Source organism: Thunnus maccoyii, chromosome 16 (genome assembly GCF_910596095.1).
Source record: "Thunnus maccoyii chromosome 16, fThuMac1.1, whole genome shotgun sequence".
NCBI lineage: Eukaryota > Metazoa > Chordata > Actinopteri > Scombriformes > Scombridae > Thunnus > Thunnus maccoyii.
The window spans coordinates 29,940,192-30,228,549 of NC_056548.1; the positions used below are offsets into that span (position 1 = coordinate 29,940,192).

General features: G+C 39.7%; 2 protein-coding genes across 8 annotated transcripts; both read left to right on the forward strand.

The window, feature by feature from the left end:
- The first annotated feature begins 35,521 nt into the window (after window positions 1-35,521).
- adck1 (aarF domain containing kinase 1) lies at window positions 35,522-164,490 on the forward strand. Of its 7 annotated transcripts, none has more exons than XM_042387735.1 (13): window positions 35,538-35,628; window positions 35,704-35,776; window positions 40,282-40,357; window positions 43,049-43,188; window positions 49,330-49,413; window positions 101,222-101,425; window positions 107,289-107,447; window positions 117,472-117,630; window positions 120,264-120,380; window positions 135,242-135,391; window positions 137,731-137,928; window positions 149,907-150,100; window positions 162,318-164,490. In XM_042387735.1, the coding sequence occupies exons 2-13, from the start codon at window positions 35,747-35,749 to the stop codon at window positions 162,475-162,477; spliced, it is 1,671 nt and encodes a 556-aa protein (XP_042243669.1). In that variant the 5' UTR covers window positions 35,538-35,628; window positions 35,704-35,746; the 3' UTR covers window positions 162,478-164,490. The 7 variants fall into 7 exon arrangements, with proteins under 7 accessions (XP_042243671.1, XP_042243668.1, XP_042243674.1 ...); XM_042387736.1 differs by having other exon boundaries at window positions 35,719-35,776; XM_042387734.1 differs by having other exon boundaries at window positions 35,537-35,776.
- A 39,341-nt stretch (window positions 164,491-203,831) lies between these two features.
- On the forward strand, window positions 203,832-237,763 carry LOC121881140 (neurexin-3a-like). The gene is made up of 4 exons (XM_042388789.1): window positions 203,832-204,068; window positions 216,846-218,015; window positions 232,604-232,630; window positions 237,669-237,763. Exons 2-4 carry the CDS (start codon window positions 217,331-217,333, stop codon window positions 237,761-237,763), a joined length of 807 nt encoding a protein of 268 aa, XP_042244723.1. The 5' UTR covers window positions 203,832-204,068; window positions 216,846-217,330.
- The last annotated feature ends 50,595 nt before the right edge of the window (window positions 237,764-288,358 follow it).

Below are 288,358 nucleotides of genomic sequence, written 5' to 3' on the forward strand. Positions count from 1 at the left end.
TGCCTCCGCCTGTTCTTGTCTTTTGAGCAATTTAACTGATTGGGGCATGTGTCTTTGTCCCACTCAGCAAGTCAGAGCCCAGAACCCCCACCCTGCTGTGATGTGAGGGTGTTTATATCAAACACTGCACTCAGACACAGAGGTGAGCAGCTTGCTGTTATTGTGTTCTTACTCATGGTTAGGGGACTATTATTTTGTTTATCAGGACCCAATATGGCTACTCTATGTGACTAAGTGGTGGGCCATGGTTTTATAATCCTTGTTGTGTGTGTTTATTGTGTGTGCTTAGTCATGGTTTAGGGGGGCACAATTTGGTATATCAGGACCAAATATGGCTACTGTATGTGACTAAGCAGTAGGCTGTGGTTTTATAACCCTTGTTGTATGTGTTTCTTGTGTGTGCTTAGTCGTGGTTTAGGGGGCCACAATTTGGCATATCAGGACCCAATATGGCTACTCTATGTGACTGAACAGTAGGCTATGATTTTATAACGTGTGTGTTTATTGTGTTCTTACTCATGGTTTAGAGAACAATTATTTGGTATATCAGGATCCAAGATGGCTACTGTATGTTGCGAAGCAGTAGGCTATGGTTTTATAACCCTTGATGTGTGTGGTTTTCAGTTAACTACAGTATGTCACATCACAACTTGGAATATTGGGCTATGTGAAAAGATGGGCCTAGAGATCCATCACCACTAATGATCTATACATGCTAGCACTCACTTAACTCAGACTGCTATGGGATGTGGATTAATTGCAATTTTTCTAAAATTCACCATTTACGTAGTTAGCAACACCTATGCTAATAAAATACACAATGTTTGCATCACCTGATATATTTCATTATCTAGAAAAAACAATAAATATTAAAAATTTTAAATTTTATTTATATTTCGCCAAATCATAACAAGTTGTGCCAGGGCGCTTAAGTTAGAGAGACCCAACAGTTCCCCCGATCACTTGGCGACAGCGGCAAGGAAAAACTCCCTTTAATGGGAAGAAACCTCAAGCAGAACTGGGCTCTAGGTGAGTAGCAATCTGCAATCTGGTTGGGTTGAGAGAGAAGGGGGGAGACAGACACAGAGAAGCATGATAACAATAATAACAATAACAACAATATTAATAATACAGATATGACTAATAATAATAATGATAGCAATAATAGCTGGAGAAGGTGTCAAAGCAAGACACCCGCAGGACACCACCATCCCTGTGACCAATTTCAGATCTTGGAGTTTCCTGTAAGACGAGAAAGCACAAAAACTCCAAGTTAGTAACATGCATTAATGGTCCATAAATGCATACAGATGGAGAGGAAAAATAGAGGAGCTCAGTGTGTTACGGGAAGTCCCTCGGCAGTCTAGGCCTATAGCAGTATAACTAAGGGCTGATACAAGGCAAGTGTGGCCGGCCCTAACTATAAGCTTTATCGAAAAGGACTGATTCTGGAAGATGGTTCCACAGGAGAGGGGCCTGGTAGCTGAAGGCTCTGCCTCCCATTCTACTTTTGGACTCTAGGAACCCAGAGTAAGACTGCATTCTGAGAGCATAGTGATCTAGTGGGATAATAGGGTACTATGAGCTCTTTAAGATATGATGGTGCCTGACTATTAAGAACTTTGTAAGTGAGGAGAAGGATTGTAAATACTATTTTGGATTTTACAGGAAGCCAATGCAGATAAGCTAAAATGGGATAAATATGATCTCTTTTTGTAGTTTTTGTTAGTACAAGTGCAGCAGCATTCTGGACCAGCTGGAAAGTATTTAGAGACCTGTTAGGGCCGCCTGATAATAAGGAATTGCAATAATCCAGCCTAGAAGTAACAAATGGGTGGATTAGCTTTTGTTCATCTTTTTGAGACAAGATGTGCTTGACTTTTGCAATATTACATGAAATTTGTTTTATGTGGGAGTTAAAGGACATATCTTGATCAAAGATAATGCCCAGATTCCTTACGGTGGTGCTGGAGGCCAGGGCAATGCCATCTAACTATATCATTAGATAATGTGTTTCTAAGGTGTTTAGAGCCAAGCACAATCATTTACACAATAATGACTTTTGTCTGAGTTTAGTAGCAGAAAATTGCAGGTCATCCAGGTCATTATGCCCTTAAGGCATGCTTCGTGTTTCATTAACTGATTGGATTCATCAGGTTTCATTGATAAATATCATTGGGTATCATCTGCATAAACATAAAAATTTATTGAGTGTTTCCAAATAATATTGCCTAAAGGAAGCATATATAAGGTGAATAGTACTGGTCCAAGCACAGAACCTTGTGGATTCATCGTTAACATGTACAATCTGAAATCGATCTGATAAATAGGATTTAAACCAGTTTAATGTCATTCCTTTAATGCCAATTAAATGTTCCAGTCTCTGTAATAAGATGTGATGGTCAGTGGTGTCAAATGCAGCACTAAGATCTAACAAGACAAGTACAGAGAGAAGTGCTTTGTCCAATGCAGTTAGGAGATCATTTGTAACTTTCAGAAGTGCTGTCACTGTGCTATGATGTGCTCTAAATCCTGACTAAAAGTACTCAAATAAACTATTGTTATGTAGAAAAGATCTTAGAGAGAAAGGGAAGGTTAGCTACAGGTCTATAGATGGCTAAAATGCCTGAATCAAGAGTAGGCTTCTTAAGAAGAGGTTTAATTACAGCTACTTTAAATGACTGTGGTAAATAGCCTGTTACTAAAGACAGATTGATCATATCTAGTAAAGAAGTGCTAACTAAGGGTAAGACTTCCTTAAGCAACCTAGTTGGGATGGGGTCTGAGAGACAGGTTGATGGTTTAGATGAAGAAAGCGTTGAAGGTAGTACAGGAAGGTCAATTGAAGAGAAACTGTCTAAATATATATCAGGTTTTACAGCTGTTTCTAAGGTTCCTGTGTTTGGGGATAAATTGGTGCCTCTTGAAGGCAGGAGGTGATGAATTTTGTCTCTAATAGATACAATTTTATCATTAAAGAAGCTCATGAGGTCATTACTACTGAGAGCTATGAGAGTACATAGATCAATAGAGTATGATCCTTTGGGCCCTATTTTAATGATCTAAGAGCACGGTCTGAAGCGTATGACACAAGTGTATTTAGGATGTGTCCAAATCCACTTTTGCTAGTTTAACAGCAGAAAAATGGTCGCAGTGCCAGGCACAGGGTTCAAAAAGGTTGTCCTTAGTCTCTTAATTAATCATGGGTGTGTTTTGGGCGTAACATTCAATAAACCAATCAATGTGTCATCTCCCATTCCCTTTAAAATCCAGGTGTGCTTGCACCTTGGTGGATTGCTATAGCGCATTTGCCAAGTAGTGAGAAGGAATGCTTCTATGCAGAGGAAACGGATCTGCTTGAGCAAGAAGTGAAAGCACACGATCCATAATGAGTACACTGGCCCCTGCTGCTCTGGACCCTCCCATGGCCAGCCCCAGACCACCAGTTTAAGATCCTGTTCATAAATTTGTTGCAAATTTTCATTTGGTTTTTAAAAAGGTTTATTCTTTTAATTTCAGCTTTGGTTCTTTTTAAAATTGTTTTGTTCAGTCATGAAGTAACAGGTGAAATCAGCAGGGTTTTAATTGCTGAAAGTATGCAAACCTGATCATTGTAATTTCAAAAATGTCAAAGAATATTTGTTAAATATTGTTCAGAAATTAAATCATTAATTTTAATCATGTAAAAAATCATCATACACAGTTGTCAGGACTTGATCAGCTTTCCAAGGTGCTGATCCTGCTGCTAGCAGCAGATAGGAGCTGTCCAGATTTATTTCCATCTTTAGTTTACTTCACCTTATTTATTTCCCCATGTGTTCCTCATGTCCTCATGTACTGATGTAGCAGGAAAGTCGATCCGTGTCTGATCTGTTGTTGATATCTGTTTGCTGGGTCTTGACAGACACCCTCAACCTGACGGGTCTGTTGAAATACTTATGTGTACTGCCACGATTTGGTCAAATAATTAGACAATTTCATTGGTCATTACTTCTCAGCATGCCATATATTCTGTGAATGGAGTTTATTTGGCAATCAAAAATACACCTTTTAAACCCCACCTAACCATAAGAAAAAACAGCTGCACACACTAATCAGGGAATTACAGCAGCTCTTCTCGGCAGTGACAAAACATCTAACACTGATAGTTTACAGATCCCCTCCAGTCATGTTTGACTATGTACAAAAATAGTCTGTTTTGCTAATTATTTGTGTCTGACATAGTTTTTCCACTTAAGTTCAAATACCTCCTTAAAAATCTTCTCCCTCGCTGAGAGGTCAAGAATCTATGAATATGCAAATATATTTACTTTCAAAAGTTTAAAAGTTTAACTGCTGGATGTAAGATGTCTCCTTTGCTGTGAAGTCCATTCTCACTGTGTGTATTGGAGTTTTAAGTTGCCACATGTAGTTGCATACTGGACCTCTTGGCTCCAAAATCATTCTGATGTCAAATTTATGCTCATAGATACAAACCTTGAGCTTAGATTTAAGGTGAACACCGAGGAACTTTTCACCCTCAGCAGATGACTGTCAAACTGTCAGACTATCAAACTCTGCACATACTGCACATGAAGCTGTGAAACAGTGACGGTCAAACATCCAGTTGAAGAAACAGGAAGTAGGACTTTAAGCACACATCAGAGGATTGTGGTGCAGTATCTATAACCTTTTGGCTATTGTTTTCGCCATTTGAATTTAGTACAAAGACAATCTTGACTGTCATGTTCATTTTAATCAGCTCTAAATGTCAGTGATCACAAAGAGGTATTCTCAAATGTGGTATCTTTAAAACAATATTTTGATAACCCCAAAGTGTAGATAGGCTGGTTTAATTTATGTAACATAATTTACAAAATTGTTGACTTCAAGATGTGGGAATTTTGGGTTCATTACTGTTCATTTCCATTGATTCCAACACATTTACAACTGGGGTACAACTGACTGGTCTTCCTTTACAAGAGCCAGGGCAACATGTAGGATTTGTTGACTGAGTGAGATTATGTAATGTTAGATGAGGTTATCCTTGAACATTTGATTCAACTCTATGATAATTTTAGAGGTTGTAATAACAGGCACCTATGAGCTAAAATCAAGGCACAGTAGTAAATGACTTATAGTTTAATCCAACCTAATACTTTTAAAAATACCATGAAGTTTAACCTGACTCAGCTGCAATAACAGTTTTACAATATATATTAACAATGTATACAATATATACCAGTATTCACAACTGGTTACTGCAGAGTCATTTTATTGAATAGTAATAATAACTATATTATGTTTCTGTTGTTTTTATCCACTGCCTGATAGAATACTATGTGGGAAGAGGACTAGCGTGTGTAGGTAGGAGATTGTGCATGGAAGAGGATGGATCAATAAATGTGGCACAGTGTGCTGGACTCTATTACCACCCCCATCACCCTAACCCTTGGCTGGGCAAATATGTAACAATGAGTAAGTCTGTGCAGGTGGCATAACCTTATATAATGTCACGAAAGAGCTGGGTTTGATTTATAGAGTCCATCCACATAACGTCTGCTGTGTGTTTAGCTACAGTGTGACCTTGCTGGTGGTTTGGCTACAAGAGATTCTATAGCATTGTTAGATAGACCTCCAGCAGACCCAATAAGTTTAGTTTGGTTTTATTCTGTCATAAAACAGCCTACACATAACACACTTTCCTACATATTCACCAGGAAAACTAACACCAAGAAGAACAACAACAACACATAAAACAAAGTGCATGCATATAATTGAAGCATGACACAGGATAAAAAGGGTGGTGATTACAACATTTGTTGCTATGTTTTGGCTTTGAAAGAACAGCTAAATAATGAGGACAAAATTGAACCAGGAAGTCAGTCTGTAGTCTGTCTGGGGATGTTTACAAGAGACAGTTTGAAGGGAAGCGGAAGGCAAATGTAAAATTATTACCCAAAGTAATATTGACAGATCTGGGGGTTTGTTTACAACCTGTCTGGTCCTCTGACTGTTTGTGCTTGTTGCCCTGTTGGGCCTGTGCTCTGAGATTGCAGAAATTTGGCTTTGGCTACTATGGCCAGTTCAGTGTTATCATAAAGGCAACAGTGGGAGCAACAATAATAAAACCCAACTTGTAATAATCTGTAGTTTTCCTTTAAGAAGTGTAATGCCTTAGAATGAATGAAGTATAAATGGCATACGCAGTGACCCTCCAAGAGAATATCCTTTGTTACAACCAAATATGTAATAACACCTATGTAATGTCTGTCACATCCTCTTGACCACCTAACATTTAAGTCATGGACCACTTTGATTTAGTAAGACATTTTTAAGCATCTTCATGTTAAACAATTTATTTATTCATGTTAAATCATTTCTTTATTTCTGTTACTTTATAGCTCTGTGACAACAAGGTGTTGAAAGCTCTAGAAATATTTTACCATTTCATTGTTTGTCCCCTTACTACTACTGCAACTGCCATTGCCACAAACCTCCCCACAAATGGAGCAAAACAGGTAGCTGTATATAGCATTTTGGGCTGTTGATTATGTTAATGATCAATTCTCATGAACCTACTGCATCCGGAGGACGGTTGTCCCCTCATCATGAGTGACAATTTTTCAAGTGTGTCTTAAAACAACAGTCAGTATAATGACTCAGACCTCAGAAACCAAATGCACAAACTCAGACATAGTGGCAGAGTCCAGTGTCCTTTAATTCAAGTCCAGAAAAAAACAAGCAAGGGTCAGAAACCAGACAGGCAGGCAAATCAGGCAGACTAACCAAAGGTAACAGGCAAATTCTTCAACCAGAAAACAGGCAGGGTCTAAGGCAGGCAGAATCAAACAGGCAGGAGAATGCTGGATTGAAAGGTAAAAAACACCAGACAATCCGGCAAGGTGTCAGTGGATCTAGGCCAGTATATGAAGGGTGACTGATGAGGATGATGGGAACCAGGTGAGGAGAGGGTTGGGGCACTCAGGTGAGGGGAATAAGGTGATTGCAGGGCAGATGGGGATGGCAGGATCTGTAATGACAGGAAAGTAAGTGATCAGGCAGGTGAACACAGGGCAAAAGGCATCAAAATAGTCACTATGAAGGTGAACTTGTGGCAGTCAGGTACCAAAATGAACATTGAAACAGGTTTCTCTTGCCATAATCATTCTACCTGCTCATAATGATCATTAGAAGATCCCTACATAATGCACTTACAATGTGAGTGCATCAAAGTCCCTCTTTTTGGCTGGACACAAACAGCAGAGCCAGCCCTATAAATGCAAATGTCTGTCCCTGACTGACTGACTGACTGAATGATGAAGTTACATCATTGGTCGGCCAAAGCCGGCTGATGGCCGCCGAAGCTTGGGATAGCCAAGTATCCCAGAATGCATTTTTGAAATTTTGAACCAGGCTAAAAGCTGTTGCAATTTTCAGTGTAGGACAGTTAATATGTCACTTTATTAAGTTTTAATATTTTCAGGCGAGAAAGTAACCATTTAATTTCCCAATACGCGGCCAGTTTATAAAAATATGCTTATTTGGAAACTTGCTCCAATGTTTTCGGAGATGTGAAGAGCTGCTGGCTGGGTGACCAGCCGGTCATGTCAGCCTCTAGCAGCCTGACTCATGAGATGATCAGTAAGTTAGTGTCTGTTGTTATACCAGGAAGAGCATGATCCAAATAGTCCCTCCCAAATTGATAATCTTGTTGATAGTGCTGCAGGCTCATTACGAATAACACTCGACTCCATCGCTTCCTTAAAAAGGAAGATAATAAAACATAAGAGGTTAGCTCCAAGGTATAACTCCCAAACCCGCAAATAAAAGCAAACATCGCGAAAATTGGGAAGGATTTGGCGTTCTACCAAAGTGGAAGAATCTCGCTTAGTCTGGCAAGATAGTCTTAAAACATATAGGAAGGCCCTCTGTAATGCCAGAGCCGCCTATTACTCAGCATTAATAGAAGAGAATAAAAACAGCCCTACGTTCCTTTTCAGCACTTTGGCCAGGCTGACAAAGAGTCATAACTCTATTGATCCATGTATTCCTATAGCTCTCAGTAGTAATGACTTTATGAGCTTCTTTAATGATAAAATTATTATAAAACTATTAGAGACAAAATTAACCACCTCCTGCTCTCAACAGGCACCATTCTCTCCCCAAACACAGGAACCTTAGAAACAGCTGTAAATCCTGACATATATTTGGACTGTTTTTCTCCAGTCGACTTTTCTGAACTAACTTCAGCTAAACCATCAACCTGTCTTTTAGACCCCATCCCAACTAGGTTGCTTAAGGAAGCCTTACCCTTAGTTAGCACTTCTTTACTAGATATGTTCAATCTGTCTTTAGTAACAGGCTATGTACCACAGTCCTTTAAAGTAGCTGTAATTAAACTTCTTCTTAAGAAGCCTACTCTTGATTCAGGCATTTTAGCCAATTATAGACCTATATCTAACCTTCCATTTCTCTCTAAGATCCTTGAGAAAGCAGTCTCTAATCAGTTATGTGACTTTCTAAGTAACAATAGTTTATTTGAGGATTTTCAGTCAGGATTTAGAGTGCATCATAGCACAGAGACAGCACTGGTGAAAGTCACAAATGACCTCCTTACTGCATCGGACAAAGGATTTGTCTCTATACTTGTCCTGTTAGAGCTTAGTGCCACATTCGACACAATTGACCATCAAATCTGGAACATTTAATTGGCATTAAAGGAACTGCATTAAGCTGGTTTAAGTCCTATTTATCAGACCGATTTCAGTCTGTACATGTTAATGATGAATCCTCCGTGAAGGCAAAAGTTAGACACGGAGTTCCACAAGCTTCTGTACTTGGACCAATTCTATTCACCTTGTATATGCTTCTTTTAGGTAATATTATTAGGAAACACTCCATAGATTTTCATTGTTATGCAGATGATACACAATTATATTTATCAATGAAGCCTGATGAAACCAATCAGTTAAACAAACTCCAAGCATGCCTTAAGGACATAAAGACCTAGATGACCTGCAATTTTCTACTATTAAACTCAGATAAAACTGAAGTTATTGTGCTTGGCCCTAAACACCTTAGAAACACATTATCTAATGATAAAGCTACTCTGGATGGCATTACCCTGGCCTCCAGCACCACCGTAAGGAATCTGGGAGTTATCTTTGATCAAGATATGTCCTTTAACTCCCATATAAATCAAATCTCAAGGACTGCCTTTTTTCACTTGCGTAATATCGTAAAAATCAGGCACATCCTGTGCCAAAAAGATGCAGAAAAACTTCTAGGCTGGATTATTGCAATTCCTTATTATCAGGCTGCCCTAACAAGTCTCTAAAGACTCTCCAGCTGGTCCAGAATGCAGCTGCATGTGTACTGACTAAAACTAGAAAAAGAGATCACATTTCTCCCATTTTAGCTTTGCTACATTGGCTTCCTGTAAAATCTAGAATAGAATTTAAAATCCTTCTCCTAACTTACAAAGCCCTTAATGGTCAGGCACCATCATATCTTGAAGAGCTCATAGTACCGTAATATCCCACTAGAACACTGCGCTCCCAGAATGCAGGCTTACTGGTGGTTCCTACAGTCTTTAAAAGTAGAATGGGAGGCAGAGCCTTCAGCTATCAGGCTTCTCTCCTGTGGAACCATCTTCCAGATACGGTCCGGGGTGCAGACACCCTCTCTGTGTTTAAGAGTAGGCTTAAAACTTTCCTTTTTGATAAAGCTTATAGTTAGGGCCGACCAGGCTCGCCTTGGATCAGCCCTTAGTTATGCTGCTATATGCCTAGACTGCTGGGGGACTTCCCATGATGCACTGAGCTCCTCTCTCCTCCTCCTCCTCTCCATCTGTATGCATTCATGTAACATCAATGCATGTCACTAACTTTGCTTCTTCCCCTGAGTTTTTTTTGTGCTTTCTCATCTCGCAGGAAATCCTGGGTTCTGGGCCAAGCCTTCGTGGTCCTTCACAGTCCTGTTGGCATCCTTCCCTGGCTCCTGCTGTGTCATTGTCATTGTTGTTATGATTGTTGTTTGCATTTTGCATTTTTGGGCCAGATCCTCTATAGGTGGCAGTGTGACCCCAATAGTCCTTTCTGCTGTCCTCACCACTCTCCTCAAGGCCTTTCTGTCTGAGGTGTTAGAGTTCTCATGCCAGAGAGAGATGCTGCTGGTCAAAACACTCTCAATGGTGCCCCTGTAGAAGGTGGTGAGGATGGATGGATTGAGCCCTCTTCAGCCTCCGCAGGAAATGTAGACGCTGGTGAGCCTTTTTCACCAGAGAGGAGGTGTGCAGGGACCAGGACAGGTTGTTGCCTACATGAACCCCCAGGAACTTAGTGTTCTGTACAGTCTCCACAGTAGTTCCATTGATGAGGATCGGGGTATGCATGGGCCGTTTCCTCCTGAAGTCAATCACCATCTCCTTGGTTTTTGCGACATTCAGTACAAGGTTGTTGTTCCTGCACCAGTTTGCAAAGATCCGGTGCTCAGTGAGATGGTGGATGAAGTGTTGTTGCCTGCTCCCACGAATTGAGTCCTGTCTGAGAGAAAGTCCAAGATCCAGTTGCACAGTGGAGTGTGTAGCCCAAGTGGGCCCAGTTTGTTCACCAGATGCTGGGGGATTATGGTGTTGAATGTGGAGCTAAAATCAACAAACAGCATCCGTACATGTGTGTTCTTTTTCTCCAGGTGTTCCAGGCTCAGGTGAAGTGCAGTGGATATAGCATCCTCAGTGGAACAATTTGGGTGGTAGGCAAATTAAAGTGGGTCGAGTGAGGGGGGAAGGACAGATGTGATGTCATCCTTGACTAGTCTTTCAAAACACTTCATTATTATGGGGGTGAGTGCTACTGGATGGTAGTCATTTAGACCAGTAACTGTGAGTTTTTTTGGAACTGGGATGATGGCTGAGCATTTGAAGCAAGATGGTATGGTGGCTTGACTCAGGGAGATGTTAAATATGTCTGTTAGGACATGAGTCAGCTGATCCGCGCACCCCTTGAGCATACACCCTGGTATCATGTCAGGGCCTGCAGCTTTCCATGGGTTGATCTTCTTCAGGGTCTGCTGGACATCAGCTGGGTCTAGGTGTAGCACCTGGTCATTGTGGTGCGGAGTGGCTTTCACTGCTGGTGTATTGCTAAGTGCTTAAGTGTGTGGGCTTCTAACAATGTTAGTAACATAGGGTTACTGCAAATGTATGCGTCTCAGTGTGTGTATGTTTGTCTGTGCTTTGATCCACCAAGCTAAGATAGAGATAATGTTATAGATATAGTGGTTTTGCAAGTCTGAATCAGTCAGTAAGTGCAAAGTCTACTTGTGTTGTTGTTTCATGAACAACATTTAAACTAAGTACTGGTATCATAAACTTTTAATTATGAAGTCCTTGTAGCAAAGTGTTTGAGAGTGAATCAGTGCGAGTGGGGGATTGCTCATCTGTGCTCTGATAGGCAGAGGGCACAGTGTGAGCGAGAGAGATAGAGGGAGAGAGAGAGGGAAAGAGAGAGACAACAAGATTATCGTGGCCAAAAGAATTCACGATATCCGAACGAAATTATCACGATATCTATAGAAAATGTGAAAAAAGAAAAAAAATAAGTCTAATCAGTCTAAGTTTGTTTATTGTGTGTTTTGCCTCTTTTCTGGTAAATGAATTAAACTCAAAATACATGTGTAGGGAGGTGGAGAGAGATGTAACCATAACTGTACATAGTTTGAAAGACATTTGAACACACTGAAGAATAAGGTTTTTATTTCCACCTGAATATTTTTTTGCAAACAGATGCCTGTAGATTACCTATAGCTGTGACTTACTAGCTGCAAAACACCACAGCATGGAGTCTTACCTAGTCCAAGTTCAAATTTAATAACAATACCAGAAATTAATATTTTACACATTTTTCTGAGGGTATGTCTAGTTATCTTCCAAAAAGAGGCCATCTGGAGACACCAAATAACCCCTGCTTCAGAGTAACTGAAGCATAAACACACTGTAGTGCTTTGTTCCCCTGTTGAAACTAAACTTTGTGCATATAAAAGAGTCAAAACAAGTGCTATGGTGTAAAAGAAGTTCAAACAATAAAGCAGCATACGGTCATTTTCAGAATTTCATTGGCTATTTAAAGAGCCAGTCATCAGCAGAATCTGTTCCTATACGAAAGAAGAAGGACAAGCACCTCCTTTCAATGCAGACTCTCGTTGGCTATTGTAGGCTGTGGACAGGACATGGAAGCTCCTATTGGGTCAAGTGAGGTGTCAATCGAAAGGTCAGAGTGCAGCTACCATTTTGATACCAAGATGTGGCTAATGTTTACAAGCCATGAGTTATGACAGAGAATACATTGGACGATTAGGACATCTGCTGGCCAATATGAAATGATGCAACAGCCATCTGTGGATCTTTATTGATGTAATGATGTGTTAAACATTCACATTATTACATTGATCCAATTCAGTAAATATTTTACTGGACCTTTGCCAATGTAACAAGACTGTTATTGTCAGAGTTGTATCATTCAGTGGAGTAATATGAGGCTTCATAGGTGAGTGGCATGAATTTTGTAATTGTTTGTTTGTTGATGGTCTGACAGAAGCGTTTATTGTACATGCTGATGTGATTGTATCTTGAAATGGTTTGCATCAATGGAATCACAAGAATCTTAGCTCTCCAAAGATGTGTCGCATGAGTACACACTTAAAGACATGAGTTGTGTACATATCATAGCTGTGTGTACAACGCTCCATGTTAAGGGGTTTTAAGAGGCACTGGATTATTTACACGATATTATCATATGTGTAATATTAACATGATATTAATATTTCATTTTTTAAATATCACAGTTATCATCAGTACCAGTATATTGCAACACCTCTGTGTCCAGTGATGGAGATGGCCTTGGACAAGCAATTCTTTTTTCTTTTTTGCATTTGATTGCTTAGATTGGCTATTTAACTTGTAACTGGCAACAACCGGCTCCAACACTGTACGGGAAATTTGGTCAACAAGTACAGAGCCTAACTAACTTTGGGTAGGCCCAAACAATTTGGATATTTGAACTTTTCTATTTCAAAAGACATCACTTATACTCTCTCTGTTTTTCTTCATTAGGCCTAAATCATTGCCTAATGCATTGGTCTTAAGTCAGCTTTTTCTCAATTTCAATTTAATTCAATCTTATCTTTATTGAGTATCTGAATATGATCATAAATGATGTCTATATCTGAGTCTATATTATGTAAAAAAACAAAAAACAAACATATTTTGGGACAGTCAATGTATACTTTTGGATGATTAAAATATCTTTTTGGGATGGTTGTGAAAAAAGTTCTTTGTAGAGAATACAAGATGTATAAATTGTGTTTTGCCATTCAGCCTAAAAATATAGACATGATTTTTGAACCATATCACCCAGCCCTACTTGGCAGAAACAAAGGGAACATATTGCACTTTCACTAACTATGTATTTTTGTGTAAACACTAGCCAGTAAGTAACTTCAAACAATATTTTTTAATGTCAACCAGTAAGTACTTCTCAAAAATATTTTTTAACACATTCTTCTAAAAGAGTTGAAGAAGCCAACTTGCCACTTGCCACACTCCTATGCATGAAGTTGAATGACATTCCACTGTTCATTCAATATTTTTGCCCAAAGAGGAAATTGGTGCTAATTATACTTGTATTATTTTCCCTTAACATATTGAATAAATAATATTTTTTTATTGTTCCCCCAATATTTTTTAATCTATTTGATAACTAAGAACTGGAAATGAGTTGGAAAAAGGTTAAATAATGTCACTTAATGGCTCTGTGCAGCCTTGTCTATTCACTGTTTCCATGGAAACAGCAATGAACGCAGCCATAAAGGTATGGTTTCCTTACGCAGAAAAGTTAGTCTGCTTACTTTTCTGATAACTGCATCACTGCATAACTTATAAATGTTCAGACAAGCTTAATATTTGGTTAATTATGATACTCTGTATACATGCAATTCAAAGTTATTGCCGCATTTTCTTTCAAACCACCTTGTTTGTGGATGTCTGGATTTGGTACAGTAATAAGGCACTTGGGGCAGAGTTGTTTTGGAGGCTGTGACATACAGGCATAGAAGCAGCTCTGCATAGGAGTATGGGCTGACCATTGAAATCTGAGGGTAACAAATGGCAGCTATTGTTTGAAAACTTTGCATAGGCCTGTCAGTTGTCCTGGTAACAAATGGCAACATGGAGGCTTAAAATTTTCAGGCTTAACAGGCATAATATTGTTTATTTATTTAGCAACTTTTAGCTGGCATGACCACCTTTTTTGGGTAAATGATCATATTAACTTGTGCCAGCCCTTCTGAATTCAAGAGTATGGTTCTGGTTGCCTATTGCATGTAAAGCTGAACAAATCAAGACACTGTTGCTATGCACTAGGATCTAGAGGAACAAAAGCCCATTTTTTTAAACATTCATTGAGAGCAGCACACCCTAGGTTACAGCATCATCAAGGTATATAGCCAAGGCCCAGGGAGAATGAACAGAATTGTGTAAATGTAAGCCATTTGACAACAATGTCAAGCCTTTTATATACCACTCCTCCACCAACAGATGCATGTTCAAGATCTAGGGCTCTAAAGTACTGAAACAAGCAAAAAAGAAGAGTCTGGCAGTCAATCCCAAGGTCCTTATTCATATCAAAGATATCGGAGCATGACTGGATGGAGTGACTGGTGAGTTGTTTGTTGTTCATTCATTTGATTATTTGTTATTGATTTCATGTCCCTTTATCATAAATCCAAAAAGGAGACACTGTAGCAGGATGAAGACCTTTTTACCTGGCATTTACAATTTCATGATTTACATTAAAGGGGGGTGGTGGGGGGACCGTGCAAAAGCCTGGTCACCTATGGTCTTTAGGAACAGCCAGCAGAGCCTTATCAGAGGCTGCACTCTGGTTCATAGGGGAGCAGAAAATCACCAATGTAGCTGGGAGCTGAACCATGAAGTGCCTTAAAGTCTGTGTAAAGCAATAGTAAATATGTGTTCTGAGATAGTCGCACCATAGAAAAATGTGTAATTAACTACCCAGCCAAATTTGAATGATTAAAGAAGTCGCCAAATATATAAAATTAGGTTTCAAAATAAGCAGTATTCTCTGCTCTGAAACGCTGGGGCATGTCCACTGAAGGCGCTGAAAGCACGGTCCAACTGAACAGCGTCTGAGTTAACAGTGCTCTACCAAACTCCCATATGAAAATATTCAATTTCAAAGGCCTTGTTTGTAGATGTAAGACAAGCTATGGATGATATTTTAAAAATAAAGTAACATTAGGAGCCACTGTTTAATTCAGCACATATTTTGTAGGTTAATTTTTACTTGTTTCTGTTACGTTAACTACCAGGCCTTGCCATGGTTAACGATAAAGAGATGGGACATCAAGCTTACGATGCAGAAACATTTACTTTTAGAACCAGAAGTGTACACCCATTTTCTGTAGATTCCATGTAACAACAACATAGCTCCGCTATAATTCCTCTGTACAGAACAGTTTCAGTAAAAATGTAACTTAAATGACTAGTTAACAAGTGAACCACCAATTATTGTTATGTTAAATTGTGATTTTTTTTCAATGGAGTGCAGTGCACTTAACGGTACTCACTCCTCTGCTGAAACGTCTTTGATGGCTTTACTGTGGCCATCACCCTTGGAGCAAAAGCCTCTCATGCCTTGATTTTTGGTGAAGTGCTGCCTAGTAAATGCTCTCCCTCTGGTCGGGGACCTCCCAGCCGCACAGCTGGTGCTGAAGCTGAAGCAAAGGGTGGTGGTTGGTTTTGGCTGCTGCTAATGCTGCATAAGGATGCAGATGGGTAGAGTCAAAGGTGACTCCACCCATCTTCCCAGTCAGCTGGTCCTAAAGCCGAAGCCGCTGGCGGCTCCACCCATCAACGGATGCTTTGTATGTTTAAAATAACTCCTTGAGTGCTAACTGAAAACGACTTCATTCACCAGTAACAGCTTATTATCTGAAGTGAATTCCAGTGCTGATACTATAGTGGAATTATCTTTTTGCTTCATTATGTCTGTAATGTTAATTAATAATATAACATAATAACTCAAATATACTGAGGACTGAATGAACAAAAGAAACTCTACAGAAATATGCATCTGTAATGAAAAATGAAAACTGAGCATCAAACATCCTTCGTTTATCATCATCCTGCCATCACAGAAGTAATTAAATTCTCAAATGAGAGTGTTACAATCCCAATGTCAATGTGAAACAAAATTAAACAAAAAAACAAAATAAAACAAAAAAGTTATATTTTGTCACTACTGATCAACATCTCAGTTACATTCATGGAGAAAATACAGAAAATCTATACTAGGCTAAGTAGTCTTTAGCCTCCATGACCAAGGAAAATCTTTTCCTGCCTCCCTCCTTTGTTATGATGGTAAGCCTGGCAGGAAACAGCAGGGCTGGCTTAAGGCCAAGGTTATAAAGCTCTGACATCGCTCCTCTACATCATGGATCCACCGTTTCAGGCCCTTCCAAAAAAAAAAATCCTAAATATAGGAGCACAGCAGCTCTCTAGAGCCTCCTAATTACTTTTGGCATTTTTGAGGTGCTAGGAATGCTTGAAAACTCATAAAACTTTGCACATTCATCAGAGGTGGCGAAACTTGATATCAGATATGGGTTTTTGGCTCGGGTGTTCAAATATGGCTCAAGGGCACCCCCTAGAAAATTTCAAATTAAAAGCCCCCATGTTTAAATTTCACATAGATGAACAAAATTTGGTAGGCACATTTAACATGTCCAGACACACAAAAAAGCCTCATGGAGCCATACCCTAAATTCAACGGTAAGTCGGCCATTTTGAATTTAATTTCAATTTTTGCACAAATTTTGACATTTCCAGGCATTGTATTTTAATGAACTCCTATCTCCTAGAGATTTAATTCCACAAACTTCAAATTTTGTCAGTGTCATCTAAAGACATTTGTGATGAAAATTTGTCAAAATGTTGAGTTTTCGCCGAAAGCCCTAGCCGTGGGGACGTAGCAAACTTTGATGTTTCGCCATGAAACAGGAAGTTGTTATACCTTTAACATACATTGTCTAATCTGCCCTATGCTTCATGAGAGTCCCATCCTGAATACATCTATGTGTCAATATTGAGATATACCCATAGCGCCACCTACTGGTGACAGGAATGTACATGTTCTGTACTTTTATGAGCTGTACCAAGCAGGATGAACAGATCCATCTGAAATCTGGTTAGTAAAACCTTAAGTCTTTGATGATTCCATATTGTGAAAATGGTGAGTTTTCACTGGACACCTTTGCTGAGGTGGTGCAGCGATTTTCAACATTTCACCACGAACAAAAAAGTGTTATAACTTGACTCTGCATGATCAGATCTTTTCCAAATGACTCATGCTTGATAAGGGTCCTAGTCTGAAGGCAAATACAGGCTCATATTGAGTCATAGTCATAGCACCACTTACTGGCAATAGGAAGTCTTAAGCTCCACTCTTTTGCTAAGTACTCCTAGCAGGTTAGCCAGAAACACATAAAAATTGGTCAGCCAAGGTGTAAGACCTTGATGATGATAACTCCTGAAGCTTTTGAGTTTTCATCAAAAGCTGTTGCCATGGCAACACATTGTTCGCCACAAAATACCAAGCTGTTGCATGGCGTTGAGTTTTGATGTTTCGCCATGACAGGAAATTGCTACAACTTTAGTGTAAATGCTCCAAACTGCACCAAAAATGTTTGATAAGAATCCCAGCCTGAACACATCTACATGACAATATTCCATCAGTGATGGAAACTGGCTCAATAGCGCCCCCTATGAAATTTCAATGAAGCAACCCCAGCAGCATGCATAATAGTGGAAAAAGGAAGTTATGTTTATCTCCTTCTTGCAATATCTGAAAACAGGCCCAACTTTTATAGATGACTTATGACTCTATGCTGAAAAAAAGTTAAAACTCTGTAATAACTTGAACGGTTTGGATTTTATAAGCCCTCAAAGTTGTTTGTGTCAAACAGAGGCTTCTGATGTCTAAACTATAAGTCTGACCACTTTCAAACCTGTATCAATGGATTCACCATGGAATTTTCTACTAAAATATGATTTTTAATGTAAGATTTGGCCAAAGTCATGGAATTTATGAGGATATTTCACAAGAAGCATACTCTAAAATTCTCCTCTCCAGCTGCTCCTGGTGATGTCACTCCCTCAGTGCTGTGAAACATTCTGCAATACACACTCATTATAAAATCACAGGAGGAGCAAGAAAAGACTTTAAAAGTCAAACTCTAATATCTCAAAAACAGTAAAAGATAGAAATTAAAGGTGTAAGCAGCGTTGAACGGGCTCTCACGCCTTTGCGCACGTTGGGCCGCGGCATAGTCAAAGGGCAGACCCGGGCTGTTTTCAGACAGTGCAAGATAGAAATAAACATCACTTCCTTTGTCCACTACTTTGCCTGCTGCTGGGGCTGCTTTGCTGCAATTTTGTAGGGGGCGCTATTCAGCCAGTTTACATCACTGATAAAATATTGACATTGTTGGGCCGTGGCTACAAGTTGGGCTATCAGCAATAATTAATGATTATCAAAGATAATTGTTAATTATTAAAATCAATACAATTATTAATAAGAATTAATAATAATGGGGCACCACCCTGGACTCAGGGAAAAAGATAGCCAATTCAGTCTCAAAGTGTCTATGAATTTGAGACTTTGATTAATAATTAATTTAATAACTATAAACAAAATCACCATATCAATAGCTAGTCAAGGTTGAAGGATTTGGAGTTCTTTACAGAGCAGGGGTTGGCAAAACTCATTCTTGTGCAACATTAAAACAGACAACAGGTATATCCAAAAGCATTTATTTAACAAAAGGGTAAAAGCAACACACAGTACTAATCTAGCTAAGTGTACCTATATACAAGTGTGAGTTGTGTGTGTGTGTGTGTGTGTGTGTGTGTGTGTGTGTGTGTGTGTGTGTGTGTGTGTGTGTGTGTGTGTGTAGGGAAGACAATAGCAAGATGGCTGCAGTCACCTGATGACTGAGCACATGGCATGCTAACAATTTGGCTGATAAAGGGAACTACAGAGATAAAAGACCAGACCATGTGGTGTCTTGAACCACATATGCTGCCTGAACCAAAGTTTGCCAAACTAGGTTTTAACCTCTTAACTGTGTGGTTCTCTATTCAAGGCCAATTGGTGTATGCTAAAGGTTCCAGGTTAAAATGAGGTTAGTTGCATGCAAGGCCTAGTTACTGGATGTAACATGTGTTAAGCATGCTAACATTAACCTAGCAGTGTGGCTATGCAGTAACCTGACTATACGCAACAAGGACATCACAACAACATTTCAATGTATAACCTTAACCAAATCAATACACGTACAGTACATTATTTGAGTTAAACATTCTTGCTTAGTCGTACTATGCTTCACTGTGTTGCTAGGCTATGCCCAGTTGTTACCAGTCCATGAAGGAAGAGATGCTTTGTGGTGTCCTGCTTTGTAGCCGGTGAACCCGTGGGTGAGTCAGGCTGAGGAGGCTTTGGCTCTGAAGCTGAAAGATGCAGGCGTTGCTGGGGAGAGAGCACTCCAGTCGTGCAGAGGGCCAACAGTGGTTGGCAACCAGCATATTAGGTACATTATAGTCATCCTACGCTTCGTACTGTGGACCAAAAATTAAATCCTACACATTAATCCTGTTCGTATAATAAACTTAAAAAGACAAAAACACTGCTGCTCCACCCACTTGGCATGTTCATTAAAGTTATAATGCTGAGCCCAAAAACTCTAGTCTTCCTGAGTTCTTCCCTCATATATTGTCTTTCTTGACCATTAGTGCAATATATGATTGCAGTGTAATAGTGTCCTCAGCCAAGTGGGAAAATGATGTGCTATATCACCATAATCAATCAGCAAAAATGAGAGTCAAAAACTAATCATGTTGAATAAATGTGATCTCAATATTGAGGAAAAATAATCATGATTATGATTTTTGCCACAATCATGCATCCCTAAAGACTACATAAATTTTGATTTACATACACACACACAACTAGTTTAAATATGTATGTATGCATTGTTTTCTTTAATAAACTGTTACTTTAACACTTTTCATTGTGCTCCTGAATTTCTATGTGTGCTCCAAAATTTTTCATTTGTGAGCACAAAAATTAAGCATTGAACACTGCTGTCAGATGTGTAGAAACAATAAGTAACTGCAGCTGGACACAGAAAAATACTCATATATTTGAAGGGAGAGTGTGAGCGAACCGTTAAGTGATCGGGCCTTAATAGAGGAAAAACTGCAGTACAGAGCTACAAAATTTAGTTATGATTTTATTTTTCTACTGCACTTTATCACTTAACAGTCACCCTCACTCCATTTTTTCCCTTCCCCTCATAGGTCATCCCCACTACTGATTATACATATAAGACCTACAATTATTGTAAAATAAATGATAATAACCCCAAACTTCATACAAAGTTTGTATATAATGTACTGTAAGTATATAGACCTTTCTGCTATATCCTATAAAACTGAGCTACATTCAACTGTCACACCCATTCCCTGCCTTTCTTCCCTCCTTCTCCCTGTCAGATTGAGAGCAGGATTTCAGAGCAACTTTGATCCAAAATGTGGAAATATCTTCATAAATTCCATGACTCTGGCCAAATCTTACATTAAAAATCACATTTTAGTAGGAATTTTCATCACAAATCCATTTTGTCTTTGTACAAAGCAGATGATGGCCTTTTCAGTGTTAGACATGTCTTCTATATTAAGTCTTTGGATCCTTGGGCTGGCTTTAAACTGCTGCAGATGCTTTGCTACTGCATTACCTTGCTGGCTGGAGGCTTGGGGTGTGGCAATGGCCTTGAGTCTTTCCTGATGCAGTTGGTTCAGCAGCTGTTTATACTTGAGGATTCATCCCACTGCTCTTTTTAAGTCCATCCAGTTGGAGAAGTGATTTAAGAGTGTTGCAGAGGGAGATTCATTGGGCTGTAGCATAACAGCACAGACTGAGACCACATTCCTCACCTCTGGATCATCCAAAGAGATCATGTCCGGTTCCTTTTCATGTCCTGGCCATTCAGACTGAGGTCTCCTTAGAAACTCAGGGCCATGGATCCAAGTTTTGGACTGAAGAAAGGCATTGGTCTGCAGGCCACGTGATGCTATGTCTGCAGGATTAAGTTTTGAGCTGATGTTATTCCATTGTGCAACTTCAGACAACATCTGTATCATGGAGACTCTGTTCGCAACATAGGCTTTAAATCTTGCTGTTGTGCTTGTAATGTACTTCAAGACAGACTGGCTATCAGTCCAATATACTGATTCATCCAACTGAATTTGCAGCTCTGTTTTCAGCATTGTATCCATTCGTACTGCCAGGACTGCGGCTACCAGCTCCAATCTGGGAATAGTGGTTTGCTTGAGGGGTGCAAATTTTGCTTTTCGCATGATGAAAGCAACATGCACTTCATCTCTACAGTTAGCCAGTCTGAGATATGACACTGTTCCAATGCCAACCTCACTCGCATCGCAAAAGTGGTGCAGCTGTGCGGATGAAATTTCACCAAACCCAGGGGGTGTGATGCATCTACTCACAGAAAAGTCATCCAACAGAACCACTTGACTCAACCATGTTTGCCATCTGTCAAAATGTTCTTTCTGGATATTCTCATCCCACCCCAGCTTGGCCTTGCACAACTCCTGCAAGATCTGCTTGGCAGATAGTACGACTGGTGCTAAGAACCCTAAGGGGTCGTAGATTAAACTTACAACTGACAGAATGCCACGTCTTGTTGTTGGTTGAGGTTTTAGAACTGTGCTGAAGGTGAAGATGTCACACTCAATATCCCACTGAGTTCCGAGGGCCCTTTCCATGGGAAGTTTATCCCTGTCAAGATTCAGGGTCTTGACCTCTTTGGCTCTTTCTTCCTCAGGAATTCTGGCAAGGACTGAGTGATTGTTACTTAACTATTTATTCAGGTGAAATCCTCCTTTACTGCACATCTCTTTGAGGTTCTTGTACAGCTGTACTGCTTGCTCCACAGAACTCACTGACTTAAGACAGTCGTCCACATAAAAGTTCTGTCTTACTGTGTCCACAACTTCAGCTGGATATTTGTCCTGATTGTCCTCTGCCGTCTTCAGCGAGGGGAATGTGGCACAGCTAGGTGAGGATACAGCTCCAAAAATGTGAACTATCATCCTATGCTCCACACATTCTTTAGTAATGTCTCCATTTGGCCACCAGAGAAAGCGCAAGAAATCAGCATCTTCTCTCGCAACCCTCACCTGGTGGAACATGCCTTCAATGTCGGTCATCAGAGCAATAGGACTCAGACGAAATCTTAACATCACGCCAATCAACTTGTTAGTCAAGTCTGGACCTTGCAGCAATTCTCCATTCAGAGAAGTTCCATGAAATGTGGCTCCACAGTCAAACACTACACGCAATTTCTTTTTGTGTGGGTGGAAGACCCCATGACGCGGTATATACCACACCTTGCCACTTTCAGTTACCAGTTGCTCTGATGGTACAACCTCAGCATATCCTTTTGCCAGAACATCCTGCATAAATGCTTGGTATTCCTCCAGGAATGCTTGGTCTCGTTTGAACCTTTTCAGCAGCTGTTGTGCTCTTTGCAGTGCCATATGCCTGTTGTTGGGCATGATCACATCTGGCTCACGAAAAGGCAACTTGAGGTAGTAGTGGTCATCTTGACGCACTGCTGAATCTGAGACAATTTTCATGAACTTCTTGTCCTCTAATGACATTTCTTTTTGTTCATAATGCTGCTCAGCAAAGTCTTGGTTATACTGTTGGGTTAGGAGCTCTTCCAAGTTGGCAATGGCTATTCTGTTAACCCATGCAGTATAACAACCATTCATGTCATTGTCCTCTCTGTTACCAAGTGGGCCATTAATTACCCACCCTAGCATGGTTTTTACAGTGGTCCATTACCATTGCTATTAATGACTTTCCACGGCTCCAATACTCTTGGAGCATTTGCACCAATCAGTAGCCCAATGCTTGCATTGATTGATTCCAGTTCAACTTCCTTCAGATAGGGCCACTCTTTGAGGTCCTCCTCTGTAGGGATGTTGTCTTTTGTAACAGGAATAGACATTTGTGAGAACACGTCTGGTAACTTTAAGAATTCACTTCCTTTGAGTGCGGCCACTTCCATACCAGAAATTCTGAAACTAGGCACAGGCTTCTCCTGCCCCATAGTTTTAAGGAGAACTTTTTAACTTTTTTCCAGTAGTGTTAAGCTCCATCATTAGCTCCTCTGTACAAAAGGTTGCGGTGCTTCCTGGATCAAGGAAAGCATACATCTGCACTATCTTGGTACCTGTGCACAGCTTTACTTGAACTGGCACAATAGATAACTTGCATTCACTATTACCGGCCCCAGTATGGCTGCCAGAATCCAGGGACACTAGGCTTGACGTGACCGTTGCTGCTTCTCCAGATTTCTTTGCGTTGCAATGCATTTCCACCCTCTCTTTCTTATCAATATGCAGTGAGCTTGGATGATTTTGATGGCAAATTTGACAAGTTATTCGGTTCTTACAAAGCTTGCTCATGTGCCCCTTTCCAAAACATCCAAAACACAGACCTTTACTTTTAATGAATTCGACTTTCTCTTTGTTAGGTTTATTTTTTAGGGCAACACAAAACTCCAAGGAATGATTTTTGCTGCAGTATAGGCAAGGCTTGTCAAGAGAATGTAAAGAATCTTGTTTTAACTTCCCATGGTTGACTTTGGGTTTGCTTTTTTTACTTTCATCCTGCTCTGTTCTCTCTGAGATTGTTGCAACAGCAGTAGCAAAACTACTCCCCCTACTGAGTGGTTTAAAGGGGGGTCTTTGTGCTGGCCTTTTTGTTCCTTTCCCATCAGTCACGTCTAGTATATCTCCAAAAAAGGGATCCAGCACAACTCTTGACTGCTTTTCCACAAATTCCACAAGATCTTTGAACTTAGCTCGTCACCTGCTCTTATCTTGAATCTCACAACTGATTGTTCTTTATCTGTCTCTGAGCTTAAAAGGTAACTTTGATATAATTGTCCTCAAGTGAGATGGTGTTTCCAGTTCCTCCATAAAATTCACCTCTTTCATAATATTAAAACAGCTTCACAGATACAACGCATAAGACCTCAGCGCTGGTCCATCCTCCACTTTTATGGAAGGCCAACGCAGGACCTTGTCCATGTCAGCTTCATTTCATTCCCAAAATGCCATTCAAGTTGTTCCTTTGCTTCTCTGAAACCTGTGTCTGGGTCCATGTGGAGAAAACTGCGTACCAGTTGATTGGGAGCTCCCTTTGTGTACTGCTCCAAATAGAACAATTTATCTTGCACATCATCCACCTTGCATTCTATGCCTTGCTCGAATGCTTTAATAAATGGTCGGTACTGCAGAGCGTCACCGTCAAATATAGGAATCTCTGGGGAGAAGAGCTGCCTGTTGTTGCTTTACAAGTAGTCCAGTTATTTAATTTTGTCTCTTTAATACATCAGTGAGACAACTTTCATCCACTGTGGTTTTATTTGAAATGGAGGATCCATCCTCATCCTCTTGGTCATAACTCAGGTGTTTGCTTTTAGCCTTTGCGTTACGTGGTGTAGCTTGATGGGAGATATTTTGTTGCTGAGAGGTTTGAGGGTTTTGAGATTTTTTGGATGTTATTGGAATTTTGTACTCTGTAGATGTTCCAGTAACCTCAAACTGGTGTGTGTGTATTGGTGTTAGTATTTCCAATTTTGGTTGCTTTGATGTTGATGGTTGTGAGACTTTTAGTTGTTGCTTTAATGATGAGGATGGTTGTACAGCTGTAGTCTGTGATAATTCACTCTCCATGAGAACATTTAATTTGGCTTCTGCTGCAGCCAATTCAGCCTCCACTTCATGCTTTTCCATCCTTGCCTTTAACTGAGCTTTTTCTAGGTCAAGAGCATGTCTCGTTTCCAAGGCTTTAGCCTTAGCCATTAGAGCAGCTCGCTCTGCCTTAGCCTTTAAGCAAGTAGTAGACGCATGGTAAGATGAGGATGCGCTGGAGGAGCTGGTGGCTTTGCTTGGAGCCTTGCTTAGAGATCTTTTGGTCTGGGACGCACTATCCTCCGGTCCCAGCAATGATGCATTTGCTTCTTCTTGGTCCTCTTGCTCCTCTCCAACCTCCTTTTCTGTATCCACGCCACCAGCCACCAATGTTTTAATGCCAAATAAGAAGTCTCGAAAATGGATTAACTTAGGCTCATACCAGTCCGTATGATCCGCTTCCTTTTCCTCCTCATTTGAAAGGAGGCTTTGTACAGCCACTTGCAACTCCATAAACTCTCCCAAATAATTACTGAAAGCTTCAATATGTTTGTTGACTGTCTCCTTATTTTCCCCAGCTTCCAACAGATTATTAATTTAATTCTTTTTGCACGTCAAAACGCCAAGTTTTCCAAGGCGCGATGCGATCGTTTTTATCAGCAGTGTCTCATCAGTCTTTTGCAGTGACAGACATCGTATTGTGCAGGTGTATACAATTTATTCACATTGAATTCCAACTTTGCATCACAATATTTTGACCCAAAGCAAGCAACAATATCCACTTTAATTGGAGCGCAGCGGCTCCTTTCTTTCCACCACAAGAAATGAATGAAATCCGGTACTTGCAAACCACTTCTCCCTGCATGAGCTCTTCATTTCCTTTAAAGACAACATCTCTTTATCTTCGATCCATACAGTTTTTTGATTTTAAATGTGTCAGCTTTTCTTGTTAAAAGCCGTGGTGTTGAGGGGGTGGCCTGCTTAACGCACGTTTTACAAAATTTCGCTCGCCACACTTTAAGAAATTATAACTTTTATTTTATAATTCAAATTCGTTCCAAACTGTTTTCTTAATTGTTAATACATCCAAGAGAAAATGAAAATTCCTTTTATGGCAACGAAAACTGTTTTTAACCACCTCCTTCTAACCAAACATTTAGGGTGTTTTTTCTATGCGCCGCGGCACAACACCTGACCCATATATTCACCTGTTACACAACATGCCCCTTGGTGGCGACATGCCCAATGGACATAAAAGGAATCCCAAACAAAACAAAAACAATACCATTAACACTCTTAGCAATAACATAGATCATCATAAGCAGAATAAACAATTATTTCAATTGCAAAATCAATTCAACCATGTTTAACCATTACATTTAACGATTGCCACACCTCCTTTGATTATTAATTGTGCATTGGTAGGCTGTAAACGAACGCTTAACTATAAAACAACAAGGGCACACATTTCATGGTTATCAGAAACTTTAAGAAAAACTTTTAACAATGAACTTGATCATCAGAAGATAATGTATTGTAATTCTGAATGAAGCAATCTCTGCTGTGATAAAATCAACACCTGGGCTGTAATCCCATTTGTCTGGTGCCCTGCTGTCTGCCTGGTCACCATATTAAAACTGTTTAAACTGTAAATTACGTTACATAACGTTAGCTAACAGGCTCAGAGTTAATTTAGTTAGGGTATCATCACAGTTTAACTAACTTACTAATGTTAGTCTGTTACTAACCTCAATCACATGTAAATCTAGCATAACATTAACATTACTTGCATGCAAATAAATTATTGATTTAACATACAAATCAAATTAAATGTACCTTGACAACACATGAAACATTAGCTAAATAACAACACATCAAAATAGCGGTGCCTCCATCACCCAGACTAATAACCTGTGAAACTGAGAGGGGAGAGATAAAGGAGTGGTCTGCCCATTCACCACTACGCTAAATGCGCCAACAGCTTTCAAGTATGGCACCAATGTGCATTCATGGGCTACACAGTGACATAATGACCCTTCCTTCTCTTATAGTTTCTCTTATAGATTTCAAAATTGGTTAGGATTTTAAAATTCCTGTGCCCTGAAGCTGGCATGGGAGCTTTAGTATGTCCCAGATGCACACTCACCATAACACCATGACGGTATACCGTTTTTGTTAGCCAACTCCAGGCAGATGAACCATGTCAACCTGCTAACAAATAATTCTCCACAGCTTCCATGGGTACTTCGTGGGATGGGCACCCGATTGGTCCACTGTTATGGGAACTTTGTGCTAGTTCAAGGCTCAATCACTGAATCACTTCATTCAAGTTTCTGAAAACCATAGGGTCAATTTCCATGTCTATGGTTTCGGATAACTCTATCAAATTTTCCAACTGTGCTTCCACTCGAAATAGTTTGTTAAAATACAACCCCCGTCAATGGCTTCATTTTGCAAAAAAAATGCACAATTTACTAAGTTAACGACTTAGGGCAGGGCTTCAAGAGGCTTTTTTTAAAGTTTTGAGATGTTACATCTGCATACCAAATTTCATAAATCTACTTCAAAATTCAAGGTGGGGGCTTTGACTTTGAAATTATCTAGGGGGTGTCCTTGAGCCATTTTGCCACACCAATGCCCAAGGCCCATATCCGATATCAAGATACACTACTTCTGATGCATGTGCAAACTTTTGTGAGTTTTCGAACCCCCCTAGAACCTCAAAACAAATTAGGGGGTACTAATGAGCCGAAATTCCACACCCAAGCCCCATTTTGATACTAACTGATGCATTTATCAGTTTGAACATATATGCAAAGTTTTGTTAGTTTTCATGCATCCTAAAGGCCTCAAATGTGTTTGTAAAATGAAAATTCACGCATGAAATCCAAAATGGCTGACTTCCTGTTGGGCAAAAAAATTGAAAAAATATGGCTTATGTTTGGAATGATATGAGCAATAAATCCACCGAATTTCATGGACATCAAAGTGTGTTCATTTGTTCCAAATGGCCTTGTGTTTGGGGGTGCTATGGAGCCCGCTGGCCATGCCCAAGCCCAATCACTATGGAACTTGCGTGTGCCAAGTTTCTGAACATCCTATGCCCCTCAAACATGCAATGGCATACTAGAATAATAATAATAATAATAATAATAATAATAATAATAATAATAATAATTAAAGCTGCAAGCAGCAATGATCGGCCCTTGCACCTTTCTTAAAAGAGTTAAATGTCACTTCCTGTGTGCACTATGTGGTGCTAGACAACACCCACTAATTTCACTTCATGTTGCTATTTATCAAATGTAGACCACACCTTGCAAATTCCATGTGAATTGGATCATTTTTTTCATATAAGGCTGACTTCCTGTTGTCAGTAGGTGGTGCTATGACTATGGCTCAACATTGACATGTACATGTATTCAGGGCAGACTCTTATCAAGCATGAGAACTTCAGTGCAGGTTGGACAATGTACATTCAGGTTACAACAATTTCCCTCTTCATTGCGAAACAGTTCAAGGCATTGCCACAGCAATGGCGTATATGAAAACTCAAGATTTTGATAACTTTTCATCATAAAGGTCTTTGGATGACACTAACCACATTTGAAGTTGCTTGGGTGAAATCTCAAGGAGTTCATTCAGTTACAGGCATTGCCATAGCAGCAGCTTTTGATGAAAACTCATCAGATGTTTTATGATTTAGCTGACCAAATTTTACGTGGATCTGGTTAACCTGGTAAGAGTAGTTAGTAAAAGTATGGGGCCTATAATTTCCTGTTGTCAGTAGCTGGAGCTATTACTATGGTGCAATATTGTCCTCTGCATGTCTTCAGACCGAGACTCTTATGAAATACATGAAATTTAGGAAAGATCTGACAATGTGGAGTTGAGTTAAAACAATTTATTTTGCAATTTTGAAACATCGAAATTCGCCATATTGCCATGGCAATGGCGTCCAATAAAAACTCACAATCTTCACAATATAGCATCATCAAGGCCTCAAGGCTTTTCTGCCCAAATTTGACATGGATCAGTCCAACTTGCTACACTGAAAAAAATGTTACTTTGGATCAACTTAAAAAAATTACACTAATTTGTTACACCTAAATTTATAAGTTCTCGTCAAATTATATTTATGATTTGGTTGAAACCTTACATTTTGATTTAATATCAATCAAAATATTTATTTAACCAAAGACAAAAATGTACATTCACACAAGTAAAAACATTTTTTATTATAAAGACGATAAACCTTTTTTTTTTTTTACTTCTTTACAACTTAAGTTTTTCACTTTGGAAAAACCTAATATTTACAATTTCATCTAAATATAATTTTTACTTTTGAATAAACTAATTGAAACACTCTGATTTTGTTACAGGCAATTTTATTAACTTTATTCAAGTTAAATGTCTGATTCAGTACAAACTATAATTTTTGATTATACTTTAATCAATATATTTTCTTTAGTCACAAGCAAAAACATTACTAAATGCAAGTCAATAACATTTTTTGCTTTTTTACAACTTAAATTTCACCATTACTGTTTTTACATCTCTCTTTTAAAACTTATATGATACTTATAAGATATGTAATCTAATAGCCATTGAGTGTAAAACCAGAATTTCTAACAGTGTTAAAATTTGGCTATCCATTGATAAAATTTGAAACATTACAAATGCAGACCGAGAGACAAAAAAAAAAGAAGGAAAAAATGCAAAAAAAATACAGCTTAATTACTGGGGGTGCAATCTATGAACAAAGGTCGGTGTTTTGTGCATAAGTCAGTTTACGAACAAACATTAGAATTACTAGTACAACTGGATTACTGGTCATTGTGAATTTAGCATCATTCACATTTTCAGTGTTAATATCAGTGCCATGATATTTATACCACAGACAGATAAAAATCAGAGGGCCAGTTTTGAATTAAAGTCTGTTTCACTCATTTACATTTAACAACGACCCCTTCCATTATCCTGGAATGTATTTGAATACAAGCTGTAAAACAGAACAAAAAAACATGCTGTATCCAAATGTCTTTCTTTGATCAATCCAGTATTTAGAGCTAGACACTAAGATTGTACATTCTCTGCGTCTTTGGTTCCATCTCCATGAATATTTTCTGCAGTGCGTGGATAGCTCAAGTTCAGAGCATAGATGAGGCCATATAACATATCACATGCATGTGCGACCGATCCCAATTGTCACACCCTGTCTGGACTTTGTGTGTTTTTTGGGGTTTACTGGTTTGCACTTCTGTTTAGTAAATGGTAAATGGACTGTACTTGTACAGCGCCTTTCTAGTCTTCCGACCACTCAAAGCACTTTTACACTACAAATCACATTCACCCATTCACACACATTAATACGCTGAATGGGTACAGGGGCCGTCAGGAGCAATTTGGGGTTAAGTATCTTGACCAAGGACACATTGGCATGTAGACTGGAGGAGCCGGGAATCGAACCACCGATCTTCCGATTAGTGGACGACCTGCTCTACCTCCTGAGCCACAGCCGCCCCAGGTCCTTCTGGTGGTCTGTGGGTTTTCCTGTTGTATTTGGGTGGTGGGTTTGGACTGCCTTTTGTTGTTTGGCCTGGTGTGTTGTGTACTTGGGTTTGGGTTCATAGTGGTTCTTTGACGGGTTGGTGTGGGTTGTATTTGGAGTTTTGTGTTTTTTGGGTTTTGGTTTTGTTGCTGTGTTTCCCTTGTGCGTTTCATGTGCTCCTCCTCACCTGCCCTGCATCACCCTCTTTAGCCCTGCTCTGCTCTGTGTCTTCCCCTCACCTGCCCTGTATCAGTCTCGTCAGCCCTGCCCTGCTTCCTGTGTTTCCCTCAGCCAATCACTCCCAGCCTGCCCTTGTGTCTCGTCACCTGTTCCCCATTCCCTGATTAGTTTAGTCTGTATTTAAGGTCTTTGTTGGATCATTTGTTTTGTTCAGCTTGTCCTGTCCTGTCCACCTCAAGATTAAAGGTTTTCATTTACCCTGCAATCTCTGCAAGCTGGTATCTGCAATTGCGTCCAATCCTGCTTCTCAACCTGACACCAATGTCATGTGGTGGCTAGAGAGGATTCTCCTCCTCCCTGATGACAAACACTGCTACTGTACACCTCTGAAGTTCTGTTTCAGCTTCATCCTGCTGAGCAACCTGATAAAAGACAAGACATTTATTGGAAAGTTATTATGATGAAGCCAATGTCTGATGTACCAATATAAAAAATTATCTACACACACAGTTCTCCCAATCAAATCTCAGCAAGTCAACAGTATATGCCATATAAAAGTGGTATACATCATCTGAAAGCTGGGAACCGTAAGATTAATTTGAGATGCAACTGAGCACTGTGTGTCAAGTTTTTCTAGTCATAAATCTTTAATAAACATTGTGTTTTGGTTAGGCGCCTATTCAAATTTTGAAAATTTAGAGTGTATAAGGGCTTAGAACATTATGATTTTGGTTTGTGTCGGCCATTCACATGATCTTAAGTTGTTGCAGCAACTTTTGGGTTGGTACCATTTGTTACACAGATTTGGTGCAAAATTTAACCAGTTCTGACCAATTGAGAGTTGATAAAAATGGTCAAATATCCCTCCACATAAAGACACCAAGACCTTGAACTTTGACATTTGGAGATTTCTGTAAGAATTCTGTTTTTAGGCAATTGGATGGCGAGCACTTCTGTTCTCGAAATTGCTCAGAAACCCTGTTATTGTCAATATACCTACAAAAGCCAAACATCCTCTGAATGCCCTCAGTCTCTAGTTTGTGGTTGTAAAGTTTCATGAGGCTGTGATTATCCTAGAGGTCACTATAGGTCATTTTATACAGTGAGATCAAGTTTCAAACAATGGTCTCACTACAATGAAATGGCTACAATGAGGAATAACATCATCATCACACATGAATATAATTGGGCTCACTGAATCCAAAAGAGTCTCAGCTTTCCAGTCAGACCCAATTTATGCAATTCCAAGACTGTTTAGGACCCCAGTATATGTATATAAATAATATTCAAATACACCATTTTCAGAGTAAGTGAAAATAACACATTTATACTGCATGCAGAAAACTGCATGGGATTAGCGTAAAGTCGGCATGCCTGTAAAGGGGAGACTTGTCTGTAACCATAGAACCCATTTTCATTCGCATATCTTCAGGTGAGAGGTCAAGGGAAACCTTTTGAAAATGTCAGTTTTTCCCTGGCCAAAATTTAGCCCATCTTTATTTAGCCCCCTTCCCGAAAAGCTAGCATGACATAGTTAGTGCCAATGGATGCCTTAGGTCGTCTAGTTTCATATGGTAATAGCTTTGAAACTGAGCCCGCTACAGCCTCTGAAAGACAGTCATGTCAGCCGAGGACATCAGTGTCCTTGTAGAGTTTAGGGGGTTAATAATAGCTATCCACCAAAAAGTTATAACATCTGCTGTGACAAAAAATATTAAATAGCACAATACAGTAGTATACATACTTAAATTAAGATTCACTATAATGTTAAAAGATACTGCCTTGCGTTTTCATATTTTCATTAATTTCAGAATCTGGCCCCAGACTGAAATTTTACACAATGCAATATTTGGATATAATCTATTAATCCATTTTATCTCCAGGCTTTCACTGCTCCATCTACACTGCTGCTGCCACTCTAATGTGACAAATATTTCACATTGTAATTAAAATATCTAAATATGTGCACATGTAGCCACACTATGCAATGTTGTATAAAATATAAACCAGCACAGAGATCTTTGTTGTTGTATTAGACATATTAAATTCGAAATAACAGTGATGACTGATGACCACCAGGGGACAGAGAAATCCACAACAATTATGGGCATAGGCAAATGTACATGAATGTACAGTAAGCGTATTTTTATAGGACCTGAGACCATGTATACAAACTTTAAAATTTAAATATTAAATGTTTTATCTTGGCTGAAGGTTAAATGATTAATGCAAAACTTCTTAACAGATACTCCTTGATAAGCTTGTCCACATCTTCCCCAAGGAACACAATAAGACACTTCAGCAGACACTCTTTTTAGATTGACCTCGAGGTTCTAGGTAAGAGTGCAAACACACACATAATGCAAAATTATGCTGTCCGATTTTGCAACTGGACTGAGGATGCAAACATTACACAATGCACAAATGGGCACTCGGAGCTACAGGAATTGAGATTCACAAATGCTTTGAGCAAACCAGTTAAAAGGCCTATCTAACTCAGAAGATAACCTTAGCACATCTTTCAACGTGTAATCTAACTCCACTCAAATGTAATGACAAAATGAACATAAAATATTCTATTTACAATGTTACTATTTATGTGATATAAAATTTTGATGTATTGAGCGAGTACAGACCTGATCGAGAACTTTCAGTATATTCCGGGTCTTCTCTCTGACAACTCCTTCCTTGTTTCTGATGATTTTAATCAGCTTGCTGTGGTGCTTGTCCAAGGAAGCCAGGAATCAAGGTTGAAGTGGAACAGTTGTTTATTAGCATGAATTCAACATTGATCTTTAAAAAAAAAAAAAAAGCACCCTGCATATGTTTTTGTAACGTATTAGAACTGTGTAGTGGGCCAAAACATGCATTTTGGATTGGTTTGGCCCAATTTTTTAGCAGTTTTCTCATGATAGCTGATAATATTTATTTACAGGCCGCCACTGACCTGTTGCTATTGATTAAAAAAGTTATCTCATCCATTGTGAACAATGAAGGCTACCTCTGTTTCAACTGTGGATGTGAGATAGGACAGGCAAACGCATGTCACCTCTGTCAAATTCTGTTTTGTTTGTACAAGTTTTAATAAATTCTTTTGTTTTTACTCCAAAGGTTTATATCACTTACAGCATTGTGCATTTCAGCCGTCAATTTGATAAAATGTGTCCATGGAGGTTCACTATCTTCGCCTCACTTAGCTCCACTGCCAGTTCTGTTTGTCTGTCTGTCTGTGTGTGGTAGGAGAGCCCAGCCCACCCCCGTTACAAACATGTCCAGACATAAAGAAAGTGCAGCCCCTCTCCTGGTTTGTTCAAGCACTATAAAAAATGAGCCTCATCATACTATCATTGTATTTCCTTACGTGACAACAAAATAACATCAACAACGATATTAACTTTGTGTAACATGTGCCTCTTGCATGTTACATTAAATACATTAGTTGTGCTTTAAATGGTCACTATGTCTAATAGCAAAATCTTTTAATATAGAATATAATTTTGTCAATAATTTTACCTTTTATTTAATAGTTGTAAGGTGTACATATTTGTGTTAGTTTCATTATTTTATGCTGTTATCTTATATTTAATATTTAATACTTGGCTACATGGTATCTAAGGTAACGATGCAGCCCATCACATATAAAGCCCATCACTGGGGGGACAAGTCAGAGTGTGTGACTATTAAATGGAAACCTGTACATAATAATGTATAGCTGACCTGAGATAGACTTTATTACTAATTATAATTATATTGACATTCAGAGTGATTATCTGTGTGAATTGATTCATCTGTATCAATAGTGTGTTTGTGTAATCTGTAATATAGTGAGTTTTTGATCCTGGTCAAGGCTAGACTGTTGGCCCTGTAATTTGTTATTTAATGGTTATTAAGCTTCGTGACAGAAATCATTTATTAGTATTGTAAGTTTCCTTTGATTATGATTTTATTTATATTAAATAGTTTTACTGAGACCGGGCTTGTATCCCCCAGATCCCGAAGTGCTTGTAAGCAATAAACAGACATCATTGAATCGACATCGGAGCTGCCTGGGTGTCTTCGTTGGAGCCAACTGACGTTACTAACTCTCAGCCGTTAGTCCACCATCATCATCACAACACAACGCAGAGACAACGCAGAGAGGAAACTTAACGGGGGCATTATAAACTGTGAGGCTAATATAGTCCCCCGTTACATTTGCACGTGTCAAATGAAGGCAATGAAAGTATCGCCATATGCATGAGAAATTGCTGGAACTAACCTCCTTTAGCTAGCGTTAGCTGAAATGCCACGCCCAATCCCAGCTTTGATACTAATTGAGGCATTTATTAGTTTGAACATATATGCAAAGTTTTGTTAGTTTTCATGCATCCTAATTATGTATTATGTTGAGAATGATGAGAGCAATGATCGCACCGAATTTTATGTACATCAAAGAAACTTTGTCCCAAAATGGCCTTGTGTTTTGGGGCACTGTGGAGCCTGCGTGCCACTGGCACTTTCACGCTTGGTTCCTAATAAATGCAGAAATAAATAAATAGGGAAATGAATAAATGGGGAAATAAACAAAAACAGAGATAAATGTAAACAGAAAAGAATAAATAATATAATATAATAATAAATAATTATATATGAAAATAAATGAATACAAAAATAAGTAATTTGTCAAGTAACCACTTTTATTTATTTTTATATTTCTGTGCATATTTATTTTCAAATTAAACTGCACATCTATTTGACAATTGAGCCTTTTATTTCTACATTCCTTTCTTTATTATTTAATTGATTTATTATTCATTACATTCATTTAAAGTCATTTAAATATTTCTTTATTCAATTTGGATTTTGACAAATTCAGTCCCCCAAATAGAGAAATGAGAAGAGCCCCTTAGCGTTCCCTTTAATAAACAGTCGCGCATGTGTGTGACGCATGTTAAAAACGTCATCGTCGTCGCCGGCGGAGTAATCGTGTTCTCCCATACACAGTGGCAAACTAAGTATAAATCCTCGCTAAAATAATAGATGCGCGCGGACCTTATTGATAAACAACATAAAGGTAATCTCTTTATTCATCAAAGTATCGTGCAAATCTGCTAATAAATTACAATGCAACAGCCATCATCTGTTGTAGTACTACATTAACCAGAATCCGGAGGTCAAAACAAAACCGGCAAATGAAAGAGACGACAAGCGTGGAGACACTGGTAAGGTAGCTAATTGTTCATGTAAAGCATTGTTGTTGTTAGCTGGCGGTTCAGTGGGCATATGATTGATAGTCTGGCGGGATTCCGGCGTTTGTCTCGTTCAATAGGTTTGTTACAAAACGCAGCATGTCATTGCATAACACACTGTACAAGTGGGCTTTCGGTAACAACCGTCACATTATATAGCTACAGGAACGAGCTCTTAAGAAAATGAGCTGTAACGCCTCTCCATTCCTCTACCAGAACCCAAACCACTCAGTTTTGCAGGAAAAAAATTGAGTTACAGAAGAACTGGATTTAAGGGTTGTAATTTATTGGAACCGTAACTCACTGTTGAATGCCGAATTGAATTGAAGAGTGGCACCTGGTGGTGTCCAAACGTATGTGTTAGTTCATATAGGTTAAGTGTCAGACTCACTTTAAACAAGAGGATGTGTAATAGGGCTGTTGTGACATCATTTTTTCACAACATGATTATCGTGGCCAAAGGAATTCACAATAACGATAGTATTGCAATGTCTATGGAAAATTTGAAAAAAGAAAAAATAATGCTATCAGTCAGATCATCTTTAAATTTGTTTATTGTGTGTTTTGCCTCTTTTCTGGCAAATGAATTGCACTCAAAATATGTGTAGGGAGGTAGAGAGAGTCTGTAATCATAACTGTACATAGTTTGAAAGACGTTTGTGTACACTGAAGTATAAGGTTTTTATTTTTTTATTTCTGCCTGAGTAATTTTTGCAAACAGATGCCTGCAGGTGAACTATAGCTGTGACTTATGAGATGGAAAACACAATGGGACCATGGGATAGAGTCTTACCTAGTCCAAGTTCAAATTTAATAACAATATCACAGAAAATGAATATTTTACGCATTTCTCTAAGGGTATGTCTAGGCGTCCTCCAAAAAAAGGCCATTTGGAGATACCAAATAACCCCTGCTTCAGAGTAACTGAAGAATAAACACATTGGTCCTTTGTTCCTCTGTTGACACTAAACTTTGTGTGAGTCAAAACAAGTGCTATGGTGGAAAAGCAGTTCACATAAAAAGTGACAGCAAACTATTTATATTTACATAATTTCCATGTTGTGGCTTTATAAAAAATAAAGCAGCATATGATCATTTTCGGAGTTTCATTGGCTATTTGAAGCACCAGTCATGGGCAGAATCTGTTTCAATTGGCTCGTTCTTTACACGAAAGAAGAGGGGCAGGCACCTCCTTTCACCGCATACTGTCGTTGATGTAATAATGTGTTTTGGACTAAATATGCGCGCACACACACACACACACAACATGTAGTGGTGCACACAGTGCAAAGACACTACAGCCACATACACATGTCGTTGGTATGGAAGTTCTTTAGTGTGAGTGAAGAACACAGACACAGAACTCGCAATTTGTAATACTTTTAAGTCCAAAAAAAACCCCAACTTATTTAAAGGGGCCATATTATGCTTTTCCTTATTTTCAGACATATGTATAATGTCACAGTGTTGGAAATTCATGTTAAAAGTGGCTGACGTGTCAAATACCGAGGTAAATGTATGTAGCAGTAATCCCTGTCACTCCCACTCTGGGAGTAGTTACACCTAGCCACGACGCCATTACTCAACACAGCAAAGTAAAATTAGTAGTTTACCTTTTGGAGGTTTGCTGGTTATCTGCAGCTCTTCATAAAACATCTCACTGTGGCTGTTACTGCTTGTACTGTTCCTCCCTGCATTATTAGGGCCTGAACCCAAAGGGGGAAGACCCTATTGTATTTCACGTGTTTGTTTGTTTCTTATTATTTAGGGCCTGAGCCCAAAGGGCGAAGACCCTATTGTATTTCGTGTGTTTGTTTCTTTCTTATTATTATTATTAGGGCCTGAGCCCAAAGGGTGAAGACCCTATTGTATTTTGTGTGTTTGTTTCTTTCTTATTATTCTTTATTAATACGCCACTTCAACCCTAAATTTGACCCCCTAAACATGCTCAGAAACTCACCAAATTTGACATGCACATCAGGTCTGGTGAAAAATTTGATAAAAAGTAAAAATTAACCCCCAAAGTGCCAAAATGTAAGATTTGGCCAAAGTCATGGGATTTATGAGGATATTTCACAAGAAGAGTACTCTGAAATCCTTCTCTCCAGCTGAGAGGGGGAGAGAGAGAATGGGAGGGGGGGATGGGTAAAGTAAGACCTGTCAGCCCAGGTCTGAAAACATCTACATGCCTGTGACAGAAGCCCTTGGACTGCGCCACACTCTGTGTTTCTACACATCTGACAGCAGTGTTCAATCCTGCTTGCAGCTTTAATTAGGGCCTGAGCCCAAAGGGCGAAGACCCTATTGTATTTTGTGTGTTTGTTTCTTTCTTATTATTCTTTCTTTATTAATACGCCACTTCAACCCTAAATTTGAGCCACTAAACATGCTCAAAAACTCACCAAATTTGGCACGCACATCAGATCTGGTAAAAGATTGATAAAATGTAAAAATTAACCCCCAAAGTGCTAAAATGTGCTTGAGAGCGCCACCTATGTATCTAAAATGGCCGCCACAGCCCGTAGGAATGTCGTAGAGAGATCGAACCAAAACTCAATTATTCGTCTCATCAAGACCTACAAATCATATGCTGACACCCCTGACCAAAATCCAACAGGAAGTCCGCAGTGTGCTCATCAAATTACGACTTTGTGCCAATTTTGGACCTTGAATAAACGCTATCTCCTCCTAGGGCGTTAATGGTATCGGCTTCAAACTTTAATACATGACTTATTACACTGTGCTGAACAAAAGTTATCAAAAACTTTGTAATAACTCGAACGGTTTAGATCTAGTAAGCCCTGAAATTTGTAGTGCGACATCACACCTTACAATGTGAACTAATGGGGAGGCAATCTCTGGCCATGGACTTTGTGCCAAACTGGGGCATCTGACGTCTAAACTATAAGTCTGACCACTTTCAAACCTGTATCAATGGATTCACGACGAAAATTCATGCAAAAAAATGTGATTTTTAATGTAAGATTTGGCCAAAGTCATGGGATATTTCACAAGAAGAGTAGCTTTAATTTCTAACTGATCCACTGAACAAATAGCCATATGTTGTTGTTTCGACTGGTTTTTAGCGCTGCTAACGAAGCTATGCTAAGTCAGTGAGGAACATGTTTTTACTTCCTGTAAATTCTCCACAATAAAAGTCTCCCATTAGTTAGTAATCTAAAAGCTTTTAATTTGAATTAGTAAAGCAGGAAATGTTTCAACTCTGATATGTAAAGCTGGCCAGTCAGAATAGAGTGAGCTCATAGGGAGGGGGGCCTTAAAGAGACAGGAAGCTAAAACGGAGTGTAAGAGAAACTGTATATTGAGGGGCTGCATAATGGGCCAGTACAAGATAAAAAAGGAGTTTTTTGAACTTTGAATCATGCAGAGCTACTCTAGTGGGGTCAAAAAATAAAAATTAAGAGCTGAAATGAGCATAATAGGTCCTCTTTAATTCTCATAAAGAAAATCAGAATCGCTAAGAATCGGTAGGTCAGACTTTTAAAAAAATTGGAAATCAGAATTGGCCAAGAAAATTGGAGGAAACAACAGACATGACTCTTCATGGTCTTGACAAGCTGCAGCATTTTTTAAATGACACACTGTAGTCTGTACTGTCCATTCACTGCAAGATTGACAACTTACTGCTGACCCTTTCCTCTGCTCCGTTCGCATTCACCATCACTTTTCTGACACTCGCTCTCTCTTTTAACCACTCACTCGCTTACGTACTGCCCTATTCCTTAAAAGGAGGCTCCCAAACGCTATTGATTTGCGAATGAATGGATATTTGGGTTAAGTTCAATTTCTAGGAGGAGTTTGTTAAAATACAATGGCTGCAAATTGCAAAAACTGTGTTAAAATTCAAAATGACCGACTTCCTATTGGACTGAGGGTATGGCTCCGGGAGACTTTTTTGTGCGTCTTGACATGATTCATGGGCCTTCCAAATTTCGTTCATCTATGTCAAATTTAAAGGTGGAGGCTTTGACATATTTTAGGGGACGCCCTTGAGTCGTTTTGAACACCAAAGGCAGGGACACACTTATCACACAATTAAGTACACCCCTTCACACGCGTCTGCCAAGTTTTGTGAGTTTTCAAGCATCCCTAGCCCCTCAAACAGCTTCCTTCACCGCGTTGCCACAGCAGCGTTGTATAATGAAAACTCAAGATTTTGATAACTTTTCATCGTACAGATCTTTTGATGACACTGATCAAATTTGAAGTTGGTCGAGTTAAATCTCTTGGAGGAGTTTGTTAAAATACAACACCTGTAAATGGCACAAACAGCGCTAAAATTGCAAAGTAAATTTAAAATGGCTGACTTCCTTTTCGACTTAGGGTATGCCTCCAAGAGGCTTTTTGTGCATCTGGACACAATATATAGGCCTATACCTACCAAATTTCGTCCATCTATGTCAAATTTGAAGGTGATGGCTTTTGCTTTTTTTAATTTTAATTTTTTAATTTTCTAGGGGGAGCTATCAAGTCATTCTCCCACACCTGAGCACAAGATCCATATCAGACAACTAAATACAATTCTTCTGACAGGTATGCCAAGTTTTGTGAGTTGTCGAGCACCACTAGCCCCTCAAAAACAGCTTAATGTTTCATGGTGAATAATGCGTCGCCATGGGAACAGCTTTTGATGAAAACGCAAAAGCTTCACCATTTAGCATCATCAACGTTTTACAACATTGCTGACCAAATTTTATGTGGATCTGGTTAACCTGCTAGGGGTATTTATTAGGAAAGAGCAGATCATGTGGAGTCGAGTTACAACAATTTGTTTTGCAATAGCGAAACATCGAAATTCACCACGTCACCACAGCAACCGTGTTCAAAGAAAACTCACAATATTCACAATGTAACATTATCAAGGTCGTAAGGCTTTTCTGACCAAATTTTAAGTGAATCTGTTCAACCTGCTAGGCACAGGTCATAAAAGTATAGCACCTGTAACTTCCTGTAGCCAGTAGGTGGCACTATGACAATGAATCAATATTGACACATGGATAAATTCAGGGCGGGACCTCTATCAAGCATGAAAAATTTGGGGCAGATTAGGCAATCAAGGTTATAACAACTTCCTGATTCATGGCGAACCATCAAAATTTGCCACATTGCTGCGGCAATAGCGTTCTGCAAAAAACTCAAGAGTTTGATAACTTTTTATCACAAAGGTCTTTAGAAGACACTGACCAATTTTGAAGTCGAGTGGGTTAAAGCTCTAGGGGGAGTTTGTTAAAATACAATGTCTGGAAATGGCAAAAACTACACCAAAATTGCATGGTAAATTCAAAATGGCTAACTTCCTGTTGAACTAGGGCATCACTCCAAGAAGCTTTGTTGTGCGTCTGAACATGATACATGTGCCTACCAAATGTTGTTCATCCACATAAACCTTAAGGGTGGATACTTTTAGTTTGAAATTTTGTAGGGGGATGCCTTCGAGCCATTTTGCCATGCCGCTCACATATTGGCATGGGATGTGCATGGCCTAGACAGGAAGGCTCTGCAGCGGGTGATTAAAACTGCCCAGAACATCATCGGTACCCATCTACCCATCTACTTAGCATCAGTGATATCAGTGAGGTGAGGAGCCTGCATAGAGCCCAAAGGATACTAAAAGATAATTCCCACTCCTGCCACAGCCTGTTCACCCTGCTGCCATCTGGCAAGAGATACAGAAGTATCCGCTGTCGCTATCTCAATACATCCTCTGCAGTACGATATAAAAAATAATTTTATTTATATGACTTATTATTTATTAATCCATTCATATAATTTCTGTTTTTGTGAATAGCATTAAGGGACTACAAGCTACATTTTGTTATACAATCTTGTGTTGCAAAATGATAATAAATGAATCATGAATCTTGAAAATTGAATCATGGTCTCAGTCGCTAAATTTGGGCCCTCTAGTAAGTGCGCTGGTGGTCATTTTGGAAATCATTGCTCCATTAATAAGATTTGAAGATGTATAGTAGCTTTTATGTCTACTGTGTGGGCGTTGATTGACAGGTGTGATTGACAATTTGCTCACCTGCTGCACTCCCCCGTCCTGGACTCACACTGAGTCAGACTATTGTTGCAATATTTTGGTAAGTTTAATCTTACTTGATACCAATACCTGTCGTGTTAGTTAGCTAACATTAGTCTAGGTGTGCAGTGCTTGATGTTCTTGGTAAGCTAGGGTTAGCTTTGGTCCGAGGTAGCGGGGTATGTTTCCAGAGTGTGAAAAAAGGCAATACCCTGCAGTCCTTACTTGGAAGGTCCTGGGTCCAAACAGAAAAGCTGGGGCTGATTATAAGCTTCAACTCTGGGTTTCAAACTGGCTCCAATGCAGACCAATGGGTGACGTCACAACTCGCTACATCCATCTTCATATAGAGTCTATGGTGTGCTCTCTCTGCCCTGAGACCTGAACCCTTACAGGCTTTATCTGATGTCACTGTGTGCTCAGTGTAAATGTGTGAGTTGAGAATTCTCTATGAAAACTTAGTGAACATATATCTGCAGCAGTAGTGTATTCAGTGATGTTGGGATGAGTGGGCCTTATACATAACTGGGTAACCCATTAAGATAAAATTCACAAATACTCAACATAATCATTGAATCATAGATAAAATTCACAAATGCAAATTGGAAATAAGAATTATTAAAGTGCCTTTTTAACTCGTGTTACACGTTTTATCCTCTCAGGAAAAAAGCATGCTCATATACAGATGGATGACAAATAAGGGGAAAAAACTGAAGAGAAACATAACTAATGCAGATGCTACCATATGAGTGTGTTACATAATGCAATTCAACAGTTAACAGTCTGTCATAGGGAGGGATGTTTAATGTTGCAGTGCATAAACCTCTCATTACATGACAAAGAAATTAATGTGACATTGGAGAGTTCAGGGGTCTACAAAGATTTGAAAAAAAGTTATCAGGTCAGATGAGTTATCTTTCACTATTCTCAGCAGGTGAGCAAGAAAGGTACATGCCTAAATGCTTGACCCCTACCGTGAGGGGGTATTGCTGTGGCAGGTATTTTCCTGACGTGATTTGGTTCCACTTGTCCTGTTAGAGGAAACACTCACTGCATATTAATAACATAATGAGTTATTACCTTTATCCAATGTTGAAACATTTCATGTTGCGTTCACATGTTGCCAATACACTTTTTTCTTTATCCCTGTCTCAGATCCTGTGAGATCTTATTCTTCATGTTCATTCTTCCTCTCATAGTGTCTCTGATGGCTGGTCGGCTCCTCAAAGTCTCCTCTTTGGCCACAGCAGTGTTTGCCTCATCTGGGTTTTACCTCTACAACAGACTGCTTGACCTCAATGACTTGAGTTTCATCCGCTTTGGACGAGCTGCAGCCACCGTGAGTTATGAATTTGAATTTGATGCGCCCTTAAAGTTTAGATCAAGAGTGTAGATGGTTTTAGCTTTGGTAGGGACAAAACAAATCATGTTGTGTATGTGCACTTGCTCGTTCATACACACAAAGAGTGTAGCTATGCAAAAACTTTACTTTGCTGAATATGTATTTGCTGATATAACTTGTACCGACCTTTTATGTTAAATTTTTTCAGCATTTTTTAAAATTAATATAAATCTGAAACTAAATTTAGATTTTCACAATAACTGTTACAAGAACATAAATGTATAAAAACCTGCAGGTAATGTGCTTATGTCGCATTCACACCAAACCCAGCCATCCGGCACTAGGTGCAGGGGGCTATAATGGTAGGGGCCTGTTGTTTGAGGTACCGGTGAGACAATGAAATACAATCCAAGAAGTCGAGTTGGAGTTACAGATTAATGCATTTAAGGACTTATCAGAAGCCAAAACACTGCACAGCGGTTTTTAATATTCACAAGCGGGATTCTATAACTCCGGAAACTTTTCACAGTGGCAACTTATCTTTCATTGTGATGATCATGGGGTGAAGAGCTGAATACTGTGTTCATGTTACAAAGATAGATACATACATATATTGTCATTGCATTATTAAAATAATAAAATAAAATATAACAATTAAATCTGAGAAAGTATTATACAAAATATATACATACCAATATAATAAATATCTTACTGCAACTGTAGGAGAAATATTGCACAGTTATCGCACTTGAGGTAGCAGTGGTGGCAGTGGGGAGTCGGGGGTTAGAACAACCCTATGAGTTTAACAGCATGTCCACAGCTCTAGGGAAAAAGCTGTTTTTCAGATGGTTGGTCCGTGCCCTCATGACCCTGAGCCTGCCTGGGGGGAAGGTGGTGAACAGGTGGTGACAGGGTGTGAAGTCTGCATGTCTGAGAAGACGACTTGAGTGGATGTCTGTCAGTTTTGGAAGTGGGGAGCCAACAATCCACTGAGCTGTCTTCATTATCTGCTGTAGGTCCTTCCTCTTCTCTGCAGTGCAGCTGGAGTACCAGATTGTACAGCAGTATGTAAGGATACTCTCTATTGTGCAGCGGTAGAAGTTTATCAGGAGTTTTTGGGGGAGTTTGTTGCACCTCAGAGTTCTCAGGAAGAAGAGGCGCTGCTGGGCCCTCTTGACCAGGTGTGCGATGTTCACACTCTAGGTCAGGTCCTCTGATATGTGGAGTCCAAGATAGTTAAAACTGGCGACCTGCCCCACCTCCTCCCTGTTGATGCATAGTCCAATGTGGTGCGTTTTCTTGTTTTTCCTGAAGTCTATGATGACTTCCTTTGTCTTTTTGGTGTTAAGGATCAAGTTGTTGTTACACCATGTAGATAGTATGTGGACCTCCCTGTAGACGGTTTGCTCATTATTTGTAATCAGACCCACTATGGTTGTGTCGTCTGCAACTTTGATTATGGCGTTGGAGCTGTGGGTGGGAGTGCAGTTGTAGATGAAAAGGGAATAGAGGAGTGGACTGAGGACACAGCCTTGAGGGGCACCGGTGTTGAGGATGATAGTAGAGGAGGTGAGATTGCCTAGTCTCACATGGGGTCTGTTGGTGAGAAAGTCCATGATCCACAGACAGAGAGGGGTGTTAAGACCAAGTGTCTGCAGTTTGTGTGGGTTGATGGAATTGAAAGCTGAACTGAAGTCAACAAAAAGCAGATGGCCGCCCACCAAGAGCCAGGTTCTGCTTGAGGTTTCTACCCGTTAAAGGGGAGTTTTTCCTTACCGCTGTCGCCAAGTGCTTGCTCATGGGGGAATTGTTGGGTCTCTGTAAATTAAAGAGTACAGTCTTGACCTGCTCTATGTGAAAAGTGCCCTGAGATGACTTTTGTTGTGATTTGGCGCTATATAAATAAAAATTGATTGATTGATAATCATTTAGGCTTGTGACTGCGGCTTGTGGCGGCCACGATCATCCCTGTCCTGCAGTGATTATTCTGCTGACGAAAACAGTCCTGCAGTGATGATTCTGCTTCGTCAGTCCAAATCTGTACCGTTTTGGTTTGTGGTTTGGATCTGCAGATGAGAGGTTTGTATGCTTGAGTCAGAAAGGGGGACAGATAATCAGACTGCTCAGGGTGGGGTAATGGGTCAGTTTGTAGGCTCCAGGGATGTTTGTGTACACCTTGTCCAGTGTTTTGCCCTTCCTTGTTTTAACATCAACATTCTCGTGAAACTTGAGTAAAACTGAGATTGGAGTGGTCGGAGTCACCTGCCACAATGAAAATACTGTCTGATAGCTTGTTTTGTTGCCTGCTGATGGCACCGTGTAGCTTGCTCATGGCTAGCTTAGCATGAGGGTGGACATACACAGCTGCGATTAAAGACTGCTGAGACTTCCTTAGGCAGGTAGAAAGGTCTGCATTTCAACATTAGAAGCTCCAAGTTGGGGCAGCAGTGTCTTTTAGTAACAATTGTGTCCGTGCACCAGTTGTTGTTTATGTACACACATACCCCCCCTCCTCTTGTTTTACCGGAGTCCGTGGTGCGGTCTGCTTGGTGGATGGTGTGGCCTGCTAGCGCCACGGCTGTGTCTGGGATGTTTTCATGTATTCAGGTCTCCGTCATTATCATAATGCAGCTGTCCAAGCGATGCTAGGAAGTCCGTAGTCTCAGATAGTCCAGCTTGTTAATGAGGGAGCGGCCAGAAAGAAGTTAGAGCAAGTTTATGCGGGGCTAAGTGTCACCTAGCACACCTTCCTCTTGCATTGCTGTCTGTGCCTCCTTCCGTGCCTGTCGAACTTGGTTCACTTCGCGGAGCGAGTGATGTCCTCTGGGAAAGAGCTGAGCTCTATGGGGACACATGCAGTACAATAGTCTCTCATCTGCAAGATTTCAGTTCGGGTGTAGGTCTTGAAAGACGCAGAGCTGCTAAGTATAGACACAGAGGTGCTAAGTATTGGAGAGCGCTGAGCTGCTGCATCTATGCACTCCGCCATCTTGACAAGTAATCAACCAGGAATGTGTGCTTGCATGCATGTGTGGCCACCGCAGCGTGATGTCGGGTTGCATTTCGGCATATGTTGAGTCTGGATGGCAGCTGCGTTTTTTTGCTGAGCCCTATGCGGTCCCCACTCTCGCAGCGTAAAGCACTGTCCCCATTCAAATGATAAAAATTAAAGCAACAATCAATAATAAGTTTGGGTGTGACGGTTTGTGTACTTGTCCTGAACCGTTTGGTACAGGATATTCAGTTCAGTATGTGACTTTCCTCACTTTGGTATGCTCCCTGACCCAATTACTGTCAAAATAGTTTAATAATCCAATTATTCCCATGTGTGGAACAATAATGCTTGAGTTCCACCTGGAACATTTTGGCAGTGCACCACTTAGCTGTAGCATGCGGGTAGCATGCTCATAGATGTATGTTCAGCCAAATTACCCTGGTTACCTATGCTCATTTAGTGTCGCTGCCACCATTATTATTAAAATATGGGCCATTATCCCTGTATTTAAACAATATTGCATCTCCTCCATCCCCCTCCCCTTTCTGTGACAGTCGGCTTTGAGTGAAGCCATTCAAAACAACTATAAATATATTTGATTTCCGACATGGTCGGACAGCGCATCATAAGAACCAGTTCTGAGTGACTGTAAATCATCATAAAATAGCTGTACAATTAAACACACCTAAGCAACAACTCAACACAACTGACCACAACTAAACTGTTTCAGTAGTTAGTATATAGTATAATAGTATAGTATAATAGTATAATAGTTTTGGCCAATGAGCCATTGTTGGATGTTTACATTTTTCAAAATAAAGGAACAAAATATTATTTTCTACCTTTCTTTTTTCTGCTGTACCAAAAATGTATCAAACCATGACCCCAAAACCAACGGTACATACTGAACCGTGAATTTTGTGTACCGTTACACCCCTAAAAATTGGCTAACATACCTGACATTTAAATATATCAACTTTTAGTTTTAGTTAGTAGTTAGTTTTGTCCAGTGAAGATATTTTCAATTCTGTGATGTTTTAAACATTTAAACTAAAAACTTACCACTTCAGATTTACCACTGTCGATGTGACTCTCCTACAACTGCTACTACTGCTGCCGGCCTGCAGCTAGTCAACAATCTGTACAGTTGTTGGTGAGTTTGGTTTAAAAAAAAAAAAAAAAGGTAGCAGGTTAACTTCAGAGGATCAGATCAAAACCTGTCCACAGCCTACTACTACATTGCTACTACTGATCACTTCACTGGATAAAATGAAAATCATAAAGCCCTGGGATACAAATTGGTATCTATGTGCTTCTTTGCATTGACTAAAATTCACTTTGCCTTCTGTCAGAACACACAGTCAGACTGCTCATGATAAAGTAATTACTGATAAAAATGTACTGCAAGTACTAATGTACAATTCCATAGTTCAGCTTGATCATAAACCTGTTGTGGCCTCAAAATGACACATTTTTCATAATTCTGCCTCAACCGCTGTTTGACATTTAACGTTAGTGTACAATTAGCGCAGGCAGAAAAACATGAAGAACAGTTGTGGGAAGGCAGCAGCAAAGCATTCATCCTTTGTTTTGTGGTGATGATCAGAGCCGTATCTTTGCCTCATTTAGGTAATAAATCCTTGTCTCCGTAGTCTTCATTATGTTCCGATGGATGTTTGAGTGGTTGGTGTTATGGAATTTTCCATCTTTAGGGGTTATACAGGGTCAAGCATTGGCCTTGAGGTCACACTAATATTTTTTTGCAGAAGGAGACATTTTCTCTTTTCCTTGAGACTCAGAGTAACTGTCTGTGATGTTTGGGAAAACTGGAGCCACTCTGATAAAGAGTGAACCGATGTTGTCCCGGTAACAAGGGTCAGGAAGATGGCCCAAGATTCTCTAGACATCACAGATAGGTGATTGAACAGATTGACATTAGCATAACCAGACTGTGCTGACGGTGACCTGAAAGTACCATGCAATGTGGCCTGAACTAACACGGGTAAAGTGCAGTTCCTTGTTTAGAAACTAAATGAGAACAAGACTAATTTTTCATATCGTGGGATGATTTGTTGGGGTTAAAGACTAAAAGTCAGACATTCAGAAGGCAGAACAGGAAGAGACTACATCTTGTGCAGAACACCTTGATGTTTACAGTTTCTCTTCTCCGCTTGGCCAAGTGTTTCAATAAATATAGCATATAGCTCAGCATAAGACGTCAAGGCTCCTTGACACTTTCTTCTACCTGAGGTGTTGACCAATGCTCAGAATTTTTACACAACAGTTGGGTGACAGGGACTTGTAGCTGAAGTTTTCTGACCTTTTTGTGATGTTTCAGGTGGTTGTACTAATTTGTTGTGTTACTTTTGCTGGTAAAATATGTGTTTGCATTGAGACTGTGATTATATTTCAATGAATCAAAATAAACCTGATACAAATTCTGTATACTTAACATAACTACATCACCAATTTCCAAAAGCTTACTGCAGGGTTATGGATTTTTGAATGTTAGTCCAGTTACCACTGGATCCAGCTGCAGCTTACAGAGACTTGAAACCTACTTCTAATGGGCGATAGGACATCTCAATGAACATCATGCTGTACTTTGACAGCATCATTGCTGTCAAAGTAATACTGCTTTGTCTTAGTAAAGTCCCCCTCCACTCAAAAATGGGTTTTTCCTTTTTGTTCCTTCACCTGTGTGTTTGAGCTTCACTGTGCAGAATCACAACTAGTTCAGAGCCATTCATGGTCCAATATGCAACTTAAACAAGCGTGATGTGGAAACTTTACACTCAGAAGGAACCTTTTTTGTGACACAAATCAGACAAAAATTATTATTCAAAGAGGAGTATGTCTTAAAACATGTCAGGCGCATAGACTGTAATAAAGATAGACTTAGTGGGGCGTCACTCATTGGTAGTCGGCACCATCTTTTCCATTTGGCACCAGGACCTTCCAAATAAGGAGTGCGGGTTGTTACTGTGAACACTGAGCGGTGTACACTTAGGCTACCGTTAGCTACTTTACTAAATTGTGCTGACATTAAACTTACTGAAATGTTTGTGAGTGCTGTATTTTAAAGAGAAGTCTACCTGCTGACCACTGAGTTCTTTACATGTCATTGTTCTGTTTGTCTGCAGACGGCGGCCATCAGCTACGATTATCTGACTGCTTTCAAACATGTCGAATATGGCACAGAGGAGTACTGGGTCCTCAAGTCCAAGGTAGATATATACTCAAAGAGATTTTCCATATGGGTGGGCATACTTGAACAGAGCCAAGCTATGAGCAACTGCAACCATTCAGGGCATGCTTTCCACAGCACAGTAAGGTGAAAGGCATTGTTTATCTTAATGATGAGTTGAAGTTGTGCTGGATTGCACAAACTGCAGTCTGTCTATCGAACAGTGCAGAATATGTCCATATAGTGTTGTTCAGAACATTTTTTTTTATTGAACAATCTCTGTTAATGCTGTGACCAACACATTGTATTTCCTGTAGCTGCTTCACAATAAGAGCCCCCCGCTGGTTTGCTGGTGGAAATCTTTTAGTGTGAAGCAGCAGCAGCAGGACTTGTTTAGTTTAGATAAACAATAAATAAACACAGCTCAAATTTAGCTCAGATATGGTTGGAGAGTGATCAGCAAACAGGAAAATATCATTTAGTGTATATTGTAAGATTTAGTTAGTTAGAATAAAAATGTCCTGACAGCTCTGATGCAGCTCAGAATTCATCCTGAGAATTGCTGTTTTATACCAATTTCACTGTATTAACTTGGAATCACTTAACAGTTGATATGTGGGATGTGCAGAAAAAAACATTAAGATTCCTGATCAATCCTGTTGACGTGTTTTTTAATGAATTAATGAAGTTACCGCTGCTGTGCCACATGCATAAATGCGAATAGCACCTCTCATTTTGGAATTGCATTCATTTCTGCTGCTGTGTGATGCTGCAGGTATTTTATAAACTAAAAGGAAAGAATTCTACACACAGCCATCTGTGGGCAGCAAACAGAACATCAGTAATGATATTTCTGTAAAATCCCAAATTACACTCACTGATACATGATCATAATGTGATCATGGCTTGGAGCACCACAGCTTTCTATCTTATGTTGCCTATCTTGTGTTGCCTGATTTTTTTTTTTTTTTTTTTTTTTTTTTTTTTTAGACTAAATTGCTTTTGTGTTGTCCTGCTTTTATTCCTATTCGGGTTTTATTCCTGTTGCTGAGCCTAACCATGTGGTCACACCAGTAGTTTTGTTTTTGACATATCACAACTTTTTTCCCAATTGAATAAAATACTAACCTGCAATATCTGATTTCTTTGCCTTCAGGGGCAGCAGAATCAAGATGTAAACACAACAGATTATTACCTTTTGAAGTTGATATGAATAATTTGTTAGCATACATTTTTTTCTTTACAAATCCAGCAGACACAGAGCAACATTAGCATTCATTTGGAGTTAGTTTGTATCCACCTGATGAACCAATATTCACTCTGCTCTTTGAGAAAAATTCACAAGCTAGTCTCTAACTTTGTGTGTCTGCTGTTTGGTGCTGGGCAGGCAGTGTACAAACAGTGAGAGTGAAACAGTAAAGTTTCAGGCCAGAAAATCCAAACAATCAGCTAAATGATGCTAAAAGATGCTAAAGAACTCCATAGAGCTGAGGGGAAATGCAAAGTTGGTGATTATTCTCTGTGACTTTATTACTGTTAGTGACACCTTTCATAAACATTACCACGTGATTGATTGTTCATATCAAACTATTGATTAAAGCAGCTTTAAGTTAGGCCAGTGAGCACACAGATTAAGTAACATGATCTTTCATCCATGAAACGGCTCAGGTCATGGTTGTTATTAATCCCCAGCCCACTGCAGATAACATTAAGGGTGAATCCAGGATGTTAAAGGGGAATTCCACTGATTTTAGACATCAAAGTCTGTTTACAGGTGTTGGGGAGTACTATCTGAAAAAATCATATAGTCTTTTGTGGCTCCCGGAGTTAGAAATAAGTGAGGTTACCAGACCTCTGTAACCCACTCCTCATCTCTGCTTAAAGCTAGCTGTTCCAGGTTACATTAGCAGCTTACTAGCATGACACATCCAAATATGTAGAGTTAAGTGAATGGCAATGCATTGTGGGTAATGTAGGTGCCAGGTTTTGACTAGGAGGATGAATGCATGGCATAAAAAAGACAATATTGTTTTTTTAAACACTGTCCGTCCGAAGTACAGCAATATACTAAATATGTGCAGGCCTCTCTTAAGGTGCTGAAGAGAAAGTTTCTTAGTTCCTTTTTTACAGCGGTCAGGTCAAAGGAAGGAAGTGGCAATGACATAAACCCTAATTTGTGGTTTCAGATTTGAGATGAACTTCAAGTAGACATGAAACTATTTAGCAGTATACATGTTGTTTCAACATCAGATTGCATTATTATTTATTTATTTCAAACACTCCAAACAGAATCATATTACTAGTATGGTAAGGATAATAACAGTAAATGTCACCTGGTGTGCATTGCATGATTTATGGTCTGGTGTTTGTTAAAAGGCCACAGCTTAGTCACGTTCACCCAGGAGACTGCTGCTTGGAAGGTCAGAGACCACCTGCTCTGACAAAAATTGCACAGAGAGCTCTGCTGCAGCAAGAGAGTTGCAGTGAACCTTGAAGAGCATGGTTCAGCATGGCTGGCCTTGTATATTTGACACACAGACAGACACACACTCAATACAGCCCCTTGGGCCCTGCTGGCCAAGCCTGGCTACACATGCTGATTACAATTAATGCATGGTGCAGATTTAATACAGAGAAGAGGCTCATCTCCTAATTACTATGAAGTCATGGAGGTGAGCTGACAGTACAGCAGCTTCACACTTGTTCATTGTCTTTGTGCTGCAGATTTTTCTTGCAGTGTAATTTTCTGTTTAAGCAGAGGACAGGAGGGAGAGATAACAGGTCACTGACAAGGAGTAAACAGTAAATGGAAACTGATTCCAATCCTTTACATATGATGGAGGTTGTGATGATGACTTATGTTTTATAATAATAAAAATAATAGCCTAAACTTTATAAAGCACTTTTCAAAACAGTCACAAAGTTCTTTACAGTAAAATCAGAACACATTATAAAAACACAAAAAGATTAAAATTAAATAAAATACCATAAAATAATAAATGAATTTACTTAAAAACCATTTGAAAAAAGCAGGTTTTAAAAGTGATTTTAAAAACAGCAAACAGAGTTTGCAGTCCTAACCTTGTACGGCAGGTCATGCCAAAGGAAAGGAGGCCTAATTGCAAAGGCTCTATCACTTTGTGCCTAAGTCTGGAGCTTGGAACAACAAGAAAAGACACATTCTAGGATCTCAGTGAGTGGGAAGGGACAAAAGGCAATAAGAGGTCTGAAATATGCAGTGATATTTCAAGGTTCAATATCTTTTTTATTATCAGTTTACAACACTCACAAAAACAGAAACCACACAAATAGTCACAACAAACAAGCCACAAAAACAAAACTATTCTTTATGTTGTAGTGCAGAGGATGACCTGAGGAGTCTCACAGCCGGAGGAAAGAAGCTGCTCTGTAGTCTGGTGGTACGACCACAGATACTCCTGTATCTCTTGCCAGATGGCAGCAGGGTGAACAGGCTGTGGCAGGGGTGGGAATTGTCTTTTAGTATCCTTTGGGCTCTATGCAGGCTCCTCACCTCACTGATATCACTGTTTCTCGGTAGATGGGTACTGATGATGTTCTGGGCAGTTTTAATCACCTGCTGCAGAGCCTTCCTGTCTCGGGCTACGCACATCCCATGCCAATTTGTGATGTTTCCAGTCGGGATGCTTTCTATTGCTCCTCTGTAAAAGTTAACAAGAACTTACGTTTCCATAAGAAGTACAGTTCTTTCTGAGCTTTTTTTTTTTTTTTACTAGGGTGGCGATGTGTGATGTCCATGACAGGTTCTGATACCTAGGAACTTAAAACTGTTCACCTGCTCCACTGCTCTCTGGTTGGGGAATGATTTTATTGTCTTTGTGATCACCACATCATCAACACATTTGCTGGTGTATGATGTCACTGCTGATGTATATTCCTCAAGATTGATGTGGTTCTCCTGGGTGGCGGCATCTCTGAACATGTGCCAGTCTGTGCACTCAAAACAGTTGTTCGGCCTTGGCTATAAGTTTGGAGTTAATAAGAAGAATTAATAATAACGGGGCACCACCTTGGAGTCAGGGAAAAAGATAGCCAATTCAGTCTCAAAGTGTACTAATCTATCAATTTGGAACTTTGATTAATAATTAATTTAATAACTATAAACAAAATTACCATATCAATAGCTAGTTAAGGTTGAAGGATTTTGGAGTTCTTTGCAGAGCAGAGGTTGGCAAAACTCATTCTTGTGCAACATTAAAACAGACAACAGGTATATCCAAAAGCATTTATTTAACAAACAGGTAAAAGAGCAAAACACACAATACTAGTCTAGCTAAGTGTACCTATATACAAGTCTTCTGACCAGTCCAGAACTGGTACCAAGTTGCGACCTGTCCTCTGTATCCATCCTTATTGATTCATCAATACACCTTACCTACAATTAGAAAAAAAAATATTGTAATTTACTCAAAACTACTACTCTACTCTATACTGTAAACTCCTATAACAGCCGACATGTCTCATGTTTCACCTGTAAGACTCACATTTTAGTCCTTGTGATCACCTGTAATGTGAAAACATTTACACATATTTCCACACAGTTAAAGGAATTTAAAAGTGCTCTAAGTTCATTAATAAAATCACATTAACACACTGCAGAGTGTCTTTCTTGATGGGCCGCTGACAGCTTTCAGCTGAAGTGGTGATCCAGTGGACTGCAGCAGGAGTGTTACCAGCATCTGGTTCCTGAGTAGTTTATCTGACTTCACTAGCATTCAGCATCAGAGCTTAGAGCATCAGAGCATTGAGCAGAAACAAGGTTGAAGACACAGGGTGAGGCAAATTTGTGATTTGTTATGTTGGACTAAATTGACTTGACTTGACAAGCTTTGAAAAAGTTGATGTTTTTTGAGACACTGAGTGTACAAACCTAAGAGGAGGTTCACACAGTGTGACACCTGTTCCATTTGCATGTATTTAATTTGGTAATATTCATACATTTGGCGCAAAATTTGCCCCTTTCTATGCAAATAAGCTTCGTTACAAAAACAATCTAATTGCCACACGCAGTTAGAGTGGTGTTATTAGCGTCTTCAGATAGTGTTAACTGTGCACACGTTGACTTATCACTCACACTCTCACTCTGTCTCTCTGTCTCTCTCGCTTCAAATATTCAAGCTTGTGAAGCTTGAATGATATTGAATTGATATTGAATGATATTAATGGCGAGATCCACAGTCAGACATGGGGGGGTATCAAGTGGGGTTGTGAGCTTATCTCGGAATTAAAAATAAAAATAACAGCGCTGATGGAGCTCAGGATTCATCTATCAGGGCTTCTTCATTACAAACATTCCCACCGTATGAACTTGGAATCTGTGTCGAACAGCTGACCTGTAGATGTGCAGCAGAACACAGAACATTAAATACTGTCAGATCCTGACCGATCCTGTTAATGAAGTTATTGTTGCTGTGCCGCGTGCGTAAATACACACAGCCTCTTTCTCAGTTTGGAGACCCATTTATCGTCAGTTAGCGGGAGCAATCCATTCTTTGTGGATTCAGCCCAAAATGCATCATAATGCATAATATAATAATCATGGTAACTCAGCTAAACATGAACCAGCAGTACAATAAAACACTATTGCATTACTTAATGCACAAACTGAATATTTGGAAACGAAAGACAGCGCGTTCATTTGATATGAAAAACATTTTATTGTCATTGTATGTCATAATAAATTATTATTCAACTATAATCAATTATTAAAGGCTAAAGGTCTGTCTTTCTGTCTATATATTTTGTGTTCACATTGCACTTCCTGTGTGTTTTTGCTTTGTACTGTTTGTTATTGTACTGTTATATATTTTAATTATGACCTGCCTAAGGGACTGCAGATGAAAATTAGCTGTAAGCTAACTCTGTCAAATGGTAACATTTATGTTTACACATATACATAAATAATAATAATAAAAAAGAAAAAAAACTCTCATATATGCATCGCACACAATCACCCATTCATCCAGACCACTCTCCTGGGCTAGTGTGTGCAACGTATGTAGGTTAAGTGAGGTGTGTGTTTTTGTATCTGACTGGTAACGGTTTAATTTTCCACTAACTGCTAACTGTTGTCGTTGACAATCCTCTGATGACTGGAAGCTTCAAGTTCATGCAACTACACTTCCTGCCCAAGATGAGCTAGGTGCTTCAGAATAAAAGCACCAGTGGTTCCGCTTTGATTAATTTCATTATAACATTATCCTTTTAATTCTATTATAACAGTACTTCATTTCATTTTTATTTAACTTTATTATGACTACTATATTTAACTCTATTATAACAGTACTGTATTTAACTCTATTATAACAGTACTTTATTTAATTTTATTATAACAGCACTGTATTTAACTTTAAAATAACAGCATTTTTTAGTAGTTTAGTATTTTAGTAGTTTAGATTTCAATATATTGAGATATATATATTGTGTATTGTGACATAGCCTAAAAATATTGTGATGTTATTTATAGGCCATATCACCCGGCCCTAGTGTAACTCAATATAGTTCAACAGCTGCACAGACTAGAGCCTCCAAAATGATCATAAAGTTTAATCAAAACCTCTCTGAAAGCAAAAACTGAACATTAGAACCCTTATGAAGGGATGATTTACTGCCGGGATATTGGATTTGATTGCATTGGACTGCATTGATTTAAGCTATGGTGGACCAAATTAACTGGTGCCTAAGTGTATATCAGTACCAGCAATATGATATAAAATGACCTCATATTCTAAGCCTTTTTCTCAGATGTCATTATTTCAGTGCCCTCTGACGTTCTTGTCACAAGGGGCACATTTGACTACAGTTAATGAACTCGTTAATGAACTTGTCTCTGCATCTTATCTTCCTCCTCATCCTGAAGAGCTTCACTCCAAAGCTTAAGCAACCAGCCTTCCAGGCTCATCAAAAGTTGCCCCAAGTGAACCAAGGGGCCATTCACAGCCAATTAGAGTATCACACGACATGCATGCAAGCACTCTCAAGTCTGCCAAATAAGTTGAGGAACATGCCCTGCAATGAGAAATCAGATGGACTGCTTTTTGTCTATGGTAAATGAACTTTACTTGTTTAGCGCCTTTCAAGTCTTCCGACCACTCAAAACGCTTTTAGACTAAGAATCACATTCACCCATAGTCATATGCTGAATGGTACAGGGGCTACCATGCAAGGTCCCAACTTGCCCATCAGAGGAAATCTAATCATTCATATACATTCACACACTGATGGCACAGCCATCAGGAGCAATTCGAGGTTAAGTATCTTGTCTCCCAAGGACACATCAACATGTGGACTGGAGGAGCCGGGAATCGAACCGCCGATCTTCCGATTAGTGGACGACCCGCTCTACCTCCTGAGCCCCAGCAGCTAGCTAAGTTCTGCTGTGATTTCTCAGAATCTCAGGAATATACAGGCTGCCTCGGACACACTGTGGCTTCACACTCCATTAAACTCCAATGTTACATGTGTGACAAACATTTGATGACTATTAAGGATGAGTTGTTGTGTCCTTTACCAGTATTCATAGCTGTACTGAATGGCCAAACTTGAAGGCGGAGTGAAAATATGGCTGTCGCAGAGAGGGGGGAGACGCAATAATTGTGTAAATATGGGGAAAATCGCACACACTTTGACTGCCTCTCCTGGAAGGCATTCATAGGTTGTACACAGCAAAAATGACGATAGTTGTATAACAAATAAAAAAGAGAGCTTGCGGAAGAAATTCAAACCCTGCTTACTTTTTCTCCAAATAACACCTCTATCGAAGCATACTGAGGCGAAGCATACTGGGGCTTCAACATACAAAGTGGTCTCAGACTTTTGGACCCCACTGTAGTAAGTTATAGAGCGTGATGCAATGAATTGTACAAGGGGGATAAGGCTGCACATTTTCGGTAGGTCACTCCTCACAGGCATTCATGGTTTTGCACTTGATTGTGAAAAGTGTTGTATTTGTGTGAAGAATGAAAATAAAGAGTGTGAGAGAGAAGTTCAAAACCTGCTTACTTTCACACACCTGATCAGTCAGTGTGTGACGTGGGGTTAACACTTCAGCATTTAAAATAAATTGAGGCCTTAATGGCTAGTTCACTTGTTATCATACAGTCTTTTTGACCAATTTAACAGTGAAGACACACTATGTAAATCCTACATGAGAAGGTCATCCAGAGACGCTCAATGATAGTTCCGTGGCTGGCTGTCAGGTGTCAGGTGTGCCTGGGCATTGTATTGCGTTGCAGCAAAGGCTGAGGCCAGTTCAACTTTTTTGCCTCAACGTGACATCATCCAGCAAGGAGATGCGTTGGCCAATCATATACATGCAACCGCACATTCCTGGTGGATTACTTTGTAATGTGAACGTTGTTTTTCTGCTTTTTACCTCGTGATTTTTGTGATGACACATAAAATAGTTGCCCCAGTGAGAACTTTCCAGTGTAAAATCCTGCTTTTGAGTATTATGAACTGTGCACAGTCAGGTAAAAATACCTGGTAGTTTTGTCATGGGGGTACTGTTTTAATAAAATAAACAATCATTTAATATCTGATATTAAGGTAACTTTACTCATAACAAGATGAGTCTGAGTCTCTCTGTCAGTATAAACTTTCCTGAGGTTGGTTGCATCATTAGACTAATATTCCCATCATGTATTTACCTTAAATGATAGCGTCATTAACCTCAGCATAACCTTAAGTATTTTGGGCAAAGGCTGTGATGCCGTATACAAGGAGATAGATTAAGTCTTTGCTTGTGAGGCACATTGAAAGCAGCTTCATGAGGAGATGAGACTGTATGCTCTACAAGTCAGTTATTTCAGGGAATGGGGTGAAAGTGGAGGATAAGGGGTAGGAGGGATGGGGAGATGATGAACAAGTGACAGCTAGGACAAACAGATACTGATGTCTAATGATGCCCTTGCTTCCTCAGCTGCATGAGAAAAAAACAGAGGCATTGAGATGATTTGGGGAAGCAGCCATTTTGAAAGCGTCTGTTGAGAGATGAAAGGGAGAACAAAACACTGATTCGCTCAGTACATCTGCAGAGTATCATGCAAATTCTCTTTCAGCACCACCCCAAGGTTAGAGATAAAGAGTTTTCTTTTACCCCCATTACAGTGAATGTGTCTGAGGTTGTCACAGTAATAAGAAGGCACCGTGGGGAAAGAAATCAAAGGCTATGCTGATGGTGATAAGTGTGACTTCTCTCCAGAGGAAAAATCTTCATGACATCAGCTATTGTGACAATGAGTTCTTCTCTATTTTCATTTTACATATCCATCATTTAGCTGACTAATGTACCCACAGTCTGTGAACAAACCTTAACCCATTCAGTTGCATGACTGAAAAAACATTCACAATCATACATGAGTTGTGAATTCCACTTGCCCCACCTGTTTTCCTGTCTTGAAACCATAGACTGTATAAAAATATGGACGTAATTACCGTGACGTCACCTGTTGGTTTCTGAAGAGAGGTTTTGAAGCTCAAAGTGAGCCACTCTGGCTGTCGCCATCTTGGAAACTCCCAGCCAATCAAAAATGGGCAAAGAGGCGGGCCAAATGGCTGAAACAAGCCACCTAGCGGCTTGTGGACCTGTCACTCAAAGCAGCCATGTCATTATGCATAACTTAACAGTTAACATAACAGCTTAATAAAATTTAAACGGGTGAGTTATAAAAAAATTCACCCCCCGTACAGTTGTCATGAAAGGGGAAATTAGCTATAGAGACCAAAACTGTTTTTTGTACCAGGCTGTAAACATGTTTATTTCTGCTGTAAAGTTGGGCATTTTAACATGGGGTTCTATGGGGAGCTTTTGGAGCAGTTTTGTTTTTGTATGTAAATGAATTTATGCATGTCAGACTTTGATAATCTTTCCACTGGTTTGTTTCAGATGAAGCCCAAAATTATGGACCCATTAGGACCTCTAGTGAGTGTCCCTGGCCCTAATAGAAAGCTTATTAAAGCTCTTCTCCCCATATCACTCCAAGTCTTATTTGTAATAATTGCAGAGGTTGCCTGTGGTCATAGACCTATGTGAATCTGCCATGTTCATAATCAGTTAAGCAAGATTTCCTCTGCAGTTCACCATAATTCACCTAACACAGAGGTCATGTGATAGTTGTAGACATGTATAAGTTGACTTCTCTGTCATTTGCATCGACATATTCTTCATGTGTGTGATGAGAGTTCAGTCACAGGACCTAAGTTTTACTTTGGACTCGTACATCATAGCAGTGCCACTTCCACTGACTTAGACATCAACACTATGGGGTAGTACTGGAGAGGCTCTTGTTCATTTGGTTGCTCACCACAACCTGTTTATTACAGCTTTGTAAGTAGAAATAAAAGCTTGGAGGGGAAATATTATTGTCATTTGTTCTTCATTGGCATCCAGAGTTTCAGTTTTCCCCAGGACAAAGACTCACGGTGAAGATGATAAAAAATATAAGTGTTGCACAACACTTGTTGACATGCAACAAAGGTATCCTGCTGTATTCAAACCAGGTATGTTATGGTTTCATGATATCTGTGTAAACCACTCATCTACTCTGAAATTCAAAATTCAAAATTAATGTATAATTCAAGTAGACATTTTACAAGAGATTTCCTAAATAAGAGATAGATGTGGTTCAAGTACAGTTGAGACTGCTGCATTTTTCCATTACCTGGAAATGGTTGACTTTAAGGCAAAGATAAGTACAAAAACAATTAATAACAATAACAAGTGGTTGCTCTATAAATGGCCAGTAGATATAAATGAAGTAATAATTACTGCTGTCAAATGATTATAAATGCACTACAAAGTACAAAGTTGTTCTCTTAAATGTAGAAGAGCTAAATATAAAGTCTGTCAAAATGGAAATACTGACGTATCAGTATATAAAAACTATACTTAAAACTATACTTTAGGATAGTCCTAGTGGTACTAGTAAAAGTAGTTACTTTGTACCTCTTGTAACCAATAACCTGGAGTGTAATAAGCCAACGCATACACGAACTCCACCACTCTCTGGAATCTAAGAGTGGACAGGGTTGCACTTCACTGTTCCATCAGCAGATGTCAGAATTGACTTCATCCTTAGTATATCCTCAGTGGTATTTGTTCTCCCACATGTGGAGGGTGCCCAGCTCAGATAAGTGGCCACCGTCCCTCCTCAAGCTACGGCTGTTCTTGGGGACACACAATGTAAACGATGGGGTGGGACTAGAGAACTGCTGACCTTGACGAGCCGTGGGTAGCAGTTTATCAGCCAAACAAGTCTAAGGCGGGAAAATCCTTGAGGGATATGGAGAGGAGGGAACGTTTAACATTTGCTTCCCAGCTGCCTGCTGTAGTTAAATCATCACTGACAAGCTGATCTGCAGCAGCAGCAGCAGTAGCATGAATACTCAATTTCTCTGTCACTGCTGTTCTGTCTGTGCCACCCAGGGCAAACGCAACAGCAGCTGGCACAGCGCCTCAGAGCCTGACACTTAAATATTGACTATTTTCGACTATTTTAAAACATGATATGTCATAATAAAAAACAGGACAGCTTTTATGTTTCAGCCTTTGCACATTATTACCCTCATATAGCTTATTCAACATGTTTTTGCACAGCCTGTGGCAAATACTGCCACAAAAAGCAGATGACCTATGCAGATATTGAAACTTGAAATATTAAATTGTCAACTGAAAACACATTTTTACTGTTAAAATGTTGGCTTGAGGCATAATGATTTAAATGAAATTGTAGACTAGATTTTTGATAGGGGAGAATGAGGGTAACAACTTTTTACATTTGATGATTTTACTGCAAAATAAAAGTGTCTTTATTTCAAATAATAGTTACTATGTATACCTCAGGTTGTTGTGTACCCAAGAAAATTAAAAGAAGTTATCTAATTATTATGGTTTTAGAACAATGACCCATCAAAATAAGTTAGTCCTATGGAACAACTTGCCCCAAGGTAGGGGTAAAACAAGCATGGGGATGGGGTAACTTCAGTGTAAGTAGTGCCATTTTTAAATACTTATGTAAAAATGACACAAAGTCAAACAATTTTGAGATCATTTTGAACTTACTTGATATCATCAATTTAACAAAGGCAAAAAAATCTTACTTTTAAGTAAATATGTTTGTGACCTGTTTTTCAACATGTTACCTAAACATTTTCAGTTAAGATTGTGTGATCTTTGTGTGTTAGCTACAGAAAGAATGTGTGTGTAAATGTGCCTTTGTGTATACAGATGGGTGACAAATTGAAAGAAAAAACGGTACAGGTCTGAATGCTTGACCCCTACAGTGAGGGGATCTGGTGGCTGATATGCTGTGGAGGGCATTTTGCTGGCATGGTTTGGATCCACTCTTCCCCTTAGAGAGCAGCGTCACTGCAAATCAATACAAAGTTGTTCTGAGTCATCACCTTTATCCTATGATGAAACATTTCTATCCTGATGGGAGTGGTCTCTTCCAGGATGACAATGCCCCCATCCGTAGGGCAAGATGGGTCACTGAATAGTTTGATGAGTATGAAAATTGAATCATATGCTATGATCTTCACAGTCACCAGATCTCAACCCAATTGAACACTTATGGGAGATTTTGGACTGACGTGTTAGACAGCGCTCTCCACCACCATCATCAAAACACCAAATGAGGGAATATCTTTTTGAAGAATGGTGTTCATCCCTCCAATAGAGTTCAAAGACTTGTAGAATTAACGTCAAGGTGCATTGAAGCTGTTCTGCTGGCATGTGGTGGCCCAACACCTTACTAACACATTTTATGTTGGTTTTTCCTTTATCACCCGTCTGTATGCACAGCATGTTTGTGTGTGACTTAAATTTAATAGTCAACAATTAGGTATTCATCATTATTAACACTTGTAACAGTGATCAAACATTAACATGAACAGTGTCTCCAGTCTCTAGAATATCAGAAAATAATACTTAATTACACAAGTTACTCTGTACATATATAGCCTATTTAAACATTTGGGTGTAAATTGAGCCGTTGACTCAACTTGCCCCAACATCACTGGCATGTTTTATCCCACAACCTCCATTTTGACAAAACTGTTCCACACAGTGGCTCAGATCCACAATTATGCTAAGTTCATGGCCTTGTTTTGTAGCTTACTTAAATTAACATGTAATAATGTCCAAAAACGAAAAAAATCTATTTTAATTAAGATACAAGACTGATAACCTCAGTAACATGATGAATTCACTTGGCATGACAAACATTTTTGCTCTATTTCACATACCACTCTCTCCATGCCCTTGAGTCCAAGTTGGATTGAGTAATGTGAACTGTACTTTCTGAATTTGTGGTCACATGGTTACCTATGTTTATGGTTACCTAGATACAGGTGGGTGGTGGGGTGGCTCGTTTTACCCACTGGCTCGACTTACTCTGTTCTCCCCTATGGAAAACCTGGACACAGACAAATGTCTAATATCTTAAAACAACCAGATATGATCCAAATATGTGTAGATCAGGGCCCTGTTCCTGCAGGAGGAACCAAAAACTTTTATGTAAAAAATTATTATTTTTTTAAAATTATTTTTAAATACTTTCACCATGAACACTGAACATGTTTGATGTAAAATGAGTGATAATGTTTAAACGTGAAAAAAGAAAATAAAAACTAAATGAACACAAATTAATTCAATAATTTAGTTGCACAATGGATCTGCAAGTTTCTGTCATCACTGTCCTCCTGTCTCTCTTGCCTTATATATTAATCTCTTAAGACCCTTCATGATTGTATATTTTCAGATTTCATATCTTCTATTTTCTTTTTATATAAAAAAATGACAAAAGGTGATGTGAGTATTCATTAAACTTACTGCTTTATTTTAGGTTTAATATGAGCTTAAGAGTAATGTCTGCTATTTTAAATGTATTCAGCATTATTTTCATTACTACAGTCAGCTGACCAAGAAGGGCTCACTTCCCTCTGAAGTGCTGCTTTTGAAAACATGTAGAAATATAAGAGCATTCCTAGAAACACTTTTAGAAAACACACCTATAAGATCTCATAAATGTAAAAACTAATGGTAATGCTATGGTAGGGTGGTGTGTGTTCTCCTGTTTACGCTGACACACAGTGTTGGGCTTTTTGTGTTGGTCCTGTGGGTGTTATGAATATTGTGCCAATTTTGTTGAGCTTTCACTGTTGCAGACCACCGGCATATAAATGTCTTCCCTTTAGCAGAAGATAAGTTACACAGACTGACCCTATAACACTATACTGATATGATATATGAAATATATCATAAAGTCACTGTTGAGTAACTAAAACAAAATGTATGTTGCTATAATAAATTAAAACTAAGATGTGGATAAATTCACAAAAGGTTAGGGTTCTAAGTGCTGACAGAGAAATATAAGACTAAATAAATACTTTTATATTGAATATTGTAGAGAAGTTAGAAAAGACATACATAAGAATGTGAAGTATATCAGTTTATGACATTGCTAACCTCTTAACCATATTTGAAAAGTATTTGTAAAAAAAAAAGTTTACTATGACATCTCTGTGGAGATGATTTGGATGTTTCCCACCCCAATACAAAACACACACTCAAGACTGTGGAGATAAAAGTGGGCTTTAGGAGACACCGCTCAGCACTACTCTCCCTCACAATATCCAACAGTTCTGTGTCAACTGTGGAAACCTTCAAGGTTCTGGAAACTACCATTTCTCAAGACCTGAAGTGGGAGACCAACATCAACTCCATCCTCAAAAAGGCCCAGCAGAGGATGAATCTTCTGCAGCAACAGAGGAAGTAAAGGGGAGCTGCTGAGTCAGTTATACACTGCAGTCCTTGAATCCGTCCATCACGGTCTGGTTTGGAGCAGCCACAAAACAGGATAGGAACAGACTGCAACGAACAGTAAGGACAGCAGAAAAAAACATTGGTGCTCCACTGCCCACACTCCAGGTCTTGCACTCCTCAAGAACTAGGAAACAGGCAGGGGAAATCATTACAGATTCCTTACACTCTGGACACAACTTTTTCCAATTCCTCCCCTCCAGCAGGTGCTACAGAACCTATATACCAAAACTACCAGACACAAGAGCAGTTTCTTTCCTCATGTCATCACTCTCATAAATAGCTGACCAGTATCATCTGCTATGCCATAGCTACTCTTGTTTCTTCAGATAGTTATTACACCCTGCTTCACATCTACAAATACTGTATTGTACAAATACATCACAATTTCATTCCCATATGTGATGCACATTATTGTTGTTTGCTATACCACACACACTTGCACTATTGTATATTTTTTGTCTTTTATATAGTCTGTGTATTGCTTGTATATTGTGTATTGTCTGTAAATAATATGTACATAGTCTGTATTGCTTGAGAGACACCAACAGCCGTAACCAAATATCTTGAGTGTATACTTGGCCAATAAATCTGATTCTGATTCTGATGCTGCCCTCTTCAGCAATGTAATCCTCTGTCCTCAATTGTAGATTCTGCCCTGGGTATCATTTTGTCATCAGTTTTGAAACTCATTGCAGCAAATTTGAAAAGTATGAAATATACTAAGCTCTGTAGGCCAACCGATACATTGATGGGCTGATTTTACCGCCTGACTTAAGCTAATTGCGGATAAATCGGTAATAAGAAAATAAAATATTGGAAACCCAAAGAGAAGTGCTTGGGCTGTTGTATTACCATCATTGCTGTTGCGCAGTTTGTCCACCAGATAGCACTGTGACTCTACTGTTGGAAACACACCAGTTCACATAAGTTCACTCAACACATCACAGTTCAGCTGAATCGGCATTTGTACGTATGCTACGTGTCATCATGGTAAGATGCTCATTACATTACATTCATTACAATAAATAACTTGAATGATAATAAACCAGGCCCCTCATTTCACCTTATTGTATGAGCTAAGTAAGCCTGACAGCAGTCGTGTTGGCTATGCATGGTTTTGCTACAGTAAACTAGTGACTGCAATCAGTAATCTCTCATGCACTCAACAGTACAGCAGTTGAGTGGTGTAAAGCCCATTGACAAACTTGATCTTACATTTATTTGTTAAAAATGTGTTAAATGGTAAACATATTCGCCACTTGCATTTCAGTACATGTTAGTACAGTTACAGTTGGTGCAGTGGAAATGTGTCTGATTGTCTCTGGAGAAATTATACCAGTAGTTTGTCTGAAAAGTTTAAGGCTGAGACATAGTGCCTTTACAGAGTTACTACTCGCCTTAGTTAATGTCTGATCTCCACATTACAAAACAGCTGGCCAGAACTGGTAATATTAGGTGGATTATTAGGTGGAAAAACACTAGAAATAAACATGTGCACATTGAGACAAGTAACAGACAGTGGACGTCAATGCAGCAGTTGTTGGTCTTGGTTCTGCAGTGGCATTTACTCCCAGTCACTGTATGAGTTTACTGTATCATTAAAGTAAACAGTGTTTTCAATCTGTTGACATAAATAGTGGTTGGAAAATGCTTTTCTGTGGCTTGTGTTGTATAGATAGAAACGTGATGGTACAAGTTAGTGGATAAATAGGATAAATTCATGCATGAAAATCATTGGTGTCATTTGTGACAGGCTATTGTAGCTAATCACAGTAATTTAATCAAAGCTTAGTTTAGTCCACCACATAGTACACAGTTTGTTTTTGTCTGTAAAGGAGAACCCTTGCTTAGTAGTGAATTATAATGAACAACAACCACATTAATAATTCCAGTTTACTGTGGCAGTTGCTTTTAGTAATGTTTTTGATAATGTAGTGTATTTTTCAATTGCATGATGTCCTGCTCAGTACATATCTTGGTCAGAACTTGAATAACTACATGTAAGGGATCCTTATCCAAAATATTTATTTAATATTGAAATCAGCCTTAAAAATCCTGTATCAGTTAGGTTGTGTTAAGTTCTAGTTACTGATGTAGGTGACTTACACCTTACTTTTGAATCCAATAATCATTGTAGTTGTGTCAGCAACAAGCCAACACTACTGTATGTCCCCTCCACAACATGTGTGGTTGCTTTAACACGATCAGTGCATCTCTTGCATCGGTCTGCAGGCTTTAACCTCCTTGGGAATTAAAGAACAATTGTATCAGGGATTGAATATGGCACATTTATACTAAATTAGTTTTAGGAGACTACATCTAGATAACCAAAATAGAACACTCAGGGTTAATATCTGGAACAGGAATTGGGCCTAGCTCTAGACTAAGGACATTTTCAATACTTTTGTTTTAGTCGAGGAATACTCTGATTTTTCAGTCTGGGAAGAAAGGCTATTGCAGGAGAGGAGATAGTCTCTGCCTGGTGCTTGGTTAGCGAATTAAAAAGGTTTGCCGATATTGTGTGACAAAACAGGCCTCTGGGTGGCTTTTTCAATTTCAGAGGTTAGTGGAATCATTTGTTAAGGCTTTTCATAATAAAAACTAGGCCAACTTCTCTACTGTAGAAGTAAGAAATAAAAAGCAGGACTGACTGTCAGGAATGAGGATGTGAAGCATCGGAGTAGGTTTGATGACTCTTTTTCTAATGTGATAGTAAACTGCAGTTTCTAATACAATAGTCATCACATACTTGTCGCAGTGTTGAAACAGTTAGTTGACTGAAAGTTATTCTATGTGAGGATTTTCTTTTGCACGGTTTCATGTCATTGTAAACTAGATATCTTTGGGTTGTTTGATGGAGACATCAGTCAACCCAAAAATCTTGACAAAATAGCAACTACTGGACCACCTTGGGAGTAAGAAAATGAAATTCCTGATTGCCGTAAGGCCAATAAAAATTGCCAATAGCTATTTTCCTGGATGGAACTATCAAACAAGAGTGTCTGCATCAAACCCCCAAAGCTTCCATTGAGATTTCTCAAATGCATAAGTGTGACAGACTCTCAGCTGTTTCTCAATAGTGACACTTTCTCCTGTCACACAAGGTTTCTGCCATTGTATTGCAAGCCCTGTGGCCTGTTGGGCCTAAGTTCACGCCCGCCCCCTCCAGGCCTAAGCATCAGGGAATTTTGGTTTAAAAAGTATTTTAAGATGTTTTTTAAACTACAGTTGCATCGTGTCTCGACAGCAAGTGTAGTGTGAGCAGCAGCAGCAGCGAATGCTGCATCTGTATGTCTACACAGGAGGGTTCAGGCACAGTTTGAGCATAGGTCACCTGCATTTTGGAAGGATTCAGGGCCCAATACACAATGACAGTAGTTAACTTCAGGTCACAGTTATGCCCGTGAGATGCAGCTGAGAGGCAAGCCTGCATGGAGCTGGTGCAGACAGCTGCATAGATGGAAACATAGATATGATGGTTGGAAAACAACTTACTGTAGCTTGCAAGTTAAGGACAGAAAGTTTTGCAAGCAGTTGTATTGAAGAGCAGTCTTGACAATTTTAGGCACCACTAGTTTTTTAGCTGCGGTATGCAGGCTAATGGCTAACAGTAAACTAGCAGCGTGAGTGAGTGGGTGAGCAAGAGTGAGGGAGTGGCAGTGTGGCTGCTGTCAGAGTGGACAGACATGTGCTGATTGGCACAGAGCGGGGTGAGCAGTATAAACTGTGAATGTAGCTGTAGCCTACACATATATTATGATCCACATTTTGCGATAAAAATAAGTTCCTGAATTTGGTGTAGACTAGTGCAGTACCCATTCAAAACATGCCTGCTTGGAACAGGCCAATTTCTCAATACCTAGAGAGAACAGTGCCCGTCCCCTAAATGCCTCTCATGCAGACTATTGGTAGATGCTACAATTTACTGATGCTCCCCAAACACCTCACATGCAAATATGTGAAGACTACAATTTTGAGTTTAGCTGAAGTTGATCGGATAAACTGTAGTGCCTGTTCAAAATGTGCCTGAGACATCTTGCACCATGTCTTGAACATACATACAAAGTTCCCGCACCTGAGGAATGGGAATAGAAATTTACTCTCAAAACTTTTTCAATTCAGTCTGTGTGATAGGTCTTATCACTATGGATGTAATCCTATCTCTGACCACAATGTGAGTTGCAATGGCAGAGTGGCGCTGTCCATATTTTTGCTTGTTGAATCCACTTGCAGGAGAAGCAGAAGCAGCGTTGTTTGTGAGGCACTTTTATATTTTTCTGAACATACCTGAGACATCCAGCACTAAGTCTTGAATATACATGCCAAGTTTCATTTACAGTACACAGTTCAATAGTAGATCTTAAGTCTCTTAAACTTTTTCAAGTCATTAACACTACAGATTTAATAGTAAGTAATAAGATAGGGCTCTCAAACTTTAGAGCCCTACCTTAATACTGCCATCAGTCTGTTGCTGGCTGTGCCAGGATCCCGTCAAAAAAGACACTTGGCCACTGGCCCACACCGGGCTGCCAGCCCTCATACAAAGATACTTGCCACCAGGCCTAACAATTTTTCTGGGGGAAATCCTGTCACAACTTTTTCTCACAAACTTTTCAGACACTTTTTAAATAGGACATATTCAGATCAATTGTAAACATTACCATTATTATCATAACAACTTCTTTCATTACAGCAGGGCAAAACCACACATTTTTTCTCTTTTTCTCATCATCTTGCAATAAGGATATCTCATCTCTTCAATATCAACAATACGTTGTAATCTTTTAACATTAACATCCTATCTCCTTTTTTTCCTCAGACTCTATAGTTTCAATCCCACTGTAGGATAATCTACATTTATTAATATAGCAAAACTTTGTAAGAACCAGGGCACCACCCCCCTTTAATTTTCACCTGTGCCAGTAGGAGACAGAAAACATTTTTGATTTCACGTCTGAAGTAGTGTGTAAAGATACAGAGATCTGAATTTCTGCTTTAAATTGAAGCCACAGTCAACAACATACTAATGAATGCATATTTATTATTAAGTGAATAAATGAGGTATCAGTGCAAACAAATAAATGAATAACCAACCAGAATGATCGTAATAGGTTCTAAATGGCGAATTAGAAGTTTTGAATGACTGATGGTGAAATGTAGGAATGATAATGTAACTAAGAATTTACCTGGAGACTTCAATTTAAATGACACCTACTCTGAAATCACAGAAGCAGTTGAAGAGCAGGAGAGGGTTCATTTATCCTACTTTTCACAGGGTTGTCCTCAGATGAACTGGTGATGACCCAGCAGGTTGCTGCGTCCGGGCGATGAATGAATCAGCTGTGTCGTAGCTGATGTTTCCAGTTGTGAGTGTTGCAGGAGCCTTAAGATATAACTTTGCTTTCATAGTTTCTTGATTTGCTGAATCAAGAAACTGAATGGAGGAGACAAAATCTGAAATACTACATATATAATCATATCAATCTGATATGGTTGTTTCTGGCAACAGCAGCATTAAAGATGTCACTGGAGTTACAATACTGCACGTACCTTAAAAGAAAAGAAAATTAACTTAGAAGGTCACGTGACACAAGAAAAAAAAGGACAGAGGAAATTAAGATAGCGGAAGCCCTTAGAGACATGACATGTATCTCCTTGGAGATACAAAAAGGGAGAAGCCCAGGTTCAGGCCAACACGCTATTTTATCCTGGCCTCTGGCATGGGCGTGTTTTAGGGTGGAGACTAACTCCTGCGCAACCAGAAAATCCTTTGTTTAAGAAAAAACTTGTGATTCCTTTGAGTTGATTCACTAACTGACTACTCAAAATTAAGTTTAAAATCAAAGCCTCCACCATGGCAATTCACATTTAAGCATAAATTGCATAGTTCAATACATTACTCAAGCATTCAGAGACACACACGTCTATAATATAATCAGCTATCCCAATACCTGAGTTTAACAACTTCATTAGTTTACATGATTAAAAATGCAGTCTTTGCTGACTATATTTCCTATTTACATGGTCTGTTACTACTCCTATCAGGATATTTCGTACTGAAAGGTTAAACAGCAATCAGTTAAGTCTAATGAAAATATACTATTATATATACTATTGTTATATAACAAACCTACTTTTAATGTTAACGACATTCTTTTTTATAACTACTAGTGGTGATTCTTCAATTATCAAACTTTTGAATGTCTAGTACCTAGTAAATATGAAGATTAGAAAAACAATAAAATAGCTGCAGTTTATTACACATGTGAATAATTCCGTTCCAAATTATATTTCTACTGGACCACTGGATATCAGTTCTTTACTACACCTATCAAAATAATCCCTCATACACACATCAAATTCCTGCTACAAGTCATATGGAGTTTAACAGCGATTAAGTGAATCACATGGCCAGAAAACTGTTTACAATATCCCCTCTATGGTATTCAAACTTTACTGAAAGTGACCACTGGAGGGCAAAGTTGGTACATGCAATGTGTGACAATTTAATCCATCCATGATTATCTTAGCTAAATTTTATCATAGAAAATTCAGAGTTGGACCACTTTGACTAGCATTACTTTGTGACCAGTAAACCAGTACATAGGTTGCAAGATGATTATATCCTCAATAAACATCGAATCAAACTTTTGCTTAAGACACACAGACCTTTGATTTACAACTGACGTCTGGAATGTGTTCTTATCTAAAGTCACACCTGACTGGAAAATGAAAGGGGAAGGATAAGTGTGTGTGTGTGTGTGTGTGTGTGTGTGTAAGCATGGAGTTAGAGGGGAGAGAAAGAGAATTTGAGATAGATAGAAACCTAGTGATAGGATTGTCCCAACTCAAAATAAGTTGATGAGGTTAAATTGTGGTAATGCAGTCTCTCTTTTTTTGTAATCCAGTTTTCTCAGACTTGAGTGGTTGATAAAATAATGTAACTGCTTTTTAGTCTGTGTCATAAATCCCACTTCCTGACACAGTTGGGGAGTCTCTGGAGGTAGAATGGGAGGGGGATTGTTCTGTGAAGTCAGACTGAAACTTTAACATTGAGAAAGGACTGTTTAGCTTTGAGGGAAATTCCAAACCAAAGTTGAATATATATCCATATTCTAGAGATTAAAGGTTATCGTTGATTAAGCACAGACCTTCTTTGGGCTTTCAGAGGCATTCGCAGAAGAAAAAGAGCACTGAGTTTCCTATACCACATAGGAATTACATGAATATCTTGTCACTACTACACAGGAATTATGTGAATTTTCTACCCAGCTTTTAAATCTTTAAATACTTCCAAAATAATTTCTAATAAGTTTTTTAACACCATACTTATCAGTTGGATGGAGCATCTGCTTCCCATGCTGGACATGTGGCGAGACCTTGTCCTCCATATGTCGTAGTGATTAACCTTCAGTTTAGGCTCAGGTGTTGATCACTGGATCTATCCAATCATCGTCACCAAAAATCTCTCCTTATACAGTATGTTTGAAAGGTAGTTCTGTAAAGACTCTTTGTGATGAGTCAAATATAGTTTACTTCATGTTCCACTCCCAACTCACTCCCAACCTTCCAGGTTGGGAGTGAGTTGCTGCCTCAAGTGAAGGAGTTCAAGTATCATGAGTGAGTGTAAGGTGGAGTGTGAGGTTGACAGGCGGATCAGTGCGGCATCAGTGGTAATGCAGGTGTTGTACTGTCTGTTGTGGTGAAGAAGGAGCTGAGTCTGGAGTTTGTGCTCCAACCCTCACCTATAGTCACAAGCTTTGGGTAGTGACCAAAAGAATAAGATCTCTCATAGGGTGTCTGGATTCAACTTTAGAAATAGGGTGAGAAACTCAGATACCTGGAGGGAGCTTGGAGTAGAGCAGCTGCTCCCTTGCCTCGAAAAGAACCGCTGAGGTGGTTTGGGCATCTGATTTGGATACCTCCCTTGGGAGGAGTTCTGGGCACATCGAATTGGTAGGAAACTCTAGAGCAGACACAGAACACACTGAGGAATTATATACTGTAACTCATCTGGCCTGAGAATGTTTCAGGATCACCCAGGAAGTTCCTCCTGGGTGATCCTGAAACATTCAGGGATGTTGGGCCTCAAACCATGAGGTCACACAGAGAGGGCCTACATGTAACCTGTGAGGCCTGACCACGAGGTGCTTTTATCCTTTGTTTCCCCTGAGACAAAGGAATAGCGCCAAAATGCTGCTTACAGACAATGGGAGTCCACTGCAACTCCATTTCCAAGGATGCTTTGCGATTTTCACACCTCAGCAGGGAACAGTCAACATACAGTCTCATTGGCAGAGACGCTCCTGCACAGAGGAGCGTCCTGATGACGCAGCCATGACATCACCGCCCCTTTAAAAACTGAACGTGCCCTGAAGCACACGCCTTTCCCATGTCACTGAGCTAGGGGTAACTTCTGTTCCTCTGAGTCAGCATGACTAAAGGGGGTACCCCACGCACGTGTTTTCCCCTCATCGAAGACTCCCCTCGGCGGACGAGACGAGACTTGGCCCGTGTTCACCCGAACACATTCCCGGATCCGAGAGAGACTGCTGCTGCAACCAGCGTCCTCAAATTCCCTTGAGAAAGAAGAAAAACTTCTTCACCGAGTCGACTCTGCTGTTCTCTCCGCCACGCCGCTGAGAGCCAGCTGCCATGCTTTTCGCCGACCATGCGAGAATGGCCACCGTCTGCATCCGAGCCCAGGACAAAGCCGGACATAAAGACGGACTACACACACACCCTGCTCGCTTTCTGAAGCGACCAAGTAAGAGGCATAAGGCTGGGCAGAGGCAGTGTTAGTTGTGTGTTCCTATCAGCATCAGTTTCTGTTGTATAGCGTTTAACTTTTAGCTTTATTGCTATTGTTTGTTGTGTTGTTGACGGACCGCCGAGTCTATTTTTCCTGTTTTACTCTGAAGAGTATTTTAAGTTTGCTGCCTGTTTAGTTGTGTTCACCACGCTAGACTGTTTTGTGTTTGTCCCGCTCGGGACTACTGCTGTGTTTGTGCCATCGTGAGTGAGGAAGTAAATTGCTTTGTTGGTCAGAAACCAGACAACGTCCGTACACACGCTGTCTGTGGACAAAGGAACCATTTCTCTTCCCCTCACGATCGCTTTCTCTCCTTCTTCCCTCTCTCTTCTGACTAACACATACACGCGCGCGCACACACACATACACGCACCGACATCTTTTTGCGCATCTGATGGTCAGATAACGTCAGACAAAGCTTTGCTTTGTCTTTCCTTATCCGCCATCAGACATGTGTGTTTTTCACAGAAGTGGGTGAGTGCAAGACGCCGACCACCAGACGGCGCCATCTTGCTTCTGTCTAACCAAGACACCACCATACTTCTGCCATCCGGTGCTCGCACGACGTGACTTCCTCCCATAGTCACGTCCGCGTCGCAGGCCGACGACGTCATAATGTCAGGCCCCGTCACCATCTTATCACACACACGCACGCTTGCACACACACACACACACACACACACACACACACACACATGCATTCCCCTGCATGTGTCCAACCCTGTACATAGCTGTTGTGTTTTGTTTGGTAGGATTAGATTTTAGAATAGTTGTTAATTGAATGAAGCATTTGTTAACTTTGTTAATTTTGTTAAGTTTAATAAACACTGTTATATCTTTAAAGAGAAGTTCTTCTGTCATTATTGTGTGTAACATTGTGAAAAGTGGCTGATTGAAGGAGTCTCGAATTCACCCTTCTTTGTTCACCCTTGCATGTTGATATCTCTCAGATATTAACATTCTAGGTGAACTCCCATTTATGAGACTACCTTGTTTGGTTATTGGTCCCGGTTTCCGGGTGGTGCCCCGTATTTGTTAATTCATATTAATAATTCTATTAATTGTCATAATTAGTTAATTATCCTCGATAATTGATAATTATTGCAAATAATCAACTGTGTTCCTCACAGATCCAACAGTTGGTGCCCGAATTATTGATTAAGGTTAACAATATCTTATTTTCAATATCTTATTTTCATTAGCAATAATTCATAATTATCTATGATAATTATGAATTATTGCTAATAACCAAACGCACTACTGCCCGTTCCAACAGGGAGGACATTGCAGGGAAGAAGGATGTTGGGGTTACCTTACTGAGTCTGCTGCCACTGTGAACCAGTCCTCGATAAGCAGTGTGATGGATGAAGATATTGTAGCATTTCGATGCAGGCATATAGGGAAACCTCAGAGCATGCACTGTGGCAACAGGCCAATGGACATAATTCTCATTTTATGTGTGTTCATGCATTTGTGGTGTTTTTGTGTTTTACAGTGATGGCACTGTTTCCACATTACCAATATTGTTATACAATAAGTTATTGCGAGTGAATGCTATTAGACCATGAGTGATGTGCACATGACTGGTGGCATGATGAGTGCATATATACTAAGTCTCGTTTAAGAGCAGATTGGCCATCAATCCAAGAGTTGATGGCAAAAACTTTCCTCCTTTCAAGACATGGTTGTGACAGCCCCTGCCCACTCTGTTGGTGTGTGTATACTGCCATGGTGTATGAATTTACCTATGTTGTCTTTAAGGTGCCTAAGGAGCCTGATTGCAGTGGCCAACCAGATGTGGAGCACCTGGGCCCAGTGCTCCTATAGATTGTAAAAGCCCCAGCATTCAGCATAGCTCTCTCTATCTTCAAAGCCTGTGCATTCAACCCCCTTTAGCTTTTGTTAGGTATTTTGTTTTGACACTGTAGAGCACCTTATAGCAATTTATTTTCTTTACTACAATAAATAACTTAAATTTTCTGGCATTTGTGTGTCTGTTGCTGTTTTTATTAAAAATATAATACTGCACTTTTATACCGTATGTTAACAAATCTGAAATAAGGAGGGGAGCTTTTTCAAATAGTTAACCCAGCTCTGGTATGGTTTCCTTTGAAACTGAGATTAATTGAATTGTGTTGATTCAATTTGAAAGTAATTAGTGTGAATCATGACCTAGTAATTTTAAAGTTCAGTCAAGGTAAAAAAAAAACAAAAAACAAAAATCTGGCGTTTAAGTTGCATTTTGAATATAGGACTTTTACTCATAATGGAGTACATTGTGGTATTACTGCTTTTATTTATATAAGAGATATGAGTACTTCTTCTATCACTGCCAGAAATTTAAACACAACTTGCTTTGGAAAATAAATCAGAACCAGAACTAAATTTATTGTCAAGTAGGTATGCATATACAAGGAATTTTCCTTGGTGTTGTGGTGCATAGCATTCAAAATGTACATAAAATTAAGTAATCCAAAATAATTTCAAACAGAAAGAAAGAAATTTACAATAAAAAAATATGTATATTTTAAGTGAGAAGAGCTGTTACGGGTTTAAATTTGAAATCGAAGAGAATGAAACTAAATGTACAAAATATTGACCAGGAATTTGGAAATACTTACCTATCTACTGAAGGAAGGAATCTCTGTCTGTAAGTCTGTGTGTCTGTATGTCCTTCGCGTATCCCATGAACCGTTCATCATATCAATTCCACACTTGGCAGGGTTAGTATGACTGGGGAACAAATGGAGTGCAGTATCGAATTTGTTGCTATTTGGAATCGCAATATGTTTAATGTTAATAAACTCTGAATAAACCAGCACTCAATGAGCTGCTTCACTCTGTGCAGGGGCAGGGCAGAGCTTCAGGACTCTCCTGACTGACTTCTGCATATCAGGGAGAGACCAGAAACGAGGCGTTACACAAGTCAGAGAAAAAGTGCTCCAAAGAGAGAAAAGTAGACAGTGAAAACAGAGCTTTTAATTAAGAATAGACACTCTGACCTCGTATCTAGACTGAAAGCATAGCGTTAGCAGCATGTTTAGCAGATCAGCAGCGAGTGACTACACAAGAGGTGTTCAGGTAAATTGTTGAGTGTAGTGTCACCTGCGTTTTGGAAGCGCTCAGAGCCCCGAGACCGTGGCGACTGTGAAGTGGCACTACAGACACAGCACAAATCTTTTGAGCAAACATACCCACTCAAATCTGAACTGAAGGCACAGAAAATAGGATCGACCTAAGAGCCCAGTATGATCGATCCGCTTTATTTTAGGATGCACATTATTTCATTCATTTTTAAATGCAGCCCTTATTTTACTTGAAATGAGAAAAGAACATGTATTTACTATTAGAGTACTTAGCCTGTTATTTATATCATCTGTGTACAATAGAATGTTAGTTTCCTTCATGTTGTTGGTGTATACTCATTACACCTCACATCAACTTTATTAATATTTCTATACATTGAAGTAGCGGCCAGAGGCCAAGCAATCAGCCCATTCCAAACAGGCATGTTTCTGAACGGGCATTGTACTAGTAGTAAAGAAGTTTTGTGATGCAGTTATAGCCTCATGTTCACTTCGATCCCACTGAGTTCCATAAAGTGAAGTAACATTATGTAGATTTTGAATGTGTGACAAAGACAGCAATGGTATTGCATGGCAATAAAATGCAGAGCATTAAATTAACTATGGCTCCCAGTGAAAAATCACCACCACCTCTCTTTCTCTCATCCCTTCTCAATTTTTTCCCCACATCTGACATTGAGTCTCATATTTGTGCTTTTTCTCTCATATCACACAGTGAGTGAAAACAGTACCATCACAGAAGCACAGTGTACACTGGCTTACATCTACACTGGGCTGTAAGAGATAACAAATAGCTTGTATTTTTTTCCCACCTTGTTGTATTGTTGTTGAGTTGTGTTGAAATAAATTACATTTTTAATACACGGAGCAGCAGATGGGCCCAAGCTGAGCCTCAGTCTGTTTATATACCATACAGTCTTTATCATTGTATTAAATGCTGGGGGATTTCTTGTGAATGGCTTTGCTAACTTCTCAGGCTTCCTTGCTATAATACTTGTGGGCGAGACCTTCTGACTACACAGGCTTGAATCTGAACACAAACACACATATCCACTCACAGTCCCCCTCTCTCCTGTGACAGGTGGCTAGATAAACCTCAGTGAGCTGAGTAACGAGCTAATCATGAGCATCCCAATAATAAATAGGCCTTGTTCATAGTCCACTAATCCCACTCATTTAGCCATGGTGTGGCAGTAGAAATCAATTACTGCAGCTGGGTTCCGAGTATGGGACCCTGTGCTTTCTGCTGTCCAGCTGCACACAACACTTGACTCCTGCTATACAATAAGACATACTTATATATCTATTGTTGTATATTGTTAAGTATTTGGAATACAGATTATCTAGATGCCATAGCACAGATAGTACTGGTAAAAGTTTTTGTTGTTTTTGTTTAAGACAAAATTGAGATGACTGCTCTGCCCCCGCCCCCACCCCCACCTTCACCTCACCCCCCAATCACACCCCCCAATACCATCACTCCCTGCGATTTTCAAAACTGTTAAATTGACTGTGTGGAATTTTTGTGTGTTTGTCCAGTGGCTTCAACACAGGGCAAATATCTGTATGTGAATGGATAAAGGAGAGTTCCAGGAATATAGGAATTTGAGCATAAATAATGTCATAAAAATATTAATAGCGCAACATGAAAATGGATTTTGTTACTCCTATTTTTATTCTTTGTTTCTTGTCTCACTTGGATTTGGATGATAATCATGCTCTCAGTTTTGAAACTAGTGTCTCCATTAGGGCTGTAGTCAACCAAAGAAAATCTTGGTCGCCTAAAATCGTACATGATCTTCAACTAATCGATTAGTAACATGCGGGGGGGGTTAACGGGACAGAGTGCACAGTAAACTCGGCAGCCACGCATTTCTCTGTTCTGTATTTCTCTGTTTTGTGTCTTTAGGTTAGCTAGCCCATTGTTGCTAACTTTGGAGCTAACCCCCTTTACTTTTCCAGCATTTGGAGAAACAACAGACGTGACTTTTTAGCATTTATTAATTGACACACTGTAGTCTGTACTGTACAATTACTGCCAGACTGACAACTTACTACTGACCTTTTCCTCTGCTCCACTCACATCCACTGTCACTTCTCTGCCCCTTGCTCTTTCCCACATGCTACGCAAACATACTCCTTAACGGAGCCACGCTACCAATAGTTTCCCAGGCAACGACACAGAGGTTGACTCACGTACCGGAACAGCGCTGCCCAGAGACTCCCAAATACTGTCGGATATCAAATATTAATTTCTTTTGGGGGGGGGGGGGCTAGCGGGGGTTCTCGTTGTGTCATTATGGAGAAACACAGATTCAGTAAACGTTCAGCACTTTCAGTAAATGTTCAGTACAGTTAGACCCAGCAGTCTCCATTAGGTCTGGCGAGTTCAAAGTTGTGAAAACAATGGGGGTGTTTTGAATACACCCCTGTTTTCACAGGTAATTTGTTAGTCTGTCCCTCCTGCCACAGGAAATAATGGATTACTCCTGGAAAGCTGTTGATATAGCACTTTTGTCCTCATGAAAATAACACAGAGATTATTCGACCAATGAGAATTTAGTCGGACGAGAGCATATCAACCAACTAATCGACCAGTCGACCAGCAGACTACAGCCCTAGTCTCCATAATGCTTTGGAGGATGTAAACAGAAAATATAATGTTGCCATGGATCCAGTGAGTTATCTGTGGGCTACAATTTGAGCCCTGTTTTTTTTTTTTTAGCCTTTTTTTTTCTACGTTTTGGCAAATTGGTACCATTAAAAGTATTTAGCTGTTTGCAGTGTACACATGTAGACAACTATCACTGGGTTACTTTGATACTGAAGACAACTTAATAACGTGATGAGGCCCAGGTCTGGAGTTATAGGGTGCCTTTTTTCTGATTTCTAAGCAGATTTATGCATGTTTATCCACGATGCACATGAGATGATATAAGCTCTTCAAGAAGTGTAAGTCACACTGAATCTAAAAATATGTGTATCATGTCGATGTGTTCAGAGGTGACAGAGTTACAACACAAAGAAAGAGTTCGAGTTTTGATGCAAATTGCAACTCATGGCTCACATCCCCTTCAACACAGTTTGAAAATCTGATTTACATAGATAATTACTTTAATTATTTAGAAGAGATCTAATCTATTTCAAGATAGTCCAGAACACCAAGGTGCTGGCCCAACTTGATGAAAGTACCCCGATTTGCACAGCACAAATCCCCAAGACACTCTGCTGAATGCTCATGCACCCACGTTCATCAATCAGTCAATTTTATTTAAAGTGCAGAATCACCATGCAGCATGGTCCCAATACCCTTTACAAATAACAAGAATACATAGGACAAAACATACAGCAACCAAATAAAATATTAAAAATTAAAATAAAACAACCTCATTAAAAACATCAATGTCAAAGGCATGTTAAAAAGATGATGGACTTGACTAAATTGTAGGGTAGGCTGTAATGAAGTGAATAAAGGTAGGTTTTCAGTCTTGATTTAAAGGTTTCAACTGAACTTGCTTCTTTAACATGTAATGGAAGGCCATTCCAGAGATACGAGGCATGGTAGGTAAATGCTCTAAAGCCAACTTATTTTTTGTTAACTGAAGAATTGACCAGGAGACCAGTATTGACAGAGTGAAGAGAGCATGCCGCTCAGATAGGTAAGGTGGTACAAGTCCATGCAAGGCCTTATAAGTTAAAAGAAGAAACTTAAAATCTGCTCTAGCTTGCACTGGTGACCAGTGAAGAGAGGCCAGAATGGGTGTTATCTGGTCAGATTTTCTGGTCTTTGTCAAGATTCTAACTGCAGCATTCTGAACAAGCTGAAGACTTCTAGTTGCACAACTAGGGAGATCAGAGAAAAGGACATTACAATAATCAAGTCTGGAAGGTACAAGTACATGGATTATGGTTTCAGCATCACACATTAATAGAATAGGTCGGATTTTGGCGATACTACTATGATGAAAAAATGCTGTCTTGGTAATAGCCTTGATATGAAACTGGAATGTCAGACAAGAATCAAAAATTACTCCAAGGTTTTTGATGGTCAAACTTTCGGAAATTGTAATTTATCAAAAAGATTGTTGGATACATAGTAAGTTGATCAGCGACAGCCCTTTCAAGTAATTTCAACATAAAAGGAAAATTGGAAATTGGTCTATAATTGTTCAGAATTTGAGGATCAACATTAGTTTTTTTAAGGTGATGGAACAGAGAAAACATTAATACATGTAAATTGCTTCACAATTCTACATATAGAACCTTTAAGGAGATCAAGCTTTGTGACATGTTTTGCTCTACAAACTTCTAAACTTGACCTATGCTATCCTCAAGAGGATGAATGAGAAAAGCATAAGCCTTAGTCATTCTGCTAACCCTCTGATAGTCAACACAAATCACTTCTCCCTTGCAGACTTTGGAGAGATGGAATTTGGAGTATGTATTCCAGCGCCTTCTGGATTACTTGCTTCTTATGTGGTGGAAACAGATATGGATGTTGCTTTTTGGGAGTCGTATCTCCGACATAGACATCATGCACAGTTCTACAAGTGCAACAGGGAACATTCGAATCAGAATCTGTTTATTAGCCAAGTATGCAAGCATATGAAGAATGTGTCTTGGCATTTGCTCCCACAAACACAACATAGATGAATAAAAAATTAACAAGAGCAAGGTAATAATAATAATGAACAAAGTAGTACTAAAATTAAATGAAATTTTTAAAATTTAAATCTATTTACAGAATTTAATAATAATAGTTTTGAAATGGGATATAAATTCTGCAATGAAACATGGAGTGTACAAAGGAAATATGGACTATGCCACAGACCTGTTAGCCGCACCATTTCCTGTCTGTATGCCGACTCATCCCAAAACAATGTAAGGTAGGCCCCTCAGTCTGTGACTCCCACATCATGGGCTTTACAGACAATTTTAAGGTTTTCTTGGACAGGAGGCATCTCTTCGGACCAGACAAGCTCCACTTAAACAGAACTGACAGCCGTTTGCTCTGCACCAACATTTCATATGGATTACAGCATGTTCACACAAGTGCATCTGCTGACCACAACTGTCTACCTGACCAGACCACCAGAGACTGATATCCCCCAGGTCTTAGTCACTATTGCTTTAGTTCCACATCTAACAGTAATACTTTCTCCACCGGACTTGGACCCTTTGACGTTTCTTACAATGCAATAATTCCTGTTGTTATCACTAATAGATATGGCACTAAAAAACATAACATCAAACAAACTCATGGCATGAATTTTAATAACCCCAGGTCCATATGCACACATAAACCACCATCTGTTAGTCCAACACTCATTCTTGTTCACTCACTGACTCTACATTAATTTTAGTGACCTCCGATTGGCATAATCAGGAGTCTGTCTTGCCAACATGAATAAAAAAGCCTCTTGGAACCATACCCTAAGTCCAACAGGAAGTTGGCCCTTTTGAATTTACTGTGCAATTTTCTTGCAGTTTTTGCCATTTCCAGGCAATGTATTTGAACAAACTCCTCCTAGAAATTTAACCTAGCAACTTCAAATTTGGTCAGTGTCATCTAAAGACCTTTGTGATGAAAAGTTATTAAAATCTTGAGTTTTCATCAAACACCCTTGATGTGGCGATGTGTTGGATTTTAAGGTTTCACTGTGAAACAGGAAGTTGTTGTAACTTGAATGTACATCGTCCAATCTACCCCAAATTTCTCATGCTTCATAAGGGTCCTGATCTGAACACAAATATGTGAACACATCGCCCTTTCTTATGACTCTCATTCTTTTCATCATTCTTCTTTTTAGATTTTTTCTCCTGTCTCTTCTTCCTACATTCTATCCTTCCTCCTTAACTTTTTTTAAATTTTCATATTTTCTTTCACAATAGTTTTCCTTATGTATTTCTTCCCTGTCTTTTCTTCCTTCCTTCACTCCTTACCTCCCATTTTCCTTTCATTTCCCCACAGTCCCCTTGCTCTATCCATCTTTTTCCTTTGTCTTACTATCCTTTGCTCGGTGGTTCCTTCACCTTCTCACATCTGTTACACAAAACATACAGCATAGGATCATCACACACACACACACACACACACACACACACACACACACACACACACACACACACAGCTCCAGCCTTTTATTTACTGTCCTTGCCAACTGTGTGAAGAAGATGAGTTTAGAGATACCCAGAGGCATTTTGCACTGAGCTCCTGTGTCTCTGTGTTATACCACAAATTAACCCATGTGTCTAATTCACTAACAGCGCATTTCATTGGATGGGGAATGTGTGGAGATGGTGGGTGGTGGCCAGCATCAGCCTATCCCAGAGTAGATTTCCTCTCAGGCTGTCAGTGAGCAGCATTGCCATGGTGACATCATCCTCAAGCTGTGAGCCCGCCTCTGTTGGACAAAGCATACTGATTACTTGAAGAGAGGAGAGAGAGGAGTGATGATGATTCTGATGATTAGGCTACAAGCCATAGGCAAACTGATGCCAGATTTTCATTCTGATCAGCCCCCCAAATAGCTTTCAAACACATTTTGCCAGAAATAGCACTGACATGACTTAAGGTGATCTGGCTATGTGAAGGCAGAGGCTAGAGTTTGGAATTGAAATCACTGACTTGTTAATCAGACTGAGATCATTATAAACCATGTCAAACATTAAGGACATAGTTATTGATTGACTGTTTCTCTACATTTTTCATTTTACCTCATCAGGATGAGAAATCCTGAAGAAAAGCATTCACATTTTATGTTTTTCAAAGTTCTAAGTTTGCTTAAACTGTTTAAACAGCAAAACTGGATGTCACAATATCATAATACTGTTGTATCATCCACTGTATGGTGATGATCAGGTGCAAGGTAAGGCAAAGCAAGTTTATTTGTATAGTACTTTTCAACAACAAGGCAATTCAAAGTGTTTTACATAAAACATAAAAGGCATTAAGACAGAATGTAAAAGCAACACAAGGCGATATAAAAAAGACATTTAAATACAATTTAAAAAGTGTTAAATTGGAAATATAAAATAAGCTAAACTAGAACAATACAGATAAAACAGGAGAATAAAAGTTACAGTGCAGTGTAAGATATTAATCAGAAGCCTCAAATTTGAATTAGGCTAATAAAAGGCAGCAGCAAACAGAAAAGTCCTCAGCCTTGATTTAAAAGAACTGAGAGAGTAGACCTGCAGTTTTCTGAGAGTTTAATCCAGATATGTGGAGCATAAAAACTGAATTCTGTCTCTCTATGTTTAGTTTTGACTCTGGAAAAAGAAAGCAGACCCATCCCAGACGAGCTGAGAGGTCTGGATGGTTCATAACATAGCAGCAGATCAGAAATGTATTTTAGCCCTAAACCATTCAGTGCTTTATAAATCCTGCTGAGACATAAGTCCTTTAATTAATGATATATTCTTCAGGTGACAGTAAGCTAGCTTTGGAATTGTCTTAATGTGGTTGTTGAAATTCAGGTCTGTGTCCATGACTATATCAAGAATTCTGGCACATCCAATCACTGATTTGTTCAATGCACTTACCCAGTGCTTGTACTGGACCATAGTCCCCTGGTGACATGCTTATGTAAATGTGTGTGTCATTTGCACAATTATGGTAACATATTTTGTTGTTTTCCATAATCTGAGCCAGTGGAAGCATGTAGATGTTGAATAGATGAGGCCCCAGAATGGAGCCTTTGGGAACTCTGTATGTCATTTTTGTCCACTCCGATGTGTAATTACCTATAAACACAAAGTAGTCCCTGTCCTTTAAGAAGGGTTCAAACCAGTTTGGCCAGAAAGTCCCACCCAGTTTTCCAGTCAGTCCAGTAATGGACTGACTGGAAATTGGTGTAAAATGGGGGAGGCACATCAAATAATTTTTTAAGCACTGGGAGGGACTCGTTTTTTTTTATATTTCGACATAAAGGAGGGACATACACCTTTAAATGGCTGCATTTTGTATTTATTTTAAATACATTTTTCTTTTCAAAATATTGTTTTACTGCTGTATGGTGACAGGACTCACAAAACATTTCTGAGAAAATAAACCATTCAAACCTGACTATTCAGTTTGTGTTGGAATGTGAAGGGTTAAATGAAAGTAATGTAATGTAATTGGTGGTTCAGCTATAATTTTTTACAGAGGGCTGAGTAATTCAAATGACAGTAAATTGATCAATCATAACCATAGCTTCCCTCTAAATGGGCGGGCGGCTAGTTCAGACCACTATGTGCTGTGAATGGGTCTGCACCATTACCACGCTGGTACAGCGCTGAGTAGCCAGAGTCTGCACACCGCTGGACAGTTATCGTAGTTGGCTGATATGCCAGATCTGCCGCCAGATTTCAGCCTTGAGAGTGGCGTTTATGTCACCACGATTACATGGCCCATGCAAACACAAACAAGTCAAGGAAGATTGATAAAACGGTGAACTGATGAATGTCAATCAGGCGTCAATAAAATCATAGTGTGAACATTACTGTCCATGCTGGCAGTTATTTGTCAGCTAGGAAAGCTACCATGGCTTTGTCGGAAATGTCAGCCCCTGTAGGCCGATATTGTGTGTTTAGTCAGTTGACGATTACGTGGTTGCTGCTGCTGGCTGACAGATTACAAAGATTACAGGCAGATTACTCCATTTACACTCCATTTAAACAGTTTTCCCAGCCTTTTTCATTACATGTTATGTGGTGCACTGGCACACTGAAATGGAGCGGACAAAATCACAAACTAGCGGGGGGGAAAACTAAACAAGCCAGGAGTAACCATGGCTGGTGAGGATTATCCATGTCTTTTTCAAGATACCATTTTCATTTGTTTTATTGTATTACATAATATGTTAAGTTGTAAATCAGAAGCAAAGTTTCAATTATATTCAATGTGAAACAAAGAATGATGTATACCATATACTTCTGTCAGTTTCAACTTAATAATATAAAAATTTAGTTTTTTTAAAAAACAGGTGGAAGGATACCAATATTTTCGGCCATGTCAGCTCAAGAAGAGGAATTCAGCTGAAGAGCCACATATTCAAAAGAAGCAAAATTTCCATAAGGTATCTGCTTGCATTACAAATTGAATCATTAAACAAAATGGCATCTCCACCTCCCTTCTTATGCACTCTAGCTTCACTCATAAAACTGAAGGTGGGAAGGGTTGACTCAATAAGAATAGCTGCACTGTTATGTTAGTCTAACAAGTTAAGTTCAAGTTCAGTTAAAAACATAAAATCGAGATTGTGCTTGATGATAAAATCATTGATTAACAATGTTTTTCCTGTCAAAGACATGACATTTAATAACGCTAAATTTAATGTATTAAAAGCATTATCTGCCCAATTTTTTTGGGACAGGATGTGGCTGGTGAGGAATGGATGCTAAATTTAATAAACTTGCAGAACTGGTTGGATGCTTCCTGTTGCTTAGCAGATTCACCATTCTTTTTTATTACCTATCAAGACAGGAATTGAGCAAGCTGTCAGCACTAGGTGCAATAGTTCAATAGTTCCAAGATGCTGTTTGATCTCATTTTTATGAACTGTATTAACACTTGGACCTCCTTGCAAATATATGGCAAAAATGCACAAAATCACATAAAATCACTAAAAGTACAGCGCAATAACATGTTATATGCAGCTGTTATATATACACAACAAATTAGTGTTAAACGGTTACACAATATGATAATATAATTACATCATATCTTCCCTTATTCCCCATATCTTCCCTGCATCATTTTCCATATATACTTTCAGTTTTAATGTAAGTATATTTTCGGGTATGATGTACATTATTTTGTCTCAATCCATCCTTTTTTAAAATCTTTTTTTCTATCTTTTTAACACCTAAAAAGTATGAAGGATAAAATTTGTATAAAATTACCATCAGTGCTGAATTATGTTGTGTGAATTTATGGGTTTATGGGTTTTTCTTTAGTCAGAATGCAAATCAGTTAAAATGGAAGGAATGAGGATAAGGCTACTTTATATAATTTACTTAAATTCATAATCCAGGGTCACAATTGTGAGATTAAAGTCATAATTGTCTCTCTTTTTTTATAATAAGACATTTTTTCAGCTTTTATTTTTTATTCCTAGCATTGTGAGACTAAATGTGAAATTATGACTATATCACAATTCTCAGAAGTTTATTTTTTCCACATGGCACCAGTGGGAAAAATGCATTATTTTTATTAATCATCCTGCAAATATAAGGATTGAATTGGCTTAAAATTGACTAATTTGTCATTTTGGTTTGAGAGGTATACAATGTAGGTTTTACCATGAAAGTGGGCAAGGGATTCAAGATCTAACCCAGAAGTCTACTTTGTGCCTGTGCACTTTATGTGTGATAAACCGCATTAATGATTAAACCAGTTATGTGTTAGGAAAAGCTTTTACCTTTACCATTCCATTCTGACATGAGTAGGTGGTTATGATGTTTTTGTTGGGTTTTTTTGTTTTTTTTAGAGGATTCCTAGTGCATCTTTAAGCAGGAAGGCTCATCTGGTAATCTCTGGCGACTTGTTTTTTGTCGTTTCTTTGTCATCATTGCCCAGACGGCTCTCATGTCAAATGGCCCTGTGGGAGCATGCCTTGTGTTTGTGTGTATGGGGGTGTATCCATGGTGTGTATTGTCGGGGTTACAGAGGTTAAGGAGAGCTAATTTCATGGCTTTTTATTTACACTGGTCTCAGGAGAGGGGCTCCTATAAGCATTATCACCTCCAGCTGGTTCACATGGGACAGACAGGATGGGAACATAACACACAGACACACACACACACACACACACACACACACACACACACACACAATATTATTTGTTCAATTATGAATAATTTTAACCTGTATACATGAATATTTTTATTTACTCTTTTTAATTTCTTGTTTCTTCTCCTGTGGAATTTTAAAGGTTTATTTTTTTTCTGTGTCTGTTCTTCCTGGCTTAGGCCCCTTTGTTCCAGCACACAATTATATTTTAGACAATAGTGAGCTTATGTGGCAACACGATGACTGCAGGCCAGGCCTTATCACCCAAAATCAGTGGTTGACCTCATCAATGCTCATGGTCTACTGGACAAATCAGTGTTTATTAGATTTAAGTGCCTTATTGCTGAAACACAAGTGACAAGAAGTCAAGAAATCATTTTAAAGTGACAGGAAACATGATTTAGTATTGTATTTCTTCCATATCTGTCATGTTATTTATTGTGCAAAGCATAAAAAAAAGTCACAGAAAATAAGAGACGCAAGTGGCTGCATTTATATAGCATTTGTATCCAAAGTGCTTCATAGTGTTACTGCTGCTCATTCACCCATTCACAGCCACACATCGATGGCAGCACGCTACCATGCAAGGTGCTGGCACAACCGTTGGGAGCAAATTGGGGTTCAGTATCTTGCCCAAACACTTTGACGTGCGTTTGTTGTTTTTTTGCAGAAAAAATACAAAGTACTTATTAGTTGTTTCCTTTCACTGAGGGGCAGAAAGTGTGAGGACACTGTGGCGAGTCAGTCTCAGTATCTGTGCTAGTAATACACCCTGGCACACCAAGAAGACTTGGTGTTTCGCCATGAAGCAGGAAGTTGTAGCTTGAATGTACATTGTCCAGTCTGCACCACATTTCTCATGCTTGATAAGAATCCTGTCCTGAACACATCTACATGTCAATATTGAGTCACAGTCATAGTGCCACCTACTAGCAAGAGGAAGTCTGCCTTATATGACAAACTTCATCAGATTCACATAAGATTTTCAAGATGTGGTCTACAGTTGATATACAGCAACATGAAGTGTTCTCTAGCAGCACATAGTGGACACAGGAAATGATATTTAATTCCTTCGTGTAATGTTTGATATGAGTCCAGTCCTGAACACATCTGCATGCCTACAAAAAAAGCCCTTCGACTAATCTGTGCCCAGACGTGCGTAAGGGTGCAAAGGCCCGATCATCGCTGCTTGCAGCTTTAATTTTCTTTTTGTTTCTGCTAGAAATTATGAGCACCAGCTCCTGAATATTTACAAATCATTGGGACTGTCATTTATTTAGATATAGTAGGCTATTGCCATATTTTTTGACACTTTTATGACCTCAGTACTACACAAGCGCAGCCTACCAACAGCACAAGCCTGTACAGCAGTGACTTGAAATGTGGTACTTAGCTAAAGCTAATTCGCAGCAAGATACCCCCTTTATCCACAGACAACCTTCACAAACTTCTACAGAAGATTGCAGTGCTTGAAACCAAAATCCACCAGTTTGAAGTGAACGTGGAAGTGAATGCCATGGACTTTACCATGGACTCAAAACAGTGTACAACAGCAGGCTATCACAAGGCTAATTAGCACAAAAGAGACTACCAAGAAACAGAATGGCTGTGTATCAGGTAATAAATCTACAAGTGGTAGTCCTCCCTGGAACTCTCTTGGAGAAAAACCTAAAAGTAAATCATTTGCCTTTGAAATGTGAAGGTTGAGTAACAGGCAGAGCCCAGAGCACTGAGATTTGTGATGTGCCTGGCTGACCTGCATTATCATCCAGGTAGAGCACTTCTTCAACCCCTGTTCTTAGTAGGACACAGCTGTAGACATCTACGAAAGGGAGAACTATGAACAAACCTTCCCACCAGCCAAGTGTACAACTTGAAAACAGATTTACTCCAGTGTTGCAGGACCCTGAATTTCTGTCAGATGACCTAGATGGATGGATGCCCTTCTCTTCTTCACATAGCAGGGTAAGAACTGAGAGTAAGTCTGAAAGCAAAAGGCTACAGAGAAAGACCCAAACTCTGATTGTGGGTGACTTTGCTGTGAAAGATGTGCAGTAAGTACACCAAAATACTCCGCTTTCCCAAGGATATGGTCTCTGGCTTGGCAGAATGAATCTTGTATATTGTGGCTGCACACCCAACTGTGAAAGATATCATAGTGCTAATAGATACCAATGATGCTGTGAAACAACAGTCTGAAGTACTGAAATGAGACTTTATTGATCTGTTGAACACAGTCAGCTCTCTGAATGCTGTTCATCAGTGGCCCTCTACCGCCAGTCAGAAGAGGAGTTGAGAGATTCAGGAGACTTGCTGACTGAACACATGGCTTTCAACTGCATGTACCATCCATTCAGTGCATTTTATTGACAATCTCATCTTTTTCCGGGACTGTAGACATCTTTTTAAGGCAGATGGAATTTGTCTTAAAGGTTCCATATGTAGGAATCAGAAATTCCTTCTCATTAGTGACATCTGTGTTAAAGGCCCTCTGCCAAGGGCAAGAGACAAGAGGAATCAAAACAAGAAGACATAACACAATGCAGTGCAAACCTTGAAAGAGACCCGCCTCAGCTCCCGCCTGAAGAGAGCATTAAACATGAGACAGAGCCAAGAGGGAGATTTTCCACCCTGTGAGGATTCACCTTCTTCATCCCCCAGACCCCATCCAGGTCACCCTCATTTCAAGTCACCCTTTCTCACCCCACCCACCCTGGAGTTCACTGACCAGGTGAAAGAGCTGGTGACTACTGGGGCCAAACTTACACCCCGCCCCTTCCCCCACCCTACTCCCATTATCTCTCCCCTAAACCCTCCTTGGCGTCCACCTCCACCATTGGCTTTAAGTCCTCAGCCAGTTTTTAACACAGTTACAATGCCCCATCCCACTCAACCACTCCACGGTGGCATTGCAATCATCCTCTGTCTCCCCAGCCTTATAGAAGCACAGCACATCCAATTATCAAGACAAACTGACAAAATACAGCAAGCTCTAACTTATATCTGCTGGGTCCAGGCTACAAGGCTAATGGCACTTATGACTATTCCCAGGACAAGCTGGGGCCAAATGTGCTGGTAGCTTTCTCAGTTCCTGTCTTGACAGGTAATTCAATTCAATTCAATTCAATTGTATTTATATAGCGCCAAATCAAAACAAAAGTCATCTCAGGGCACTTGTCACATAGAGCAGGTCTAGACCATAATCTGGTTACTGGTTGGTTGAGAGGGAAAGAAAGAGGGAGGGGGAGGGGAGGGTGGAGACACAGAGAAGTAGAATAACAACAATAACAATAACAATAATAGTAACAGGGATGTGATTAGCAACAACAAACAGCAGCCATAGCTGGAGAAAGACACCAACAGGACTGCAAAGTTTTGGGCCGGATCCTGGGGTTTCCTGCGAGATGAGAAAGCACAAAAAACTGCATCATGGGAAGTCCCTTAGCAGTCTAGACCTATAGCAGCATAACTAAGGGCTGGTCCAAAGCGAGCCTGGCTCGCCCTAACTACAAGCTTTATCAAAAAGGAAATTTTTAAGCGTAGAGAGGGTGTCTGCCCCCGGACCAAATCTGGAAGATGGTTCCACAGGAGAGGAGCCTGATAGCTGAAGGCTCTGCCTCCCATTCTACTTTTGGAGACTGTAGGAACCACAAGTAAGCCTGCATTCTGGGAGCACAGTGTTCTAGTGGGATAATAGGGTACTATGAGCTCTTTAAGATATGATGGTGTTAGACCATTAAGCACTTTGTAGGTGAGGAGAAGAATTTTAAATTCAGTTCTGGATTTTGCAGGAAGCCAATGCAGTGAAGCTAAGATGAGAGAAATATGATCTCTTTTTCTAGTTTTTGTCAGTATATGTGCAGCTGCGTTCTAGACCAGCTGGAGAATCTTTAGAGACTTGTTTGGGCAGCCTAAGGAATTTCAATAATCCAGCCTAGAAGTAACAAATGTGTGGACTATTTTTTCTGCATCTTTTTGAGAAAGGATGTACCTGATTTTTGCAATATTACGTAAGTGAAAAAAGGCAGTCCTTGAGATTTGTTTTATGTGGGAGTTAAAAGACATATCCTGATCAAAGATAACTCCCATATTCTTTATGGTGGAGCTGGAGTCCAGGGTAATGCCATCTAAAGTAGCTATATCATTAGATAATGAGTTTCTAAGGTGTTTAGAGCCAAGTACAATAACTTCAGTTTTGTCTGAGTTTAGTAGCAGAAATTGCAGGTCATCCATGTCTTTATGTCCTTAAGGCATGCTTGGAGTTAAGTTAACTGACTGGTTTCATCTGGCTTCATTGATATGGTCTGATAAAATAGGATTTTGTGAAAAAACTATCAAATGTTCAGTTTCGATGCCATAAGTCAGAACAAGATTGAGGGTGTAGTTTAGACAGTGAGTGGGTTTATTTACACTCTGAGAGAAGCCAATTGAGTCTAATAATGAGATAAATGCAGTGCTAAGACTATCATTATCAACATCCACATGAATATTGAAATCACTTATTACAATTACTTTATCTGCACTAAGTACTAAGTTTGATAAAAAAAACTCTGAGAATTTAGATAAAAATTCAGACTACGAGCCAGGAGGACGGTACACTATAACAAATAGAATCAGCTGTAAAGTTTTCCAGGTTGGGTGAGAGACTAAGAACAAGGCTTTCGAACGAGTCATAATTAAATTTAGGTCTAGGGTTGATAATTAGGCTTGAGTTGAAGATGGCTGCAACTCTACCTCCTTGGCCAGTGTCTTGAGGAGTGTAAGTATTAATATGACTGGAGAGAGTGGATTCATTTAGACTGACATACTCTTCATGACACAGCCAGGTTTCAGTAAGACAAAATAAATCAATACCATAATCTAGGACTGATCATTTACTAATATGGCTTTAGATGATAGTGATCTAAATTTAATTCTCCTATTCTGTTGAATTATTGAAGAGGTGGTGTTAATTTATATTTATATTTTTAGAGAGTGACTCCTCTTTTATTTATTTTAGATTTAATTGATTTAAGTGGTCAGGGGACAGACACAGTTTCTATGTAGTTTTGGGTGGGTAACTGCTCTAATGGAGGCGCATGTAGGGCTGCAACTCTGCCTCCTGGTCTCAACTCTGGGTTGTCATGGCTTTGGTCTACTTATAAACTCAGCCATATTTCTAGATATGAGAGCAGCTCTATCCAAAGTGAAATGTATGCCGTCTCTCCTAATCGGACCAGGTCTTCCCCAGAAAGTTTGCCTATTGTCTATGAAGCCCACATCGTTTGCTGGACACCATCTCGACAGCCAGCGGTTGAATGATGACATGTGGCTATACATGTCATCACTGGTCAGATTTGGCAGGGGCCCAGATAAAACTCTGGGGTCCGACGTTGTCTTTGCATATGTACACACCAACTCGACATTCATTTTAGTGACCTCCAATTGGCGTAATTGGGAGTCATTCCCGCTGCCATGAATAACAATTGTATCATATTTATGCTTAGCCTTAGCCAGCAGTTTTAAATGTGATTCAGTGTCGACCGATCTGGCCCCAGGAATGCATTTGACTATGGCTGCTGGTGTTGCTAACTTCATGTTTCTCACTATGGAGCTGCAAATAATCAGAGTTTGTTGCTCAGCGGGTGTGTCACTGATTGGGAAGAACCTGTTTGAAACGCAAACTGGTTGGTGGTGAACCATAGGCTTCTGCTTAGGGCTATGCTTCCTTCGGACAGTCACCCAGCAACCCTGGCTTTGCAGCTGCTTGGGAACTACCGGGGGAGTAGGAGCTACGCTAGGTCGGTCCGCACTGGCTACTGGGGGCTTGCTAACTACATTAGCTAGTGATTGGTTTTCCATGGTGTGGAGCCACACTTCCAATTCACTGATCCTTGCCTCCAATACTGCAAATAAGCTATATTTATTACACATACCATCATCACTAAAGGAGACAGAGGAATAACTAAACATATGACACATCGAGCAAGAGAGAGCATGAGAGCAAGAGGGAGAGAGAAGCCATCGTTAACTGCTTAGATTAAGTTAGCTGCTAAGCTAACTGCACAGCTAAAATAACTAACAACTGTAGGATCAGCAAGAAAAGTCGCTAAAAGAAGGAGAGCTAAGAGTGCTTGAGTAGAACTAGCATAAGGTTAAATGTGCAGCAGGTATTTATCCACAGTAATGAGAAATATAGCAGAATTAACTGAGTTAAGAGCAGCAAAAAGACTCAGTATCAGTAAACACAGCCGGCAACCAGTACTGAGCTGGTTTGAGTCTTACCAGCTCAGTACTGTGCAGGGACAGGGACTGCTTTGTGTCTATAGGTAATTGTGCATCTGAGCAGACAATAATAATGTGGAGATCCCCAAGGCTCCATTCAGGGGCCTCTTCTGTTCAACATCTACATGCTCCCACTCAAATTATGGAAAACAACAAAATGTCTTACCATAATTATGCAGACAACACAAATTTTCATAACCATATCACAAGGGACGATGGTCCAATACAAGCACTGAGTAAGTGCATTGAACAAATCCATGATTGGATGTGCCAAATTTTTCTTCAATTAAACAAAGATAAATTTGAAGTAATTGTTTTTGGAGCTAAAGAAGAAGTCAGTGCTCAGCTTCAATTTTGTAATGTTAAAAACCACAAACCAAGCCAGAAATCTTGATGTAGTGGACTCGCCAAGTGTATAAATTAGGTTTCAAAATTGTGGAAAAACAATGCCATTATCGAGAGGCACTGCTCTGCTAACCTAGAATATCTCATAGTTAAGTGTAGACCTTTCTATCTGCCCAGAGAGTTACATCTACTGTTGTGATTGCAGCATACATCCCCCGGATGCTAAAGCTAAGCTTGCAATGAAAGAACTGTATGCTGCCATAAGCAAACAACAGATTAGACACCCAGCTGATGCTAAGGCGCTAAGTGTTAGGATAGGGGTCATGCTAGTACCCCCCCACGTCATTGATCTACCATTTCAGGCCAGCCCAAAAACTCCTGAACACAGAAATGATGAAAAACAGATTAACACTCTAACTCTACAATACAGAACTACAAAGTTCACAGTCTTTTCACATGTTTTCAGCAATTATTTTCTAACACGTATAATGTGTTTCAAAAGAAATCTCTGATTTTCCTTTACACAGACTTTAAAGGACTTATGTCTCAACAGGATTTGGAAAAACTTGTCCATGTGTTTATCTTCAATAGACTACTGTAATGCTATCTTTCTCAAAAATTGATCAGACAGCTTCAGTTGATTCAGAATACTGCTGCTTGAGTCCTCACTAAGATCAGATTTGGTCACATCACTTCAGTTCTCAGATCTTGACAAAGGCTTCCTGTTTGTCAATGAATTGATTTTAAAATGCTGCTGTGGTTTATAAAGCACTGAATGGTTTAGGGCCAAAATACATTTCTGATCTGCTGCTACGTTATTAACCATCCAGACCTCTCACATTGTCTGGGACAGGTCTGCTTTCTGTCCCGAGAGTCAAAACTAAACATGGAGAAGCATTCAGTTTCATCTCTCAAAATATTGTTGCTGTTGTTTAGATAATGCAAATAAAATAATTATTTGGTTAAGGTTAGGAAAAGATTGTTGCAATGTTTAGAATAAGTAGATTCCATGGTTAAAGGTTCTATATGTAGAATTGTGAAGCAATTTACGTCTTAATCGTTTATATTGCCAGTGAGTTACGAGTAGTAATGTAATGTGAAAAATGAGACATTCCCCAACTTTCTGGGTTGTCTGTAACACCCTGTGGACCAATTTCTATGTGGAAGACGTGGGCCGGATTTCCCACAAAAATCCAACAGAAGTGACATTTTTGCGCACTCCCAAGTGCCTTGCCTCTCTCCCACTAATGTCAACAAACAACCAGCATAATGACACAACAACACAACAAGAACAGTGCTATCTGATTAGAAACACCCTGCAGATATTAGTTGTCCAGCTAATGAGACAGCTAGCTGCCTCCATCAACCACTACACATTTCACAACAAAACACCCCCACAATGACAAGTCACCCACTCCTGAGCACACACAACTAAAACATTATTTCCTCAGCAAAGGAGCAGAAAACCAGCTCCAGAGCGAAAGCAGAACATAGCTTACTCCTTTTGTTTTTCCTGTTGGTAGTCCAAAGGTTGTAATAAACACACATTTCACATCAAAATCACAGTACATTGCTCCCCAGCCACAGCGAGTTGCTCCCTGTCCACAGCGTGATGCTCCCTGACCACAGCGCATTGCTGCCCAAACAGCCTGTTGCTCCCTGGCCACAGTGCATTGCTCCCTGACTACAGCTTGTTGCTGCATGGCCATAGCGTGCTGCTCCCCAACCGCAGTGCATTGCTCCCTGGCCACAGCTCACTGAGCCTACGAGTGTTTAGTAAACACAGTAAAAAAAAGTTGCCAGTTGGTGGTTTGTGGGTTGGGTCAGGTGAGGGTGGTAACGCATATTTGTGCAAGCTGGGTGTACAGATTGGCTCACACCAGGCAGCGGCCAAAGTGCAGTAGGATCCTCTGTGTGTGTGTTTGTGTGTGAGCGAGCACATGTACAGAGGGGGGGCTGACTGACTGGGAGTGAGGGATGCTTTGCTGAAACACGGTGCAAAACACAACGTTAGAGATCTTTTATGTGAAGTGTAAGCAAGGAAAAAGACATCACCTGCAATGGTCTTGCGCCGCAAGCGCTAGGATGTCGACTGCAGTTAATTTAACAGCCACAGATATCACTAAGGAGAAGGAATTTCTGATTCCTATATATAGAACCTTTAAGAGAAGCCAGTGTTGACTGTTTGTAGACTAGGTATGAATCCCAGTCTTTCCAGGTCCTCAAGGTTGTAGTATGCACGTCAATCCTTGACCATCTCCCTACACCTTTTCACTATTCTATGAGAATCTCCTGCTTTGGAACTCTGTGTGTGTGTGCTGTAATTTTTCTTGAGAGGGCTGTCTCAGCTTGTATATTGCCATGAAATGTCCTGAGCGTATTCATGGAACCCTTGCTTAGACAATATTTGGTTCTATCAGGTCAGAAAGTCAACATTGCACATAAGATAACTCAGGTCAAAATTAATGCTGAGTTGGTGTGTACGTATGCAAAGACAATGTTGGCCGCATGTCATCATTAAACCACTGGTTAACAAGGTGGTGTCCTGCAAACAATGTGGACTTCATAGACAATTGGCAAACTTTCTGGAGAAGACCTGGTCTGATTAGGAGGGACTGCATACATACAATTTGGATGGAGCTGCTCTCATATCTAGAAATATGGCTGAGTTTATCAGTAGACCAAAGCCATGACAACCCAGAGTTGAGACCAGGAGGCAGACTACACACTTCTCTGCGCTTCCATTAGAGCAGTTATCCACCCAAAACTACATAGAAACTGTGTCTGCCCCCGACCACTTAAATCAGTTAAATCTAAAGTAAACAAAAGAGGAGTCACTCATAAAATCTAAAAACAATAAACACCACTAATGCAGTAGTACAACAGAATAGGAGCATTAAATGTGGATCTGTTATCTAAAGCCATATTAATAAACAATCTAATCTCAGATTTTTATATTGATTTATTTTGTCTTACTGAAACCTGGCTGTGTCATGAAGAATATGTCAGCCTAAATGAATCCAGTCCCCCAAGTCATATTAATATTCACACTCCTCGAGACACCAGCCAAGGAGATGGAGTTGCAGCCATTTTCAACTCAAGCCTAATAAGTAACCCTAGGCCTAAACTTAATTATAACTCATTCGAAAGCCTCATTCTCAGTCTTTCACACCCAACTTAAAAAACTTCCCAGCCAATTCTATTTGTTATAGTGTACTGTCCTCCTGGCTCGTAGTCTGAATTTTTATCTGAATTCTCAGTTTTTATCAGATCTAGTCCTTAGTACAGATAAAGTAATTATAGTAGGTGACTTTAATATACATGTGTACATTGATAATGATAGCCTTAGCACTGTGTTTATCTCACCATTCGACTCAATTGGCTTCTCTCAGAGTGTAAATAAACCTACTCACTGTTTTAACAAACACCCTTGACCTTGTTCTGACATATGGCATCGAAATTGAGCATATAATAGTTTTTCCACACATTACTTAATAACTTCTAAATTCCTATTACTGGACTATAGGGCTGTCTTGATATCAGATTTTCACAACACAATTATCGTGGCCAAAAGAGTTCATAATGACGATATTAGCGCAATCTCTATAGAAAATTTGAAAAAAGAAAAATAATGCTATCAGTCAAATCATCTTTAACTTTGTTTATTGTGTGTTTTGCCTCTTTGAATGAATTACAACCAAAATATGTGTGTAGGGAGGTGGAGAGAGTCTGTAACCATAACTGTACATAGTTTGAAAGACGTACACACTGAAGTATAAGATTTTTATTTCTGCCTAAATATGTTTTTGCGAACAGATGCCTGCAGATGACCTATAGCTGTGACTTATTAGCTGAAAAACACAATGGGGCCACAGCATGGAGTCTTAACAAGTTTGATGTGGTAAATGGACTGCATCATACACCAAACAAATAATGCAGATACTGTGTGTTAATAGAGTGAGTGGTGCTAATACAGTACATGTTTTGGATGATTAGATAGGGGAGAGTGGGGTATGATAGTTACAGACTTTAATTTAAGTAAGGTTGGGATTGCAAGAGTTTTACTACTAGTAGTATTTCAGTGTGGTATCAGTATTTTCTCTTAAAGGGATTGTGTGAATTTTGAAAAAGTTTGATATGGTAAATGGACTACACTTATAGTCACCATACACCAAACAAATAAAAGAGTCAAAACAAGTGCTATGGTGGAAAAGCAGTTCATATAAAAAGTGAATCACAGCAAACTATTTATATTTATGTAATTTCCATGTTGTGGCTTTATAAAAAGCAATAAAGCATCATATGGTCATTTTTGGAATTTCATTGGCTATTTGAAGCGCCAGTCACCGGCAGAATCTGTTCCTACACAAAAGAAGAGGGGCAGGCACCTCCTTTCAACGCGGACTCTTGTTGGCTATTGTAAGCTGTGGACAGGACATGGAAGCTCCTATTGGGTCAAGTGAAGTATCAATCAAAAGGTCAGAGTGCAGCTGCCATTTTGATACCAAGATGTGGCTAATGTTTACAAGCAACACGAGTTCTGACACAAGCTCTGAACTAGAACATAGGCCATAGTTGGTTGGTGAGTGTTTTTGAAACTTTATTTTGGAGTTTGATTGTGATTGTAGCTGTTGTCAGGCTGTTGTCTGGCTTTGTTGGAGAAGAGCACTTTCTGGTTTCACTCTCTGAGTTTCAATTGGTGGGTCACTAACAGGGTTCACACCCTCTATTGTTGCCTTTCTGTGAAAATCTGAAAGGGGTGGGTTCTGCCGTGATACTTCCTGTTATTTAAACATAAACTGTGCTGTAGCATCAGCAGTAGCGACAGCCCCTGTGTGTCAGCCCTTATTGTGTTAAGACCGAATTGTGTAAAGACCTGTGAGTCTACCTGCGTGAGTCCACCGGGTGAGGACACTGAACTGTGAGTCCCTTTCTACTATTTATTCACTTAACTCGCCTCTCTCACCATGTGCTACAAAGATATCCCTGTAATCCAAGGCTTTCGAAAAAAAATGCACCTGTCATAGACAGTGCAACCCTGAAAACCTCATTTCAGTCAGAAAAGCTTCTTCTACTCAGTCCTCCTTTACTCTTGGTCTATGAAATAGCCAATTGGCTGTATTATCCAAGTACTTGCTAATCTTACAGACATTCAGGTATTAGCCCTGACAGAAACCTGGATCCATCCTGAAAACACTACCACTCCAGCTGCTCTCTCTGTTGACTGGCTTTCTCACACACACCCCATCCTGTTGGGCGCGGAGGGGGTATAGGGGTCTTCATTTCCAAACACTGGAAATTCACTAAGCTTTTCACCACTTAACATCAACTCCTCCTTTGAATACCATGCAGAGTCACTGCTCCTGTTAAGCTGTTTGTGGTTGTCATATACCACCCACCAGGGCGTCAACTGGGGAACTTTGTTGTCGAACTTGACATGTTACTCTCAGCCATGCCTGATGACGACACACCACTGATAGTCATGGGAGACATGAATATCCATACTGACAAAACCTAAACAGCTAACTTCCTGTCACTTCTGTCCTCCTTTGACCTCAAGACAGGTCTCCACCCCTCCCAAACACAAAGCTGGCAGTACCCTTTATCTGATTTTGACATGGAACTGCTCCACAGCAAATCTGACTGTCACTCCCCTACATCTGTCTGACCACTTCTATATTCAGTTTGCAGTCACCTTACCAGAACATCCTCATGTTCCTCCACAAATGTTCTCCTTCTACCGCAACATCCGGCCCCTCACACCGACTCAACTTTCCAATTGGCTACCCTGCCTCCTCATAGTGAATTTTCCTCACTCCCAGTCATTTAGGCTACAGACACACTCTGCTCCTCACTAGCCACCTCTCTTAACAATCTCTGCCCTCTAACATCCAAACTTGCTCACATCAACCCCCCAGTCCATGGCTCACTGAAGTCATCAGAGAGCAAAGGGTGGAAATCAGAGCAGCAGAGAGAAAATTGCATAAATCCAGAGAGTCCACTGACCTCAGTGGCTATCAGGATCTCCTAACATCATTCTCCTGCAGTTTAAAAACTGCTAAGACCACTTACTATCAGATCAAGATCTGTGGCGCCACAGACGGGCGGAAAATGTTCTCTGCTTTTAACTCACTCCTCAAACTGCCTCCTCCTCCACCCTCCACTCTACTCACTGGAGACATCTTTGCCTCATTTTTTACTGATAAGGTCTCTGCCATCAGTGACCAGTTCTCTGAGCCTGACCAACTCAGTTTTTAGCTGCTAGCTAACAGGGCCACACTCTCCTCATTCCTCTGACCGAGGAGGAAATCTCCAAACCTCTGCTGGACTCTCGTCCCACTACCTGTCCACTGCACCCAATACCATCCAACCTGCTACAGAACATTTCTCCTGCACTTAACCTTGCAGTCACAGACATCATCAACTCCTCACTTGTAACAGGTGTTTTCCCCACCGCATTTAAGCAAGCCCGAGTCACCCCGCCGCTCAAAAAACCTACATTCAACCCAGCCCAGGTTGAAAACTACAGACCGGTAGTCTACTACTACAGACTACTGCCCTTCCTATCAAAAATACTTGAGTGTACAATCTTTAACCAAATCTCTGAATTCCTTTCTAGGAACAACCTGTACGACCCGAATCAGTCTGGCTTTAAGCAGGGTCACTCTACCGAGACTGCACTGTTGGTTATGGAATCACTACGCTCAGCTAGAGCTGCTGGTCAGTCCTCAGCCTTTTTGCTGCTGGATCTGTCAGCTGCCTTTGATACAGTTAACCATCAAATCCTCCTCTCCACAGCCACTGAGCTTGGTATCTCAGGATCCACCCTTCACTGGTTCACGTCCTACCTCTCAGGGAGATATTTTAGAGTATCTTGGAGGGGTGAAGTGTCCAAACCTCACAGCTTATCCACAGGCATTCCCCAAGGGTCAGTACTTGGTCCCCTTCTTTTCTCATTATACACCACCTCACTTGGCACAGTCCTCAGCTCCCATGGTTTCTCATACCATTGCTATGCTTATGATACCCAGCTCTTCCTGTCATTCCTGCTAGAAGACCATACAGTCATGGCTCAGGTCCTGTCATGCTTTGCCGATATATCAGCATGGATGAAAGAACGCCACCTTCAACTTAACCTCTCTAAGACGGAGCTCCTTGTCATCCCAGCCAGTCCCTCTATACAACACAACATCAGTGTCCAGCTCAAATCAACCCAACTCATGCCCACGAAGTCTGCCCGGAACTTGGGTGTCATGATCAATGACCAACTAACTTTTAAAGTTCAGGTGGCCTCAGTCACTCGGTCATGTTGGTTTGCCCTGTACAACATCAGGAAGATCAGACCCTACCTGTCTGAGCATACAGCACAACTCCTGGTACAGGCTCTCGTAATATCATCCATTGACTACTGCAACTCCTTACTGGCAGGTCTCCCAACCTCTGCAAATGATCAAGAAAGCGGTGGCACGACTGGTCTTCAACTAGCCCAAAACAGCACGTCACCCCGCTGTTGATATCCCTCCACTGGCTCCCTGTTGCTGCCCGCATCAAATTCAAAACCCTGACACTTGCTTACAAAACAGCAACTATAACGGCTCCTGCCTACCTGAACTCCCTCATTCATTCTTTTTTCCTAGCAGAGCTTGAGACTGTTAATCCTGTTTCTGACTTGTAATTTTTTCTCTGTTCCATCACCTGTAGGTGCATCGGCGTTCAGCGGAGCGTCTTCGAGATTTGTGCTGTGCCAATCGGGGTACTTTCATCAAGGTGGGCCAGCACCTCGGTGCTCTGGACTATCTCCTACCAGAGGAGTACACATCCACACTAAAAGTGCTCCACAGCCGAGCTCCCCAGAGCAGCATGGAAGAGATCCAGCAGGTCATCAGAGAGGACCTCGGCAAGGAGGTGAATCCATATAGATTAGATCTTTGTACAAAATACAAAAGAAATTATCTTCTCTTCAAAATAATTAAAGTAGTTATCTATCTAAATAAGAGATTTTGGAGGTGTTGAAGGGGATGTGAGGCATTAACTAACAATTTGAGTCATAACTCACTCACCTACATATTTTTAGATTCAGTGTGACTTACACTTCCCGAAGATCTCAGATGATCTCTCATGTGCTTCATGGATAAACATCCATAAATTGGCGTAGAAATCATAGAAAAACAGCTCCCTATAACTCCAGGGCCCATATTTTAACCGTGCAAGTGCACCAACAAGTGCAGCATTCTAGGTCTTAAGTGCACTGACTGTGTGGGTGTCTCCATGTGCACCTGCTATTTTGGTTTATGTATGTGCAGCAGCACATCATGCAAAAGGGATGGGTGAAGGTGAATATAGATCAGAGAGTGTGGTGACTATTAAATACTCTCTCAACCAGTCACATCACCACTCTCATAGCTCTGAAACAGCTGTGCCAATCACAGTTTAACCTGATAAAGACAGTTCAACAAACTGAAAGCTTTTCTTCAGGAAATGTCTGGATTAGGGGTGTTGTGATATCTGGTATTAACGATAACTGTGATATTTAAAAAATGAAATATTGATATCATGTTAATAATTCACATATAATAATATCATGTTAATAATCCAGCGCCTCTTAAAACCCCTTAACGTGTAAAAGTTAAGTACACAACTATGCTATGTACACAACTCCTGTCTTTAAGTGGGTACTCATGCGACACATCTTTGGAAAGCTAAGATTTCTTGTGATTCCATTGATGCAAACCATTTCAAGATACAGTCACATCAGCAGGTACAATCAAGGTTTCAGACCACTAGCAAACAAACAATTACAAAATTCACATTACTCATCTATGAAGCCTCATATTACTCCACTGACTGATACAACTCCAACAGAAATGATCTTGTTACAATGGCAAACGCCCAGTAAAATATTTATTGGATTGGATCGATGTAATAATATGAATATTTAACACATTATTACATTAATAAATATCCACAAACGGTTGTTGTATTATTTCAGATTGGCCAGCAGATGTCCTAATCTTCCAACATATTCTCTGTCATAACTTGCATTAGCTTGTACACATTAGCCATATCTTGGTATCAAAATGGCAGCTGCACTCTGACTTTTCTATTGACACCTCCCTTGACTCAATAGGAGCTTCCATGTCCTGTCCACAGCCTATAATAGCCAACGAGTATCCGCATTGAAAGGAGGTGCCTGCCCCTCTTCTTTTGTGTAGGAACAGATTCTGCTGATGACTGGCGCTTCAAATAGCCAATGAAATTCCGAAATTGACCACATGACGCTTTATTGCTTTTTATAAAGCCACAACATGGAAATTATGTAAATATAAATAGTTTGCTGTGATTCACTTTTTATATGAACTGCTTTTCCACCATAGCACTTGTTTTGACTCTTTTTACATGCATTATTTGTTTGGTGCATGATGACTATAAGTGCAGTCCATTTACCATTTACCGCATCAAACTTTTTCAAAATTCACACAATCCCTTCAAGTGAAAATACTAATGCCACCTTGTAATACTACAGTAGTACTATAACTCCTGCAATTAAAACCTTACTTTAATACAAGTCTGTAACTATTATACCTTACTCTCCCCTATCTAAGCATCCAAAATATGTACTGTATTAACGCCACTCAATCTATTAACACACAGTATTTGCATTATTTGGTATAGTATGACTAACCCTTTCATGTATGAATTATTAAATCACAGAAATGACATTTTTATTGTTTCTTTTTACTCTTAAGTGAAAAATCATGCCAATAACATTTTTAAAAATATTTTATTTTGAAGGAGTTATCCAGCAATGAAGACATGTAAAGGTCAATAATGAGTCATAGTAATAGTGCCACCTACTGGCAACAGGAAGTTGTAGTCCTTATACTTTTACTAACTACTCCTAGCAGGTTAACCAGATCCACCTCAGATTTGGACAGCTAAGTTGTAAGACCTTGATGATGCTAAATGCAGAAGATTTTGACTTTTCTGTTGCCATGGCAATGCATTACTTGCCATGAAACAGGAAGCTGTCTTAGATGGGTCTTGGGCCTTCAGTGTAGCAAAAGGACTTGAGGGTGCCCCCTAGAAAATTTCAAAGTCAAAGCCCCCACCTTTAAATTTGACGTGGATGAACGAAATTTGGTAGGCACATGTATCGTGTCCAAATGCACAAGAAAGCCTCTTGAAGCCATACCCTAAATCCAACAGGAAGTCCGCCATTTTGTATTTACTGTGCAATTTTTGTGCACTTTTTGCCATTTCCAGGCTTTGTATTTTATCTAACTCCTCCTAGACATTTAACCCAACCGACTTCAAATTTGGTCAGTGTCATCTAAACACCTTTGTGATGAAAATTTATCAAAATCTTAAATTTTCATTGAATACACTTGCTGTGGCGATGCAGCAAACTTTGATGTTTCACCATGAAGCAGGAAGTTGTAACTTGAATGTATATTGTCCATGCCTGTAATAAAAGCCCTTAGACTGCAGCGTGCCCCGACGTGTGTTAGGGTGCGAGGGCCCGATCATCACTGCTTGCTGCTTTAATTGTTATTATTATTCTCTGTAATGAATCACATTTTTGAGGGGCTAAAGGGGCTCCAAAACTTTCCACGTTCGTCAGAAGTGGTAAAAATTTAATATTTTATGGGTCTTGGGCATGGGTGTGGCAAAATGGCTCCATAGCGCCACCTACAAAATTTCAAATTTGAAGCCCCTCCTTTAAAGTCAACTTAGATGAACGAAATTTGGTAGGCACATTTACTGTCTCCAGATGCACAAAAAAGCCTCTTGGAACCGTACCCTGAATTCAACAGGAAATCAGCCATTTTGAATGTAATTTCAATTTTTGTGCAGATTTTGCCATTTCTAGGCATTGTATTTTTACATTATCCCCACCAACTTCAAATTTGGTCAGTGTTATCTAAAGACCTTTGTGATGAAGTTATCAACATCTTGAGTTTTCACTGAACGCCGTTTCCGTGGCGACACGGCAAACTTTGATGTTTCGCCATGAAACAGGAAGTTGTTATAACTTTAACGTAGATCGCTGAATCTGCCCCAAATTTCTCATGCTTGATAAAGGTCCCACCCTGAATCCATCCCTGTGTCAATACTGACTCATTGTCATACTGCCACCTACTGGCAACAGGAAGTTACAGGTGCTGTACTTTTATGACTTTTGCCTAGCAGGATGAACAGATCCACCTCAAATTTGGTCAGAAAAAGCCTTAAAACGGTGATGATTCTATATGGTGAATATTGTGAGTTTTAGTTGAACGTCTATGCCATGGTGGTGCTGTGAATTTCGATGTTTCGCCATTGCAAAGCAAACTGTTGTAACTCTACTCCACATGGTCAGATCCTTCCCAAATTTCACATGTTTGATAAGAGTTCCGGTTTGAAAACATGTACAGGCCCATATTGAATCATAGTAACAGCGCCACCTACTGGCAACAGGAAGTTACAGGCCCCATACTTTTACTAAGTACTCCTAGCAGGTTAAACACATCCTTCTAAAATTTGGTCAGCTAAGTTGTAAGACGTTGATGATGCTAAATGGTGGAGCTTTTGAGTTTTCATCAAAAGCTGTTGCCATGGCAATTCATTATTCGCCATGAAACAGGAAGCTGTGTTTGAGGGGCTAGGTGTGCTTGAAAACTCACAAGACTTGGCACACGTGTCAGAAGTTGTGTATTTAGTTGCCTGATATGGTTTTTGGACTTGGGTGTGGCAAAGTGACTCAAGGGCACCCTCTAGAAAATTTCAAAGTCAAATCCCCCACCTTTAAATTTGTCATAGATTAACTAAATTTGGTAGGCAAATGTATCCTGTCCAGCCACTCAAAAAATCCTTTGTAACCATACCCTCAGTCCAACAGGAAGTCAGCCATTTTGAATTTAGTTTGCAGTTTTTGCCATTTGCAGGCGGTACATTTTAATGAACTCCTAGTGATTTAACCCGACCGACTTCAAATATGGTCAGTGTCATCTAAAGCCCTTTGTGATGAAAAGTTATCAAAATCTTGACTTTTCATCCAATGCCCTTTGACAACAAATTTCCATGCATCCTGCCATGAAACAGGAAGTCGTTGTAACTCAAATGTATAGCGTCTAATCTTCCCCAAATTTCTTGATATGCTTGATAAGGGTCCCAGCCTTAACACATCTCTATGTCAATATTTACTCATAGTCATAGCACCACCTACTGGCAATTAGAAGTTACAGGTGCTATAATTGTACTACCTGTGCCTAACAGGTTGAACTGATCCACCTTAAATTTGGTCAGAAAAGCCTTAAGACCTTAATGATGCTATATAGTGCAGATTGTGAGGTTTCATTGAATGCCTTTGCCATGGCGGCGTGGTGAATTTCGATGTTTCACCATGAAAAAACAAACTCGACTCTACATGGTCAGGTCTTTCCTAAATTTCACGTTTGACAAGAGTCACGGTCTGAAGTCATGTACAGCCCAATATTGAATCAGTAATAGTAATTAGTAATAGCGCCACCTACTGGCAACAGGAAGTTATAGGCCCCATACTCCTACTAACTACTACTAGCAGGTTAACAAGATCAACCTAAAATTTGGTCAGCTAAGGTGTAAGACAATGATGCTAAGTAGTCAATTGGGTGCTGAGGGTAGCAGTGTGTTGAGAGACACTATAACTGTCTCTCTAAAAGACACCTGGGGCCGCTGTGGTTCAGAAGTAGAGCGGGGCTTTGGCTAATCGGAACATTGGCGGTTCAATCCCCAGCTCCTCCAGTCCACACATCAAAGTGTCCTTGGGCAAGATACTAAACCCCAAATTGCTCCCAAAGGCTGTGCCATTGGTGTGTGAGTATATGTGTGAATGAGCATTAGAAGCTCCTCATGATTAGCAGGTTAGCACCTTGCATGGTAGCCTCTGCCATCAGTGTATGAATGTGTTTGTGAAAGTGCTTTGAGCGATCGGAAGAATAGAAAGGCGCTATATAGATGCAGTCCATTTACCATTTACCATTTACTTTTAGTATGTCTTTTAGACACTACGCATAACCCCTACACATACTCACACACACTAAATCCAATACGCTACCTCAATAAAGCGCGGTTACTTACTGGATCACCTGATCCTCTTGCACTACTGCATTATGTCTATTCTATATTACTGTATTGTAGAACTGCCACAGTTTTTCAATGCTCGTATCAATTCAACCTTGCACACTATATTCTTTATATTCTCTACTATTTATTTATTTATTTTATTATTTAAAATTATTATTATATTTAAAACCTTAATTTAAAATCTTCTAAAGTTTTAATATCCTCTTTTTATTTTACATTTACACTACCTTTTCACAAAGCTCAGCCTTTATTTACCTTAAATGAAGAGAGAACCAGGCCTTTATAAAATAATTTATAAATATACTTTATTGTATTTAGTATGGTGCCTAGAGTGTTTGTTCTGTTTTGATCTGCTTTCACATATGTTATTTTGCTGCTACAAACTCAACACTTCCTCAATATTTAGCATGGCAACTAATTGAAATAACATAAAAAAAATTAAGACATTTGTACCTACATGTACACCCCTCTGTCTGTAATATGTCTAGCCTCCTTCAGTTGTACAGTATAGTACTGACAATAGCTTGTAAATAGGGGTGATCAGATTAATGATCACACTATTCTCCCACTCCCAACTTCACACCTCTTTCCCTTCTATCTTCCCCTGGTTTACCTTCTGCTTTCTCCCACTCTTTCCCTCTCCGCATCTATCTCTCTCCTGCAGCTGTCAGAGTTATTTGTCTCCTTTGAGGAGAAGCCGCAGGGTGCCGCCTCCTTAGCTCAGGTCCACAAGGCAGTCCTGCATGATGGGAGGACAGTGGCCGTCAAGGTCCAACACCCCAAAGTCCAGAGACAAAGCTCCAAGGACATAATGGTGATGGAGGTGAGTCTGTGTGTGTAAAACTACTCTGAAATAAATGAAGAAGTGTTAGATGTGGAAGGAAATTTTAGGCACAGAACTGAATGTACTGTACTTAGTGGCCTCTAGGGGTCACACAATGCTGACACAAAAAACAAATGCACTCGAAAAGGGAATTCTTTGATTTTTTTTTGCATATTACCAAAGAAACCCATGAAACATTATGCAACATGTGTCACACTACTGTTTTTTGTGTCAGCAGTCACAACAGAAAAACAAACAAACTGGAATATCAGTTTGGCATATAATACTGCATCACAGCAACATGTTGCAACTCAGCAACAATAACGTGTGCCACAACTCACATTTTAATGCAAAAGAAGAGAGGTTTTTGCAAATGTCAGTAAAATATGTGAGATAGAAAACAAAAGTCACTACATGACCTAATCTGTAAGCCTACTTGCTATCAGTCCTGCTCAGTCAAAGTCTTTCCTTTACTATCCTGGTTTGCATATAAAAAGATTAGAGGGCATCAACTGGCAAGATGGAAGCTCATCCACTACTGGATGATGGTATTCCCAGCCAGAAAGAAAATTCTGTCACTTGGAATGCTGATGGATGGGACAGCCAAGTAGTTTTTGGGTTTTCTTAATGGGGAATCAGTCCTGGTTATGGGCCAAATAAGTGCAAAATAAATGTGGAAATATAAAGAAGAATAAATAATAAAATGTGGAAAGTGTAATAAATAAAAGAATAAATAAATGTGGAAATATAAAGACAAATAACAAAATATAAAAGAATAAAGGAGTGCCATAAAAAAGAATAAATCCGTAAAAGAATAAGAAAATAAATGTGGAAATATAAAGAGGAATAAATAAAATAATATATAAGTCAGTTTAATAAAGCAGAAATCTAAAGACAAATAAAAGAATAAATAAATGTGGAAATATAAAGACAGATAATAAAATATAAAATAATATATATTATAAGCACTTTCACATTCATTTGTTCATTTATTTCTTTATATATTTTTTAAATATATATACAGTGCTGCTTGAAAGTTTGTGAACCCTTTAGAATTTGTTCTATTTCTGCATAAATATGACCTAAAATGTGATCAGATTTCCATTCAAGTCCTAAAACTAGATAAAGAGACATCAGTTAAACAAATGAGACAAAAACCTTACACTTGTTCATTTATTTATTGAGGAAAATGATCCAATGTTACATATTTGTGTGTGGGTATGTATGTATGTGAACCTCTAGCATTATCAACTCATCTGAAGGGAGAAATTAGAGTCAAGTATTTCACTCAATGGGATGACAATCAAGTGTGAGTCTGGGAGGCCCTGCCATATTTAAAGAAGAGAAATCTGGGTCTTCACCATCAAAGTCTTAGCTTCACAACACAGGTTTTGGAAGTGAGTCATGGCTCAAACAAAGGATATTTCTGAGGACGTTCGTTGATTTGATTTATTGATTGGGACAGTGTGCAGCTTTAAACATTAAAGATGCACTGCACCGGAGTTAGCTCGAAGCTAATTTGCATCTGTAGTCCCCCACAATCAAAACATACAACAGCACAACAACAAACAGTACAAAGCAAAAACAAACAAACAAAAAACAAAAACACACAGAACACACCATACAAAATACAAAGCTACACACAACAGCACATCACATACACCCACAATGTCAATTAAAAATTTATAATGTAAATTTGTGTGGTCACACAGCTGATTCGTCTTTGGTTGGTTTTTTAATTTGGCCTTGAATGTGTTGATAGAACTGCAGTTCTTCATATCATCAGGTAGGGCATTCCACTGAGTTGTGCCTTTAACAGAGAAAGCTGACTAGAAGAATCATAGCATGCATAAATATCTTGGCTGCATCCAAAGAGAGACAGTTTCTAATATTTCTAAAATTTACTAAGTTGTACTTTATGGTTTTAACTGTTTTTTTTTACATGTTTCTTAAGTTCAAATTTGGATCCAATGTCACACCAAGATATTTAAAATAAGTAACTATGTCAATTTTTTCATCTTTGATGAAAATATCAGCATTAGGAGGTTGTACCATAGTTTTAGAGAAAAACATACCCTTTGTCTTGTTTACGTTTAGACTCAGACATGATTGATCAAGCCAATGTGTGATCCTTTCCAATGCAATTGTTAGCTTAGCAGCAGCTAACTCAGCTATTTTTGCATGTGTGTACACAACGGTGTCATCTGCATACATTTGTAGGGCCTGTAGTATTCATGACACTGTCATAATATTAGAAGAAGAGTTGTTGATGCTCACCAGGCTAAAAAGGGTTACAAAACCATTTCTTAAGAGTTTGGACTCCATCAGTTGACTATCAGGCAGATCATGTACAAATTGAAGACATCCAACACCATTTATACCTTCCCCAGGAGTGGTTGAACAACAAAGATCACACCAAGAGCAGGCATGTAATACTCTGGGAAGTCACATGGGACCCCAGGATAACATCTAGGAAACTAAAGGTCTCTCTTGCAGTGGCTACAGTAAATGTTCATGAGTCCACCATCAGGAGAACATTGAACATCAATGGTGTGCATGGCAGAGTTGCAAGGAAAAAGCCACTTCTCTCCAAAAAGAACATTGTTGCCATCTACGGTTTGCTAAAGACCATGTGGATAAGCCAGAACATGATTGGAAAAATGTTCTGTGGATGGATGAGACCAAAATCAAACTTTTTGGCTTGAATGAGAGGCATTATGTTTGGCAATGAGCAAACACTGCATTCCAGCTTAAGAACCTTAACCCATCTGTGAAACATGGTGGTGGCATTATCATGGTTTTGGCCTGCTTTGCTGCCTCTGGACCAGGACAGCTTGCAATCATCGAAGGAGCTATGAGTTCTGAGTTTTAGGAAAATGTCAAGGTATTCATCTGTGAACTGAAGCTCAACAGTAAGTGGGTCATGCCGTAAGACAACAACCCTAAACACACAAGTTGGTCTACCAAAGAATGGTTAGAGCAGAAGAAAGATAATGCTTTGGAATGGCTGAGTCAAAGTCCTGACCTTAATCCTATAGAAATGCCGTGAAGCAGGTAGTTCATGCAAAGAAGCCCACCAACATCCCTGAGATGAGACTATTCTGTAAGGAGATGGCCGCCCACCAAGCAGATGGCCGCCCACCAAGAGCCGGGGTCTGCTTGAGGTTTCTACCCGTTAAAGGGGAGTTTTTCCTTACCACTGTCGCCAAGTGCTTGCTCATGGGGGAATTGTTGGGTCTCTGTATATTAAAGAGTACGGTCTTGACCTGCTCTATGTGAAAAGTGCCTTGAGATGACTTCTGTTGTGATATGGCGCTATATAAATAAAAATTGATTGATTGATTGATTGATTGAAGGAGGAATGGGCTAAAATTCCTCCAAGCTGATATGCATGGCTGATAAACAGATACCGGAAACATTTTGTTGAAGTTATTGCTGCAAAAGGGGGTCACACAAATATCTAGGATTGGATAATTTTCGTCAATAAATGAATGAATAAATGAAAAAGTTTTTTTGTCTCAATTATTTAATTGGGTGCACTTTATCTAGTTTTAGGACTTGTGTAAATGTCAACAGGACAACTAGACTTTTTGTCCCCCCACTTTCAGGTGTTATGGTAATAAAGTGGGAATGCCTAAAGCCAGGTATTATGGTCACAGTGATGATGTCTAAGTCTGCTCTAAGATGATGGACCTTTAAATCCAATCCTAATCGGAACACAGAGGACCATGAGTAGCCTATGATGGCTGCCAGTTCAGACTAGATTAAATAATTTGATCACCAAATCCAACATCAGGCCCTATTTTTTATGATGTGCAATGACCAGCGCAAGCAGCACATGGACAGTTTGGTATTTTCCTGACCTTGAAATTTGTTTTGCCTGTCTTTGTGGTATTGTGGTGCCCAGAGCTGCATGCAGGATGAACTGCAGGGAGGAGACGCACAAATAGGCAGCACAAAGGTCTTAGATGTATGAAAGGAAGTGAAATTTTCTTTTACAAAATGGTGGACTCGCATATATCTGAAGAAATGTGATTGTGGGATACCATACCCCCTTACCAGTCCATCAAAAGAAATAAACATATTATCCTCGAACAGGGCATTCACACATTTCAACCCCCGTCTAAACCACAAATGGAACGCTGTGTCCATGAATGATGGAACAAATAATGAATTAGCCATGACTGGCATGGAGGGCAGGGCTTGCTTGAGTCCAAAATGATTCCTAAATTGGCTCCATATTTTCAACAAGCCTTTTATCATGACGTTACCTTGTAATCCAGACCACTTTAATGGGAGTGGAGCGCATACTAAAGAAGTTAAGGATACCGGGTGGCTGAAACATTGCTCCATGTGACTCCAAACTGGTCTGTCTCCCTCATAGTACACAGAGACCCAATAGGCTATCCTGCGAATGTTGGCTGTCCAGTAGTAGTAAATAAAAATTGGTAACGCCAAGCCTCCGTCCTCTTAAAAATATCATAGAAAAGCTTTCCTTATCCTGGGAATGCTCTTATTCCAAATGAAAGTACTTATACATTTATCTAGCTCCTTAAAATATGATTTAGAAATAAAGATAGGAATTGTTTGAAACAAAAACAAGAATCTCAGCAAAATTGCCATCTTAGCAGAATTTATTCTCCCAGCCAGTGATATGGGAAGTGTGGACCAGCGAGTAAGATCCAGTGCAGGCTTAAAGTTATGCTTAAATAAATTCCCATACCTGTGGGTGACTGAGTCCCCCGGGTAAGTAAAACAGTCTTTAGTAACTTTAAATGGATAGGATTCATATGAAAGTAATCAAGCCTTTTCATTAATTGGAAATAATAGACTTTTGGTTAGATTTATCTGATAACCAGATATTTTCCCAAATTCTGAAATAACACTTAATGCCATCGGAATAGAAATATCAGGATCTGACAAGAAGAAAACACGGTCGTCTGCGTATAACGAGAGCTTGTGGAGCCGTCTGCCCCTACTAATACCAGCCAACTGTGTGTTGTCTATGAGCATGATTGCCAGTGGTTCAAGGGTGATATCAAATAGGAGTGGCGAGAGTGGGCAGATCTTAAGTGTAGCTCTTCAGCCATCTCAGTAGTTAATAGATTAAATTCAGTTTGTAATTTAACTCTCTCCCTGTAGAGGTCAGTAGATGGCTTGATTACATGTTTTTTTTATCAATCTCACTTATCAGAGTAATTAGCTCTTCTGTACACTTCATCCTCCTTCTGTTCATGCCAGCACTGTATAATCACCTGCCCCCTCAAATAAGCCTTCATAGTTTCCCATAAATTGCACATGGTTGTACTAAATGAAAATCTTCATTACTGCAATCTCGGATTAAGTCTCCATAAGCGATATATAGATTCATTTTCTGGGAATTGTAATAACATCTCCACTGGAATATAATCTGATATGATGATATCCCCGCATCCGCTAGATGTCAACGTAGGGAACAGGTTTTTATCTAGGAGAAAATAATCTATCCTAGAGTAGGATTGATGGGAAGGGGAAAAATGTATACTGTCTAGTTTCAGGAATTTTATATCTCCAAGGATCAATTACTCCATACATCTCAAGAAAAGAGTTGAAACACTGTGCTGACTTGCTCAAAATTCTAGTAGTGTCTCTGGAACGGTCGAGAGTGGGGTGTAGGACACAATTAAAGTCCCCCCCCTTGTATAAGATGGTGAGTATTTAAGTCAGGCAGTACACTGCCCTCTCTTGTACTGCATAACACCTCACTAATGAATCTGAGCCTCTCCCAGAACTATATAGAGCTTGGAAATCAATAGCTTATTCCCCCTCCAAAAAAAAGGAAAAAATTAAGGAGCATAGCAAACTCTAATACTTAATATTTAACCTGGGCCTGTAATTGGAAAAATAAATAAAACACATTGAAAACATGACGGGAGGGAGAAGAGGAAAAGGTAATTTTCTCTTAATGAAAAATGTAGTCTCCTTGAAGCTTATGACAAACTGCCAAAAATGAGCAAACGAGATGCAGCAGTGAAACAACAACCATTTGAAACAGCTGTTCTGTATTTTGAAACAGTCAATAAAATTCAGTAAAAAGCAAAGCTGCCCATTTCATTACTTTATATTCATGCAATAAATATACAAATGTCTATTAGATCATAATCTGCATGAGAATTTAAGAAAAAGAAAAAAAATCAGTCATAATAATCATCCGCTTATAGTTATCAATTTGACCCGGACAGAAGTGATCACTATAAGCAGTTTCCACTGTATTTATGTAAATGTGGTGACACCTGTACATATAGAGCCCCAGAGGCAGTGCTGTTGTTCTGTCCAGTGAAACATGAAGCTTCACTTTACATTCAGACAAACTAATGTGGCACCAAAAATTTTTAGATTTAATCTGTAAGACCAATTATTCTGTTATATTTTATTATTAGTCTATAAGTAGTCTTTATATTTCCACATTTATTTTCTTATTCTTTTCCGGATTTATTCTTTTTTATGTCACTCCTTTATGCTTTTATATTTTGTTATTTCTCTTTATATTTACACATTTATTTATTCTTTTAATCATTCCTCTTTATAGTTCCACATTTTTTAATTTACTTATTTATACTTTTATTTATTTCTCTTTATATTTCCACATTTATTTTCTTATTCTTTTACATATGTATTCTTTTTTATGGCACTCCTTTGACTCCCTATTAACTATTAATTATTAATGCCCCAAAGATGTTTGAGCCAGAGTGATCGGCACACCACACCGAGGGTATTGCATGTAAATTAAAAACCTTTGCAATTTAGTATCACAAAGGTCTTTAGATCTAACCTACCAAATCGGTCACAATAAGTCACTCGGGCTTAATCTCTAGGAAGAGTTCATTAAAATACAATGCTTCACTTTGTGAAAAAAAAGTATATTCAAAATGGCTGACTTCTTGTTGGACTTAGAGTATGCTCCAAGAGGCTTTTTTGTGTGTCTGGAAATGATTCATGAGCCTACCAAAATTCGTTCATGTATGTCAAATTTAAAGGTGGGGGCTTTGACCTTGAAATTTTCTAGGTGACGCTGTTGAGTCATTTTGCCACACCCAAGTCCAACATCCATATCAGACAACTAAATACACCCGTTCTGACGCGTGTGCCAAGTTTGTGAGTTTTCGAGCACCCCTAGCCCCACACAGCTTCCTGTTTCATGGCTAATAATGCATCACCATGGCAACAGCTTTTGATAAAAACTCAAAAGCTTCACCATTTAGCATCATCAACGTCTTACAACTCAGCTGACCAAATTTTAGGTGGATCTGTTGAACCCCCTAGGAGTATTTAGTAAAATTATGAGGTCTATACCTTCCTGTTGCCAGTAGGTGGCGCAATTACTATGATTTAATATGGACTTGTACATGTCTTCAGACCGGGATTCTTATCAAACATGTGAAATCTGGGAGAGATCTGACTATGTGGAGTCAAGTTACAACAGTTTGCTTTGCAATGGCGAAACATCAAAATTGCAGTGCCACCACGGCATAGGCCTTAGACTAAAACTCACAATATTCACCACATAGAATCATCAATTTCTTAAGGCTTTTCTGACCAAATTTGAAGTGGATCTGTTCATCCTGCTAGGCACAGGTCATAAAAGTACAGCACGTGTAACTTCATTTTGCCAGCATTTATTGCCAACTTTAGGTGGTGCCAAGTGCATCCCAGGTATTTGGGAAAAGTTTTTGCATAGTTCCATGGCTCCAAGTTCATGTTACTGGCTTTGTCATGGACAGTGCAAAAAGCAAGTTTGCCCCATTCCTTGATTATCTGAGACAGACAATCAGCAATATTGGCAGCAGTATGTTTCTGTGGTATCATTGATGTACACAGCACTTGGACCTTCAGATTCCATGTGTTGGGGATGTGTAGTGAACAGTTACCGTAATGGGCATCTCTACTCTGTCCCCCAGTTCAGCTTCATGATACGGGTGAATTTTTCGCCTTTTGCTTAGCCTAGCTTAGCCTAGCTTTGCCCCACGTGACGTAAGAAAGGGCATCAAATCTGAAAGGCTTGTTGAATCACAGAGCAAGCCAGCCCAAACCAAACTGACTGGGTGGTCTTACTTCACAGCTTGTGTGTTAATAGGCACATCAGAGACCCAAATACATAAGCATAAGCACTGAAAAAGTGAGTTTTTCATAATATAGCCCCTTTAAAGCTTTATGTTTTAGTATTATTTTTTTTATTTTTGTTTATATATGGGATAGTATTGTTATGTCATCTCTACTCCTTTTTTTCTTTTCTTTTTTTTGCTGTTACCTTGTTATGTTTTATGCTTTGTTATGTTTTGTTATTTTAATTTACTTTTGTTATTTTATTGTACAGCACTATTGTACAGCTCATCTGGCAACGTGGCCTCACACATTATGGGGACGCTCCTGCTTTTGTAGCCTGTGATGTTCTGGATTGCCTGCCACATATCTTTGGTGTTGAGGTCTCTCTCCTGTCTGCTGATGTGGCTGCTTTGCCTCCTTGATGCCAGCTTTCAGTCTTGCTCTGGCAGTGTTGTATACGTCCCTGTCACCTGACCGAAAGGCAGCTTTTTTGGCTCTGGATAGAGCCCTCACCTCTCCATTCATCCAGGTTCTCTGGTTGGGGAATGTTTTTATTGTCTTTGTGATCCCCACATCATCAACTGATGATGTATGATGTCACTGTTGATGTATATTCCTCAAGGTTGATGTGGCTCTCCTGGGTGGCGACATATCTGAACATGTGCCAGTCTGTGCACTCAAAACAGTCCTGCAGAGCTGCTCTAGCTTCATCTGTCCACACTTTAACATTTTTTTACTGATGGTTTGACCCTTTTTGTCAGCTGAGAGTAAGTAGGCAGGAGAAGCAGGGAAATATGGTCTGACAGACCAAAATGGCAACAAGGAAGAGCTTTGTAGCTGCCAGGAATGTTTGTATAAACATGGTCCAGGGTATTACTTCCCCTGGTGGGGATGTGGACATATTGGTGGAATTTAGGAAGTTTTGTAAGTGACAGTAGTGCTGGCTTCATCTTTCGTGAAGTATTTCCACACATGATGCACAGATGCTGGTTTGCTCTAATGAGGTGCAAGGCTCCTCACCTGCTGTTTGCTGTCAGGTTGTTAGTGTCATAATCACATGATCAGCAACTAGTCAAGTTGAAAACATCAACTTAGGGTAGTAAAGTCCATTGGTCGACCAGCTTTTACAACCCTTAGTGGCCTCAAATATGGACTTAGTGCTTGTAATCCATGGTAAATGGACTGTACTTGTACAGTGCCTTTCTAGTTTTCCGACCACTCAAAGCGCTTTTACATTACGAATCACATTCACCCATTCACACACATTCATACACTGAATGGGTACAGGGTCTACTATGCAAGGTCCCAACCTGCCCATCAGAGGAAATCTAATCATTCACACACTGATGGCACAGCCAGCAATTTGGGGTGAAGTATCTTGCCCAAGGACACATCGACATGTGGACTAGAGGAGCCGGGAATCGAACCACCAATCTTGGTGGACAACCCGCTCTACCTCCTGAGCCACAGCCACCCCAACTGGCAAAAAAAGGTGCAAGAAAAGAAAGATGTCCGATATGGTTGCTACAAGTCTAAGCTGAGATGACCCTCAGGACATCAACAGATTTGACAAAATGCCATAAAAGACATTCTACAACAGTTTTGACAGGCTGAGTAGTACTAATCAAAACTGATCAACAGATCTAAATGTGTAGAATGGCAGAATGGTGGAATGCTTCTTCCACAGGTGATGAAACACATCTGATTTGGCTTTGCTGGTAGCATTTTTGCTAGCTGTGCAACATTAAGTGTGTTTTAATTCACTGTATATATATTTCTGTCCTCAGAGTCAACTTACCAAGTAATGAAGTAGAGACACCTACCAACTGCCCTTGTCCAAAATTGAAAGCAAATACTGGCATAAAATGTTAGTCATTGGCATGATATTACTTTCTTACTTTCGTACATTACAGTGACACTGGCTCTGATTTATATTTTGAAGGTGTTGCTGAGGGCAGTCCATTGGGTCTTCCCAGACTTTGCCTTTATGTGGTTGGTGGAAGAGGCCAAGAAGAACATGCCGCTGGAGCTGGACTTCCTTAATGAAGGACACAATGCAGAGAGGGTGTCCAGCATGCTGGCCCACTTCCCCTTTCTCAAGGTACACACGCTATGGAGATGGGAATTGGATTTATTTTTTACTTTGTTGATCTGATGTGTTCACACACACTAGTACACAGCTACTAATAATCTGAGAAAGTCTGTTAGAAATTAAGGCCCTAGTATTTAAAATTGTGCTCCACACAGTTAATAGAGGTCAGAGTTCTCTGACATGTGGTGACAGTTTCCTTTGTGCAGCCTGTCAGCTCTTCATAAAACAGAGTTCATAGAATGGTACAAATCATATTTCATCTGTTAAAGAGAGTTGGACTTCATGTCCATTATCATTTAATTTCCTGGTGTCCTTTTTCTTGATATGCCTATTTCAGAACTTTATTAGCTCCAACGAATGTGAATTGGACTTCCAGCTGTCTTCCTTTGTTCGATTTTTAAACCCAGAGCTAAAACTTCTTAGTGTTGTCTTCTTTTCTTTCATTTTATTCGTTTTGTTCTAAATGTATAAGTTGGTATGTGAAAGAGACATAAAATTAGGCAGAATGCAGGATAATATTGTGCAAATGACCTCGAAGACATCCAGTATGGCTCCAGTTGGCCTAGGTGGAGTCTAAAGATAATAGTAATTAAAAAGTCAAATGACTTTTACCATTTTTTAGCATTTTATGACCTTAGGTGACCTCATGGTCTTGTACTACAAAAGCACCCTACAGTCATTATGCATACTACGAAAAAGAGCTATAAGAATAGTTAACAACATTTGATATCGTGAACACACTAGCAAACTGTTTTTAAAATCACAGGCTATGAAGTTCATGGACCTGGTAGAATTTAAGACTGCACAAATATTATATAAAGCAAGAAATAATCAACTTCCTGGCAATATACAAAAACTGTTCTCAGACAGAGAGGGTTGGTACAATTTGAGAGGAAATTTTAATTTTAAAAAACATTGTGTTTGAACCACTCTGAAAAGTATGTGTATTTCAAATTGTGGGGTTAATTTGTGGAATGGGTTAGAGGAAGAACTTAAGCAAAGCATAAGTATAAATCAATTCAGAAAGATATACAAAAAAAATGTTTTTGAGAGGTACAGGAATGAGGAGGCGTTGCTTCTCTCATGACTGTGACACTCATTGTGGATGCTATTATTGTTGTGTTTGTTATTGCTGAGCATAAGATAAGTATATTTGGATGTGTGATAAACACTAAGCATATTATGTATAGTATATTATATTATATATATATAGAGAGAGGGGGCAGGAAATTAAAAGTATTAACTACCTCCTGCTCCTTTTCGGACATGTGGTATTTTTTGGTTTGTTTACTGGGAGTTAGTTGCTTATGTTAAATTCTATTGGTTATTATTGTTTATTTTTTGTTTTTACTCATGTTTGCTTTTTATACATGTTTTGAAATAAAGTTTTTCAAATCAAATCAAATGTAAGCATATTAATGATATTAGCCCATGTTTATTAAGATTTCAGTGTGACACCATATTCAATTATGAGCTAGTTGGATGAACCTTCTAAATGGCATTCATTGTGTGATGAACATTGGTGACTGATTCTGCATAGGCCCATGTTTAATTGCAAAGCCTCGTAGAAATCTGCTGTCTTCTACCAATTTAAACAGGAGCAGTAATTAATGTAGATATTCTCAATATCTGAAATACAACACTTTCAAAAAGCAGAATGATTTGAATGTTATGCTGGTGACTGTATATTGACGCAATGAACAATAGTCACAGAAAATTCTTCCCTGTGAATAAAATGTAAATATAGTGCTTTAAAATGGTGTATCTGCTGACAGTGAAGGAGCCTGTCAGATAACCGGAGTTCTGCCCCTCATCACACCTCTGATAAAAGTGGGCTTCGAACAGTCCTCAGGCTCTGATTAGTTTTTGGATCTGGATTATCAGTCATTCAAGATTAGCCATAATAGTGTAAAACAAAATATAGAGCAAAATATGGAAGGTCATTACATACAGAATGAAATATACAGAATGACTGATAATGATAATCCAGATGCTATCTCTCTCTCTCTCTCTCTCTCTCTCTCTCTCTCTCTCTCTCTCTCTCTCTCTCTCTCTCTCTCTCACTCTCACTCACTCACTCACTCACTCACGCACGTGCAGTTGTATTTTAGCATTTTCTTACATAGAAGCAAATGCAACCTTACGAGTGGTTTGATGTATTTCTCATATCTGCTTACTTTCCTTCAACCTAATAGGGTTGTGGTTCAATGTCATTTTATTGAATCTATATCCAGCATCAAATCTGCTTATCAAATCCAAATTCTTTTGAATCCCTGAATATACCCTGAATTTTTCTTCCAAATATCTTACGTATTACATGTTTACATATGCTGTTTAGTTGAAATACTTCCTGAGTTTATTCTACATTACTCTTTGCTATTAAACAAAGGGAGATAAAAATTTTGATTAGCGATTCCCTGGATTGTGAGCTTAATGAATCCTGTTGCTTATCCAACATTGAACCGGATCTGAAATAGAACCAGCTATCAGAACCCAAGCCTATAATCTAATGCACTCGTGTCAGACAGAAGAATTGAATTTAGTGAAAAGTGGTAGACTCCAGCACTCTGTCAGCCAAACATTTGAGAAGAATGAACAAAAAATGTTGGGGAAAAAGCAACACTGTCCCTCTCTGTCTTCAGGTTCCCATGATCCACTGGGACTTGTCCACTAAGAGGATCCTGACCATGGAGTTTGCTGACGGGGGTCAGGTCAATGACAGGGAATACATGAAGAAACATGGCATTAATGTTAACAAGGTACTGTCTGCTGCTCTGCCTGCTCTCTCTGAGACCGAGGCTAGGCTACTGAAGCTAACAGTTTACACACACACACACACACACACACACACAGGGGTGAAAGTAACAAATTACATTCACCACTTTCATTACTGTAACAGTCCTTTTTTCGTTTATTTTTAGGTAGATGTCTTTTTGTCATAAAAATGACAATAAGACAATAACATATGACAACAAATGACAAAAAACAAATTACATTAAATTAAAAGGCAGAATTGCAGGTCTGCATAGCAAAACCTTAAGTGTTACAGTATGTGCAATATATACATCAAAAGCAGTAATAGTAATGGAGAAAAAGAGTCATAATAAAGTGCACAAGACAAAGTGGCAATCAATAATAAATATACTGTATACAATATAGATCTGAAGAAAAACAGTATTTACAGATGTAGTGCAATGGTGTGTAGTGCAACGGTGTGTTCACCTGTCACACAGAGGTGAGCTGTTGTGCAGTGTTATGGTAAACAGTGAGAATGATGTATTGTTCTTTATGACGGCAGAGTTGAATTAGTCTGTTGGAAAATGAGCCCCTCCATCTCTGTATTGTGTCATGGAGGGGGTGGGATGGATTGTTCATGATGGAGAGCAGTTTGTTCAGTGACCTCCTGTTCCTCACTGACTCAAACGTCTCCAGGTTTTGACCAATGATAGTTCCAGCCTTGCGAATGAGTTTGTTGATTCTACTGGCACCTCTGGTGCTGATGCTGCTCCCCCAGCAGACCACAGCACACTAGATGGCACTCGCAACCACAGACTGGTAGAAGATGTCCAGCATCTTGTTGGATGCATTGAATCTGTATTTTTTTATCTTAAGTAATGTACTCTGAAGAAGCTGCTGGTGTGTCCGCGTCTGCATGAGGGCAGAGCTTCATGTATGTAGAAGATACATGTTCTAAATGTGTACGTTCACTGTATCAGGGAATGAGGGGTGTGGTTGCTCCTGGGCCAGGCCTCGCTGTTTATGAGCAGTACAAAAAAAGACGTCATTATAAGTTATGGTTAATGTCAGCATTATTGTAACTTGGCATAGTTTAAAATAAGTTTATCTAAATCACTGAATTAATGCACCACCTGGCGAGCACACAGTGACCCAAATCAAACATGTTGCGTGACGACAGGTACATGCTCAAATTTTTTGAGGAGAGCAGATTAAATACGACTTTGAGGTGCAAAAGGCTCACAGAATGCCATTCAGAGAGGTAACAGCTGATAGTTGCAACTCACTATAGCTGTGTTTCTATTAACCTATTTTTATCCACATTTTGAAGTATCGCATTAAAACAGCTTAATCAGGAAAACAAAACATCCACTGTGTCAGGAGGAAAACATTAACCACCAAAATTATATATAATTTTGTCATCCTGTTTCTCCATGCTGCATTTCTGTAATTTTACTACCAGGTCTATTCTGTACACACAGAAGATACACGTCTGTCCATCCTCTGTTACTCTTCTTCAGTTTTCTTCCATTTTTTCCATGTTAAGGGTTTTTTTTGAGGGAGTTTTCCTTATTTGAATCGAGGGTCTAAGGATAAATGATGTTGTATTGTTGTACACATTGTTAAGTCCCATGAGGCAAATTTGTAATTTGTGATATTTGGCTACATAAATAAAAACTGATTTGATTTGGCATGAATTGACTTGACTTGATGTGGGTGAGAGACTCTGGTCAGGATGCACAGACTGACAGTCACTACGTAGGCCTAAGGGCTAATATTCGGTTTAATATGGTAGAGCACATTACGTTTACGACAGTGTACTACGTTTGGCTTCATAGAGAAAAATTCTCTTGAATAATCAGAATCTCTGAAAATATTAATTCAAATTCAATTCAATTCAATTTTATTTATATAATGCCAAATCACAACAAAGTCATCTCAGGGCACTTTTCACATAGAGCAGGTCTAGACCATACTCTTTAATTTACAGAGACCCAACAATTCCCCCATGAACAAGCACTTGGTGACAGCGGTACATGAGAAAGCATTAAAAACTCCAGGGAAGAGGTCAAGTTAGTAACATGCATGAATGGTACATGAATGCATACAGGTGGAGAGGAGGAGGAGGAGGAGGAGAGAGGAGCTCAGTGCACCATGGGAGTCCCTCGGCAATCTAGATCTATAGCGGCATAACTAGGGGCTGGTCCAAGGCAAGCCTGGTCAGCCCTAACTATAAGCTTTATCAAAAAGGAAAGTTTTAAGCCCACTCTTAAACGTAGAGAGGGTGTCTGCCCCCTGGACTGAATCTGGAAGATGGTTCCACAGGAGAGGAACCTGATAGCTGAAGGCTCTGCCTCACATTCTACTTTTGAAGACTGTAGGAACCACAAGTAAGCCTGTATTCTGGGAGTGCAGTGTTCTAGTGGGATAATAGGGTACAATGAGCTCTTTAAGATATGATGGTGCCTGACCATAAAGAGCTTTGTAGGTGAGAAGTATTTTAAATTAAATTCTGGATTTTACAGGAAGCCAATGCAGTGAAGCTAAGATGAGAGAAATACGATCTCTTTTTCTAGTTTTTGTCAGAACATGTGCAGCTGCAGTCTGGACCAGCTAGAGAATCTCTAGAGACTTGTTTGGGCAGCCTGATAATAAGGAATTGCAATAATCCAGCCTTGAAGTAACAAATGCGTGGACTCGTTTTTCTGCATCTTTTTGAGAAAGGATGTGCCTGATTTTTGCAGTGAAAAAAGGCAGTCCTTGAAATTTGCTTTATGTGGAAGTTAAAGGACATATCCTGATCAAAGATAACTTCCAGATTCTTTACAGTGGTGCTGGAGGCCAGGGTAATACTATTCTGTCCCCTGCGTGCGTGGCTCCACACGAAGTGACAGATAGCTAAACAGGTGTACTGGGCACTGAAAGGTTTAAATGATGACTCAGATGTGGAAGTAAAGTTGAGGTCTGTTTACTTGTATATCTTCATCAACATGCTTGCTTACAATGCTTTTCCAGAAACTCTGTGAAACTGAAAATAAATACACAAGAAAATGTTCTTAATGTAAGTAAAAACTGTGTAGAAATATAACTACTTGCTTAGTACTACACAATTAAACCAATGTGTGCACTATATGTGGGGATTTAGGTAATTATCTATAAATCTCCCCAAATATTAAATAAAATAACAAAATATGCATCAATCCTTATCTATAAAGATAAAACATGTAATATAAACTTACAAACAAAGCTTCTCCAAGGTTCAACACAGGTGGATGCAAAGGATTAAACAGAGAGACTTCTGGAGCACCTTGCTGTGCAAAATTTCAATCAAAATGGCCGGTCTCAGACTATGACCTTACCCATGTGATCACAAATAACCAATAGAGAACAAGTACAACAAGCTGACAATAATCTCCAAAGCAACCACTAGGAGATGCTAAAATGCGCTTTAACTACATGTAACAAAATACTCCCCGCCTGGTATTGAACACAATACCACTATCAATTTTTTGGAAAAGTCCCACAGACTGAAGAAAATAAGGCAAGGAGCTGTCCATGGGAAAGGCTTAGAGAGACATAAGCACCACTACTTCAGTCACTGGCCTGAGTAAGGTCTTAACAGTTCCCCCTTTGGTGACCTTGAGCTCAAGCTTCCTGACTTTCCCATCGCTGCCAGGGTGAGCCTTGGTGACAAGAGCCATGGGCCACTGATTTCTTTTCACCTGAGCATCTCTTAGCAGCACCAAGTCTCCTTCCTTGACATTGGGCTGACTATCTTGCCACTTGCTTCGGCTTTGAAGAGTAGAGAGATATTCTCTCCTCCATCTCTCCCAAAAGGCATTTGCCAAGTGCTGAACTCGTTTCCACTGCTGGCGATACATATCTGCATTCTCAAAGGATCCCGGAGGGGGAAGAGAGGTGCAGACCTTCTGTGTCAGGATCATTGCTGGAGTCAGAAGAAAGGGTGAGTCTGCATCAGTCGAGATGGGTGTGAGAGGTCTTGCATTTATTATTGCGGTAACCTCGGCCATAAGGGTTGAAAGTACTTCATGAGTGAGGTGTGAGGGGCTGATCTGAGAGAGCATAGAGTCAAGGATCCGTCGCGAAACCCCGATCATTCTTTCCCACACTCCCCCCATGTGGGAAGAGTGGGGTGGGTTAAACAGCCATGTACATCCTTCCTCACTGAGATACTTTGAGACGTTAGTTTCATCTTGAAGGAGGATTTGCAGCTCTTTGCAGGCTCCCTTAAAGTTTGTGCCGCAGTCAGAACGGATCATTTTCGCAGGACCACGCACAGCAAAGAAGCGCCGTAGAGCATTGATAAAGCTCGATGTGTCCATTGACTCTAAGAGCTCAATATGCACAGCACGTACACTTAGGCATGTGAAGAGTACTGCCCACCTTTTACTGTTTGCTGCACCTCCTCGGGTACGACGAGTGGAGATGTTCCAGGGGCCGAACACATCCAGACCTACGTTTGTAAAAGGGGGTTCAGTGCTGAGACGATCAGATGGAAGATCTGCCATCTTCTGTTCTGCTGTCCTACCACGAAGTCTGTTACATGTAACACACTTATGCAGAATGCTGGAAATGCATTTCTTTGCCCCCACGATCCAGATGCCATCTGTACAGATAGCTCCCTCAGTGAAGAGTCTCCCTTGATGTTTAACTCTCTCGTGATAGTGATTTATGAGTAGAGTAGCAATATGACTGCGGCCAGGAATGATGAGAGGATGTTTCTCTTCCATCTCAAATGGAGCATGTTGGAGTCGACCACCTATTCTCAGAAGTTGATTGCCATCAAGGATAGGGTTGAGCTTCTTCAGGGGACTGTTCTTAGGAATGACGTTTCCTTTCTCCAGACAGGACACCTCAGCTTGGTATGCTTCCTTTTGTACACATCCAATGATGATAGCCTTTGCTTGTGACAGTGTATCAGTTGTGTGAGACTTCGAACAGTGATGCCAACCACAGCAATCTTGTTTGTCGCTACCCTTTTCAGACCTAAAGGACTGAGCGATGTGGATGAGGGAAGCCATAGCTCTGACAAGGGGTTGCCACGTGGAAAACCTGTCAAAGCGATGTGAACCAATGCCTCTGAGGGAGTCTGTGGCTGTAGTGGTGTGGCAGCGAACCTCCATGTCAGACTCTGGATCAATGAGGTCATAGAATGTTTCTTCAGTTGTGTCTGTCTCCACAGAATGTGACAGGAAATCTGGACCAGTAAGCCAGTTGGTGTCCAAGAGTCGAGCTACAGGCACTGACCTGGTGGCAACATCTGCAGGGTTCTGACTGGTGTGGACATAACACCACTGTTCAGGATGCGTGAATTTCCTTATTCGTTCCACCCTGTTGCTGACATACACATAAAACCTCCTAGTTTCATTATAGATGTACCCCAGCACCACCTTGCTGTCAGTATAGAACTTCAGACTGTTGGGGTTGATGTCCAGCTCACTCACAACAAGCTCAGCAATCTCCACTGCCAGGACAGCAGCACCCAACTCAAGCCTGGGAACAGTATGGACTGAAATGGGGGCTAACTTGGCTTTCCCCATGATGAAGCCAACGTGGCATTTTCCTTCAACATCCATCACCTTTAGATATGCCACGGCTGCAATAGCCTTTATGGAAGCATCTGAAAAGATGTGAATTTCTGTGTGCCGAGCAGTGGAGAGGGAGGCTGTGGTGTAGGCTCGGGGGGTTTCAAACTGTTCTAGCTCTCGCAGTGAATCTCTCCAAGCAATCCATTCTGCCTCCTTATCCGCTGGGAGGGGAGCATCCCAATCACTGGTGTCACTGGTGAGCTGTCGTAATAAGATCTTCCCTTGGACGGCAATAGGAGCTACAAGACCAAGTGGGTCGAATAGGCTGTTAATGGTTGCAAGCACTCCTCTTCGAGTGAACGGTTTCTCACTATTGGCGAGACGGAATGTGAAAGTGTCGTTCACAAGGTTCCAGCTTAATCCAAGACTGCGCTGTAGAGGAGGTAAGTCGATGTCTAGGTCAAGGTCTTTCAAGTCCTTTGCATGGTCTGTTGATGGGAATGCCTGCATGACGACTGGGCAGTTGGATGCTACTTTATGGAGTCTTAAGTTAGAGATGGCAAGCATACCTTGGGCGGCTTTCAGTAGAGTGATGGCTGCAGTTGCAGATGGCAGTGACTTGAGTCCATCATCGACGTAGAAATCCCTGTGTATGAACTGCTTCGCATCTCCACCAAACTCATCCTCTCCATGTAGAGCTGCTCGCCGTAGCCCATAGGTAGCCACTGCTGGAGAGGGGCGATTGCCAAATACATGGACTTTCATCCTATATTCCACAACTTCCTTGGTGATGTCATTGTCTTTGAACCACAGGAATCTGAGGAAGTTCCTGTGGTCCTCCCTAACAACGAAGCTGTGGAACATTTGTTCAATATCCGCTGTGATGGCCACCTGCTCACGCCTGAACCGCATTAGTACACCCAGCAAGCTGTTGTTCAAGTCTGGTCCTGTCAGCAGCACATCGTTCAGTGAGAAGCCGAGGTGTGAAGCGCTGGAGTCAAAAACGACTCGGATTTGACCAGGTTTGCGTGGGTGGTACACACCAAAACTGGGAAGGTACCAGCATTCTTCTCCATCCTGTAGCGGTGGAGCCAATTCAGCATGATCCTGGTCAAAGATTTTCTGCATGAAGGCCAGAAAATGGCTCCTCATCTCAGGCTTCCTTTCAAGTGTACGGCAGAGGCTGGTGAAGCGGGTCAGAGCTTGTTCCCTGTTGTTGGGGAGGCGTGGCCTTGGTGTGCGAAAAGGAAGGGGGGCCACCCAACTGTTAGCATCATCTATGAACATCTCCTTGTCCATCAGCTGAATGAACTGTCTGTCCTCAATGGACAAGGCGACCTTGTTGTCCTCCTCTGTTTTTTCGAAGATCCTGCTTCCCAGTGAATAATCACCGGTATTCTGAACCAAGCTGTCAGATAAATAAGAATGCTGCAGGCTTTGAGAGCTGAAAGGCTTTGTAGCTGTCCTTACTATAAGCTTCTCTTTCAAAACGAGGTGGTTGGGACATGGGCTGAAGTAAGAGTGGCGGCCATTCTCCAAAACATTTGTCCGGTATGTGCTGACTCCTTTAGGCTTGTGAGCTGCACCCAGGCAGACTTCTCCAACTATAACCCAGCCAAGGTCAAGTCTTTGAGCAAAAGGGGCATTGTTTGGCCCATTATGCTGGTCTCTCACTTTGTGAACTCTTAAGACATCTCGGCCAAGGAGAAGGAGAATCTGTGCTTCAGGGTCAAGTTCAGGAATGAGGTGAGCAATAGGCTTTAGGTGAGAGTGGTGTTTGGCAGCCTCAGGAGTAGGTATTTCCGATCTATCATCCGGCATATGGTTGCACTCTATGAGTGTGGGAAGAAGCACACTAAGATGTCCATCTAAGGGCTGAGCAATGAAGCCGGCTCCTCTTCTTCCTGACATCTCTGTGACTCCTGCACATGTGCGCAGAGTGTAGGGAGAATCTGCACCCTCGAGGTTGAACAGGTCAAAAAACTCTGACCGAGCGAGAGACCTATTACTCTGGTCATCGAGTACAGCATAGACTCTCATTGATCTATCTGGTTGTCCTTTAGGATGAACCTTTATGAGGCAGATTTTAGAGCAGGAGCGGGAGCTGTTGGCTTCACCACACACTTCTGTGCACTTGGAGATTATGTCAGGAGAAGCCTCCTCCTTTTCCTCCCCGCCGTGCTCTAGGTCAGGATCTTTGGCGGTCCATGGAGCTGGTCCTGGATGAAGAGCTGTGACATGTCTATTACTGTCACATTCTTTGCACTGAATAGTGATTTTGCAGTCTCTAGCCATATGATCAGTTGAGGAGCAGCATCTAAAACAAATCCCATTCTCCTTGAGAAATGCCTTGCGTTCCTCCAATGTCTTTGCCCGGAAGCCTCTGCATCGCTTGAGGGGGTGGGGCTTTTTGTGAATTGGGCACTGCCTTTCGACGTCCAATTTACTGCTGGCAGTCTCTATTGACTTGGTGGCAGGTATTGGTGTGATATCTGTTTTGTGAGATGTGATTTGTCCTTTAGAGTGTGTATACCTTTTCGCTGGGTTGTCTGCCTTTACTACTGCCATGCCAGATGAGCTGAGGGTGAAACTTGGATCATTACGAGTATAAGCCTCTCTGCAGACAAAATCGGTGAAGAATGAAAACGGCGGAAACTGGACTTGGTTTTGCAGCTTGTACAAACTGCCTTGTGTCATCCATCTCTCTTGAAGCCCGTATGGCAGTTTCTCCACTATTGGGTTAACACCCCGAGATGTATCCAAGTAGGTGACCCCAGGCAAATAACCATCTCGTTTTGCAGACTCCAACTCCCTTAACAGATCACCAAGCTCTCTCAATTTGAGGGGATCTTTGTTGCTAATCTTGGGGAATCTCTCAAGTTTATCCAAAAGAGCCTTCTCGATTGTTTCAGGTGATCCATAACACTCCTCGAGACGCATCCATGCCATCCTGAGCCCAGCAGCAAGGTCGCTAACATGAACAGCTCTGATTCTCCTAACCTGCTCTGATGACTGAGGGCCTAACCACCTAATTAGAAGGTCGAGCTCTTCATTGTAGGTGAGTTTCAGTCCTTGTATGACATTCATGAAGGTAGATTTCCAACTCCAATAATTTTCCGGATGGTCGTCAAACTTGATCATCCCAGAGGTCACAAGCGCACGACGAGCCATATAAGTAGCAAAGTCACTTATGCCTGCGTGGTCAGGGGCAGATGACTGTGTTGCGTGCATCCTAACAGGGGGTGTGTGGGGCTGAGGTCCCTTCATGGATGAGAAACTGTGTGGATGGATTCCAGGATAATATTCAGCAGCTGGCTGAGTCATACTATGCACTCTGGAGTAGCTAGCATTGTGCTTAACATAAGCTGGAGTAGTATTTTGTCTAAACTCAGCTTTGTGAATGGGATATTGTTCGCTGTCTTGGTGTGGCAGAACGTGAAGGACATCATGTGGCCGACTGGATACAGTGTGAGACTCAAGATGGGGTAATGACAACTGACTAGAGTGCATTTTAGAATGACGTTCAACATAATCACTCGTTCTTTTCTCTCTGGAGTCATGGGGAATTGCTGCGATGTCCATTGCCCTAGAGTCTGCTTTAGATTCCAGCTCTGCTGCAGCTGATTCCAGAACCTCTGCCTCAGCTAAGGCAGCTGCAACCTCTTTCTCTTGCTTCAATGTGGTCAGAGCAGCCTCCATGCGTGCCTCCTCTACTCTCAACTGGGCTTTTTCAACCATGAGCTCGGTTTCTCTTTTAACAAAGGTGGAGCGAGCACGCACTGCCTCAGCTCTGGCACGTGCTTTAGCTGCTGCTAGGCTTGCTGAAGATTTGCTAGAGCTGTTAGAAGACTTAGCAACAGATCTGGTCACATATGACTTTACAGATGCATTTTGTGATTGAGCTTCCTGTTGATCTTCTGTGTTTGCCTCGTTGTCCATCTTGTGTATGCCGTAGACCTTTTATTTGGTATGAAGGTGGCAATTAAGATGAAGCAGGGCAGTTAATGAAGAGAAGCTATCTTTGTTTGCATGAATCGCTGTGTTGACCCCGCCGTGATGCTGTTTTTTCACTATTCTGTCCCCTGCGTGCGTGGCTCCACACGAAGTGACAGATAGCTAAACAGGTGTACTGGGCACTGAAAGGTTTAAATGATGACTCAGATGTGGAAGTAAAGTTGAGGTCTGTTTACTTGTATATCTTCATCAACATGCTTGCTTACAATGCTTTTCCAGAAACTCTGTGAAACTGAAAATAAATACACAAGAAAATGTTCTTAATGTAAGTAAAAACAGTGTAGAAATATAACTACTTGCTTAGTACTACACAATTAAACCAATGTTTGCACTATATGTGGGGATTTAGGTAATTATCTATAAATCTCCCCAAATATTAAATAAAATAACAAAATATGCATCAATCCTTATCTATAAAGATAAAACATGTAATATAAACTTACAAACAAAGCTTCTCCAAGGTTCAACACAGGTGGATGCAAAGGATTAAACAGAGAGACTTCTGGAGCACCTTGCTGTGCAAAATTTCAATCAAAATGGCCGGTCTCAGACTACGACCTTACCCATGTGATCACAAATAACCAATAGAGAACAAGTACAACAAGCTGACAATAATCTCCAAAGCAACCACTAGGAGATGCTAAAATGCGCTTTAACTACATGTAACAAAATAAATACCATCTAGAGTAGCTATGGCATAAGCAGGCCCACACGGAATCTGTGCCTGCAGAATTCCGATGACACCTCTGCAGATTTTCCACAGATTTTAAACCAATAAAGATGCTGCTTTTAAGTTTTATGTTTGAGTGTCATGTTTTTTGCCTTTGCCGTTTTAGAGGTTCTCAAAAGATATTTGGTGAAGTTGAGGTCAAGGGCCTTACCAGTTATTTATTTATGTATTTGTTTGTTTATGTGTTGAAGGGTTACTTGTTGGGAGATGATTAATGGTTAATGTTTTCGCAAATTAATTTTGCTCTCTCTGCTCCACATTGAATCTTGCATTTTAGTGGCCATGTGTCCTGCATTGTATGCTGGTTGACTTTTCCAACAAATACTCACACTTTGTTTTGAACTGTTTGTGATGAAATAAAATCTCAAATTCGATGGTTCAATTAAAATCTACTAAATTTTGGGTTGTTTTAATGTATTGTGTGTGCTTATTTTTGCTTAGGAACAATCTTTATTATCTTAAATGAATACTGTCTATCACATTACAAGCAAAAAAACTTTCAGCTTAATTCCGCAGATTTTCATTCTGGATCACTGCCGAAAACTGTAAAAAAAATCTGCAGATTCCGTGTGGGCCTGGTCATAAGATAATGTGTTTCTAAGGTGTTTAGGGCCAAGCACAATAACTTGAGTTTTGTCTGAGTTTAGTAGCAGAAAATTGCAGGTCATCCAGGTCTTTATGTCCTCAAGGCATGCTTGGAGTTAAGTTAACTGATTACTTTCATCTGGCTTCATTGATAAATATAATTTCGTATCATCTGCATAGCAAAGAAAATTCGTGGAGTGTTCCGTAATAATATTACCTAAAGGAAGCATATATAGGGTGAATAGTATTGGTACAAGCACAGAACCTTGTGGAACTCCGTGTCTAACTTTTGCGTACATGGAAGATTCATTATTAACATGTACAAACTGAAATCGATCTGATAAATAGGAGTTAAACCAGCTTAATGCAGTTCCTCTAATGCCAATTAAATGTTCCAGTCTCTGTAATAGGATGTGATGGTCAATTGTGTCAAATGCAGCACTAAGATCTAACAAGACAGGTACAGAGAGGTCCTTTGTCTGATGCAGTTAGGAGATCATTTGTGACTTTCACCAGTGTTGTGCAATGATGTGCTCTAAATCCTGACTGAAAATCCTCAAATAAACTATTGTTATTTAGAAAGTCACATAACTGATTAGCAACTGCTTTCTCAAGGATCTTAAAGAGAAATGGAAGATTAGATATGGGTCTATAGTTGGCTAAATTGCTTGAATCAAGAGTAGGCTTCTTAAGAAGAGATTTAATTACAGCTACTTTAAAGGACTGTGGTACATAGCCTGTTACGAAAGACAGGTTGATCATATCTACAGCTGGTATTTATCCACAGTAATGAGGAATATAGCAGAATTAACTGAGTTAAGAGCAGCAAAAACGCTATCAGTATAACAAAATGCGAGTATAGAGCCCTTATCCTGGCAACCAGGAACAGTTTTAAATTGTTCTTAATGAATGAATGAATGAATGAATGAATGAAATTATTAGCCTAATTTGACTGTATTGTAAGAGTACATGCCTTGTTGTTTGCTGTGGATAAATTGTAACTGATCAATCAACTAATCATTTCATCACTAGTCTCCAGCATTATAACATTTTTAAAAAGCTTTTTTTTCAACACCATTACACTTATAAGATACATTAGTATTAAGTATAAGTATTATATAACATGACCTACATCAAAAACACAGACATGACTAACACTGAATCAATTACAATATCAATATAATTAGTTATAATTATAATATTGTAATTATCTTTTTTATTATTACTTAGAATTGTTTACTTGAACTTGCATAGTTGGCGGTACTGTTTTAATAGTGGAAACGCCAATCGAACAAATCTGAAAGCTGAGATAATTAGATTTACTGTCAGTGGTCTTTGAATATGGCTTTCATGTCATGCTTAACTAGATTTTATGTTATGGTCTTCAACAGTCAATCTGTGTCCCACAGGACAACAACACAATGGAAACACAGTATTTGTATGTCACTCCCCATTGTGGTTGGCTAATAACACACACACACACACAGACACGCAGAGCAGATAGAGAAGACAATAACAAATACACAACACACAAATTATTTATTAAACATGTACATTCCCACACACACAAATACAGAGACACACTATCTGACCATCAAGCAGTGATAATGAGTATTATAAGACAGCTGATGAGACAGATAGAGGACATGATAAAAGACACACACACACACAGAGTGACAGGATGAATAGAATTATCAAATGACAGTGGTGCTGGATGGACCCTGTGTCTGTGTGTGTAATCACAAGATGGATGAGGGCCCAAATAGCATTCCTCTGAATTCCATGACGTGACCATAATGGACCGATGCTTTCCTCCATTTCTTTTGTATTCTCACCCATATTGATAAGATATAATATATGACTGCATGCCCTGGATGGAGCATAAAACTTTTCATAAAGAATTTTTAACACATAAAAGTGTAGTCATCCCTTAGCTTAAGTTTAGATCGTTGGATAGCCAGGAGCCCCACATCAGCCAACCTAGGGAACCTGGAGGTAGAATAAGGGGTTAGAGGATCTGCGATATAGGAATGGGCCAGCCCCATTTAAGGCTTCATAAACAAACAGAGGAACCTTAAAATCAATTCTGAACCATCCAGGCAGCCAGTGGAGAGAAGCCAGGAAAGGGGTAATATAGTCCCTCTTCCAGGTACCTGTCAGGAGCCTGACTGCAGTGTTCTGGACCAGTTACAGTTGGGACAGGGACCCAGTATACAGGGAGTTGCAGTAGTCCAAGCGGGAGGATATAAAGGTTTGGATGACTTTCTTGAGATCTTTGAAAGGGAGAAACGACTTGATTTTGGCAATATTATGAAGCTGGAAAAAACAGGCTTATACTACTACATTAACTTGCTTGTCAAAGATGGAATGAAATATCACACCAAGGTTTTGACATGATGTTTGACAAGGGTGGACAGGTTGCCAAGGCTGTTGGTAATCACTTTCATGGAGTCAGGGGGGGCAAATAGGACAACTTAAGATTTGCCTTCATTCAGCTTTAAGAAGTTTTGTGCCATCCAACACTTTTGTCCTCAAGGTAGTTCAAGAGGCTGACTAGATTGGACTGGTTGTTTGGTTTCAGGGGGAGATAAAGCTGAGTGTCATCAACATAATAGCGGAAGGAAAAGTCATATTTTGAATGATTTGTCCAAGGGGAAGCATAGAGAAAAGCATGGGACCCAGGATGGAACCTTGTGGGACACCACAGGAGGGACTAGCTGGGGGTGAGGAAAAATTGACTATGTTGACGGAGGAGCTTCTATTTTTGAGGTAAGGGATGTACATTCAAGTGAGGCACTGCAAAGTGACTTGTTGGTATTTTGGTGGAGATTAGGTCTTGGTTGTTCACTGAGAATAGACATCTCTGAACCACTTTTCTGGAGCAAAGTCACTGGAGTTGCCCCTTTGGTGATTTTATCAACAAGAGCAAACTTAAAAACTGAAGGTACCCTATGCACTGCAAGGCTTCTCTCCAGCTGGAGGCGTGTGCCAGCTGGTGCAGGGTAAACCATAGTAAACCTAAAAATCAATATTCCAGTGCACATCAGGATACTAAGATTGACACTTTTTATTAACAGATTACATTAAAAACAAAAAGGAGCGGGCAGCATTTAAGCATTAATGCCTAAAATGTAAGTAAACTATTTGAATTTTTAAAATTAAAAGAAAAAGTAGATGTGTTTAAATCAGTTAGTTAAATCTTTGCAGCACAGATATATTCATTAATCTGCAGATGTAATCATAATAGTTTCATCAAACTTTTTCTTTAATAGCTTCACCAAACTATTTTTAACTAATTATTTCTATCATCATTGTACTAATTAACTGTAAAAGCCACACCATCTGCCTTCAGCTGCAGATTTGTGTTAATATATGTTCACATTGTGAAGATCTGCACCTTCTTGAAGAAGCATCTTTCTATTTATTGAGCTGATGTTGTCCTGCTTCACTGTGATTGGCTCAGCTGTTTTAGAGCTATGAGACCAGTGATGTGACTGGTTGAGAGTGTATTGATTAAGCACCACACCCTGTGATCTATATTCACCTTCACCCAGCCCTTTTGCACTTTGTGCTGCTGCGCATGAATGAAACAAAATAGCAGGTGAGTTTGGATGCCCATACTGTCTGTGCACCCAATACCTACCACTTTGCGCTTGTTGTTGTGCTTGCACAATTAAAATAGGGCCCCACATGGATTGATAAATTTGTGAAAAAAAATTAAGTGTATTTGTTGTATCTGATGGATTTTTAACATCAAATTTGTTTTATCTCAATTTTTCAGATTGTTCAGTTTTGCTTATAGTGGCCAGATTCAGCACTATGTGCTTAAACATTATTAATAATAACAATAATAAACCAATAATCTAATATTGTTACACCTACTAAAGGTCAGACCATAGCAGTGAGATCAGCCATTCTAACTGTGGGGATTTATTTATATTTTTTCATCATTTGGGTAAAATCTATTTGGATTTAACCGTACTCTCCTGCACTGTGTTCCCAATAGATTTCAGAGGACCTGGGCAAGATGTACAGTGAAATGATCTTCGTCCATGGCTTTGTTCACTGTGATCCCCACCCTGGCAATGTGTTGGTTCGAAAGTGTCCCCAAAGCAAGAAGACAGAGATTGTCCTGCTCGATCATGGCCTTTATCAGGTTGGAAATCTCCAAGCTTCCCAGACATAAAAAATACCATTTGTTCTAATATTGCAGTCCATTTTTCATGCTGCTGACTGAGACCTTGAGTAAAAAGGTAGAGCAGCAAACACACAGTCAAGATGCACATAAAAAACATGGATGTCAGAACACACTTTACAGGCAGACACACACTCTTATTAGGACTCCAGCGGGCTAAAAGCTTTTTGATAAACAACTCATTTGATGTGTTCTTAGCAGAGTGCAGTGTGCTGTATTTGGAATGGTGCACCACAGCCTTAATCATACAGGCACATATGTGCACTCATGATACACACACACACACTTCCCTCAGACCATAATGGCACCAATTTATTCCTAATGACTTCTGATTTTAGCTGTCATTTTGGAGACAAATGTTAATCCACTCCTCACATACACATATACACACTCAATCATTTTCAGTCTCATTACCAGTTGTGCACTACACACTGCATATGTGTCTGAAGTGCTGTAGTTGGACTGTTAATGGCAGAGGGTTTTTAAGTGGGAGATTGAATGGGTTTTAAGTAAGACATGTAAAATGAAAAACTGTTGAGCAAGATCTAAATGTCAGTGAAAGTATATAATACAAATTATTACATAAGAACACACTTTATTAATAAGGCTGTTTACAATGTGATGATAAACTGTGTATGGTCCTTGTAATCCAGCAACCTAAAAGTAGCAACATTAGAAAATTTCAACTCAACAATATGAAAATGGACACTTAAATACTTAAATACTTAAATATATACCCACACAAAAATAATCCATATAAAAATCCATTCAGTGCAGCATGTTGTCCCTGTGTCTGTGTAGGTTTTCTCCTGGTGCTCCAGTTTCCGTCTACACAGTCCAAGGACAAGCAGGTCAGGTTAAGGTCCACTGTGGAGCGTTTGACCACAAGTTGCGCTCTGGAGCATTTAGTGGCGTGATTTATATTATGCTGTTGGTTTCACGCTATTTCACTGAGCAGATGTTGGCACTAACACACCAACAAACAGCAATGCAACGACAAAGGCAGTGAAGAAAAAGACTGCTAGCAAGTAAACATGGCTGTACGCATGCATGATTTGAAACATTTCAGATATTGGCCTTGCAAATGTTTTATGAAGAAGGAAGTGCATTCACCACGTTTGTTAGACTTTAAGGATACACACAATACTCTTTTGTGAGAAACACTGAATTTCCACATAATTTTTGTTTTATGGAATCTCCACCATGGAGTTTGAAGTAGAAACTCTAAATTGCCTGTACAGTAAATGATTGTCACAGTAAATGTTAGGGGTGTGCCCAAATACAAATACATTATTTAGCAAAGCACAAATAGTGGGGTTTTTATGAATATTTGTTTCATACAAATATTTTAAAAGTTATTTGTTTTTGGGAAGAAAAAAAAAGTCAAATACCAGTGTGCAGGTCAGTTACATCGCTATCTCAGTCACCGTTCTCTGCTCCGCTGTTACATCTATCAGCAGGTCTCAAGGAGGGGAGTCACATCCTCCTGCTACATGATGCACATTTCCTTATTTGGACATCACTCCCGGAGTTGAGGTTGTTCCCCAGAGATAAAGCTGAGCTACTGACACACGCGAAGTGCTCCCAAGGGACTCTCCATAACTTGATGTTCCCCTTCTCCTTTCCACAAAGTTAGGTTGTAAAAAATAGGCAATAAATGAAAAGTTCAAAGCAAGAATCGCCTTTGAAGTTCCTCACTACATGTTACACGGTGTGCTCTCTCTGTGGTATGGATGTATAAATAGGTAGAGGTCTGTCTGCAATGAGTTGATGAGTAAAGTTTTAGCTCTGTAGTCAGCACAGTTGTCTATGATCTGAGCGACTCCAGTTCAAGACCCAGTGTGGGAACCTCCTTTGTAAGGCAGTTTATTTATGAACACTTATTGTAACACTTCAGTTTTACAAAAATTAAAAGTGTAATCAAAACAAACGAGGAGGGTGTGACATGCAGAAAATTCATACTACCCCCCTAGTTCCACCCACACTGTGCAGGAGCTCAGGACAACCAGTAAGAGTTGTTAGTACAGTGACGAGGATGAAATCCCTTGAATGCTTCCCACCAGCCAACACTGCCAGTTTTTTCATTGTTTAATTAGTGTTCATTCACATAACCACAAGCACAGGTGATAGTGTACATGGTCTTTGATTAAAAATAAATGAGTTCAATAGAAAATGAACAATACAATTGTTTTTAATATAAATGCAATTTACTGTAAATATAGTTTGCCATACCATTTAAGTAGATAAAACCCTAACGCAAGACACTTAATCTCCCATTATTATCTCTCCTCCCCTCCCAGGTCTTGCAACCAGACTTCAGGTTGGACTACTGTCGCCTGTGGCAGGCTCTGATTGAAGGTGACATGTCTGGGGTGGAGTGTTACAGCCGCAGACTGGGAGCTGGAGATCTCTACCCACTGTTTGCTTGTGTGCTTACTGCTCGCTCCTGGACCGCTGTCAATGCTGGCATCAGTTCTGTGCCTGTCACGCACTCTGAGGTATGATCTCACACAGACATATAAATAGTATTAATGCAAATGATAAACTGTGTTACAAAGTGCTTCAAAGAGGCTCATAAGGCAAATCAGTACAAAAAACACAAAAACTGAATGAAAGGCAGCATAAAAATATAAGAAAGACTAACACTGTATCTACACAGAAAGCATAGCATGAGTAGCACGTTTAGCAGAGCAGCAGTAGTAGCGATTGCCCTTAATGTGTATCTTCACTGCAGGCATTCAAGTACAGTGTTGAGTGTAGGTCACACACGTTGAACAGACTTGAAGCCTAATAATATGCTTTAGGTTGTGTTTATACCATGTATACCTCAAGTGAAGAGTGAGCTGTTACACAGCCTACATAGATACCTGGATTGATTAAAATAGAAGTGTATCTGTTCCGTCAGAGGCGCATGAGACAAGACGACTGAAAAACGTGGCTGAAATCCTTTCAGTGTAGACATGGTGGAAGAAAAACATCTGAAGCCTAGAGGCTGCAGTGTTTCAACCTACAAACCGCATATAAAGAGGGGCATAGTGAGGGGTGACACCACTCTTTGGTTTGCATTGGAGCCACTTGGAAGCCCACAGTTGCAGCTTTCTGAGGGTCCTATGTTTTCCATTTGGAGCCAGGACTTGATTCAGTTCAGTTCAGTTGTTCAGTTGTTGAGTTGAGTTCAAGTCAAGTCAAGTCAAGTCATATAGCACCAAATCACAACAGAAGTAATCTCAGGGCACTTTTCTCATAGAGCAGGTCAAGACCGTACTCTTTAATTTGAAGAGACCCAACATTCCACCATGAGCAAACACTTGGCAACAGCAGCAAGCAAAAACTGCCCTTTAACAAGAAGAAACCTCAAGCAGAACCAGGTTCTAGGTGGACGGCCATCTGCCTTGATTATTTGGGTTTATACAAAAAGGAGGTGTGAGAGAGGAGAGAGACAGAGAAGCATGATAACAACAATAACTAGAAATGCATTTCCTGCGGAAAATGCATGTGAATTCTGACAGCAATTGCAAAGCATTGCCGAAAATACTAAAGATTCGTTCAGGATCCCCAACTGTAGAAATAGAATTCAATTACCATGGCATGTTACATTTAAGAGATTTGGCAGTTAATAATCAGTATGGTGGTGTTTTATTAATGACCACATGGTGAAGCTATTGTTGCCATGATTCAGTATGTCATGCAGATTCTCATGGAAAACTTGTTTACCAAGTTTCATTTCATTAAAGACAACAGAATTGCAGAAATATCGTATTATACAGTTACTTTAGCGCCCCCTTTGGGCAGAACTTTATGAAATGTTAAACACTTCTGTAAGGTCACCTTGTGTACAACATTCCCAAATTTGGTTGCAATCTAATTCAGTATTGAGGAGTTATTGCCCATTATGTGCATTAGGCCATGCCTTCAAAAGTTTGCTAACCAATTACAGACAAACCATAAGAGATATCTGAAAACAAATGAATATGTTTATTTCGGGGTCATCTAAATATGGTATGTAACAAATTTGGTGAAGATTGGATGAAATATGTGCCAACAGAAGCAAAGCACGTGTTTACAAAAAAAATTCAAAATGGCCGAAAAATTTCAGAGCTGCAAATGGGCGTGGCCTATATCAGTCTAATCAGTATCATCCAAGGAACATCCTGACATCCCATTTTTTTGATAGGACTTACCGTTCATGAGTTATTAGCCAAAACACAAAATATTTAATAATTGACCACATGGTGGTGCTATTGATACCATTAATAGTTAAAGTAAGCTAGAGAGGAATTGAATTCTGGTACAGGATAAAGATGTAACGCAACTTTGTACATGAGAGCAATATTATGAGGAACACTGCAGTGAACAGGTATTGAACACACAACCTTGTCATCTAAGGGGTAGCTGATCATGAGAGCAGTGTCACTAAACATCTGATAACTTTGAAAGTTCAAAGTTTTGTGAACATTTTACAGTTTGAATGGCATCTGTACAATAAGGGACTTCTGAGCAGTTGAGTGTTAAAGTGACCAAGGTTCCCACTCAGTTGGGCGGTTTGTCCCATAGACTGCCATTATAAATTTTAATGTTTTAAAAAATTATATAAAATCACTGAAACATGTTACATTTCAGAAAAATACAAGCACACATCTGCTGAATGAGTTGCACAAATTGACAGTTGAATGGTTTTTATAGCACAAAGTATGCAGCAGAAACGCGGCAAAAAAACGTATGGAAGACGGAATAAGAATAAAGACTGAGAAGAACAATGTGTGCTCAGCTCATTAAGCAGACTGACATCACCTGGACTCCTTCATCCTACAACTCTACTGAGTTCTGCCCTAAGCGGGGATCGAACTCACAACATTTGGATCTAAAAGGAGTTCAGTAATGACATGACCTTAAACCACAGGACTACTCACACATACTGTGTAACACAGGAAAAGATGTATTTAACAAGCATATCAATCCGTATTTTAGGTAGTAATGTTAAGGTAAGCTGGAAAGGAATTGAATACTGGTACAGGATAAAAATGTGAGGCAACTTTGTACATTAGAGCAATGTTATGAGGAGCACTGCAGTGAGTAGGTATCGAACACACAACTTCGTCATCTAAGGTATTGTTGATCATGAGAGCAGTGTTCTAAACCACTGAGCCAACAGACATTCACAAAAATGAGAGGAAAACATCTCCATTTTGATGAGGAAAATGTATTTGTCTCAATCCAGAGCTTGAAGCCCAGAGATTTGTACATCACTAGTGAAAGCAAGACTGGTTTAACATGAGAATGAATGATATGTGTTTGAAGGAAGAGAGAATCTGTAAGTTTATGAAACTGCAGTGAGAGAAGACATGTGAAAATATCTGTGCTCTCCACTGTGCCTGATCACATGACACACTGGTGAGACCTGACGTCTGTAACACCCCTTACTTTGGACTTAAATTGCTGAAAAACTACTAAAGATATTACTAAACAATCTGATAACTTTGAAAATTCAAAGTTTTGTGAACATTTTACAGTTCGAATGGCATCTGTAGTATAAGGGACGTCCGAGCAGTAGAGTGTCAAAGTGACCAACGTTCCAACTCAGTTTGACAATTCCCATAGACTGCCATTATTAATCAATCAATCAATCAATCAATCAATCAATTTTTATTTATATAGCGCCAAATCACAACAAAAGTCATCTCAGGGCACTCTTCACATAGAACAGGTCTAGACTGTACTCTTTAATTTACAGAGACCCAACAATTCCCCATATGAGCAAGCACTTGGCAACAGCGATAAGGAAAAACTCCCCTTTAATGGATAGAAACCTCAAGCAGAACCCTGGTCTTAATGGGCAGCCATCTGCTTTGACCGGTTGGGTTGAAAGAGAGAAAGGGGGGGTGATAACAATCATAACAATAACAATAACAGCAGCAATAGCCAGGGAAGGACGCTGACAGGACTGCGAAGGACCGCGAAGGCCCGGCCTGCAACCCAGGGTTTCCTGCGAGAAGAAGCCAAGTTAGTAACATGCATTGATGGTACATGAATGCATACATATGAAGAGGAGGAGAGAGGAGCTCAGTGCATCATGGGAAGATCCTCGGTAGTCTAGGCCTATAGCAACATAACTAAGGGCTGATCCAAGGCGAGCCTGGCCGGCCTTAACTAAAAAGCTTTATCAAAAAGGAAAGTTTTAAGCCTACTCTTAAACGCAGAGAGGGTCTGCCCCCCAGACCAAATCTGGAAGATGGAGAGGAGCCTGATAGCTGAAGGTTCTGCCTCCCATTCTACTTTTAAAGACTTATAAAGGAACCACCTGTAAGCCTGCATTCTGGGAGTGCAGTGATCTAGTGGGATAATATGAGCTCTTCAAGATATGATGATGCCTGACCATTAAAGGCTTTGTAAGTAACGAGAAGGATTTTAAATTCAATTCTAGATTTTACAGGAAGCCAATGTAGTGAAGCTAAAATGGGAGAACTATGATCTCTTTTTCTAGTTTTTGTTAGTACACATGCAGCAGCATTCTGGACCAGCTGGAGAGTATTTAGAGACTTGTTAGGGCAGCCTGATAATAAGAAATTGCAATAATCCAGCCTGGAAGTAACAAATGTGTGGACTAGTTTTTCTGCATCTTTTTGGGACAGGATATGCCTGATTTTTGCGATATTATGTAAGTGAAAAAAGGCAGTCCTTGAAATTTGATTTATGTGGGAGTTAAAGGACATATCCAGATCAAAGATAACTCCCAGATTCCTTACAGTGGTGCTGGAGGCTAGGGGAAAGCCATCCAGAGTAGCTATATCATTAGATAATGTGTTTCTAAGGGGTTTAGGGCCAAGCGCAATAACTTCAGATTTATCTGAGTTTAGTAGTAGAAAATTGCAGGTCATCCAGGTCTTTATGTCCTTAAGGCATACTTGGAGTTTGTTTAACTGATTGGTTCCATCAGGCTTCATTGATAAATATAATTGGGTATCATCTGCATAACAATGAAAATTTATTAAGTGTTTCCTAATAATATTACCTAAAGGAAGCATATACAAGGTGAATAGTATTGGTCCAAGCACAGAACCTTGTGGAAATCCGTGTCACTCCGTGTAACTGTTGCCTTCATGGAGGATTCATCGTTAAAATGTACAAACTGAAATTGGTCTGATATATAGGACTTAAAGTAGCCTAATGCAATTCCTTTAATGCCAGTTAAATGTTCCAGTTTCTGTAATAGGATGTGATAGTCAATGTTGTCAAATGCAGCAGTAAGATCTAACAAGACAAGTACAGAGAGAAGTCCTTTGTCCAATGCAATTATGAGGTCATTTGTAACTTTCACCAGTGCTGTCACTGTTATGATGCGCTCTAAATCCTGACTGAAAATCCTCATATAAACTATTGTTATGTAGAAAGTCACACAGCTGATTGGTGACTGCTTTCTCAAGGATCTAAGAGAGAAAGGAAAGGTTAGATATAGGTCTATAGTTGGTTAAACTGCCTGAATCAAAAGGAAGGCTTTTTAAGAAAAGGATTAATTACAGCTACTTTAAAGGACTGTGGTGCATAGCCTGTTACTAAAGACAGATTGATCATACCTAGTAAAAAAGTGCTAATTAAAAGTAAGACCTCCTCAAGCAGCCTAATTGGGATGAGGTCTAAGAGACAGGTTGATGGTTTAGATGAAGAAATCGCTGTAGTTAGTTCAGACAAAAATGTCTTCACTAGATGTCTATCTGCTGTGGATAAATTTAAGGAAGCAATTCCATCAGCATTGTATTCATTGCCATTTCTCAATACAACAGAGGTTAGATATGCTAAATTCAGCCCCTCCCAAATTGATCATCTTGTTGATAGTGTTTCAGGCTCATTACGAATGACACTTGACTCCATCGCCCCTGTGAAAATGAAGATAATAAAACAAAAGCACTTAGCTTCATGATATAACTCCTAAACCCACAAATTAAAAGAAACATTGTGAAAACTTGAAAGGATATGCTTTTCCACCAAACTGGAAGAATCTCACTTAGTCTGGCAAAATAGTCTTAAAACATATAGGATGGCCCTCCATAACGCCAGAGCTGCCTGTTACTCATCATTAATAGAGGAGAATAAAAACTGGCTTTAAATGACAGAGAGCTAAAGTTTAAGAGTTTAAATTTAATTTCCTATTATGTTGTACTATGGTGGTGGTGTCAATTGTGTGAGAGCTGTGAAGCAGCCCACACACTGTTATCTTCGCTCTTTATTTATTGTGTCTAACTACTTCTGTACAATTTGTCGTATTAACTTTGTTTATATGTCAAAACGTATATTTCCTCAAGGAGATGTATGCCATGACTTTCCTTTACTGTAACATGTGTCAGTGATTTTATATAATTTTTAAAGTATTAAAATCTATAATGGAAACTCTGTGGGAGGAATGTTTGAAAGTTCACATTTCAAAAACTAAAAGGTTTCCCATGTTGAAATATTTTACATATTAAAACATGAGACCAACAGTGCCACCATGTGGTTAGTTATTATGTGTTTTACTTTTTGGCTAATAACTCATGAACGGTGAGGCCTATCAAAAGAATATTTGCACAATATTTTCCTTGGAAGATGCCAAGTAGACTGATATAGGCCACGCCCATTTCCTCTTAAAATTTTTCATTTTCAATTTTCCATTTTGGATTTTTTGGTAAACAAATTTTTTACTTCTATTGGCACATATTTCATCTAATCTTCACAAAACTTGGTACATAGCATATTCTGAGGACCCTGAATATTTTATGTTGTACAGATAGGGATGGTGAACAAGTCTGTAGCATTTGATATAATTTCACCTGACAGTGGCGCTATAAGATTTTATAACATTGCTGCTTGAGCAGCAGCTTGCAGCAGCAGTAGCGTTAGCTGGCAGAAGCTAGCAGCTTGCAGCTCTCATACCCAATTTCTTCAGAATTTGCGCAATTTTCTAGTTCTGTGGGAGCTGCGCACACTGTTGTCTTCGCTCTTTATTATTGTGTGACAGCAGCATAGCAGCTCACATACTGTTATTTTTTATTAGTGTGAATGCTGACAATCATTCACACTATTGTTATCAAAATCTTTATTATGTGAGAGCTGTGGTACAGCTTGTACAGTCTTGTTATCTTCACTCTTTATTATTTATTCATTTATTTATTTTTCTTCCATATGTTTTTGACCACTAACTACTCCTACATACTTTCAGCTACAAAAAATTCATATATCCAAATGTTCAACTTGTTCAGGACATTACCTCTATCATTTGTTTTTTTTCATAACTTTTATCATTTTTAAGATATTAAGCTTTTTATAACAATATTTTTACAATGTAAGTGGATGGGAGCAAATGACACATACAGACACATACACATGCATACTGACCCACATACATACATACTTAATGTACATACTGTACATACATACATACATATGTACATACATACAGTGCATACATACATACATACATACATACATACATACATACATACATACATACATACATATTAGGGCTGTCACGATATCAGATTTTCACAACATAATTATTGTGGCGAAAAGAATTCACAATAACGATATTTTCACAATATCTGTAGAAAATTTGGAGAAAAAAATGCTATCAGTCCAATCCAGTCTTTTCTCGCAAATGAATTACACTCAAAATACTAGGTGGAGGTGGAGAAAGAGTCAGTAACCATATCTATACAGAGTTTGAAAGAAGTTGGAACACACTGTAGTGTAAGTTTTTTATTTTCCTGAATATTTTTTGCAAACAGATGCCCGCAGATGAACTATAGCTGTGACTTATTAGCTGGAAAAAACAATGGCACCACAGCATGGAGCCTTACCTAGTCCAAGTTCAAATTTAATAACAATACCACAGAAAATTAATATTTTACATGTTTTTCTAAGGGTATGTAGAGGCATCTTCCAAAAAAAAGGCCATTTAGACACCAACTAACCCCTGCTTCAGAGTAACTGAAGCATAAACACATTATAGTGTTTTGTTCCCCTGTTGAAACTAAACTTTGTGCATATAAAAGAGTCAAAACAAGTGTTATGGTGGAAAAGCAGTTCATATAAAAAGTGAATCACAGCAAACTATTTATATTTACATAATTTTAATGTTGTGACTTTATAAAAAACAATAAAGCAGCATATGGTCTTTTTCAGAATTTCATTGGTTATTTGAAGCACCAGGTATTGGCAGAATCTGTTCCTACTGGCTCCATCTTTACACAAAAGAAGAGGGGCAGGCACCTCCTTTCAATGCGTACTGTCGTGCTATTGTAGGCTGTGGACAGGACGTGGAATGTCCTATTGGGTCAAGTTAAGTGTCAATCGAAAGGTCAGAGTAAAGCTGCCATTTTGATACCAAAATGTGGCTAATGTTTACATGCTACCGCGAGTTAGGATGGAGAATACGTTGGAAGATTAGGAAATCTGTCGGCTAATTTGAAATAACGCAACAGCTATTTATGGATTTTATTGATGTAATAATGTGTTTTGGACTAAATAATTTACTGAATTGGATCGACTGGACCTTTGCCAATGTTACAAGACCGTTTTTGTCTGAGTTGAATTAGGTCAGTGGAGTAATATGAGGCTTCATAAGAGAGTAATGTGAATTTTGTAATTATTTATTTGTTTGTTGGTGGTCTGACAGAGGCTTGATTGTACCTGCTGTTGTGATTGTATCTTGAAATAATTTGCATCACAAGAATCTTAGCTTTCCAAAGATGTGTTGCATGAGTACCCACTTAAAGACAGGAGTTGTGTACATAGCATAGTTGTGTACAGTGTGATGGCCCGTCCACAGGCCGCTGGAATGGTAACGGGTTTTAAGAGGTACTGGATTATTTACAAGATATTATCATATGTGTATTATTAACATGATATCAATGTTTCAGTTTTAAAAGTTTTATCATGATACCCCTAATACATACTTTACATACATACATACATACATATACACATGTTGTGCCTGTACATACATATATTGACACAGAAACACACACACATATTAACACACATACACACACAAACTGTTTTTTCTATCTTTCTGGGGACTTTTATTGATACACACACACACACACACACACACACACACACACACACACACACACACACATACACACACACTGTTTTTTCTGTCCTTATATAAAACAGCAAAGCAATCAATCAAATCAAGGTCAAGGAGGCCTTCAAAGGATATGAGACAGACAACACTGTATGAACAGTGCCACAAGAAAGGACGGGTACAAGAAAATCCATACTTGACTAATAATAAATCAGATATTTATTTAAATGTTTTCTGCCTCACATAGTACAGTAGTAAGGTAGTAAGTAAGGTGTGATCTTATGTGCCCCCTTGGTGAGTGGTGGTTGCCCCCCCTAAAAACCCACTATTGTGTCTATAAACAGAATCTCTGCAAGTCTAATTCAATGCAAGTCCAAATGTCAAGAAGAGCATCAGGTGAGATTTAAAGCTTGCCTACCTGTTACTCTCCTTGACTGTTAACTGCTCAATACAAATGTGACACTACTTCCTGTATTGACAGTGACCATTGCCATTGAACACTTTGCACTTGCACATATTTTGTAGCAGACTGGGTTGTAGCATTAATCCTTCCCACCTAATTTTCCTTCATTACTTGCAAACCCTTACAAGCTTCCCCCCTCAGTTACAACTCCAGTTGTTCTTTATTTACTTGAAACAAATCTAACCCAAGAGCTACCAGGCTATATACATAAACCAACAACGTAATACTCCACAAACCCTCAGCCTCCCTTGTCCAAATAACAGGGGGCTGGATGTTCTCAAGTGCTCTACTGAGTCCTGCTTGGGGAATAACAATTAGTAGCAATTATAGGAGGTTGGTTAGCAAGCCTCACAGCTGTCAGCAGGACACAGAGAAGGCGACAGTACTCTCATTTGCATCTGAAAGCTTCAATAAAGACATATTGTATGGTGAGTGCTGTGATAATAGGCCATGCAAAAGGCAAAGGGAATGCAGTTGGGGGGAGGAAGAATCTGTGCTGTACTGTGCTGCTTTATCTTTTCTCCCTAGTGTATTAGACAGTCGGCAGGATGATTTCATAAAGCAGACATTAGGAAATGGTGGGCAGAGACAGAGGGCGCAAGAAGGTCAGAATCCACTGTAAGATCTGCTATTATCTTCTTTATTACCAGTGCCAGTTTTGCTCTGCAGAGAAGGAAAAAGCAACTGTACTCAGGGCAGTACTCAGGGCAATAAATGAAACTGTACTAAACACATGCACTAAGTAACCCATTTTTTTGTTTTTGCTTTACTTGGAAATGCTGTGAGGAGATGTCAGTACACTTCTTTCCTTCCTGTTGTGCTCTGGTCAAATTTGACCGATTTACAAATTTTATGTTTGAAAAATGTAGTTTATTTCATCTGATTGGCATAAGGCTTTATGATATCCTCCACATAGATCATATGAAAACAAAAATAAATTTTGACCATTTTCATTAAATTTTGGGTGTTTTGTTTAAATTTTGTCCACCTGGGGTGTACAAAAATGACCAGCCATAAGAAATAAATGGGTGAGACTACAATTAATAGCAAAGTGTATAAAATTGAGAGTTTAGGAGCATGTCCATCCAAAAAAAATCCCAAAACAAGTGTGCACACACAAACAAAATATTATACTTAGTTGTCGGAATATTGCCATTCTTGCAAATAATCGCAATGTTGTTCTGTATATTGTATCTGATAGAATACCTTTCTTGCATCTCTGGCATATAAAGCTTCCTTGGGGCATTGCCCACTTTTCATTCAGTGGCAACACAGTGACAGTTGACTCTGGACAACACGTTATGCCAGGACAAGCTATGCCTAGAAAAATGAAATAATGTTGAGCTAATTACCTAATGGTATCTTGTTAGCAAATACACATAACTGTAGAAGTAGTGCATCAGGGTCTGTAATCCAGTCTTGGGCTGCCAAGTCATATGGATCTATGTTGTTTATCGTGCTTGTATACATCTCACAATTGTGTGCCGTGTGTAGATTAAGACATGGTGATTGCAGATTATACTACATTCGTATGTTTCCAATTAGCTTAGAATTTCACAGTTCTGCAGTTCACTCTTGTAATGTCTTGTACTCATACAGATTGTGCACCTCCTGATTTTACTTTCTGTCCAAAGATACTTAAATGATGTATTTGAAAGCTTGCAGTCAACTTTGTTCCATGACTAATAGTGTAATTTAGGCCTGTTGATGTGCAGCTTGGAGAGGCCTTTGAAGTGGAGTAGAGCAGGACACTAACGCTCGCATGGAGACATAAGCAACCGTCTTCAACATCAAAGAGAACAAATTGTCATCATGGAGGCAAATGTCATCCCTCTGTTTCTTTTTCTTCCCTCATTATTTCTTTTTTCATGTTGTGTCTCTTACAGTATGTTGCCATTTATGCTGTTGCAAAACTCAGTACTATTCTTGTTTTGATCCCCTCATTCTTCACCTGTACTTAATTTGTTTTCCTCTTTCCTTCCCCTCATCTCTCATCTCTCCTTCCTTTCTTACTCTCAACCTCATTATTCCTTCCTGGTTCTTCCTCCTGTCCTTCCTTACTTAAGTATGCTTCATATCCTCTCACAGTCTGTATATTCTCATAATTAAAAGAACCTAAAAGAAATATTCTTAGGTCACCTTATCATAAAATGACAATTTTGGAGCACTGAGCGGGCAGCTCTAGACATGCATGTGCGTCTAAACACATTCTCTCTCTCTCTCTCTCTCTGTTACTCTTTCATGCATGCACATGGAAATGAGCACTAGACCCCACTTACAAATAAATACTCCATACCTCTAACAAGTCCACCAATGGAAAAATCCCTTAAAGCGGAACTCTGATTTACTTCCATTCATTACTCTTTGCTTGATTAAATGGAAACCCACCATTTCCTGCTGATAATCTGGAAATATACTAAAAAAGTTTCTTTTAAGGCAGTTCCTACTTGGGAATTTGGGTATGTTTTCTCGACCTCAGGTTCCTCTCAAGATATGAAATAGCTGTGACAACATGGCTGCCCACACATGCAACAATAACACTTAATACTTTTAAAAAGACTAACAGCACAGCATGTTCTTACAGTACATCACTCACTATTATTTCAGCCTGGTGCCAGACCACCCAAATCCCTGACTGTCAACACACTGATCATACACGTGAACACTATTTGATCTCTTCTCAGGCTGAAATTTGACAGGGCTATGCCGAGAATTTGCTGAGCTCAGTTCTCCTCATAAACTAATAAAATCATAAATGTGTATGGTATGTTGGTCCACCCTAACAACCTAGAATCAAGGAAGGAGGGTCTGTCCATCCACTTGGAAGAGACTTAGTCTATCAAAATCCGTGAAAACATCAGTGTGTGTGATTTCGAAATAATTTAACCAGTAAAGAGATTGCCTGTCTTGCTGTGATGATCATTATTGTGATTATGATAACTGTCCGTCGGCAGGACCTTGAAATACGGACCAATGCAGCTCTGTACCTGCCCCAGATCAGTGATCTCTTGAACCGAGTGCCCCGGCAGATGCTGCTGTTGCTGAAGACCAACGACCTGCTGAGGGGCATTGAGACCATCTTACAGACCAGAGCCTCCTCCTCCTCCTTCATCAACATGTCCCGCTCCTGCATAAGTGCCATAGCCAGGTACAAGATTGTACTCTTTTCCCTGTTTACATAGTGATAGGATAGGCTACATAGTCTGCATGGATTGTGACTTCAAGTTCAACAACAAAGACTTGGTGCCTGCTGACATTTGTAGAAATATAAGCCTTGTAGAGCAAATTTTAAGTTGACTGCACTTATATAGCACCTTTTTACCTTAACAGACAAAGCACTTTACAATTTTTGCCTTCTCATCCACTTATTCATACACAGACAAACACACACACTCACACACTGTGGTGTGGTGTGGTCTACAGCTGATATACAGCAAAATGATGTTTACTTGATAGCACCACATAGTGGACACAGGAAATGATATTTAACTCCTTCGTGCAATGTTCAATAAGAGGCCGGTCCTGAACACACCTGCATGTCTACAAAAAAAGCCCTTCGACTTTGTTTTCCCCCGACGTGCACAAGGGTGCAAGGGCCCGATCATCGCTGCTTACAGCTTTAATTAGTTTAATTTAATTCTTGTAATTGAAGCAATTATTATTCTCTATTATTATTCTTCCAAAACAAAGGCATTTTTAAGGCCTAAACGTGCACAAAAAGTTGTTAAACTTTGTCCATACATCAAAAGTGGCGAAATTTGTTGTTTTTGAGGTCTTGAACATGGGCGTGGCGAAATGGCTCAATAGCTTCCCCTAGAAAATTAAGAAAATTGAGCCCCTCGATACAGATTGTTGTAGAAGAATGAAATTCAGTATGTGTATGTATCATGACCAGACACACCAAAAAGTCTCTTGGAGCCATACCCTGAGTCTAACAGGAAGTCAGCCAATTTGGATCAAAGTTGTGATTTTGTTGCCGATTTTGCCATTTCCAGCCCGCATACTTTAACAAACTCCTCCTAGAGATTTGACCTCAGCAACTTCAAATTCTATCAGTATCATCTACAGAAATTGGAGATGAAAATTTATTAAAACAGTGATTTTCGACATTGCTGGGGGGCGTGGCCGGGCAGTGAATTTCAGTCCTTCGCCATGAAAATTTAAATGGCCATAACTTCGGCATACATGATCCTATGAGACCCAAACCGTTTGTGCTTGAAATGAGTCCCGCCCTGAACAGATCCATACATCAATACTGGATCTGAGTCATAGTGCCACCTACTGGCAACAGGAAGTTACATGTCTTACACTTTGACACCCTGTTGGTAGCATGGTGATTGAATCCACCTCAAATTTACCAAGAATAGCCTCAAGACCTCGGAGATTGAAGATTCTGAAGTTGGTGACTCTCTGTCGAAATGTGTTGCCATGACGACACAGCGAATTTTGATGTCTCACCATGAAATTTCAAAGCCTTATAACTTGACTCCATATGGTCTGATTTTTTCCAAATTTCATATGCTTGTTAAGAGTCCCGGTCTGATGACATGTACAGACCCGTATTTAGTGACAGTCATAGCACCACCTACTGTCGACATGAAATAACATGCGTCATACTTTGTCTAATTACTCATAGTAAATTTGGCCGATGTACCTGAAATTGACTGAGTTGAGATGCAAAACCTTGGTGATGCTACATTCTGCAGCTCATGACCCATAATCAAACGTCGTTGCCAAGGTGACGTCTCTACAGAATTCATCATAACGACTTCAAAATCAGTGTGTGTCATCTAGACTAGCTTGTGATGAAAAGTTATCAAAATCTTGGGTTTTCACTGAACGCACTTGCCATGGCTACGCGGCAAACTTTGATGTTTCGCCATGAAGCAGGAAGTTGCTGCTGCTTGAATGTACATTGTCCAACCTGCACCAGATTTCTCATGCTTGATAAGAATCCTGTCCTGAACTCATCTACATGTCAGTATTGATTCATAGTCATAGCTTCTCCCAATGACAACAGGAAGTCAGCCTTATATGACAAACATCATCTGATTCATGTGAAATTTTCAAAATTTGGTCTACAATTGATATACAACAACATGATGTTTACTTAATGGGTGTTCTCTAGCACCACATAGTGGATACAGGAAATGATATTTAACTCCTTTGTGCAATGTACAATAAGAGTCCGGTCCTGAACACAGCTGCATACCTACAATTAAAGCCCTTCGACTGTACCGCGTCCGGACGTGCGCAAGGGTGTGAGGGCCCGATCATCGCTGCTTGCAGCTTTAATTATTATTGTTATTATTATTCCCCCCAAAGAATTGCATTTTCAGGGGCTAAACATGCTCAAAAAGCATTATTTTGGCTGATTATGCTAAAGGGGATACATCTATTTATTTTTAATTGTTTGCACCTTTCATTATTTCGTGCCTGGGTAGTGTCTCTTTGTGAGCCATGTCCTCTAAAGATGCAATTCCTAAAGAGGAGGGGAGTGGCTGCAGCGCTCTGTCAGTGTTGATGTGCGGTGATGTCACTGCATGTGACATCACGAGGGGCGTGTGCCCGCAGGGCATGCAGCAGCAAACAACAATGTAAATAATGGGCCCAGAGAAAGTTATGCATATGATAATGTATATTCTCAGAGTGGTTACAATGTAAACTCTGGTAATGTGAATGATAGAATGGGGCAGAACACTTACTGCACCTGGGGAGCAACTGTCTCAGATAATTCTGCAGTTCGGGCAGCAAATTGGAGCATCTATTACTTCTCAGTTGATTGCTAATGGCTTTATTCAGCAAGTTAACAACTCCACTCATATTAAAGCACCCAAACTCCTTCCCATGGGTTCAGTAGTGGCACAACCAGTTCCAATACATTTGATCTGTCCAAAGTCAATCTGGTAGTGAAACCAGATATCAAAGCCCCCCACATTTAGAGGAGATCACACTGACAAATGCACAGTATATGAGTGGATAGAGGTGATGACGGCCTATCTGCGCAAGAGACACGTTGAAACAGAGCAATGTTTTAGGGAAATAATGGAAAGACTTGCAGGCAAAGCTAAGGAAATAGTCAAAGTGTCAGTGAGAAACAGCCCCTACAACCTTGAGTATAACCCTGATGCAGTGTTTAATATTCTTAAACAGCACTTTGGTGAAGCCATCTCTTCATCAACTCCCCTATTTGACTTCTATGCCACCTTGCCAAGCACTGGTGAGAGTGCGTTTGATTGTTTGCTCTGGCTTAATAAAGCTATGGAGCATGTTGTTGACTGTCTAAATTGGAGGGGTCGCTCAGTTGATGAACCTGGACCTCAAGTATCAATGCAATTCATCCATCATTGTTCTTATGAGCACCTAGCCACATTCTTCAGAAGCAAGCCTTTGGAAAAATGGTCTGTTGTGGAGGTGCAGGACATGCTTGAGAGCCGTTGGCGAGAGCTCAGAATTGCAAGTAAAAGACAACACACAATCCTACAGCATTGCATGTCACAGTCAGAGTATAATGTGAATACTCAGTCCCTCGTGGAGGCAAGGCCTAGCCCCAGTGTGTTGAGCCCACCCAGCCTCTTGTCTCACAGCCAGTTCCTCTGTCCAGCAACCCTGATGCCACATTGCTGTCTCACTTGATAGACATGCTCTCCAAGCTCCTCCATGATCAGCAGAGCAGCAGACCCAGTCCCTCCTTTAACACTCAATTCCAGTACCCCAGGCCTCGTAACATGTGTCATGTCTGTGACAGCAGAAGTCACAGCACAAAAACACACTGTCTTCGTGACCACCTGTGCTTCTCATGCTTTTCAAGAGGCCACAGCATCAAAGACTGCCCCAGACGCCAGCACACTGTCAGTGCCTCTCCTAGTCCTGCTCATGCCAACACTACTCCAATGGAAAACTAGCCTGTCCACATTCAGAGGGGAGAGTGTGGGCACTGAGTTTGCCCCCAACAGTTCAGATGCAGATGGCCTTCAGTCAGTGTATAGTTACTTTTGTGAAAAAGAAGAGGATGATAAAGTGATATTTCAAAGAACACAGCATTTAATGGACAGTGACAGTCTTTTTTATACAACAGTTGAGACAGCAGGCAGACAGTTCTGTGGACATTTAGACAGCGGCTCAATGGCCTGCACTATAAATATGGAGACAGAGCACATCCTCCTTGAGTGCGGTGGATCAGCCATTTCCAGTAGCAAAGACACAAATACAATAGTTGTGGGCTGTGGAGGTTCCGTTCCCAGCACCCAAAATGGCATAAGCTGTCTCCTGCTGACTGGACTACAGAATGCCAGGAAGCCTTCCGGTCTCTGAAACAGGCTCTCAAATATGTTCCAGGCGTGCAAAATGTCATCCCTGACCGCCTCAGCAGAATCCCTTTCATTAAGGGCAGTATCACCAGGCGAATTATCCAAGAGCCCTACCAGTCTCTTGTCAACAAGGCGAAGGAGGTTCAGCCCGATGATGTCCAAGATGCATTCTACTTGACTATGAACACTCTGGTCCTATCCTCAGAACCTGGAACACCAAAGGCAAAATCTGGTTATGTCACCACCAACACTGTTGCAGCCTTCCTTTCTGCTCATAGTGTATGGGAGCCCTGTTCACAAGACCGAGTAGCTACTATAGAGGCAGTTGGCAATATCTACTCCCTCCATTCTCAAAGAACACTTCCAGCCCTCTCACATGTAGAACTCCAACGGAAGCAGGAGGAAGACACCACCATATCCAGAGCCATGTTCTATGTTCAGTGAAAGCAGTGCCCATCCAGGTGTGAGAGAAGCCATGAGAACGCTCAGGTCCTGAGACTTCTGAGGCAATGGGAAAAGCTGAGGTTGATAAATGGTCTTCTGTACAGGGTAACCAAAGACCTTTCCTCAGGCCATAAGGTCCACCAGCTTGTTGTCCCACCAGGTCTGAGACCAATAGTACTCAGGGGCATCCATGATGATGCAGGGCATCAAGGCCAGAGTCGCACACTTCAGTTGGCTCATCAGCGGTTTTACTGGGTTGGCCAAAAGCAGGAAGTGAAGGAGTATGTGGCATTCATTCCATCCAAACTCACGCTCCACTTGAGTTGGTGTGCATACACTTTTGGAGTGCTGAGAACTCGAACAACAGCTCTATGGATGTCCTTGTGGTTACAGATCATTTCACATGCCTTGCTCATGCATTCCCCTGTGCAAACCAAACAGCGAAACTGGTGGCCAAGCGATTGTGGAATGATTTATTTTTTGTTTATGGCTTCCCAGAGAGGATCCATTCAGATTGTGGCTCCAACTTTGAGTCTCAGCTCATTCGCGACCTACTTGACATAGCCCACATTCACAAATCCCATACCACAGCCTATCATCCCGCTGGAAACGGAAGCGTGGAGCGTTTCAACCACACCCTTGGCAGTATGCTAGAAGCTTTGCCCACTTGTGAGAAGAACAAGTGGCCTCAGATGATCAACAACCTGACATTCTCATACAATTGTACCAGTCATGAGACAAATTTTTCGCCAGACCTGATGTGCATGCAAAATTTGGTGAGTTTTTGAGCATGTTTAGGGGGTCAAATTTAGGTGTGAAGTCCTGCAATAATAAAGAAAGAAACAAACACACAAAAAACAATAGGGTCCTCGCCCTCTGCCTTTTGGGCTCAGTCCCTAATTATAACTATATTGACATTCAGAGTGATTATGTGTACTGATTCACATAGAATCTGGGCTTGTATCCCCTAGATCCCGAAGTGCCCGTAAGCAATAAACAGTCATCATTGAATCGACATCGGACCTGCGTGGGTGTCTTCGTTGGAGTCAATTGACGTTACTAACTGTCAGCTGTTAGTCCACCATCATCATCATAACACAGCACAAAGACTGTAGGCTGTCACTATCATCAGCAATATAAAAGAAACTTAACGGGGGGTTACCAGGAGAGTCACCAGATTTATATAGTCCCCCGTTACACATCAGAAGTGGTGAAAAATGTAATATTTCATATGTCTTGAGCATGGGTGTGGCAAAATGGCTCGATAGTGCCCCCTAGAAAATTTCTCTCCTCCTCCTCCTTCAGATGAACGAAATTTGGTAGGCACATGTATCATGTCTAGACATACAAAAAATCCTAAGTCCAACAGGAAGTCAGCCATTTTGATTTAACTGCAATTTTTGTGCAATTCTTGCCATTTCCAAGTACTGTATTTAGACAAAGTCCTCCTAGAGATATAAACCGACCAACTTCAAATTTGGTGAGTGTCATCTAAACACCTTATCAGCATAGTGAGTTTTCATTGAACTCTATTTCCGTGGCGATGCAGTGAACTTCGATGATTCACCATTAAAAAGGAAGTTGTTGTAACTTGAATGTGCATTGTCCAATCTGCCCCAAAGTTCTGGTGATTGTTGACAGTCCCGGGCTGAACACATTTACTTGTCAATATTGAATCAAAGTCATAGCGCCACCTATTGGCAACAGGAAGTTACAGTCTCTGTATTTTCATGAGCTCTGCCCAGGACCTTGACCAGATCCATGTCAAATTTGGTCAGAAAAGTCTTAAGATCTTGGTGATGCTATATTGTGAATCTTGTGAGTTTTCATGGAACGCCGTTAACGTTGCGACGTGGCGAATTTTGATGTTTCGAAATGAAAATACAATTTGTTGTAACTTGACTCCATATTGTCGGATCTCCCCCATATTCCACATGCTTGATAAGAGTCCCGGTCTGATGACATGGACAGGCCAATATTGAATCACAATCACAGTGACACCTACTGGCAACAGGAAGTCATAAGCCCCATTCTTTTACTAATTACTCCTATCAGCTTAACCAGATCCACCTAAAATTTCATCAGCTAAGTTGACGCTTTTGAGTTTTCATCAAAAGCTGTTGCCATGGTGATGCATTGTTCGCCATGAAACAGGAAGCTGTTTTTGAGGGGCTAGAGATGCTTGAAAACTCACAAAACTTGGTACATGCATCATTTAGATGGTCTGGTCAGTGAGGAGTTTGGGACTCTCACTTATACATTATTGGCCATCATTCCTGGGGTTTGAAGAAAGAGATGAGGTCTGTTTGAGGCTTGTGCTGTCTCCCTTTCGAAACATGTAGGGACTTTACCCTATGTTATTTTTATTATTATTAGTTCCGAGCACCAACTGGTGTGAAGGCCATATTGTATTTGAAGGAATTTTGTGATGAAGTTATCAAAATCTTGAGTTTTCATTGAACGCCTTTGCTGAGGCAACACAGTGAACTTAAACTTACATCATCCAATGTGCACCAAATTTCTCATGCTTGATCAGGGTCCCAACCTGAACACATCTATTTGTCAATATTTAGTCATAGTCATAGCGCCACATTTAACTTCTATGTTTCGCCATGAAGTGGGAAGATGGGAAGATGGCAAGATGGTGGCGCATGTACGTGCAGCGGCTCAGCACTCCATGAGCCGGCACTTATTAATCAGTATTCTTCTAGTCTATTTATTTTTGAGCACCACATATGCATACATTAACAGAAAATACAGCCGTCAGGAACTACTAAGCATCAGTTCAATGCATAGTGGCTGTGTTTTCAACAATGAGAACTCTGGACACAACATCCCGACAGAGCTGGTCAAACCGCCAGGGTCGCCATGGATTATTTATTCACTTGGAAAGCGATGAAGACAACACAGAGAGAGGCAAGGCTGCCAATCCGGGATACATGCTAGGCTAGCAAGAGACCAGCACAAACCTCTGCTGCCAAGTCTTTTCATCACTAATGCAAGGTCACTTGCCAACAAAATGGAAGAGCTGGAACTTACTATATCCACACAGAAGAACATACAGGATCGCTGCATTATGGTCATCATGGAAATGTGGCTCAACCCAACGATCCTGGAGGAGACTATCAGGCTACCGAACCATGTAGCACACCGATCGACAGGAATAGAGACTCCGGTAAGAGCAGGGGAGGAGGACTTTGTGTATACACGAACAACAACTGGTCCTGCAACACGGAGCTGTACAGTGCGGACAGGTCAGACTTGAAGAGGGGCATCAGAGACACCAAAGCAGCCCACAAATTAAGGATTGAGAGCCACTTTGACAACTCAGACCCCCGTCGTGCATGGCAAGGTATACATACACCAATCAAAATAATAACACCAACTCGACCACCAGTGGCAGTGCCTCACTGGCAGAGCAGCTCAATCATTTCTTCAGCCACCATGAGGTGGAGAGAACAGAGATTGTCACAACTACTGCCCCAGCTTCAGCTTCCAACAGCCAGACACTCATCATACAGACTGCTGATGTTACACGCACACTAGGCTTCGAATACAACATATGCCTTTGGATAAAGGACTTCCTAACAGACCAGCCACAGTCAGTCAGGATGGGCCCTCACCACTTTCCCACTCTGTCACTCATCACAGGGGCTCCACAAGGCTGTGTGCTGAGCCCCTTCCACATCTTGTACACTTTTATATGTATACCAACTCATAACACAAACACAATCATTAAATTTGCAGACAACATGACAGCGGTGGGGCTGATCACTGAGGGCGATGAGTCGGCTTACAGTGAGGAGGTACAGAGGCTGACAGACTGGTGTGCAGAGAACAACTCGGCACTTAACACCAAAAAAACAAAAGAACTTATCATCGACTTCAGGAAGAAGCAGGATGACCACCTCCTACTTCACATAAATGGAGAGAGAGTTGAGAGAGTCTCCAGTTTTAGGTTCCTGGGCACCCACATTTCAGATGATCTCACATGGTCAACCAATATAAACTCTCTGGTTAAGAAGGCACAAAAGCAGCTCTACTCCCTGAGAACACTCAGGAAAGTCAACCTGTCACAACAGCTGCTGGTTTCCTTCTACCGCTGCTCCATTGAGAGTGTTCTGACACATGGGATCCTGGTGTGGTATTGCAATAGCTCGGTGGCTGACAAGTAGGCTCTGCAGAGAGTCATCAAAACAGCCCAGAAAATTACACGCATCTGCCTGCCCTGGAAGACATCTATATGTCCCATTGCCTGCGGAAGGCATTGTGCATCTTAAAGGACCCATTTCACCCCACCCATCACCAGTTTGACCTTCTGCCCTCGGGAAAGCACTACGGGTCCATCAAAGTGCGCACCACAAGACTAATGAGCAGTTTTTATCCCAAAGCCGTCACCACACTGAACTCTGCTCTGAAAGCACAACCACCCCATAGATAACTCTTAATGTACAGTACTGTGCAATATTGTCATTAATTCTGTGCAATACTTTTATTTATATTTTTTTATGTTTATTTTGTGCAATACTGATATTTGTTAATGCATATGTAGGCTAATTTTAATGCATGTTTGGATTTGGGTGTGTGTCTGTCAGTGCGTGTGAAATGAATAGGATAATTCTTGGATATTGAGATCTGCTCAGGCAGTGCACCTGAATTTCGTTACACACCAGTACAATGACAATAAAGGAATTCTTTTCTATTCTACTGGCAACAGGAAGTTACAGGTGCTGTACTTTTTGTTGTATTTTGACAAACTCCTCCTATAGATTTAACCCAACAGTGTCATCTAAAGACCTTTGCAATGAAAAGTTATCAAAATCTTCAGCTTTCATTCAACGTCATCACCATGGCAAACTTCAATGTTTTGCCATGAAGGAGGAAGTTCTTGTAACCTGAATGCATTGTCCAACCTGCACCAATTCTGTCATGCTTGATAAGAGTCCTGGCCTGAACACATCTACATATCAATATTGAGTCATAGTCGTAGCACCACCTACTGACAACAGAAAGTCAGCCTTATAGGAAAAACATCATCCAATTTACATGGTGTGGTCTACACATGATATACAGCAACATGTTGTATATTACTGTTTGCTCTCTAGCGCCACATAATGGACAGAGGAAGTAATATGTAAGTCATTCACGCAAGAGCCCGACAAGAGCCCAGTCCTGAACACATCTGCATGCCCACAATTTCACCTGTAGGTGGCGCTACAGAATTTTTAAAAAATTGTTGCTGGCACAGAAACTTGCAGCAGCAGCTGTGACTGGCAGCTTGCAGTTTCTTTCACTTGCAATTTCTTCAGAATTGAAGAATTTTCTAGTTATTGTGAAAGCATTCACACTCTTATTCTTCAAATCTTTACACATTGTTCTTCTCACTCTTTATTCTTATTTCACATTCCATACATTTTTTGGCCCTTTTCAACTGCTGCACACTTTGTGCTATAAAAAAACATTCAAATGTCAATCTGTGCAGCTCATTCAGGAGAAGTGTTCTTGTTTTTTTGTCAAATGTAATATGTTTCAGTGATTTTATCTAATTTTTTAAAGCATTAAAATGCATAATGGCAGTCTATGGGAGGAATTGTCCAACTGAGTTGGAACCTTTGTCACAGCTGAGTCTCAAACTCAACTGCTTGGACATCCCTTATCCTGTGGAGACCATTCCAACTTTAAAATGTTCACAAAACTTTGAATTTTCAAAGTTATCAGATTGTGATTTGATATCTTTTGTACTTTTGAAACAACTTATTTCCAAATTGAGGGCTTTCACATCTTTTTACAGATCTCACCAGTGTGTCATGTGATTAGGCTGAGTGGAGAGCACAGATACTTTTAGGCCAGAAAAAAATTCTAAACAGACCTCACTCTCACAGTTTTAACTCCTCAAGCACATATCTTACTTCAATATGTTGCCACAAGCCTCCCCTTTCAAAATGTAAATACATTTCCCATAGGTCTTATACTTTCTGAGATCTAAACCTTACTTGATATGGAGTCACTGTCATGCTATCATTAACTGCAATACTGTCTGCAGGATGTGTGTCTCCTCTCATTCCACTTTTTTTAATTAACTTCTATAACTCTCTTCCTTCAGACACTTTGTACACATATCATACATTCTCATGGTAAGCTAATCCTGCTTTCACTATGGTGTAAAAATCTTTGAGCTACAAGCTCTAGTGTTAAGCAAGCAAATTTCTCCTCAACAAAATGGGAATTTTTTTTCCCATTTCAGGGATTGTCTGCCAGCTCAGTGGTTTAGAACACTGTTCTCATGGTCTGCTTTCCCCATTAGATTAAAAGCTTCTGAGTTCAATACCTGCTCTTAGCAGTGATCCTCATAATGTTGCTCATTTTCTAATTATTTTAGGTCCCCTACTGACACTACTAAATTTGTTATGTTGGTGTGGGTATGTATGTTTATGTTTATGCAGTAATAGACATTGCAGCCTGTAGGGCGGGTGTTAAATACGAGTCTTAAAGGTCCACTTAATAAATTTCCACTGCCTCAAAAATTCAGTAAGGCTGCATTAAATGATGATATTTTAGTACAAAAACTCCAGGACTCTGTACATGGTCAGGCAGACACACTGGTTTGAGTGTTCATTATATAGTTTGCCGCAGTATGAGTTCCTCACTGCACATATTTCTTAGCCCACTCATCCTTAAATGCATGTTTTTCACTGTCAGCCTTTCCTTTTTGTATCTGAGCGTTTTGAATTATGCATTGTACTTTATCAGCCGGAGCACCAACATTCTACAACAACGTTGGTAACCACCAGCAATTAGCAGGTGGCTGAATGATGGCAGCTGAGGTGGCGTGATGTGTCACTCAAAAGCGGTCCGAGTCACATTGCAGTTAAATTTTGTTCCTGATCCTGTAAATTGTTATTCAGTCCTGATTGGACCGGAGTCCACCTATTGAGTATGTATGCTTTAGAGGTTGCTAGTGGAAATGTATACTTTTACATAAAACCTATTTTTAGAGGTGCCTGCATTTAGTGGACAGTTTGCCTGTCTTTGATGGTTGCAGTCACAGAGACATTTAAAGAAGACAGATGCAGCTCACAGGATTCATGAACAGATGTTTGCCAGTGTTGTGTTAGTAGATGTTCAGCCTGCCATCTCACTTTGATTAATGAGCATTTTTGTTACTCTCTTAATCACAGCAGAGAAACTTTTTTGTTAATTGATTTTAGATTACCCTTACATATATAATGTTTCTACACCCCATGATGATTGAAATATGATTTAAATAAAGCTAAATATATAAGCCGTTTTGGTTATTGTTTATAATAACAACCCTGTCTAATAACTGGCATGTGTAGGATGTGAAACAGAGAATATTCATATTCATTCATTATATTTCACACTACAAAGGTCTTATCCAAGTCTTCTAAGCTGTTCTACAGTTGTGAAAATGCTACTTACATGTATTAATGTTATATTGTCGCTGTTTTTTTTAAAATATATGGATCAATAGCAAATTATTTTAAAACTTCAAGATCAAATGTAAGAAATCTTGATGATTCGACCAAATGCCTTCAATTTTTCCCAACTCTTGATCCCTCCCCTTCATCTTCTTCCCTCTCTGACTGACAGGCACAAGAGGAGTAAGGCTCAGTCCAAGAGGAGGCGTCTGCAGATCACACTGGCAGAGTCTTTCAGCCTGTGGAGACTCGGCATGTATGAACTGTTTCTGTGGCTGAAGGGCTCAGTTTTGGGACTCTGGCTGACTGCTCTGCTGGGATTTCTTCACTGAGACACATCTGGATTTCATGCTATAACATTAACAACAGGCTGCAACTGGTGGCTCACGGGGGTTTATATAATGCATATTAGCACATACAAACATGAAACATTTTGAACATGTGCCCACAGACACACATGAATGAATGAATTCAACTTATGTTAATAATACAGTTTTTATGACATTACTCGTGACATTGCTCAGATTCTGATATACCTGGAACACTGACACTCCTTTATCCATTCACTCATCATCCAGAAATTTGCCCTGTGTTGAAAAGCAGTGGACATACAGACAAAAAACTCAATTATCACAATTTGAAATTACACACCTGGGTTGGGGGTAGATATGGGGGGCTCAGTTGACTAAGTTTTGTCTGAGGGGGGGCCTACAGTGTCAGACTGGTTAAATTCATACTCAAGGAGAAATGTGAAAACAATTTGTGGTTTTAAAAGGAGCTGCATGTCATCACTGTCATCACACATTGAGGTTGCCAGGTTTGGTCCCATCGTGCCTTTACCAACCAAAACTAAAATCTGTGCTCACCAACTGTATCTAGCAACCCACACTATAGCTAGAGATGCTGCACAGAAGTATTGGGCCCCTAAAAACACAAACTGTGTTTTTTAAATTTCTGTTTGAGTACAGCTCAGATTAATGAGATACATGTTGATTTGTGAGCTTTAGATGTGATAGCAGGTATATTTTAGAGTGGACCACTTTGGCTGCAAGAGTGATCAGTAGTTCAACCCTGACAGTTTTTCTTGCCAGGACACTGTTAGACTGCTGATGTATCCCTGCTCCTCAACAGAATACCTCAGCATGAAGTTTGCATCCTGATGATGCAAAATGCACTGAATGCCTCAATAGTTTCGATGTATTCATTGTTTGAAATATTGTATAATAATGGTCATGTCTAGTATGTAATTGGTACTGTTGTTCTTAGGTCAAATACTGTACACTCATTCCACAAGCACACCAGTTTGTCATATTGCTATTTGGTTGTTGATCAGAAATGAACAGCTTGCTCTTCAATTTTTACATTCCTGCTGATAATCTCATTCTTTTCTGAAGGTAACTTAGTATTCAAGAAACAGATTTTGGTAGGTTCATGCTACCCTACCCCAGTGTGTGACATTATGTGCCTAACTACAGATGGTCTAAAATTTGGCATTACTGACTGTGAAGCCCAGCAGAAAAGTTTCTACTTTCCTCTTCTGGCTCATTGCATTTATTATTTTTCCCCCCCAGAAAGTGGCTTAAATTATGTATTCGCTTCAGCCATCTTTATTTGTGTCACTGCTGTAAATGTTGTAACCACATTTCTTACACTTCAGTATGTCACTGCTGAGTGTAAAGCTGTGAAGTGTTATGACGGTCTGTTTGTTTTATAGCATTATCACATATCACACCAAAGCAAGGCCCTATAGTATACTGATGTGAATTTCAATCAAAAAATAATAAGACAGCTCTTGAAAATGATGACCATTGCTCTGGACTTTTACTAAATGTCAAACTTTTGTGTACTGTGGATACAGTTATGTGACTTTGGCTAAGAGATTAAAGGAAATGAACACAGCAAAGCCATAATGACAAGTCTGTGTACTGCATCTCATTTAAGGGTGAAATGGAAGCTTGTATTCTTATGTTATACTGTCTAACAGATAAGTGCACAATGTAATACTCTGTCTTCTTTGCTTCCAGTGTGAAAATGTTCCCAATAAAGTGAGCTGTGGGATTTGGCCTTCAACTTTTACTTCTCATTAGACAGAGGCAGAGAAGGAAACTTCCTAGGGAGGAAAGCAGACAGAGATAGAAAGAAACTACTTAGAAATATGGTGAATGAAGTAAAAGTCACTTGTTAGGGTGATGGGATGTTTGTGACGCATGCATCTGTGTGTACAAATACCATCACTGAACTTCATACAGCATCTTTCAGCCTCAAGCTGTCTGATCCATTTGCAAATGCTGTTGTTGAGATTGCAATAAAGACTCTTAGAGACAATGAGCTGTTTGTGAATTCTCCTCTATAACAGAAAAAATCCCACCACAGAGCGCATTTGTTTGTTTTTTTTGTGTACATGAGACAACTTTAAAGACTGCCATATTACTTAGGTTTCCAGTATTTAGTAGTGTCAAAAGAATTATTGTGTCAGTTTTCAGCAAAGCAGGCAAGTTATGAGAAGTTATACCTACTTTCAAAAATCTCTCTTTCTGTCTCTGTAGCTTTCTTTGCTTACAAATCATGTAGGAATGGGATGTTGTTGTACCAGCAGTTACACATTACAGCTATCTCTTGACAAAACAACCGCAGGCTGCAGTGACTACAGGCAGCACCTCAACTGTTCTGTCTTCACAGTGGGGTTGTCAGGTTTGAGTTCTGTCCTAACCGACTACAACCCAGCTGACTTTTTACTCTTTTATTTGGTGGCAAACTGATAGTTTACAAGATGCAAAGAAGAAAAAAATGCTGAGGTGTTTTTGTTTTGATTGAGCTAGGTTGTCAGTTTCCCCCCTGCTTCCGGGCTTTGTGCTAAGCAAGGCTAGACCCATCCTGTTCTGAGATGAACTGTTTCTTTAAACAGTTGTTAAGAGTGGGTGATATATTAATATCATATTTTATAGTGTAATGAGTCCAGGTTTTCTATGAAATTTCAATCATTGTCACTTTTTCAAAGGTTTGAGAGAGAAGCTGAATTTGTGCAACTGTTATATAATAACATGAGAAATAATGGCTTGACTGGATTGGCCATCAGTAAGAGTTTACTTCATAGGCCAAATATCTCCTCCTTAAGAATTAAATATTGCATAAAAACAGTAACATGCTTCAAAAGACTGCCATGGTATGAGTTTTGAGTTGACAGTTATTAGGGCCCGAGCACAGAGTGGTGCGAAGGCCCTTTTGTATTTCGAAGAATTATAAGGGCCTGTAGCAGCCAATAATGTAATAACTACCATAAATGTAATAACTGCCAATAAAGTAATAATATTTCCATTCTTCATGTAATAATAGTTGATAATGTAAGAACTTATGCATAATGTAATAAAATTTCTAAACCAATAATGTAATAACTTTTTGCACATAATGTAATAAATTATTACATTAATGGCTGGTCATTACATTATTAGCCAGGTTAAAAAAATATATATATATAAAACATGTACTAACTGGAGCTGATAATGTAATAATATACTTATATCACTTTATTAAGTTTTATTTATTGGCTATAAAATGTCACATTTCCATGGCACTTACCCTTAATGTTGCCTCTTTTAAATAGCTGCTCAAAAACTTGACAACACACACACCTATTCTCTCTCTAAGAATTATTACTATGTATTTGTTTGTGGTACTATGGTTAGATTTATCTCCAGCCCTACCTTCTACTCCTTAACCATTTGAGTACCAAATGAAGTGTGAGCACACGTTTCCACACACACACAGTTACTCTAATTTCAAATAATATGAAATCTATACCTAGGATGTTTTGCCTTTGAATACACAGAGCACCATTTCTTTTCATAAAAAATGTCATCTTTAATTAAACATATTTAAATCACTTTTTCAGGTAAACTGTTTCAACCACACTATTATAGCTATTCAGCTCTCTCTCTCTCTAAGTATATATAACAAACTTGACTCCGACAAGTTACATGAAAATGTATTACCATCAGAATCCTTGCCCTATTTAGATCTTTGGCTTATTTGAATACAGTCATGACTTTTCATGGAACGCCCTTGGCATGGTGTGCCGGTCAATTTTGCCCAAAACCTTTTTTGGTTTATAAGAATCCAAGCTTAAACACATCTACATGTCAATAGTGAGTCATAGTCATGGTGCCAGGAAGTCAGCCTTATATGGCAAACATCATCCGATTTACATGAAATTTACATGGTGTGGTCTACACATGATATACAGCTACATATTCAAATGTTTTTTATTAAATTTTTCCTAAACAGAAAAAACACACATAACATTAACTATCCTTTGCACATTAAGTCATATCTCTAAATACATTAGCCAAACCAAAACCCAAACAGACACAAAACAAAACAAAACAAAAACAAAACCCAACAAAAGCTCTAACAGATGATAGCTACTTCCTAAGGCTCACATCATAACCCATCACAAAAACAGAAAGCACAGACGATCATTTTACTCTTCATCACAGTGTATAGAATCAAAGTAATCCAAGAATGGTTGCCAGACTTTAAAAAAATGTCTGGACAGATCCATGAATTGAATATTTAAGCTTTTCAAGTTTAAAAGAGCCATCACCTCTCCAATCCATTGCTTATGTGAAGAGGGTGTAACAGACATCCACTCGAGCAGGATGAGGCGTGTAGCTAAAAGTGACATAAAGGCTATAGCGTCAGACTGAGCCACAGATAGCTTCAGTCCACTCTGAACCACTCCAAACATTGCCACTATAGGGGCGGGTCGTATATCTTTGCCACAGATATAGGAAAAAGTCTCAAAAACATCAGACCAAAAGGAGCTCAAGGTTGGACAACACCAAAACATATGTATGAATATGGCAGAGTCTCGGTTACACCAAGAGCAAGTTGGATCCAATTGCGGGTATATTCTGGAAAGTTTGTCTTTGGAAAGATGGAGTCTGTGTAAGACCTTAAACTGTAGTAAGCCATGCTCAACACAAATAGAAGTGGAATGTATTTTCTCAATTGAGTGTTGCCAAACATTGTCAGGAATCTCCCCACCAAAGTCTCTCTCCCATAAATCTTTCAAATATGTAAGAGAGGGTGAGGTTACTGCCAAGAGTATATCATATATTTTAGAAATACATGCTCTTTCCGATGGATCTAAATTTATACACTCCTCCAACCAGCCAACCAGCCACCTGGTGGCTGGGATGGAAAAGAAGTGAAATTTTCTTTCACAAAATGGTGGACTTGCATATATCTGGAAAAATGTGATTGTGGAATACCATACTCCCTTACCACTCTGTCAAAAGAAGTAAACATTTGATCCTTGAACAGGTTGTTCACACATTCCAACCCCCATCTAAACCATGAGTGATGGACCAAATAATGAATTAGCCATGATTGGCATTGAGGGCAGGGCCTGCTTGAATCTAAAATGATTCCTAAATTGGCTCCATATTTTCAATGAGCCTTTTATAATGACGTTTTAATGGAACTGGAGCACATACTAAAGAGGCTAAGGACACCGGGTTACTAAAATATTGCTCCATATGATTCATGGTACACAGAGACCCAATAGGCTATCCTGTGAATGTTGGCTGCCCAGTAGTAGTAAATAAAATTTGGTAATGCCAAGCCTCCATCCTCTTTATAACATTTTAGAAAAGCTTTCCTTTACCAGGGAATAATCTTATTCCAAAAGAAAATACTTATACGTTGATCTAGCTCCTTAAAATATGATTTAGAAATAAAGATAGGAATTGTTTGAAACAAAAACAAGAATCTGGGCAAAATTGCCATCTTAACAGAATTTATTCTCCCAGCCAGTGATATGGGAAGTGTAGACCAGTGAGTAAGATCCAATTTAGCTCTCTCCAATGCAGGCTTAAACTTATGTTTAAATAAGTCCTCTGTTGAAATGCTTCATTATATACCTCACATAGGAGTGGTACCAGAAAATTTCTTAAAGAATTCGATGGAGAACCCATTGAGCCCCGGGGATTAACCACCTTTCGTTTTTTTTAATTGCCTGTTCTATTTCGGCTGTTGATATAGCCTTATCTAACTCTCGTTTGTCATCAGCATTAAGAGTGGGCATTTCAATTGTTTCAAAAAATTGGTCTATTTTAATTTTGTCGCCAGCCTGATCAGTTTTTAGCTTTATTAGGTGTGCAAACATTTTATTTCGCTTCACTGGATGATTAAGTCCGGAAGTATTCCAGCAAGTAAATTTAGTCTGATATCGTCCTGCCCACTAGACCTAGAATATGTCATTAGGAAAAATGTTGATGATCTCTTGTATGGACTTTGAAGTAGCAATCAAATGAAAACAACAAAAGAAAAGAAAAAACAAAATACAACGCCAAACCGTAACAAACACATACATACACATCCAGACTTGGATGTATAATGCCCTCTGCTGGCCTCTCCCCAAATGAAAAGCTGCTCTTGGCTCCCACTGCTCACTCTCATTCTGCATAACACCTCACTAATGAGTCTGAGCCTCTCCCAGAACTATATAAAACTTGAAAGTCAATAGCTTTTTCCCCTTAAAAGAAAAAAGAAAAATAAGAAAATAAAAAAATTAAGGAGCATAGCTTACTATAATACTTAATACTTAACCTGGGCCAATAATTGGAAAGATAAATAAAACCTGTGGGTGAACTTCTGCAAAATTGTATTTAGGTTGAATCTTAGTGACATACCCTTCACATCACGTGTCAAATGAAGTAGACATCATATAATCTGCATATATTATCTGGGTCTATCGGGTTGTCCAGCTAACCTGGAAAAAAAAAAACAAATTACCAGCTCAGTGGGCTAGAACAATTCTCCAATTCTCCTGTCACAGTCCTTGCTGAGAAACAGGAAAAATAAGAGAAGTAATGTCACTGACTATAAAAGTTCCCAAAGGGGTTTAAGAGTCTTTTCTTTTCAAATTAGCCATGACGAAGTCTTTAGCCATCTTTGGATCCTTGAAACTTTTGCTCACGCTGCTGTCCACTGTTATTTTCAGTTCTGCTGGATACCATAAGCCGAAGCGCACCCCATCACAGCTGCTCAGCATGCTGCGTACTTCATTGAATGCTACACATTGTTCCATCACTGTCTGGGTGTAGTCTGGTAGGATACGGATCCTGTGTCCATCCTTGGTCATCACTTGTTTCTGCTCTCTGGCCTTTTGAATGATAGCCTCCCGATCCTGAAAGTAGTGGCCTCTGATGACAAAGGCCCTAGAGGGCTGGTTGTCTTCTGGCCGGGTTCGTAGAGTGTGGTGTGTGCGGTCTAGCAGTGGTGGATTTTCCAAGCCAAGTGCATCCTGTAGCATCTTAGCAATGTATTGGACCAGGTGCTTCCCATCTTCCTGTTGCTCCCTAATACCAGTAATACATAGATTACAGTGGCATGATCGAGCTTCCAGTTCTTAATTACGTGCTTTAAGCCTGGCCACTTGTTTTTCATCTCAGTCACATTGTGTCGAAGGGCAGCAATGGAGTCTGAATGGTCAGTTGCCCCCTGCTCAATGGAGGCTATTTGTTTCCTCAATGCCAAGCTGTCTGTTTCAGCCATCTCATCAGCTCTTTTCAAATTCTCTCTCACTTGGTCCACTTGGCTACCTATTATTGCCAACTGGCTCTCAGCCTTCTCCTCAATTTTTGCCAGCAGCTCTATCTTCAAGTTGCCAATTGCATGGAGGATAGCATTTTGTTCAGTCAGCTCTATCGTTATAGCAGGTGTGCCGTCGGAGTCTTCTTCATACGAGTCAACATTTTGAAGTTTCCCAGTTATCAGGCAGGCGTCAAAGTATTCCCAAGTTTTCGCTATGCCACATGAGCTAAATTATTGGCAAGAGATAAGCTGAAAATTGTAAAATAAAATAGTTCAGTCGAGGAGCTCAGTAAGGCTGTGTCCTCCTCACATGGCACCTGGACTAAAATTTTGACTAAAATTAGTGGGTGCTCTCTAACGCCACATAGTGGACACAGGAAGTGATAGTTATCTCCTACATGCAATGTACTATATTAATGAAAATGTATATCAATGTCAGTTGCCCTCTGGTAAATGTATTGCTGCATTAATATTTGACTTACATAGTATTGCCTACAGGCAACAGAAAGTGAAGCCTAAATTACACATAATTCAGCAAATGTATACACAATTTCCAATATGTCATCTCCAGCACCACACACAGCACACAGAAAATATTTTACCCATTCACACAGTGTCCAATAATCCTCAAAATTCAGAGCCACGTCGTCCAACCTCCTGTAGCTTTACCACAGCTGCCGCTCCCTCCTCGAGTTGTGAGGGCCCGTTCATCGCTACTTTCAGCTTTAATTTGGGCCCAAAGTGCAAGGAACCTATTGAAAGTGCTCTTTATTGTTATCCAAAGCTTTATTATTGTGTGATTGATGAAAGCAATCACACTTCTGTTATCCAAACCTTTATCACACACTATGTTATCTTCACTCTTTATTGTTATTATTATTTCGCCAATACAATTCTAGCCATAGGGGGGCACTAGTGTAATATTATAACTTGATATTTCCACAGTTCTGGTGCCTTTGATGAAATGAAACTTGGTACACAATAGGGATGTGCAGAGGGCCCAGTATTTGTATTTGTATCTGTATTTGTTGAGGCAGCAAAGTTATTTGTATTTGAATTCTAATAAAAGTGGAAAGATGCTTAAATATTCTGTTTTTGTTTTTATTACTTTTAATTTTAGAAAACTAAAGTGTTACAATAAGTGTTAATGAAGCTTGTTCATTAAGCGTGTCAGAAGCTCAGCTTTATCTCCGGCGAACACCCCCAACTCCGGGAGTGATATCCAAATTAGGAAATGTGCATCATGTAGCAGGTGGATGCGACTACCCTTGTTGAGACCTGCTGATAGATGTAACAGTGGAGCAGCGGACAGAGACTGAGATAGCGATGTAACCGACCTGCACACTGGTATTTGACATGTTTTTTTTCTTCCCAAAAACAAAATTTTAAAATATTTGTATGAAACAAATATTTGTAAAAACCCCCACTATTTGTGCTTTGCTGAATAAGGTATTTGTATTCGGGCACACCCCTAGTACACAAGTTCTCCATTTCAGTGTGCACAACATATTGGAACTTGGCACCATTAGCCTCACCTTGTGGCCATTAGTGACACACCACAATACCACTTATATTTCATATCTCCTAAATACAATATTACAAAGCACAATACCCTAAGCCAACCACCAAGGCAGTCCTCTAATCCCCCCACCCAAATCATGACAAGCAAAACCATACAAGAAGGACTAGACTCAACAGAAGTGTAATACAGAAAACCCAAGAGAACAAAAACACAGAGTGCAAAAACAGGAAGTCCATTCAGGATGTGACAGTGATTGCTGAAAGCTGAAAGCAATCACACATTGTTCTTCTCACTCTTTATTCTTAGTCCGCATTCTGTACGTTTTTTGCATACATGTGCTGCATACTTTGTGCTATAAAAACCATTCAAACATCGATCTGTGCAGCTTATTCAGGAGATGTGTGCTTGTATTTTTCTGAAATGTAACATGTTTCAGTGATTTTATATAATCTTTTAAAACATTAAAATTTATGATGGCAGTCTATGGGAATTGTCCAACTGAGTTGGAACCTTTGTCACTTTGACACTCAATTGCTTGGACGGCCCTTATCCTACAGATGCCATTCGAACTTTAAAATGTTAACAAAACTTTGAATTTTCAATTGTTATCAGATTGTTTAGTGATATCTTTAGTAATTTTTCAGCAATTGAAGTCCAAAGTCAGGGGTTTTACAGACATTGTCAGGTCTCACCCGTGTGTCATGTGATCAGGCACAATCACAATCTCTCAACTCAACCAGTCAAGGCAGATGGCCACCCACCAAGAGCCAGGTTCTTCTTGAGGTTTCTACCCGTTAAAGGGGAGTTTTTCCTTACCGCTGTTGCCAAGTGCTTGCTCATGGGGGATTTGTTGGGTCTCTGTAAATTAAAGAGTATGGTCTAGACCTGCTCTATGTGAAAAGTGCCCTGAGATGACTTGTGTTGTGATTTGGCACTATATAAATAAAAATTGATTGATAAAAATTGATTGGCAGTGGAGGGCACAGATATTTTTAGACCAGAAAAGATTTTTTAAACAGCTCTCATTCCCACAATTTGAACTCCTCAAGGACATATCTTGCCTCAGTATGTTGCCACAAGCCTCCTCTCTCTCAAAATGTAAATACATTTCACATGGGACTGATATTTTTTGAGGTCTAAACCTTAACTGATAGGGAGTCCCTGTCACACTCTCATTGACTGCAATACAGTCTGCAGGATGTGTGTCTCCTGTCACTCACTCCTTCAAACACTTCATTCATTGTCATTTTAAGCTAGTCTTGCTTCTCAAATCTCTGGGCTCCAAGCTCTAGTTTGAGACAAATAAATTTTCCTCATCAAAATGGAGATTTTTTCCTCTCATTTTTGTGAATGTCTGTTAGCTCAGTGGTTTAGAACACTGTTGTCATGATCAACTTCACCTTAGATGACAAGGTTGTGTGTTCAATACATGCTAACTGCAATCCTCCTCATAATATTGCTCTCATGTACAAAGTTGCTTTACATCTTTATCATGTACCATAATTCAATTCAACTCTAGTTTTCTTTAACATTACCTGAAATTTGGATTGATATGTATGTTAAAGACATGTTTTCCTATACTACATAGCATATCTGGGTAGTTCAGTGGTTTAAGATCATGTCACTTCTGATCTCCTTTTAGATCAAAAGACTGTGTGTTCGAACCCTGCTCAGGGCAGAACTCAGTAGAGTTGAAGGTGAAAAAATACAGTTCCACACAGCTGCTGTCAATCTGCTGATTAAGACTGCAAAACAAAGTCCTTGTGATAAAATTTCTCTCTTTCTCTGTTTTAAACTGTTAGTCACCTTGAACCTTCAGGTTTCATTTACAATTCAAAATTACCTTCATCTCAGAAACACACACACACACACAAAAAAAAACAATACATACAAAAAGAACATCAGATACTGGCGTGCACACATAATAGTCAAGAAAACTTTATCTGAAAAATTACAACCCATACATTTCATACAATTTAAAGTCTAAACAGAAAAATCTGGCCAGGCAAGCTGTGTGACAAATTAGCTCAGTGTGTAGCATATCTAGCTACATTCTCAAACGTCCCTTATCCTACAGATGCCATTCAAACTTTAAAATGTTCACAAAACTTTGAATTTTCAAAGTTATCAGATTGTTTACATTTCACATAAGACTTATAGTTTTTGACATCTGAACCTTAATTGATAGAGAGTCCCTGTCATGTTCTCATTGACTGCAATACACTCTGCAAGATGTGTGTTTCCTCTCACTCCAGTTTCTTAAACTTACAGATTCTCTCTTCCTTCAAACACATATCATTCATTCTCATGTTAAACTAGTCTTGCTTTACTAATGATGTACAAATCTCTGGGCTTAAAGCTCTAGTTTGAGACAAATACATTTTCATCATCAAAATGGAGATTTTTTCCTCTCCTTTTTGCGAATATCTGTTGGCTCAGTGGTTTAGAACACTGTTCTCCTCATCAGCTTCACCTTAGATGTGTGTTCAATACCCACTCACTGCAGTGCTCCTCATAATATTGCTGTCATGTACAAAGTTGCTTCACAACTTTATCCTGTACCAGAATTCAATTCCTCTCTAGCTTACCTTAACATTACTACCTAAAATATGGATTGATATGCTTGTTAAATACATCTTTTCCTGTGCTACACAGCATGTATGAGTAGTCCAGTGGTTTAAGGTCATGTCATTTCTGAACTCCTTTTAGATCCTAAACACCAAAATCTGGCCTGGTATTGCTGTGTGACATGTTAGCTCGGTGCATAGCATGTCTGTCTTATGCACATAAGGGTGTAGGTTTAATTCCAACCATTGCTGATTTTAATAGATTTATGGTAGATTTTTCAATAGTGTTCAGCGTCCAGTAATGCAATCTAAATCAGTTTTCAGCAATCACATGCAAATTCTACAGAAATTGCATTTTCTAGTTGTTATTATGTCACCATTTTTCGTCATCTAACTAGTCCTACAGGATTTGTCGTATCGACTTTGTTTCAATGTCAAATTGGACATCCCCATGAGGAGATGTATGCTATTACTTTTTCTCATCTCTAACATATTCCAATGATTTTATATAATTTTTTAAAGCATTAAAATTTATAATGGAAAGTCAATGGGAGCAATGTTTGAAAGCTCATATCTCAAAAACTAAAAGTGCTAAAGTGTTCAATCTTGATTGACAGGCCCATGTGAAAATACTTAACATATTTTAAAATGGGACCAACAGCGCCACCATGTGGTCAGTTATTATATGTTATACATTTTGGCTTATAACTCATAAATCGTGAGGCCTATCCAAACAATTTCTGCACAGTGTATCCCTTGGATGGTACCAAGTAGACTGATATAGGCCAAGCCCATTTGCACCTAGAAATTTTTTCCCCCACTTTGAATTTTTTCATAAACGCATTTTTTGCTTCTTTTGGCACATTTTTCATCCAATCTTCACCAAACTTGGTACATAGCATATTTAGATGATCCTGAACAGAGCTTATATGTTCATTTTTTGGTTTCACTTACCGTTTGTGTAATTGGTTACCAAAGTTTTGAAGGCGTGGCCTGATGCATTTGACGAGCCATAACTCTTCAATGCTGATTTGGATCAGCACCAAATTTGAGAATCTTATACAGATAATGACAGTGCACCATTATGTAAAATTTGATACATTTCTACCCACAAGGGGCGCTACTGTAATACGATGACATGATATTCTACAGTTCTGTTTTCTTCAGTGAAATGAAACTCGGTACACAAGTTGCATGACATAGTGAAACATGGTGCCAATAGCCCCACCTTGTGGCCATTAGTGAAACTCCACCATACTACTTATTAAGTTCCATATCTCTTAAATTCAACATTCCATGGTGACCAAATTCAGCAAAATTGGACAGATGGGGATGCTGAACAAGTGTGTGTGGTATTTGAAACAATTTCACCTGTAGGTGGCGCTACAAAATTTTCAATAACTACTGCTGAAGCAGAAATTTGCAGCGACAGTAGCAATAACAGCAGTGGCAGCAGCTGGCAGTGGTAGCAGCTGGCAGTGGTAGCAGCCGGCAGTGGCAGCGGCTGCGTCTGGCAGTTTGCAGCTCCCACACGCAATTTCTTTAGAAATTGCAGAATTTTCTAGTTGTATATGTCCTTTAATCTCTGGGTTAAAGTCCTCATACAGTAAACTGACATATGCAGCTCTCACACAATTAGAAAATTCTGCAATTTCTAAAGAAATTATGTGTGAGAGCTGCAAACTGCTAGCTACTGCCACTACTGCTACTACCACTGTAAGCTGCTACTTCAACAGGAATTTTTTCCCAAATGTTGTAGCATCACCTACGGGTGAAATCGTCTTAAGTGATACAGACTTGTTAAGCATCTCCATCTGTACAACTTAGCTGAATTTGTTACCATGGAATATTATGATATTATGATAGTATGATAGTATGATGTTTTTTTATTAATGACCACAAGGTGGGGCTGTTGGTGCCATGGTTCAGTATGTTGTTCAGATTGTCACGCTGAGCCTGTCTACCAAGTTTCATTTAATTATAGAGAATAGAATTGCAGAAGCATCATTATATAACCTTACTTTAGCACCCCCTGTGGTCATATTTGTATGACATTTTACACACTTGTGCAGGGTCGCTGTATGTACAACATTTCCAAATTTGGTTGTAATACATCTTAGCATTGAAGAGTTATGGCCTGTTAAGTTAATCAGGACATGTTTTCAAAGGTTTGGTAATGAAGTGATATTAAAAAAGGAACTCATAAGTTAAAATAGAGGTTGTCTAAATATAGTATATACCAGAGATTGAGATTGATGAAGATAAGATGAAATATGTGCCAAAAGAAGGAAAAGAAAAATTTAGCTAAAATGATGGAAGTTTTTGAAGGTGCAAAAGGGTGTGCCTTATATCAATTAAATCAGCTTCATCCAAAGACCACTGTCCAAATATTGTTTTGACAAGCCTCATAGTTCATGAGTTATTAGCCAAGACGTAAAACATGTGAAAACTGATTACATGGTGGTGCTATAGGTATTATGTTTTAATATGTTAAGCATTTCTACATGGGACAGCTTTCCATAAAGTATATATACTTCAGCACTTTCAGTTTTTGAGATATCTGCTTTAAACATTCTTCACATAGATTTCACATTACAAATTGTAATATTTGAAATGTTAATATCTTTAAGTATAAAAGTTATTTTTTTAAAATGTGGATGATAGCAGTAATGTGGTGCAGAATGTTTTAATATTTGAGTAGTTTATGAAGGTCAAAGTATTGGAAGGTGTTAGCGGCTGCTCCAACTGCTGGTGCTGTAAGTTGCTGATTCAGCAGCGATTGTTTTTAAATCTGTTAATGCCACTTACAGGTGCACTTGTATCATGTTCTACACACTTGTTTAGCATCCCCATCTGTACAACTTTAGTAAATTGGTGGTCAAGTTGTGTTATAATCTGATAACTTTGAAAATTCAAAGTTTTGTGAACATTTTAAAGTTTGAATGGCATCTGTAGGATAAGGGATGTCCGAGCAGTTGACTGTCAGTTGAGTGCTTTCAGCAATTGAGTGCTTTCAGCAATCACACAAAAAGTGTTTGAAGGATCAGAGAGTCTGTAAGTTTAAGAAACCGGAGTGAGAGGAGACACACATCCTGCAGACTGTATTGCAGTCAATGAGAACATGACAGCGACTCTATCAATTAAGGTTCAGATCTCAAAAACTATAAGTCCTATGTGAAATGTATTTACATTGTGAGAGAGAGGAGGCTTGTGGCAATATACTGAGTTTAGAAAAACATTTCTGGCCTAAAAATATCTGTGCTCTCCACTGTGTCTGATCACATGACACACTGGTGAGACCTGACAAGGTCTCACCAGTCAGCTCAGCTCAGCTCAGCTCAGCTCAGCTCAGCTCAGCTCAGCAAGCAGATTGACATCACCTGGACTCCTTCATCTCTACTGAGTTCTGCCCTAAGCAGGGCTCAAACTCACAACCTTTGTATCTAAAAGGAGTTCAGAAATGACATGACCTTAAACCACTGGACTACTCACACATGCTGTGTAGCACAGGAAAAGACATATTTAACAAGCATATCATTCCATATTTTAGGTAGTAATGTTAAGGTAAGCTAGAGAGGAATTGAATTCTGGTACAGGATAAAGATGTGAGGCAACTTTGTACATGACAGCAATATTATGAGGAGGATTGCAATTAGCATGTATTGAACACACAACCTTGTCATCTAAGGTATTGCTGATCATGAGAGCAGTATTCTAAACCACTGAGCCAACAGACATTCACAAAAATGAGAGGAAAAAATCTCCATTTTGATGAGGAAAATGTATTTGTCTCAAACCAGAGCTTGAAGCCCAGAGATTTGTACATCATTAGTGAAAGCAAGACTAGTTTAACATGAAAATGAATGATATGTGTAAAAAGTGTTTGAAGGAAGAGAGAATCTGTAAGTTTAAGTCCTGCAGACTGTATTGCAGTCAATGAGAACATGACAGGGACTCTCTATCAATTAAGGTTCAGATCTCAAAAACTATAAGTCCTATGTGAAATGTATTTACATTTTGAGAAAAACATTTCTGGTCTAAAATTATCTGTGCTCTCCACTGTGCTTGATCACATGACACACTGGTGAGACCTGAAAAAGTCTGAAAAACCCCTGACTTTGGGCTTAAATTGGGCAAAAACTACAAAAGATATCACTAAACAATCTGATAACTTTGAAAGTTTAAAGTTTTGTCAACATTTTACAGTTTGAATGGCATCTGTACAATAAGGGACTTCCGAGCAGTTGAGTGTCAAAGTGACCAAGGTTCCAACTCGGTTGGATGGTTCATCCCATAGACTGCCATTATAAATTTTAATGTTTTAAAAAATTATATAAAATTGCTGAAACATGTTACATTTCAGAAAAATACAAGCACACATCTGCTGAATGAGCTGTACAGATTGATGTTTGAATGGTTTTTATAGCACAAAGTATGCAGCAGTTTAAATGCGGCAAAAAACATACGGAAGACAGAATAAGAATAAAGAGGAAATAAAGAAGAACAATGGTAAATGGACTGTACTTGTATAGCGCCTTTCTAGTCTTCCGACCACTCAAATCGCTTTTACACTACGAATCACATTCACCCATTCACACGCTGAATGGTACAGGGGCTACCATGTAAGGTCCCAACCCACCCATCAGTGGAAATCTAATCATTCCTATACATTCACACACTGATGGCACAGCCATCAGGAGCAATTCGGGGTTAAGTGTCTTGCCCAAGGACACATTGACATGTGGACTGGATGAGCCGGGAATCGAACCACCGATCTTCCGATTAGTGGACGACCCGCTCTACCTCCTGAGCCACAGCTGCCTTTCAGCAATCACACGATAAAGATTTGGATAACAAAAAAGCTAAAAATTGTTGAGGCCTGATTCAGTGCTTGTGATTGTAGGGACCCAAAACTTAGCGGACACTTCACTCAAATTAGAGCACAAAACAAATAAATGTTTTTTTTTGAGTTATGTGGTCCTCCAGAGAAAGCTAACAGTCCACCGGTCTTTATCCATGAGCACGATGGCAGCACTCGGGCATATTCACAGAGTTTGATGGTTATCCAGTGTTGCCAAAGGAACTCTGAGCATTCCCAGATGGCTATGCTATCTGGTTGTTGTCTCTTGTTTCCAGGTTGGAAGCAGTCCAGACGAAGCTACTGTTTTGAGCTGATTTAGCTAACAGCAGCCTACAGTCCATTCACATTGCTAATTCACTGCTCACTTAACTAATGAGCGTCCTATTTCAAGTTGACTACAGTGCAGCAAACTTCGGATAGAAGTTATCTTCTTTATCTTCATGACTGCTTATTTCATGTCAGAATTTGTTACCGCAGTGTGTCATGTACAAAGAAATGCTTTTTCTTAGTAGGGTTTAGTATTCATCTGAAGTGAACCAACCAGAAAAAAACTCAGAGCCTTTGTTTGTGTGTGTGGGTGTGTGAGTCCAGGGTGACACTGTTGGTATTGGACTTGCTGGAGTGAATTAACATTGCTGCGTAATCACTCTGCATTATGGACCAGCTCAATAATTTGACACTGCAGGTCACTGGCATGTCATGCTGCTTCTGTCGATACATGCTTCAATCACCCTCCCACCCATACATACACACACAGCTGATACTCATTGTTCTGTGAATCGGGTTAGACCACAGACACACACAGACACATAGACACACACATACACACACACAAACTCCTTAACACACACATACACACCAATACTCCCTGTGGGCAGGCATGACTTAAATACTCTGAAGTGGAGGAGATAACAGAGTGATGTGATCAATAGCACTTTGGTGGTGACCACTCCCTGTGCCCTTAGGATATATACTCTTGGAAGGCAGTAAAAGTTCTAATGGATTCACTTTCTCTCTTCCTCTCTCTTTATTTCACCATATATGTATTGCCATTACTGTCCCTCAGCACTCCATCCCCAGCTGTAAAATATCTTTTTCTCTAAGGGCAACTATTCTTTCCATCTTCCACAAAGATCCACTCCAAGCTGAGTTTATGTAACAGCATGTGGTTAGATAATTGAAATTGTAGATAGGACTGAAAAGAAAGTGAATATAAGAAAAATATATGTGAAGACATTTTCACTGCAGGAAGCATCTTTGTCAAATACCTGAACCACCACAAGCCAGGGTTCAGCAAGGCTCTCCTGCCACCTGATTGTCAGCACAAACTGATCTCTACTTCTGCACTTCACTAGCAAGAACCACGCCACAACAATATGTCATTTAAAGGTTTAATGGAAATTCAGGAAGTACTGAGCACAGATGAATGGATGTGGGTGAAGATGGAAAGAAAATGTCACCTGTTAGGCTGGTCTCAGCATTGTCTCCACCTGAGCTGATTACAGGCCCCCAAAAGAGTCAGATTTAAATTGAGCTGAGTTGAATATGAGCTTGATCATTAAGATTGTTGTGGATGTAGGAGCAATATACGTGAGATGATCAGTGGCTGAGGACTCGAATGGTTTGGTTTGAGATGCCCAATCTGGCTGGTGTGAACGTGGCACCAATGCAGAAGAAATGGCTTAGAATAGTGTTCTAAAGATATACCTGAAATATGGAGGACTCAAGTCAAAGGAGTCAAATCCTTCTTTGACTCTGTGCAAATGCTAGAACCAGAATCGAGTGGCCATTTTTCCTGTTTTGGTGAGAAGAGTGGGTGCCGGGTGATGCCTTAGCGGGATACCATTAGATAGGATTTTAAGTGGAAGATGTAGATAGGCAAAGAAATTCCAAGCTGATATGTTTTGCTCCTTGGCTTCTAGGGTAAAGTCAACCATAGGGGATATGTAGCTTGAATGTAGGGAACAGATGCAGAAGCTGAGAAGGTCAGAAGTGAGTGGCAAGCATCTAGCGGGGAGAGCTGGTTCCTGTTTATGCAAGCGTTTGATTAACATGGTGACATGGGAATGGGAGATTGAAGGACAATGAAGGCCAGTGACTAGTTTGATGAAGTTGATTCCTGCTAAGTAGGTCTGGATGGTGGAGAACCAGATCTTTTGGATGAAATGAGCATTGGTGATAAAATTGCAGATAGACATGATTTCCAGAGAGGAAAATGACAGCTAGTAGGTGGCGTGATATGCCTTGAAACAATTCCAGCTGGTTAGGTAAGCTGAGAGTGTGCTTGGGACGAGGCTGTTTCGGGTGGCTTCTTGTGAAGCGTTAGAGAGGTTCCCCTGCTATGGACCAGTTGAAAATAAAGAAGGAGGCTGAGGATCACCAACTTGGTTAGCCTGTGGTGGGACCCACTGAGTTGCTTAACAGGACTCTCCTGCTGCCATGTAGGTGATGGAAGAAAAGGAAGGAGCAGGAGCCATGTTGCTGTGAGTGGCTGAAGAAAGGGTAGAGGAAGGGATGATGGGATGAAAGGATACATGTGTACAGGGATTTTGTGAAGGAGTAAAAAGTTTCGACATACCTACTCATACAAGCGTTTTTCTTTATTTTAACTATTTTCTACATTGTAGAAAAATACTGTAGACATCAAAAAATTACACATGAAATTACACATATAGAGTTATGTAGTAAACAAAAAGTGTCAAACAAACCAAAATATGTGTCATATTTTAAATTCCTCAAAGTAGCCACTGTTTGTCTTGATGACAGCTTTGCACATTCTGCATTCTCTCAACCAGCTTCATGACGTAGTCACCTGAAATGCTTTTCCAAGTCTTGCCACATCTCTTCTCACATATGCTGAGCACTTGTTGGCTGCTTTTCCTTCACTTTGTGGTCCAACTCCCAACCATCTCAATTGAGTTTAGGTTGGGTGATTGAGGGGGCCAGGACATCTGATGCAGCACTCCATCACTCTCCTTCTTGGTGAAATAGCCCTTACATAGCCTGGAGATGTGTTTTCGATCACTGTCCTGTTGAAAAACAAGTGATAGTCCAACTAAGTGCAAACCAGATGGGATGGTGTGTCGCTGCAGAATGTTGTGTAAGCCATGCTGGTTAAGTGCGCCTTGAATTCTAAATAAATTCCCAACAGTGTCAGCAGCAAAGCCACCCCACACCATCACACCTCCTCCTCCATGGTTCATGGTGGGAACCACATACGCATATACCGTCCATTCACCTCCTCTGCGTCTCACAAAGACACAGCAGTTGGAACCAAAAATCTCAAATTTGTAGTCATCAGACCAAAGTACAGATTTCCACTGGTCTAATGTCCATTCCTTGTGTTTCTTGACCATAGCAATTCTCTTCTTCTTAGTGGTCTCTCTCAGTATTTCTTTGCAGCATTTTGACCATGAAGGCCTGAGTAATGCAGTCTCCTCCGAACAGTTGTTAAGATTTATCTGCTACTTGAACTACACATCAGTGCTCTGGGAAGCATTGATTTGGGCTCTAATCTGAGGTGCTGCTGGTGATTTCTGCAGCTGGTAACTCTAATGAACTTTTCCTGTACAGCAAAGTTAGCTCTTGGTCTTACTTTCCTGGGGCAGTCCTCATGAGAGCCAGTTTCATCATAGCGTTTTTGCGACTGTACTTGAAGAAACTTTTTAACTTTAAATTTTCCAGATTGACTGACCTTCATGTCTTACAGTAATGATGTTGGGATGTGTTCACTACTCTACTTAGTTGAGAGGTTCTTGTCATAACATGGATTACTACAGTAAATTCCACTAATTAATTTTTACTACATTCTCATACATTCCACAACAACTTAACTAACTGTGGGGACTTGTGAGCGGCTGAATGATGACAGCTGAAGTGACGTGATAGTGATGTGTCACTCAAAAACGGTCCATACAGGTTGCAGTTATATTCAAACTGGATTAAATTGCTATAACCTGTTTCATCCCTGTCATCAGTGAAATCAATCAAGCTTCTGAGCTACCGCTTGGTGTTCATGTCCCTTATAAATTACAGATACAATTGTGTCTGAAATCTCTCCCTTATTCACTCATTCACTATTCCATATATTATAGACACTCACAGTAGCTTATTCAAGAGTGGGCAGTAAGGTTTTGGACACATACTAATCATCATCATTAGTGTCATTGCTGACAGCTGTGGAATTGCACTGCTGTGTTTTGCACTTATAAAATGCAGGCCATAGCATTGTGGGATTGTTAGCAGAAAGTTCCAGTGCTTTTTCGTTCACTATGGAATTTTTGAGGGCACTATATAGTAGATAAATTTACACACTCAGAATTCGGACACTCAAACAAAATGTCAGAGGGTTGAAGGAAAAGTAATCCTGAATATGCAAAAAATCATTACATTCACAGCAATTCATAAAAGGAAAAATTGATCTTGGAACTATTCTATCTATGTCTTATATCTATGTCTTATCTTATATCATAGTTTTAACCTTTACATGCTCATTTCAGAATTCATTGCTCCAGTAACCGATGAAAGGTTAATGGACATCTCTTAGAAACAGAGGTTTCTGTATATGTATTCATGTATGTTTTCATATGACATTGAGGGTGTAGCATAGTCTTTACCAGGATGTGCAGAGAACCCAGTTCTTGTATTTGTATCTGTATTTGTTGAGGCAGCAAAATTATTTGTATTTGTATTCGAATAATTTTAGAAAATTAAAGTGTAAACTACCTTACGAAGGAGGTCCCAAGACCGGGTCTCAAACCAAAGTCTCCCTGATCATAGATGACTGTGCAGACTACTGAGCTAAAATTTTACTCATCATCTCATTGCAGACAGACTTCTACCTATTTATACACCTATAATAAAGAGACAGTACAGTGTGTAATTTGTAGGGAGGAAATTCAAAGGCAATTCTTGCTTTGCACTTTTCATTTATTGCCTATTTTTTCCAACCTAACTTTGAGGAAAGGAGAAGGGGAACAACAGCTTATGGAGAGTCCCTTTGAAGCATTTTGCTTGTGTCAGTAGCTCAGCTTTATCTCTGGGGAACACCCCCAACTCCAGGAGTGATGTCCAAATTAGGAAATGTGTGTAAAGTAGCAGGTGGATGTGGTTCCCCTTGTTGAGACCTGCTGATAGACATAAGAGTGGGGCAGAGGAGAAAGACTGAGATAGCGATGTAACCGACTTGCATGCTGGTATTGGACATGGGCTTTTTTTCTTCCCAAAAACAAATAATTTTTAAAATGTTTGTATGATAAAATTATTCATAAAAAAACAAAACACTATTTGTGCTTTGCCGAATAATGTATTTGTATTCAGGCACACCCTTAACAAAGGTGTTAAGGTAAAACCTGGTCGAAGGCAAGCCTGGTCGGCCCTAACTATAAGCTTTATCAAAAACGAAAGTTTTAAGCCTACTCAAACATAGAGAGGGTGTCTGCCCCCTGGACTGAATCTGGAAGATGGTTCCACAGGATAGGAGTCTAATAGCTGAAGGTTCTGCCTCCCATTCTACTTTACAGCTATTTTAAAGGACTGTGGTACATAGCTTGTTACTAAAGACAGATTGATCATATCTAGCAAAGAAGTGCTAACTAAGGGTAAGACTTGCTTAAGCAGCCTAGTTGGGATGGGGTCTAAGAGACAGCTTGATGGTTTAGATGAGGAAAACGCTGAAGTTAGTTCAGGAAGGTCAATTGGAGAAAAACAGTCTAAATATATATCAGGTTTAACAGCTGTTTCTGAGGTTCCTGTGTTTGTGGATAAATCGGTGCCTGTTGAAGGCAGGAAGTGATGAATTTTATCTCTAGTAGTTAGAAATTTACTCTGTTTTAATATGTTTTGAAACTATCCTGTCAGACTAAGTGAGATTCTCCTAGTTTAGTGGAACACCAAATCCTTTCAAATTTTCGTGATGTTTGCTTTAATTTGCGGGTTTTGGAGTTATACCATGGAGCTAACCTCTCATGTTTTGTTTTGTTTCCTTTTTAAAGGGGCGAAACAATAGTACCATATTTACGTTTAACCTTAGCCAGCAGTTTTAAATTTGATTCAATGTCACCCACTCTGGCCCCAGGAATACATTTGACCATGGCTGCTGGTTATCAAGTGTTATTCGCAGTGAGCCTGCGGCACTATTAACAAGATTATCAATTTAGGAAAGAGTCTTCTATCAATTTGGCGTAAGAGTCCTCTGTAGTATTGAGACATGGCACTGAATTCAATACTGATGGAATTGCTTTAGCTACAGCACTAACAGATAGACATCTAGTGAAGACATTTTTGTCTAATGGCATGTAATCCATTAACAGGAATTCAAAACTTATTAAGTAATGGTCTGATAAAATAAGATTTTGTAGTAAACCATTAAATGTTCAATTTCAATGCCATAAGTCAGAGCAAGATCAAGGGTGTGGTTAAGACCATGAGTGGGTTTATTTACACTCTGAGAGAAGCCAGTTGAGTCTAATAATGAGTTAAACACAGTGCTAAGACTACCATTATCGACATCAACATGAATAAAAGTTTCCAAGATGGCTGCCGAGAACAAGAGTGGTTTGTCCACTCAAATCCTCCTTATTCTAACACTGTCGCTACTTGGTATCTTGACCTACATCTCTCAGCAAGTTTTTAACACTGCCCATGATGACTCCAAGCAAAGGAAAATCCTTCAACTGAAGCTGTTTGATCAAGGGAAAGTTTGTATGCTGTCCCTCTGTTGTTTGCTCCTACTGGTTCCTGTTGGACACTGTTTTAAACCTGAGGATAAACCGGCTGCATCAACCCTAAAATGGTCAGTAACCTTTGTTGATCAAACAAAGCTGTACTCATTTGGACATGGATATCTTGCACTATACTCCATCTGCCCACTAAAGGGGCTGATTAAACATAAGAAAACAAAAACTGTTACACAACTCTCAACACAGTATGGCAAGTGGTGTTTATCAAGAATCCTACTGGTCCTAATCATAAATTTATGAAAAAAAGAGATCTGGCCTTGAAAACATCGTTGTCTTCTAAACTCAATACTGATCATCTGATCTACAAAAGTTTAAGAAATAAAGTAGTCCTAGAATTACGCAAAGCAAAAGCCTCATACTACACACAACTTATAAGAAACACCAAAGGCCATAATGTATCTCTTTGGAAACACTTAAATAATTTAACCAACAAATCATCCAATCAAAAAGGTATTAAGGAACTGAAAATAAATGGTATGGCCATCACAGATAAAGCCACTATGGCGCATGAATTTAATATGTATTTTATACAATCAGCAGAGGAATTGACACAAAATTTTGATGCCCCAACTATAACTAATAACACAAAAGTTGAATCTTCAGATTCTTTTTGCATCAAAGAGGTCAATGAAGCAAAAATTGCAGAAATTATTAAGAAATTATCAGATACTAAGGCAAAAGACATTTATAATTTGGATACTTGTTTCATCAATAAATACAGCTCTATATTAATAAGACCTGTGACTCATCTAATCAACTTTTCAATTAGGACCAGTAAATTCCCAAACAACTGGAAAAAGACAGTCATCACACTGGTCTTTAAAGCAGGGGATCATGATCTGATATGCAACTATCGCCCTATTTCTATTCTTCCTGTCCTGTCAAAGGTACTTGAGAAGGTTGTCGCAGCACAGCTAGTTGACCACCTAGAGACCAATCAATTCCTTCATCCACAACAATTTGGTTTTAGACCAAAATGTTCCACAGAAACTGCAAAGTGTTATTTAATTGAAAATGTAAAGCATTCATTGGACAGAGGTAATGTCGTGGGGGCAGTGTTTCTTGACCTGGAAAAGGCATTTGACACTGTCAGCTATGACATATATATATATATTTTCAAACTAGAGAGCAGTGTGTGAAAGTTGACCAAGAAAGGTCATCCCCTTTAAACAACAGAATGGGTATTCCTCAAGGTTCGATCCTGGGTCCGCTGCTTTTCAGTCTGTTTATAAATGACCTACCTACAAGCTGCCCAGAGGCCAACTGCCAGCTTTATGCAGATGACGCGGTCATATATGTACCAGCCAAGTCACCTAGCAAGGCAGCGGAGATCTTAACTGCATACTTAGATGATGTCCATCAATGGCTGCAATGTAATCATCTTGTCTTGAATTTGACAAAAACAGTTTCTATGTGTTTCTCCATTAGAAAACAGGGCTCACTTGAAAATTTTGAAATCAAGATACGGAATGAAGAAATAGAGGAGGTCAATGATTTCAAGTTTTTAGGAATAATCTTAGATTCGCAACTCAAATTTGATAAACCTGAAACAAGAAGATTTCAAAAACAGTAAAGTTGAACCTCAGTTGTTTCAAACTAATCAGGCACTACATACCAACTCAGGCAGCTCAGTTATTTATGCACGCTATGATTTTCTTTCATTTTTCATATTGTATGACAGTATGGACTCAAGCATCACCATCCACAATCAGACACCTCACATCCTTATACAATCAGGCACTAAAAATAATGGACAAAAAGCCTGTTCGGTGGCATCACTGTCACATACTGAAAAAATACAATCTACTTAGTTTTGAGAGCTTTACTCATTTTTGTTTTCTTAATTAGTTTTCAAATGTATCAATACTTTAGCCCCCGAGCCTCTTTCTAGATATATCCAAAGACAAGACAGTACCAGAGTAACTAGGAGCATGGTGAATGGCAACTGTAAAATACCATATCGTAGATCTAAATTTGGACAATCAGCCTTCTCCATACAGGGCTGTCAACTCTGGAACACATTACCAACTGAAATCAAATTAATTTCAGATATAAAATCTTTTACAACAAAGGTTAAGTGCTGGCTAAAAGCAAACCAGAGCTGTACCCATTTTTAGGTAATTGTATTGTATTGTAATTTTTTTTTTCTTTCAAACTGTACATCACAATCAATGTAATTCAGTATGTGTATTTTATTGTACTCCCATATCTGTAGTGCACTGTGGTTTTTATGATGATGAAAGCTATATATTTTAATTACACTGTATTTGTAAAGCTCAATCAGGGACAAGAGTTGAAAATTAGCAATAGCTATAAACTCTCTGTGCAGTACATCAATTTGATGTTCTGTATCGGAACTATGTTAAATTGCATCGTCCTTATCAAATAAAATAAAAAGAAGAAATATTAAAATCACCTACAATAATTACTTTATCTGTACTAAGGACTAAGTTTAATAAAAACTCAGATAAAAATTCAGAGTACGGGCCAGGAGTATGGTACACTATAACAAATAGAACTGGCAGTAAAGTTTTCCAGGTTGGGTGTGAAAGACTAAGAACAAAGCTTTCGAATGAGTTATAATTAAATATAGGTCTACAGTTGATAATTAGGCTTGAGTTGAAAATGGCTGCAACTCCACCTCCTCAGCCAGTGTCTCGAGAAATGTGTGTATTAATATGACTGGGGGGAGTGGATTCATTTAAGCTGACATATTCTTCATGACAGTAAGACAGAATAAATCAATACCATAATCTGAGACTAGATCATTTACTAATATGGCTTTGGATGATAGTGATCTAATGTTTAAGAGTCCACATTTAATACTCCTATTTTGTTGTACTATTGCAGAGGTAGTGTTAATTTTTCTTAGATTTTTATGAGTGACTCCTCTTTTGTTTGTATTTAGATTTAATTTATTTAAGTGGTCGGGGGACAGACCACTTAAATATTTCTATTTTCTTCCCCAGAAAATCTGCCATTTGTCTATGAATTTCATGTCGTTTGCTGGACAGCCAGCGGTTGAATGATGACATGCGGCTATACATGTCATCACTGGCATGGGGCAGGGGCCCAGAGAAAACTATGGAGTCCAACATTGTCTTTGCATATGTGCACACCGACTCAACATTGATTTTAGTGACCTCCGATTGGCGTAATTGGGAGTTGTTACCACTGACATGAATAACAATTGTACCATATTTAAGTTTATCCTTAGCCAGCAATTTTAAATTTGATTCAGTGTTGCCTGTTCTGGCCTCAGGAATACATTTGAATATGGCTGCTGGTGTTGCTAATTTCGTGTTTCTCACTAATAATCAGAGTTTGTTTCTCAGCGGGTGTGTCACTGAATGGGGAGAACATGTTTGAAACACGAACTGGTTGGTGGTGAACCGTGGGCTTCTGCTTAGGGCAATGCTTCCTTCGGACAGTCACCCAACCACCCTGGCTTCCCGGCTGCTTGGGAATTACCGGGGGAGTAGGAGCTACACCAGGTTGGTCCGCACCAGCTACTGGGGACTGGCTAACTACATTAGCTAGTAATTGGTTTTCCATGGTGCGGAGCTGCGTTTCCAATTCACTGAGCCTTGCCTCCAACGCTGCAAATAAACTACATTTATTACATGTACCATTATCACTAAAGGAGGCAGAGGAATGGCTAAACATATGACACACTGAGCAAGAGAGAGCAGGAGAGTGAGAGAGAGAGAAGCCATCGCTAACTAAACTGTGGGATTAGTAAGAAAAGTTGCTAAAAGAAGGAGAGAGTTAAGAGTGCTTGATTAGAACTAGCATAAGGTTAAATGTACAGCAGGTATTTATCCACAGTAATGAGGAATATAGCAGAATTAATTGAGTTTAGAGCAGCAAAAACGCTATCAGTAAACACAGTCAACAACCAGAAATGACACAATACGCGTACTGAAGCAGGTCAGCATGTAAGCCTCTAAGTGCCCCGATTATCCATAATGCAAGCAGTTGCCCCTGTTCATCCCAATGAGGGTGTGCCAATGGGCATCAGAGGTGGAGGCCCTTTCTGCCTGAACAGAAGCTTGCTTGCTGCTCCTCAAAACAATTCCAAGCTTTGTCAGGGGACACTGTGGTGACTTGATGGGACTGGCTTTCACAGTCATTATCCCAACCTTCCTTCTTTAACCTCCTTAACCTCCTAGAACAGCTCAGAACAAGTCATTTTAGGATTTCTGCGTACTTGCCTTTGTAGTTCTTTTTCAGTGGACCAGCCTGTGGACTGACGATTACTTGGTCCCTTAAGGTAGTTTCCTTGTGAGCTGTTCCATCTGGTTCAACCACCCTCCATCACTGAAAGGCTTCCCACATACGAAGGCTAAAATCAGTTAGTGCCTCCCCACTGTCCTGCCTATTGCTAAAAAATTTCACACAGGAATCTTCAGCAGATGAGGTCCCCCCATACAATCCACTGAGAAAATCAAATATTTTGTCTGCTGTGTTCCTATCTTGTTCATCAAGCAATTGGATTTCCTATTTGGCATGGCTTGTAGGAATGTCGTAGAGAGATCGAACCAAAACTCAATTATTCGTCTCATCAGACACCCCTGACCTAAATCCAACAGGAAGTCCACAATTAGCCTTTCAAAATAAGACTTTGCCTCAATTTTGACCTCCAAACAAACGCTATCTCCTCCAAGGACGTTAATGGTATCGGCTTCAAACTTAATACATGACTTATGACACTGTGCTGAAAAAAAGTTGTTAAAAACTTTGTAATAACTCGAACGGTTTGGATTTTATAAGCCCTCAAAGTTGCAGTGCCACATCACCCTTACAATGTAAAACAATGGGGAGGCCAAAACTCAATTATTCATCTCATCAATTATTTGTCTCATCAGTAGTGGGGATGACCTATGAGGAGAAGGGAAAAAATGGAGTGAGAGTAACAGTTTAGTGATAAAGTGCTGCAGAAAAATAAAAACAAAACTAAAATTTGTAGCTCTGTACTGCAGTTTTTCCTTTATTAGGACCCAAGCACCTAGCGGTTCGCTCACACTCTCCATTCAAATATATGAGTATTTTTCTGTGTCCAGCTGCAGTTACTTATTGTCTCTACACACCTGACAGTACACATTTCAATCAAACTTTGACCGGGTCATGTGGGTTAAAAGTCTTTACTTCTCTAAAAACAGACTTGATGAAAATTAAGAAATGAATTTGTTTTAGATAGACACTCAGTATGCTTCCATATTGTCTCTTTCTCATAGTGCCACTTACTGTGCACAGGAAGTCTGCCTTACAACACACATCATCAGATTTGCATGATATTACATAGTATGTTCTCAACAACATGAACTACAACATGCGTTTATTTCACAGGTATGTTTGTTTCTTTGTGGATGTTTTCTAGCTCCAAATAGCTTCACCACTTCATGCACTGTCCAGAAAACGGCTGCGTATGAAGAAGTCCATGTGCAGACCCACCGACCACGTCATAGCCCAACGTGCATGGGGCGTGAGGGCCCGTTCATCACTGCTTGCAGCTTTAATTTGTCAGGCTCTCTGTTCTGTGTCTGTTCCTTCCTGCTGTCTTCCCTGCTGAGCCGGCAGATCTGCAGCCCTGCTCTAGGTCCCTTTTTTATTTGTCTGTCCAATCACTGGAATGATGATTATTACTTCGCTGCCGGTGTGCTATATCCATGCAGGGGAGGTCCTTAAGATACTCAGGAGATAAACACTTCAATCTGGTGAATTAAATCATTGTCACACACAACCACTGCAATCACTGAAACAATATAGTGCAATCCCACAAAAATAGTCACTTTGTGACAGATACAAATGGCTGTTGAGATGCATCTATGCATTTGAGGAGTGTGAGGATCATTGGTTTCTCTTTCCTCTGCACTGACAGAATAATCAGACAACCTAAACATTCATTTACCACACAGGCCTTGAAAAATAAATATGTGTATAATGTATCTATAATATATATAAATGTGTGTAAAAATTTTCTGTATAGCATTTAAGATAGGTGGACCATTGTTACATACTATATATTTTAGGATGTGCGTCTGGCATGCCTATCTCTAATTGAGAATGTAGGTATTGGTATTCATTCCTCATTTGCTCGTACAAGTGATTTAAGAAAATGTGTGGTATTCAACAATTTTCTCATGCTAATTCTCTCTCATGCTCTCTTCAGTCTCAGGAGAGAAGCTCCTTTTACAGCAGATGCCACTGTGCATGAGCATCAACTTCTCAAAGAACTTCAGAACAAAGTCAAGAGGTTGAGATATGTAGCACAGCAAGCTAGCTAAGTGTGAAATTCTTCTTTTATTCCTTGGTAACATTTTTATGAATTGAACTCGCCCACAAACCAATTGAAACAGACAAAAAGCCTTATATTGCAATTTTAGGTACATTGATTATGCTGATCATCAAATCTCATGGATGCACACCTCCGTACGGATATGGAAGATACTAAGTAGAAGTGGAGTAGATGTGTACAGGTGTATGATAATGAAATATTCAAGTTAAGTACTAGGGATGTGCAGAGGGCCTGGTATTTGTATTTGTATTCGTCTTTGTTGTGGCAGCAAAATTATTTGTATTTGTATAAAAGGACAGAACTCCCCATGCACAGCCAGTATTTTCAGACAGGTGCTAGTCGGTCGCAGGAACATATAAGGTGAAAATCAAAATTAACCACCACACACTGTAATGACTTTACTGTGACTTTATTAGGAGTGAACAACGCGTTTCGCCTGTAGCTTCTTCAGGTTCACTCAGTACAACTGCTGAGTATTCACAGGTGTAATAAATGCATTTGAGTCACATGACTAATTATCACAGTCTTCATTTTCTCAAGTGAACATTTTACAAAGGGCACGAAAAATCAAAATATACATATTACAAAAAACATGACGTATTTGTTTTCGGGCACAACCCTATTAAGTACAAGCACCTCAAAATTCTTTAGTATACTTTAGTACTTTAGTTACTTTTTACTAGTGGCATTAAAGATCTGGTAATATGGCCCTTTTTGACTCATTTTTATAAGTCAGTCTATTGTAAACATTCTGACATTTTATTCACCAAAAGTTGTTTAGATTTCTCTATATTCATCTTTCCTTACAAACTAGATCCCCCTCTGTCCTACTGCAGGCTGTTTCCAAAGCTATTTACATAAAATCAGCATTTTTAATGACCACCTACTCCTGTTGGGTGGAGGTTTGGCCCCCACCTTCATCTGTAGCCAATTGGAATACTATCTAATGAATAATTCAAGCTCCCTTACACCGCATCTTTACTTCGAGTAATGTCTTCAGCCGGAGACAGTCTGATCCTGAATGGGGCAGTTGTAGCTCAGGAGGTATAGCGGGTCGTCCACTTATCGGAAGATCGGTGGTTCGATTCCCGGCTCCTCCAGTCCACATGTCGATGTGTCCTTGGGCAAGATGCTTAACCCAGAATTGCGCCTGATGGCTGATGGCCATCAGTGTGTGAATGTGTATGAATGATTAGATTTCCTCTTATGGGCAGGTTGGGACCTTGCATGGTAGCCCCTGTGCCATTCAGTGTATGAATGTGTGTGAATGGGTGAATGTGATCCGTAGTGTAAAAGCGCTTTGAGTGGTCGGAAGACTAGAAAGTCGCTATACAAGTACAGTCCATTTATCATTTGAAATTTCAAAAGGATGCTTCAGAACAGTAAGATTGTGTTTCAGTTTCCTAACAAAGTAAAAGTATTTTTTTCAAACATAGCCAGAGTTCACTAGCTTAGTTCAACACAGATGTATTATATTCCTTTGAGCTGAGTAACAGAAAGAAACAATGTTCATGACTGTGCTTGTTTTAAAATCTCATCAAAAGATTGAAGATGAAAAAGTTGAAAATCCTGTAGTGTGCTGAGTCTTGTTAATCATCAATTTTATTTCATCAATTTTATTTATATAGCGCCGGGGGGGCAGAATAACAACAATCATAACAATAACAATAACAGCAGCAATAGCAGTAGCAATAGCCAGGGAAGGATGCCAACAGGACTGTGAAGGACCGCGAAGGCTCGGCCCAGAACCCAGGGTTTCCTGTGAAATGAGAAAGCACAAAAAACTCCGGGGAAGAAGCAAAGTTAGTGACATGCATTGATGTTACATTAATGCATACAGATGGAGAGGAGGAGGAGGAGAGAGGAGCTCAGTGCATCATGGGAAGTCCCCCAGCAGTCTAGGCCTATAGCAGCATAACTTAGGGCTGATCCAAGGTGAGCTTGGTCGGCCTTAACTATAAACTTTATCAAAAAGGAAAGTTTTAAGCCTACTCTGAGGGTGTCTGCACCCCAGAACGAATCTGGAAGATGGTTCCACAAGAGAGGAGCCTGATAGCTGAAGGCTCTGCCTCCCGTTCTACTTTTAAAGACTGTAGGGAGCACCAGTAAGCCTGCATTCTGGGAGCGCAGTGCTCTAGAGGGATAATATGGTACTATGAGCTCTTCAAGATATGATGGTGCCTGACCATTAAGGGCTTTGTAAGTTAGGAGAAGGATTTTAAATTATCTTCTAGATTTTACAGAAGCCAATGTAGCGAAGCTAAAATGGGAGAAATGTGGTCTCTTTTTCTAGTTTTTGTTAGTACACGTGCAGCTACATTCTGGACCAGCTGGAGAGTCTTTAGAGACTTGTTTGGGCAGCCTGATAATAAGGAATTGCAATAATCCAGCCTAGAAGTAACAAATGTGTGGACTAGTTTTTCTGCATCTTTTTGGGACAGGATGTGCCTGATTTTTATAATATTACGTGAGTGAAAAAAGGCAGTCTTTGAAATTTGATTTATATGGCAGTTAAAGGACATATCCTGATCAAAGATAACTCCCAGATTCCTTACGGTGGTGCTGGAGGCCAGGGTAATGCCATCCACAGTAGCTATATCATTAGATAATGTGTTTCTAAGGTGTTCAGGGCCAAGTACAATAACTTCAGTTTTATCTGAGTTTAGCAGTAGAAAATTGCAGGTCATCCAGGTCTTTATGTCCTTAAGGCATGCTTGGAATTGTTTAACTGATTGGTTTCATCTGGCTTCATTGATAAATATAATTGTGTATCATCTGCATAACAATGAAAATTTATGGAGTTTTTCCTAATAATTTTACCTGAAGGAAGCATATACAAGTTGAATAGTATTGGTCCAAGTACAGAACCTTGTGGAACTCCATGTCTAACTTTTGCCTTCATAGAGGATTCATCATTAACATGTGCAAACTGAAATCGGTCTGATAAATAGGACTTAAACCAGCTTAATGCAGTTCCTTTAATGCCAATTAAATGTTCCAGTCTCTGCAAAAAGATTTGACAGTTGTGTCGAATGCGGCACTAAGATCTAACAGGACAAGTATGGACACAAATCCTTTGCAGTTAGGAGGTCATTTGTGACTTACACCAGTGCTGTCTCTGTGCTATGATGCACTCTAAATCCTGACTGAAAATCCTCAAATAAACTATTGTTATGTAGAAAGTCACATAACTGATTAGAGACTGCTTTCTCAAGGATCTTAGGGAGAAATAGAAAGTTAGATAAAGGTCTATAATTGGCTAAAATGCCTGAATCAAGAGTAGGCTTCTTAAGAAGAGGTTTAATTACGGCTACTTTAAAAGACTGTGGTACATAGCCTGTTACTAAAGACAGATTGATCATATTAAAGAAGCGCTAACTAAGGGTAAGGCTTCCTTAAGCAGCCTAGTTGGGATGGGGTCTAAGAGACAGGTTGATGGTTTAGCTGAACAAATCATTGAAGTTAGTTCACCTACCTACAAGCTGCCCAGAGGCCAACTGCCAGCTTTATGCAGATGACGCGGTCATATATGTACCAGCCAAGTCACCTAGCAAGGCAGCGGAGATCTTAACTGCATACTTAGATGATGTCCATCAATGGCTGCAATGTAATCATCTTGTCTTGAATTTGACAAAAACAGTTTCTATGTGTTTCTCCACATTAACTTAACATAATCCCCCCCCCCCCCCATTTTCTCTCTGTCTCCCTCTCAGTTAGAGAGGAGAATGTCACTCTTCTTGTGAAATATCCTCATAAATCCCATTACTTTGGCCAAATTCTACATTAAAATTTCGTCACACATTGATACAGGTTTCAAAGTGGTCAGACTTATAGTTTAGACATCAGAACCATTTGTTTGACACAAAGTCCATGCTTAGAGATTGCCTCCCCATTGGTTTACATTGTAAAGTGTGATGTGGCACTACAACTTTCAGGGCTTACAATATCTAAACCGTTCAAGTTATTTTTTTTAAGTTTTTAACAACTTTTGTTCAGCACAGTGTCATAAGTCATGTATTCAAGTTTGAAGCCGATACCATTATCGCCCTAGGAGGAGATAGCGTTTGATCGGGGTCTAAAATTGGCATAAAGTCATACTTTGATGGGCATATTGCGAACTTCCTGTTGGATTTAGGTCAGGGGTGTCAGTGTATGATTTGTAGGTCTTGATGAGAAAAATAATTGAGTTTTGGTTCGATCTCTCTACGACATTCCTACGGGCTGTGGCGGCCATTTTAGATACATAGGTGGCGCTACAGAGCACATTTTGGCACTTTGGGGGTTAATTTTTACATTTTATCAAATTTTCACCAGACCTGATGTGTGGGCCAAATTTGGTGAGTTTTTGAGTATGTTTAGGGGGTCAAATTTAGAGTTGAACTGGCGGATTAATAAAGAAAGAAACAAACACGCGAAATACAATAGGGTCTTCGCCCTTTGAGCTCAGGCCCTAATTAAAGCTGCAAGCAGCGTTGAACGGGCCTTTGCACCCTTGCGCACGTCGGACCGCGGTGCAATCAAAGGGCTTCTGTGATGGGCATGTAGATGTCTTCAGACCCGGGCTGTTTTCAGACAGTGCAAGAAGGAGATAAACATCACTTTCTTTGTCCACTATTTTGCCCGCTGTTGGGGCTACTTTACTGAAATTTCGTAGGGGGCGCTATTCAGCCAGTTTGCATCACTGATGGAATATTGTCATGTACACGTGTTCAGGCTGGGAGTCTTATCAAACATATAAAGTTTGGTGCAGACTGGAGCATTTACAAAAAAGTTATAGCAACTTCCTCTGTTATGGCAAAACATCAAATCTCAACAGTGTGAGGATGAGAATTTTCTGCAGGGTGAGACATGGCTGCCTTGCTCACACCTGTGTCATAAAAATCATGCAAGTTTTGTGCCCATTCACTTGAATTTCAATTAGTAAATTGAAAACCCTTGATGAGTTTGTGTGTAAAACAAATTAATTTCCTAATTTTCATCAAGTCTATTTTTAGGAATGTAAAGACTTTTAACTAGGGATGCACGACATTCGATTTTTGCCAATATGCTGATATCTCCAACCCATTGTGGCTGATTGCCGATGCCGATATATGCACATATTTTTACCAGCTGGCTGAGGAGGCTATTATGCGTGCAAGCATAGATTATACTATGATCAAGAAAGACAATATATGAAGGAAGAACTTAGGAAGACTGGAGTTCAGTAGCTCAGCATTAAAGTTCTTCCCTCATATAGGCTATAGTCTTTCTTGATCATTAGTACAATATATGATTGCATGTGTAATAGTCTCCTCAGCCAAGTGGGAAAAAATATGTGCATATATCAACATCGGCAATTGGCAAAAATGAAAGTAAAAAAGTAATTGTGTTAAATAATTGTGATCCAATATTGAACAAGATGATCATGATTATGATTTTTGCCATAATCGAGCACCCCTAAAAACAACATAAATTGTGATTTACATACACTCACACTCACACACACACACACACACACACACACACACACACACACACACACAGAGTTTAAATATGTATGTGATAAATTGTAAATATGTATGTAATGAATTGTTTTCTTTAAGAAACTGTTACTTGAACATTTTTTAGTGTGCTCCTAAAGTTATATGTGGGCTCCTACTTTTTTTCATTTAGGAGCACATGTACTCCTTGAAAAAAAAGTAAGGATTGAACACTGCTGTCAGATGTGTAGAAACACTAAGTAACTGGAGTGTGGCGCAGTCCAAGGGCTTCTGTCACAGGCATGTAGATGTTTTCAGACCTGGGCTGACAGGTCTTACTTTACCCATCCCCCCCTCCCATTCTCTCTCTCTCTCCCTCTCAGCTGGAGAGAAGGATTTCAGAGTACTCTCCTTGTGAAATATCCTCATAAATCCCATGACTTTGGCCAAATCTTACATTAAAAATCAAATTTTTTTGTAGGAATTTTCGTCATGAATCCATTGATACAGGTTTGAAAGTGGTCGGACTTATAGTTTAGATGTCAGACGCCCCAGTTTGGCACAAAATCCATGCCCAGAGATTGCCTCCCCATTGGTTTACATTGTAAGGTGTGATGTTGCACTACAACTTTCAGGGCTTACTAGATCTAAACCGTTCGAGTTATTACAAAGTTTTTAATAACTTTTGTTCAGCACAGTGTGATAAGTCATGTAAAAAAGTTTGAAGCCGATACCATTAACGCCCTAGGAGGAGATAGCATTTATTCAAGGTCCAAAATTGGCACAAAGTCATACTTTCATAGGTGAACTGCGGACTTCCTGTTGGATTTAGGTCAGGGGTGTCAGCATATGATTTGTAGGTCTTGATGAGACGAATAATTGAGTTTTGGTTCAATCTCTCTATGACATTCCTATGGGCCGTGGCAGCCATTTTAGATACATATGTGGCGCTCTCGAGCACATTTGGCATTTTGGGGGTTAATTTTTACATTTTATCAAATTTTTCACCAGACCTGATGTGTGTGCCAAATTAGGTGAGTTTTTGAGCATGTTTAGGGGGTCAAATTTAGGGTTGAAGTGGTGTATTAATTCATTAGGGCCTGAGCCCAAACGGCAAGGTGGTCTCGAACCGTGCTCTGTGCTGACTCTGTGCTGATTTCCAACTTTCTGCCAACAACATTACAAGCCATCCACTGACCCCTCCACCTCCTAATAAGAAAGTCAGCTTATATAGATGTCATGTGAAGTACGTCACTTCAGAAATGTTGATATGATACGTACTGTTGAAATGTTAACATGCTATGTATTACAGGTGTTGCAATGTACATATTCAATGTATCTGTGGTTTGCAGAAATGTACAATGCCAATGTTTTATTCTGGCAACCAGGCTGAAATTTGTCACCTTATGTAGACGTCATCGGTCGCATAGTGTCTATTTCAGATGTTGTGGGAGAACAACAGAAGTCTATCGGACTACCTTGCACGTTAAAAATGACACAAAGGGGGTACCCAGAGCGTTAAAAAGTGACGCAACGGGGTCCTGACCAAGCTTCGATATGTGATGAGTTGGGAGAACACTCAGAACAACCTTGTATTGATTTGCAGTGACCCTTCCCTCTAAGTGGACAAGTGGACCCAAACCATGCACACAAAAGCACATTTACACACACATTCTGTCTGTAGCTAACACACAAAGATCACAGTTTAATCTTTACTGAAAATGTTTAGGTAACATGTTGAACAACAGGACACAAATATATCATTTTACTTAAAAGTATGAGTTTTTGCCTTTGTTAAATTGATGGCATTATTAAAGTTCAAAATTATCTCAGAAGTGTTTGATTTTGTGTCATTTTTACATCAGTATTTTATGGTAGTACTATTTACCCCTAGAGCGCTCAATATACCTCATCCCCATGCTCATTTACCCCTACCTTGGGGCAAGCTGTGCCATAGGACTAACTTTTTTTATGGGTCATTGCTCTAAAACCGTAATGATTAGATAACTTGTTCTAATTCCATGGGTGCACAACAACCTGAGGTATATATAGTTACTAGGTAACACTTCATTTTATGGGTCCGCAAATTTCATGGTAATTAGGTGGTAATTAGCAAGTAACTTCTTTGAAATTTCTTTGAAAGCACCCCAAAATTTACCTCAAATTTCATGGTAATTAGGTGATAATTAGCAAGTAACTTCTTTGAAATTACTCCGAAATTATCTCAAAATTTGTCTTAACTTTTCATGGTAAGGAGATATAATAAGCTAGTAAGTTATTTGAAATTTTGTGGAAATTACCACAAAATTACCCCAGCACTTACCTCAAATTTCATGGTAAATAAGTGAGTTGTTGCAGCTTAATTTCCAACTAGTTTCTGTCTAATTTCTACTGAGTGGACCCCTAAATTGAAGTGAGTTGTTGCTGCCTAATTTCCAAGTAATTTCTGCTTAACTTCTGGGGATCATACCAGCTTAATTTCCAACTAGTTTCTGTCTAATTTCTACTGAGCGGACCCCTAAATTGAAGTGAGTTGCTGCTGCCTAATTTCCAAGAAATTTCTGCTTAACTTCTGGGGATCATACCAGCTTAACTTCCAACTAGTTTCTGTCTAATTTCTACTGAGCGGACCCCTAAATTGAAATGAGTTGCTGTAGCTTAATTTCCAAGAAGTTTCTGCCTTACTTCTGCAGGCCAGTAAATTGAAGTATGATTTTTAGCCATTTTCATTCTCACCAATTTCTGTATAATTTCAGTCCAACCTTGCAACAAATTTCCTATATATCCATTTTTAAAAATTGTAGCCACCATAAATTGCTAGGTACCGACAAATACAACTTCATAGTCAAGAATCGAGTCACAAATTGCCCATTTTAAAAGTCCTTGCTTCCTTATTGAGGCCTGATAATAATGTCTTCACACCACTCAACAAAGGTTACTTTTATATTTTGAGACAATAAATTAACATAGAAATTAAATTTATACAAGGTAAATTTTGGGGTAATTTAAAAGAAATTTCAAAGAAGTTACTTGCTAATAACCACCTAATTACCATGAAAAAACACTTTTATTTTGCAGTAAAATCATCAAATGTAAAAAGTGGCTCATGTTACCCCATTCTCCCCTATATATGTATATATACAGTGCTGCTTGAAAGTTTGTGAACCCTTGAGAATTTTCTCTATTTCTGCATAAATATGACCTAAAACATGATCAGACATTTACACAAGTCCCAAAACTAGATGAAGTGCACCCAATTAAATGAATGAGACAAAAAAACTTTTTCATCTATTTATTGACGAAAATTATCCAATCTTAGATATTTGTGTGAGGCAAAAGTGTGTAAGCCCTTGCTTTCAGTAGCTGGTGTGACCCCCTTTTGCGGCAATAACTTCAACAAAATGTCTCCGGTAACTGTTTATCAGCCATGCATATCAGCTTGGAGGAATTTTAGCCCATTCCTCCTTACAGAATAGTCTCAACTCAGGGATGTTGGTGGGCTTCTTTGCATGAACTACCTGCTTCAGGTCCTTCCACGGCATTTCTATAGGATTAAGGTCAGGACTTTGACTCAGCCATTCCAAAACATTATCTTTCCTCTGCTCTAACCATTCTTTGATAGAACGACTTGTGTGTTTAGGGTTGTTGTCTTACTGCATGACCCACTTTCTGTTGAGCTTCAGTTCACAGATGGATACCTTGACAGTTTCCTATAGAATGTCCTAGTACAACTCAGAACTCATAGCTCCTTCAATGACTGCAAGCTGCTCTGGTCCAGAGGCAGCAAAGCAGGCCCAAACCATGATAATGCCACCACCATGTTTCACAGATGGGTTAAGGTTCTTATCCTGGAATGCAGTGTTTGCTCATTGCCAAACATAATGCTTCTCATTCAAGCCAAAAAGTTTGATTTTGGTCTCATCCATCCACAGAACAGTTTTTCCAATCATGTTCTGGCTTATCCACGTGGTCTTTAGCAAACCCTAGACGGCAACAATGTTTTTTTTGGAGAGAAGTGGCTTTTTCCTTGCATATATATATATATATATATATATATATATATATGTATATATATGTGTGTGTGTGTGTGTGTGTGTGTGTGTGTGTATGTAAATGGTAATGGTAAATGGACTGTAATTGTATAGTAGTCTTCCGACCACTCAAAGTGTTTTTACACTACATGTCACATTCACCCATTCACACACATTCATACACTGAATGGGTACAGGGGCTACCATGCAAGGTCCCAACCTGGCCATCGGGGGAACTAACCATTCACACACATTCATACACTGATGGCACAGCCATCAGGAGCAATTTGGGGTTGACTATCTTGCCCAAGGACACTGTGACATGAAGACTGGAGGAGCTGAGAATCGAACAACCAATCTTCTTATTAGTGAACGACCCATTCTACCTCCTGAGCCACAGGAGATAAAATTTTATTTCCTACAGAAAGTTTGTAAAATACTTGTACATGAACATATCTTAGAAGACAAAGTTGGTTTAAAAGAGGCATCATGTCCTGAATGTCTTTTCTCTGTTTCACCTATGGGACAGTATCCATGTTTGTATTGAATATAGAGTGTAGGACTGATATAAGTAGAGACACAACATACATACATACATACAGTATGAAAAAACATGCATAATGTCTATGAATGGCTAAAATTACAGAAGGGTAATTGAGACCCCTAGGGAGCCAAAAGACTCTCCTTTGACCTTATTAGATGTGTTTATGTCATAATCAGCCACTTGTTTACCTTGGTGAGAGTTGGAAGGACTCAACCAGATAAAGCAGAAATCAAATCAGTGAGCTGAAAGAGAAATTACAGAATTGGTCAATCATTTAAACAAATTATTATGCAACCTCTTAATTAGTAATTAGTAAAAAAAAAAAGTAATTAGTCCTCTCTGAACAGCAGAATCAGAAAGCATGACATTCTGCTGGTGCAAAATGTCTTATGGAGTAGGTTAGGGTGGATGGATGGGTCATGTGACTGAGGCACAGGAGACTGCACATCTTGTCCAATATAAACAGTCAGTGATAGTTTCTTTAAGCATGACCACCATCTATGCCTAACCACAACCAAGAACTTTTAGTTGCCTAAACTTCACAACATGGTGGTGACAGATTGTGCCATATGAGTTGTATTTGAAGACACTGACAAGAAACCTACAGTAGTTTGTCTTTTGATGTCCTTTCATAGATCTGAAAGCTGTACAACCTGGAGTACTGGATTGTTATTGTGATCAGATACAATAATTAATTAATTATGTATTACAGTGTTATTGTGTGTGTCAGGAGAGACAGATATAGATAAGACACAGACGTAGGAGAAAACTGAAACATCATTTAGAGCTATAATGAATTGATCATGGTAGCTTACAGTTAGTCAAATTGATGTTAAATGCAGAATATAGTGTATTTCAGCTGTGTCTGGTGTAAGATAACTTTTCTTTCAACATAATACAAGCAACATGTGTTCTCCGAACAGAATTAGATATCCTAGTAACACTATCCCAGATGGTGACATGTGTGCTATTGACATGAAGGAGAATGGGTGTAGAAGTAGACAGGTGGAGATAATGTTGAAGGAAGAGGTATATTCTCTCACAACACACAACACACCCAGACTAGGTATTGATTTAACTTTAGGCAACACACAATGTACCAGAAATTACACTCTCAAAGATTACACAGTTGAAACAGCATAACCTCGGCTCACAATATACTGCCATATAAAGTCCCCCCACCCAAGGAAAAAAAAACAAATACGAAAAAATGATTTTATCCACATGAGTAATCGTCAAACATTTTCAGGACCTTGGACAGCTACGTGCTGCGTTCATACTGTACCGGATTGGAGACGTATGCTGCTAACTGGAAATTACCTTTGAAGTCAGTTTGTAAACACAAACAAATTCTGCTCACCTCAGCTTTTTGATGGTTACCATTACAGGAGAACAAAATACTGTTTTCAGCTTGAAAATTCTGACTTACCTAAAATACTAATAACTAAAAATAAAACAAACAATGAGCAACCAATGTTCTACAGATATGATACTGTACACTATTTCTTGCAAACTGTGAAGATATTGCACATTAGTAAATATTGACATTTATTTTGTATCATTTGTATGAAACATGAAATTAGGACAAGTATTTAATGTTTTTGCGCGAAGTATCTCGTGCATTGGGACAGCAATAGTCATCAACACTACACTCAAAAATTAGGGGATTTTAGTCTGCATGCTGAAATGTCTAGATACTTAATTTTATCCTTGTTTCAGAGTGAGCACACTACAGACTGCCATACTGTGAATCTGTAGTTTCAACTGAGCCGCGGTGACTGAAGCTGAGCTTGAAACTTGAGTGCTCCCACATCGTAGTAAGACCACTCATTCTCGAGCACGAATCATGGGAATTGTATATTTAGTAAGACCCTAAAGCACTCTGAAGCATACATATCATATATGATATTTTGTGTGTGTGTGTGTCTGTGTGTGTGTGTGTGTCGGCCCCACTTACGAGCATGTATGCCTTTAAATGGCGTGTGCTGATGCTGAGTAGGGGGCGGACCCGAGCGCGTGTGCGTGCGTGCGTTCGTTCGTGCGCGCACCCCTTGCCTGCAGCCGCTGCAAGTCTTATCAAGCCGACAGCGGCTTTTGTGCGTATGATGCACCGTACTCGACGCACCTGTGAGGGACGGTAAACCCAGCCCGGTACCGTCTAGTGCTCACCGCTCCGCACCAGCACCGACAGCAGCAGAAACACGGCTTCTTTTAGTGGAATCCTGGATTTTAAAAACTACGTGTCTCTGGGGAGTTTACAGCTTGATTTACCCTTTGGATACTATTGGTAGTCTGTTTAACTAAGGTCAGTAGCATTGTCTTAGGTTTTACTCCAACCTTTTCATGTTGCGTAAAAAAACAACCGAATTCAGTTTATTGGACAGAGGAGAAGAAGGAGCAGATACTGTAGAAAAAAGGGGACAGAAAAGTCTTGAGTTTACACTCCTGACGCACAGGTATCACGGAACTTGCCACCTTTTCAGGACAGTTTCCAGTTTGTGCGTACCAGAGCTGTGAATGTGGCGAGCAGGAGAAGGTAAGCCTCCTTGAAGGAACAGCGACATTTGTGAGGATTTAAAACGGGAATTTCTGCCATGATGGCCTCGAAATTCCCTCGGTGGAATAGAGGCACCGGTATAGACCTGCACACGTCCTCTCCATTTCCCTGAAGCGGCATTTATTATATGAGCGATCAATTTTAGTTTTATTATATTTTGCAAATATGGCCAACGCAGCATTTAAGCTATGCTTGTGTATCTAATATGAGGAGCACCAGCCCCGAATTAAGACAAACCATGACCTGCAGGATTTCCTTCACCTCGTTTTTAGAATGATGAATTATAAATAACATGAACGCCGGTGTCCAGTGTCCACGCATTGTTCTCATCTGCAGGTTCATGTTAAAGTGTCAGAGAAATAGCCTACAACCCGATACGCCGCGCACATCCCTCTGCCCAGAGCAATACAATCTTTATTATTTATATAGATACATATTCTGATGTAATTCGATCACTCAATATGACATGTAGTTTGAGACATGACCTTCTGTTAACGGAGATGGACAGCACACACCAGCCGGCTGCACACTTCCACACCATGCAATAACCCTCACATTCCTCCGTAATCCCTCTTCCTCTCTGTATCTGTATTCTAAATTCCAGGTGCTGGGTGCTATTTATGAACACATTTCCCACATTATTTGAACAGGTAGAGACGTTTCCTGCATTTCATAAAAGCTATGACATTTAGCAGATTGAGGTTTAAAAAAGGCATCATCATGCATTTAAAAATGGGCTCGAAATATCAAAATACATTAACCAGTCCGTTTTTTATTTTAAAACGTAACATGAGAATGATTAGGTGCGGGGTAAAATAATTTTAGTGAAAGGATGATTATTATGACTTTGATTATTTCGGTTCCCTAGTGGATCAAATGGCGTCCGCAGGGACTGCAGGGAGGTTGGTTGAAATGCGACTGCTCTGCTCCCAATAAACTGCATTTCATGCTGCACATTCAGCTGACAACTTTTTTTTCCCTTCATCAATCCACATTTGAAAAGCCACAGTTTGGGCCTGCTCTGTAGAGCATGGAGTTCAAATGCATTTACTGACAGGACATTTAATTAAAAATATTTACATTATTATTGCCTTTTCCACAGTTTGTCATTGACACTGCGACGATGCTGGATGTCCCATTTATACAGCAAATTTAGCAGTTTGATCGCAGGAAAATACGAGGCCTTATGCAGTGCGCCACAGAAATCCACCAGGTTACCTGCTGCAAAATAAGTCGTGAGGTGTGTAGGCCTCTTATCTTCTGTCTATCTATCTTTTAATACACACACTTTTTTCTTTCTTTATGATCAGCTGATGTAAACGGTTGCGAATTCAGAAGGCAAGAAGATGACAATTACATTTTTATTCATCGCTATAACACGGATTTCGATGTGTCGGTGCTGAAGACTTAATAGGATTAGATGATTCTGTGAATTTGTGCAGAGGGAATTCCTAATCAGGCTTTTTCCTAACCGGGCTTCAGAATGGGCGTGACCCAGCGAGAGAATGCGTCTCTTTTCCCTGCAAAGGGCCCAAAGGTGCTTCATCACCTGCTCCTAGACTAAACACAATAATTTCCAGTATCAAAACACCAATAACAGTTAATATATCATATGTTTCGCTAAAGAAGACAATTTGTCCTTTTGATTGGTCCAAACAAGTGTAATATTTTTACCCTCCTTTTCATTTATTTTATTTTATTTTATTTTATTAATTTATTTATTCATTGCTGCATTGCGTGTATAACATGATCAGGCCGTATTGAATATGACTGTAAATGTGTGATCATTATTGACACATTTTGAGCCACGAAATTCATGTTATTTTATATGCAAAAAACTTAAAATGTGCATCCCCTCAGTGTAATGTCGCCTACACGCATATTTTCTGTAAAATATTAACCCCCTTTCCAATTGGACGATTTGATTTTCCATCTCGTTGTCTTTTTTCCCCTTATTTTTAAGGGTGGGGGTGTCGGGGGTAGGATGGAGGCTAATTTGGCTGTCCTGCTTTTTTTTACTGGTTGGCAGCCGATTAACTGCGCTGACAAATCAACCGCAAAAAGCCAAGGGCTCTCAAGGTAACACCGATCCCTCTGGGCGGGGAGAGTAAAATATTACGCAGGATTTTGGAGAATGCTCTCTCTTAATTTGATAGCGTTTCTGTACGGTGTTATTTTTTTTTTTCGTTTTACTTTTCGTGTCTTGTTGTGTGGCATTGCTGGGCCATAAAATTCTCTATTCCGTACCCTACATAAATTATCTGCTGTGCCATTCTTTTAAGTAAGGTATTAAAATAGAAATTAAATAGTAAGGAAATCGATTTTCTGTTTGTTGCAATTATTTCACATTTGTCCAGGCTTTAAAATGCACAGGCATGATATAGCCATCTCATCGTTTAATTTCTGCTGATGGACCAATTAGAGTATTTTCAACCACGAAGCGAGAAGATAAAAAAGTGATAGTAAATCATATGAAAAACAATTCAGTCACAAAGAAAAGAAAGTCAACGCCTCAATGAGAAAGACAATGTGATGTTATATAAACTACTGCTGGTGAGGGAAAAAGCGAGGTGGGTGTGTTTTTGGTGGAGTGTGTGTAGATGGAAGTGTGCGTGTCGCTGTGTGTATCCAGGTTTTGGTTGTTGGTTTGCATATGTATATATGTGTATTTTGTGTTTGAGCAGTCATTTGTGCATTTGTGTACAGTCGTGTGGTATGTATGATTATCATTTTATGGAGTGTGCTTGTGTGTACTACATATGTGATGTTGTCTCATAGTGTAGGACTTGCTGTACAGACTGTGGTGAGGTGTCAACAGACATTGGAGTGTGTGTGCAGTATATGCAGGCTTTGATGGGGTGCTGGATGCTCTCTAACTGGGTGATGTAATGCCGTGAAGGGTGCTGCAGCAGAACCACGTTGCCCAGAGAAGGCGTGTCCTGCCTGCAGAGTAGATGGATAACAACATGATGCCCACGCTGCACCTGCCGACAAACAACGCCAAAATAACCCCCACCCACCCACAAACATACACCCTCCATTTCTTACTTTCATTTCACATTTGCCTGACATTTATTAGTCTTGTCTTTGATGTAAAATATGTAATCAGAGTAGCAGAGATTAGACACAGAAAACGGGTAAATGCAAAAAAGAGGGCAGATGTACAAAGAGTAATCATTCTTCAAACAAACCACTGACTAATTCCCTTATTTCATTCAGGGATTTAATTTAATCAGTTGATTGATTTAATTGAAAAATCTGTTTCTGCAGTGTTAGTGTCCCTCTGCTGACAAATACCGTCCTGTCTTTTAAAATCTAGTGCATGGGAGTTTAGTGAAGATGGTGACAAGGGAAGTGCCATCCTTACCTTGTCCCCCTGTGCAGTGTTCAAATCCAGTATGATTGTGAATATTTTCACATATTTTTCACAAGTGAATAATCACAAAACTGCTAATCAACTAAATTAAACTAAAAGAAAAAAAAAATCAGCTGAGGCACCAAATACTGATATTCATTTATATACATTGTTTTTTTCCTCTCTGAAGGAGACATGATGTGCATATTTGCAATTAAAGTTTATTGGAAATATATTTTGATTAACCTATTTTACATTTTGATCAATTTCCTTTTTTGCAACAGTGTCTAAATCAAACAGTGCTTACATGTATGTAAGGAAATGATTTAATTTGTTAATTTGTGATTTTGCGATGACTAACCATGTGGTATAGTTATTTTAGGGTTGGGCAATATGTACCATGATATGATATAAATTTGTGTGTATATATATGTATATATATACATATATGTACACACACATACATATGTGTCATGGATATAGCAGAATCTCTGACAGTATACAAATTTCTATGTAAAATGACAAATTCCATGATTGAGAATGTTATTCATATCTTCCACCCAACAAAAATGTGGAAATGCTGTTCTATGTGCCTAGAAAGGTTTGTGGCTGACTTGAAGTGTGTTTGCAACATGATGAGGAGAGGAAGGGTTATGTCAGGGTTTTTTCATGAGACGCATGAGTGGGAGTGGATGAGGTGGAACATCCCTCCCTCAGTCTCTGTCACTCCCTCTCTCTGTGTTTCCACCCATCTTTCCTTCTGCTGTCTGTCCTCCTTCACTCCACTGTCAGGTTGCATGTCGTGGTCAAATGATTTTGAATTGTACCACTGTCGCAACAAAGACAGGCAAAAGAAAATGGCACCTCTTTGAATCTACCGTGAGAAGGCCTAAAACTGAACGATATGAGCCAATCAAAAAAATTGCAGCTTGTCCTTTGAGATATCATTTGCAAGCTGTGGAGGACATTTTGTCATTGCATCTGGACGACGTGACTGTGTGTGTTTTTGTGTGACGAGTATGTGATCAGGGCACCTGCTGTAAAATTACTGGCAAGTGCCATCCATTTAAACACGGGGGGCCTACTTGTAGGCTGCTTTTATTTACATTTACACACACATACACACACGCACACACACCCACCCTCCATCCCAGTTCGTGTGGTTGTTAATAGGATCCAGAGTGCCGCTGCCTTTTGTCAGTGTGTGTATGTGGACTCGTCCCTGTGGTGTTCGTCAAAAGAGCCTTTCACCGAGAACAATGATCCATGCCGTTTAGCCTTTTAACCCCTGACGCTCCCAACACTGCAACAAAAGACAAGCACACAAACACACACACACACACACACACACACACACACACACATAGTGGAAAACTGATGAAAAATGATGCTGGTGCATGTCTGCATTTGTAAACATGAGTATATTTATGCTCTTAAAGGCAAAGTCGAACCAATTTTACACTTCAGTGTGTGTTTCCAGGTGTTGGGAGTACTGCTGCATAATGTGTAAAAGTAGTATAAAGCCTTTCATGGCCCCAGAGGGGGCTGTGTGAAATCTGATGAATTGCCCTAAGTGATGTCACTTGTGAGTCCATCATCCAACAATGTTCTAGGAGTGCAATGCTAAATTGGTGGAGTACTCTTTTTGTTTGAATGCAGCTTTGGACAAGTGCATGTGTGTATTGATGCCACAGTAGTGTGTCACCAATCCATCTTTTCTCTCTCCATCTTTCCATCCTTCATCTGTCCTCTCCCAGTGTCATCTAGCCTCAGTGTGGGTGCTGCTGTGCTGCTGGGTGCTTCAAGCTGCAACTTGGGGGAAATTATGTGCTCATTAGCTGACACTGTGTGATAGTAGAACATGTACTCAATGTAAATGAGACATTGTAAAAGTACTGCTGCTATAGACAAATACAAAAAAGTCAAAAATGAAAATACAAGGAAAAAATAAACAGCTTCCCTTTGTGATTGTCAAAAATATTTAACTGTCAGCTCAGCTATAGCTTTAAGACAAGTTTTTAAAGGTCAATACTTTTGGACTGGGGCTGCAGAGAGCTGATATTTTGTGCTCCTATTCAGCACTTCTGACTATTTTGATGCTCAGAACAAAAAGAAAATCTGCACAATTATAGAATGTTAACTATATCAAAAGATATCAAAGAGAATATGAATCTCTTTAAAATAATAACTAATAGAATTGTGTTGCAATTTATTAATGTTCTCAATGAGTGACAAAATACAAATTTTGTCTTGAAATGAATGACAAAGCCTGGTTTTAAATATTTGACAGTAATAGTCAATCTTTAATTTCATGAAATGACACTAAATTGATCAAATATAACCAAACATTGCTCCAAAAAGACAATGAATCATGATACATAATACAATATATACATAGCTATGATGTCAGAGAAGGACAACATTGATTGGCTGATATCTCCTATTTAATAGAAGCTTGATAAGCGCGTCAGTATGTATAGGTCTAACCTCGAGGCACAAGAGAAAAGGATCTGCTGAGGTTTGATAACAGCGTGAATTAAAACAAAATAAATCTCTCATGGTTGATGTTTGTTGGTGGAGGTAATATGTTATATGTTAATGTGGGCAGCTTGGAAATAATTCTCGGTATTCAACTGCTAAACACTGTGGATTAAATGAAAAACAAAGGTTTGTATTTCTTTTGTATATATTTTTTTTAATTCTAGAATTAAGAATGAATGGATAATAGTAAGAGACAAAATAGTAAGAGACATACTTTCCAAAATAAATTCAGGTTATGGTGACTTACTAGTGAATATGGAATTGCGATTAGGGCTAGTTGATATAACCAAAACATGATATTGCAATTATTTTACATATTTGCCTTTATTACAATAAATCGATCATGAATTTAAAAAAAAAGTTTGAAGAATATTTTTGGCTGGACCACAACGCCCTTTAAACGTGAAAGTCTGTGACTGATTAACTGACTGTGTGATGAAGTTACAACATTGGTTGGCAGAATACGGCCACTTCCTATCTGTTTCAAATTAAAAGCCCTCATTTCAAATTAAAAGTAGTGTTTCATACACAGTCCAGCCATATACTTGGTTTTGACTAAGTCTTGTTTTTAACAATAGTGTTAATTTCATTAACGAAAACTATAACTTAATATGCTTATCAATGACTTTTTTTTCCATGACTAAGACAAGATGATGATAAGACAGCACTGCTATCATTGAACACTAACTGTGACTATATCAATATGCAATATTGTTAATGAAAAAAGATGAGACTAAAATGTAGTTTAAAAAATAAAAACTTTACCAAATCCTCTTTTTATTTTTGTTTATAAAAAAGAGGAAACAAAATATATATATTTTTTTATTTTTCTAAATGACAATGCAAATATCCTGTTCATTGAATGGCATGTGCAGCAGTTTCATGTCCTGTGCTGCGTGCACCATATCAGGACTACGCCAGCACATTGAGCCCAGTGAGGAGTTTACATCAACTATTTTACAGAAAAGTAAGTTATTGTTAATAAGTGAGTGCAAGTGTCGATTATATGCTGTGTGTGTGTGACAGTGTGTGTGTTGGTGTTGCAAGCGTCATTTATATTTGGGGGGATGCTGATGTGAAACTGTAGCAGGAAAAATTAAACTGTGGCAGCCCGCCAAACCCTGAATCACTACAATGTTTAATATAATCTGATGGCTAAAAAAGACTAAAATATCAACAGTTTTCATTGATTAAAACAATACTAAAATAGTTATGATTTTCTTTGACTAAGATAAAACTAAAATGCCCAGACTTTTAATCAATTAAAACTTGACTGAAAAAAACAGGATGAGGTTGACTAAATATGATAAAAACTAACAACTAACAATTTGACACAGGACTAAGACTAAGACTAAATAAAAAATAGCTGACAAAATGAACACTATTTAACAACCATCAGGATTCACTGACAGCTACAAATATGCAGTGTGGGTTGTACTGTCTGAAAGATTCTTTTTAAAATAATGCATTATTATTAAATCACAAATTTTAGTGCTCAGGATGTTGCAGACATTTTGCTTTGAATGAATATTTAGAAAATCAGCGAAGGGATGATGAAGCATGTGACTGAATGATGATGGGGTGTTATAGTTTGTATTGGTGACAGCTGCCCAAAGCAACTGTACTGGGAAAGCTTTTATCTGGTTGAGTGGTGAGTCCTTATGTTGACATTGGTAAGGTACCATCTAAAATTTCTTGGAGGAATATTTGTTTTCCAAAATGTGATATTCATGTTTTAATATATTTCGTTTCATGTGTGAAAAATTCTAAACAACATGTGCCTATTATTTAATCTGTATTTTTTTTAATAGGAAATGGTGTTCCAAATGTGGTGTAAGACGTTCACATTCTTTTAGATAAAAATGCATTTTTAGAACAACAACATATAATATTGTAAATACAAATATAACAATGGTTTATATATAACAGCACGGGCCTACCTCACACTTTAGATTCTATCTGATGACACTGAATGCTTGGTCATTGGGTATTATCATAAAATTGTCAATGGGGCAACTTTTATTGGCATATGCTGCCATGCCCCACTTATTAGTTAATTTTTCAGAATTTAATTTAATTAATTTAGAATTTATTTTTCCCGGTGTGTATACAAAAAGAGACAGATACTTAAGCTCAAAAGAGCACAATAACCCGATTTGAAGGTTTTTTTTCTGCAGTCCAAAACAACAGGCTGAAGCCGCAGCTTATAATGCCTACCCTTTTAACATGTTATAGTTTAATCTCGAAAGGTAACTTCAAACAACAAAAACAAAACAATCAAAACAAGATATAAAAAACAATTACAAACAAAACAAAACAAAACAAAACAATTAAAACAAAAAAAAACCAAAACAATCAAGACAAAACAACCAGAAGAAAACAAACAAAACAATAAAAATCCATAACAACTTACATATCCTGTATCCTGTCCTTCTATGCTAGTCTCTTTATGATCTTCCATTTCATATTTATTTAATATGCTATTTTTAAACATTTGTTTAAACCTACTAAATGTTTTTCATGTTTTCAGTTCCTCACTACAGTTGTTCCATAAATTAACTCATCTGACTGTAATACAATGATATTTTACATTAGTCCTCACTAATTGTTTTTTGAACATACAAATTCATCTCAAGTCATGTTGACTTTCTCTAATTTGAGTCAACTTTTGGGTAGTTTCAGGTACTAATTAATTTCTAACTTTGTAAATGATTTGAGCTGTTGTTTAACAACAGTTTTGGTAAAGTCTTGTATGAGAGAGAAAGTTTTAAACTTTGCTTGTTGTTTTGATTGCTTATGTTCTGTAATGTTTTGGCAGAAAACACCATTAGCCCTACTTTTATACATTCACATTTTGACAATGTGTGTTTGTCAGTCAATGAGTTAGGAATATTCACTCTTGGAAAAAAGAGGTTCACAAAATGCTTCACTTCACCTCACATGTGTAGAAAACCAGCTTTGCTACTGAACTAAATTTCAGCATCTGCGACCTCAGTGATGAGATGGAGTATTAAACACTCTCTGTTGATGTTACTGGAGAGTTCTGTAGTCTCTCTAAAGCTGTTGCTCACAACATACACCGGTGTAAAACTGTCACTATGGCTGTCAGCTGTCTTAAAAGTTGTGGCCTGTCAGCAAAGAGAAATTACCATTTACAAACAGCCTCCTCATTTGCCTTTTTTCTGTACGGTGATATCCATGCTGAACCATTCTGTGAGCAACTGAGATTAAATCTTGCAAACAGTTTTCCATACAACTGTACTGCATGGGAAAAGGTGTTGTTTCCCTTGGTATGTTTGACGTGTGCTGGTTTGGACACAACACAGTAAGGTCTGCAGGTCTTCATCTGATGACTCACTCTGGCCTTACCTCTAAATACCTAAAAAGCCCAGCTACTGACATAGCTTTGGTTTTGAAAGGAGATTGTTTCAAGTTAGCCCTGGTTGGTACCAGGGCTACCAGCCCCCAGTTTTGGTGCCCACTGCGTTAATAGACTAGCTTCATTCAAATGAATGAAAGGGCTGTGTTTTTGAAGTGAAGAGCTAATGCTGAAAAGGCCTTACTTGCCTTGTTGTCATGGAACTGTATCAGTCCTGCTATGAGATCTTTTCATAGCCCATCCTGTCGCTATTACATGCCCACATCCTGACAGTGTCATTGCTGTATGTCACTGAGTTAATGTCCGGCTCATTATTGGTGTTCAGCTTGATGTCATCCAGCTGATGGTATTTCAGTGCAAACCAGAGGGGACTTAAAGTGCTACACTGTAAGTCTTTATTAAACACTCCTCATGGATATCTTACTCTGTTTCATCCATAACCAGAACCATTGGTTGTTTATTCTGCTCTCCTGAAGTGAGTGTCCTGCACTTAGCAGCACTAGCAAGGCAGGCAGTCTGAATAGGGTTTGATCACCAGTCATCCATTTTGCAAGCAAAGCAACGTGAGGGGGTTGACTAAATCCAGTCAGTGCTATGCAAGACAACAATCAGATCCCATACACACTTTACATTGGATGGTAACTGATATGTTTGATTGGCTGTAGAGCTGTGATGATGGGAAAATTTACCTGACATTTGGAATCACTAACCAAGTTGGTACATTGGGTAAAAACATTACCTGAGTACTTTGGAGAACTGTCATCTGCACCTGTTATTATCCCTATTATAACATAAGTGAGCAACAAGATATATTACTACAGTCAGCATGTATTTACTTTTTTCATATTTGCTTGCATGTGAGAGTTGGATATAGAAACCATTATTTTTCCTGCATGAAATGCAGCTCATTTACATATCTGACCATGGCCATTGTCCATTTAATAAAAAATGCCACATATTTCGAAGGCTAAATATGATTCTTTTGGTAAGAGAAAAAATCAGAATCAGCAACAAAAGATTGGCATAGCTGCATGCATTGCAAAATGATTATATATCACTTTTGAAAGGAGAAAATGATAAATACCAAAACATAAATTGTCAAATTTGTTTTAGTGGCCCACTGTTTTACTGAATCATTTTCCACAAATGACACAATATTGCCTGTGTAACTGTGTCAAAATAATAGTTGTTGTCTTGCTTCCTAAAGAAAAATCCAAAACCTACACTGTACACTAAGTCTACATCAGTGTTTTTATGGTAGCTGTCAGTGCTGATCCAGCATGTTGTAGCATCTTAACTTTCTCTTTTGTAGCAGCAGATTATTGGCCCCTCAGAATATATAGTATACCTCCAAAAGTAGGCAGTCAGCCTCCAGAATCAGCTGCCCTGTGATACTGTCACCACCAGCAGTCAATTCCTGGGTTGATGTATACCACTATGTGATATAATGAAATGGTATTCACTGAAAAATCTCCTATGTCATCCTTCTGACTTTCAAAATTATTTTATTTATGTTTCCAAAACTAAGTCAGATTATTGAAGATGTCTTAAAATCAAGCATCTTTTGCTTGATTGCAATGCAGCCTGCCCTATTCTGTCTTATTTCAAGGACCTGGCACTAATTTCTAGATGGTACATTTGCATTTTCTTTCAAAAGCTGAAACATAATACAGCAAATTCTGGCCATGTTGTATGCTGTACAGTTAATAATTCGAGCATTTCATCTCTTAAAATGGAGATTTTTTTTTTGCTTTGTATCAATATTTTTCTATATAAAGGCAGATTTGTATAAACAAAGCCTCTGGATATTGAATCAGTACCTAGTTTTGTTTCTTTGTGCCCCTCTCAGTATGCAGCAGGACTCAGCCGAAAGCTGACTCTCCAGGCTGGTCATCAGATAAAAGCATTCTGCCTGACTGACTGATAGTCATGCACTGCCATGAGAATAATGAGACTAATTTACCCAGCAGATGACCGATAACTCCCAACAACCTTTATGGAGGAGGGAAAAATGCAGCAATATCACAGACACTTTTAATTAACATTGGTGACTTCTACCAGTACAGCACACATTAGCTGTGTGAACAGTCCACAAAGATAGCATCAAAGTCTTTTCTTCTTTCTAAGAAACTGTATGCTCACTATGTGTTACAAAAGACTTTTTGTTCATTAAAACAAAATCCTACATACATGGGCCATTTGGAGGTGTTAGTAAGTTTACATTGTACATTGGTGGATATTTTATTGACTGAGTCCTCTGTTTTTTATGATCTTTTAGTAAGTAGTAGTCTTTTAATAAATAAATAAATGATTTGTTATTTCGCCACCAGAGTTTTATTATTGGCAGTCTACAGAGTTGCTGTAACCAGAAAAAAACAAACAAAAATGTATTTCCAAATTTGGTGATTTTGAATTTGTGCTCTGAATGAATGTGCACGGTGCAGTTAGTGGTGAAAGGAGTATTCAGGTCCTTTGCTTTAAGTACCAGTACAACAATATAAAATACGCCATTATGAGTTCAAGTCCTTGCTTTAATATCCTACAAACAAGTATTTTCAGCACATGTATACATATAATATATGTACATATAATATCAAAATAAAACTATGAGTTCTACAAGAAAATGGGCAGTGTGAGTCATATATTGTTATATATATATATATATATATATATATATATATATATAAACAGTACATTGTTAATACTGATTCATCAGCGCACATGTAGCATTTCACTGTTGTACTGTTGTAGTTTTAATTACTGTTTCAATTAATGTGTATTGATACAGTGCATTTTATAAGCTCAGCATATTTATTTAGAATCTTATTCTGAAAAGTAACTGGAAAGTATAGTTGTAGAAATACTTGAGTACAAGTATGAGGTACTGTCCACCACTGGGTACAGTAAACTGCAAGTAGTCACAGCAACAGTCCTTATGCTTTAGGCTCTGTTAACCTAACCATGAGTTTTCCTGACTACAAACACACTTTGTAATGGATCAGACTTTTAACACAGCCTTCTATTTTTGCCTTTGTTAATTTGCCATATAAGCGTGATGATGCTCTCAAGATATCCTCATCATTGTGTCATTCACCAACATTCCATTTTTTTTCATCAAGGGCTCTTCTTGTATATATACATTGTCATCAGCAACTATGACTGAATTTAGATGCAACAAAGCACCCTGTGATATGTGTTGTAGTAGTGCTGACGGACCTAGTGTAACCCCCTGCCTCTCTGTTTTTGACAGTGATGGAACTGAGGAGGCCAGCAGATCCCTTGACAGCTTCATTTCCTAGTGGACAACATGAAGGAGGAAATTCCACTTGCCCTGATAGCTAGAGGAGTCCAGCCCATCGGACCTTGCACCATGAGTCTTGATAGCATCTGTTCTGAAGTGTAAAAAAACAGACAGTTAAAACATCACCTTGTCCTCCTCTCTCCCTCTGTTGCTCCTCTCTTTAACCCTCAGGAGAAAAAACGACCACTGCCCTGCAGTTACTGGACAATTAACCAATGTGATTGGCCTTAAGACTGTTAACCACAACGACTGTTCTCCTGCAACTGCCCATGTCCCTTTAAAAACATATTTTTATAAGAAGTATTTATTTGAATATATCTCTGCACATATTGTGGATAAAACTGTGGATCCTAGATATCTAATATAAACATCTGAAAATTTGAACCAGAATTCCACTCAAGACATCTTGTTGGATTAATATACATTTTGCAGCTATGGATCTTGTAAGTTTTTCTGTCAGGCTGCAGGTGTTCCTCAGCACATGTATGGGACTGGAATTTTTAGGCACACCAGGTCAGTGGGCACGCTACCTCCGCTGGGATGCCAGCACCCGTGGTGATCTCAGCTTGCAGCTCAAGACAGAGGCCCCAGAGGCGCTGCTGCTGTACTTTGATGATGGTGGTTACTGTGACTTTCTGCAGCTGTCAGTGGTGGAAGGCCGACTACAGCTGCGTTTCAGCATTGACTGTGCTGAGACCACAATTGTGTCTGAAAGACGGGTGGATGATGGCAGCTGGCACTTTGCCACGCTGAGCAGGTATAACCTGCGCACAGTGCTGGCACTGGACGGCCAGGCCAAAGCAGATGAAGTACAGCCTCAGCGTCAATTCATGAAAATAGTCAGCGATCTGTTTGTGGGTGGAGTGCCTCAGGACATCCGCAACGGTGCACTCACGCTTCCCACAGTGCGAAACATGCAGCCCTTCAGGGGCACAATTACAGACCTCAAATACGGCAACTCACAACCCCTGTTCCTGGGAAGCCTTAAGGTGCCCTTGGAGTCAGAAGGGTGGTGCACCGTGAACCCGTGTGAGAATGGTGGTACGTGCTCAGTGGTGGACGGAGAGCCGGTCTGTGACTGCTCGAAAACAGAATACAAGGGCCGCTTCTGCAATGAAGGTAACAAACATCTTTAAAGTCCCTGACACTGCTGTCATTCACCCTGACACACTGGCAGAACTCAATTGTGAAACAGACTTGATCAATTCAACTTTGAATGTAGATAATTTCTTTTTTGTATTCTAACCAAGTTTTATTTTTATTTATTGCTGTGAGGCCATTATGGCAAAATGGCATAGAAAAAGCATTTTGGATGTTTTTTTTTGTTTTGTTTTGTTTTTTTTTGATATTACTGATTTCACATGTCCAGTGTGAATCCATTTGTCATGTCACCTTACAGGAATTAATTATAATAATAATTAATGACCAGCATCATGACCTTGAAAGTTACAGTGTTTGCCACATATCTTGCCTTTTATTCCTCTACTTGACGAATTGTTTCTGTGTGAGAGAGAGAGAAAGAGAGAGAGAGAGAGTGAGAGAGAGAGAGAGAGAGAGAGAGAGAGAGAGAGAGAGAGAGAGAGAGAGAGAGAGAGAGAGACACTGAGCTGTAAAATCAGAAAGCTAATCTAAGTACTGTTAGCCAGTGAGGCACAGGTTAATGGCATCGGTCCTGCAGGCAGTGATAAGGACACCAACAGAGAGAATAGGGCCTCCTGAGCTCCTTTTCTTCACCCAATCACAAGATGGCAGGTATTTTATATCACATCCCTTTGTACAGAGAATTTTGCCAGAGCTTTGCTGTCAATCTCAACAGCTGGTTGCACCCAGACCAAAATTGATTTCTACTAAAAGAAAGGCCTTTACTCATTTGCCCCCATTTATTTCCTCCCTGCGGGCCAAATAAAAGGCACTCACTTGCTTTATGTAAAAACTTAGATTTCCTGTGATTTGATAAATCCTGCATGTAGAACATTCTGTGATAATGCCTGTTTTGTTGTGGTAATTGATGAACATGCACTCAGCACATGAAATGGATTCATATTTTTCTGTGCTCTAAACAAGAACTCTTATTATGCAATTATTCACAATCAATGCACATTTTTCAGGCTTTCCAAACTAGCAGCTTCCAGCAGGTAAGGAGTACACAATAATCTAACTCCTTATAAGACAATCAATACCACCTACACAAGAAAATGGCTGAACTCTTTTTCCATTTAATTAATTCAGATCAAAGGTAATTTGTTTTAAAATATTTGTTTGGCTATTTTTTCCTTCATCTTTGACTTTCAAGATCTCTTCTTAACTTGTTACAAATATGGAATTTACATACCATTTGGGCTGATGCCAAATCCCCGACACACAGACAAAAGGCCAGGGAATCTGGAATTTAAAGATTAGGTTTTTTTTGTTCTTTTTTTTTAATCTATCTCCGCTGGTGTTTGAAATAAAGGAAAGGGTGGGGTAGGGTGGGGTAGGTATTGGGGCTTTTCCTCCTCTCCGTGTCTTGATGGCTGAACTGCTTGACTTTTGCTCAACTGATGGAATGGGTGGCATTTGACAAACAAGGTAATCTCTAGGAGAAGAAATGTTTGTGCGCCAGTTCCTCTCTTTTAGTTGTCTTCCAGTGCAGACACATAAGAACAACAGGAAGACTAGCAGGTGTGTAAAATATTAAACATAATCTGTGGGCTCAGTTGGTGCAGGCAAGCAGAGGACTGGCTGCAGCTGCTGACTAACACCCAGAGGAGGAGCCATGCTTCATCTGTACTGACCTCTCTGCTCTGAGTATCAGTCAAATACATGAGAGTTCTGTTATAGTCACAGCACTACATAGTCTGGCATCTGATTGCTTTTGTCCCTGTTAGCCTAGCCTCTCAGATCCACAAATGTGTAAGGCTTATTATGCATTAAAATAGGGTCATTGAAATCCCACAGTAGTGTTTAAAGAGGACATAACATGCACGTTTCTAGTCTATATTTATATTCTGGGGATCTACTGGAATATCTTTGTATGAGTTACAACGAGTTTATCTTATACTGGCCCCTCTTTCTGAAACAGACTGTTTTAGCTCCTGCCCCCCCCCCAATGAGCCCGTTATGTTCTGATCGGTTAGCTTCTACTACTCCTCAGCAGACTTCCACCGGCTCTGGAGGCTACTTAAAAAAACAGTAGTAATCAGATTTTGCTTCTTTTTCCCATTCTTTACTTATAAAATAATCTTCTCAGATACAGCTGTACATGTTCAAGTCTTGATTTGATCCATGCCTGTGGAACAACCTTAGCAACAAAGTCTATGAAATGGATAGCTGTTTGTGGGCATGTGCAAACAATCTGACGTCAGTTCCAAGGGTTAGCATTGCAAACAAAGTGTTCAGAGTAGACTTGGCATTTCTACATACTGTACATTCACCTCAATTTTTGGAACTTTGACTATGTTTAACATAGACATCTGACATAAAAACCGTATATAAATGACAAAAAATCACAAAAAGCACATGTCCCCTTGGGGTTTCCCCCAGGAAACTGCTTAGTAGAGCTGGTGAAAGTGGCTAATAAATACATGACCTTTGTCATGTAACGCCACTTCTGGTTTTTCCTTACACTTATTAAGCCTAATATTATGTTTCATAGAAATTTACTTCAGTATGCCTGCACTATAAAATGCTGCAGTGTGGGTCAAAGGGAAATTTTGAAGCGAGGACCGCCAAAATCATTGGGAATCATCCTCTGGGGACCACAGCAAATATATAATGAAAACAAGCAAATTAATTAATAAAAAATATCAGTGTAAAAGTCAGAAAATATGGGTGCATTTCATACAGTTTTACATGGGCCTCTATAGTACCATGAAGATTCTATTTACCGCCATGTTAACACTGTGTTACACAGAAGCTGTCTAAAATAATTATTTTCAGCACAGGATAGAGTTCTGTGCTACATTTAGGAGAATCTGAATATGGTGTTAGTACTGATATTCCAGCTCTTACGCCTATAGGTATCACTAGATATCCTCCCTCTCCTTTTCCTGACTCCCTAAAGCACAAATACACCACCTCACCACCCTCCAGCCCCTCAGCACTGTGATGCGTGACTCAGTGAGGCATCGATGTGAGGGCACTGGTGACCCTTGTAGGCTGTTTTCCCTAGTGTTGATTTACAGCCTCCATGTTGGGATGTTTCCTGCGAGGCACTGATAGGTGAGAGGAAGCAGGGAGCTCAAGCAGCCCTTAGGGACTTTGGATTGTTGATTGTAAAGGGATAAATAATGTGCTTAATGAGGCTGGCTGAGGTCTGCTATTTGAATACATCAGGGAGAAAATATGACATTACTGAACCAGGTTTGGAGAAAAACAAACCTATGACTATGTTTTCTATAGGATACATATTGTCAAACTGATGGGTTTTATTCAAATATTTAACAAGCATTTACAACACAAACTTGGGAAATATTCCCAGACTATGAAAGATGTGGAGAAAGAAAGAAAAAAATGTATGTTGTCAATGCTCTCAATCTATAAAGATAGACTGGATGACACAGTGTCCACTATCATTTTGTTACCTAGTGCACCATATTAACTTGGCACTATTTTATTTGAACCTGTAAAAATGTATGCACTATATACCTTAAATTCTCAAATTATTAAGTGTTGGAATAATGAGCAAGAAAAAACCAGTGAAGGTCAGATGCTAGTAGAGAAAGCACTGTGCAGTAAAATGAGAGTATACTGTAGACACTGTGTAGGGCTGGATTCACCTATACAGCACTAATTCCATCAGTACAACAACAGAGTCATATTGTCTCACCACTCTGCTGTTCTAACTTTCTCTTTTGAGCACAAGTGCCATTTAATTCACAAAAATAGCTTCACAATGGAAGGTATTGGAAATGTGAGAATGAAAACAGTGTTTCTGTTGAAAGAGAAGTGAAAGAGTGAGTAGCAGAGTGGTGAGTATGACAAAACGTACAAATGGAATTAGTGCTGTGTGAATTTGCATCATATTAATTCATTAAGACAACATGCGGATGAAATGTGGAGTTTGCATTAACAGCAAATTAAAATAGGAGCAGATCAGAAAACAGAGGCTTCTTAATGAAATATAATTAACTATATAAAAATATAGGCTTGTTTCTTATATAAGCCAATTTTAAATAAAGGCCTAGTTTTCTCTGCAGTTGAAGTAAATAAATGTGCCAGATACTATTTTAGCATTTGCTCAGTTGACCTGTCCCTCAAAACTCACAGGCCATCTTCTCATATCTCAGTACCTCATATACATTCTCCACAAAATCATATAGTGGAAATTCTACAAATGCTCTCAGTTCTTTGTTAATAAACCCATTACCAAAGATTTGTGTCCATTCTAAAAAAGAATTATAACCCCAAAATTCAAACAGTTTAGACCATCCATAGGTTCCACCTGTTTAAATACATGTAGAGAAAGCAGTGTGCATGCTACTGTGCGTGTTTGCCAGTTTATTGATATCTGATAAAAACCAGTGCAAACCAGAGGCAGTTGGGGCCTGGGTGGCCCAGGGGTGGCCAAGGCATGTCTAGAGGTGGCCAGAATGTGTTGTTAATGTGTACACACAGTGGGTGGAATTTTTTATAAGCAATAATATATTATAATATTATTATATATGATAACAATAATAATAGGTTAAAAAATAAATTAATAGGCTACATGCATACAAATAACTGTTGATGGTCAGTCTCCTGTTTTGCAGAACCCTTATAGTCAAGTTGGCTAATATTAACAATGACAAATAAAAAGCACCTTTTTCTGAGCTCATTTGGCAATTTAGTAGACAAATGCTCTAAGCAAACCACCAAACAAAATATATTATGCAAACCCTGGAGTCTGTCTTCCTGTTAATTATCTCAAAGTGACTAATCTAAATTATACACTATACCATACATTATAACATATACTAATATAATAAGACAATTAGTCTGGATGTTTTTGGATAATGAATAAAAAACAGGCTCTGGCCATGTTTAAGGCCATTAAAGTCATAGACTTTGTTCTGCTGAACAAACTCAAGGTACTCCAGGTACCATGGCAATCCCTGCCATTTAATACTTTATTATTGAATTACTTCGTTATTGTGGGCACCCCTTTGTTTTTGGTTAGGATTTGTTAGTGCTGGGAGGGAGCAATAACCCTTGTTCAATTTAATCAATGAATCAGTCTCATAATCGTAAGTTCTTGTCCCAAACAGTGATCTCTGTTTATTACAGCTAAAAGAAACCAACAACCACTTTTAGGATGAATGAAGACATTTATTAATAGCTAAATGTCTTCAGGATACATGATAAAGCATAAGATAATATACAGAAAATAATGAATAAAAAGAAAGTAAAATAAATAAATAAGGTCAATAAATTGTATTAAAAATAATAAAGAAAATTACTCAGCAAGAGTGGCTAGAAGTGTGTGACTCAAGGTTTAACGTATTCCCCTTTGCAATACGTTAAACGTAGGGAACGCTAATTTAACTTCTCTAAATAAATTATCTTTTAATTTATCGTTATCAGTGACATCAACCCTTAATCACAAAGCTGTGGAGGTGTTGCGTCATGGTAGAGGCGTCATCTCGGCAGGTCCAGCACTGTTTGGTGCAGCATCACTAGTGGTGTCTGGCAGTTAAAGAGCCCAAATCAGGCTTCGGACTGTGGGCACATCTTCGTAGGTGCTTAAGTGCTGAACACTGGTAAAAAGAGTAAAGCCATTTCAGGCTGCTCTGAAAGAGTTTTTAGGCCTGTTTAACTTCTAGTTTCCAGTACTGCTCTCTGAAAGCAGTTAGAAGTCCAGTTGCAAGTGCTGTTTTCTTCTTCGGGAGTTTAAGTTGAGGATTCAGACTTTGGTTGGCTTGTAGTAACTTGAGTTGAGTGTCGAAAAAAAATCTGACTATGCTCAAATCTTCAGCGGCGTTTACTTCAAAATAAAATAGTGTACGTGTTTGCTTCTGTTTTATATGTAACATTAAGTCTCGTATTTCTATGTACATTAATGTAATTTTGAAGTAAACTTTTTTTGGCAAGTCTAATTCTGAGTTTTTACACACAACAATCACACTTCAAAGTAGGGATGTGCAGAGGGCCCAGTATTTGTATTTGTATTTGTATTTGTATTTGCTGAGGCAGCAAAATTATTTGTATTTGTATTTGAGTAAAAGTGGGAAGAGGCTTAAAAATCTATCAAAATGTTTTTGTTTTTATTATGCTTTTAATTTTAGAAAATGAATGTGTTACATAAAGTGTTCATGAATAAACTACCTTAGGAAGGAGGTCCCCACACCGGGTCTCAAACTGGAGTCTCCCAGATCATAAATGACTATGCTGACTACTGAGCTAAAACTTTACTTATTGCCTCGTTGCAGACAGACCCCTATTATTTATACACCAATAACACAGAGACAGCACAGTGTGTAAATGTGTAGGGAGGAACTTCAAAGGCGATTCTTGCTTTGCACCCCTACATTTATTGTTTATTTTTCTATTTTTTCTATTTACCTAATTTTGTGGAAAGGAGAACAACAGGTTATGGAGAGTCCCTTGAAGGCACTTCGCTTTTGTCAGTAACTCAGCTTTATCTCTGGCGAACACCCCCAACTCCAGGGGGATGTCCGAATTAGGAAATGTGTGTCATGTAGCAGGTGGATGTTACCCCCCTCATTGAGACCTGCTGATAGACATAACAGCGGAGCAGAGGACAGAGACTGAGATAGTGTTGTAACCAACCTGCGTGCTGGTATTTGTTTTTTTTCTTCCCAGACAAATAATTTTTTAAATATTAGTATGAAACAAATATTTGTAAAAATCCACTATTAGTGCTTTGCTGAATAACATATTTGTATTTGGGCACACCCCTACTTCAAAGTCAGGTGTGAACATTTCCTGTCAGCTTGTATCATATTTGTAAAACCATTCAAGAAAACAGTTAAGCAGTTTACATGTGTTTCATAATAAGTCAGTTCTTCTAATAACGTAACAAACATTAACCTTCATATTAACATTTCATGATGTTTAAGCATACAACCTTCAATGATTCAACTTACTCAGACTATTTACACATCTCAAACCATGTACACTGAAATAAAAGTTTAACACAATAGTGGAAGGAAATAAAGTTAGGCGACTCTTATGTGATTAGATTACTTTCAGAAATATATTTAAATACAAGTTCAACATAACCCTTACTTCAAGCATTCAATGTAACTACTGTTTAAAGAAAACTTTAAACTGAAATCCTTCAAACATATATTTATTTCCTACTACTTCAGAAAAACTACTTATCTAATTTAACTACTAAAATATTATTGTCGATGAGGTTAATAGATCAAAAGTTAAACAATTAGGTGTTTTAAAATACAAATACATAGTTCCCAAACATTCATCAAATCTTAACATAAGGGAATTTAACTGTTGTCACTAGAGGGCAGTATTGTTACATGTAGTATAAAGTTTAATATCTCTTTGGTAGATAGTCACACAACTATGAAAGTTATACCATTCTTCTTGTATTTCAGCTTGGTCGCCAGAATAAAACGTTGGCACTGTACGTTTCTGCAAACCACAGAAACGTTGAATATCTACGTTTCAACATGTGAAATATGTAGCATATTAACATTTCAACAAAATGTATCATATCAACATTTCTACAAAACGTAGCATATTAACATTTGAACAAAACGTATCATATCAAAATGTCAACAAAATATATCATCTCAGCATTTCTACAAAACGTATCATATGAAAATGTCAACAATACGTATCATCTCAACATTTCTAAAGTGACGTAGTTCACATGTGATCTATATGAGTATATCTTTCCTGTATAGGAGGAGGAGGGACAGGTGGATGGTTAGCAAGTTTCTTGGCAGCAAGTTGGAAATCAGCAGAGAATACGGTTCGAGACCACCTTGAAACTGAAACCAATGTCTGCTTCCCGTTTCAACCAACAAGAGCAGGTGTTTTTAGCTAGACGTCAGGACATTTGCAGCTGTTTTTCTGGTAAGAAAACTGGCTTATTTTAGTGAGACATCGGCTGTTTTTTATTTTATTTTTTATTTTTATTTTAACCCAAACCATGATCTTTCCCTAACCCTAAGCAAGTGGTCTTTGTGCCTAAACCTAACCAGACCATAACCACAGCGTTGTCACACCATAAAACATCATTATTCAATGGGTAGAAATGTTAATATGCTATGTTTGTAGAAATGTTGATATGATACATAATTCACGTGTTGAAACGTATATATTCAATGTTTCTGTGGTTTGCAGAAACATTCAATGCCAACGTCTTCTTCTGGCGACTGGGTTGTGTATTTACATGACAGATAACATGATATAACTTGCATAATGATTAGACATTTAATTTACATGAATTTCAAGTTTGGCTCAGATTTGCAAGGATTCTTCACAAAAGTCCTTAGGAATCTGGGTTAAAGTTTAAAGATTTGATGAGATAAGAGAGTCAGTGTTCCATCTAAGGTGGGAGCTGTTTTTCTCTGGTCTCTAGGTAACATGTTGAACAACAGGACACAAATATATTGTTTTACTTAAAAGCAAGAGTTTTTGCCTTTGTTTAATTGATGGCATTAATGAAGTTCAAAGAAAGCAGAAACACAAATGACCAGCAGGAGCAAAATCACAATAAATCAAGGGTCATAACACCGTCATTCTCCCTGTTGCTTCAGACAGGGAGAAAAGCAGTTTCAGAATATGAATTAAAGTGTTAAATCTGGATTTTATCTGGATATATGGAACTTGAAATGACAAGTGTAAATTGAGTCTGAGTGCACAGCATTCATGAATCTGTGTCACACATTTTTTTGTGTGTAGGATAACCCAACGCAAAGAAAAAAAATATTGTTATATTTATAGTATACAGTATATCAATAAACAGTGTGGAAGAGGAATTTTCTTAAAAAATGTACATAAAAATATATACATAAAAGCCATCACTAACCACATGGACTAAAGCCACTATTAACTTGGTACTTCATTTTCACAGCAGCGCTGTCTGTTGTGCAGGAACTAGGAAACACAACCACTTTCAATCTGCAGCCCCCTCTCTAACAAATCTCAGCACTGCACTGCCATCACACAGCTGACAATTTACCAGTTGCATGCTGCTGACACCCTAATGTGAGCAGATGGCATCAGCGGCCCTCTCTAGCTGTTTCTCCAGCCGCCCGTATGTTCACATAAACATGAAACATGGCTGTTAGGGAAATTGGTCAGTGAGAAGATTATGACTATTACAATGATGATGATGAAAACAATAATAATCAAATGACTCAGTAATGACTTCATCCTTTGGGAATGGTATGTGTGTTAAACTTCCAAATACCGGTTTACCCTCCATGTACTGTATGTGCAGAAAACAATCAATTAAGCCAGCAGTGATAAAGGAAAGAAAAATCTGAAATACCACATTAATCACTAGATTCTCCCACTTTATCCAATAAATCGTGAATCATCCCTAGTAGTAATCTACTTTGAGCTCCAACCCCCGCTATGCTTACCTCACCTTTTGGGTATTGAATTAAACAAGACAGTCGTACTCTTACCTAGATTATGTGTCCACTGGTGAAGAAATACATTTGTCAAAACACTGGTGTGTCTCTTCAGAGAATCATGATCAGTTTTTTAGGATTTTTTGGAGGAATTTCTGAGGAGAGCTGCAGGATATAGATTTGTTACATTCATAACACAAAAAATGTTTCAGAGCTCCCTGATGATACAGTAATTGTTGAGTTAAATGCTGGCAATCCTGCCACTGGGAATTGTACCTCTGAGTGGTTTGTTGACTAGTATCTTATTAAATATGTATGTGTGGGTGCATGCCTCTGATTTCTCTCTCTCTCTCTCTCTCTCTCTCTCTCACACACACCACACACGCACACACACACACACACACACACACTAAAGCCTGCCTGATAACAGAAACAGAGGCACAATACAGGGGAAGTAAATTGTCAAAGGAAGTAGGTCAAGACAGAGAACAAAATAATGATAGAGCAGTGCAGGAGGGAGGGCAAGTGAATACAGTTGATCACCAGGACAGAGAGAGGGCTGGGGCAGACTGAGATTTGAATGATGGACTAGTCAGAAAATCATCTGTTGTCTATTGTCTCCCTGTTGTTACTTCTTTCTTTTTACTCTGGTTGGAAGTACCCATTTTTTAGGAAATTAATCCAGTCATTCCATTTAGACTGAACATACAGTATGTCCTCAATAGAAGAATAATAGCATTGGTCATTTGGTCAAACACTTAAAGGATTTGGCTTGTGATTAGTTTTCTTATTGTCAACAAAAGTATTGTGTGTGTATCCAAAGTCTGATAAATCATATTCCTTTGTGCTGTAGACCTCTGTTGTTGTCCTAAAACGATTAAAAGCACCTCTTGACTATGTACCACATTATAAATTTCTCAAAGAAATTCAGTACAAAGTCAGGAGGTTGTGATATGTGGTACAACAAGCTAGTGAAGCTCTGTAAATAGATCCGCGAACCCCTGTACAAGGAACTTCTATCCTGAGAGATATGATCTCATTGCCATTTTTACTCAAGCCGTTTCCAAACAAATGACCAAAATCACACTCTTCAGGAACTAAGGAACATGTCACCCCATGCAGCGATGTGGCTCATTGATGTGTTTTTAATAGTTTTTGGACAACAATGGAGATCTACAGCACAGATATATCAGGCTTTGGATACACACACAGTACTTGTTAGTAGGGGTGTGCCCAAATACAAATATGTTATTCGGCAAAGAAAAATAGTGTTTTTTACAGATATTTGTTTCATACAAATATTTTAAAAATGATTTGTTTTCAGGAAGAAAAAAAAACATGTCAAATACCAGCATGCAGGTCGGTTACATCGCTATCTCAGTCTCTGTCCCCTGCTTCACTGTTATGTCTATCAGCAGGTCTTAACGAGGGGAATCGCTTCCACCTGCTGCATGATGCACATTTCCTAATTTGGACATCATTTAGGGGTGTTCCACACAGATAAACTCTCCATAACCTGTTGTTCTCGCTCTCCTTTCTACAAAGTTAGCTTGTAAAAAATAGGCGATAAATGAAAGGGCAAAGCAATAATTGCCTTTGAAGTTCTTCCCTACACGTTACATGGTGTGCTGTCTCTGTGTTCTGGGTATATTAATAGGTAGAGGTTTGTCTGCAATGAGGTGATGAGTAAAGTTTTAGCTCAGTAGTCGCAGTCGTCTATGATCTGGGAGACTCTAGTTCGAGACCCAGGGTGGGAACCTCCTTCTTAAGGTAGTTTATTGATGATACTTAATGTAGCACATGAATTTTCTAATATTAAAAGCATAATAAAAACAAAAACAGCCTTTTTGAGCCTCTTTCCACCTTTATTCGAATACAAATACAAATACAAATAATGTTGCTGCCTCAACAAATACAGTTACAAATACAAATACTGGGCTCTCTGCACATCCCTACTTGTTAGTAGATCAGTTCATTGTTGGTTTTGCTCTGCACATGACATTTGTTGATATTAAGAAAAATATAGCCGCAAGTGGCAATGAGTCCAAGCACAGGAAACAGTCTTCAACTTATATAATATGACCTTCAGAAGAATTTAAAAACATGCAGCATGGTTGGCAGGTTAGAATTGTACACCCTGCGACTCAAACTGGGGACCTTTGTCTTTCCAGAGAAGGTGACTTACTGCCTGCACCACTGGGGGGACATGGTTTCTACACACCTTCTTACACATGTGCAAGACTGGGGCATTTTAAAAGCTTAAAACAGTCAAAATGTTGGTGATAAAATTCTGAAAAAGTCACACATCATCTTGCTTTTCTCAAGTGTATTGTCAAATATTTTGGTGAAATTTGTTTTAAAAAATAGATGAAATAGAAAATGTTGTGCACACAGTACAAATTACAGCAAGATAGTGAATATCACTGTGGACTCACTAGTTGACCAATCTGAACACCATTTGAAACACTTGATGGCAACCATCTAGAGAATGTGTGTTTCAATTTTGGTAGCATATGAATGAAGACTTGTGGAGATATAGATGTTAATTGATTTTGCATATCTTGAAAAATATAGAGTGACAGACTTCTGAATTGACCATAGGTTGCAGTAAGGCAAACTTTTATCACGCATCAGTGGATGTGCCGAAAATTCAGCTCTCTAGGACCTACAGTGAAATCTAAGTGTTTTGACTGCAATATTGAAACACTCCCCTTTTCGCTAATCATGACCTAACTTTATACAATGAATTGAACATGAGGAAAGGAAAAATTTTCACTCAATTCCTGCAGCTAATTATGAGATATAAACTGGCACATTCGTGGCATTACCATAGTGGCAAAATATCCCAGGACTGTGAATTGAAGCTATCATCCAAACAGTTGCACCAAGTTTGGTTACAACAGCTTGAGCCAATTTTGATTCATGTTTTTATGTAAAATTGAACTTTAAAACACAGGTTTAAAAATGTATAATTTTGAAATTGTATGGAATATCAAAAATCTGATATAGTATTTTCTTCTGGCTTGGTCCAGATATGCTATATGCCAAATTTGATGCTGATTGCTCAAAATTTGCAGGAGGTAAAAAATATATACAGTATATACTCATTGAGATAAATGATAACACAATGAAAGGGATGGACAGACACAGTACCTGACCAAAAATCCATAAAATTGAATCCTTGAAATGAAATGGAATAGACAACTGGAAATTAATTTGTCTGTTTCTTTAACAAAAATAGTGTTCAGCAGTTTCTGTGTTTTGATTTTCAATGTATGTGTGTGTAAAAAGTATAATAAAAACAAGAATCAGCAAAAAACAAAACATAGAAAAGTCCAGTATAGTAATACTGAGTTATGCGGGAGCTAACCTATTGCATCTATTATGGGGCTAATGTAATAAAGACTCTTCTTCTTTCACTTCACATATTTTTGGTCTGACGCATGGACTCTTATGATATAAACACAGCTCAATGTCACAAATAGACAAGTTTGTGTGAGGAAACTTCACAAAAATCATTCCTGTCATTGTCTTTATCTCGCTCCCCTACACACACACAGATGTGTGTGTAGGAGAGGAGAGATAATCTTGCTAAAGCCTCAATTCCACTGTGTCTTTTCTGAACCAGTTGATTTATTTGAGATTTCCATAGGATTGAACTCAATACTCAAACACCAACAGAAAAAGAACGCTCTTGACAAAAGGAGATTAGAACAGATTAAGAGTGTATGTACACACAAACACACACACACACACACACACACACACACACACACACACACACACACACACACACATCCAGCCTTGCTCTTCCAGATGAGCATTTGACCAACTCATTCCATGTTGGAGCACAACTGACACAAGTCCTCGGTTTAAACTGAATTAATATTTAATACATATCTGATTGACTTCGATTTGCTTGCATTCACATTAACAGCCATACATGCCCAATAAGTTCGAGCTAAGAACATTTAATGCATCTCATGTCAATTACCTTTTACTTAATATTCCAGCTATTTCATTTCTGTGAGTGGCCTAACTAAATAATATAAATAAATATAAAATATGAATAATATATTTCAATAATTAAAACGGAGCAATGAGCAAATGTAACACCTAGTATTTGTCATTGATATGTATTTCTTTTAACTCTACTTTACTTTATTTCTTTCTGGCCCATGTGTGTCTCTTCATAATTAAGCAACAGCACCTGCCAACACTGATCAAATTAGATAATGTGTCTGCACCAAAAGACAAAGAAAAAAGAAAGGGAAGACAACAGAAAAAGAGAGAGAGAGAGAGAGAGAGAGTGTGTGTGTGTGTGTGTGTGTGTGTGTGTGTGTGTATGTCACTGGTGTGTCTGATTGATGATTACAGACAAAATGCTGCTTCTTTACCTCCTTATTGCCAGCACCTACTGCATTGTAAAGAACATGCACATGGTTGTGCCCACTGCCAGCCCTGTGTATGGATTATGAAGTGTGCCATCATTTGCATGACAGACAACATGCAAGTAATAAGAGTGTTTCTAATGTTGGCTTTGTTTACTTGTTTTCTCTGTCTGCTATTCCAGAGAACAACAACAAAATGCCAGGTGAGTTTAAATGAGAAAAAAAAGTAAAACATAAATATATGACAACTTAGGCAATTATTTGGCTATAAAAAGTGTGGCATGGGTCCTAATGTGAAGCTACTGGTGAACCATAGCAGCTTAAATGTAGATCCAGTGCTACTCATGGTCTTACAGAGTGAGCTCACTGTGTTCAAAAGCTACCACCAAGTAGTGAAGACAGCTGGTATAAAATATAAAACTCTACTGAAATAATTCATTTAATACAAAATATCCTAAAAGAAATTATTTGCCATTGGGGGGTCTGTCATTTTACTAGAACATATCTTTCAATAGACATTACTCATACAATATGTCAATGAATGTGAAGCACCATTATTGAACTTTGGGTAGAGATGAGGCTTAAAGTGTTTAACTTCTACAAACATGCTGATATTTCTTATGACGAAGCCTCCTGCTTAGCCTCAGGAAGCTTTGTTTCACCTGTCAGTGTGTTCTGATGTCATGCTTTCCCTCTTTGGAAAAAACATGTCATCACAATACCAAGGGGTATTGGAAACTAAGTGTTCTTTTTCCCTTCTCTCTCTTTTCCAATTTCTTATCTTCTCAAGGCCTTGCACATATGATGGCAGAACAAGGTATGTGTCTCTTTAACTCTTCTCTATCATGTCTTTATTTTGTTTGTGATTCTAGTGTGGAGCTGCGTGTTTTGGTGTTGGTGTGGAATATATGGACGTGCATGGTTCCACATGCATCATGACATACAGTTGGATTTTATTACTCTGCTTTACTGCCCTATAAAGCCAAAGCCAAACATTTCGCTATAAAAATGTACTTTCCATGGAGACAGCATGTAAAACTTACAGTAATAGCAAAATGGATTTAAAAGCCAAGTCAACCTGCAGGAACTGCACACTGGCTTGGGCATCACTGGCCTCCATCTAAAACTAGAGAGCTATTTTAAGTCAACGCTAGCTGCTGAGATAGATACATATGTCCTTTCCAACATGTTTTCACTCCCAACTCGTTACATATCGAAGATTGGTCAGGACCCCCTGGTGTCACTTTTTAACGCACGGGGTACCCCTTTAGCATTGTTTTTCAATGCACAGTATCACGGTAGTCACTGTTAAAAAATAATTATATTTTATGGTGTGACAACATAGTGGTTAAGGTCTCGTTAGGTTTAGGCACAAAACCACTTGGTTAGGGTTAGGGAAAGATCATGGTTTGGGTTAAAATAAAAAATAAAATCGGCAAGGTGGTCTCAAACTGTGCTCTGTGCTAACTCTGTGCTGATTTCCAACTTTCTGCCAACAACATTACAAACAACATTACAAGCCAACCCCTCCACCTCCTAATAAGAAAGTAAGTCAGCTTATATAGATGTCATGTGTGTCATTCAGAAATGTCGATATGATTACAGGTGTTGAAATGTACATATTCAATGTATCTGTGGTTTGCAGAGGGCAGAAACATACAATGCTAATGTTTTATTCTGGCGACCAGGCTGAAATTTGTCACCTTATTTAGATATCATCGGTCTCATAGCGTCTATTTCAAATGTTGTGGGAGCTCAGCAGAAGTCTATTGGACTACCCTGCACATTAAAAAATGACACTAAAGGGGTACCCAGTGTGTTAAGTGACGCCAGGGGGTCCTGACCAAGCTTCAATATGTGACGAGTTGGGAGTGAGAACAGGCTGATCCTTTCTTGAAACTACATTCATTCACTGAGCAGTTTCTTGTTATAAAAAAATATTAATTTTGATTAACTGACATCATGGTACTTTATTTTAATAAAAAATAAATAGTAGCTAAATGCAGTCTTGATGGAGATAAGTGACACCTGCTATCTTGCTAAAAGGTAGCCTAGTGTGACCGAGTAGGAAATGGGCTTGACCAGGTCTTACAGGCCAACTTTAACAACTATGCCACCGAGGGACTTTCAACCAAAGAAGACACTCATTATGTACACTGAGTTTAGACTTAATTTCTCTTAAATTCTCAGCCTCAAACCAAGAGGGTTCACCAGCACAAGCCTATAAATATACACACATGAATTTTTAAAAAATCAGAGAAAATAATTTATTATGAGTTAGTGGAACTGTATTAAAATCAATTTAGCAGTATAAAATATCTCATGTTTAAAATATGAACTTTATTTAACTAAATACAAAAAAGTAAAAACAACAAAATAAGAAATTAAAAATGTTGCAAAAAGACTGCATAATTCAGGGGCTGCAGCTGATTACAAAAGGAGAGTTGGTAAGCCAATGTCGTACTCACCACACTCCAACACACTAGTATTGCAATATAAGAAAAAGAGATAAGTTACAAACTTAAGGTGAATGCATGCAAAAGGGAGGAGGCAACTGCATGCATGATAGCTATGAAATCTCTCACTTGGTGAAAAGAACAACAGAACACTATACATCTAGCACTGAGGATGGACAATTGAGGAGTAATTCGTGGATACCCCCCATAAGTTAGAATAATGGGAGTATTTACAGTAATTTTGATAAACAATAGAGATTAACAAATGGTAGACAGACGTACACATAGCAAACTACATACATTTAATCTAATCAAAATAGTTTATTTTCATAAGCAAAGTAATTCAAAAAGACAATAAAGCTACATTTCTTTTCTCTGTGTTGTGGCATTTACCTGGCTAGCTTGAAAACTTTAAACCCTTTTTCTCACAACTATCACAACCTTTCTGCAATTACTGCTTTCTGCCTTTGTAAAGAGCAGTAAAAACCTTTTGTGTTGCAGCATTTGTCTTTTAAAATGATGCTCTAACACCTGAATGTGGTTGCATGTTTGAAGTGTTTTGTGATTTACAATACTGCGTATATACACTGATATGTTTGGAATTTGAAGTTACATCTCTCTTCTTCTTCCCCCCTGTCTGGCTCCTGGACTCCTCTGTTCTCTCTCCGCCTCCTCCTGCTCTTCTAGCTAAAAGCAAAGGTACAGCTTTTTCGAAATCTTTCCTTTTTCGCCTCTATGAAAAGCGACGCTTGCTCTGTGAGTGTTTGAGAGCAGTGCAATGTAAAGTGTTTGATGCTCTAATGTGTTTACTTGTCTGTGTTCAGTGTCTTTTCTGTAATGGCTTCTTATGGAGGGTGCTAGGATTAAGCGAGTAATTAAGCCAACCTTAATTGAGGGAGAAGGAAAATAGAGAGTATGTCGCTTTGTGTTTTCTTGCTGTGTGTGTGTGTGTCTTGCAATTTGTTAGAGGGCTGTACAGTGTGCACAGGGATGCTGTGAGATAGTTGTATAATGCCAAGTGAACAACAGTCAGTGTAGATCAGTTTTCACAGAAAAGGGCCTCTCCAACCTCTTCTTAGTAAACCATTGTTTCTATTCATTGATGACTTATACCTTAGCTGAGTGACAATGACAACATTTATAATTCATCCTTACCACTGGCTGATGAAAGCTGTGACAGGAAGGGGTTTCTTTAGGCGAAACAACTGACAAAGATTATCTTAAACTCTACAATCCATTAACTGAATCTGTGTTCATACCTGCCCTTTTTGTTGTTGTGTACATTTAGGGCCAAATCCACAAAAGATGGAATAGCACCGTAAATTGTGAAACATTTGCGCCCACAATCTACCCTGTTTTAAGGTCCCATTCATAAAAGATATTGTGCTAATGATATGCCAGAGCAAACATGCCCATGAAGTTTTGCAGCTGAGTGCAATTTGCCCCTGTTTTGCGTCTGTTTGAGTGAGCAGAGCAGTTTCCAGTATTTCGGGCTTTTCTCCACATTTCAGCACAGATTTGTCCATAATGAAAACTGAAGAGACCACAAAAGCTTCAAATTGCATGTCTTTAATTACAGAGGTGTGTGTACACATAGAGCTCTCCACAATCACTAACCAACTTTCACGTGTTTTGCTTCTTTTACTTCTCTAGTATTTCGTATCTATAAGATAATCTACCTAAATGTCCATCAAAATAGGCTACAGCTATTAATGTGACTCAAGCAGGTCTGAAACTTGTTAGATTAATGTCTGAATCTTACAATAATGTTGTTCAGGTGTCACTGAATGTATCTGGAATCATAGAAACATCAGCACTGATGTTCTGTTTGTGTTTGTTGTCCACAGCTGGCTGTGTGTCACAGCTGGCTACAGCATCACACAGCAGCTGAAATGATAAGTGCGTCTCTAAATTGAGAAAGAGGCTTTGCGCATTTATGCATGTGGCACAGCAGCGGTAACTTCATTAACACCAGAATGGTCAGGATCTGACGGTAATAATGTTCTGTGTTCTGCTACACATCTACACAGGTCAGCTGTTACACACAGATTCCAGGTTTATACAATGGAATTGTTTGTAATAAAGCAGCCCTTATGCATGAATCCTGAGCTCCATCAGCGGTGTCAGGACATTTTTATTTTTGAGTTGCTGAAAGTCAGAGATAAGCCTACCACCCCATACCCACGCACTTGAAACACAGTCTTGTAGATTAATTTAGCTCAGGTTTTCTGGTTATAGCGATGTTTGCCTTCAGATATTAGCATGAAGAAACTCTACCTGCTGATTAAAGCACTTAATACCAGCATGATACATTATAATCAATGTTGAAAATATGAGGTAAAAAAGCAACCTTCAGTAAAAACTTGATAATACAGTAAAAATGTAAAGATCTACAAACCTAAAGCATACTTCAAAATTAAAACATTCAATCAATGTTACATTGTCTTCATCATGATCTTCAAAGTAATATTGCAAACAATTGTTTTTTATGCTAACATACTATGTTTGAACAAGCATATAAGAATATATTTTTTACCTGGAAATATGCCTGATAAAAGTGAGGGTCTAGACCTCATATTTTGGGTCTAGACTTCTAAATGTCAATATACAGATGGGTGACAAATAAAAGGAAAAACCGGTAGAAGTCTGAATGCTTGACCCCTACAGTGAGGGGATTGGTGGCTCTGTTATGCTGTGGGGGGCATTTTGCTGGCATGGTTTGGGTCCACTTTTCCCCTTAGAGGTAAGGGTCACTGCAAACCAATACAAAGTTGTTCTGAGTCATCATCTTTATCCAATGATGAAACATTTCTATCCTGATGGGAGTGGTCTCTTCCAGGATGACAATTCCCCCATCCATAGGAGGCAAGGGCTCACTGAATGGTTTGATGAGTATGAGAATGATGTGAATCATATGCTATGGCCTTCACAGTCACCAGATCTCAATGAATTGAACACTTATGTGGATTTTTTGGACTGATGTGTTAGACAGTGCTCTCCACCACCATCATCAAAACACCAAATGAGGGAATGACCACCAAAAGAGGTCCAGAGACTTGTAGAATCAATACCAAGGTGCATTGACACTGTTCTGGCGGCACATGGTGGCCCAACAGCTTACTAAGACACTTTATGTTGGTTTTTCCTTTAATTTGTCACCTGTCTGTACATTCACAACAATAGATGGTTCTAAAAATCTGCAAAACGAGCACTCCCCTCCTGACTGAAGTGAGCCACCATCTTACACAACTAGCCTACAGTGCCAGAGGCCTGAAATACTGAGAGACAGTGATTGTCTCTGACAAAGTGGTGCAAAAGTAGGCAAACAACTGAGTAACAGTAACTTAATGAGTGTCGTTGTCAACTCGACTACTTTGCTGTCTCTCCTCTGCTCCGTAGAGCTCCGTGTGTGTCAAAAAGCAGCTCCACCTGCGGTGAAACAGAGAAGAGAAGAGAAACTAAGCGCGACCATAACTGACAGCAAAACACAGTAGTTGCTGCCTCCCAGTCCATGAACCCTCCGTCCAAAGCTGTGTTCAACTTGTTTGATAACAGGATAAAGAAATAAAGCCACTTCCTGTTTTTTTCCCCCATTTTTCCTGTTCCCCTAACCTGTTTTCCTCTTCAAATTGGCAGTTGGAATAGAAATTGAACCAAAACCAGAAAATAACTTGTTTTTCACTTGTCTGTCTAAAAATATATTTCAGAAGCTAAAAGTTTAATTTGTTTCCCTGGATAGTTTCTTCTGTCCTGTCAAATTGATAACTACAGCTTTTAGTTTTGCTGCACTGCTCGACATAATGAGCTCAGGATTTATTAGGAGGATGGCTGCTTTTGACACATTTTTCATCTAATCTTCACCAAACTTGGTACATACCATATTTAGATGACCACAAACAAAACTTATTAACCAAATCCAGCAGAGTTAAACAGATGTGGATGCTGAACAAGATTGTAGCATTTGACACAATTTTCACTTTTGCAACAAGATTTTGATAAAAAAAAAATACTGCTGGAGCAGCAGCTTGCAGTGCAGCTGGCAGCAGCATCTAGCAGTTTATAGTTCTCACATACAATTTCTTTAGAAATTGCAGAATTTTCTAGTTGTGTGATTGCTTTCAGTGATTGTGATCGCTTTTTCTTTCTTTGTATCTAATTTAAGCCCAAAGTCAAGGGTTTTACAGACGTTGTAAGGTCTCACGAGTGTGTCATGTGATCAGGCACAGTGGAGAGCACAGATATTTTTAGACCAGAAAAGATTTTTTAAACAGCTCTCACTCCCACAGTTTAAACTCCTCAAGCACATATCTTGCCTCAGTAGGTTGCCACAAGCCTCCTCTCTCTCAAAATGTAAATACATTTCACATAGGACTTAAAGTTTTTGAGATCTAAACCTTCATTGAAAGAGAGTCCCTGTCATGTTCTCATTGACTGCAATACAGTCTGCAGGATGTGTATCTCCTCTCACTCCAGTTTCTTAAACTTACAGATTCTCTCTTCCTTCAAACACTTTTTTTACACATATCATTCATTTTCATGGTAAATTACTCTTGCTTTCACTAATGATGTACAAATCTTTGGGCTCCAAGATCTAGTTTGAGAGAAATAAATTTTCATCATCAAAATGGAGATTTTTTCTTGTTATTATTGGGAATGTCTGTTGGCTCAGTGGTTTAGAACACTGTTCTCACGATCAGCTTCCCCTTAGATGAGAAGGTTGTGTGTTTAATACCTGCTCACTGCAATGCTCCACATAATCTTGTTCTCATGTACAAAGTTGCTTTACATCTTTATCATGTACCATAACTCAATTCCACTCTAGCTTACTTTAACATTATTACCTAAAATTTGGATTGATATGCATGTTAAAGACATCTTTTCCTGTGCCACACAGCATGTGTGAGTAGTCCAGTGATTTAAGCTCATGTCACTTCTGAATTCCTTTTAGATCCAAAGACTGTGAGTTACTGTGAGTAAATACCAGAATCTGGTGTGGAATTGCCATGTGACATGTTAGCTCAGCGCATAGCATGTCTGTCTTACAAACATGAGGGTGTAGGTTCAATTCTGCCCATTGGTGATTTTTATCTTGGTAGATTTTCCAGTAGTGTTCAGCTTCCAGTTATGCAGTCTAAATCTGCTTTCAGCAATGACACGCAATTTCTACAGAAATTGCATTTTCTAGTTGTGTGATTGCTGAAAGCAATCTCACATTGTTCTTCTCACTCTTTATTCTTATTCCGTCTTCCGTATGTTTTTTGCCGCGTTTCAACTGCTGCATACTTTGTGCTATAAAAACCATTCAAACATCAATCTGTGCAGCTCATTCAGCAGATGTGTGCTTGTATTTTTCTGAGATGTAACATGTTTCAGCGATTTTATATAATTTTTTAAAACATTAAAATGTATAATGGCAGTCTATGGGATGAACCGTCCAACTGAGTTGGAACTTTCGTCACTTTGACACTCAACTCAACATCCTATAGATGCCATTCAAACTTTAAAATGTTCACAAAATGTTGGATTTTTAAAGTTATCAGTTTATTTAGTGATATCTGTTGAGGTTTTTCAGCAATTTAAGCCCAAAGTCAGGGGTTTGGCAGACTTTTTCAGGTCTCACCAGTGTGTCATGTGATCAGGCACAGTGGAGAGCACAGATATTTTTAGGGCAGAAATGTTTTTCTACTGCTGTCACTCCCACAATTTTAACTCCTCAAGCACATATCTTGTCTCAGTATGTTGCCACAAGCCTCCTCTCTCTCAAAATGTAAATACATTTCACATAGGACTTATAGTTTTTGAGATCTGAACCTTCATTGATAGGGAGTCCCTATCATGTTCTCATTGACTGCAATACAGTCTGCAGGATGTGTGTCTCCTCTCACTCCAGTTTCTTAAACTTACAGATTCTCTCTTCCTTGAAACACTTTTTACACATATCATTCATTCTCTTGTTAAACTAGTCTTGCTTTCACTAATGATGTACAAATCTCTGGGCTTCAAATTCTAGTTTGAGACAAATACATTTTAATCATCAAAATCGAGATTTTTTCCTCTCATTTTTGTGGATGTCTGTTGGCTCAGTGGTTTACAACACTGTTCTCATGATCAGTTTCACCTTAGATGACAAGGTTGTGTGTTCAATACCTGCTCACTGCAATCCTCTTCATAATATTGCTGTCATGTGCAAAGTTGCTTTACATCTTTATCATGGACCATAATTCAATTCGATTCTAGTTTTCTTTAACATTATTACCTGAAATTTGGATTGATATGAATGTTAAAGACATGTTTTCTTATGCTACATAGCATGTCTGAGTAGTCCGGTGGTTTAAGATCATGTCACTTCTGAACTCCTTTTAGATCAAAAGAGTGTGTGAACCCTGCTTAGGGCAGAACTCAGTAGAGTTGAAGGTGAAAAATGCAGAGCCACACAGCTGCTGTCAATCTGCTGATAAAGACTGCAAAACACATCCCTTGTGATAAAACCTCTCTCTTTCTCTGTTTTAAACTGTTACTGTCACCTTGAACCTTCAGGTTTCATTTACAATTCAAGATTACCTTCATCTCAGAAACACACACACACAAAAAACAATACATAAAAAACAACATCAGATACTGGCGTGCACACATAATAGTCAAGAAAACTTTGTCTGAAAAATTACAACCCATATATTTCATACAATTGAAAGTCTAAGCAAAAAAAAATCTGACCAGGCAAGCTGTGTGACAAATTAGCTCACTGCATAGCATGTCTTACAAACATAGGATATAGGTTTAGTTCCACACATTGCTGGTATCTCGGTAGATTTTTCAATAGTGTTCATCTTCCAGTAATGCAATCTCAATCAGCTTTCAGCAATTACACACAATTTCTACAGAAATTGTATTTTCTAGTTATTATTATTCCACATTTCATATGTTTTTTGGCCCCTTTCAACTGCTGCATACTTTGTGTAAAACATTCAAACACCAATCTGTGCAGCTCATTCAGCAGATGTTTGCTTGTATCGTACTTTATTCTAACATCTCACAGTGATTTTATATAATTTTTTTAAGCATTAAAATTTATAATGTAAGTCTATGGGAGGATTCCTCCAACTAAGTTGGAGCCTTTGTCAACTGCTCGGATGTCCCTTATCAAACTTTAAAATGTTCACAAAACTTTGAATTTTCAAAGTTATCAGATTGTTGAGTGATATCTTTTGCAGTTTTGCAGAAATTTAAGTCCAAAGTCAAATGTACATCTCCATTAGGAGATGTATGCTATTACTTTTCTCATTACTAGCATATTCCAGTGTTTTTATATAATTTTTAAAAATATTAAAATTTATAGAAGTAGAATAGAATAGAAAGTCAATGGGAGCCATGTTTGAAAGCTCATATCTCAAAAATTGAAAGTTCTTAAGTGTTCAACCTTGATGAAGAGATGACCCATGTGTAAATGCTTAACATATTATAAAATGGGACCAATAGCGCCACCATGTGGTCAATTATTATGTGATTTACATTTTGGCTTATAAGTCATGAATTGTGAGGCCTATCCAAACAATTTTTGCAAAACTTTTGTTTTTTGGATATCACTTACCATTTGTCTGTAATTGATTGCCAAACTTTTGAAGGCGTGGCCTGATGCACTTAATGGACCATAACTCTTCAATACAGAATTGGATTACAACAAAATTTGGGAATGTTGTACATAACACCACACTGCACAAGTGTGTAACATCTCATACAATTCTGCCAACGGGGGGTGCTAAAGTAGCATTATAAATTGATATTTCTGCAACTCTGTTGTCTTTAATTAAATGAAACTTAGTACATAGGCAAAATGACACCAATAGCCCCACCTTATGGCCATTAGTGAAACGCCACCATAATACTTAATTAGTTCCATATCTCTTAAATATAGTATTCCATGGTGACCAAATCCAGCAAAGTTGTACAGATAGGGTTGCTGAAGAAGTCTGTAGCATTTGATGCAATTTCACCTGTAGGTGGCACTACAACATTTTAAAAAATTCCTGCTGGAGCAGCAGCTTGCAGTGCAGCTGGCAGCAGTTTGCAGCGCTCACGTGCAATTTCTTTAGACATTGCAAAATTTTCTTGTTATTATATATTATTATTTTGCCATTCTTTGGCATCTAACTACTCCTATATGATTTGTCGTATTAACTTCATTTCAGTGTCAAAATGTACATCTCCATGAGGAGATGCATGCTGTAACTCTTCTCATCTCTAGCATATTTATCATGGAAAACCAATGGGAGAAATGTTTGAAAGCTCATATCTCAAAAACTAAAAGTGCTTAAGTGTTCAAACTTGACGGACAAGTGACCCATGTGGAAATGCTTAACATATTATAAAATGGGACCAATAGCACCACCATGGGGTCAGTTATTACTTGTTTTATGTTTTGGCTTATAACTCATGAACCGTGAGGCCTATCCTAATAATATTTACACAGTGTGTGCCTTGGTTGATGCCAAGTAGACCATTGGCACTTCAAAAATGTTCCACCATTTTGAATTTTTTTGTAAACACATTTTTTGCTTCTTTTGGCACATTTTTCGTCCAATCTTAACCAAACTTTTACCAAATTCTGATGACCCTGAACAAAGCTTATATGTTTGTTTTTTGGTATCACTGACCGTTTGTCTGTAATTGGTTACCAAACTTTTGAAGGCATGGCCTGATGCACTTAACAGGCCATAATGCTTCAATGCTAAATTGGACTGACATCAAATTTGGGAATGTTGTACATACCACCACACTGTGCAAGTGTGTACAATTTGATACAGTTCTACCCACAGGGAGTGCTATTGTTGAGTGTATATATTTATTGGGACAGTGTGCAATTTTTAACACAAAAGATGCACTGCAACAGAGTTAGCTTAAAGCTCATTTATATCCGCAGTCCCCCATAATCAAAACATACAACAGCACAACAACAAATAGTACAAAGCAAAAAACATAGAGAACACACCATGCAAAATACAAAATACAAAGCTATAAACAACAGCACATCACATACACCCACAATGTCAATTAGAAATTAATAATGTAAACTTGTCAACTTAAAAGCAAGACTACCTGTGCTAATGAGAAGACCTTAGATGAAGTTGAGACTCAGTGGTCACAGAGCAAGTTGGTCTTTAGTAGATTTTTTAATTTGGCCTTGAATGTATTGATTGAACTGCAGTTCTCCATATCATCAGGTAGGGCATTCCATTGAGTTGTGGCTTTCACAGAGAAAGCTGACTGTCGAAATGCAGTGCAATGAAATGGTATGGTACAATCTTGTATAGAGGATATTCTGGAGGATCTAATAGAACTTACCGAGTGAGTGTATACAAAGTCACATAGTGGAGGAGAGGCCAAACCATTTAAAATTTTATAAATTAGGCATACATTTGAGAATAATCTAAAATTCTCAAAGCTCAGTAATTGTATTTCTCCAGTACCCCACAGTAATAGAAATGCATTGGCTTTTTGTCCAGAGTTTTTAGAGTTTGTTTGTATAAGGACTCAAGAGGTCTTATGGCTTTCTCTAGCCTGCCCCCAACATGTGATGCAATAAGACATATGGGAAAGAATCATAGCATGCATCATAGCAGCAAAGAGAGACAGTTTCTAATATGTCTAAAATTTGCTAAGTTGTACTTTATGGTTAGGGTTAGGGTTAGGGTTAGGTAACAGTTCTTTTAACATGTTTCTTAAAGTTCAAATTTGGATCCAGGGTCACACCAAGATATTTATAATCAGTAGCTATGTCAATCTTTTCACCTTTGATGGAATTATCAGCATTAGTAGGTTGTACCATGGTTTTAGAGAAAAACATACCTTTTGTCTTGTTTACATTTAGACTCAGACATGATTGATCAAGCTAATCCTGTGTGTGATCCTTCCCAATGCAATTGTTAGCTTAGCAGCAGCTAACTCAGCTGTTTTCGCATGTGTGTACACAATGGTGTCATCTGCATACATTTGTAGTTCTACATCATGACACTGTTGAGTCAGAGATCATTAATATATAGGCTAAATAATAGGGGACCTAACAGTGACCCTTGTGGAACACCCATTGCGCACTTCATGTTACTGGACAATGTGTCACCAACTTTAACACATTGTATCTATGGAGACATCCATGTCGGTGCCCTAGATGAGAAGTTAAATTTAGAGAGTTTCGATATTAAAACATCATGATTGACTGTGTCAAATGCTTTACGCAGATCTAAAAATACAGCACTAACTACTCCTCCTCTGTCAAGTCTTGATTTAATGTGCTCTATTAAGTGCAAGGTAGCAGTTTTGGTGGAATTATTTGCTCTAAAGCCAAATTGCAAACAATGTAGACCAAAATTGCTTGTATTAAGACATGTTGTCCGTTGTTTAATGATAACATTCTTAGCAACCTTTGAGATTACAGGTAGTCTACTTATTGGTCTGTAGTTACTGGCTTCAAGGCAGTCACCAGATTTAAAAATAGGCGTGACAATGGCACATTTCCAGTCACCAGATTTGACAAACATGATGTCAAATTGGAAAGCATCTCTACTTTTGGAGCTTTTTAAGGAGCTGATGATTTTGTTTACTTGTAACTCATTAGTCTCTACCAGCTTGAGAACTTGGCCTGTAGCATCTGTAGGAACAATATCCAGTTTCCTTTTTGTAATTTTTTTTCCTAACTCATATACAGACTCAAGAAAAAAAATCTTAAAACAGAAGCAACGGTAAGATGATCTTCAATCAATTTCCACTGTACTTTGAGTTTAAAATCTCCTAAAAAAATATGGTCCCTCCTTGTGATATTATTTTTTTTTTCCAGATCAATTTACTGTTGCCTTTTGCCTCTTTCAAAATATTGAGATAAAAATGAGATTTTGCTTCTCCTAGTTCTTTGATAACTTTGTTCCTTAAACCTTTGTAAATCAGCATGTCAGTGTCTCTTCTAGTTTTAAGTGCAGCATCTCTAGATTTCATTAGTTTCCACAAATTTTCATTAAACCATGTATATAACTTGATATTCCTACAGTTCTGTTGTCCTTGATGAAATTAAACTAGGTACACAAGTTCTTCATGAGAATGTGCATGGTATATTAAAACATGCCACCAATAGCCCTACCTTGTGGTCATTAGTGAAACACCACCCTATTGCTCATTAAATGCCATATCTCTTAAATATAATATTCCATTGTAACCAAATTCAGCAGTTTTGTACGGATGGGGATGCTGAAAAAGTCTGTAGTATTTTCAGCAATGATTTGCGATTTATTTCAGCTGTCAGCATTCGTAGGCATTTTTCCGCAAGACTTTCTAGTTATTACTATGTTATCTTTGTTCTTTTCAGCTGTAGGTGGTGCTACAAGATTTTTTTTTAAATTTTTTAAATGCTGCTGGAGCAGTAACTTGCAGCGGTAGTAGCAGCAGCAACAGTAGCATCTAACATCTTCCAGCTCTCACACGTATTTTCTTCAGAAAATACAAATACTCTAAGTTGTTGTAAATATTATTCCTTCAACATTTCTTGCTAGTTTCTTTTACTACATTTTCCATTTTTTTCTTTTCTTTTTCTTCTTTACCACTTTACTAATCCTTTACTACTTAATTTTTCCTTTTTTTGTCTTTCTTCTTTTGGCCTATTTCATTGTGGGATCCAATTACAGCGTCTGATTAATTTACCCAGTAATATGAATAGGTCATCACCTCTACAGCAGACCCGTCTCACTCTCACACTCCCATTACAGTAGAAACAAGTCTGTTTTTCCTGCCTGGTCTTTTTCAACAATCATTGTTTGTTATCACAATCATCTTAAAATCACAGGACAGTTTTTCTTACTAGACAACCTCTCTGAGTGAATTTGTGATCACACCCTCTTTCTCAGGGAAGCTTTATGAGTCAGTGCCAGTCTCACCCCTCCAGTAATTCCAGTTTTGTAAAGAATATACATTTCCATTGCAAACACAAATTCAAGCTTGAAAATTTTAAATTTAAAGGTCCTGCTGCCAGGTGCTGGTACAAATTGTTAGTGGCTTCAGTACAGAAATATGTATGAGTATTTGTCTTGAGAAGCTGTGATTGGTTGCAGTCTGCTGTGTACACCTGTAATGGCCTCCCACATTCACAGAACAAGGCTTTTGTAAGCTCCTGGAGATTCTTCTCCACTCACCACCTGTCTCTCTTCCTTGTTGCTGTGTCTAATCCCTCAGCGAGATTGCAGACATTATTAGGCATCAGGCTCCCTGTCGCCTCCTGTTAGGCAGACGAGAGCCTGCATTCTGGTTCTGTTTGCATGGAAGCTCGCTCATGGCATGGAAGCAGATTGATAGAGAAGGGGATAATAGAAAACTGTGTTTCTGCTCTTGAGGAGTCATATTTTACGGTTACGGGCTGAGGAAGAGTGCTTCTCTTCTCATTTTCCTCTTTTTAAATTTATTTTTGTGAGTCTCTTTTTCTCTCTCCTATATTCTCCCTCCCCTGCAGTTTTTGTTGTCTTCTTTATTCTTCATTCTTCATTCAGTTTCTAATTACCAGTTTTACCAGTCTTGACCATTTATAATAGCTTTATTCTCAATTCATGGTCACTGTCTTTATGCAATTTGTCCACCTACAGTTTTAGTTTAAATACATATGATACTTTCTTTCAGGTTGCCCTCCGCTAAGCTAAGTGCAGATTAGTACAGCTAATTCACTACCTTTGATGCAGTAAATTGCAGTCAATCCACAACAGGTTTCCTGTTTGCCATAAAGAAAACCTTCAGGCCACTGTTTACCTCTTTAGGCCATATTGAGACTGCCCTTTGCCCTTTTTTAATGCAGCGTTGTTTTATGTCTCAATGCCCGGAAACACCACCCTTGAACTGACCTCAAATCTTTCACTGTAAATTACTCAACATATTTTTCCAATGTCATCTTATATTTGCTACATTTGAACCATCATCTTGGTTATTTGGAATTGTGTAGTTTCTGAAAGGATAATTTGGGTGCAATTACTTTAGTAACTTATTTTGACTGTGTAGAGGTGTTGTGGAGCATAGTAGAACAGTTCAGTGTTTTCTGAACTTATGGTGCTCTAGCTAACAAGGTTAAAAGTAAAGTCATCACCAGTGGGTTACATGATGAGTACATCTACCAGTATTTATCACTGCTGTAGATTTTACACACTATCATGCTTTTATTAAGTGAGTTTGCATTTGTGATGGGACACAATGAGTGTGTGTTGTTGGATTAAAGAAGGACGGACATGTTGGGGGTTGATGGTTGCTGGTAACTGACAGGGGAAATGCTTGGACAGTTGTCTTTTTTGCACTTGACTGAGTGCAGGTAAGGAGGCCAGACATGGAGGGTGGGGACTGCACAGCATAGTGACAGAGGGGGTAGATACATGGGTATGCCTAGGAGGCATGCAGAGTCAAGGTGAAATGCTGTTTTTGTGAATTCTGGAGGGGCTCTGCTTTGTTGGTTTGAAATGCATGAGAATAAAGCAATGGTACTTTGGTACTCGGGCTTCACTCATAGATTATAATATAATGTAATACAATTGTTTTTATAAGAAGACCAATAATTCTGTTTCTTGTTGGAGACACACTGCATGGTGAGAAAACAGAAGGAGCAGTAGAGCAGTATGCATTAAATTATGCTTTTGTTAAAAAGTAACAGAGCGGCAACAGAGAGGACTTTGAGTGTGGCAGAGAGTCTTTGGTCGCAACTTTTGTGGATGTCAGTGGTGTGTTGGTCAAAACAGTTTATCATCCAGTGTGATTCCAAGGTATTTAAAACTGTGAGCCTATTCAACTGTCTCACCATTGGTGGAAATAGAGTTCAGGTAAGTGCAGTTTGTGTTAGGGTTCTGATAACCAGTTCTTTTGTCTTATTAACATTCAGCTGCATGAAATGAGAGATGGAGTGTTGATAAGTCATCAAAAAGTTGCTGTCATTAAGAAGTGCAAGTATGGCATTAGAGTGGGAGATAGGCAGGTGCAGTCTTTATCATGTTATAACCCTGGATTGTGTTAAATGTGGAAATGCCTTAAGCACCTTTAGGTCCTTAAGGCATTTTTGGGTCTGCTGGCGCTGTACATCCTCGTGTGTGAAGGGTGACAGGTGCGATGACTCTGGGATAGGTAGAGCTCTCAGCAGGACTATAAGGCATAGTTAATGGTGTCAGAGCGGCATATAACTTGTTCAGGTCTTTAAGCAAGAATGTCAGGGTCAGTTATGGTGAAGGGTGAGTTGAGGGTCACACACAGTGAGGATCTTTACTTTTTGAAATGCTTATCTGCTATTTATGTTGCTAAATTTCCATTCAAGTTTATCTTTGTATCTCAGTTTTGCCTTGATAATGTCATTTTTATCTGTGCGGCTAATAGATTTGAGGGACCCCAGTCCTTCACTTTAAAGGCGTTTGGTTTTTCCCTGAAACTGTGTTTAATGTGGGGGGATATCCAGAAAATGGAGTAGGGATATTTTTTGAATATCTTAACAGGAATTGTGGCTGTGTAGTAGTAGGACTAATCGTGATGAATAAACTGATCTTCATTTTTAAACTCTGTGGAATGACATTTTTTGCATCTGCAAACATATTGTCTAGAGTAGGAACACATTCACCTGCAGCATGAAGTTTCCAAAATCAGGGACATGCCACCTTCCAGACTTAAACGTCAAATTGGGACACCATGCACCCCCCATCCCAGTCTCTGCACACGAGTCCCATCTGGTCACAGAATCAGGTCCCAATCTGGAAAAGGGCCCACTTTAATAGAAGCTTTTTACTCTCTGTCTACACTAACTGCTACATGTGTGGATCCTGCTGGCTCTTGAGTGTATCATTGTGTATACAATGGTAAAACATAGTGCAGTTATGTATCCTTGACTGATGGATATCATGTATGTTTACAGGCCTCTGTGGATGTCTGCATGAATAAATTGATGAGAGATATTTGGATATTACGGGTGTGCCCGAATACAAATATGTTATTCGGCATAGTGCGTTTTTTTATGAATATTTGTTTCATACAAATACTTTCATTCATCATTTGTTTTTGGGAAGAAAAAAAAACCATGTCAAATACCAGCGTTCAGGTCGGTTACATCGCTATCTCAGTCTCTCTCCTCTGCTCCGCTGTTATGTCTATCAGCGGGTCTCAACGAGGGGAGTCAAATCCACCTGCTACATGACACACATTTCCTAATTTGGATGTCACTCCTGGAGTTGGGGGTGTTCACCAGAGATAAAGCTGAACTACTGACACAAGTGAAGTGCTTTCAAAGGACTCTCCATAACCTATTGTTCCCCTTCTCCCTTCCACAAAATAAGGTTATAGGCAATAAATGAAAATTGCAAAGCAAGAATTGCCTTTGAAGTTCCTCCCTACACGCTACACATTGTGATGTCTCTGTGTTCTGGGTGTATAAATAGGTAGAGGTCTGTCTGCAATGAGGCTATGAGTAAAGTTTTAGCTCAGTGGTCAGTGCAGTCATCTGTGATCTGGGAGACTCCAGTTTGAGACCCGGTGTGGGGACCTTTGTAAGGTGGTATTCATGAACACTTACTGTAACATTTTAATATTCTATAATTAAAAGTGTAATAAAAACAAAAACAGGATTTTTAAGCCTCTTTCTACTTTTATTTGAATACAAATAAAAATACAAATAATGTTGCTGCCTCAACAAATACAGATACAAATACAAATACTGGGCTCTCTGAACATCCCTAACGGATGTATACTATTTATACTGTATAGTATCTATACACTATATAAATAAAATTTAAAAAAAAAAAACAGATGGGGAAAGTACAACACACTATCACCTTGTCATGTGATTCAGACCAAAGTCACTCTTGGCGAGCCACTTACACCCGAGCTGTTCATGAAATGCCATGCTGTGCCATGCCCGTCCTGGCAGAGATCATATGCCAACAAACAGCAGTGGCACAAAAACAACAGACCCAGACACAACAGAGAGAGCCCAGCCCTGACAAACTACACACTTTTTGGAGCTACAGAATTTCAGCATATGCAATATTGGTCCCATGGTACCAGCAAATAGAGCTGAAATGGATCCAAGTTGCTATTAACAGATATTTTGGGCTGATTTAATTGATTAATTAAATGAATATTTGAATGGAAAAATGTATATGTTATAATGATGACAAAATGTATAACAGCCAAGATAGGCTGTGTCAGAAATTCAGAAATTTAGGACCAAATTCTTACGCAACTGCTGCAACAACCCCTACAGTGGTCAAGCCAGCATTGTAAAATATTCATAAATACACACAGATGTTTATCACACCTACATCACATGCTGTGATTGGCTCTGTTTGCAGGTGAGAAGGGTTGGAACTTCTCTCTCTCTCGCTCTGTATTTTCATTTGTTACACAACCGTTTCTGTCACATTTCATACGTACAACCAAATGCAATATTATGAATGCCTTGTAGGGAGACTGACAAAAAACATGTACTGTTATCCCCATATGTAAACAATTATCACATCTACTACCTCTCTATGATGGCCGTGGTTTCACTCCGCCTCTAAGTGTGGCCAGTCAGACAACATGCCGTATGAATTTCAACTCGGGTGTGGGCCTGAACTTGGCAGTGCAGCAACAATGAGTGCTGACTAGACCACTGAAGTGCAAGTCATGCCCCTGAAAGTTTGTTCATACAGAATGTGAAGTGAATTTTCACCTTGCATCATGTTTGACCACTGGAACATTTGTGTTTATTCAAACCCAAACAGCCACAATATCAACTGTATATTAACTCTTATCTAGCTAGCAACGGACACACTGACCATTCTTGTGTGTTTGTGTTCAGCTCAGCCTCTAATTGAACTCAACTCACCAGAGACCACGGTTCTTTCTGTTACTTCTCTCCGGTCTTCCTCCATTTTCCTCTCCTCTCTGTAGGTTTATGAAGCAGATCCATAAATGTTTTTCTCAAGGTAAAACATTTTCAACTTGCACAAATGTGTATTAATGTCAGTTCGTTCAGCCCTGAGCAAATATGCCTCTGCTTGCATCTTTGCATCGACTTTGTATGTAATCGTGCTGTGTTCTGTCTGAACACACAGTGAGATCTGACAGTGAAAATGTGCAGACTGAGAGATGTCCTTCACCACCACAGCCTTAAATAATGCAGTCAATGAGGCAACATTCATCAAAATCTGCAGAGTGTATTCTCTGAGGAGTGTGAAGTTGATGGGACTATGGTTTGTCAGAGAATGTAATGGCAGTCAAGATATGGTTGTCTGGAAGTGTTAGGAGGCTACACAGACTAGCTGGCTGACATTGCTATAGTTGGTCTGAAGTAAGTTGGGAGAAAAATAGAAACCATTTTAAACAACGGTCAATTCAGCTTCAGTTTCCTAGTGGTTTCATAAACTAGTGGACACAGTTAGCATAACAAATCTGTCTTACAGAAAAGACACTATGAATTCTAATATGACTGTATTGCTAAAGGTTGTTTAGACAAATGTTGTTAAAGCAGATAATTAGAATTTGTTTCTGTGGACAACACAAACTACATGAAGTCAGCTGTGAAAAATAACGACACACTAGTGTCTGTATCCAGTTTGGCTCTGTTCAGCTGGGTGTGTGTTGTATGTATGCAATGTGTGCATGAGTGTGTGGAGGGATCAATGTTTCCTGGGGAGCAACGATGAACTCACTCAATGGGTAATAAATTGTGGCGACAGTATGCAAGTAATATGCTAATCAGCTAATCAGTTTTGATTGCACTAGAGAGCTGTGCACTCTTGCTAACCTTGAGAAGACTGATAATCAGAAGCTGATGAGTGCTGGAAATTCTCAGCTTCTAAACATGAACACCTCTATACCCCTCTCTCTCTCACACTGATACATACACAGTACTTCTAGATACAGCAGGTGTGTGTGTAATGTAACACCCCAGTTCATAGACAACTTCATAATACAGATTCCATCCTTGATTGGCTTTCTGACTCATCTAGTTGACTTACACTAAAAATTTGGATGCACAGACTATCAATGTCTTGTCTTGCCTTGTCTATGCTATGGATCCTTTCCCTAAAAAGGCATGTTTTTCACAGATAAAGCCTATTTAATTTCAAGCCTAATCCTAATCCTAAAGGATTTGTTTAGGCCAGTTCCGATATTGATATTGAGATTTTATAAATATTTAATAGCGGTATTGGACAATATTTGTTTTTGAATGTGACACATAACATATAGAGAACAGGATATGTAGTAAGCAAGATATTTTCAGTGTAAAAATGAACTTGTCAGTATTCTCTGGTGGACAGACTCTGTGATGGGGACTCTGAATTACCTCAAACACATATCTTTGACTGTACTGACATCGCCCAACATATACACTGATATATCTGCAATAAGCTATTATCAGCCATACCAGGTATGATGATGTAATATTGGCCATGCCGACCAGGTTCTAAATATGTTGTGGTTTCAGGATTGTACAGGTGTTACTTCATGAAGACTGATGGAAGAAAATGCTGATTTTGTTTTGGGGGGTTTTTTGTTGGTAGATGGGATTGGGTTTTTTTCATTTTTTCACCTCTGTGAAGCTGTTACCAACTTGAACTGATTTAAACCTCCTTTGATCAAATGGATCAAAAGACACAGACACATACTTCCAGAAAATACTTCCAGTTCAGCATGTTTGTGGACATATATTTCAATATATGTTTTCCCCCTGATGTAGATGTAATTGATCCATTAGATCAAAGAACACTAGAGTAATTCTTCATACTATCCATGTTTCTCTCTCTTCCAACCATTAAAAACTTCCAATAGTAGTCTCTGCCTTAAAAAGGCAATTGTTGAAATGATCTTCAAAGACACTTAATGCTCAACGAATACCTTCACTAAAATGGCCTGTAGTCTGTTTTCTGGCTATTCCTTTCAGTGGAGACTACTGTCACTAAGGTAGTCAGTGACTTGCTGCTCACCTCTGACTGTGACTTCTCATCAGTCCTTGTCACATTCTTTATCGTGGGGTACTTTAAAGAAGACCTATTATTTATTTTTGGACTCCACTAGAGTAGCTCTGCATGAGTCACAGTTCAAAAAACTCCTTATTTATCTTATACTGGCCCTTTATGCAGCTCCTCAATATACACAGTTTCTCTTACACTCCCTTTTAGCTCCTGTCTCTTTAAGGCCCCCCTCCTGATGAGCCCACTCTGTTCTGATTGGCCAGCTTTACATGTCAGAGTTGTGTATTTATTTTACTTTGCTGTGCTGTGTAATGGAGTCATGGCTTGGCGTAACTACTCCCGGCGCGGAGCAGCGAACTCATGCTGTGCACGTAGCAGATCTCCATATAAAGAAATCTGTCACAAACTGACTTCAGCTCGGGCTGAACGTAGAAAAAAACCTTGGAAACTGGCGTTCAGAGCAGTTTGAACCTGCTGCTTTTTGCTCACAGGGATTACTGCTACATACGTTTGCCTCATTATATGACACATCGGCCACTTTTAACATGAATATCAGACATTGTGATATGTCTGAAAATAAGGAAAAGCATAATATGTCCCCTTTAAGGCTCCATATTAGGCCCATTACTTTTTTTTCCAACTTGATTTTAATTTCCTCCATGAATTTAATGTAATATTATAATACTGATGACACCCAGTTTTACATTTCACATTTACATTTGCTATAGAGCATAATGTAACTAGGGATGTGCAGAGAGCCCAGTATTTGTACTTGTATCTATGTTTGTTGAGGCAGCAAAATTATTTGTATTTTTTTTTATTTTTTGTATTAGAATAAAAGTGGAAAGATGCTTTTATAATCATGTTTTTGTTTTTATTATGCTTTTAATTTTAGAAAATGTTAAAGTGTTACAATAAGTCTTCATGAATAACTTATCTTACGAGAGGTCCCCACACCGGGTCTCGAACTGGAGTCTCCCAGAACATAGATGACTGCGCTGACTACTGAGCTAAAACTTTACTCATTGCCTCATTGCAGGCAGACATCTACCTATTTATACACCCATAATACAGAGACAGAAAACCATGTAATGTGTAGGGAGGAATTTCAAAAGCAGTTCTTGCTTTACACTTTTCATTTATTGTCTGTTTTTTACAACCTAACATTGTGGAAAGGAGAAGGGGAAAAACAGGTTATGGAGAGTCCCTTGAGCGCACTTTGCATGTGTTTGTAGCACAGCTTTATCTCTGGGAACACCCCCAACTCCGGTAGTGATGTCCAAATTAGGAAATGTGCGTCATGTAGCAGGTTGATGTGACACCCCTCATTGAGACCTGCTGATAGACGTAACAGTGGAGCAGTGGAGAGAGACTGAGACAGCAATGTAACTGACCTGCGTGCTGGTATTTGAGATGGGTTTTTTCTTTCCGAAAACAAATAATTGTTAGTCCTAATTAATTAGACCTAAAGATAGTCAGGGATTACAATACTGCACAATTACTGTACACAATTTACACAATCAATGAACTTCAAACCATCTTCAGCACAATGAAACTAACCAGCTTTTTCAAGAGAGCTCCCTGGTGGTAGATAATACATTATCTTGACAAAACTGCCCAATATGTTGCATGTCACTCCCTAAACCTAAATTTCCCTAACCATTTTGTTTCCCAGCCAGCAGTTCATGACATACAGTAGGGAGGCTAACTGTGTGATGAAGTAGAGCAGGGCACTGGAACATAGCCTTTGAGTATCTCTTGGAGTATCTTTGCCAAGCTGCTCTGGAGGCACAGAGGGTTTTATTAGTCTGTTTATATTTCAGGTTTATGGTTATTTCAGCTTAAGAGCACTACTCATTTAAGAGCTGGCACACACATACAGTACTATATTCCAGCATTTTGGTTTCATTTCAAGCAATATGTTCATTGTAAATGCCATTTTTTAAAAATTTTTCTTTTCAATTCCCAATTTGAAATGGCTCAGGCATTTTAAACAGACATACTTGGTGTTTTCTCTACAGGTGACACTAGCACTAGGTGTTCAACTATAGATCATCAGCCAAATAATATTCTGATGGTCTGATGGGACAATATTGATTATTTATCAAAATAAATTCCACAGTTTAATCACTGTATGTCTGTAAAATTGTGGCTCATGTGGATTCAACCATGATAGATATGTCCATTAAAATAAGCAATTCCCATAATAATTTTAACTTCAATTTAACCAAAAATAATTTACTCTCTCTATCTAACTTTACCTGAGCCACAACCTACTTAAGTGTCATCAGTTTGTTGTATTTCACCAAATCTTAAATAAAAATAGAAAACGTTCTGAGGAAAAGGTTCATGATTTTTCACAGAATGTTTTCAAGTCAAGAGTAAATGGCCATGAGAATATGTTGCGAAGCAACACCTCTCAAAGCAGTGTAGACATAAAAACTCTTTACTTCTACATCACCTGTTTATGTTTTCAAACTGTTAACAGTTGAGTAAAAAACTGTATAATAAATTGAAAATATTTCATGCCTGATGATTTTGCAGCTCAAAATGCAACTGAAAACAGTATAGCAGAACACCACTGCATTGTCACAGACCCATACAATGAATTGTAACCCGTTCAGCTGAAGATGTCAACCTCAATAGTCCAATTGCCCCAGAGCAAACACATTTCAGCTGCAGAACATTCCCTAGACGACATTTCAAAGAGAAGGTTGTGGGGGTGGGGGAGTGAGAACACGCTTCAGGGAAAGAAAAACATGGTGTCGATCTGGGAAACGATTAAATCCAGATTCCTGCCGACAACATTTCTCTCTCCCCAGAGGAGGATGACATGGGGAGCGGCACGGAAAGAGAGATGGAGGGAGAGAGAGATGAAGGAGGAAAGCGAGAGATTATGAGTGAGAATCTGCTGGTTATCTTAATTAAATGGAAGTGCATTTTATCCTCCTCCTATTGATTTGTGCCTCAGGCAATGTGTTTATTTCAAAGGGAAAGTCCGCTCTGTGATGCTTGGTTCGAGGCTGTCATTTTTGCTCATGGCAGACCTGACTATGACAGTCAACAAACTATTGTTATAGTCATTAAAAGGAACAACGAAGCTGAGCTCTAGGAAACAATGTACAGCTGCCACACTCAATTTGCTTTAATTTCAGAGCAACATTTACAAATAGATGACATATGATATGCATAAGAGAGAAAGAGAGAGTAGTGCACATTTGCAAAGGTGTCTGTTTGCATGGTTGCATTCTTTGTTGTGTGCATGTTTGTGTGTGTGTGTGTGTGTGTGTGTGTGTGTGTATGTGCCCCACCCATAAGTGTTCTATTTGCCAGTGTTTATATCATCCCAGTGACAGGCCACAGACAAAAAGCAATGCATTTTTATTTTCCTTACTTATTTTCCTTACTTTCCTCTCTCCTCCCTCCATTCATTTTGATTTTAGGAAGTTAATGTTAACAGTTTTGTCAAGTGCACTGTGCTCGAGGCAACACTGCTTAAGTATATCTATGCAATTTAAGTGACCTGCTTTCTGGCAGGGGCTTTTTCTCATTACTGGGAATGACATTTCATTTAGACTCCATCATTCATTGCTCCCACTTTGGGCTTCAGCTTTTGCCTTCTAACTGTCTCTGTATATATCCTTTCTTTCTCTCTATACATCTCTCTCCCTCCATCCCTCCTTTTCCACCTTGTACAACCCTATATCCTAGAAATTACATTAATATATTTCCACATTATGCTGCTTGGATTATGCTTTCTGTAATCATAATGAAGAAATCTTGTTAGTCTTGTTACTCTGGCAAGTTGCAAAATTTTGATACTTAAAGTGTCAGTAAAACATTCACTGATTATATATTTCATTTGTTTTCCACCAAAATATCATGTTTTCCAATGCAATATCTGCTCCTAGGAAGTAGAGCATTGTTAAACTTATCATGGTTATATTCTAGCCACTCAAAGCTCTTGGTTAAGTATAGGGAAAGATCAGAATCAGAATCTTTTTATTAGCTAAGTATACAAGCATACAAACAATGTGTGTTGGCATTTGCTCCCACAAATGCAACATAGAAGAATAAAAATATAACAAGAGTAAAGCAATAATAGTAATGAAATAAACAATGTAATACTAAAATAAAATGTAACATTTACATTTTAAAATGTATTTATAGAACCGAATAATAACAGTTTTGAAAAGGCATATAAACATGAAATTAAATATTGATTGTACAAAGGAAAGATGGACTGTACCATGGACCAAGAAATGGTGACAAATGTGAAAATGATATGTGATATGTGCAATTAATAATTAAAATATGTTAAATGAAGGTTGAATGCAATGTATGGAGCCAGAACATCAACAGTTAAATTTTGGCATTGAAAATAAAATTTGGCATTGTAAACAAAACTTGAACTGAAAAGGAAACATTGGCATCGAAACACGGAAAAAATTGTAGTGGCACTGAAAAATAAAACATGGACATTGAAAAAATTATGATCTTACAATCTTATTATCTTATTTTATTTTGATATTTTTTGCATTATGATCTGTGTTTTTCAATGTCAATCTTCATATTTCTTTCTTCATGTGACAAATTTTTTCACACTGTCAGTTTTTTCTCCAGTGTCACTGGTTTTCAGTTTCAACTTTCTGTCTTTCACTTTCAACTTTCTGTCAGTGTTTTAGTGTAGAGAGGAGGTCCCTTGCTGGGCCTACATTACCCAGTATACCTTGCAGTCTAATGATGATTGGATATCCGAGGGCAATGGCATCATGGCAGAGAATTTGAGCCAGACTGTTGTAATTTTGTTGTAGGACTGTTAATATGTCACTTTATTAAGATTTAATAGTTTTTCAGGTGAGAAAGTAACCATACGGATTCCCAATATGTCATCATTTTATCCAAATAACACCTGTTTATAACCCTGCTGCAACATTTTCGGAGATGTGAGGAGCTGCTTGCCGAGTGAGAATAATGCTCATTCCAAGATGGCGCAGACGTCGCTGCATGCCATCTGCCAGGCCCCTAACTTTGCCGTTTTTTGTGTTTCCTTGTGGTTTTCATGTTTCTATTTATTACTCTGGTGTCTGCGTTGTTATCATATGATCGCATGATGCTTTTGAACATTGTGGATGGCTACAGGGTCCCTTTTTCTGGAGTTATACTACCAGAGATTGTGAGGACCGCAGGTAATGCTAATGATGGGGACAAAGTGAGGATAACGTTGCCTCCTCTCGGCTTCATCTGCTGGCAGGGCTGCTGGTTTGGCGAATGAGGTAAAACATCACCTACCTTTGGCTAGATTCTCCTGGCCAATGTACAATCTCTGGATAATAAAATGGATGACACAAGAGTAAGGATTAAATTCGAGAGGGGCTTAAGGAACTGTTCAGCACTCTGCTTTGTAGACATGTGGCTAAATGAAGACACAATTGACCAAGCTATTCTGCCTTCTAATAATTACAGCATGCACAGAGGTGACAGAACAGAGGGCTCTGGGAAACAAAGAGATGGCGGCGTCTGCTGTTAAATTAACAAATTTTAGTGTGATTCCAGATGTATTTCCACTCTTTCTAAAAATTGTATGCCAGATGTTGAGGAGCTAACATTTTTATGTTTGCTGTATTATTTGCCAAGAGAGCTCATGGCGACAATACTGACTACTGCTTATATTCCACCAAAAGCTAACTAAGCTGCCCTGACTTTCAAGAGACAAGAGACAAATCTTGCCAAATTTTAAACATGTTACATGCCCAACAAGAGTTGCAATATCTTAGATCATTGTTACACCCCATGTAAAGACAGCCACAGAGCTGTTTCTCTTCCAGCTTTTGGTACGGCAGATCACGATGCTATATTTTTGTTCCCAAAATATATGCATCGAGTAAAACAGTCGCAACCAGCAACAAGGGAGGTTCGCCGCTGGTCTGCCTCCTCAGAGGCCAAGCTGCAGGAAGCACTGCAGGTTATGGATTGGGACATGTTTAAAGGAAGCACAGGTGATGTCAATGAGCTAATGGATATGGTCATGTGCTATATTGCTAAATTGACTGACAATGTCACTCCCATGGTGACTGTAAAAAACTACCCTAACCAGAAACCGTGGGTTGAAAAATCAATACGTGAGGCCTTAAAGGCATGTGCTGCTGCCTTTAAAACTGGGCGGAACACAGGTGAAATGACACCTTATGAAGCAGAGTCCTATAAACTTGTACAGCTGCGAGACCGAGACAGCAGACGTCTATGGCAAGGTTTCAAACTATCATAGGCTATAGTGGGCGGGCTAGTACATTGGCGGAAGCAGACCCCTCTCTGGTGGAGGATTTAAACAACTTTTGTGCATGTTTTGATACCAGCTAGCACAGACCTGCGCAAACCAGCTAGCGCCAATCTTAACCTCTATATTCAACCTATCCCTGGTCAGCTCTACCATCCCCCATTTCAAAAAGTCTACTATTGTCCCTGTCCCTAAGAAAAACAACCCTGCTTGCCTAAATGACTATTGCCCTGTTGCTTTCACATCTATAGTGATAAAGTGCTTTGAAAGACTTATGAAAGACATGATCTGTTCATCACTACCTAGCTCACTTGATCCTCTGCAGTTTTCATCCTGCCCAAACATCCCTTTGCTCTTCTCCCTATACACACACGATTGTACAGCCACCCACAGCTCCAACATCATAGTCAAATTCGCTGATGACACAGTGGTGGTGGAGCTGATTAAGGATAACAACAAGGCAGCCTACCGGAACGAGGTGGAGTGGCTGACATTGTGATGTAATGACAACAATCAGGACCTGAATGTCTCCAAAACAAAGGAGATGTTGGCGGACCTCAGAGGGGAAAGGCAGAGGACACAGCATGTACCACTTGAGATACATGGAACTGAGGTGGAGACTGTCAGCAAGTATCTGGGCATGCACATCTCAGAGGATCTGACTTGGTCCATGCACACCAGGTGACATTGGTGAAAAAAGCAAGGCAATTGCCTCTCTGTCAATGAGGTTATTTTTTGTAAGAAAAAAGTGTTAGTGGAGCTTTGACTTTAGATTATTTTATCATAGTACAGTCAGGTAGGTGTATTGAGGACTTGGCAAGTTCAACTCAGCAGTACAAACTTGTGAAGACATAAGGATGCTTAATAAATGCTAATGTTTCCTTATTCAGTTCAGGTTTTGTGTTGCCAAATTTTATTTTCAATGCCAAAAACCTACTGTCGCTGTTCTGGCTCTATAGCAATATACAATATTAAACGTGACCAGTGCAGGGATTTTTCTTATATAGTTATTATAGTAAAACATGACAGTTTACTCAGTAAGTAAACTGAAACTGTTCTATAGAATGAAGCCTTCTTTGTTTCCATGGTATTACAATTTTCTTACCATGTCCTTTATAATAGTTATTCCATTGTCCATGCAGTTAACAGGAACTTGTATCATATTTTCCATATATTCACTTCTGTCATATGAGAGAGTGGCTGCACCAGAGATGGGTTCATGAATACATATCAAACTTGGACCTTAAAAAAGTGGGACATTTTGCAAAATAACCTTCAAATAATCATCAGAAAGGACTCTAAAGAAGAGGTAACAGCATTAATCAGCAAGAAGAGAAGAGGAAATATCATCTTTGGATATATTTTTTGAGTCAAAGCAACTAGCTAGCTGTCAACTGCTGACTGCTACCTGCCACTTTTACCAACATTCCAAAGGAGAAACTACACTGAGGAAGCTAACAGAACAGTTATTTTGTGAAGACAAGAAGAGAAATTAAGGGGCATTTGTTGGTGGTATTCTCTTTCTCTCTCCATGAACTGGTGTGATGGCGGCACGACCGACGTTTGTGGTAGCCTCTCCTAGTTCCGACTATTCAGTGTCTTTGTCCACGTCTACATCTACGTCTGTGTCATGTGGAGTGCAAGAGAAATATGACTATGAGTTTCTTTTGGACATTCGTAACAAAGACTTGCTACAAGAAATACTGGCTGAGAGAGCTAAATAAACTGAGCACCCAGTGGACCCAAAGACCACGACCTTGCCTGGAGCTGTGCTGGAGAGGAAACATCGAAAGCGGTGCGACAGGACGTGGAGGGGACAAGCGTGGAGGAATGCAAGCAAAGCTAACTGTTAACCCATACAAACAGGCGGTTCAAACAATTATGTTGCCTAATGTTCTCTGGACAGTAAAATGGATTATGTAACTCCCCCATCAGTGCTGGTCACTTGTTGTCATGCGAGAGCTGTTTACATCCAACTGAGATGTACTTTTCTCTGTTTTCTCATTCTTTTTTTTTTTTTGTTTGATTTTTTTAATCTTGGGATTTATACGTTTTTATCATTTTTTCAAAGGGAAGTTTTAGATATACACAAGAAAATGACAATAAACTAAACCTTGAAATCTTGAAATCTTGAAATATGTTCCACAACATTGCTAAATAAAACAAGACAATTTACTCAGTAAGTAAGCTAAAACTGTATTGTAACAGGAAGCCTTGTTTGTTTCCAAGGTATTACCAGGCTCTTATCATATCCTTTGTAACTGGTTATTCCCTTTTGCAATGTTACTAAGGAAGAAATTACAGTTTACAGGGTAAGTAAACTCGAGGAAGGAAACTATACTGTAAAAGAAAGCAATGTTCAGCCCCATGGTATTACAAAGTCCTGACCACATGCTTTCATCAAAATGGATGGTTGCCTTTCCCATACAGTATAGACAAACTTGTACCATATGATCCATAGTACTAACTAAAACATGACATTTAATAAGTACGCTGAAACAGGAGAACTGTCAAAGAAAGTAACACCTAATGATGTAGTAGTTACATCGTACTAAAAAAAGTGTGTTTTGATGCAAGGATCATAAAATAAATGTGATAATACAATGTAACAATATATTGTTAACTGCATCAACAATAGAACAATCTATTACAAATTATATGGTAAGAACATGGTAATACCATGGAAACAAAAAAGGATTCCTTTTACAGCACAGTTTCAGCTTACTTACTAAGTAAATTGTAAAAACATCTGCAAGAACATACCCAGCATTTAAGAAGATGTACCACCATGACACCAGAGGAAAACTGTTCCCGTGGAAGTTGTTAGCCTTTATACATGTGTGTAGCCATGAACAATAACCATATAAGAAAAAAGTAATTTATTGCAAAGTACTATTAATATCTAGATAGCACATAATTAAACTTGGGCTGTTACCAACATAAACTTTGAATAACTGCAATTGTAACATGAATTGATGGTTAATAGAGGAGGTATTTCTAAGAATGGGTTGCTTACTTTCTTTGGAAGTACACAATTATATCTGAGTTATTACCAACCTAAACCGGTCACAACGACATGGTACTTAGTTGAGTTGATGGGTAATAGTGGAGGTTTTTCTTAGCATTTCAGCTGTAGTACTTATTATCAGTGGTAATTACCCAGCGATGTACTATAATTTACCATATATTTACTGGGCAAATATTTAGTAATTAAGGGATAGTAAAAGGAAGGGTTAGTGATTAAAAGAGGGATATAAAATGTCAAATCCAGTTTGATAACTGTACAGTTCAGCTATTTAGTAGGGCAACAGCTTCTGGAAAAAAGCTGTTACTGTGTCTGCTGGTGGAGGTTTTTATGGTCCTGGTATTCATGGTCCTGGTTTAATACAAAAAGTCAACAGTGACCTAAAGCATCAGACATGACATGTTAACATTTGAATGAAACCAAAATCTTTAACTAACTTTAACCAAACCAGAGCTTTTTTGCCTAAACTTAACCATGGACAGTGTCAAAGTCTAGTCTATGCCCACAACACTGTACATGCACAGTACTTAGGATCAGTTCATTGTTGGTTTGGCTCTGCACAGGTTATTTGTTGACAATAAAAATCTATAATATAGAAAATTTAGAAAATCACCAGCCTTATCCTTAAATGCATTTTTTTAAAAATTGTTTTGCATTTAAATATGGCTGCTATGATGATTATTTTTAAATACAGAAAATAGAGGCTTAATACATTTTTAAAAATATATACATATTTGACAAGCTTCGCAATCCTGTTTTTTCATATTCTTATTTTCACACACAGTCTTTGAGGGAAATCATCAGGTAGGTGCTTGGCACTGGTTAGCTCCTATGTGTGCATGTTGCTGTAGGTTTGCTGTCAATGTCGAAACTACAAGTTCACTTCTCTCACAAATTCCCAATAGGAATATCCTCCTGCAAATATGAGTAAGTCTGGAACATCAGAGCTATCTGAAACTGTCACTCTGCAGTTGGACAGTTTGGACTTTTGCCTCAAATTGTGAAAAGCTGCTCACAATCAGCAATATGAAGCTTAAGTGATGGTTGTTGGTGCCATCCTGAGTTTCCACAATATATTCACCAGGATCAAACACATTTTCCAAAGTGACAATGATATATTAAATTCAACATTTTCATGATGGTAGAATGTTGTAAAATAACCACTTCTAAATGTTATTCCTTGATCCTTGGATTTGACATTTCACTCAGTAACACATCCAAATGTAGCACAAAAGTCTGGCATTCTCTACTGGGTAAGCAGACAGATCCCCACTGCAACATGGCGGCTGATGCACGTCCCACACACTGGATGCAGTATCTACTGGTATATATCTGCGGTGTTATGCTAGTGACGGTTAATGTAGCCTGGAGCTGCTAGCCTCCAGCGAAGATGAGGAGCTGGTAACCTCATTTCTTTCTAACTCCACACCCCCAGATTTTTTTTTACTTTTCGAACTTGTAGTCTTCATCCCCAGTTGATGCTAACTCAAGTGAGACACAAAAGGCTTTACACAGTGGAAACCGCTTATAGTGATCACGGTAACAATGATCAACCGCTTATATGGATTAAAAAGCTTGGGACAGAATCATTCCTATACAAATGCTGTTTAAATAATTGGTTTAGTCTGCAATTGAAGTAGTCCGCTTACAGTGTTAATTTTTTCATACATGAAAACATATGAAAAAAAAATTAAACTAAATTTAAACTCTGTTTTCTTTTTACCTCACTCCCATGATACACGTATGATGTGGCACCATTATCAGGCGTTGCAGCACACCGCCGCAGGTTTGTGTGGAGGTGCAATCAGAAAATAATGTTTTATTCCTCTCATTCACTGGCTTTCTCACTACCACTGCTCGTTCTCCTCATTCACTCTCTAGCTCGCTCGACCATTGCTTCTCTCTCTCTCTCTTTTTCTCATCCTTTTTAAAATGAGTTGGGAAACCATCAGCAAAGCATAACTTTACTTTTACCATCATCAAATGAAGAGAAATGTCCTCCTCTCTTCCTAGTAATGTTTTTGTCTTCCCTCATAGCAGGGTTGAACAGCTCTAATCAGTCTGGCTGTGGCTGTGATTGGCAACTGCAGCCTTACAGGTTGCATTTCTCCAAAAGTTGATTCTGATTCATTCTCACCCCCACCCCAACTCTCACTCCCATCCCCACAGCCTAAATACACAACGCACAACCCGTGCAGGGAGGCTGGTGCCGCTTGCACATTGAAATCATGACAGGAAAAAGAAAAGGAAAAAGTCATTTTCTCTCAATGAAAAACATGGTCTCCTTGAAGCTTATGACAAACTGCCAAAAACGAGCCAACAAAAGCAGTTAAACAACAAGCATTTGAAACAGCTGTACTGTATTTTCAAACAGTCAATAAAATTCAGTAAATAGCAAAGCTGCCTGTTTCATTACTTTATATTCATGTAATAAATATACAAATGTCAATTAGATGGTAATCTGCGTAAGAAATAAAGAAAAAGAAAAAAAATTATATATATTTATATATATAAACATAAATGGTGTCCACTGTACTACTTTTTACATATATGCAGTGATGAAACCTCTGTCCACACTGTAGCACTGCGATTCACCAGATCTTCATTGCACATCTGACATCCCTCAAAACTGATATCACACAGTCCATCTTGGCCCATCTTGCATTGTAGCATGCAATGAACCTGTAAGATTGCTCTTATTACAAAGTGTTTAAGGCCTTTCACTAGCTGGTTGTAACTACACCTATTGGTGGGACTGATACTGAACCCCAAATTGCTTCCAATGGTCAGGCCAGCACCTTGCATGGTAGCTTTCTGCCATTAGTGTGTGAGTTGTGTGTGAATGAGCAGCAAAACCACTGTAAAGCGCTTGGACAAAAGCACTACATAAATGCAGCCATTTACCATTTTACTTAAGACTTGAAGCCATTTTGCTGATTTGCCAGCTCTATGACTCTGCTTCAGCTTGCATGCTGATGTTCAAAATGCATATTTTCCTGAGTGTGTAGTTGTCCATATTTGCTATTGTGTGCACATGTCTTTTTGTCTTTATATTTGCTTGTGTGTGCACTGCTTGTTTAACTGGGTGTCTATGTATAGCTTATGTATTTCTCACAGAGTGAAATGGTGTTTTAATGGACTTTTAATGGCCTTCAGTGAGCAAGGACTGCACACTATTGAATCCTGGTCAAGCTAGCCTCATTTGAAGGAAATGAGCTTTTATGAGTGTTTAGGGAACAGTCATAAAGAAATAAAGAGCCCACTGTGCAGCAACTGAAGCCGCGGTACCCTGCACTGAAGCACTGAATTTCTTACCTTAGCTTTCAAGCAATTAGCTTTCAAAGCACTGCTGTACTTGAAATAGTTAATTTCTTGTTTTTCTTCTCTGCTCAATTCTAGTCCTCTTATTAGCTGGGTCTTTGAATAGCAAAGTTGGTAAGTTAGTCTTTGTCCATCTAACACTTTGGTCCATGAGCAAGTTATATCAACAATTACTGGCCATATTAACATATTTTGCAGCAGACAGGGATGCAGTTCAAGAACAGTTCAAGCTTAAACACTGAGTTCTGTTAGGGCATCACACATAACAGATTAAAAACAAAGGGCACAGAGGTGAGAACAAGATGAAGTCCATTGTATGTTCTCTCTCTGTTGAATCCCCAGTAACATCATAATTTGAACAGTGCCATACAAACAGGTCCAGGAATCTAGCACCCTGTGTAGCAACCCGTGCTCTTCTGCCAAGCATACAAAAGCCACAAAACACTCACCCAAAAAGGGAAGTTATATTTGTGAAAACATGATTGTGTCCCCCACCATCTTCTCTCTCTCTCTCAACCCAACTGGTCAAAGTAGACGGCTGCCCACCTAGAGCCAGGTTCTGCTTGAGGTTTCTTCCCGTTAAAGGGGAGTTTTTCCTTACCACTGTTGCAAAGTGCTTGCTCATGGGGGAATTGTTGGGTCTCTCTCTCTGTAAATTAAAGAGTATGGTCTAGACCTGCTCCATGTGAAAAGTGCCCTGAAATGACTTTTGTTGTGATTTGGCACTATATAAATAAAATTGAATTGAAAAAAAAAAATGCCAGCAATGTTTCTGTGATATCATTTGCTATGGTCCCATCCAACTTGAGCAGCTCAAAAAATATTGTGTCTGGCTCTGTGTAGGCAATAGCTGCCCACAAACAGACCGCCAACACAGACTTGCCACTGATTGTGGTGGATTCATCAATCAACGCACAAAATTTTCATCTGTTTGTGATTATGTCATCAACCATTTTTTTCTTCATCTCTGGTGCAATATAGTCGATATGCACACATCTTGTCTGGGTGCAAAACTCAGCCCATGTTCACTCTATTTAACTCTTGCATGCTCACATCAGTTGGCATATCTGTAAATGGACACCCATGCTTACCAATTTTGTAAGCTGTTCAGAACACTCAGCAACTTGTATTGCGTTAAGCCCTGTGCATGCCTTGAATTTTCTTGTGAATTTCATCACGTGATGCCATCTTTCAATCTCTGCTGCATTTGATCCTTTAACCAACAGTCAGACCATTCATGACGTTAACGTTGTAGTTGGCTGTGGTAGAGGTGGTGGTAGCCACAGGTGTTTTTGCTGATGCTAACGGTACATCAACAGGCTCTTCACTGCTAGGATTGGCGCTAACGTGAGCTTGCTGCTCTCGGCCTGCATTTACTACTGTTTGGGTAGGATTTGACTTTCGAAGCTCTGTTGTGTCATCATCTGACTCTGTTCATGTTCTCTTTGTGCCCTTTTGGAACCAGGCCAACATTACTTTAAGGTCAATGTAACGTTACTTAGACTAGATGCCGACAGAAGAGCAGGCAGGCAAGAATGAGAACAGGTGAGTGTCATGTAGTGCCCCTTGGGTAATGCAGTTTATTTAGGGCCATTAAGAACTGCCTGGAGAACCTGATATGGGGAGGGCAGGAAATAGAACCAGCAGCTTGTGAGAAGTGCCGGTGCACAAGAAAAAGCCATGGTACACCAAAGGGTAAAATGTAGAAGTTCCAATACTGTGTACTGGTCAGTACCAGTCCACTTCCCTGGCTCAGTCTCATCATTGGACTACAGTAAACTCTGTTATACTGCATAATTGAAACAACTATACCTTTAAGGTGTAACAATGCTCTACAAGTGAACTTTAGCACAATATTGTGTCTTCAAGCATCTCTATACCTTAGAGGTGGTCTGATCTCATGACCTCTGGAAGTCACTTGTTCAGCCCTAGGATTAGAGCTGGTTGTGGTGGAAGTTTGACCGAATAAGGGAGACTGACAAAGAGAAATTTGTCTTTGTATATTTATTTAGCTTTTGCGCAAAAGGATCAAAACCAACAAAGTGACAGTCAGCGACTGCCGAGGAATCGATCCCGAGTGCATCCTTACCAGGGTTTTTATATGCATAAGAACAAAGAGTCAATAGTTACATTCAATGAGGAGATAAACATCAATGATTAATTAAGGCATTTCCCAAATGAAGGCACACTCTTGTCTCAAAAAAGGTTAATGTGCAGGCTAGGCTATATTTCAACCTTACATCATTTAGCACGTAAATGTGGTATACAGATCAGGTATTGTATTAAGAAAGACAGTTTATTTATAGAATCAGGGGTTCAAGTAAAGTTCAGCGGAAATGGAGCCAGTCATGCTTTCTACAAAACTGTTTCCTCTACACCTCCCCTCTTTTGATCATACATGATCACTTAAGTAGTAGATAAAAATAAAAGGTATTGGGTCACAACTATCAGTAACATATTAAATGTTGCAATAAACATTAGTAAATCAAAACATCAGTAAAACAGTGACAATAGTAATTAAAGTAACATATGCCATTAAAGTTTATATAACTCACAGGTAATTAAGCATCAGCTGTATCAAGTCATTAAGATTTAAGATAACACATCATCAGTCCCGTGAGGGAAAACATCCCTTAACAAAATGAGACATAGGCATCTCTGAGCAACAACAAAAGATACAAAAATTAATGACATCAAAAGTTAATCTACGTTCACATATGCAGATTCTTCTGGAACATTAGACGTGACATTAGACCATTCACTTTGCCATGTATGGATAGCAACATCAGCACGGTCATGCCTGCTTTCTTCTACCACCTGTATCAAGGTCATTTGATGTGAGACAGATTTATCTATAGCACGCATTATCAAGCCTCTGACCATTGGAATAACACAGCAACCTAAAAGACATAGTATTGGTAAAGTTATGGCATGTCACATCTTGCCTGGACTTTGGGTGTTTTTTGGTCTTATGTTGTGTTCTGTGGGGTCTCCTGGTTTTGCACGTCTGTTTAGTCCCTCGGTTCATAAGGGTATTCTTGTATGATTTGGGTGGTGGGTTTTAGAGGACTGCATCATTAGTTTGTTGGGTTGTGTGCTTGGGTTTGTGTTTGTGGTTGGTTTTGGATGGGTTAGTGTAGATGGCATTGAGTTTGTTTTCTTGGTTTTTGTTCTGTTTCCCTTGTGTGTTCATGTACTCCTCCACACCTGCCCTGCATTTGGACTCGTTAGCCCTGCCCTGCTGTCTTCCCCACACCTGCCCTGTGTTAGCCTCGTCAGCCCTGCCCCGCTCCCTGTGTGTCCTCAACCAATCAGCTCCCTGTATGTTCATTCCCCTCTCGAGTTCTCCACCTATCTCCCCACCTGCACCTCATCTCCTTGTTAGTTCAGTTTCTTTAAGTTCTGGTTTTCTGTTCAGTCCTTGTTGGATCGTTTTGTGTTGTTTCTTCTGCTGGTTCTGTTCGGCTCTGTTTGCCTGTCCATGACCATCCACAATTAAAGGAGTTTTTCATCATATCTGCGTTCCGGCCTCTGCGTTTGGGTCCACTCCTGTTTCCCCGAGTCTGACAGAACGATCCAACCAGAAATTTAGACATTTCTTTCATAGCTTGATGTATGAAAGCTGGACCATTGTCACTGCTGAGTTTACTGGGAATTCCCCACTGTGGGATGATTTCCCTAAGGAGAACCTTGGCCACTGCACCTGCATCCTGTTTGGACGAAGGGAAAAATTCAACCCATTTGGTGAACATATCCACCAACACCAAACAATATTTCTTTCCTTCACATAGTGAGAGTTCTATGAAATCCATCATCCAGTATTCAAAAGGGCCTTGGGGGGGAGGATGACCAGGCTGCGTAACCTTAGGAGCTCCAGCAGCGTTGTGTGCTGCATATGTGACATACTTTTTACAGTAATCAGAGGCAAAAGTTGAAAACCCTCTGGTATATCAGTTAGCATTTATGGCTATACTCCCATGTGCTAGTTTAGCATAGAATGGAAAGAGTGCACATGGCAAACATGGTTTTGAATCAGGCCCGAGCCAGATTTTGTTAGAAAATGCAGCTCCAACTTTTGACCATAGCGCCTTCTCTGCGGTGGTAGCCAATTGTTGGATGGTGGAGAGATCAGCATATGGGTTAATGTCAGTCTGTGAGGAGGAAAAGAGGATGTGAAACACGTCACCATCCGCAGCAGCAGCCTTTGCGGCTGCATCTGCAGAAGCGTTTCCTACAGAGATAGGGTCAGAGTTGTAAGTGTGAGCATCACATTTCATCACAGATACTTCTGTTGGCAACATTATAGCATCCAAAAGATCAGAAACAAGGTGGTGATTAGCTACAGGTTTTCCAGAGGAGGTGAAGAAACCTCTGTGTTGCTTATTTGAATTTCGTAAGCCAAGTATTTATGAGTGCACTTTTCAAATCTACAAAGGCCTTTTGTGCCACTGGGGTCCATGTAATTTTGCCATGAGCTGTCAATTTTTTGCCATGGACTGTAGGGGTGTCTCTTGCTCTGAATACTTAGGGATCCACTGTCTTTAACATGACATCATTCCTAGGAAACTCAACACTTGTTTCTTTGTTTCTGGCCGAAGAATGTTTTGGATTGCCGCAATTCGTTTAGGAGAGAGGGATTTGCCCTCTGCTGTGATCACATGTCCCAGGTATGTTACCTTTGTCTGGGCAAATTGCAATTTAGACAAGCTGGCTTTGTGATTGCTGTTAGCCAGAAATGTTAATAGTGCAACTGTGTCTGTTTTGCATGCCTCCTCTGAGGGGCTGACCACCATAAGGTCGTCTACATAAGCCAATAAGACGGAACCTGATGGAAATTCAAAATTTTGCAAATTTAGGCTCAGCTGCCGATGAAAATATGATGGACTTTCTGAGTAACTTTGTGCACATCTGGTCTAGGTGTAGCTATGCCCCTGAAAGGTGAATGCCAACTGATATTGACTTTCAGGATTGACGGGTACGGAGAAAAATGCACTGGCCAAATCAACAACCGAAAAATGAGTTGTGTCTTGTGGGATGAGAGACAGAATGGTATGTGGATTGGAAACTCCGGGGGCGCGCTGGTGCACTGCAGCATTCACTGCTTGCAGATTTTGTACAAAACGCCATTCCGTTGGTTAATCCTCATTCCTAATTTTCTTAACAGGAAATATTGGAGTACATACTGGTGAATCATTACATGGGACAATTATTCCCGCTTTGAGTAAAGACTTAAACACCGGTGTGATGCCATCTATGGCTTCTTGTTTCAAAGGATATTGTTTCAGACAAGGCCTGTAGTCTGATTTTGGATGAATTACCAAAGGTGTCGCATCTTTCATAAGTCCAACATTGTACTTATGTTTTGCCCAGAGGCAATCTGGCACTTGTGTTAATTCAGCTGGCATGCTTTCAGTTGTCATGACTGTGTACACAGATGAACCACGTGGTTTGTTCTCTAACAGTTCTACTGTTCTTTTAACTTGCACTGTAGCTGTAACTGCTGTGTTATATACATCACCGGTTTCACTGTACTCTGTCCTAGGATCCATTGTTCTGCAGAAATCTGAACACCCGCATTTGCCCCGGAGCCACGGACCCAGATCTTGCCATTTCCATGATGCAGGCTTTGCCAGTGAGATGTGTGGGATTGTTGTCTGAAAAGCTCGCATGGAGGGAGTTATTTTCCGAAAGGTTCGGTCTTGGGCAGCAGAGAGAGTAACAGAAACAACAGCAACTGACTTTGTCCAGTAAATGTGTGTCAAACTCAGCCTCTCCAGCTTTTCAACTTCCGCACACCAATCTTTCTCAAAGTCTGTGTCTTCTCCTTCACTGACATGTGCTGTGCAGTGCAGTCCCTGTGGTGTCATATAACTCCCTGCTTGTGTGCTATGTGTGTGTGCAAATGGCATCAACTCTTCTGAAGTATGTGTGAGTGAGTTATACAATAGTTGCCATTCATAGTTCTAATGGGCTATACTTAACCATTTGTGTTGTGAATGAATAGTCTGGATTACAAAACCTTCACCCTATCCGGGGTGGAGTGAAGAATTATGCCAAAACAGCACATCAGATCCCTGCCCAGCAGATTGACTGGACAGTTCTTTGAAACAATAAATGAATGTTTAGTCACCTGATCATCCAATTTGCCCGGATAGGGGCCGAATAACTGTCTGTACATACCTGTCCACCAGCACCAACAGTTAAACAGGTTCTACCGCTGAGTTTTGGAGCAATAGGTAAAGCTGACGCAGTCAAAACAATTTAGTAGCTCCTTAGTCTACCAAAAATGTTACATCATGTCCGCTAACAGATAAGGTTAATGTGGGAAATTTTCTATAACTTTCATCATGATACATTGTATATACAAATATGTCGGTTTTAGGAATCTGCTTTGAATTCCTTTTCTTTTTGGGTGATTCTGGTGTTATATTTGTGTCTTTATCTTGTGTTTGAGTGTGTGTGTGCATTACCTCATCAACCTGCCTCGCCCTGGGTAGCTCCTGCTCCCGGGGCAGGAGCCACCCCATCGCCCATCGTCACTGTTTCAGCTTGAGTCCATCCTTTCCCCAGCTACTCTCCCATCTCCCCTGGGGTAGGGGCACTCATTCACCCAATGTCCTTTTTCTCTGCAGTTGAAACATTCTTCTGGGTCCCAGGGGCCGCACCCTTTGCCATGCACAGCATTTCGGAACCTGCCTCTGCCCCATCCTCGCCTTCGTCCTCGTGCCCCACTTGTCATTGCATTGTACATGGTCAGCTGGGCCTCGTCCAGTTTCTCCTGTTTCTTTTTCTTCTTTAGTGTGTCCTGACGTTTTTGAATGTTGTCTTCATTCTCAGCATGTTGCAAAATATCTGCTAAGCTGCAGGATTTCCAGGTGATGCAGGAACGGCGACAGGCCTCTGCCAATGAGGGGTGCATTCTGCTTAGGCAAAGGCTTTTCAAGTTTGATTCATAAGCTGAGATTGGGGAGCCTCCCATTGCATTTGGGCGCTCCATGCTGCTGTGACAGTCAAAGGCAATAGTGAGGCACACCAGGAATGTGCCCACAGCCTCGTCTGAGCCCTGATTCATCAGTTCCGGAGTGGTCATGTGTTGTGGAACTGGGAATGCAGCCTGGACCGCTGTGCAGAGTGCTGTAATTGAGTCTCGGTATTCTTGGTTGGTATTATCATCCCATGTTGGGCTTTTCATATGCAGAGGCACTCTGGCTTCAGTGAAATAGCCCCTGATTTTGTGATAATGAGTCCCAAAGTTCTTTTGCAGCACCCTGTGTACTTCCCTCATGGTTGGCCCGTAGTCTCTGCAAAAATATTCAAATTCTTTTACCCACTGAGTGGAATTCTTTTCTGGCCAGGGCAGGTGAGCGACGGCATCGATTAGGTCTGTCTCTGTCCAAGGGCGATGGACCAATATCACGCCTTTGGATCCTGCTACCTCCACCATTGGGCATGGCAGTGCAGTGCAGGGTTCTGTCGGAGGGGGCCTGGTGTCGTGCCAGACTATTTCCTCCTTTTGTTTGCTCTCCAGCTTTGCCCTGCTCCTGGTGTTGTCTTCCGGTCCCCTGCCGCTGGCCCCTGCTTCTTCCTGATGTAGTGGAGCCATCTCTGGCAGTGGTGCAGTAGCTGCTGGGGGCGGTGCTGGGGGTACTGGCTGTGGTGCTGTGGAGGAAATTGTTGGTTAATATTTTGTGTTTGTGATTTTTGTTCCTTCTTTCTCTTCTCTGATGTTTATCCTTCAACATTGCATACGCCTTCCAATCTGCCATAAAGGGTGAAAATCCCTTTCTCTGTTTTTTTGAAAATGCTTCATATTTCTCACAATCACTCTCTTCTTTTCTCTCTAGTATCTCCTTCAGTTGTGTTAATTGTCTGTCACTCAAACTGCCTTCTTCTGGGAATCCCAATTCCACCCACACACCAAACTGCTTACAACTGCCAGGATATCTTTCTTTCATAAAATGGCACAATGGTGACAATTTATTTGGATCTTTTGGTTCTGGCCCCGTGCATTTACGTTGTTTACTTTGCAAAGATCCCATCTCTAGTCCTAACTTTCCATGTTAGTTAACTAAGACACGTCTGTCTACCCCCTAAGTGCTTCTGTTTAACCTTGGAAGTCCAGTTAAACACCACACAGTCCAGGTGAGAGTTGCTAGCCCCGGACCTCCCTGCTTCACTGCACTGCCAGCGCAGAAGGAGAGGCTTTTAACTTAAGTGCCCTACTACTAATTTATTTGACTAATTGCAAATGTTTCCCTTTTAACCATTTAAATTTTTCCTCACCGTTTTTTCGTTGCATGTGTTTTGGTTCTTCACTGGCCGGGCTCCACTGGAGGAACAGCGTCTCACCCCTCAGGGGAATCTTTTATTCAGTGCACTTTCCTGTTGCTCCAACGGAGTCCAGATCAGTCGTCGCATCCCATCCTCATCACCATGATTGTGGTGGAAGTTTGACCAAATAAGGGAGACTGACAAAGAGAAATTTGTCTTTGTATATTTATTTAGATTTTGCGCAAAAGGATCAAAACCACCACAGTCAGCGACTGCTGAGGAATTGATCCCGAGTGCATCATGACCAGGGTTTTTATATGCATAAGAATAAAGAGTCAATAGTTACATTCAATGAGGGGATAAACATCAATGATTAATCGAGCCATCTCCCAAATGAAGGCATACTATTGTCTCAAAAAAGGTTAATGTGCAGGCTAGGCTATATTTCAACCTTACATCATTTAGCATGTAAATGTGGTATAGAGATCATGCATTGTATTAAGAAAGACAGTTCATTCATTCATATCAGGGGTTCAAGTAAAGTTCAGCAGAAATGGAGCCAGTCATGCTTTCTACAAAACAGTATAACACAGAGAATCACACATAATACAAAGGTTATTCACTAAATAATCATTTTTCCTCTACACTGGTCAGGGGGCTTACCTTCGGGCTGGTACCTACAGGAAGAGAACTGATGGACTGCAGGTCCTTCTGACTGCAGTGATGCTGGTTGGTCGGGTCAGTGGTCTCCTCAAACATTGGAAATGTAGTGCGAATTTTTCCTCTGGTCCACCTGTTGTGGTGTCTATGACTTTCTGGAGGTTGCTATCATGTTGTATAGCTAGTGGTTATCTAGCTTTTGTGTCAAATTGGTGTGTTTTCTACTACTGACTCTACATATGCATAAACATTGTGGTCAGGGTCAGCCTTACTCATGGCATTCCATCAAGTCCTGAAAAGGGTGTTAGTGACTCCCAGCCGTTTCTCAGGGACATGCTCAGCTGTCACCCTATTATGTAATATGATAGATCTATGAAATTCAAAAATACTATTAGACACAAAATAAAGTATACTGACATGTAAACACCATGTAGGTATGCAGTGCAGTGGTTGTTGACATTCTCCTCTGGATCATGAATTGCAACTATCAGCTGTGACCTGTCTGAACAGCAAACTGTTAACCTTGTGCACCTCAAATCCTCTCAAAGTTATTCTCAATGCATAATACAACCAGTCCACTCAGCCTCTTTTGTCCAACTGAACGCCTCAAATATTTTTTTTTAACTAAGTGAACTTGTGAAGTTACTGCTCGTTAACAGCTCCAATTGGAAAAGCTTGGATGTGTTCTGAGAAATTAATTCATTATCATTTCATAATTCATGCACACATTTGCCTGACATCTATTATGAATTTGTCGGAGGCTTGTTACATAAGCAGCATGGAATTATGTAAAACTCAGTTTGATGAGTACTGTACTGGACCTCAGCATTTTGCAAGTGTCCCAGTGTAGTCCACAGTTCAAAATACACTTTTCTTTAATATGGCTGCCATACCTGTCTGGATAGAGATATAGGAATATGTTTTCCAAGAGATGATGAGTGAAGAGATGAAAGACTGTATCAATTTTCTGTGCTCTTGGTGTTTTCATCTGTCACTGAGAGTGAAAAAAGGGAATTTGCTGAGATCTATAGTTAATTTCTACTGAGTGTGTGGTCAGCAAAGAGTGACAGCTGCCTCATTCACTGCCAATGCACCAAAACAAGGTTTGCACACATTTTCATCTTTGCTCAATGCCTGACAGACAGAGTGTGCTTTCCCCATCTTTTTCAGCTTTTAATTGTTCCACATGAGTTCCAATGATCATCTGATCACTTTTACTTAGCTATAACTGCAGCAATCATAAAGTTATGACAGAGAAATACTGGCCTTCTTGAAGACAGAAATGCTTAAGTGTTGCCTGGCCTTTTGATAGTCTTAAAGTCTGACTGGCTGCATTCAATCCCAGAGAGGAATTATCACTTCTAAAATTGTGAAATGAGAAAAACTGGTGAAACTGTGCTTCAGTGTTGAAGGTGACTGATCTTTCAGCATTACAGCCCAGCAAATTAGAATGTTGGCGCTATCAGGTGGAGAAAGGCAAAGGGGATATACACAGCATGTCAGACTGGCTGGACATACATAAGAGGTGAATGCCTATCACTGATTGATCTCCCTCCCAGATTATCTTTTGTCATGTAATTACCCATCAGCATAATTCAACCCACTAAATATTCCCTTTAGCCATTAAATTAATGCAAATTTCCTGAGAGGAAGACAAATGGAAAACATTTATGCTGTGTATTGTTATTGGAAATTAGTTTACTTTTATGTGACACACCTCAAGGTTGTGCACCAGACCCACTGAGCATTTTACCATTTATAGGCTATGATAAGAGAAGTCTATTATGTCTTGTGCAAGAATGCTTATTACAGTGACAGACTTGCTTTGATGCATCAAAAGCTGTGAAGGCGTATTTTTCTCAGAGGTCAGTGTAAAATTAGAGTGCTTCCAGTATTCAAGATTAATTCATTATTATTTTACAACACAAGAATGTATAACTAAATGTAGTTTGTAGTCCCTTAATGCTACCCACAAAAACAGGCATTATATAAATGGATTAATAAATAATAAGTCATAAAAATAAAACTATTTTTATATTGGAGTGCAAAGGATGAATTGAGGAGTCTCATAGCCTGAGGAAAGAACTGCTCTGTAGTCTGGTGGTATGACAGTGGATACTTCTGTATCTCTTGCCAGACGGCAGCAGGGTAAACAGGTTGTGGTTGGGGTGGGTATTGTCTTTTATTATCCTTTGGGCTCTGTGCAGGCTCCTCACCTCACTGATATCACTGATGCTCAGTAGATGGGTACCGATAATGTTCTGGGCGGTTTTAATCACCTGCTGCAGAGCCTTCCTGTCTTGGGCTGTGCACATCTCATGCCAATTTGTGATGTTTCCAGTCAGGATGCTTTCTATTGTTCCTATGTAAAAGTTAACAAGAACGGGACAGGAATTTTGCCTTCTTAAGTTTCCTTATCTGTGTGTCCTCTCTGTTGGAGGAAACTTCTCACACATTTTGCAATACTATATAATACATTAATAAGACTATTTCATTTCTATTTTAACAATGTACTCAATTACAGTTAAAAGTAACCACTGTCCTACTAAGTACTACTAAGTAGACACGGTGGAAGTAGCGTGATAATACCACATCAAAACTTTTTACAATTTCGGTCAAGGTGGGATGATTAAAACAGACCAGCAGACTGTCAACAGTCAAAGTGGGTTTCTTTTAAACATGAAGGTGATCTTTTCCTAACCTTGACCACACCGTTTTAGTTGCCAAAACTAAACAAAACCCAATATTTTAAAGCCACATTCATCAAATCAAGCTAAACATTATACAAAATGTTTGACATATTATCATCTTATGAAGTCAATTTGCAAACTGTTGCCACTGTTAGCAGTGTGTTGCCTAGCATTCATTTGGAGTTGTGTTTGTGTCTACCCAATGTCCAATATTCACTCTGCTTTTAGCTCTGGTTTTGTCTCCACCTACTGAGAAAAATGTTGTCTCTTAGCTGCTAATTCAGCTAGATTCAGCAGACTCTACCTGAATCTGCCACTGGGCAGGTAGTATATGATGGGTTCATGAGAGCTTTTCACTAAAATAGCTTCCTGGTGCTACTAGAAACCAGGTTGATTAGAGCAGAGTTTAAAACCTGCAAGGCTTTTATGTAGTGCCAGGATTTTCAGACTTTATGTCTGCACAATTTATTAAAAAAAAAAAAAAAAAGATCTTTTAATGTAATGGAAACATATTTAAGCATATTGCTTGCTGCATTTCAAGAAGTAAAAACAAACGGCTCATCTAATGCCCTTATGTTACTTCCCCTCCATTGTTGGCAGTATTCTCTTCCCATTTTGTGGCGTGTGAAAAGCTATCTTTTTCCTTATAGAGATGTGTTGCTCTATGTGAACACGGACATGGCTTCAGTGGGAACAGGTTAAATGGATGCACAATGACCATCAAAGTGCACTGTCAATATATATGCAGTTATATGATTTGTTTTTCATAGATTAGCTGAGAGATGTTCCAGAAACATCCAGCCATCCATCATCTATACCCACTGATCCTTTACAGGGTTGTAGGGGTCTGGAGTAGGGGTGTGCCCGCATACAAATATGTTATTCGGCAAAGCACAAATAGTGTTTTCTTTTTTGAGAATATTTGTTTCATACAAATATTTTTAAAATCATTTGTTTTTGGGATAAAAAAAACAACAACATGACAAATAACAGCACACAGGTTGGTTACATCTCAGTCTCTCGCCTCTGCTCTGCTGTTACATCTATCAGCAGGTCTCAACAAGGGGAGTCACATCCAACTTCTATGTGATGCACATTTCTTAATTTGGACATCACTCCCACAGTTGGGGGTGTTCCCCAGAGATGAAGCTGAGCTACTGACACAAGCAAAGTGCTCTCAAGGGACTCTCCATTCATGAACACTTATTGTAACACTTTAATTTTCTAAAATTAAAAGTGTAATAAAAACAAAAACAGGATTTTTAAGCCTCTTTCCACTTTTATTTGAATACAAATACAAATACAAATAATTTTGCTGGCTCAACAAATACAGATACAAATACAAATACTGGGCAAGATTCAAGATTTAAATTTTTAATAAAAAACAAAATGCTGTTCCTCCCAGCCCACAGCAGTGCAACAACAACAGAAAAGGATAAAGAGATATTGTATATCTAACAATTCCCTTAAAAAACTGATAAAAACATAAATTTCAAGAAAAAAACAAAACAAAAAAAGAGTGAGCAGTTAACAGCACAGTGCATCAAAGTGCATTTACAGAGAAAAGTACATGTATAAGTTGGATGTAGACAGCTCTTGCTTGTCAATGAGCGACCAGCACTGATGGGGAAGTTACATAATCCATTTTGCTGTCCAGAGAATATTAGGCGACATGATTGTTGAAACTTCCAGTTTATATGGGTTAACAGTTAGCCAAGCTTGCACTCCTCCGCGCTTGCCTTGCTTCCATGTCCTATTGCACCGTTTTCAATGTTTCCTCTCCGGCGCAGCTTCAGGCAAGCCTGTGGTCTCCTTTGGGTCCACTTGGTGTAGCAGACCAAGCGCACTCAGCTGATTTAGCTCTCCTAGCTAGTATTTCTCGTGGCAAAACTCTTTGTTACAAATGTCCAAAAGAATCTGAAGATCATAGACATAGTTCCCTTGCACTCCAGAGAGAGAATGCCACCAACAAGGACCCCTTAATTTCTCTTGTTGTCTTCACAAAATAACTCTTCAATTAGCTTCCTCAGTGCACTTTCTCCTTTGGAATGTTGATAACAGTAGCAGTTAGAAGATGACAGCTAGCTAGTTGTTTTGATTTAAAAAACATATCCAAAAATGATATTTCCTCTTCTGTTCTTGCTGATTAATGCTGTTGCCTCTTCTTTAGAGTCTTTTTTGAAGATTATTCAAAGGTTATTTTGCAAAATGTTCCACTTTTTAGGTCCAAGTTTGAGATGTATTCAGGAGCCCATCTCTGGTGCAGCCACTCTCTCTCATAGAACATAGTTCCACAAACACGGTCCACTGTGGTCTCCCCTACTGTGGACTCTGGCTGATTTATGGATGTGAAAGACAGATGTTTCCTATCCATAATGACACAGTCTATAGAAGGTGGACAATATTACAAAAGCCCTGCCAGGTCTTTGGCAGTGGAGGAAAAGTTTGTTCTATGATTGTTTTGCGGTGGCTTTAATTACAATAGAGTCATGGTTAAACAGAAAATACGTTTGTTGTACATTTCAACAAACAGGTAACACAGTAGGGGTGGAACTGGGGGGTTAGCATGAGCCCTCCCATATCATGCCCAGGATATAAGTAAGCAGAGACAAGACAATGACTGCACTGCAGAGGAAATTTGACATTCCACATTGGAAGAAAATGGATGAAAAACAAGCTACACCAAAGAGAAAAATAGTCCAAAGAGGACTAGAACTTGCCAAGTCAGGGACCCCTTCTAAAACCACATACACACACACACACACACACACAGACAAATCTACCTACATGCATGCTTATCACAAGAAGAAAATCTAAGCTAAACTGCTTTTATTTTGCTTGCCTGTTATATTGTTGTTCTTATTATTGTTGCTGTTTTGCTTTTTTTTCCCTTTTGTTTCAGCTCATTTGAGTCTGGCTCTCCCACTTGTCTTGTCCTATGTCATATGTGTCTTCATATTGGTCACTTGTATTGCACTATGAAATAAAAAAGAAAGGCAGGCTGCAGTACACAAAAACATATACAAAGAAATCAACAGAGTTCTATGGTCTGATGAAACAAAATCAACCACTATCAAAATGATGGAAAGCTCATGACCTAAAGTATAGGGCCTCATCTGTCAAACATGGTGGTGCTTCTGTTATGGCTTGATCATGTATGGCTGCCAATGGAACTGGCACACTGGCATTTATTGATGATATACAATGATATACACAAGCATTTTGTGTGCTCATATTCAGCCAAATGCATCAAAACCTGTTGGACCACATTTCATCATTCAGCAGGACAATAAACCTAAAGCAACCAAAGAGCTTTTCAGGGTGAAGAGATGTAAAGTCCTCGACTGGCCAATCACCTGATCTCCAGCTACAGACATTGGCACAACTCGGCACAATAACTGGAAATGATGGTTCACAAGAAATATGAGTCCAATAGGCCACGTGGTGGCGCTGTAATTAAGGCCTGAAAATTCATTTTCGAAAAACCACGCCTCTCGCACCGTAAATCTGATTGACTTGAAATTTGACACACAAGCCCAGCTTAATGTACTCTACAAAAAGCCTGTTGGACCATAAAAGTCTGCAATGATGGTGTTTTTGCTAATTGGCATAAACTGAAAAACAGTAAAACAAACAGAACTTCTTGAATTTTTGACTCCATCATCACCCAATTTGGTATCCCCTGTAGGAATTTGTGCACTCAAACATCTTAATGATTTTATGGGGGGAATTATGAATTGTGCACAACTCAAACATGAAATTTGTAACGGGTATAGGTTGGACCCAATAGCAGCACAAATGACACGGATATAAACTTTGCAGTCTTTATTTCACACGATGTCAGGGCAATATTAGCACGGTCAGAGAAACACAGTTTTTGAACCCCGATCTTCCACTCCCACAGCAGACAAAGACCAGGGAACAGGCAGGCAGAACTCAGAGTCAGGGACAGAAGGCTGGTGGGTTTACCGGAGCAGAGACGAGGGGCGATGGTCGAAGACAAGCTGATCAGAAACCGGGAAGGCAGTCCAGTGAAGATAGCAAGATGACTGAGCATAGTAGCGTAGACAATCTGACAAGGAGGGAGTGGGCCGAGGCAGCTTATATACTGGCTGATTGCAGATGATGAGCAGGTGGGAGCGCCAGGTGAAGGTGGTTGAACTAATGAGGGATGTGGCAGAGCAGAGAGTGAGACTGAATGATTGGATGATTGGATGATTCCCACAGCAACAGGTGAGGGGGAGAGCAGACTCTGACAGAACCCTCCCCTCAAGGGATGGCTCCCGACATCCCAAAAAAGGCACTATAAACAGGGCAGGAGATGGGACTACAACTCCTGGGAGTCGGACCAGTCCATTTCCTCAGCCGGGTGGGTGGAGGGGGTCTGGTGGAGGGATTCTCCATCATCTGTAGCTTCCCCCAAGGAACGGTCCCCCAGAGGCCGGTCTGGTGGAGGCAAAGTGCGGGCTCCCCGACGGGCAGGCATCTTAGCTGGCTGGTCAGGATGACACCGATGAAAATCAGCAATGAGGTTGGAGTCGACGATGAAACGAGCAGGAACCCAGGATCTCTCTTCCGGGCCATACCCCTCCCAGTCCACCAAGTACTGAAGGCCTCTCCCCCGCCGGCGGGAGCGCATCAGGCGATGCACCGTGTAGACTGGACCCCCGTCAACAATGCGTGGAGGAGGTGGTGGCGGTGCTGCAGGGACCAAGGGACTGTCATGGACCGGCTTCACCTTGGAGACATGGAAGGTTGGATGGACGCGCATAGAGCGCGGGAGCTTCAACCGTACTGCAACGGGGTTGATGACTTTCTGTATAGTGAAGGGTCCAATGTGTTTAGGTGCCATCTTCCTGGATTCCACATGGAGGGGCAGGTCTCGGGTGGAGAGCCACACTCGCTGACCCGCTTGGTAAGTAGGTGCAGGGGTGCGGCAGCGGTTGGCGGCGGCAGTGTAGCGGTCCACAGACGGAAGGAGGATGGAACGGGCCCGGAGCCAGGTTCTGCGGCAGCGGCGGATGAAGGCTTGGACAGACGGGCAGGAAACCTCCTTCTCCTGGGTGGGGAACAACGGTGGTTGATAGCCGTATGCACATTGGAAAGGAGAGAGGCCGGTGGCAGAGCAGATGAGGGAGTTGTGGGCATATTCTACCCACAACAGCTGTGAGGACCAGGAGGAGGGGTTCTGGGAGGCCATGCACCGCAGGGCCGTTTCCAACTCCTGGTTCATGCGCTCCGCTTGCCCATTGGTCTGAGGGTGGAAGCCGGAGGACAGACTGGCGGTGGCACCCAGGAGACTGCAGAACTCTCTCCAAAAAACAGAGGCAAATTGAGGCCCACGGTCTGACACCACATCGACAGGGAGGCCATGAAGACGGAATATGTGGAGCAGGACCAACTGAGCAGTTCTCTTGGCTGAAGGGAGCTTGGGCAGAGGCACAAAGTGGGCCATTTTACTGAAGCGGTCCACAATGGTCAGGATGACAGTATGGCCTTCAGAAGAGGGAAGGCCTGTCACAAAGTCCATGGAGATGTGGGACCACGGGCGGTGGGGAACAGGAAGAGGCTGCAGAAGTCCTGCTGGGGCCCGGCGGGAGGTCTTGTGTTGATTACAGACCGGGCAGGCTTTGACGAAGTCCTGGGTGTCCTCTTTCAAGCTGGGCCACCAGAAGCGCTGGAGGAGGGCGTGCTGTGTCCGTCGAGCACCAGGGTGGCAGGAGAGCTTGGAGGAGTGGGCCCACTGCAGCACCTCTGACCTCAAGGCTGGAGGGACAAACAAGCAGTTTGGCGGGCAGGAGCTGGGACCAGGCTGTCCCTCAGCCGCTGCTCTCACCCTCTCCTCGATGTCCCAGGTCACCGCGGCGATAAGACAGGACCCAGGGAGGATGGGCTCTGGCCCCTTTCCAGATTCCTCCGCTCTGTGGAATTGCCGGGACAGGGCGTCGGGCTTGGCATTACGAGACCCAGGGCGGTAGGAGAGGGTGAAGTTGAACCGGGCAAAGAACAGGCACCAACGGGCTTGGCGGGAATTCAGTCTCTTAGCCGATCGGATGTACTCCAAGTTCTTGTGGTCAGTCCAGACCAGAAAAGGCTCTTTGGTACCCTCCAACCAATGCCGCCACTCTTCAAGAGCCATCTTCACCGCCAGCAGCTCTCTGTTGCCAATATCATAATTCCTCTCGGCAGGCGACAAACGCCGAGAGAAGAAGGCACATGGGTGGAGCTTCTGGTCAGTGGCAGAGCGCTGGGACAGGACAGCCCCTATCCCCACATCAGAGGCATCCACCTCCACAATGAACTGGCGATTAGGGTCGGGCATCTGAAGGATGGGTGCTGAGGTGAACCGTGTCTTGAGAGTTTGGAAGGCTTTGTCAGTGGAAGGTGACCACTGAAAAGGCACCTTGGAGGAGGTCAGGGCGGTGGGAGGAGCTGCCACGGAGCTGTAATTGCGGATGAAGCGGCGGTAGAAATTGGCAAAACCCAGGAAGCACTGAAGCTGTTTGCGGGACTCAGGAACAGGCCAGGAGGTGACGGCAGAGACTTTGGCTGGGTCCATCTGTACACTGTCTTTTGCGACTATGTACCCCAGGAAGGACACTGAGGAGGCATGGAACTCACACTTCTCAGCTTTAACAAACAGGGAGTTCTCAAGGAGGCGCTGGAGGACGGCTTGGACATGGTGAATGTGATCATCTCTGGACTGGGAGAAGATGAGAATGTCATCCAGGTAGACAAAGACGAACCGGTTGAGCATGTCTCGAAGAACGTCGTTTACCAGGGCCTGGAAGACGGCGGGGGCATTGGTGAGGCCGAATGGCATGACGAGGTACTCGTAGTGCCCTGTCGGGGTGTTGAAGGCCGTCTTCCACTCGTCTCCCTCTCTGATGCGGACAAGGTGATAGGCGTTGCGCAGGTCAAGCTTGGTGAAAATGGTGGCCCCCTGGAGCAGCTCGAAGGCGGAGGAGATGAGTGGCAGTGGGTACCTGTTCTTGATAGTGATGTCATTTAGCCCTCGGTAGTCAATGCAGGGTCTCAGGGTCTTGTCCTTCTTCTCCACGAAGAAAAAACCCGCCCCGGCAGGAGAGGAAGACGGACGGATGAGACCCGCAGCCAGAGAGTCATTGATATAAGTCTCCATGGCCTTTCTCTCGGGCTCAGACAAGGAGTACAGGCGCCCCTTGGGGGGTGAAGTCCCAGGCAAGAGGTCAATAGCGCAGTCGTAGGGACGGTGCGGAGGCAGAGATGTGGCTTTGGCTTTACTGAAGACCAGGCAGAAGTCATGGTACTCCGGCGGCACCCTGGAGAGATCGGGCGAGGAGCTGGGGCTGGGGGAGTGAAGTGGCAAGGAGGCTTGCTGCAGGCACCTGAGATAAAAGGAGGGGCTCCACCCTTGAATGGCCCCCGTGACCCAGTCGATGTGAGGGTTGTGAAGACGGAGCCAAGGATACCCCAGGATGAGAGGCAGACGGAGTGAGCTCAGGATGTGAAACTGGATTGTTTCGTGGTGGTTGCCAGAGAGCAGCAGATGGACAGGGGAGGTTTGATGTGTGACGTTGCCCAAGATGTGTCCATCTAGGGCTCTAGCGGGAACCGGTTGTGGCAAGGGAACCCGCCCGAGCCCCAACTGAAGGGCCAGCTCCTCGTCAATGATGCAGGCATCAGCCCCAGAGTCAATGAAGGTAGCCATGGTGTGGGGACCGTCCGGAAGGAGGAGCCGGGCCTGGAGCAGAGCTCTTTGGGGACGGGGAGACACTAGGGAAGTTGGGCTCACCAGGATCTCCCCCATTACTGATGAGCCCTGGCTTTTGCTGGACATCTCGAGATGAAGTGCCCTGCTGCTCCACAGTAAAGGCAGAGGTTGGCCTTACTGCGATGCTCCTTCTCCTCTGGGGTGAGGGAGGTGCGTCCCAGCTGCATAGGCTCAGGATCCCCTGTCTGCAGAGCTGAGGAGGAGGCAGAGTTGGCTGCGACGGCACCCCCATGGGAGCGGGACGGCAGAGGGCGATGGCCTCCCCCTTGACGCTTCTCTCGTCGCCGGGCCTGGATGCGGAGGTCGATGCGGGTGGCCAACTCAACCACCCCATCCAACGTGGTGGGCAGGTCATGGGAAACCAGTTCATCCTTGATGTAGTCGGCCAACCCGTGGAGGAATGCGTCACAGAGGGCCGAGTTGTTCCACTTGCTTCGGCTGGCTCTGGTGCGAAAGTCTATGGAGTAGTCTGCCACTGTTCTCTCGCCCTGTTTCAGTCCAATCAGACCTCCGATTGCCTCAGGACCACAGGTATCCAAGCCAAACACCTTACGAAGCTCTGTGGCAAACAGGTCAAAGGAAGCACAGGCTGGTGACCGTCTCTCCCACTCGGCTGTCCCCCATAACCGAGCTCTGCCCGTCAGATGGTTGATGACGAATGCAACCTTCGCTCCCTCAGTGGCGAAGGTGCGGGGCTGCAGAGCAAACAGGAGAGAGCAGTTGGTGAGGAAAGGGCCACAGGTCTCTCGGTCACCCTCGTAGCACTCCGGGATTCCCACCTGGGGCTCAGGGGCATCCATGGGTGGCAAAGGGGCTGGAGCAAGTGCAGGAGCGGTAGCAGGCGGAGCAGGAGGAGAAGCAGCCCCAGAGGCTTGAGGGGCTTGGGTTAGCAGGGCTGTTAACTGCTGCAGCTGTCCAGCTAACATTGTTAGCGCCTGCTCGTGGGCTGCTGCTGCCTGTTTGGTTTCAGTCACTGCTGCTGTCATCATGGCCTCATGTTGTTGAAGGACACTTTCAATCCTTTCAAGGCGACTCAGCGGTGAGGGTTCGTGCGCTGGATCCATAATTGGTCAGATTGTACTGTAACGGGTATAGGTTGGACCCAATAGCAGCACAAATGACACGGATATAAACTTTGCAGTCTTTATTTCACACGATGTCAGGGCAATATTAGCACGGTCAGAGAAACACAGTTTTTGAACCCCGATCTTCCACTCCCACAGCAGACAAAGACCAGGGAACAGGCAGGCAGAACTCAGAGTCAGGGACAGAAGGCTGGTGGGTTTACCGGAGCAGAGACGAGGGGCGATGGTCGAAGACAAGCTGATCAGAAACCGGGAAGGCAGTCCAGTGAAGATAGCAAGATGACTGAGCATAGTAGCGTAGACAATCTGACAAGGAGGGAGTGGGCCGAGGCAGCTTATATACTGGCTGATTGCAGATGATGAGCAGGTGGGAGCGCCAGGTGAAGGTGGTTGAACTAATGAGGGATGTGGCAGAGCAGAGAGTGAGACTGAATGATTGGATGATTGGATGATTCCCACAGCAACAGGTGAGGGGGAGAGCAGACTCTGACAGAAATTATTTGTCCAATGACATGTGTCAGTGGTACTGTGTAACACTGACACACGATCAAATAAGACAGACATGAATTTCACCCCATTTCACAAGATGAAAATGTTCAACTTTATGGAAATGTTTTTCAGAATTTCAGAATTCAGAAATTTGTCAATAGCTTTTCATTTATTTTTTCATAGACACATCAGACCATTTTTACATTGAACTGGGCATCCTCCCAATATGTATAAAGTGCTGCAATTTGACCTATTTTCCACCAACCTGTTATCCTAATTTTACCATTGATCTCCACCTTTTTTTCTCTTTTTGAAGGTGGGGTTAAAATACAAACAATCTTTTTCATTAATGGTTATTTGAGTAATTCAGATACATGCTTAAAATATTGTTATATTATTAGCATACATAAACTAAATTTATGTATGCAGAGTATAAATGGCAGTAAAAAAAACAAAAAATTTAATGTGGAAAATGAAGCAGACAAGACTATTTTTAATACCTTCAGATATAGGACAAGCTCACAAATCCAAATACAGACACAACAGAATACAGATATTTTGGTGACATAAACAGATTCAGACAGTAATTTTTCATTACACCACAACTAGAAACGTGCTCTGTAACCATTTACCCACAGTAACATCCATACAAAATAAATATATTCACACGCATACATGTACAGAGCTCATATTCTCAAATGGTGCTTTGTTGGATTAATAGTGGAGGTTTACCGAGCGTACGGGTTTTGATGAACACCTTGCCTGAGTAAATGTAATTATTGATAAGGTGTGTTTTTGTGGATGTGAGTATGTGTATGTGTTTGCAGAGCAGATTACAGAGGTGGGCCCTGGCCCTATCTCTGTCAGCCAGTCGCTCACTGTGACACGCCACTCACATGACGAATCAGAGACAGAGGGAGAGAGAGAGCTGTTATCTCTTTCCCTCCAGATCCTGCACTCTCACCCCCCTTCCCCCACACCTCTTCCCCCAATCCCCCCCCTGCCCTTTCACATTACGCTCTATTGTCTGCCTTGTCTTTTTTTTTTTCACTGTCATCTTTATTTATGCAGGATTGCTTCACAGCTAATCTAGAGATTTTTAGCTCAGTGTTTTAATCACAACAAACAATTGATATATTTTAGACATACCACCCCCAGATCCTACCCCCTCCTCGCACGAATACTTAACCAACTTGCCACATATAAATGGATGGAGTGGCGATGCTGGCATTTACCTGGCCTGGAGGGTCTAATGACAGATGCTGTTGAGTTGAAAGATGGGAATTGTAGGATCCAACATTTTTTACCCATACTGCAGGCTAAAAGTCAGTAACTCGACTTCTGCTCCTTCAGTTTTGATAATTTTCTTGTCTTCCACAACTACTTTTAGGAGTGCAATATTAAATTACTGGAGAATGCCTTTTTATATCAAATGTTGTAATGCGTAATTTTTTATATCACAGGGTTCTGCTTAAATCTCATGGAGTCAATGACATCAAGATGTCTTGCTAAGCAGGAGGAACACTAATACATCACCATATTATGGTGACCTATACTGCATCATCGGTTGTAAGCTG

Coding starts and splice junctions, on each gene's coding strand:
- adck1 (XM_042387734.1), top strand. CDS start 35,747: ATGAAAGAGACGACAAGCGTGGAGACACTG. Junction 107,448..117,471: donor AGGACATAATGGTGATGGAG/GTGAGTCTGTGT, acceptor TATATTTTGAAG/GTGTTGCTGAGGGCAGTCCA. Junction 137,929..149,906: donor TGCCTGTCACGCACTCTGAG/GTATGATCTCAC, acceptor GTCCGTCGGCAG/GACCTTGAAATACGGACCAA.
- LOC121881140 (XM_042388789.1), top strand. CDS start 217,331: ATGGATCTTGTAAGTTTTTCTGTCAGGCTGCAGGTGTTCCTCAGCACA. Junction 218,016..232,603: donor GGGCCGCTTCTGCAATGAAG/GTAACAAACATC, acceptor TATCTTCTCAAG/GCCTTGCACATATGATGGCA. Junction 232,631..237,668: donor ACATATGATGGCAGAACAAG/GTATGTGTCTCT, acceptor TCTGCTCCGTAG/AGCTCCGTGTGTGTCAAAAA.